Source organism: Oculina patagonica, chromosome 10 (genome assembly GCF_052425735.1).
Source record: "Oculina patagonica isolate OP01 chromosome 10, crgOcupat, whole genome shotgun sequence".
NCBI classification, from domain to species: domain Eukaryota; kingdom Metazoa; phylum Cnidaria; class Anthozoa; order Scleractinia; family Oculinidae; genus Oculina; species Oculina patagonica.
This window is the reverse complement of record NC_135767.1, coordinates 12,308,644-12,540,227: the sequence shown is the minus strand read 5'-3', so window position 1 is coordinate 12,540,227 and position 231,584 is coordinate 12,308,644. Positions and strand designations below refer to the sequence as shown.

Here is a 231,584-nt window from a genome sequence, read left to right as displayed (position 1 = left end):
TCGATAAGTGCAACAGATAAGTTTATACGGAGTTTTAAGTTTTGACAGTTTTGGGGGAGCGAGTAAATTTTTCGTACCAACTATCCATGCATAGATACTTGAAAAATTGAACGTTCGGGGGACAGTTTGTCGCAATGCAATCGCTAGTAATTTTTCTTACATTACAAAATTACGAAAGCTTTTTCTATCACAGGGAACACTATTAACACGAGCTGGCATTTCGCAGGATTGAATGTATATATAAACAATGATCGGACCACGTTTGCGTGAGCTAACCATGATTAGAAATTAAGTAATTTAGATCGCCATGGTAGATTGTATTTTATGAGTTAAAATGATTAAAGAAAAACTAATCGCCTCATGCGAACACGCAAGTTCACGTGAGCTAACCAAAAGTTTTTTTTATTATTTTTTTTTATTAGAAACAATTTTAAAAATGGACCTGTAACCAGGTGGTTGATTCATTAAGAAATAAAAACGTTACTCTGGTTAAAAATTTTGTAGTAAAATGTTCGTAAAATATCTACAATGTCCCAACGTTTCGGCTTAAACTAAAGCCTTCATCAGGGGAAAGTGATAAGTGAATACAAAAAGCACGTTCTTATATAATATGCAAATCGAGAGCTAATGTTTGTCCCTAAAGGCTAAATTTAGAAATTCGTGCGGTAAATGCATGCCGTCATCGCGGTTTAGCGGATTATTGCAAGTGTTAATTTCCCAAGCCTCCAGAATACGTCTTTTGCGCCAATTTGTGCTTGTACGTAAGATCTTTGACGATTCCCACGAGATGGTGTGGCCAGAATGAAAACAATGTTCCGCTAAAGCTGACTTGTGTGAGTGTTTGTTTTCAACTGCTTTTTGATGCTCTTTGAGCCGGGTGGAAAATTTTCGTTTCGTTTCTCCGATGTAGCTTTTGTCACAAACTTGGCAGGGAATTGAATAAATTGCGCCACGAGTCTGATCTTTTGGCAATGGATCTTTCGGTTTTGGAAACAAATTGCCGATGGTTTGGTGTGGTTTTAAAGCGACTTTGATATTATAATTGCTTAAAATTCGCTTGATTGGTTCCGTAGTACCCTTGATGTACGGCAGAATGCAGAAACCTTTTTTGTCATCCGGTGCAGTTGCAGGCGTTTGTTGAGAAGGTCGTTTCGGTTTGCTTACATCAATCACAAAGCGCTTAGGGTAGCCATTCGCCCTGAGTGCCGCGGTCACATGTTGCATTTCCTTTGACTGTTGATCAACAGAAGATGGAATAGTTTTTGCACGATCAGTCAAAGACTTGACCACAGCCCTTTTGTGAGCAGCCGGATGGTGGGAGTCAAACGAGAGATATCTTTCTGTGTGTGTCGGTTTGCGATAGACTTTAGTGGAGAGTTGGCCATCGTCTTGTCGACAGACAGTGACGTCAAGAAAGGATATTTTCCGTTCTGTTTCTCTTTCAACCGTAAATTGGATAGATGGCTCGATACTGTTCAAATGATTCTGTAAGGTTAGCACCAGGTTGGATTTAACAGCGGCACATACATCATCTACATATCGTTTCCAAAAACACGGCTGGGAAAGGGAGGTGGATAGTGCTCGTTTTTCAAGGTCCTCCATGACCAGATTTGCCATAACAGCTGACACTGGAGAGCCCATGGCGGTTCCGAAGATCTGTTGGTAGTGATTGTTGTTGTACTTGAAGTTTGTTGTCGACAAACAAAAATCCAACAGATCGACAATGTCATTAACAGGTATGGTGGATCTATCCTGCAAGGTGACATCATTGGAAAGCAAATCTTTAGCAACTTGAATGGCGAGTTCCACCGGAATGGATGTAAATAAAGAAACAACGTCAAACGACACCAGCTCTTCATCTTCTTTGAGTGAGACATTTTTCATCTGTTCACATCTGGTGTCGTTTGACGTTGTTTCTTTATTTACATCCATTCCGGTGGAACTCGCCATTCAAGTTGCTAAAGATTTGCTTTCCAATGATGTCACCTTGCAGGATAGATCCACCATACCTGTTAATGACATTGTCGATCTGTTGGATTTTTGTTTGTCGACAACAAACTTCAAGTACAGCAACAATCACTACCAACAGATCTTCGGAACCGCCATGGGCTCTCCAGTGTCAGCTGTTATGGCAAATCTGGTCATGGAGGACCTTGAAAAACGAGCACTATCCACCTCCCTTTCCCAGCCGTGTTTTTGGAAACGATATGTAGATGATGTATGTGCCGCTGTTAAATCCAACCTGGTGCTAACCTTACAGAATCATTTGAACAGTATCGAGCCATCTATCCAATTTACGGTTGAAAGAGAAACAGAACGGAAAATATCCTTTCTTGACGTCACTGTCTGTCGACAAGACGATGGCCAACTCTCCACTAAAGTCTATCGCAAACCGACACACACAGAAAGATATCTCTCGTTTGACTCCCACCATCCGGCTGCTCACAAAAGGGCTGTGGTCAAGTCTTTGACTGATCGTGCAAAAACTATTCCGTCTTCTGTTGATCAACAGTCAAAAGAAATGCAACATGTGACCGCGGCACTCAGGGCGAATGGCTACCCTAAGCGCTTTGTGATTGATGTAAGCAAACCGAAACGACCTTCTCAACAAACGCCGGCAACTGCACCGGATGACAAAAAAGGTTTCTGCATTCTGCCGTACATCAAGGGTACTACGGAACCAATCAAGCGAATTTTAAGCAATTATAATATCAAAGTCGCTTTAAAACCACACCAAACCATCGGCAATTTGTTTCCAAAACCGAAAGATCCATTGCCAAAAGATCAGACTCGTGGCGCAATTTATTCAATTCCCTGCCAAGTTTGTGACAAAAGCTACATCGGAGAAACGAAACGAAAATTTTCCACCCGGCTCAAAGAGCATCAAAAAGCAGTTGAAAACAAACACTCACACAAGTCAGCTTTAGCGGAACATTGTTTTCATTCTGGCCACACCATCTCGTGGGAATCGTCAAAGATCTTACGTACAAGCACAAATTGGCGCAAAAGACGTATTCTGGAGGCTTGGGAAATTAACACTTGCAATAATCCGCTAAACCGCGATGACGGCATGCATTTACCGCACGAATTTCTAAATTTAGCCTTTAGGGACAAACATTAGCTCTCGATTTGCATATTATATAAGAACGTGCTTTTTGTATTCACTTATCACTTTCCCCTGATGAAGGCTTTAGTTTAAGCCGAAACGTTGGGACATTGTAGATATTTTACGAACATTTTACTACAAAATTTTTAACCAGAGTAACGTTTTTATTTCTTAATGTATTAGAAACAAGTCATTTAGATCAGTACGATAAATGTTACTGCATGGCCGTAAAAGGTATTGTACACGTAGTGAAATACTCTCCTGAAGTTTTGACAGGAAGGAGCGAAACCCCCGTTACCGAAGCAAATAAATTTACTACTGTATGCTTGTTCACTTGGGAGCAAAGATAGCATTGTCGAGCAAAATAATTCCTCGCAGATGGTACCTCGTATTATCAAATAAAAAATGTCAGAATTCGAGGAGCGGTTTAGCAAAGGCCACGGAAAACGTGCAAGAAACTTATGCAGTAGTGAGCGTGAGTTTACCAGAAAGGCTATATTCTCTGATAAGAATCAAACAGTAGTTTCGATCAGAAAGATAAAGGATTAATTGGATAAAAGGTACTCGCAAACAAGTAACAACCCAATATACGATGTATCCATGTAACAATTCTATTGTAAAGGAATTTCCTTTAGCAGTTTGTTTCCAATTATGCGAATAGTTCTCAAAACCCGCAGGAAATTTCTCATATATCGGCTAAAGTGAGCTTGCTTTTACAAAGATAATACGATAACGGTATGCAAGCGAGCCTGGAACCGAAGGCTACGGGCTTCTTCTGTGGAGCACGCCAACTTTGCGTGAGCTTATTCAAAAAGCTGTAATTAGTAAGAATCAATTCCTTCGATAAGTGCAACAGACATGTTTTTGGGGGAGCGAGTAAATTTTTCATACCAACTATCCATGCATAGATACTTGAAAAATTGAACGTTCGGGGGACAGTTTCTCGCAATGCAATCGCTAGGAATTTGTCTTACATTGCAAAGTGACGAAAGCTTTTTCTATCACAGGGAACACTATTAAGACGAGCTGGCATTTCGCAGCATTGAATGTATATATAAACAATGATCGAACCACGTTTGCGTGGGCTAACCATGATTAGAAATCAAGTAATTCAGAACGCCATGCAGATTGTATTTTATGAGTTAAAAGGTTTAAAGAAAAACTAATCGCCTCATGCGAACACACAAGTTCACGTGAGCTAACCAAAAGTTTTTTTTATTATTTTTTTTTTTATTAGAAACAAGCCATTTAGATCAGTACGATAAATGTTACTGCATTGCCGTAAAAGGTATTGTACACGTAGTGAAATCCTCTCTTGAAGTTTTGACAGGAAGGAGCGAAACCCCCGTCACCCAAGCAAACAAATTTACTATTGTATGCTTGTTCAGTTGGGAGCAACTTATTTAAAACGGAGAATGGATGTTCAAAACTTGTAGGGATGGGATTGAAACAAATTACACTGGGGTATGTCGGTCTCAGCGAAAAATGAAGCCTAGGCAGATTAAAATATACATGTTCTAGCTGGGATTGCTGTAATAGCTGCGTTGGTCAGTAAATAAGTGATATTATCCTATGATCCGTATGGATCCGGCGCAATTTCCTTGGGAAATCATAATGAAAAATTCCAGTATGAGGGCCGTACGCCTCGCTCTAGCAGGGCCGGAAAATGCCGTACGGCCCTGCTACTGGCGCGGGATGACAGAATTTGAACCAGTTGATTCCACAGCTTTGAATTCAGATGAGCGATAGTTCAGATATTTCTTAATAGCAAAGAATGTCCAACATGTTTATCAAAACTTTACTATCTAGAAAGCGATGTAGTTTGCAAGCTCGAAAATTTAAACAAAACGTGTTCAAACTCGGCAAATTACGAAGAAATACTCCTGACAACCACAATTAAAATCGAAATAAAAGCCGTCAAAAAACAACATAATAAGGCAAAGACGTATCCTGGTTTGTAGTGATGATAAACATTGAAGAAAAATGCAAATGCGAAGTACAATCAAATTTACTTTTCTGCTGCGTAATTTTTAAAGCACTGCAAACAAAATGCGAGTACATATTTACAACTAACGTGATCAATGACACAGTTTCCCGCTTGTTTTCATGAAGCATTGTAAGCACAATTTGGACATCGACTGTAATGCAGAGCTCCGCCATCGTCGAGGAACTAGGCAGCAACAGCAGACATTTATTAATCCTACGATCCGTGGTAAAAAAACAACTCGAAGCGGAAGGGAAAAGAAGCGAAGCAAAATCCTGAACTGCCAGTACAATCCCTTTCGAAAACTTCATGTAGTTTCATAGATTAAGATCTAATGTCAATGTTTTTAATATCCAAAACCCTTCTTGGGGGGGGTTTTAATATCCAAAACCCTTCTTGGGGGGAAATAAATTAATCCTCTCGTTCAAACCAATTGTGAATTTCGGCTCGGAAGAAACGTCGCTAAAGTGTTCAATCAGGTTAAATTTATTCTTCGCTGAGACGAGCACGAGTAGCCGAAACGTCGTGCAAATTCTTTGTTGTAGTCCTTCATACACGTTTCCATTGAAATTTCTACTAACTGCAATCATGTACGAGGGATTAAGTCGGATTTAACTATTCTTGGAATAGGGCTAAACTCGAAGATTTGGTTGACAATTTTAACAGAAGTTAAAAAAAACTTTGTACGTACATCACAGTTCAAAAGCACTTTTTGATACTGGCTTCCCAAACAAATAACGAGCTACCAATGGCTTTTCAAAATGCGCGTGAAACGGGCCGCCGCGTCTGCATTCACGAAAGGAAAACACTCGATTGGAAACTTTTCTGTTATTGATATTGATATTCTGATGTCCGGTCTCATCCCATAAAAGTCCAATTGTGAAGCGCATTAAGCTTTGTAAATGCTCTATACAAGCACCTTTTGCAAGAAATACTGAAGTTAATTATTAAAACAAAGTTTTGAGCCAAATTTAAAAAGTCTCGACTGATTGGGCGCTCCGCACATCAAAAGGGATACTGTTCTTTAGTGCTACCCCCACGCAAGATGGAAACCCCCGTAATTATATTAGTCCTTGTACACTGGTCAGCGCAGACGCAGGTAGTCATTAGCGTTAGAACGAAGACGCCTTAATGGTTAACGAACATTGACTGTGTGCTAAACCCTTTAAAATTTCTTAAGTACAAGTTATGTAATGTTAAAAATGGAACGCTTGGGTACGTGTGGTGAAGCTTAAGGAGGATTGGCGTTAAACCATTTTATATTTCCCACTTGCCTCAAATCTTAGCTGTTTTTGAGCTGCTGTTTCATGCATGAATAAGAGTGCGCATTAGCACAAATCCAATTTGCCTTTTTTTGCCAACCTACCATATACCTGCAATAAACCATATTTTTTTTTAAACAAAATCGTTTCTTTTAGTTATTGTCTGTCTAAGAAGAGGTTGTTCTCTGGAGAACACTCATTTGTTTGTTCAGAAAATGCATCCATCGCCACGTATTTTTCATAAAAATGAAAGAAAAGTAATTTCCCTGAGTATTATAAAATGTTATGAAATGGAAAGAAGCTTAAGTGATATCTTGCGAAGGAGAAGAAGAGCTGGTAAAGTTAATTCTGGGATGGAGGAGAACGTTTTACTGTCGATGCCAACGCATTCGGCGGCATGGTATTGAAGAGTAAATGGGGACGGATAAGAGACAGGCTAGGATAAGAGCCAAGGAAATACCATAGCGTGGCTTCCCGTGCATTTTAAACTTTCAAAAGATCCAAAATGTCATTATTTTGATGATGTTTATTTTCCTGCTTCAGTGTTACATACATTTACACCTGGATCGTATCTATCAATACAAATCTTATAAAGCAGGCGGCTCGAAGGATAAATATGATTATGTAATGATAAATACGGTCAAATTTTCGTGGATAAATCGTCTGATTATAATTATTATTATTGTTGCCTTTCACCGAACTTTAAAGCCGACAAAACGTGCAGCAACTTTGGTTTATAGCGCGTACAAGTGCTAAAGTGTTTTTGACATGATTAACAACATTAAGATGGATGCAACCGGTTATAATTAAGATCCTGGTACATATATATTTTTTGCGAAACATTTGTGCTAAACTTATCAATGTATGGATCGCTTTCCCCAAAATTTCAAAATGATTTTTCGTTTAAAAACATGAAAAACTCAGAGATTGTAGAGTAGATAGATGGAAACTATGAAACTGCCCAAATTAAACTCAGCAGGTTCATTGCAACCAAGTTATGGTAAAAACAATATTCGGAAAATTACAGAACTTAGCATACGTCCGCTATACATTGGTGTACCGATGCTGTGTCCCAAAAAGGCGGCCAGAACGGTCAGCAAGAAGAAAAACCAGATCTCGCTACCAATGAAACGAGTTTAATTCGGAATGCTGAATAGTATATCTGAACGTATTTTAAATGGCAAAATATTGGTTTCTGTAACACTTGTCAAATTTCAAAACGCTTTATCACCAAAACGAAACATTTTACTGAGACAATTAAAGTTCTCAGTAAATAGTAGAACTGATGTCAGCATCTAAAAGAATAGACTGGCAAGATCAGTTGTTTAAAATTTAGAATCTTTATGACGTCATGTGAAAACGATCTTTATATATGTTTTTAATTATATATCAAGTACAAGAGGTAAATACGTTTTCGTTATGATAATGATTATAATTATGTGTCTAATGACAGCCTATAAGGTACTTGATCAATTTGTATCAAGCTTTTTTTCCTGTCTCCTTCCTTCTTCTTTTTTTCTGATACAACGGATTACATCTGGTGTCCACGACTTGGATCTGTTACAAAGGCAACAAAAAGAACCCTGTTGAAATTTTTTTTTGTATTTGGAAACTAATTATTTTACACCTTGAACCTTGATTGATTGAGAATTCCGGACGTCGCAAAATATTAAATGTTCTTTAAATTCATTATACAAATTGTTTAATTTTACCCACTTAAAAGTTCATACCAGTCAGAGAACAGTTTGACAATTTTGTTCTTCACCGAGACAGTAAAATTTCTTTAATTTCGTAGATCGTACTTCATATATCGATACATGGAGTTTAAGAAGTACTAGTGATGAATAAATTAAGTATTGACCATTTCATGGTGCCTTCGAGCATACGTTATTTGCACGATTGATGGAAAATTTTACATTGCAAAACCATTTCTTGCAGCTTCTATTCAAAATGTGTGAAACATTTGTTGAACTGCGAAGTCTATTTTTGGAGAACGCCCTGAAATGTACTAAAGGATTTCTTAAATCATACAATGAATGACAGACTCTCTTGCCTTTCCATTTGTTTGTTTAATCGCTACAAGTATGAAAATAGAAACCCTTCAAATCTTGAAAAAGGGGTAGGAAAAAGATTGACTTCCTGTTGTACTTATAGGTTATCTAATTATAACTCTTAAAGAGATTATTGCAATTTCATGTTTATCGTTATTGTTTAATTCCATGCTTGAAGGCTCGGAAATTTTAATAACATGACCAAAACGCGCGTGAAAATTGTTTGATGGTCTCATGTATGGTACACAAGAGTTATATGCTTGAAGTACTTGTGAATTAGTTATACTTACATGATTTTAAAATCAGCTCTCGTCTTAAAATTAAGGAATACTTCGACAACTTTGTCTGTGTCCCTTGATTGCACTTCTTGTTGAACACCGTGTCTTGAAATTTGCATTCTTGTATCGCCATTGCGTCATAATTACTTTGTTTTACATTTTCCTCTTGTTCTTTTCTACTTTCCTCAACAACACGACTGTCCTCCATGGCAATTAATATGGTGGACATTCCCATTTCTCCGCTTTTAATTTGGCTTTCAAGGACGTCCGTCTCAGCAAAACCACTCATTTCGCCTTGTAAGTCGTTGAGAGGGAGAAGCAAAGCAAGGCAGCAGGAAAAGGACCAATGTGGAGTTTTGCGCCATTCTTTGAAATAACGATAAACACTCACAAGGTACTGAACTAAAAGCAAAAATAAATAGCCAGGTTAACAGGACTTTTATAAACTTTACAACTGCACAAGCTGCCAGTCCTCTATTCTCTGATAAGAGATAACTTGAGTTTATTTAGCACACCTCAATCTTATTGTCAGAGAAAGAGACCAAGATATTTTTTTTATAACATGAAAATGATGTATAACAGATATTTGCGGATATATTTTCGTATTGATAATTTCGATTCACGAGGACGCAACACCCCTTGGAGACTGAAATTTTGGACCGGTCACGCAAGCCGCAGAAGAAGATGCATTTACTTTTTATTCGGAGAGAATAAAAAAAATCATAGCAATTTATAGAATCAAAGTAATTCACTTGGATCTAGCCCATATTTCGTAAGTGTCCGTTACATGTTACAATCGTCTGTGTGAGAAATAAAAAATATATATAAATATATATAAAAATCCTAAAACAAAGAAATAATTATGACGTAACAGTTGAGTCAAATAACATTCGTATGTAAACATTTTTTAGTAATCTCGCTGATGAAAGTACCTACTATCGCAATAGTTTCAAGAGTGACTTACAAGCAAGAAGGCCAATCACCAACGTATTTGCTCCAAGCACCAGCATGTTGAATAAGAATGTTTCCATGTTCGGTTCACTCGAGGATGATATGTTCTCTGCGGGAATTCTACTCACTGCTCCAATAGCCAGGTTAAAAACAGTAACAGCAAGGGATGTCGACATCATTACGTTCTCGAACCCGTCCTGTATGGGTTTCATCCAGGAGAATACCATTCCATACATGCCTCCGATGACCAATGTTAAACCCGTGTACGACCTGCTTTCCTCTCCTATAAGGATCAGGCCAGATGTAAGGATTACTTTACGGGACATCTCCACCAACTCCCAATACCACGAACGAGGTTTATAGTTCTCAAAGAGAAAGCGCAAGCCTGTGATTATTTCCATGCTAGAACCTGGATTTTGTGAAGACTCCGCATTTGCTTTGGCCAATATCATTCTTCGATGTCTCCAAAGGGCGATGAATGAGGCAACAGGGATGGCAATGACATAGGCTGTTGAAATGTATGCCACAATTACTGAATGGTTATACGCTGAGCTTTGGCACTGAATGCTGTAATCTGCTTTCAGGTATTTTCTGCATGACTCTTCTTTATCATCTTGGCAAAGCTTTCGGCAACTGAGTGGCAAGACATTGGCTGTCATGGAACACGTTCCCAGGTAAGTCGTGTACAGAAAGAAAAATACATACCTGTACACCAGCACTTTTGTTTGTGAGAGTTTTGCTGACTTTTCCCCGTCGTCCAAGCTTTGATTTTGTACGATGACCATCTTACTTATTCCATACACTACACCGGAAATGCCAATGACCGCAGCATTCATTGCCAACATGACAAATAGGTTTCCAAAGGCATCTACTTGAACTCCATCATAAAGGCAGTGAATGGGTGCGATCTGAAGAACATTCATTTGAAGGACTTCTGAATACTTGCCAATAACTTCCAGTGAGCCAGGCCATTTTATGTATGAGAACGTTTCCAACAAACCATATGTGACTTGATAAAAGCCAATCACAATCTTAACTTTGGATAAAAGCATGTCAATTACTGAGCGATTATCGTCTTTTTTGGTATTTCGTTTGCTTGTCCACGCCAAGACTGCAATAATGATTAAGAGTGATGCTGCAACGATGGACAACTGTCCCACAATCCATTTCTTTGAAGGACACAGTTTGCACGTTTTCAATTGTTTGTAGTATCCAGAACTGCATACTGCACAGAGTGGACCTTCGTACCCAACTTCACACGGGGAATCTAATCCGCCTAGGCAAGACTCTTCTCTTGGACACCGGTAAGAAGTCGGTATTGAGTAAGGGTATTGCACATCATCAGCACCTAATGCTGGTAAAGATGCGTTGAGATTATTTATAAAAACTGTGTAGCGACGTCTATGAGTCTTACTCCTCCATTTCCACCAATAACCGGGTTTCAAAGAAGCATAGTCTGCCGTGCATTGCAATCCACCAATGCATTTGTAACATTGTCCGAACATATGTGTTCGATAAAATCCTTCTAAACATTGACAAGCGCGGTATCCGGCAAAGAAATCAGTCTCTGTTCCTATTGAAGATCAAAAATATCAAAAGAGTTATTTAACAAAAAAAACAGAAACAAAAACAAAACAAAAAACGAAAAAAAAATGTGTTTTGTATCTTTTGTTAGGTTTTCTACCCTTGTATTAAAATACATTATTTTTTCCAAGAGGGCATGGTAACGAATTCTGCAATCTGATTGGTTCTTAGCGAGGGCAAGATTGTCCTATCTCTGCCCACGGGCCACGGTAACGCTTTCGTGATTTTTTTTCGCGGTTAGACGAACTAGTCCACGACAGTTTTGCTCTTCAAAATCGATGTAGTTGCTCACCAACCGTTGTAAAGTTTGTAAAGGAAAATAAGAAGTGAAATTAAAGGCCTCCAAGCTCTCCAAAAGGCGAGTATTCATTCTCTTTATTGGCAAAATGAAGTTATAGTTTTATGGCCGTGGTTTGTCGATCGTTGTTTGTGCATTGGCACTGATTTTCACGCCATTGCGGTTAACTGCAAGTCGCCGGTTTACAGACTCGATTGATCCTTTCAAACACCTTGCTTCTCTGCTACTTTTCTCCAAAACCGAATACTGCTTATCGCCATTCAAGAAAATGAGATCTTTATTAAAAAACAGTCAAATTAATTCCCGCAATATTGCACCGTGTGCAGGCGACCAAATTACATATTTCAAGCTTCATTCAGTTTCACTTTCGCAAACTTTTTATCAAAATTAACAGAATACTGTGGGAATAAACACAGAAGTTTTTTACTCGTTAAATACAAATGTAAAGAGCTAAAAAATATGTGTTGTAAGTGCTTTCCAGTCCGAAAAGTAAGTTTAATTAACTAAAAGAATTCACACGCCGAAATTAAATGGAGTTCAAAGTGTTTCGCGGCTCGCTGATTTTTTAATGCTATGTTTTGATTCTACATTGTGCTTTTTTATTTTTATTTCAGATGCTTTTCGCTTTTTTCTTTTATGATAAACTTTTCCTTGAGTACTCTTCATTTTAGCGAATTTATTTTGTTTGGCGGTAAGCTTTGAATATAGCAAAATTAAACAGATCATTCTTTACTCTTGCCGTAGCTTATAGCGATCGACTCAACATTGGATGCAAGCGTATAATACAATTACACTTTGCAAGAAAATCTTTGTAAGTTTTTTTTTTTTTTATCAAACACATTAAAGTAGGAAGAAATAAATAAGTTATTTACAGGCTTAGGGTCGGTCCGTATAGTGAAAAACTGTGACCGAGATCATTCTTAAGTATTTATTCCTTTTCTCAAGTATTAATTCCTTTTCTCAATTTTTAAATGGGAGGAAGGTGGCTTTACATATTTAGATTGAGCATGATAAAAAGAAAAAGAGATTCATAACCTCTAATCGCCTCGATTAGCAGCTGTTGTTCGAGAAAATAAGGAAAATGCAGGTCCGAATTATATAAATTCGGTCTTACTTGCTACTACATTACAGCATAGTGGCAATCCGGCATTTTTACAACTGTGGCTCTTTGATTTTCTTTGTCTCGAATGTGCTTATTGTTGGTACATTGACGTAAAATACTGTTCCATAACTAAGTATAAAATCTTACCTCGTGGACAGGCCTTGCAATCTTGACTTTGCGTTCCTGGTGCTTTCTCGAAATGAACAAAGGAACCGTTTGGGCATTTTTTGCAGCTTGGACCTACGTAACCGACTTCGTCTGAGAAGAAACCTCCTGAAAAGGAAATCGTTAAGGTGCAAATTAAGGTGCGACGGATTGCAATTAGCTTAAAGGACTATTGTTGTGTAATTCAAGAAAATCCAAGATTAGCACTTAGCGATGGGTCACTTTTTATTTCTTTCTTTATTTTTATTTTTACAAACCAATGCTAATCCTCTGTTAGTGACATTGGTTCTTTTGGCGTTTCAAATATCTTCCTTATACCATCTATGTAATTTACAGTCAGGGATTATAGATCGACGCTATAAGAGCGGTTAGACCTAGTCGTTAAAAGAGTGATACAGAAGCAGGGAAAGCTGTACATGCTCAGCAAAAAAATTAAACGTGTAAGTTGCCTCGTTCGATGAAGATCGGAAACAATAGCCATCTGCAGCAATTTGAACTGCAAAAGCCCAGCTAATCCGGCTAAAATAGCGATGCATGCTGTTGCAACTCGTCTCCTCATATCTGTTATCTGCTTTTTTTGTTTTCGTCTTTTGTCTTAAATTTAACAAAATGTAGCAAAACTGGGGCAGAATGAAACAAATTAATCCATTTTTGATAAGCAACCAGGCAAAACATAACTGGATTTCAGTCCTAAACCATGCTATCTGAGCAAAAAGTTGCACGGTTCGGGTGTTTACACAAGTACTTACAAAACCGTGCTGGTCAAAAAGTGGACCTGCTTTTCTCAGGTCCTAAACTTGCACACTAAGCCGTTCAAAAATTCGTCTAGTTCCAACGGCCCCGTGTAAACGCAAGGTGGAACCGTACAAGATTTGGTCCGTGCAAAAACGTGTAAATGTATATACCTGGAGGGCATGCCGTACAGACTTGTTTTCCATTGGAGGTAGAGTTGGTAAATGTTCCAAGAGGACACGGTAGAAAGAAAGACATCGATGCATTAGCAGCTGTTTTTCTGAAACCAGAGGCCAAGAGAACTGGAACTAAAACTTTGCCCCAAATACCGTCTTCATCATCGACTGTGACAGCTTCCTCTTTAGAATTTTGAGGATTCCTAAAACACAGCAATTAATGTCTGTATATATAAACTTGCATTTTGTAATGAAACTGATTTAAAATAACTTGTATTCCATTTAAAATTTATCTATTTGTCACCATTTAATAACTTGCAAGAAAATTCGCATGAAAAGGGATGTCAATGTAACTTAAGGGCATAGCATCCGACCGCTGCGCGGAATTTCTAATGGCGGTTCGAGTCCTTTTGAAAGAACTCGAGAACTTTTATTGTTGTTTATGTTATTGAGTAACTGCGGGCTGGAGGTTGTTGTTGCTGTTGATGGTTTTGTTGTCGTGTTTGATGTTGACGCACAAGCTTGGCCTATAGGTGTGTCTTATATATATATACATTTAAACAAGCCTAAATGCTAGGGCACCAAAAGATTATTTTCTACTGGAGTTTATATATGTTTTTATTCTGTGAAAAGGGGCCAAACTATTCAAATTACGGTCACCCATAAATGCAAGATAAATTTAATTCACTGAAGGTTTAACTGATTATCTGTTATATATTTCGGCACAGCAATTCATGGCCACGGTACAGCAAATTAGATTGACCGCTATAAACGTTCTTACAGATAGACTGTGCATCGTGCTTGGCCCCTATAAGAATATTTCAGAGTTGTTATCGTTCTATCTGTTATCAACCTGAAAAAAAGACCAGAAAAACAAAAGACAAAAATGACAAAAGATAGAAAATGATTAATATTAAGAATCGAAAATACAAATAACTCAGGTAAATAAATTTTCCAAATTTAATTAGATGAGACACCAGATTATGCCAGTAGAATGCATAACGCTACTGCCGATAAAGTAGAAGGAAATACGTCACATTCTAGAATCCAGACCACCGAGGCCACTGAAGAACTCTAAGCTCAGCAACTTAAGTTTCGTCCGTATTAAATATCTGGAAGAGAGAATTAACAAAAGAAGATTATAAAAACAAACGCTTTGGTTATAAAAAGTAACTTCAACAGGAAACGTGCACAAACGTATCTGCTTCGAACACAATGTAGTATTGTGACACTTAAAATACCGTGTAAAATCGTAGCGATGGAAATGCATATGTTCCTTTATAACTTACATTCTTGTAAAAACTGTATCCACTTTAAATGCCTCTGGCTCTATTGTCTTTATTGGATTATCCGACAACATTCTAAAAATATAGGTAGATACATTTTATTTATTTACCCAATAAGAGTGGTAACAGAGTGGTTCAAGAGCTTGACCAGTGGCATTGCGTTAGACTCTTTCAGTTCGACCAATTGTTTTTTTGCTTGAGTTTAACTGGTCATCTACTTTTGTAAAATATAAACTGTTCCCTTCTATTTTTATTCGAATGTATTAAGCATAATAATTATATAAAACTATTCTAATTTTATTCTAAGCTCGATACTCACATTGTCGTGTCACAAGTTGTGCATTGCACATTGTCACCTTGATGATCATAAATGTTATAAAAGGCTCGCCGCGGGATAGTCTCCAATTGGTTTGAGCTTAGAAATCTAAAAAGTAAAAGGGAAATTTCAACATGAAGTTTGGAACTCAAACAACACGCACATTAGAATGAAACTTAATTATTATTCAAAACTCAACTCTTAACAACTTGAACACTTACAAACTTTTTAATCTTAAAAATGATGTTCATACATCGAAACGTCGATAAACGTTATTACTATTTTTTCTTGTTAAGTGCTTTAACAAGCAACTTATCATTCAATCCATCATTACCTGTTCTAACAGTGAATTAAAACCCAATTTTTGCCACGGTCAAGTTGCTTTACTTGCTTAAGATGTCACCACGCCGTGTTTGCAAAATTACATATTTTGAAGCAATTTTAGTTCCATGAGGTGTACTGTCACCAAAGTTATTTGACCTTTGGACTACTTTTTCTAATGAAAAATGTGCTAGGAATGATATTATTATAATCACAGGCAGCCCAAGCTAACGAGAGCAACAGTATTCCAAGACTCATTTTATTAGGATTTGTATGGAAATGAAACAATTTTTTTTAGTTATAAAGATGTACAAATTCGAACGTTTTATGAATAAAATTGACTCACACTGTGGCTATGTCGCGATCTTTCTTGTTTGTGAGCTCTTCGAGCCAATTGGAAGTGATTTGGATGAGTTATTGCTTTGCGAAATTTTGAACACGTGTACTTTATTAGCGCTCTCCAGACCGGGGATCTCACTCGAAGCAAAATATCATCCATGAAATTGGTAAAATTGCTATAGAATTTCCACCACCGTAATCTCCGGTAATTTCTCTTTCCTATCGTTGTTCCTTTGGTTCCGAGTGCTCTAGTGAAGCGTAGAAAATTCTTCCAAAGTGCGATTTTTTGCTTTTCTTGTTATGCGCGGCCATCAAACCACACACAAAATGGCGTCAGGTCGATAAAATCGACCCCAGCGCTGGAGGGGCAGGAAGTTATTGTTACTTACTCCAAATACGCTGTGAGACCCGGAGAGGTCGATTTTCTACCGGAAATAAAAATCGACGTTTAAGAAACCGCGTGCCGGTGATATTCTGTGATTATAATGGTATTATTAACCATGCAGCTATTTCAATCAACCTTGTCCGACCAAATCTCGAATACAAGAGCGAGCAGCTGCACGTGCCGAATACTTATTTTCAGGTTTTCTTTCTCTGCAGACATGCGGAAACAAGGAACTTTTAGCCACACTAAATTTAGCAAAGCTACTCGACCGTGAAAGAAAGCTACAGAAAAGGCCCCCTGAGAATTCTTCTCGTGCAAAAACACAAAATTGTACATTTCCTGTAGGCCAACTTACAAAGTTCCAGTGAAAACCGAGACGACCATTCGGTCTGGGCTTTAAGCTTTGATTTGACAACGTTAATGAAAATAGCTGTATATCATTAATAAATGCCACCTAGCTTAGCGTAATAAAGGAAATGATGATACAACATATGTCCTGCTATTTACCCTAATGTACCAACATATTTTGCTTTTATATACAGCTGTACGTACAGTTTTCTAAGGTTGGTGTTTTTGGCAAATACATCGCTTGAAAAAGATGATATCATGTTGTTTTGCAAATATCTGAAAAGTAGGCAATTAATTAAATTCGACATAGGAATGCCAATCACCTTGTCAGCTTGATGGTGTCTACATAAAGGTAGGTAGATAAATTGGGAAGAAAAAGAAAAGAAAAGAAGGAAAATCATCAATGGGTTGAATGAAAACGAACTTTATTTTAAGATTTACATGTGCAGACATGATGAGTATTGTGTCTATATATTGCTTAGAAATAAAAAGCCTATCTACAACTTTTTTTAGACAAACTGGAAAATTTTCCTGCTCTAACACAATTCCGTTTACAATCGGTAAACGTCTTTTTTCTCTCTGTTATATGTTGCTTATAGGTAAGTTGAACATCGATTTCATGCGGTTTAACAGGTCTCAATATTCGACGGTTCATGTTTCTTTCATGTTTCAGCAATAACTATTTTAAAAGTCCCTCCTTTTAATTTAATGTCATTTTCGTAATTATAAAGATAATTTACTCTATGATGCTAAAACGTTCAACAGTTGTTCATTCATCACTGGTGAAAAAACTTCTTATGGCAACTATACGTTCGAGATTTTTTTCTGTCGAGTAACTTCCCGAAACCTTATAGAACTGCACTGTTTTCCATGATTTTCATAATTGATGTCAAGAGCATGTGAATGACAAAAACAAATCATGTTTTCACAAATTTAAATGGTCCGATTGGTTATATGGATTACCTTCCTATATGCTTCTTAAACGGCATTCCTTTGTATACTTACAGAGCAACTGTCCAATTTGCGCCCCAAAAAACAGTCCTCGGTAGATACTTTATTTTGTTGTGAGATAAGTCCCTGTAGATAACACATGTGGATTTTAAGTAAGTAGCGTAAAAACCAGTCGTATAATTAAAGGTTGTAGGGGTAAAATTTGATCGGAAAAATGTGTCGTAGGTTATCATTCATCGCTAACAATTATGAGGTTTTAAGTATTTCCATGCCTTGGTTGGTAAGGGAGACTATTTAAACACAAGAAAATAAGAGAGCATCAGAGAACACTGTTTCTAGAACAAAGAACAATTACACCTTGACGTGTAGAGAGGTATCGTTCTGGCCATAACATAATGGACAATATTTTGTCCACTGCTATCAACCCTTTCACTCCTAAACGCGCATTTTTAGGCGCTATATATTTGGTGGCGTGCTCATTGAACCACTTGTGACGTCAAGATCCGTTTTGGGTGCAAACTTGGTCCTTAAACAGGCCAATACACCTGTAATTGATCAAGGTCCCTTTTTGTCAGGTTTTCAAATTATTACGGTCAGAAGAAAGGATATAAAGACAAGAAAGTAACGAGAATAAGAAACCCGAAGAATAGGAACGAAAATAGTCAAGAAAAAAAAAAAAACACGGAACAGTTCAGCCAGAAAAAAAAATGCTTTCTGCGCGTTCACGAGAGTAAAATATTGTACAAATTAACATGGAAACTTTATCAAAATATCGCTAAATTGTGAAAAGATAAGAAAAATTCAGGACCATAGCACCAAGCAATCTGTTTAACGGTTAAAAAAACGCGTTTTGGGGGAAAATTCGGAAGTAAAAGGGTAAAAGAGGTAAGTAGCTCGACGTTAATTTAAAATAATGTTTATTTGATGAAAAAAATTGTTGTTGTGTTTCCTTTTTTTCATTTTATTAAGGGAAAAATATAGAAGAACGGTTTGGTTGAATTATGCACGGAAATAAATGTTTTTTTGAATCCATTCAATTGTAAAAAATTTAATAAATTTTACAGCTACAAAATTAAGTATATATTTTTTTTTATTTCCATCAAAATTAACGCTATCTCATTATGTCAATACTTGTTGAAACGAGTCTGAATTGAAATACGGATGTGGTTGGCGTGATAAAAAGATAAGGCGTGTTAAAACTAGATAAGAACAAAAAAACCTTTTCTATTCACTTTCATTAGAAAAAAAAAACATAAGTAAATATTCTGGAAGATAATCTAACTTACAAGAAAAATAAACCAATGCCATTGGAAAATAGACCAACAGGAAGGTGTTCTATGTTATTTGAACTCAAATACCTGCAAAATGAATTAAAGGAGACATCGCTTTTACTTCACATAGCCATCCGTAACAAAAAAAAAAAAAAAAAGTCAGTTGCGATTATACTCGGATTTAATAAAAATGAACCTCACTGAACGAGACATAAGAATTCTTCCGCCATTATTATCAACCGACTGACCAATCAACCAACCATTTAATAAACTAACCATCCGACTGACAGACAGACCGATCGATGGATCACTCTGGGTCAATCGGCCAATCGATCGAATTCAAGTGTTTGTTATTAAGTAATTTGTTAGCATAGTTGCTAGACCAATACCTCCCTTTGGAGTGTAAGGCACAATAAAGATTTACTCTTACTGTTACTGTTGATCGATCAGTTGTCAGTCAGTCAGTCAGTCAGTCAGTCAGGCAGTCAGTCGGTCAGTCAGTCAGTCAATCAATGAAACAAATAATAGATCCATCGATCGAGCGATCGATCGATCGATGTATCTATCAATCAATCAATCATTCAATCAATCAACTAATCAATTAATCAATCAATCAAGCAATGAAGCAATCAATGAGAATTAACGAAAGAAAAAAAAATATGACCTAGAGGTTTTTACGATGGAAACGCCGACGAAGCAGAGCGGGGAACGGATTATTACATGTTTATTTCTTGAGAAAGAGTCTGTTCAATAGTTCAATTGCTCCCCCCCCCCCCCCCGGTCTGATAAGATCCAAAAAGCACGGTCTGATTAGGGTTAAACACACAATATGTTAGACCTTATATCACATTTAATATTTGCAAGATTTGTATTTATACAGCCATTGCAGTTGCACCAAACATACAGATAGACTACGAGAAAAGTGGAAAATACATCTTCGTCAATATCCGTAATGTTGTTTGATTCCAGGTGCCTGCGAAAAAAAGAGAGGCAATTGATGAACAAATGCAAACGGCAAAGAAAGTACAAATTTACATTGGATTGTAACTTAAAATTACTGCACCTCGAGAAATTAGTATCACAGCTATAAACAAAGAGAACATTGAGATACTCTAAATGCTGCCCATGCTCGTCAATCAATTACGTACCTACATATAGTTAAAGTAAACATGTTAGGTGAAAACGGACGGAAGGGTATGTTCGCAGGTTCATGTCGCGGAAACATGTCGCAGGGACAACATCATAACGTGAGTAAATACAAGACAATTAAGCGGGGCATGCTACAGCGACACGTCCCCTCGTTTGTACCGCTACAGTAAAACCCGCTAGTCAGAACCTAACATTAAAACCTGTTATACCCCATCAAATTATACCCCATTTTTATAAGAACTTATTAAGCCTAAAATTTGAAAACAGGTTCTTCTTTTCTAAAATGGATTAAAAATGTTTACTTTTGGGAAAAAAAAAAGTTTTGGTCAAGGCCTTACTGTACATGTATACATTGTCATGTCCTGAATGATAAGTGCTTCGTTTTTTACATAAACACTTGTGTGGTATGCAAATCGTATGCAAATAATAGGCCCAATATTACTAAAAATTTTATTAGCAACAACGTATTTTTTACTTAGAAAATTAGAGCCAAAATAATCTAAATTTATGTTAACTACCGTTTATGTAAGAATCTGTTTGGCTTACGTAGAAAAGCTAGGTTCTTACTCGCGGGTTTTTACTGTATATATTTTACTTGTTCGTGTACATATTATGATTTTTTTACTGCTACATGTCTGTTCGGGAGTCATCACCTCAACGTCATCAATTATATCAACGTCGTTTTTTGTTCCTGCTAGTACTACAGAAATATCCACTGAAAATTTTGCACATAAAGGAACATATTGATTGGTGAAGATGTCAAAACTTTACGAGTTTTATTAGCACGTTGTATAAAACTTGCTCTTAAAGAAATTTTGTCTTTGTAGAACTTAGGCACGTACTTGTTACAAGCAAATTATGCTGTCTCTCTGTTTATCCTCAGGCGCACTATTGAATGTAACATTTCAATACAAAAATGAGAACGTTTTGTTGTTTTTAAAACCATATGAAACTTACAGTGTGTGTAAATTCGTCAGGTTAAAGAAATCATCTGCACCAAGGGTTTGGATATTGTTTGAATCCAGATACCTGTAACACATAGAAAATGGAATAAAAATAGTAAGCCTTAATATCCCATTTTAATAGCGTAAGAAAAAAATGTTTAAAAAATACATTTGCCGAAACAGACGATTTGTGCTTAACGTGTTATCACTGTAACGTTTTGCGGTTGTGTGCGAGTCTGAAATTCCATTGGTGCAACTATCGCGTCGAATAGTCCATTTTACAGTTGGCTGCCAAGTGGCCTGGCCTTTGAATGGTAGTGAGGCTGGAGGTGACCTTGCATTGATACAAACCTGTCTGCTTTATCATGTAAATGCAAACTAGTTAGCATCAGAACAACACGATTAACACAACAAAGGCAGTAAGGTCTGTATCAAAACAAGGTCACCTTCAGCCTCACTTACATTCAAAGGCCAGGTCACTGAGCAGACAACTGTAAAATGGCCTATTGTTTCCAAGCTAAACAACGTGTGGTCTAACATTATAAACATTGTCCCTCTTATTACAGCCCCCACTTATCTGATGGTCTGGATCCGCTACTTTCTTCATTAGACAATCGTATAGTTTTTGTAACTTTCGATGAAAACTACTAGCTAGGACGGATATTACTGTCAGTGGCAGAATACGATGTCTTCATGTAAACTCACGATGACTGACAAGATAATTTTTTTATTGTTATATAAAAAAAAGAAAAATCAAATCGCTGGGAACTTACAATTCCTCTAAATTAGTAAGATTTAAGAAGATGCCTTTTGGGAGGATTTTTATCCTGTTTGAACTCAGATACCTACAGAAAAGAAAGAAAATTGCTTAATTCTTTTTCATAACTGGGGTGTTAAATCTTTCAACCCCAATTTGAATATGCGAATTCATATATTAACTTCTATATCTTCATCTTCTTCGGGTATATTAATTACGAACTTTCAAATTGTCTACTTTCCAGTTTGTTCATGTTCTTTTTTTAAATTTCCATCTAAATCTTTGACAAGTAATGCAGCTTAACCTTATTATTTAACTAAAATGTTGATTATTCAGGCGTATCCCTAGAAACAACAACAACAACAAAACAAAATAGTGTCAGCGATTTTCTCAACAAGGCCCTTTACAAGTTTATAGACCCTTTGCATAAATGGCGTCTTCATTTGAATAACAAAACATATACATCCGAAGCCTCACATTCACGTAAAAAATCCTTTGTCCAAAAACATCCACATGAGGCTAAGGATGTAGTAAGTATTTTTATGCAAATTTGGGCCCCATTTATGCAAAGGGTCTATTAACTATATCGCAATTACTTAATTACTAACTACATGTTTGTTTCTTTTTTTTTTTTCTTTTCCTTGTATATATTTAGATGTTCAACCTAGTCATAGTATTTAGCAGGTTTTTGTTGTTGTTGTTGTTGTTGTTGTGTTGTGAATTTGGCAACTCCCTATTGGACACATACGATGGTATGTACTTTTACATCAAGATCACTTATACGTTGTTAACTCAAATGTTCACGCGCGCTTTAAGGACACACTAGGCGACAAGTCGCAGCGACAGGCATTCTCGACCCCAGAGCACTTCTCTTTTGCGCATGACTGACGGCGAGAAGTGATCTGGGCATTCCTGGAACAGAACCTATTCTCATTTGAAGTTCATTGAAACAATGAAAACACCTCTGATTGGTCAATCTGTAACCCGCCAAAATTTAAACGTGCGTCGGAATGGTTGTCCTGGCCCCTGGGGAATTGAAAGTTTGTGCTTTATGCAAATCAAAGATTGTGCACGCAATCGTAATATGTGTTGTTTTCGGATGTATTTCTGTTTGGAGACGATATCAACAGTCTTGGAGCAATTCCTCCTTACTCAAATAAGCATGTTTAATGTATAACGATGTTTAACAACAGATAGTCGTCCATAAACAGCACTGATTACAATATAACGTGACACGATCTAAATTTGCATAAAACGCAGAGTCTAGTCTCTGGTGAATAAATGTGGAGCGTGCGCAACAGAGTCATCGTAGACAGATTTTTGCTACGCTTGCGTGGAGTTACCCAGAGCTTTTCTCGCCGTCAGTCATGCGCAAAAGAGAAGTGCTCTGGGGTCGAGAATGAGCGACAGGTCTCTGCGACAAGTCGCTCTGTGCGTACTACTTCAAAACAAGTCGCTGCGACAAAGCGCTTGTTCGTTGCGCACACAGCGAATTTTGAGAGTGTGAATGTGACTGCTTTTCCAATTCAATATAGCAAAAATACCTGACGCTCTCTCATTGGTTAATTTATATTTTGTCGTAGCGTCTTGTCGCTGACGTGTACACACGCTGCGACAACGCTGCATTGCTAATTTTGTCGCTGCGATGTGTCGCACGAATTCAAACTGGTTTGAATTCGTGCGACACATCGCAGCGACAAAATTCTGTCGCAGCAACATAGATTGACGCATGAATGCACCATGTCACACGAGGCGACATGTTGCAGCAACTTGTCGCCGCGACGTGTTGCAGCCCCTTGTCGCCTAGTGTGTCCCGACCTTTACTCTAGCCCGATGAGTTTGTTTTGTCGACCGTATTAGCCAGACGCAAGGCAGAATATGCAACTCAGATCATACTTACAATGTTTTCAAACGTTTTAGAGAGGAAAATAAATCAGCGGGAACGTCTTGAATATTGTTTGAATCCAAATCCCTGCTCAAAGGACAACATTTTAAAATTCGAATGAGAACTATAACAAAATAATAACGTATTAAATACTGCATGGCATTCGAATAGCACCCGGTCTGAACATATACATTACGATAAAAATCGTTAATCGATCTTTCTTTTGCAAAGTCAAACGTTTGGTCAGCTTATACCATCTTACTGACCGTAAATAATGACCGTGTGATTATTCGAGCGGCCATGCCAATCTGCCTAACACCGTACCATGTTGTTCTAATATTTGAGTAGAAAACTCAAGTGTGTGTTTATAAAAATGAAAGCTATGATCAGTGCATGCGGTGCGGTGTGTGTGTTCTCCAGGTTGTTTCAAACATTAATTGTGGCCGTCTGTTTTTTGTTTGTTTTTTCAACAAAGCTGTTTTAGACCCAAAAAAAATTACAACTCCGCAAACTTTCACAGAATATAGGTCCTGATAAGTGATTCACGTAAATATATGTTTGATCTCGATCCGATTTACATTTTAGGTGTAGTGGAAGCATTTCTGTTTGGGGCTCTCGTAAGGTTTAACGGGCTATTCTACAACACTTTTTTAACAATTCGTCGCAAACAAAACCAAACAAAACCACATACTAAGTAATTCTACAGAACAAGTATTTCTTTGTTGGTAAATGTGGAGGTGGTTTTGGGATTTTGAAAAAAAAAAAACGTTTTTTTTTACACAATTTTTATTTCTCCCCTAAGTGAAAATGAGATGATGTAGCAATGACAATGTTATAATTACAGACACCTGAGGCAAAATAATCCTCATTTTGATATATCTTAACTTTTTCTAGTTGTTTTTGGACTAAAATAGTACGATTCGAATAATTTTTCATTTCATTGGCTTTTTATATCAATTTCCGCTATTTTATGACTTTCTTGGCGGATCCAAGATGACGGGTGTAATGACGTCAAATAAATGTCATCTTGTACAGTGAGCTAAGGGCGTTATACCCGATGCAAAATAATTTCGCTGTGCATTATAAGATAGAACAGAAAGCTTAGAGCGTTCCGTCAACACAAGTTCTTGTACCAAGGAGGAGATATGAATTTTCTTGTACGTCCGATTGTTAAATGTGTGTTTTTTTAATCGTGTAATATAAACGTGTTTTAACTTCCAAATTAAAGTTTTCGGGATCACACCATAGTCGTGAAACTCATTTTAATAAATAGAAGATATATTACCTATCGATAGACAATGTTCGAAGTTCTCTTAACACTTTCGTGCTTAAAAAAAACAGGTTGTACAGTTTCAAGCGTGTAGATGGATTTTTATTTTGCCTTTGTTAGGAAGTGAGGGGAGGGGGGGGGGTGGGGGGGGGGGGGTGATGGCAAAGATAAACCACAACACATTTGTTTGTGTCTCAAATCGCGTAGGTATAGCAGTACAACTTACAGGCGTTTTAAACTTGTATTCAGGGGGGAAAACACATCAGCAGTAGGGTTTTGTAAATTGTTTGAAGTCAAAATCCTGCAACAAGTAAGATACTGTGTTTCGTAAAATGATGTTGTGCTAAAAATTGAAAAAAAAGTGAGAAACTTACATGTTACTTATAGCGGAGCTCCGGCACGCGAAAGGCGCCACCAGAGCACCATATGTAAGAAATTAGGGTAACCTATCGATGCGTTGGACAACTGGTCAGTTTGAATAATAAGAAACGTACAGAGCAGTTAAAGTTTTAAGACGGACAAATACATCTGCTGTGAAGTTTTGGATATTGTTTGAACTCAAATCCCTGCAAAGAATAAAGAAAACAAGCAGGGAATAGAAATTAATGTTATGCATAGCGACTGGTGTTAAAATAACCTGTTTTTGTATTCTCAGCACGTGAGCTGGCGAGATGAACGAAATCCTACAATCTCATTTGTTCCGGGATCAGACAGAAATTTCTGATCTTGCTCGCGGTCAACGGAATAAGTCGGATGAAGTTTCGCGCGAAATCAGTTGGTAGCAAGACGAACGAACACTTAAAAGTTTTGCTCTCCAAAATCGAAATAGCTGCTCACCAACGGAAGTACATGTGAAAGGACAAAATGATAGTCGAATTAATGGACTCAAAGGTATTTAAAAGGTGAGTATTCATTTATTACTTTATCGACAAATTCAAGTTGCAGTTTATCGTCTGTAGTTTGTCGTTGTTGGTGCATTTCGCAGTAAGCTTAATTTTCACGTCTTTACGGTAAACTGAACCGGTTTTAAGACTCCATCTACGAGTTTAATTGCCTAGTTATTCTGTCAAATTTTGCAAAACAGAAAGCTTTTCAGACATTTTTTTCGTGATTTCGTAACCAAACAAGTTAAAGTAGGAAAAAAATATAAACCACCAAATATATATAAACCTTATTTGCCGGCCTAGGTAGGTCCGTAAAGGGAACAATTGTGCCTTCAGTCTCGTTCTCGTACTTCTGTCTTCGTACTCAAAACCTCTGGCACAGATTTTTCCTATACGGACCTCCTGACCCGCAAATAACATATATAATCTTGAAATTGATTTATTGGTAATGCAATTATGTAGATGGTATATTTCTTGTTGCGTTGCTATCTTACAAAATATGAAATATTTATTTGCGATTGAGTCAACCATTGAAATTTATACTATCGCCATTAGTACTTAAGAACACTTATCGGCATAATAATTACATTATTAATGATGATAATAACAATGTGGACTTGCACTAAGTCGCCATCTATTGTCGAGCCAAGGGAGCCAAGCGTTGCAAAGCGACGCGCAGCGAGACGCGAAGCGACGTCCGCGAGTGACGAAGTCTTAAACTGCGCGTCGAAGGACTTTGAGAAAGTCTAACAACGATGGTGATGATGATAATGATGATAAGTCGTTGAACTTTTTGTTTGACTTATTGCCCAATTAAAGCAGTCCGGCCTTTGCTGTCAATATGCTGGCAAATATAAACATATGACATAAATCTGTATTTGATCTTAAATGTCTGCAAAGGAAAAGGGACCAACCGAATAGCATTTTAAAAAGGTATATTCTGACTGATCGGCAGTGTAATTCTCTGGAAGTTTTATTTCTTCGTGTATTGGGATTTGATGAACGATTCACTTGGATTGAGTTAACAGTTATAATAATTTATTCTAGTAAGGTCACATATATTCTGAAGATTGCTAATAGATTGTTAAAATAATAGCAAGAGACGTACAGAGTACTTAAACTCTTAAGATGGGTAAATACATCTCCTGTAAAGTTTTGAATGTTGTTTGTACTTAGATCCCTGCAAAGAAAAAAAGAAAGCAAGTAAGAGTACTTTATGCTTTACGCGACAACCTAGTCTTATAAGTATCGGTCGTGTCATTCTCTGGAAGGCACATTGGTTGCTGCCTTCATTACGTGAAATATTTTCTTGCGATCGAGTAAACAATACTAATATATTTAAGCAAGGTTCTTTCAAAAATTTTGTTAACTGGTACGCTAAAATGCCTTGCAATTAATTCAATCCACGTTATCTAAATATCAAATTAGGTGAGTATCGTGTCCCCCTTTTTTAATAAGAATATCTTCATCACCAATCGGCTTTTACAGTGTGACTGTTAGATAAGTTCACAAAATTTAACACGACATCGAAATTGAACACATAAACCAGGGAAAGTCTGGTCTTTGTATTACCTATGACTATATCTTTGTGTACAACATTTGAATGGAGGGGCGGGGGAAAGATTTAAAAAAAATCCAAACGTACAAGTAGATCAAGCTAGAGAGGTTGAGAAATACGTCCTTATGAACGCTTTGGATATTGTTTGATCCCAGATACCTGAATAGAGAAAGAGTTATAACAAATCATCTTAGTTAAATTTTCACAGAAGATTGTTACTGGATTACGTATTATAGCACAACTAAGGTAAAGCGCGCGCTCTGATTGGTATAGGTAATCACATGATTTCGAGTGCAATTTGGGATAAATCAGCACGAGTAAATTTTTCAAAGGCTAACCAAATTGCACAAGCCCGTAGGGCGAGTGCAATTTGCAGTCTTTGAAAAATTTATGAGTGCTGATTTATCCCAAATTGTACGAGAAAAATCATGTGATTACTTGTTAATAATACGCATACAAAAATTTCACTTGAAGTGGATGACAAACAAAAAGTGTTCAGTGGCTTACCTTTCCGATTCGTTCTTGAACATTACGGAGTTGCCGGGCTTTGTAAAATCCAGATACCACTGGGTAATTTTAAATCTCTCTACCATTCATTATCAGGCTAGGTGCTTTTATCCTTATCCAGTTGTATTGGTTTGGACTGAAATGTCCAACTTCAATTCACGCTTGTAATTTTTTTTCTTATTACGAGCCGTCGTGTAAGAAAATCCACGATTGGTAGCTTTCAGTAGTTTCGTAAAGCCTCTCTTGTGCTATACAAACGTCCAATTCCTAGTACTTTGGTTTATATACTTATAACTTTCGTTAAATCGGTCAAACTTTTCATGAATCGTTATGTTTTTGCTCGATTTTTGCTCTCTCAAACACTCCGACATCGGCCGCCATTTTGCGCGCTTTCCGACTTTCCTGTCAATCAATTTAATTTTAACTTTCTGCACTCAATTTCAACTTTTTGCACTCAATTTCAACTTTCTGCACTGTTTGGAATTAATTGATGTGCTCTCAGGCAATGAGCTTGCAGAATTGTTTGTATGTATATTATTAGTTAATTTACCGTCTACTCTTTCATCTTGGGTGTACGCTGACGTGTGTCTTCAACCTGAGTGCGCGCGCTGATCTGATGCGACATGGCACAAGAAAATGCTGCTATTTCAAGAGTTTATACATATTTTCTCGATTTCCCTGTGAATTTGAAAAGCTAAACTAAGAACATCCATCTTTCCATAATGCTGAAAGACCTTTAGGCATAAGGCACGCCCAATATCATGAATTCAAAAAGTTTGTTTGTTTTTTTTTTCTTTTAGGTTTTCGTCAGCGTTTACACGAGCACCACACGCATTTGTTTAAATAAGCGCGCGCACTTTTACCTCAAAAACTGTAATAAATCGCCTTAAAGTTGTGCTATAAAACAAATGGTAAGCGCCATAGCATACACTATTGAGTTATGAATGTACTTGGGAGGCTTGCTAAGCACTCAAGAAGCTACAGTCGCACTCGGCTATCGCCTCGTGCGACTCTTACGCTTCTCCCGTGCTTAGCAACCTCCCGCGTACATCCATAACTCAATAATGTACGCTATGGCGTTTACCATTTGTTAACGTACGTACATAGGCACAAATTAGGCCTGGGGACGAGGTTGCCCGCCCGTGGCTAAAGAAAAGTAAGGAAATTACAAACAGCAAATAAAGCTCGCAGGGGAATACAAAATACAGACAATTTGCATTTCACCAAGGTGAAAGGTATAATTTCTTCGCCACCTCGATATCATTTTACAACTTCTGCCATACGGTGTCACGATTTTTTGAAACCTCAATCTCCCGAACCTCCCGTTAAATCAAACCAAAATTGCTTCCTTTGGAATTGCTTCACTAAGTCGAGCACCGCAATTGTATTCTCGTTTTCTCAAACCAGTTTCCGTTTCGCTTGGTGGTTTGCATCCACTATATATATGTTGTTACGCTCAAAGAATGATTATTATGTAAAAACATGTGATAAGTTATTTTATTGTTATTTTTTATTGATCGAAAAGTTGTATAAACTTACAGGTGTGTTAGACTTGTAAGAGTGGAAAACACGCCTTCAGAAAGGTTTCGAATATTGTTTGAATACAAATAGCTGCGAAAAAATAAGAAAAAAAAAAACGAAAGAGCTGCTTTGAGAAAAATAAGTAGCAGGTGGGAATTGCAAAAGTAAAAAGTTCACACACAAAGCTATGTTACAAAGCTTTGGAAAGAACTGTAATGGTCAGAAAAAAAATCGTTGCTCTATAAGAAAACCAAACTTACATAACTTTCAAATTTTTAAGAGGGAAGAATAATTCTGCAGTTATGTTTTGAATATTGTTTAAACTCAAATCTCTGTAAAGAAGAGAGAAAGAATGGTAAGAACGTTAATAAACATTATATCTACGTTCGAGCAAAAAAAAAGTGGCCAATGCAGTCTGGTTCTAGTTAAGGGGTTTCCGAGTGGGGACTAAAGCCCTTTGTCTCCCCTATAATACAACACAATGACCCCAGCTAAGCTCGATCGCGGACCACAACATCCGGCCTCCAGGCCATCGCGTCTCCGCCTCCGACAGCCGACATTTAAATAACATTGTATTGCTCTCCTGTTTGTGGGGAATCTTGCTTTACAAATTTCGGCGAAAATTAACAAACAACGAAAAGTGCTTGATATTACAAACAATCTAAGACGTCCGCTAAGCTATCTTCCCCTCCATTCACCCAGTTACTCACTAACTTTGTGAACCCCCTACGGGTCAAGCTGAAAAAAGCGTAAAACGTACAGATGGGTTAAATTTGTGAGATTGTCAAATACATCATCGGGAAGATGTTGGATATCATTTGATGACAGCTCCCTAAAACAGGAAGTCAAAATGAAAATGTTAAATGCTAATAAAAAGTTTTTTTTTTTTGCTTACCTTGTCTTCTGCCCCCAATGCCCAATGTCACAGGGTCGGTGAGGGAGAGGGGGCATAGCGGCGCCGTGCAGCTGAGTCTGCGTAGTAGCAATCGAATGATTGCAAACAGCATGGCCAATAGAGTAGAATGGTTTTGAAGCTTGACAATTTTGTTTCTTATTGGCCTTGACCGTGCACAAAACACAACAATTGTTTACTTTTGTCTGATTAAGTAACGAATAGAAACGTCATTGTTGCGTAATTTATACATGGTGTTTAAGCAAAAAAAAAAAAAAAAAAAACAAAGATTGGGCACAAAAGTAGATATTTCAACATGAATCGTTGCTCCTTGTTTACTCCCTTGAAGATTGTCGGGCTTCATAACCATTTTCTCTATTAACCATGCTGAAGGTAAAGGGAAAAAGGCGCGATGACGGCTGCCGGTCTAGGAAGAGTGATACTTTGCGAATTACCGTAGAATTCCGGTTATAAGCCCTGGGCTTATACAACTTCGTAAGGGTTTTTGGGTGGGCCTATAATCGGAGGGGCTTATATTCGGGAGGGCTTATAAGCGGAAGGAAAAAAACGTTTCGAAACGAGCCTCGGGAGTGTTGATCGAAATACGTTTTTAAGTTAAAAACGCACAAAAAAGCAACATTTAGCCCTGTTCAGTACTGTCATCCGGTAGAGGGGGGCTTATATCCGGGGGGGGGGGCTTATAACCGGATGTATTTTTTTGTTTCCAGGTTGATGGGCCTATAACCGGGGGGGCTTATAAGCGGGGGGCTTATAACCGGAATTTTACGGTATACTAAATAAAAGAATCACTATGAATTTTAGATGATGAACCATATTTTTCGGTTGCTAAATTTAAAGTCTGACTGAAAATGGCGAGATTATTAAGAACACATATTTCTTTATTTTGTTTTCCGTACGGTAGGATTGCTTCTCCAAATGTTTTTTTCTTGTTTAGAAAGTCTAAACTGTGCTATACTTACAATCTTCGCAATGCTGTAAGGTTTGAAAACACCCCAACTGCTAAAGTCGATAAGTTACTTGAAATGATTAACCTGGAACCAAATGAACGTTTTAAAATTAACAATAGTTTAGATTTGTTCGATTGGTAAAGACAATTGCACAAATCATAAAGATTGGACTTCTATACTTGTATCGCTTGTTCTCTTTTTTTTTTCGCGAACAAAAGCGAGTTATTTCGATTGTTTCACTTACAATCTCCGTAGATCTGCAAGATTTGAAAACACTCCCGCTTGTAAAATTGGCAATTTGCTTGAAGACAGTTCTCTGAAAACAAACACAACGACGTAACTTCTTAATCACAAAATATGACAAATCATTTATCATTGAAAAAATAATGTCATGTACGTATAAAAGTGCTTTAGCTTATTTCGTATCTCTCTATCTCTCTCTCTCTCTTTTTAACAACTATTCACTTCAGTGTCGGAGGTCAGTAGTGAGTATTTACCTATTTGCGAAATACTAAAATAGTAAATGAAAATAACCCCAAAATAACGAGTTTTAATTCATTTTTTTTACTCTGTCAATGACTACAAGTTTCGCACGCGAATTGCTAGGAAGTAAAGAACAAAGAATATCACGAGTTTGAGTAGCCAATCAGAGGGAGCCAAAAACGCTACTCTGGTTTAGTATATGCTACAACTAGATATTTGGGGCTGAAATCGAACTCACGAATTTAAATAAATTCCCTTGTCGAACCGTTGTTCTGGTTTCTTTACTAAACAAAGGAACAAAGAAAACGAACCTAAAAAAAGTGCTACATTTGAATTGAAACAAACATGTGGTTAACTAAGACCCCATTGGAAACCGCTGATTCGTCTTTATGGGGCTATAACTGGTTTGTAACTTTTGGGCTCCATGAAATACGCTTACAAGGTTGTTGCAATCCTTGGAAGGCATTTAACAACGTCCGAGATCGAGCTTGTGGTTACATTCCAGCAGGTCAGTTTGTATATATCTAACCAATCCCGTTCAAAAGAACATCGACGTCCACAATCTAAAACAAACAAACAAACAACAAAACAATAAAAATATTAATGTATAAAAAAGCTAGACCAATTATTGTTGTGTTCTCAGTAAGAAACGCATTTGAAACCTTTAAAAGCAGTCTATCATTCTGCTTGTCTCCCTGTCTGCCCTGTCTGCCCGTCTGCCCGTCTGCCTGTCTGCCTGTCTGCCTGACTGACTGCCTGACTGTCTGACTGTCTGTCTGCCTGTTGTCTGTTTGTATGCCCGTCCGCCTGCTGTTTGCCTATCTGCCGGTCTGCCTGCCTGTCTGCCTTGCTACCTTGCTGCCTGCCTGCATGGCTGCCTCCTGCCTACCTGCGCCCGCCTGCTTGTCGTAGTTTCCTCGGTTAGATTCTGATCTTCCCGCATTGCCTGAAGAACTTGATGCCTAATTTTGTTATCACTTACCAACAAAGGTGAAAGATATCTTGAATCCTCGTTTTTGAACATTGAAGTCCGAGTGAAATGTTAGCTGAGCGTAGGATCCAGTCACAAAAACGTCTGTCCCAGATTTTGCACCACAGTACTCGCCAAATTCTTGTTCTTCATCATTGCTAATTACCAAATAGTCGTATCTGTAAAAAAAAAATATATATACAAAAATTATACATACACACTTACGTGAAGTTTGCAGTTCCCAGAAATCACTGTTTCCCAAAACTAGTGTTACAATTCCTAAGCACATGGATTTTTTTTACAGAATGATTAAGGTGCTAGGAGAAGCAGGAGGTGAATATTCTAGCTGAATATTAAAACCAAATAATTAACAACTATTATCGAAGTGGAGGTGGCTAGTGGTGGATATTTACCGAACCGCGAAGCGGCGAGGTGAATACCCGCCACTAGCCGCCGACACTGAGGTGAATAGTTGTTTTAGTATATACTCAAACAGTGAGATAACATAGCCCGAATGGATGACTTTTGACTAGTTTATTACGTTAACAAGTAGAGTCTCCGCGCGTGAGTTGCTCGGAGGTGAATAGTTAACAATTATCCTGCGAAATCGCGCGGGATATCGCCTGATAATTAGCCGACGAGGCCGTAGGCCGAGTTGGCTAAAATCAGACGATATTCCGCAAGATTGAGCAGGATAATTGTTTTATTATTCAACAAAATGTCAACGAAACACATTTTGCAGATAGAAAAACTGTAATTATTCAGCACTTTACAAGATTTCGGACGAATCTTCGCAACCTACGTATATCGTAGGATATCTGTTATGTACGGATGACAGATAACATTAACTTTTTGACCATAATTATATGGGCAGCGCGCGCATGTGTTGAATAATAATTAACAATTATCCTGCGAAATCGCGCGGAATATCGACTGATACTTAGCCGACGAGGCCGTAGGCCGAGTTGGCTAAAATCAGACGATATTCCGCAAGATTGAGCAGGATAATTGTTTTATTATTCAACAAATTGTCAACAAAACACATTTTGCAGAAAGAAAAACTGTAATTATGGACCGCTTTACAAGATTTCGGACGAATCTTCGCAACCTACGTATATCGCAGGATATCTGTTATGTACGGATGACAGATATCGTTAACATTTTTACCATATTTGGGCAGCGCGCGCATGTGTTGAATAATAACAAAGGATATTCGGATATTCGGGGTTTGAGAAGCCAATCAGTGCGCGCCAAAAACGCTATCTACCGTTGGAGTATATACTAATTATTGCTATTGCTTGTATGGAATACTTTGATTGGTTAAAGGCAAGCTACAATGGCAAAACAAGCCAGCTATATATATATCAAAATTGTGGAAATCGAAGTTACTGCATAGGAGAAGTTATTTTAGTGACAGTTATGGCTTGACTTACCGACAATATCTTGGTTCTGACGGATCAAAGTCTACCTCAAAGTCATGAAACTTGATATTTACTGCCATGCCGGGACGAATAGGCACATAGTATTTACAGTCCAAATTGTGTGGGTAGTTGTTCGGATAGTTAGGACTTGTCAGCGTATTGTTTATCACAGAACCACATCCTATTACACAAAAAGGAATGATTAAATTATGTAGAACATCAATGAAACAAATATCATGATTTATTGATAAAGTTTTCGAATCACACGTTGGCAGGGATAAGGGGCATGCGGTACAGTTTGAACTGATGGCAACAGCGTTGTTTTATTTACTGACGTTTACTAACCGTACAGTCTGCACTGCTAGATGTTATTGACTACAGACGAGAAGGATGGCATGCATTTTTTTTCCTTTTTTGAGAGAATTTGTCCTTAGACCTGATTACAAAACAAAAGGCCCCATCATCTGAAGACGCCAGCAACTTGAAGTATCGATTGAAGTAGTTTTAAGAGAGCTCACTGAACGAGACAGACAAAAACATGAGTGATATATATAGCCCGATTCAAATTCGTCTAAATAACTTAAACAAAAAATTCGGACGGCCAAACGCGGACATCGCGAGCTTGAAATTACTGAAGCCACTAACCTTTATTGTACGGCACGCCAAAATGAAATGGATAGTTTTTTGATTTTTTTGTACTCACTAGGCAGTGGAAAAGTACTAAAATGTATCAAGAATCCTCGTTTCTGTACACTGGCGTCCGAGTGGAAGTGAAGCCTTGCGTAGTTTCCAATTACACCCCCAGTGGCGCCCTTCTTATAGGGTCCACCACAGTATATACCATAAGGCTTGCCCTTCTCATTAGTAATGTTCAAGTAGTCATACCTTGAAAGAACAATTAAAGTGTTAAAATTGAATGAAAGACAGAAAGTCGGAAACTATTTAAAATTATCAGTCCGCCTTTAACCCTTTTCCTGAAACAACGAAGAACGGTATATGATTAATAGTTTTATTTTTCTAACAAACATTTCCATAATTATTTTTTTAAAGCAATACACAAAGCTTGTAAATTTCTCGTGTGCATTTACAAACTTTTTTTCCATAAGAAGTATTCTCAGACATTCAAAGTGGCTTTATTGTGCCAGTAAATCCATTAGAAATGAGGTGTATTGCAATAATAAGATAGTTATAGTCATATTTACTTTACTTACTTGCATGAACCGTCATATTCCATGTGGAATTCATGAAAGGTAATTTTCAACGCCATGTCGTGTGGAATGGGAATTGAATAAGTACAATTCATATTGCTTGGGTAGTTGTTTGGATATCCTGGACTTCTCAGTGTATTGTTTACAACTGAACCACATTCTTTTATGTCTGCAAGAGTAAATCTTGATGTAAACTTCAACAACAACAACAACAACAACAACAACAACAACAACAGCAACTCAATTTTTTTATTGGCCCGATTCATAAAATTATTAAAAGGTGTCCGATTCATAAGTTTGCTATTTCCTTTTTTCGTTTTTGCTTTGGTAATCCTGAAGAGCGAACAGACAGTTGCACCGCCTTTGCAATAGACCATATTCGTATTCTCGTTATTGGACTGGGACTAATACGAATATGGTCTATTATCTTTTTTTGCAAGAATTGATTCCTCTTGATAAACCAGTTTTGCTTGAGATTTATTTTTACATTCTTTGCAGATGGACGAAAAAGGGCGTCCAAGATGTCAAATTTAATATTTAACAGTAGCTGTTTACATCGTCATGGATACAATCCAAAACAAATGTTACGCCGAGGGGTTGATTCCTTCGGCCATGCTACAATACCTTTGAATGGAAACCAGAGGGCTTAGTAATTGCAAATTGATAAATTTTCTCTGTGCGTTAACGCGAAATGCTACAGATTATAAAAAGCCAGGACTCGGTTTCAGATATCTTGATCCGAAGGATAACAATAACCATTCAACTGCGGATGTCTTTAACCAGATAGTGTTTTTATTATTATTATTCTACTTACCAGGCAATGGGAGAGCAGTGAAGAACAATATGAATCCTTCCCACTGTACCTCAGCATCTGAGTGGAATGTAAGCAGTACGTAATGTCCAGTTGCATTGACTACTAGCCCATGCCGTTGACCACAGATCATGCCAAATAGCTTGCTGTCCTCATTAGTAATATTCAGGTAGTCATACCTTCAAAAAACAACACGAAATAAAATAGTAGGTGTCTTCCTCTTCCGTATGCTAAAGCGTACAGGCTATCAATTTTTCATATCGACAGGTTTGCAAGGTGTTTACTTGGTGTCGTTTCCAAATGTATTAGGTACAACAATGGGATAAATTTTGTTCTTTGCTTACACGGGAGCTGCTAACCAATCTTATCTTATACGAGTCTTGGACCAGTTTAAGGAACGGTTCTGACTGAACAAACCTGGTGTCTTTCATTTTCAGCATTGGTGCATTTAAGGCCTGTTCCGGTGAAACCAGCAGCTATGCAAACGAAGATTATACTAAAATGGGGATTAAACAACGTCGCCGGAGAGACGAATTAAAAGAAAAATCGCGTATGTCCTAACTCACCTGCATTGTGAATCATATTGCACGTCAAATTCATGAAAGGTGATTTTTATGGCCATACCGTGAGGAATGGGAACTGAATAATTACAATCCATATTGCTTGGGTAGTTGTCTGGATATCCAGGACTTGTCAGTGTATTGTTTACAACGGAACCACATTCTATTATCTCTGCAACAATAAATTAAATGTGAAACTCGGTTACAACAATAACTCATATAACCTATTCCTCCTTGGGAAATTCCTTTGCTAATAGAAGGTCCCTGAAAACGTGTAACGACAATTCTTTGAATTGTATGTCAAAATTATGACAATATAAAGACACATGCCAAGATTTTGTTCGAGAATATTTTCTTTGTTTCGGTCTTTTAGTAACTAAGTGCCCTTCAGCATTAGGTTCTAGTTATCAATTAGGGCGAGTTGTCTTAAAAAAATACTTTAATCAAACATTCCGTAGATGGTCATAAAAGCATGCTTCTATCTTGAAGCAGGTTAGTGGTATGTCTATCAGCGAAAACCTTTCGATGCTACTCTTATGCCACGTCTGTACTCTTATTGACAATACAAATAATCCAATCAGCGCGAGACTTCGCTATTTAGCTGCATGTAAGATGTACCTCGTGAGCACGGGCAATATTTACTAATACTCACCAGGATTTGGGACAACAGTAAATGATATAAAAAATCCTCTCAACTGAAATGAGGAGTCTGAATGGAATGTAAGCAGTGCGTAGTTGCCAGTAACAATAAAGAACGTATTACGTCGCAAACCACACAGCACACCATATGTTTTGTTTTTGTCATTAGTAATCTTCAAGTAGTCATATCTTAAAGAAAAGAAAAGCAAATTACAGTGGAACCCCGATATAACGATCTTCGATATAACGATATTCCCGATATAACGATGAATATGTTATGTCCCGGCAAAAGTAAAATGTATGGGACGGAACCCCGATATAACGATTCCTCGATATAACGATATAATTTTACTGCCCCCTTGGCATATCGTTATATCGGGGTTCCACTGTATAACAGAACGAAACTGAAAATCGTACAGGTTGTCAAATTAAAGCGTTGTGTCGTTGAAGTCTTCTTTCTCATCTTAGTATGAGGGACTGTGCAGTCATTGGCAGGGTGGGTTGATTTTGGATTAGATAGTGCACTTTTTATAATATTAAGGTAAAGCTTGTGTGTTTGTTTGTTTGTTGTTCTGTTGGCTCCTGTGTAGTCCAACCCCTGAACTCTCACTTCCAAGCGCCTGTAATAGGCGTTGAACCAAGGCAAGCTCAACTGGCCAGTACTTAAGCAGAAACACCGGAAAACTTAAATAAACACTTTGCTTGCCAGCATCTGCTAAAACCTAACTACAGTGGAACCCCGATATAACGATATGCCAAGGGAGCAGTAAAATAATATCGTTATATCGAAGAATCGTTGTATCGAAACTCCTGATATAACGATATGGCCGTAAAATAACCGAAAATATCGTTATATCGGGGTAAACCTAACAAGTACTTTTTACTGCATATAAGAAAAGGATAAAGAGAATAAATTTGAAAAGAGGGCTTACAACACAGTATCATTTTCGTATATGATCGTACAAAGCTGTTTTTTAGAACGTTAGAGATGACTCGATTACCGTACTGTTATTGCATTGAATTCGATGTTTTGCAAATAACATGTGACTGTGTACCGATAATATCATTATATCGGGAGGATTTTACGTTCGGTCGGCTAAATTCTCATCGTTATATCGGGAATATCGTTTTATCGAAGATCGTTATATCGGGGTTCCGTCCCAAACATTTTATTTTATTAAATTTGTAACCACGGATATTGCATTTCTAGCATTCTGATTGGTTCACTCAATCCCAATTATCAGCTCGTGTACCTTAGTTTGACCTTTTTTGGAAAACGATTGCGCTTGGTGTTGCCAAGCTAAAATTTTTAATTTCGCTTGGAAGCGAAATTTCCTTCGGAAGAAATGGAGGAAAAAGTAGATTTTGCGAGCTTTCTACAGACGAAATACAAGAAATGCTAGAAAATGCCATACCGACATCGACAAAGAAAGCTACAAACTTCGGTTTGAGGTTATTTAATGGTTCGTGTCTCTCAAATTTCCTTACAAATTTTAAACAATTTTACCTCTCCCGTACGTTGAAAATGTTTACGTAACAACAACAACAAAATCTACCTTTAAATTTTTCAGGGCGGCTTGTAAGTCCTTGTGGGAGTAAGTTTTCAAAGCCATTAGAGGAAATGTGTAAAGAAGAGCTAAATGCGTGTCTGAAGAGCTTTTACACGTCGGTCAGAAAGAAGGACGGCATTTTTTACAAAAGTTCCTCCATTAAAGCTATGAGAGGCGCCATTGACCGCTTTCTCCGCTCACCACAACACAACAAGCCTTTCTCCATAATTGCTGACCCCGCTTTTAACGAAGCAAATAAAGTGTTAGACGCGTTCGTGAAAGACCTGAGGAAAACGGGAAAGATTGCCGGCGTTGTTCGCAAAAATCCAGTTTCCAAAGATCAGATGAAGAAACTCTTCGACAGCGGCGAACTTGGGCCGGCCGACAGCCTGAATCCCGCACAACTACAGAGGAAGGCTTGGTTGTACCTCGGCCTCTTGTTCGGACGAAGGGGACGTGTAAACCAACGAGAGCTAAAGCCGACAATGCTTTCTCTACGAAAAAACCCTCAAGGAGTTGAGTATTATGAACTGAACCGAAGTCAGCCTGGTTCTTTGCCAGCAACAAAAAAATCATCAGGGCGGCCTCGCCGATGCTGAAAACGAATCTGACGCGAAGATATTTCCCGTCCCTGGCTCTGAAAGGTGTCCAGTAAAAACATTGAAAAATTACTTAAGCCATCTCAATCCAGCTTCAAATGCTCTCTTTCAAAGACCCAGAGATAGCGAAAGCGCAAAGTTCAATCCAGCTGAGGAGAAAATATGGGACTTCAACGCACCACTTGGGTCAACTACGCTCGACGACATGATGACGTGAAATCGACGAGCATTCAGATCTACGTATCCAGCGTCAAATGCCTCAGCAGTCACATCAAGGGAACGCGAAAACAGTTCTTGTTGAGAATAACTTTAGCACAGCGCGTGTGTCACATGGCGATCAAAGCTTTCCGCAGTATTTTTACGACTGCAATGTACAGGTGCACAATTATTCCGCTTCTCGGTGACTCTCACTTTGAACAATTAAATTATTGAGAAAGGTTTTAACTGGAACATTTGATCGACGTTTCTCGTCGTATTTTTTAATACTGTATTTTTTTTCCATCGGCTTCGGTTATGCTTTCAGATTTTTCATTCAACAAAGTTCGCAAACAGCGTACATTTCATGTGATTTTCCTTTGTTTGTCTGAAGTTACACCAACATCCAGTCGTTTTGTAACATTTAAAATGAAATTTAATAAAATTCAGCTACGATATTCAAACGTTTGGAATTCACAAAAAAAATAATAAAACAGTTATTCCATTCGCCCTTGTTGGATACGAGTGGTTATAGCCAGCTTAGCTCTTCGCGCCTCGTTGGCTATTTACCACTTCGTATCCAACGCGGGCTCGTGGAATAATTTTTAAGTGACGTTTGCTAGGACATTCATCGTTATATCGGGGTTTCACTGTACCAGAAACACTTATCGCCATCCGTCAACTATTTTGTTACTGCTCATTAAATTGACTTTAGATGCATTTAAACTTGAATGTTGGTTTCCTTGCATAAAAGGAGCGCTCTTGGTCGCATAGTTGAATTCGTCATTTGAGAAAGCAAGCAAGCGCGTCCCAAGCAGTAACGCCACATTCCTTTGTCGTTTTTGATTGGTTCGCTTTGGGCATACACATGCAATCTGTCATGGAACTCTTCCTTCTTGCACCAGGGTTCACTACCTATAAAGGGCGCACGGAAAACAGAGTTCACGGACTGGAATAGCTCACGTGATTCTTGTCAAAACAGAAAGGTGGACCACGGGTGTTGAGTGGTCTCTAGTGGAACTTCTAAGCAAATAATTATTCATCTTAAAATTGTTAAGTATAAAAACAAAAGAGAGATTGATAGGTTTCCCTCAGGTGTTCAGGATGAAGATTTGTGTGTGTGTGTGTGTGTGTGTGTAAGCGTTCACCACTGCACTCTTAAGGGGACACAAATGCGGAACTACAGCAGCACTATGGGGTCTATTAGTTTACATTCCTTTACAGCATAGTTGTAGGCATTTATTTACTTACTTGCATGGTGACTCATACTCCACCAACAATTCATGAAAGGTGATTTTTATCGCCATGTTGTGTGGAATTGGAACTGAATAATTACAGTCCATATCGCTTGGGTAATTTGCTGGATATCCAGGGCTTTCCAGTGTATTGTTTACCACGGAACCACATTTTCGTATCTCTGCAGAGTATTAATGGAAAGCTCAATTACATTTGCAAGAATACAAAATGCGATGCTGAGACGTTGATGCTTTTTTTCGTCTTTTGACTTTACCTTTGTCTTAGACTTGCCGGTTATGACACTTAAAATAATTAACATAGTGCTAAACAAACTGTAGCTGGGCAAATCAACCAGATTCTCTTGTATTTTGAACATATTATCCGTAAGATTTTGCTTAATTTTAAAATCTGCATCTCCCATGACCACTTTGTACATTTCATTTCAATTCGGAATGATTTCCTTCCTTTTTTTGTTTTCGACAAACATGTACCAACACTGCTTTAAACGTGTGTGCACAGAAGGTGTCACTCTTATTGTCTACTCACCTGACTTTGCAACAGCAGTGAAAGATATCAAGTATCCTTTTTTCTGCACTTCAGAGTCTGAATGGAATATCAGTTGTACGTAGTTGCCAATAACCATAACGTTCGCACCACGATGCTCACCACAGATCACACCGAATTCCTCATCGTTCTCGTCAGTAATCTTCAAGAAGTCATACCTGAAAATGGAAGAATAGAGGAAGCCTTAGACAGAAAGTCGTTAATTAAACGAAAGTACCATCGGAGACCGGTCCCTTGTGAAAAGTTTAAGAAGTGGGCTTTTCATTCAACTGAAATTAAGAGTTCTTATTGATAAGAATACAATGTTCAGAATTGGCATAGTAATGTATTTACTTACTTGCATTGTAGATCATACTCCACGTCAAATTCATGAAAGTTGATTTTTATCGCCATGTCGTTTGGAATAGGAACTGAATAATTACAATCCATCTCACGTGGGTAGTTGTCTGGATATCCAGGACTTGTCAAGGTATTGTTTGTAACTGAGCCACAGCTAATTATTTCTGCAACAGCGAATTTGAGATTTTAACTCTATTACAACGCTCAATTACAATCCTGCAGTATTGCAGTGGTGGTCAAAAACAACGCTAACTCGTACAGATCCACTCCCTTGAAAACAACTCTTTTTATCGCTACTTGGAGATCACTTAAAATACATTTCCTTTGTTTTGATCTTGAAATGCGTCAGTGGACTTGCCTTTGCATCTGCGCCTCCTGCTGTGGACATATGTCACCTTTCCTGTGTCTTCATGAGCCGGTGAGTTATTATGGCTGAGGTTTGAGTCAATGAGTAGTGATTTGATAATTTTAGGATAACCTTCGCCATTCAAAGTTAGGGGCCAGTTGGAATACGTTGGACGTGTTTTCATTCACTCCACCGCGTGAACATTTAATTGATTACATTTACCCTACGGGGTTTTATTCACAACGTCGACCAAAGATGACTTTAGTACAAGTTTCAATACTCGCTACATGGATGGATGATGGTTGTGATTCCTTTGTTCAATCTTCTTATTTTGTAGCCTCCCAGGCAGTCGTTTTTCAGTGTGGTGCTCGTGTTTCAATCCTCGATCCCCACAAACATGATCATACCTAATAAAACGACCGTGTGGGGAGCTTCCTATTTGGGGAACATTTTGCAATTTTTTAACGATTTGCAATAATGAAGGGGGATTTCACTGCTGCTATTCTAATTGAAAAATGAGGCAATTTCTACGTCTGTGCCGTTTTATTTTTCGACAAATATACACCTATTCGTTCGACCATGAGTGTACGATAAAATAATATTCCAATTGTACTCACCAGGTTTTAGAACTGCAGTGAAAGTTATATTGAATCCTTCGTCCTGTTCCTCAGAGTCTGAATGGAATATTAGCAGTGCGTAGCCACCAGTTACAATGATATCCGTATCATACCGATAACCACAGATTACTCCAAATGTCTCGCTGTTCTCATTGGTAATCTTTAAATAGTCGTAGCTGAAAAAAAAAAATCAAATTGGCGTGTATACATACGCAGTAAAATAATCTAAAAAAAGTGACATAAAGCGGTATAGAGCGGTTTTCACTTGAATGTCGAAAGTAAATTGCTTTTGCTTTGGTTTTGCATTACAACGCTTAGTGATTGGCTTAAAAATCTCGCGCCGATTTCTCAGCCAATCAGAACTAAAACCAAAACCAATCGTGACTCGCTCGCGCACGTTTTCCCGCGCTTCGTGCCAGCTACATGTATTTTCTTCGAGTTTTGATTGCTTCACTGGATTCAATTTGTCTGTGCCCTTTGTGATTGGCCAAAGTAATTACTTTGGTTTTGGTTTTACGACAGTGAATTGAAAACTGCTTTATACCTAAGACCACGTAACAGAATCATTGCAAATATCATGGTATTTTGCGCATTTTGTTTCATTGTATCTGGCAGAACTGAACAAAACATAATTTGGTATATTTCGTAAAAAACGAATGAAAAAAGTTGACACTGGCTAAAAATATTGTTTTTGGACGTTTCGGCCACTACTGTCTCCTTCCTTAGCAAGATAAAAATACAAATGTTCAACGGCGTCCTGTTAAAATATGTAACGAATATGTGAAAAACTAAATGAACTTTCAGAGTGCAACAAAAGTATCTAGAGCATTCTTAATGAGTCTATAAATTTGGTAGCGCTATGTGTTCGTTTATAGCGTTCCTATCACACACAGAATGCCAAGCTTCAACACTCAGTCTTTGTTTCCACACCGTTGACCTTTTAAAAAATTTCGACGCTATTCAAATCTATTTGATGGTCGTTAAGCATATGGTGTTTTGCTAACAAAGAGTTTTTATCCAATGTTGCGATTGCCTTTGCGTGTTCTTTCGTACGTGTTTTAAGCGCGCGTGATGTCTGACCAACATAAACACAGTCGCAATCGTTACACTTGATCTTATATGCAATTCGTCTGGTATCCTCTTTCTCGATCCTGTCTTGGTTTTTGTTTCGTTTCCTCAGAAACGATACGGTATTATTTTGGCTTCGATGTGAACTATTTACACAGTGGGGGCTACTATCCAATCAGAAGAACGGTCGTAACCACAAAGTAAATACGTTGACCGAAGGCAATTAATTTCGTAAAAACATGTTCTTCAAATATCGGAAAGATATTCCTCAGCACGATCAAAAAATATTGAGATTCGTTGCAAACAGAAATATTTGACGAATGCAATGGTTTTAGTCAGGCTGCTATCGTCCAAAAAATAGCCCAATTGTTCACTTTTGTGATAAAAGCGTGAAACTTTGCATGATTACTACTAACCATATAACAAACAAATTCCGATATGGATCCAAGATTAGTTAAGCCCTGGACTCGAGATGTGCGCATGCCCTAAAACGCTCAGCATGGGAACGAGGCTGCAAATGAAATGGCTTCAAAATGGGTCTCAAATAAAAAAAAATACATTTAAAACTGATATATTGATCACATTTGTTGTTTTCTTCGCTATTTTTATAGCAGAAATTAGAATTAGTGTGATCACTTAACTTTTCTTTACACTTTACAAATTTGGTTTGGGGTTCCTGTGATGGAATGGTAAAAATAATGCATGCGCTACTATGATTATCTTTGATAATAGATAAGGTGGTTATTTGGGTGGTAATCAATCCGATTGAATAAAATTTGGGCTAGACCAATCAAGAACTCCATATGGGTCACATGACGAACAATTTAACTGACTGAATGTGATTGGGATTCCTGTGGTGGAATGGTAAAAATAGAGGCCTGTGTAGCTATATTTATCAATAATTTTCAAAGCCCAGTTGTCATCTTTTTATTTTAAAGATAGCAAAAACCTTTTCACAATTTGGGCTAGACCAATCAGAAACCCCATATGGGTCACGTGACCAAAACAGCCGCTTTGATTGCATAGTGGCTAAGTAAAGATAACTAAATAGCGGAATGAACCGATATTTTTTTTAAAAAAAAATAGGAATGAAAGAAAAATGTAAAACACTTTTCTCTACCTGCCGACCACAAACTCACGGCTGTATGCAAAATAGGTACAAAGAATTAATGAGGTCATGTCACGCAATACATGTCACACAACAACAGTTTTAGTTTACAAGAATGATTTTTAATGCCAAAAATCCTAAATGTACACTGTAAGACGTCGGCATGACCTGTTCGTCTTGGGGCCGACTTACCAAAATATTTACAACCGAGTGTGTGCCTAGAGGGCGATCACGAGGGAGCAAAGTATGCTTTGGATACAGCTCGTACGCATTGACGTATGTTTTGTAGGGCAACATTTTACAAACTGAGTAGTAGATTAGATCTGCCATCTCCTCTTCATGAGGGTTGTCTTGTGTGTTCCTGTATGGTAATTCCGTATGGTTATGAATAATTAAAAAGCCAGATATAATCATGTCATTTCAATGATAGAAAATACCTTTTTTACTTAAACAAACCCTGAAATAACCTAAAACATGCATGAATTATTCACAAAGCGGGTATGACGTAACAGTTTCATCAGGTACTTCAGGTGGCAGTAAATAGTGATTACTTCTGTGTGATTGTTAGTTGTAGTTGCTTCCACAGTTGCACGACCCAGTGCAGGTGAGATTGGCTTTTCGGCATTTGCAGCGTCCCCGACAACCAACTGTGCAACCACAGCGAATCAGCTCATAACACGAGTCATTGGCTTGCGAGAGTGTCGTCCAATAAGGCACCCAGTGACTGTTTTCAAGCTGCCATCCCCATCTAGCGGGACTTGGTAATGTAGGCTGCTTTAACAGGGTCTGACTCCATACATAACCACCTTGGAATACAGTTTTCTTGATATATTGCGATAAGGATGCTTGGGTGGGGGGGATGTTTTCAAGGGATCTCACCTTTCTTGAAAAAAGCTCTTGCATGATGACTTCGTTGACTTTTCTTAAGCTGCTGGTGCGATCGTATAGGGGTACCACAAATCGCTCAATTACACCCATGCATGCTTCATCGATATCCTCTGGCAACATCATCAATGCTTTAAGAGTGTGAGTGAGCTCTGGGAACACTTTCCATACATCCCACGCCGATTTTTTTCCTCTGCCACCAAAAAATGAAACAGTATCACACCCTGTCAATGCGTGAAACATCGGCAACACACAGGGATTCTCTCGACCCAGGGATGTAGCTATGGCATGTGCTGGGAGGTTACGGACATGCTTGGAAGAACCATATGAGATCCACAGCTCATCTAATGGGAGAAGTGGGGCAATGGAAACGGCCAACACAACAACATCGGTATCATTGCTTTGAATCATTATTCGTCGAAAGCCATTCAAGCTAGCGTGGGGCTAGCGTCAAATGCGTGTATCATCATCCACGAATCAGCCTCCTCGTGACTGCAGGGCGCAAGAGCACTCACATCTGCTCTGTCTTCAGAACACAAAATGCTCTCTCTGTGCGTTGCGAAGACTTTTTTCCCCTCTGGAAGCTGTAGCGAACCACCTAGGAAGTGAAAATAAAACTTAGCTTTTGCACAACAAAGTGAATGGTATAGTTTACTCTCTAGTTCGATATTCACGTACCTTAGTTGATAGTAGTTTGAAGAGCTCATCCTTGTTGTCATCAACTCTTAGGAATCCCTTCCAGTCAGACGGAATTCGGGTGGTCAGCAGCACTTTTCTCCTCTGACCTGATCCTCGCTTCTCCCTTGTCGCTTTCTTTAGTGAGTCATCTTTGTAGACATCCCACACAATATCAAGCCTCTTCACATCGTTTAGCTTCCTCAGGATGTAAGGTGCAAATACAGAGTCAAAGTACTCTTCAAAGGTGCTTACTGCTTTGGGTTGGAGCATCTGGACTACAACGGCTCCATCCAGAATGATTGCACCCACACTCGGCTGCTCCATTACCTGACTTGAGACATCTTCTTTCTTAAATTTACTCACTCTTCTCCATTTTCCTTGAATGGATTGCCGAGCTCTTCAAACGAGGACACCAAGTTGAGTATGTCTTTTGCAAAGGCACTTTGGGTTGCCGAATTTTGTTCATGGTGTTTTTGGCTTTTTTTAGCAGAGATGGTTTCCTCGAATTTGTCAACCATTCTTGACAGTTCTAGTCCAGCAACCATCCATCGTCTCAGCGCAGCAGGGTTTTCGGTCAACCCGACAGCACCCCCTTCACCTTTTACGATGGCATTCACTTGTTCATGGGCGTGGTCTAGTGCGATTGAGGAGAACAATCCCTGTGTCTTGTGCACCACAAAAGCGCCATTACGGATCTCTGCACAAACGTCTGGATGCTTAACAGGAAGCTCGCACATGTCCTGGTAATGCACTGAAAGCCACCTTTTTGGCTGTCGAGAGCAAACTTCCACGGAAGTAACTCTTGAATAGCTTTAAGATACAAAGTAAAGTCAGCCTCGCGGAATGCTCTTACAAGTTGGAGACAAAGGAGTTCAAAATCTAGCACTGTGGTCCAGTAGAGAAACTGCGGACACTTCTTCACCTATTAGTCTTTCCATTCATCAAATGGTCGAGCTGGTAGCCCATCAATCGCCTCGGATTTACTGTATTCTTCATATGCGTTATTCATCAAAATATGGAGACTGGCTGCCGTTACTTGATGAGCCCGTCTTGTTCGTGTGATGTGGCTTGCTGATAGGAATGAATCTGCTACACCCAATGATACAACTGATGCATTTGTCAAGGCTTCTGTCCACCCACTTCCATGGACCCACTTACCAAGAGCTTTAAAAGCAGCCATCTCAATGTGTAGTCCCCCCAGCATGACAACTATGTGGCTCTCATCAAAATCATGCATCGTCCATTGAATTTCCTTCGCGAAAGTAAACAATGGCTGATCAACAGTAACAACAGGGATTTGCGAGGGATTCAAATGTTTTACAGCTGCACTGATGACGTTAATACCATGTGCAATCATGGCAAGCGAGTGGGCATTCTCGGTGAACATTGGCAACAACGATATGAGAGCTGGCTGGTGAGATGATAGTGATGACTTTGAAGCCCGATAAGCTGCCCACGACACGGTGTCTTCTTTGCTTAGCTCCTTCTTAGTAACAACTTCCAGGGTGTTTTTCAACCAGTCTTCTTCTCGCTCACTTTCCTTAGAGGGCCCATCGCAATCAGGTACAGATACCAACCGAGCACAAGTGTTGGGAACAACAATGTTCTTAGAGGGAAGAGTTAATGGTGGTACGTCAGTGTAGTAGGATGGCAGTGCGGCAAATTTCTTCGACTTTGAGCTTTTTTCAGGATCAAAGACATTGGTAGATCTGTCTGTTCCTGGTTTTTCTGTGGTGGGATGCTGAGCCAAGGAGATAGCTGTACCATAAAAGGAATCGCGGGAGCTAGCAGAACTTGGGTTTTGATCTATATTGTCTGGCGCTGCAGTTGTAAATATACCATTACGTAGCTTGGAAGGGCATACCACCCCGTCCCTGTCATACCTATCAATAACGCTGTTGGTTATGTCGCTAGAGATGGATAGGAGGCGGTCATAGGATATGCACATTCCAAGCTTGTAGAAGACATCGACGAGTGATTTTTCTCTTGTAGCTCCATGGATCTTCAAAGCTGCATAGATTGGAAGAGGGCACTCTCTGCATCTTATATGGTGGGTACTGTGAGTGGTACCAGAAGCATTGTCGGATTTGTCTCGAAATCGAGATATGCTGTTAAAAACCAACAATTGAGCAACAGTAAGGCACGCCTGGCTCTCTGCTGAATCATTTTTCATCGCAGGGCCTCTCATTATCATATTTAGCAATGTTGTAAGTGAGGCTGGAACTGAATCTGGCTGGCAGTTGGGCGCATTAAAAGAGTTTTTCACCTGCAGTATTTCTATCCTTACAATCATCGCTGCCTTTGCCAGGCAAGATGCCTCTGAGTCCCTATTCTTAACCTCGAGTAAAACACCTCCGATTTCATGGCTGAGGACGAAGAGAACCTCTCGTCCTTGAGTGTGTGCTGTAAGGTCTGGAAAGGCTGCAAAATGTGCTCCAAGACGAACAGGTCATGCCGACGTCTTATAGTGTACATTTAGGATTTTTGGCATTAAAAATCATTCTTGTAAACTAAAACTGTTGTTGTGTGACATGTATTGCGTGACCATGACCTCATTAATTCTTTGTACCTATTTTGCATACAACCGTGAGTTCGTGGTCGGCAGGTAGAGAAAAGTGTTTTTCTTACATTTTTCTTTCTTTCCTATTTTTTTTAAAAAAAAGATCGGTTCATTCCGCTATTTAGTTATCTTTACGGAGCCACTATGCAATCAAAGCGGCTGTTTTGGTCACGTGACCCATATGGGGTTTCTGATTGGTCTAGCCCAAATTGTGAAAAGGTTTTTGCTATCTTTAAAATAAAAAGATGACAACTGGGCTTTGAAAATTATTGATAAATATAGCTACACAGGCCTCTATTTTTACCATTCCACCACAGGAATCCCAATCACATTCAGTCAGGCAAATTGTTCGTCACGTGACCCATATGGAGTTCTTGATTGGTCTAGCCCAAATTTTATTCAATCGGATTGATTACCACCCAAATAACCACCTTATCTATTATCAAAAATAATCATAGTAGCGCATGCATTATTTTTACCATTCCATCACAGGAACCCCAAACCAAATTTGTAAAGTGTAAAGAAAGGTCACGTGATCACACTAATTCTAATTTCTGCTATAAAAATAGCGAAGAAAACAACAAATGTGATCAATATATCAGTTTTAAATGTATTTTTTTTTATTTGAGACCCATTTTGAAGCCATTTCATTTGCAGCCTCGTTCCCATGCTGAGCGTTTTTAGGGCATGCGCACATCTCGAGTCCAGGGCTTAACTAATCTTGGATCCATATCGGAATTTGTTTGTTATATGGTTAGTAGTAATCATGCAAAGTTTCACGCTTTTATCACAAAAGTGAACAATTTGGGACGATAGCAGCCTGACTATTTTAAGTTTGTTTAAAGCGATGTATTGTAATAAAACTAGAGAAAGCTCTCGTAGCGTTTAATTGTTAAGTAAACATTCTAGCGATTTTCTGAAACGGAAGTAAATTTCCACCAATCAGTGTTTGCAAACGCAAACAAAAACGGGATGACTTGTCGTGTTTGCTCGCACGGGGGGCTGCTATCCAATCACAAGAACCATCGTAACCACAAAGTAAATACGTATGACCGATGGCAATTAAGAGCGAATTTTTTTGTAGACCGCGTGAAAACAAAAATATGCGGTACAAACTTCCAAAGTCATCTACCTTCATTTTTGGCTCAGAGATACCTTATGGTAAGTCGATAAACGTGGTGTATTTTTTTCGTTTAAATCTATTTTAATTTTCGAGAAAATATTCAGACACTGTAACGAGTGCCCGGCGACATAAAATGGCCGAAACAAGAGCGACGAACATGGTCACAAGAACTTAGCTCATCAAAAGCGTAAATTGAAGATGACCTTTCTCAAGTTTGTATATTTGTACAGGAGGCATTGACGAATGTTATGAGTCTAAAATAAGGATAATCAACTGAACTATGAAATCCAGGCAGGCGTTTAAAAATCGCCATTTTCTCATTGTTTACAGATTTCATTTTGGAGACGTTTTTCACGAAGTACTTTTGCTATGCGGTATAACTCGGATTCGCCTGAAGCTTTGGCTTAGATAAGTAGAAATGATGTACTTTTTAATTATATAAAAATTTGCTCTGGGCTTTTGATTTTATCCAAGAAATAGACCGTCCTACTTAGAAGAAATCGCTCGACAGTGACTTATGTAAACAAAGCAAATAATCGAATTACGCAGTACACTTTCTCTTAATATAGCCAAAATTCGAACACAATCTTATCATTTAGCTACACACGAGTTTATTTATTAATATTTTACTCTTACCTTGCAAAAGCAGTGGTAAAACATTGTTTTTCCCCATTCCTGACATTCTTTTGTCGGCAAATTGCACGGGCAAGCGGCTATGTTGCTTATGATACAATCAGTCGATATTAGCAAAGGCCCTCGTAAACATGGTATTTCTTGACAATTTTAACCACATTTCAGGTTCCATACAGCCATTCGTGCAAGGGACTTGATAACACGATGAACAGATTCACTTAACGACGTTTTAAGCCTCAAATGAGATGTTGTGAAATTCAAAGAACGGTTGCATGTCATTGCTCGTGAACCCTCGTATTTGTCACGCAATGAGTCACGAACTCCCGGGGGGTGGTTGGTACTTTACAGGGGGATCCCTTCAAAGTCTGCATTTTTCAACTGCCATTTAGATACAGTCGACTCCCGATAACTCGAATTCACGTTTTAAAAGTTTTCTCATGCTCTCTTGTTCGTCCACATGTGCAACCTCTCACTCGGTCATAAAAAAGCCGCTTTTTGAACTCCATTTTCCCTTTTATTTATTCAATACAAAATAATCAAGATGTACAGACTTGAAAAAGCACTGCATCTAGCACCAACGGTACGGTAATTTGTACAGGCTTTTTATTCCTGTTAAAATTATAATACTATTATACGGAACCCCATCTGGGCGTGGTAAAAGATTTTTAATTTGACCCCGGAGCCGGATACCATTTCTATGTCTTATCAATGATCTGAAGACTGTCAACAAATCACGAGAGTATGTTTTACTTTGAGTGCAGCTCAAAACGGAACCTTTTTGATTAAACTGACAGGCATCCTGCCACGTCCTGAACACCCTATATGTGTGACAAAAATCCGTAACTTAACCATAATATGGGAGTTCACCCTTCCCGCTTCCAATACACAGAGGAGTCTGTCATAAACGTTTTTACTTTTATTCATTTTACTTTGGGGGGGGGGGGGGTGATCAACTTATCAGTACGAGATAACTAGGAACATCCCGCACACTTTTAACGGGATCGCGATAATGTTCGACTGCATTCTCATAGGCCTGCATAGCAGGCGTCGGAAAAGGGGGGGGGGGGTGGTGGGGAGGGGGAGCTGGGAAGAGGGAGAGAAAGAGGGAAAAAAACGTAGGGGGTTCTTAAGGCAGGCGTTCCCTCTTCCCCGTCTTTTTCCCTCCCTTTTTTACGCCTGCCGCGCAGGCTAGCATTCATTCGAATGCGGTGCTGTTTCAGCATATTATTACGTCAAGAAAACGTTACATAATCGACATTTGTTATCAGACGGCGCTTAGCTCGATTTTATATATATCCGTCACCACCGTTGCCAGAATTTATCAGACTAAAACAGAGAAAAAGAACAAATCACACTGTGTTAGGTTTCTCCTTTTTAAACTTAATAATATCGCATTTTATATAACCACAATATTAAACGGACTGAGAACTGACTTACAATAAACCCCTTCTAGCTCGAATTCGATGACGATAACGCTCATTCATGAACATAGCGCACTCGAGGCGTCACAGTTTCTATCCTTCGAAGCTTCACTTATTGGGTAATTTACGATTCCGATTATAATTACATAGTTTCTGGAGGAAGAAAGTGGCATTTAAATTTTGAAAGAGTTTGGTCTTAAATATAATATTTATGAAAAATTGGAATTCCGGACAATCGGAAATCTGGATAATCGAGGTTCGACTGTACTTTCTATAGAAAATTAACAAAAATCGCAGACTTACCAGACCCAGCAGGGACAAATATGCCCGTACGTCGAAAGATCGTTCTCAAAAGCGCTTTGTTGATTTCCGGGGGGGACTCGCCTATGAAAGTGACGGGGGTATAAATTTTTGATATTTGGTCTCACTTAGGGTCTTCCGCAAAAAATAGCAATATTTTCAGCCAAAATGGTCTCGTTCAGGGTTATACACGCAGAAATATACAAATAGCAATTCTATTTTTAGTTTTTTGGAGGCGTCTAGGGGTCAAGAAAAGCTAGAGCCACACCCAGATTGTTCTCTTTTAGGGGTTCTTTTCAAAATTTCTGACGAGCATCCCCGTCCGTTTCATACAGTCCCCCCGGGTGTTGATTCCGCGGTCAGACTTGCGTGATTTCCCTTTTTTGGCATGCCTCAATAATTCTGCGGGAACGCGGCACCGTTGCGAACCTCTTCTCCATCCATTGCCCAGAGAAAACCGATGAGCTGGGCAGATAGTAATGTCCGAAATATTCAAAGGTACATTGAAGATTGATGCCGCGCTAAAATGATATGGACGCAGAGGGAGTATAACAGAACTTCTTTCCGCAGCTCGACTTCGCATATCTTGGAGGCAGTATCCCCCAACTAATCTTTGAAAAGAGTAATTGATTTCCATTCTATACTCTGTAAAATTCTCTACTTATTAAAAGCACGAATCAACAAAATAAATTATCAGTTCTTGTTTGCTTTGGAAACTATGGCGCGACGCTCATTATATTGTTAGAGCTGCACCTAATCTAGTTTATTTTTCCTTTCTGATTTTTAAATAGAATCTCTGATATTTAAAAATGCTATATCCACTTTGTTAAAACAAAAAATATGTGACCCCTTTCTTTAATCCGTGCCAGACCTTGACGTTAAAACCCCTCCCCAAAATAAAACCAAAAAATTAAAAAATAAAAGCTACTTCGAAAAAACAAAACAACCAAAAATACAGCTGCAGTACTCCGTTAAAAATGCAACAACAACGGCAACAGTTACTCAGTGACCTTCCCCGTTTCAGGTTTAATAATTTTTTTTCTATAGTATCTTTATGTGTGTTTTTTTTTTTTAACGTGAAAACGTACTTTCATCTACATATGCCGTGACTTTTTTGAAAGGGTTTTTAGACTTTTTATTACCCCGTTTATGTGCCATTACGTTTATATTAAGCCCCACCAAAACTACGTACGAAGTTGTATAAATCCAAGGATTATAACCGAAAGTTTACGGTATTTCTCAAAGTACATAGCCCACCAAATTTAATTCAATGGGTAACCTCCCCTCAAGTGACATATCATTGCGTGACAGATGTCAAGCCGCCATTTTCGCTCTAGTTGATCTTCTGCAAAAACAACGGCCAAAACGCGGTTTTTAAACTGTGAAGCAAGTTTCTTCTATGAATTGGCCGTTTTCACTAAATGTGGTTGGAACTGTGAAGACCGGAATGCGGTGGTTTTTTTCAAGGACGTTCTGACAAAGTTATTGCTGATTTGAAATTCTCGGGAATTCTGAATACTGTGATTTGGTAAACACCGTTCGAGTGCTGGTAACGTATTTGAAACAAAAGTAGGATACAAAGCAATCTTCAACGAATTGTTACGCCAGGTAAGCTAAATATTGAGTTTTGTATCAAATAGGGTGTTTACTAATAAGATTTTGTCGGAATTTTGGCTTTGAGAAGGGAAAGCGTAATTCGAGCCTTATTCGATTATTTGCGGTTGTTGACAAGTCGGTGTTGTGATTTCGTCCAAATTAAAAGGGGAAGTTCTTCGTAGCAATTAAAAGCCCAAGGCTGATTTTTATACCATTAAAAAGAACATCATTTCCGCTTATTAAAACCCAAGTCTTAAGTGATTCTGAGTTATACCGCATAGGAAAAGAGTTCTTTGAAAAAATGCTCCAAAATGAGATTTTTAAGCAATCAAATTTTTGTAATTTTTAAACAGGCTCTAAATATTCAAATCGATCTTTGCAATACTGTTCTTAGACTCAAATCATTTGTAAATGCCTCCTTAACAAATACACAAAATCGAGAGAAGTCTGCTTTATTTTGCGCTTGTGAGCAGCATCATTCTTATGCTCTTAATCGTGGTATGAAATTCGACCATTTCATGGCAGTCGGCAGGCGTGACAGTTTTTATTTTTTTTCTGCCAAACAAAGATAGCTCTTAAAGAAAAAATCATAGCACGTTGATCGACTCACCATAAGGTATCTCTGAAAAAAAATTGAGGGTAGGCTTGTTTAAAATTTTGTACCACCTCTCACTCGGTCACGGGAAAAATTCGCTCTTAATTTCATAGAAACATGTTCTTCAAATATCGGAAATATATTACTCAGCTTGACCAAAAACATTCGTAAGATTCGTTGCAAACAGAAATATCTAACGACTGCAAGGTTTTAAGTTTGATTAAAGCGATGTATTGTAAGAAAACTAGAGAAAGCTCTCTTAGCGTTTAATATTATTCTGAAACGGAAGTAAATTTCCACCAAGCAGTGTTTGCAAGCGCAAAGAAAAACGGGATGACTTGGCGTATCTCTTATTTGCTCGCACGGTAGAGCTTAAGTGCGCTACAAAGAGAAGTGCATATTTGCAGGTGAGTTACAAAGTTTATTTCAATTCATGTAACAGAGGAATGTATAAATGTGGGAGATTGCCCTATTCTATTTGTACATGAAAATTCACAGCATTTTCAACGTCACAAACAGCGCGAATACACGCAAAATTGCGTAGGTTCTCGCGTGGATGTACCCGGAATTGCGTGATCAGTGTCACGTGCGTCGCAAAAACATTCGAGTCTGCACGGAAAGTTGAGAACGAAAAAGAAGACAGTCAAGTTCTGTTCAAAGTTTAAATTTTGTATGGACAGTATCGTATAGCAAGGTGTTCAACTGCCGTGTTGAACTAAATTCGTCTCCTTAGTTGATGTAACGCTCAACATTAACTACCGTTGCAACTGCTGGAGCAGATTTCTGCAATTAAATTAATGATATAAACATTATTTGGATTATTCAAAGCCATCGCGGTCTGATCGAAACTCCACAGTATCGCCAAAATTGCAAATCGTTCTTATCAGTGTTACCAATGTAAGGCTGTTACACTGACAACAGAAGCAACTTGGTTATTCTGTGGAGATAATTTTATGTTTTCCGGAAGAGCGTGCAGCGCGGATCGAGCAAAATACAATCATGGTATGACTGTAAATACTTCTGGATGTATTTCAGCTTAATTGTAAATCCCGGTATACACTCTGTGTATGGTAACTTTTTACATTAATTTGTTTACGTGTCGAAGTTAAGTGACCACAGGCATTTGATTTGGAAGAAATGGCTTTGAAACAGTGTATTTGTGCTTATCTCTGTTCTTGTCGACCAGGGTTTTGGTTTGTCTAGAATTTTGCATTTATTTGATTTGAAAGTGTGATCAATTTAGAGATTTATATACCTCACGATTTTTGTCAAAAGATAATAATTTCATAATAATTTCTGTAGTTATTTTTTCATTGATGGAACATTCAAAGTTATGCTATAAAGTGCCATTTTTAATTTTCATTGGATGAGTAAAAAAGGTGAAGGCAAACTCCCTTTATTTAACTTAATTTGGAGAGTAAAACACATGCTATTGCTATAAGGAGAAATGTTATGTGTTACTTGAACTCTGCCAAACTGCAGGAGGACTGAGTTTGTCTCCTTTACATAAAATGGACAGTAGGTGTTAAATGGGAAGTTACTACTGAATATGAAGTTCTTTTCATTTTCACTCGCGCAAAAATTCCATACGCCAGGACCTCCAAATTAAAATAAACCCCAAACCCACCTCTCCTTTAAAGTTAAGCTATTCTCACCCTTCCGCAATCTGGAAACGAAACACTATTTCTTTTTGAAATAGCTGCTTGTTGAGTCTAATGCTTGCGTGCGCTTTGTGCATGCGCATTAGACTCTTTGTTATATGAAAAAAGCTGTTAGCAATCCCAAGGGAATGGTTCGGGATCGATAATCGTTCGCTGTAATGTAGAAAACAATGATCAGCTGCAAGAACGGACTCCGTACGGACACGCACGATTAGTTTTAATTAAAAACAGCCAATCAGCGACACGTGTTCCCACGCATAATTAAAAGTTCTTTCTCAAGTCACGATTATTCAACACTTGAACAGGACGAAATAATTTTCCAGTTAAGACATTTGGAAGCTTTTTGTGAAAATAAATCTTCGTTTTCAGTTCAGTTAAGCACTTGTGTTTTCGTCTTGCTTAAAAAGCAAGACGTCTTTGAGAAAAAAATATTTCGACGGCGACTCGCGTTTATTTACACAATGCGACCAAATATTTATTTTGTTTTAAAAAATAGAAAACTTTACCTCGTATTTTGTATTTAAGTCATTCGAATTTTGACCAATTTTTTCTTTACAGTGCAAACAAAAACCTTCAAAAATAAAAGATTTACATGGATAAATGTAAATCAAGTTACGCGACTAAATCAAAATGCGTTTGTTTGGCCGCTTTGCAGTATTACACTGTCCCGGCCTTTGCCATACACTGAAATCGAATTTCATGCTTTTACGACTCTCAGAGATCTTAAGTTCTTCTTACAGCTAGAAAAATCATAAAATGGTTACATTGATATGGAAGTGATGATTCGCGAAATTTGTACATCATGATAAACAGTCTTCGCTCCTGTGTATGGTAGCTCGATAATAATTGCCTAGTTTCCAGCGTTCAAAAGGTCATCATTATATTGACGTGAGCATTTACACCCGTTTTTAGGAAAATCTGTGACTAAGTGCTTACAGTACAATGGAGTAACAGTCACTATTTCAAGTGCTTTTATTGCAAAATCTGTTTCAAGAGTCATCATCAAAATGGTGAAAAATCTGAAAGAAAACGATGTGAAGTTCTTCAACCCTTGTTGTAATGAACATGCTTTTTGTAAATCGTCACGCAATCTTGTCCAAATGTTTAATCGTTTCTGCTTTTACGGACAATACGGAAGAAGTAACATCAACTCCTGTTCATACTTTAGATTTTGTGAAGCATATAACATTTGTGACTGTTTCGTTTTCATCCACAATCATCCACGATGCCCCTAGCTTGCTATAAGCATTTTAAATTAAACTCCCGAACACAAACCTCTAACCAATTTTAACCGGCTTACGAAAACCGCGCAATCTGTATCACTATGCCATACGGCATTAGACTCATGTCACCCTTGGTGACCTATTTTTTAAGTATGTTCGAGATGGTACGTATAGGTTTATGGGCGACCTTGATGTTGAAGCCACGAAGAACGTTTGCAATTCTTTCGGAAAAACCTTTGGCGTAAGGGAGGATAACAAAACCACGATGGTCGATATCATTTGTTTTTTGTTGTCTACTCGGTTGGCGCAGATTGTGAATAAAATTTGCAGGGTAGTTTTTAGTGGCGAGGGCTTCCGCTACTCGCTTAGTTTCCCATGATACTTCCTCCTGGGTGGAAGGAATGTTCCTCGCGCGATCCATGAGAGTGCGAGCGACCGAGTGTTTATGCTGGGGATGGTGGTGTGATTTGAAATCCAGGTAACGATCGGGAAAGAGGATACCAGAGGAATTGTATATTAGATCAAGTGTAACGATTGCGACTGTGTTTATGTTGGTCAGACGTCACGCGCGCTTAAAACACGTATGAAAGAACACGCAAAGGCCATCGCAACATTGGAGAAAAACTCTTTGTTAGCAAAACACCATATGCTTAACGCCATCAAATAGATTTGGATAGCGTCGAAATTGTTGACAGGTCAACGGTGTGGAAACAACGACTAATTCTTGAAGCTTGGCATTCTGTGTGTGATAGGAACGCTATAAACGAACACATAGCGCTACCAATCGTTTAAAATAGCATTAAGAATTTATAGACTCGTTAAGAATGCTCTAGAGACTTTTGTTGCACTCGGAAAGTTCATTTAGTTTTTTACACATTCGTTACATATTTTAACAGGACGTCGTTGAACATATGCATTTTTATCTTGCTGAGGAAGGAGACAGTAGTGGCCGAAACGTCCAAAAAAAAATATTTTTAGCCAGTGTCAACTTTTTTCATTCGTTTTTTACGAAATTTTTAACATGCCTGGCTTCAACCCAAACATTTTTAATTTGGTATATCATACGTTTCTTCAATACTTACTTGCACGTTGGATGATACTCCACGTTAAGTTCATGAAAGTAAATCTTCATCGCCATGCCGTGTGGAATAGGAACTGAGTAATTACAATCCAAATTGTTTGGGTAGGCAATTGGGTATCCAGGACTTATCAGCGTGTTGTTCACAACTGAACCACATTCTATTAAACCAAAAAAAATGAAAAAAAGATAATAATCAAAAGTTATACAATAAAAACTTACCAAAGGCACTAAATGAATATTTGTTTTTTTCAAACTTAACTCAGCAACAACAACAACAACAAACTTTATTTTACCCAAAATATTTACAAAAGGAAAAACATATATAGTATAAAAAATAATTAAGGGTCTGGCTGCCTGAAATAACTAAAGAGTTAAAAAGGGCAGGCAGCCAGTGTTACAATTATGAAAATACAAATTAAGGTCGGTAAAAACACACAAAAAACACAGAACATTACAGTGAGCAAAATGAAAAAAAAGAAAATAATATATTAGAATATTGAAGATAAATATAAAATAGGAGAAATATGAATAAAAGGAGAAAACAATTGGAATTGAAGGGAAAATCAGAGCAAAACAGCCTTATAGTTGGACAATACAGGTTTACCACCCTTACATAAAATGTTCTTTTTTTGAATGAGGCGGGCAGAGAAAGTATGTTTACACGTGCTGGAGTTATGTTAACTTCTAGTCCATTTTTTTCATAGTGCGTTTGTTGCGGTCATTGTCACGTGATAAATTGATATCGAAGACCTCTACATATCCGCTCACCTTGCATTGCGAGTGCGCTGTTACTTTTATTGCACATAAGCAGGACTAGCAGGAAAGACACTGTCATAATTCTGAAGTAGTTGAGCAGACCAATAAATGATATATGCGGCCTTTGTTTTTGAGCCTTCACTCCTGTAAAAGTAGAGAATTGTATACACAAAACGATAGTATGCTTAACAATTCACGAAGGGCACAATTGCAAAGAACCCAAAATGCGAAAACGTTATTTTATATGGAGGACACTTGTTACATTATTGTACTGATACTCTCCATATAATGACCGTTATAGTTCTCTTACCTTCGAGATCTACAAAAAAGATAGAGACAAACAAACAAATCAGGAAATAACCATTTCCAGTGACGTTGCAGCTCACAGCGAGCGCGGTGAGAGGAAATTCTTGGCTTGCAAATCGAAATACAAGTAAACCAAAGCCTTAAAACAGTTAAAACCTTGTTTCAAACAAAAGGACTTGTTTATGTTGTGTTAGACTAAACAATTGGGCATTCGTAGATACTCAATTTTCTAATGCTTAGTTATTTCAAGGTACTTACCACATCGCGCGACGTCCTTTGCGAAGCTTTTCTTCTGGTTCATTTCTAAGAGCCGTTTCCCAAAAATAAAAAAATCTTGGCACGGAAGCCACAAAAAATCAGGAAACCTCTGTATAGAAATGATAACACAAGGACAATAAGAAAATTCACAGTTTCCAACCGCTGCTATTATTCACTATTGGGTTTTCACAAAGCCAGAAGGAAAGGAGCTCCATCTTCGTTTTATGAGGCGATATAGCACGCAAAAAAAGTTATTTGCCTTACTTGGAATTACCCAAGTTAAATTTATATTTAACAAAACTGCACCCATCTTTACACGACTCGTTCGATATCGGTTTTACGTGTTAAATTTAGCTTGGAACTGACTCATAAGTCAGGTCATCAGATCATTATTACAATTTCGTATCTTATTTAGTGAACTTGAACTTACAATTTGTATGACCGAAAAATTAGCCTGCCATCAATATATCACTTTCACGGAATCTGTTACTTAAAGAAGGCGGCCTCAACGTACATTTACCTTCGATTTAAAAAAAGGTGTGTGAATTGAACACCTTGTGGTTGTCATGATCAGTTTGACTTTTGAATAGAATTAAAAGAAACACACGCTGATTGTTTAGCTGTTGCTAATTTTATTTTGTAATTTTACATGCGAAATTTGAAAAAAAAAAAACAATTTACACTCAAATACTTCTTTCAGTGAAATAAAGTTTGACGAGAAGTGCTCTTTTAGAGACGGGATCGGAAAACAATATTCAGGGAAAATGAAACAAACATTTTTATTTAATTAAAAATATAAAATTAAAAAAATAACTTTAATATTGTTTTGAACTTTGCTCGTAATTACTTCTTACAGAAAGAAAGTAAACTAAGGGCGGCTTCTAAAATATTGATTATCGTTGCAAAGATTACCATCATTGCACACAATAATAGCGCCTGTCAGCAAAATCGTTTATTTTTTGGAGAGAGATATGACGTTTCACGAGAAGAAAAAAAAAGTCAGCACACGTTTTACACACACACACAAAAAAAACTATCAAATCACGACCCACGAACATATCATTTACCACCCACTTTTTTGCTCACTTAATTTCGCCTATGTTGTTCAATAATTGAATGGAAAGGGAAAAACTAGTCAAACCACCAGCAGCAGGTGTTAAACAACAATGTGGACAGGGTTCTGTGTTTTGATTGGGTTAGGTTTTTTCCCCCTAAATTATTTTACGATTTTGCCCCGAAAAATAAATTGACACTATAAAGCCTTATATTTAAAAATGCTGGGGAAAAGTATTAAAGTCATTTGCTTCGTTTCTTTTTGTTCTGTTTTAAATTGCCGCTGCCCTGCCTAATTAAAATGGTTGATTACTACAAGAAAATCACGATATTTCTAAGTTTATGAAACGCTTTTAGTACATCGATCATAAAGATACCATGAAACGGAAGGCATTTTAATGCATATAAAAGAGTTGTTCTTAAACACTCTTCAGTAAAGCGAAATACAGTGAAACGTTGAACATGATCTAGAAAGTTCTGTTCGTAATTTTGAACATAATCTAAGTACAAATGATAAACATGTTTTTCAAAATTTTAACATTCAAAGTTCAAATTTGATGAAAACCACAGCCAATCAACAAACAGCTGTCGTGGGACTTCATTTGGGGAAATAATTTGAACGCTGATTACAATTTTATATTTCCATTTGAAAGGTAATCCAACTTTTGTAGGCCATGTACTGCCGAGTTAATAGTTATTTTTTCCTTTCGCTCACCCTTTTCATTTTCGGCCTACCAATTAACGCGAAATTGTGGACATATTTTATACCAAAGCTGGCGTCACTTAAAAGCAATTTGGAGGAAAGTGGCCAAATTTTGTCACCATCAAATTAAATCTCAGAGGAATCGTTCCCGGTTGCTTAAAAGAAAAGAAAATGAAAATTATCCTACAGTTACACAAAAAAAAAACGTCAATATTATTTTTCTTAAACTCTACATTGAAGAAGAAGAATCAATGTTTAATGAAATTTCAAAATTTAAATTAAATGAAGCATTTCGTTTTTAGTCTCAACTCAGAAAAGCACTTGTCAGAATTATAAATAGTCAACGCAAACTTGCGTAAAACGTGAAGCTTTTGTAGTTTGAGACCGCCTGTAGATCATTTGTACTATAATTATGTTAAACAGAACTTTCAAGAAAGTGTTGAACGTTTCACTGTATTTTGGTAAACTTAGAGAGTGAATAAAAAACGCTCTTAGGCATTAAAATGCATTCGTTTTCATGGTGTTCTAATGATCGAGGTGTCGTGATTTTATTGAAGGAATCAACATTTGAGTATTCAGCGCAGCCGCTAATGAGAAAAAAAAAATAAAACAGATGGCTTCAATACTTTCCCTCGACATTTTAAGTCTTTATTTTCCGCGGCAAATTCGTAAAATGACTGATTTGGAATAAAAAAAAATGATAATGCAATCAAAACACTAACCATTGTCCAAACAGTTCTTCAACATCTGTTTAAAGATTGTCGTAATTTATCCCTTTTAATTTGTTTATGAAACACTATAGGTTGTTTTATAAAGCAAGAAAGCAAGTGTTTAATGAGTTTTTCGCGAAACGATTTTTGGCTCGAAACGTGAGCTGACTGCTTTATCGGCTCGTTAAAAGTCATCTTAAGCGCTATTATTTTGTCCCATGTGCAACGAAAATCAACATTTTACTTCCCGCTAACTTTCATTCCCTACTGCTAAGGGTAATAACGAACAAAATTCAGAAACTAGGCTGAAGTTAAACCTTTATGAAGATAAAAATTTTAAAATTCAAAAAATGCAAGTTTTGGAATCCGTGAAACGTGATTTTCCTCTTAGAAAAAACACCTTGTTTACTTGTACTGTTAAAAACACTGATACCAATTATATCTTCCAAGTTTAACTTGTCTTCAAACTTGAAATTTTGCATGTAATTTTTGTTAAACGATTTTCGGAAGTATTTAACTATCAGCGTGTTTCCTTAATTTAAAGTCGAACTGATCATGATAACCACAAGATGTTTTTTCACAACTTGCTTTTGTCTCTTCAATTCCTAAGAAAATATGCGTTAAAGCTGCCTTCCATGTGACAGATTCTGGAAAAAGTGTTTTATTGATGATAAGCTAATTTGTCGTTTTTGTATATTGTAAGTTCTGATTCAGCCAAATAATATAAAAAGTAATCATAAGCTTACTTGTGAGTCAGCTACAAGTTACATTTAATACTTAAAACCGATATCGAACGAGTCGTGAAACAATGGGTTCAGTTTTCCTTTGAAATTTTAAGTTAGTGACTTCAGGCCAGGCAAATATTTCTAGCTTTGTGTAAACCCAATAGAAAATAATCCATGCGTCAATTGTCACATTTTTTTAACCTTGCCGTTGTGAGAAACCGTGTTTTAAAATTGTCGTCTTGCTTGTATTTTTAGTATACATGATTGAACCAGAATAAAAGCTTATGTTTGCAAAGGTCATAGATCATATGGCGAGTACCTAATGAAATAACTAAGAGTTAGAAATGTCCAATAGTTTAGTTTAACACAAAGTAAACAAATCCAGGTGCTTTAAAGAAAGGATTTAAGGCCTTGTTTACTTGTACTTCGTTTCGCGAGCCAATATTTGTTTACGCGTCATGCTTGCTGGGGGGTGAGGATCTACTGCAAGCGGGTTATTGTTTGATTGTTTGTTTGTTTGTCTTTTTTGTAGATTTTAGGACAATAGAACTATAACGGTCAGAATATTGACAGCATTAGTTAAAAAATGTAAACCATTACTTATTTATCTAAAACGTTGGAGATATGCGCTTCAAATAAATTTTAACAGAAAGCCTTGGTGATTTGACCGACTGTCAACTGAAAATAAGCACGCGGTAATTAACTTTGCTGCAGTCGGCATTTTTTTTTCAACAAATATCATGCAAAGTAAAACAATGTTGTTTTACCTACAAAAAAAATATATTTCTTGTAAAACTTTTAGTATGTTCTCTTAAACGTGTGCTCTTCTTGTACTTCTTGCAGTAGTTAACTTGAATCCTTTTAGAGAGTAAATTTAATTTAATAATAAAAAAGACGAACCGAGGTGAAAAGGTTCTTCTTCGCTTCAAGTATAATAACAATGACCCTGGCCATGTTCTATATATGTTTATATAATAACCTGAATTCTACGCGCATTTTGATTGGTTCTTACTTATGATCTATCAGAGTACAGACGCATGGATGACGTCACGCGGTGGTGTGACTCGCGCGCGTGATCAGATTTCATAGTCCAAATCAAAGTTGTCGGCAAAGTTTTTCAAACTTGCGGGGCCACAACAAAGCAAAAAAGTTCAGCTTAACTACAAATCTTTAGTGAGAAACAATACGCCAAGCATCGTTCACCTTTCGAAGCATTTAACTGGGCGAAACAAGCTTGAAGAAGACAGTGAATTATTCGAGAAATTATCCGAAATCTGTATGAAAGTTTGACCGATGTTGTACAGTTGGACGACGCCACGGAAAACAAACGAAATGCGGTTGAACGCTTCGGTTAATGCTTACAGATTTGAACAACTTTCCAAATCGGAATAAAGGTTAGTTTTTTCATTGACTTTCAATTGACCATTTTTCTGTTTATTCAATCGGATTAACAATGCTTCATGTTAACGAAAACTTAATAGTGAAATCAAAACAACTTAGCTCATCGGTACGGCAGCATTGCTCACACAGAAGTGTGCTGAAGTCTTGTGTTATTATATAAAACAAATAGATTTCATTTTGCCGTGCGTCTGTTCAGTAATAGATCACAGAAGACGTCAAAATGTGGTATGAACATCAGTGACCCACTCGGCTAGCGCCTCGTGGGCCACTTCTCTGTTCATACCACATTTTGACGTCATCTGTGATCTATTACTGAACAGACGCACGGCAAAATGAAATCTATTTGTTAAATATAAAAAATAACGCTTGCTCAAAATCCATCGCACGTATACAACGGCTTTAATCCAAAGCATAAGATCGTTTTGTATTTCTAATTATCTCCATTTGCAGAGGTGAGGGCTCCAAACCACACGTCATCCCAATCATCTACCAGTCTAGTTATAGAGAAAAACTCCTTCAGAAACATGGCAGCGGTTTTCCTGCTTGTCATGTTTATGTGCAGTGGAAAGGACGGCGCACTCGCGATACAAGGTGAGTGGAGACGTAGAGCTCATCTTTAACAGTTCATCAGGTGACAGTGACAGCAACACGCGCGCCATGAAATAAACATGACCTCGGTACCTGTAAACAGACCTTGTTTTCTCGTCCTAATTAAAATGGAAATTTCGGTAAGATGGTCTAACGAAGTTATACTTTTAAAAGCTTATTAAGTTTCTTCTTTTCATTTATTTTTATTTCTTATTAATTAATTATTTAATTAATTAATTAATTTATTTATTTTTGGTTAAATAGAATGTGGTTCAATTGTAAACAACACGCTGTTAAGTCCCGGATATCCAAATAACTACCCAAACAATTTAGATTGTAACTACTCGATTTCGATTCCACACGGCATGGCGATGAGGATTTACTTTCATAAACTTAACGTGGAGTATCATCCAACATGCGAGTGAGTATTAAAGGAACTAAGGAGCTCCTGCCCTATCTATTTTAGCACAGTACGAAATTAAGATGTAAATTTAGTTTTAACATATATACACAACAAAAGAAAAATGTTAAAAAAATATTTATACGCTAAACATATTTATGTATATGCGAAGTGGTGGATAGCTGGGTCTCCAGAAATCGCTAACTAGGGCCCTACAAGAGTTTGGTATTGCACTAAAGGTGGGTGCCGCAGAAGTGCAAAGTTTAATTACTTTGAATATGAAAGGAAACCTCGAAATAACAAGGATGGCCACTGAGGGGGATAACGACAATTTTTTTTTGGGAGGGGGGAGGGAGGTGGGCGCTCGTCAATATGGCATGTTATTTAGTTTTGTCATTCAGAAGAGACTTCTCAGCGGCCTTCCACAACTTGGATACTACTGTCTAAGTTAAAGGACTGACCATTACTTGTTTGAAACAACTATCTAACAGTAGTTGGAAATTGGCCCTGAGCCCCAATATTCATTGTACCATTATTTTATGACAGGAAGACTTTAACTCTTATATGATAAACAATAGAAATAATTGCTTGGTCAAAATTGTTATCACTTATGTATCTGGTCTTTTATGTAATCGAATGTAACTTTGAATTTATATGTTTAGTAATAGTGAGTATTTAGTCGATGCTTGCTTCTTCATTAACATATAAATACTTTGTTATGATGTGCAGCACTACCTTCAAATATAAGAAATCAAGAAATTGTAATTTACTTACCTAGAAAAACAACTAAACGATATCAAATACACATGTAACGACACGTTAAAATCGTAAAAATGGATATAACTAAGTGGCCGATTTGGGCTCAATTTTTATAGATACACCATAATTTTTATACCATGTCATTTGCGACGATTATGTTACATATTATTATTTTACTGCATACACCCTAATCAATTTTTTTTTTTTTTTTTTTTGGTTTTCATAAAGCTATGACTATTTGAAGATTACTAATGAGAAGAGCGACACGTTTGGAGTAATCTGTGGCTATCGGTATGAGACCGATATCATTGTAACTGGCAGCTACGCATGGTTAACATTCCATTCAGACTCTGAGGTACCGCAGAAAGGATTCAATATATCTTTCACTGCAGTTCCAAAGCCAAGTTAGTACATATTTTACGGTACACATATGCTCCAGTTAGTGTAGAGTTGTCGCAAAATAAAAACACTGCAAAACATCGAAATTGTTGAATTTTTTATTGGGAAGAACAACATTAAAATGCTTTCGTCTATACCCAAATAATTTAAAGATTGCAAGACATACCAAACAAAGGACTCAATACCCACAACACTAAAGAACCCTGTTGATTGTCAAACTACTGTGATCTGTGGCTCGCGGTATGAGACGGAAATAATTGTAACTGGCGGATTCGCACGGCTAACATCCCATTCATACTCTGAGTACACGAAAAAGGATTCAATATATCTTTAACTGCGGTTCTGAAGACTGGTGAGTACAATCAGAATAATATTTAACGGTGAAAAACACATGGTCGACTTACTATATATTTCTTGCAAAATGAATGACGAAAAAAAAAAAAAAACCGAACATCGAAAGTGACGAATTTTGTATTGAAAAGAGCTTTCGTTTATTCCAATCGTTGAGAGATTAGAAATAAAAACAAAAAATAAATGACTCAAAATACTCTCAATTAAAAAACCTATTGATTGTCAAACTACAGTTCATGAAGTTATCCTTATTTTGTTTATCGATTGACGTTACAAAAAGTCATTAAGATGTTTCTATTCTGTTATACACATGATCTGACGAGTTTTATTATTTGCTCTATTTTGCTCTATAGCGTTGGCAGCTGCCGCGCAATCAAATTCGGTAAACGTAAGCTGCACCAGAATCCAAAAGAGCACGCTGATAGCGTGAGCACGGCACTTAAGAATTTTTTTTCTCGCGCGCGAGAATTTTTTTCTCTGCAATGTTGTAAAGCAATAGCTGTGCACTATCGAGTTATGGTGCATTTAAGAAGTTTGGAAAGCACTCAAGTAACTAGAGTTGCTCTTGGCAATCGCCTCGAGCAACTGTTACGAGTCTTTCGAGCCCTCCAAACTTCCTGCGTGCACCATAACTTGAAAGTGCACGCTTAACCCTCGGACGTACAAGCAAACTCATACCCCCATCATCGTACAAGGGGGGGGGGGGGGGGGGTGGATGGAACCCCTCCCCGGAGTTTTCGTTATATTAAGGCGTAGCGAAATTATTTTGCTCTGAGAAGAAAGCCCTTAGCTTACTCTACAAGATGACATAATTTTAATTGGCTGTGACGTCATATGGCGTCACGTGACGTCATCTTGGATCCGCCATCTTGGATTTCAACATTTTCTTAAAATGTCACAAAATAGCGGAAATTGATGCAAAATCAAGCTAGAATGCTTATGGAATGTAAAAAAAAACAAATCTTGCACTTCTGATATAAAAAAACTGGAAAAAATCAAGAAAAATGTTAAAAATGACAATTTTTGGCAAGACCTGCTTGTATTTATGACGTTGCCATGGCAACGTCACATACCATGGACATATGGTTGACATATCAAAATTTCCGCAAAGGATGAATGAACAGCTACCGAAAGTTTCAGCATTGTAGGGTAAATGCTTTTTTTCACAATTTGGGAAAAAACCTACGGGGGGGGGGTGGCATCCACCACCCCCCCCCCTTGTACGTCCGAGGGTTAAGCATGCGCCAATTGTTAATTTAAATTTTATTCGAGTGTATATTAAGCACACATCTCTCGTTGAAGATAATAGAAAGTAAAAATTTGGAGAGATATGATTAAAGCTCGGCCGGTGTGGTGTATAGGAACAATTAAAGTTAATTTATTCAAATGATTGTTCACAAAGTGGGATGAATAAATACATGCCCATTATACCCCTGTCTTTGATGGACGAGGACTGTACGGAATTTTCGAACCACTTCGTATTAACTTGTGCGACATGGATAAATTAACCAGGAGTTGAGGCCCCATTCAATATTACTCTTTGGTTCATCAGGACACACAAGCTTCATCACAACCAGTTGATAAGCAATTACAAATGCAGGCACAGTTTCTTACGCAAACAAATGAGGTTGTAAAGGTGGATGTATTACAAGATCAAAGTAGGAATAAAGCTTAATTAAGTTCCATCGGGCCCATAGTAACACTAGGAAGAGAACGTTTTTCGAAGGGAGGTAGAACTGTATGACATCGCATTGTAATAGAACTTCACATTTGAATCCCCTGTTACAGAGATAATTGAATGTGGTTCCGTGGTAAACAATACACTGACAAGTCCTGGATATCCAGACAACTATCCACCCAATATGGATTGTAACTATTCGGTTCCTATTCCAAACAACATGGCGATAAAAATCATCTTTCATCAGTTTGACGTGGAGTATCATCTAGAATGCAAGTAAGTAAATACATTATTATGTCATTTCTGAAAATTATGTGCTAATCAATAAAAAAAATCGTAATTTCAGTTGAATGAAAAACCCTATTCCTTTGTCTTATCACAAAGGAACGGTCCTAATTCATATAATAGGGACTTTAAGATACCTGGACGGCTGACCACGAGGACGGCTGACCGGAAGTAATTTTTCGCGTGTAGGCTATATTGCACATGCCCGCTCCACGCACATTGCCGTCCAGCTCCGTCCAGCTGTTGTCGAGGACGTGAGATGTAGAGTTTTGCCGTCCACCAGTGAACGGGAGTGCTTTTTGTATGATTTCGTTTAAAAATCCCATTTTTTGTAATTCTGTTACTTTGTTAGGTGGTCCTTTACGGTATTTTTGGTTTGGTACTGATAAAAAGTTAAGAAGTCAAGTTTTATTTGCGGTTGCGAATATATTTGCTGTGCTTTGCATAAACGCTGACGGCGAAGCCACTTGCGTGAAATTATGAACTTTCTTGCTTGTGTTTCTACAAAAATTTCACTTAGAATTTGTACCCTGTGAATGAAAATAGTGTTTTCTGGTCCCACACTTTGGGCTAGAAGCGCCAAATGTTTTTCTTCGCATGTTTGGAATTATTGATCCACTAACGATTACGAAGCCGTCCTCCGTTCACACACGCCGGCTCTTAAAGTTGAAAGTTCCCGCCAAGAACGTCGACATCGGCCCAGTCCTCCTCGCGAAATTCTACCGTCCTCGCACCGTCCTCGAGGTCAGCCGTCCAGGTATCTTAAAGTCCCTAATTAAAGACTTTCCGTCCTTCTCTGTTTTTATTTTTTTTTATTTATTTTTTTTTAAGGTATGACTACTTGAAGATCAGTAACAAGAACGACGAGGAATTTGGTGTTATCTGTGGTAAGCATCATGGGGCGGACGTTATGGTTATTGGCAACTACGTACAGCTGACATTCCATTCAGACTCTGAAGTACAGAAAAAAGGATACTTGATATCTTTCACTGCTGTTCCAAAGTCTGGTGAGTATAACAAGACTAGTACTGACACTTCACTGTGGGCATGCGTCCAATACAGAAATACATATTCGTCGCAAAATAACAAAGGAAGGGAAATGATTCTGCGTTGCAATAAATTGCAAACCATGTCTAGAAAAATCACATGATAAATTTAGGTTGAGGGAGAGAACCTTACCTCCTTGCGTTTCATAAATAAAGGCCTAATTTTATGGAGAGAGAATGGGTGGCACCGGGCACATCGTTTCGGTACAATTAATAGATAAAGGCAAGACAAAGACAAAGTCAAGGACAGAAAAAAGAACATCGATGTCCCAAGCATTTTGTATTATTATAATTGAGCTTTCCTTTAATCACTCTTCAGAGATACGAAAATGTGGTTCCGTATTAAACAATACACTGAAAAGCCCTGGGTATCCAGGCAACTACCCAAGCAATATGGACTGTAACTATTCAGTTCCAATTCCACACGGCATGGCGATAAAAATCACCTTTCACGATTTATTTGTGGAGTCACCATGCAAGTAAGTAAATACAAGTAAGTAAATAATGTGAGCTAGCAGACTCTCACAGTGCTGGTGGGTTTCCATATCCGTATCCTACACTCAAAAAGTTTTTCACCATAACACTTGAAAGAAACTGTTCAATCCCCCATGTGTTTTATACCTTATAACATAGAGGGCAAAATTACTGAATGCTGATTGGCTGAGACAGAGGGCATTTTTCCTTAATTTTGGTAATTGCCCCGAGCAAAATTACTAGATCGTGATTGGACAAACAGGAAAATTGCTCGTTTCTGATTAATTGGCTGAGCGCGCTGCACTTCGTTGGCTTCAAGACGCCGGGATTTTGAGCAGAATTTTCAAACACAGCGCTCGCTTGGACATCGATCTTTTCCAAACTTGACTTCAGTTTCCGCAGATATGTGATGAAAATGGAATGGAAACGGGCTGATAGCTTGAAACGAAGATCCGAAAGCTGAAACAGAAGATTATTACAGTTGAAAACGGTACAAAAATTGGATCAGACACTTGCGAGTGTGCGACGATTAAAACTTATTCATAGCGGCCGGCAACTGAAATCTCGGTTTCACTTCTGTCATCTCTAAGACTCATCACCAGCAACCTGGGATTTAAATGAGGACATACATAGTTTTTTCTGTGAAAGAAGGTCACATCTACCGGACAAATTACTTCTACAAGTTTGTTTGGGGTCGTCGTTTGCTGTTATCTATGTCGAGGACTGACATGTGAAGCCGCTCGTAGACGGAAAGCTTCATACATTTCATTGCATACAACTGTCAGCGTTATTCTCTTCGAACACCAAGATTTGCTCGATTATGAGGAACGTTTTCGTTTTGCAAGCCAAATTATTAAGCTTCGCGCTGTACCGATAAGTTATTATAAGCATCGACAATTTTCAGAAAATTTTGCCCTCTATGTCATAAACAAGTAATCACATGTGTCCTCGTAAAAGTAAGGATTAATATCACTATACCTGTGTTTTCAGAAGTTGTACAACTTCTGAAACACGCGTGATATTAATCCTTAATTTTACTCGGCCCCATGCGATTACCTATACAAATACTTACCCGTTGCAGACTCACTAAGTGGTGGCACAAGAGACCACTCAGCGGGAACACCCACGATCCGCCTTTCTGTCTGAAAAGCATCACAAGAGTCCGAAGACCGAAAAAAAGAATTCCTTTTTCCAGTTATTATCATTATTATTACAGAAAGTTCAAGTTGTGATTTTCTAAGCGCATTAATAAAGGGGCAGTATAACCAAGATTTGGTGCAATTTGAAAATCACATGAAGGTGTTGGTATGACTTGTAGTTTTGGTACAGACTGGTAGAAATGAGTAAGGTTGTTGCTCCAACTGCTTCAAGGTATACCATTTTTATTATAAATGTGCAATATCTGACCTCCCCTCATCCTGATAATGGCTTGACAGTCCCTCATACTAAGGTGAGAAAGAAGACTGAAATGATACCATGCTTCAATTTGACAATTTGCGCGATTTTCGGTGCCGTTTTTTAAAGTATGTATTTTTCTTTTAAGATATGACTACCTGATGATCGCCAATGACAACAATAAAACATTTGCTGTTCTCTGTGGTTTGCGGCGTAACACGTTCATTATTGTGACTGACAACTACGCACGGCTTACATTCCATTCAGACTCCTCATTTCAGTTAAGAGGATTTTTTATATCTTGTACTGTTGTCCCAAATCCTGGTGAGTATTATAAAAAAGAAATTTTACATTTTTTACAAGTTACATGTAATTTGTCGCTAAAAAGCAATAATTGAAAATGGTTAACCTTCGTGACATGCAAGTGGCGTCGAAAGGTTTTCGCTGATACACATATTATCAACATGCTTTAAGGTAGGAGTGTACCCTGATGACCTCTACGTGCTGTTGCAGTTTTACGGACGGACGTCTGTCATCTATTGATTGTTTGATTATCTCTTTTTAGTACAACTAGCCCTAATTGATAACAAGGGCTTTTGATAAAGGCAATAGCTGTTATTGGAGTTCTCAGCGGTTTGACATACAAACGAGGCTAAAGGGTCATTCTGCATTGTGTTCACTGATGTGTTGACCCTTTCACCTCGTTCGCATACATTTTTAACAAAAGAATATATTATCGGTGGCTCAACTGCAATAACAGCTATTGAAGCCCTCTTATTTACTACTTGACAAAAACAAAGACAATACTCTTAAACAAAATCTAAGCATTCGTCTTAAAACTTTCACATGTTAAAATAATTTATGTACGGCATTATCCTTTTACCTTTTCAGAAACCCCCTTTAAAAAAACTATTTACCAAGAGGGTGTGAAATACACGAGTTATTATTACAACTGAGCTTCCCATTTACATTAACCGTTGCAGAGATAATTGAATGTGGTTCCGTGGTAAACAATACACTGACAAGTCCTGGATATCCAGACAACTACCCACGCACCCAATATGGATTGTAATTATTCCGTTCCCATTCCACACGGTATGGCCATTAAAATCACCTTTCATGCATTTGACGTGCAGTATGATTCACCATGCAGGTAAGCTAATTAAGACATTGGGTGATAATATGTGTTTTTGATGACGTTGTTAAATATCCTCCTTTCAATAAGTTTATTGGAATTACACTTTTGTTAGTTTCACAAGGGACAGGTCGCAAAGGGATTCAGTGCTGGAAACTACACTACACCGGATTTGTTTAGTTGTAACCATTCCTGGTCTAAGACTTAGGTGGGATTAGATCGGATAGCAGGTTTTTTGCAAACAAAGAGCCAATTATTACCAGTTACCGGTTTTCTTACTATCTATTTGGAACCAGGTCAAGTGAATATAGTGTCTATCTTGAAACTATGAAAGAAACAGGTTATATAACAAAATGAGTTTTAAAGTTCTGTAAATATTCTAAGACGCCTTGGTCTTTTAAGGTATGACTACATGAATATTACTAATGACCACAACAAGCTATTTGGGGTAATCTGTGGTAAGCAGTCTGGGCTGGTAGTCAATGTAACTGGGAGCTACGTAGTGCTTACATTCCACTCAGATGCTGAGGTGCAGAAGGGAGGATTCCTTCTACTTTTTACTGTCCTCCCACTATCAGGTAAGTGAAAAATATCTTACACCATCTATCTTGCAACATAGGCAAAGAATAAAACCCTGATCGATTTATCCTTTCTCAAAAGCCCTGCGGTCAGAAAAGTGTTAAGACGGAATCCACTAGGAAGTCGAGTAATATTTATTAGAAAATAGCACAAAGTAAATACGTGCGCTGATTGGTTAAAAATTGTGTTTCTATAACTCGATGGAGACACAGACAGTTGTCGTAGACACGGCAATCAATATTCACGGCGCTGAAACAAGCAATGCAAAAATAACAACTAAGAATTGTGCCAAATTTTAATGTCACAGCTGACAAAAACCAGGTTAAGACTAAACAAATATTTGCACACTTGAAAACAAGCGAGTATAAAGATGTTTACAGAGCCCGCTACACATTCAAAAATAGTCTGTGAAAGAAATTATCGAAGCGGCTGACCTTTCAAAGAAGTATATGAATTGGCGCCACTTCACTCCATTCTAGGCTTTGCAGCACTTCAGAACTATTCACAGCTCCTCAACAGGACAAGGTATTCGTTCAGAATGCCGAGTCAAACTTCTTTTAATAGGAAAATAATGCACTTTCACCTCCAAGGTTCGAGTCGCTCGAACGACAGCATCGGTCGTCAAACCATTCGGTTAGTTCGATGAAGCGAAATAAAACCACAATTCTTGACTCCTTCCAGTGCTCGACTTCAGTTAAACCATCGGCTTAGTTATTTCTTATAATTACGTTAACTTTGGGGCCTGTTTCTTTGTTTGTTTGGCCAAAAAACGGTGAATTTTAGCCTTGAATCAAATGTTGAACAGTTGATTTATTTCTGTTCATCGACTCCCTTACTATGATTGGCTGATTATGTTCATGACGTAAAACCGCGAGGTGAAGAGAATCTACGTTTTGATGTTAAATAAAGCGCTAAATATTACTTTCATGTGCGTTATTTACTTTGTGCTGTTTTCTAGAAGAAATAGAAAACATGTTTCCCGTGTTTCTATCGAGTTATAGAAACACTCGTGAAAGTTTGGGAGAACTCGAAAAAGCTGTGGAAACACTCGTCTATCGACTCGTGTTCCCACAGCATTTCTCGTTCTCCCAAACTTCCACTCGTGTTTCTATAACTCGATAGAAACACGGAACATGTTTTCTATTTCTTAATTAAAGTTGGACAAAAATCAATTTCCAGAATAACTTAAATCCTATTGCGTTATTTCCTACCCTTAATAAAAGGTAAAGATGTAAGTAATTATCCGTGATAACACCAACAACAATTTCTTATCAGAGTCTGAGAAAATGAATTTCAAAGTTCACAAGGTATGGGCAAAATCTCACGTGTAGCCATTTTGTAAATTCGTCTTAAGCGATTCAGTGGAATTCAGCGGAACTTCAAAATGTGTTTTCGATGTGTGGTGTTGTTAGAAAAGATTTCTTTTGATAAGATATTTGAAGCAGTAACAAAAAAGTTTGCAATAAGGTGAAAATAATTCTGGTACAACAATTTCTTATCAGAGTCTGAGAAAATGCTATTTAAAGTTCACAAGCTATGGGCAAAAGCTTACATCTTTTAAGCGATTCAGTGGAATTCAGCGGAACTTCAAAATGTGTTTTCGATGTGTGGTGTTGTTAGAAAAGATTTCTTTTAATAAGATATTTGAAGCAGTAACAAAAACGTTTGCAATAAGCAGAAGATAATTCTGATACAACAATTTCTTATCAGAGTCTGAGAAAATGATATTTAAAGTTCACAAGCTATGGGCAAAAGCTTGCATCTTTTAAGCGATTCAGTGGAATTCAGCGGAACTTCAAAATGTGTTTTCGATGTGTGGTGTTGTTAGAAAAGATTTCTTTCGATAAGATATTTGAAGCAGTAACACAAAAACTTGCAATCAGGTGTAAATAGTTTTGGTACATAATTTTGTCCAGTAACTACTCGAAGTCCTGGCGGATTTCCTCTTAAATACTAGTCTTTTTGTTAAGTACAACCAATTCGAAAGCAGCATAAAATAAACACCGCCTTACCCCAACCGAAGACAAGACAATATGTGTGGTATCAAGACCATGACATTCACATTAAGTCGAAGGCCTCCACATGTGAGTCGTTGGTAGCATGTCTTGGATTGGATTTTAAGTGCAAAAAGAAACCGCACCACAGTCTAAAAAATAATAAATCACTTGTCAGTTTCATTGTATTGAGCACGGCTGTGCTTATTGTGGCACTGATCACAATAGTGTCAACTGTCCTTCTCAGTTGGTAGAGCACCGGAGTATCGTGCGGGAGGTCTCGGTTTCAATTCCCTGACTGGACCAATAATCAGGGTCTTCACATAACTGCGGAGAATATATGCTGCCTTTGCAATGACGTCAGCAAATTGTTCGATATTCTAGTCTTCTCGAATAAGGACGATAAGCTGTAGGCCCCGTCTCCTGCAACTTCAGTGTTATGGTCAGCAGGGAATTTTAAAGAATCCACTCACTTATCGTAAAGAGTTTGGCAAAAAGTTTCCGGTGTTGTGGTCTGGTCTTTTCGTATTGTCCTGTATACTTTGAAATGCTCGGTTTCATAAAGACCTTACACGCTTCATAATACCGAGGGTAAAGAAAGTTTCAGTTTCAGTTTTGGGGAAGTGGCCTTTATTATTTTTTTTTTCAGGACACTTCTTTCAAGAGACGTATTACCTAGGACTCCATGACTTGTTGTTTGCATTGAGCTCTAAATCTAGTTTTGTCATTGCAGATATAAAAGAATGTGGTTCCGTTGTAAATAATACCTTGACAAGTCCAGGATATCCAAACAACTACCCGGGCAATATGGATTGTGAATATTTAATTCCCATTCCACACGGCATGGCATTAAAAATCACCTTTGGTGAATTTCACATGGAGTATGATTCATCATGCAAGTATGTAAAAATAAAATATAAAGCCATAACTATATATTATAGATACTGTGTACTGTGTGCATTGGTTGATGTCGCTAGAGATCGAATAGCTTAAGCTTTGATACTAAACAGTACAAGTCTCACCTTATTCATTTGAATATGTTAAACTACCCCGTCTTCACTCTCTCATCATCCTTTACTCGTCCTAAGCTATGCACCGATACTGTTGGCCCTTTAAAGCCTGAGACATACAGCAGTATAATCGCTCTTCGTTGTTGCGTATATAGTAAGGTTAGAAAGAGGATTGAAATGTGATCCCAACTTTAAGGGGTTATCTTGTTCACGATTTTCTGTTATTGTTCTTCTCAGGTTTGACTACTTGAAGATTACTAACGAGAGGAGGAAGTCATTTGGTATATACTGTGGTGGGCCGTACAGGAAGAACGCCACAGCAGATGCAAATGGAAACTATGCAAAGCTAAAATTCCACTCAGACTCTGATCTACAAAAAAGAGGATTTTTGTTATATTTTAGTACTTTCCCATTGCCTGGTAAGTACAAAACATTAAAACTGGCTCCCTAATAGGCAATGCTGAAATAGCTTCTCGATCTCCCGTATGAACTCTTAGCTATAGAGAGTAGATCGGTTCCAACTTATCTACGATTGATCATATCACCAACCATACCGTTCCGCATTTTATTACTTGTATAATATAAGAATCAGGAAGTATGTGGGAACTGTACAGAGAAACATATCCATGTATCTCCAGTCGTGTTGATTACTGTAATAGCTTCCTCTTAGGTTGACCAACATATTACAGCAAGGCGCCCAAAAGCCGTGGATAGCTTGCAGTTGACTTCTGATTGGATTAAATCTGCACGAAAGAATGTGAATAAATTAAAAGTGGTCACACTTTTGGGCGCCTTGCTGTAATTACAAAGACCGCAAAAAGTACAGAATGCAGCAGCACGGTTAGTGTTACCGGGGGGTAATTTTTGTCATATTGCCCGTCTGCTTCAATCGCTGTAAAACACCTCCATGACTTTGTGATTTCACTTATAACTTTTAACCCCATTTATGGACTTTTTCCACCTTACAAAATAGTCTTAATACATCATCTGTTGCCTTTTTTTATAAAAGCGTTAAAAGCTCATTGTTTAAGAAGGCGTTTTAAAGGGGGGATATTGTTTATTCAGTCTTTTTTTTTATTTATTTTGTAATCTCTGTAGAATAATGGTTGCATTAGGTGAGCTCAGGTATCTGCGGATCGAGGGTCATATTTCACCGTCCGGGCTGCCGGACGGTATTATTTGTTATTCAGACGAATTGGAGATGGATTGTAGGATGTGAATCAAGTGTATGTTTTTGTTTTGCTATAGTTGAGCTCTCTTAACATTACTTCAAGTCGGTTACGTCTTTAAACGAGGCAGCTTTTTGTCATTGTTTTGTCATTAATACTGTAAATCTATTGACAAAATTAACCAAGAATAAAAAATGTCGTCTCTTTCGACTGCAGTCAACAATATCTAGAAGTGTAGTCTTTGTTAGTTACTTCCAGTACCTGAAACGACACTGTTCCCATTAAGCTCGACTGTATGCCTTTACCCACTGCTGTGTATGATTTGATAAGTTACTTTATATTTTAATTTCGTTTCATTGTTACCATACATAATTCAATATAAACGTTCTGTCCATAGGATGTGGTTCAGTAATAAACAATACATTGACAAGTCCTAACTATCCAAACAACTACCCAAACAATATGGATTGTAAATACTCTTTGCATCTTCGTCCCGGCATGGCAGTATATATGAACTTTCATGATTTTGAAGTCGACTATGATTCATCAGAACAAAGATATTGCGTGTAAGTCAGGACATAATTGCCACTAAATCTAGCCTTATTTTACATCGTAATATGTTTTGTCATTACAGCTTGCCTTAACCGATACAATCAATACAATCTTTATTTAACGTGGTCAGCAACACTTAGCTAAAAAGCTAGTTTTCACGTGCGCCACGAAATAAGAATACAAAATAGAAAAATAAAAAAATTCTAGGAAGTGTATAAAAATGAATTAAGCTATAATTAGGAATAACAACGTATGGTGGGTGATTACCGTCATAATTAAACTTTGGATTATGTTACTTGTTATTGCATTTTGTTTTACAATAAGTTGCTTGTGTGTTTGAATTTTATGTTGGTTGTATCAATTTTCTGTCAGAATTCAGAAATTTTCGCCTAATCAAATTTTCGGTAACTCTAAACTTTCTAGTCATTTGAATTTTTCAGGTTGTGCCAGTTTTCGGGAACTATTCCAATTTCAGACTGTTTTCCAATGCTTTGCATCTCCGATTCGTTTTTCGTTTCTGGTGTATTTTTTGCCAGTAGTTCGAATTTTCGGACACATTCAATTTTCTGCTAGTAGTTCGAATTTTCGGACACATTCAATTTTCTGCTAGTTCCCGGCGCCATATTGGAATAGTAACCGCGCAGACATGATAGCGAGGCTACCGGTGACCCGTGGCTGAGCGTGAAGAGAGATTACAGTGAGGATTCGGCAATTAGCCCGTGTTTTTTCGCGTTTTTCGGAACATAAGCGAAAGTTTTGATTCTAATAATACTCCTTCGTCATCTTCTAAGATGAATGGAAAATATTGGGCCGCTTTTGGCTGTAAAAAAGGCGAGTAAACTTCTCAGGGGCTATCAGTAGTTTGCGTAACAAAACACAAGGAGATCCAGTGAAGAAATCGCATCCATGGTGTAATCTGATAAGACGCCAGCATGAGCATGGTGAGGACAATTTTCTTCGTCTTTAAAGCAATTTTTCTTTGTACTAATCATTACAAAAAAGGAAATATACACAGCTCTCCTGAGCAAGTCGTTGGGATCAGAAAGAAAGGTTTTTAACATTTACAGAACTTTTGTTTTATACTTGCTTCTAATCACTGAAGTTGATGTTTAATAATACTTTACATTACACAATGCCCAATTCTTGAAAGTTTTCAGTAAAATAGTTATCCCAAATCAGGAATTATTCTCAATTTTGCAGACTTCTTTTTTATTTTATTTCTGAGTGTGGCAGTTTATTTTATATTGGTTAGAGCTGCTTTTAGGTGAAGTTATAAGCTTGGTTTAAATAAAGTTTTAATATTATCTCATAGGTAAAGAGAAATCCCAGCAACATAGATTGTGAAACATTCTAAAAGGAGTCTGCCAGTTGAAAGAAGCTCAGAAAATCATCTATTCAAGTCAAGAAATGGAAAATAACACAAGCAGAGGGCAATTTTTTAAGAATAAAAAATGTTTTCAGTTGAAATGACTGCATCAGCTACTAAGTTTTGAAATAAATCATTTGCAGTGTTGAATCAAGGTGTTTCAAAAAGCCATTTAACAGTTCCTGTTACTATAAAAAAGTATTACCAACCCAAACAGTATGGTAAGGATTATTATTATGAGATGCACAAAATGTGGACCATGTATAACTGACAATAATGCTTGCAAGTCTAAAGTTATATTTACAAAAATTGCCTGAGGGAATGATAAAATCATTGCTATACTTTACATGTCCAGGGACAACTGTATTTGTTCTTTGTCCTTGCCTTATTCTGGCCTTAAAGGAATTTTATTGACTATTTTGGAGAGAAAAGGCTTGCTTTTTCAATTTTTTTTTAACACCACATTCTCAGACAAAACAAATTCCACCCCTACACATTGACCTGGTGTGGGAGACGCGGTGGCCAATGGTTAGCGCACTCAACTCCCAGTCGAACGGCCCGGGTTCGAGTCCTGGTGGGGGAGCTGCGTTGTGTTCTTGGCCAAGACACTTTACTCTCAGTGCCTCTCTCCACCCAGGTGTATAAATGGGTAACAGCGAATTTACTGCTGGCATTCCATCCAGGGGGGAGTAGACCTAGTCGCTTAATGCTACGGAAACCGGGATAAGCTCCAGCTGTATGAGCCACTTGGCTCGGACACAGACTTTACCTTACCTTTTACAGATTGACCTGGAGGTTACAACAAGAGAAATTCCTCTTCCCCATTGATGGTAGAGTTTCATATGGACACCGAACTACAGCTAATCTAGCAGAGTTCCATCCAGCTTCATGATGAAGATTTTATTTATTTTTATTTTCTTTACTGTCTTATTTAAACAACACATTCATCTTAAACATTACATAAATATTTTCAATACTACATGCAGGACCTTAAATTTTATAGCTCCCCATTTGAGATAATAAACATTCAGAAAGTGTTTGAAGTATTGACATACTTTCTGGTTTCAGTGTAAAAGATTTATGGGTGGTTAACCCTTTACTGTCAAAGAATGAACAGCCCCAAAACTTTACCAGGTCAATACATACACATGTACACAAAAGGAGATGTAACAGTAATTAAAATTTTTCCCTGAATTTGACCAAATTCTCTCATCTAGAGCTGATAGAAAAGTTGATTTTTAACCTCTTCTGGAGAAATAATACCAAAATGATGGGTTATCACTGATGGACGATTAAACTACCCTGACTGTAATGTGGTTGAGACCAAACTTTGCCTGAAATTCAACCAGTTTAAATTCAATGATGCATTATTCTCTTTGCAGATCAATCAGACTTTTCATCAGGTGATTTAATAGGGTGCAATAATACTCCTGGTTAATGAGAAAAAAGTTTTCCCTTTTCTTTTGCATTTTTATTTCTTGAGTAGATGTTTCTCTGTGCCTTCTTTTAAATAGTGACTTCCTTGTGTGATAATTTCACAATCCATGTTTACTGGGATAGTTTTCACCTATGAGACAATATTGAAAACGGATTTAAACTAAGCTTACAACTTTACCTAAAAGCAACTCTTTGTTATCAATAATCTATTTCTTTTAAATCTTATCAAAATACAATAAGCTTATATCAGACTCAAAATAAATACAGAAATAAAAAAAAACCGTAGGCAAAATTGGGAATAATTTCTGAATTGAGATATATATTTAAATGGAGACTTGTCAACAGAAGGGCTTTCCTAGATATAAAATATTATCAAACAACTTCAGTGATTAGAAGCAAGTATAAAACAAAAGTTCTGTAAATGTTAAAAACCTTTCTTTCTGATCCCAACGACTTGCTCAGGAGAGCTGTGTATATTTCCTTTTTTGTAATGATTAGTACAAAGAAAAATTGCTTTAAAGACGAAGAAAATTGTCCTCACCATGCTCATGCTGGCGTCTTATCAGATTACACCATGGATGCGATTTCTTCACTGGATCTCCTTGTGTTTTGTTACGCAAACTACTGATAGCCCCTGAGAAGTTTACTCGCCTTTTTTACAGCCAAAAGCGGCCCAATATTTTCCATTCATCTTAGAAGATGACGAAGGAGTATTATTAGAATCAAAACTTTCGCTTATGTTCCGAAAAACGCGAAAAAACACGGGCTAATTGCCGAATCCTCACTGTAATCTCTCTTCACGCTCAGCCACGGGTCACCGGTAGCCTCGCTATCATGTCTGCGCGGTTACTATTCCAATATGGCGCCGGGAACTAGCAGAAAATTGAATGTGTCCGAAAATTCGAACTACTAGCAGAAAATTGAATGTGTCCGAAAATTCGAACTACTGGCAAAAAATACACCAGAAACGAAAAACGAATCGGAGATGAAAAGCATTGGAAAACAGTCTGAAATTGGAATAGTTCCCGAAAACTGGCACAACCTGAAAAATTCAAATGACTAGAAAGTTAAGAGTTACCGAAAATTTGATTAGGCGAAAATTTCTGAATTCTGACAGAAAATTGATACAACCAACATAAAATTCAAACACACAAGCAACTTATTTTAAAACAAAATGCAATAACAAGTAACATAATCCAAAGTTTAATTATGACGGTAATCACCCACCATAACCACGAATTACAATATTGTCTAACTAAGGTTAAAAATATAAAAAATTAAAATTAACGAATTAAAAAAAAAATTAACAAATTAAAAAAAATATATATATATTATTAAAAACAGTAAAATAGCACTAATAAAAATTGACAAACTACTCGATCAGAGTCCCGTTAAATTTAATGTTCTTAGGTTCGTTTTAAAAATCGTGTAAGTTTTTTTTTTCCTTGTGTTGTCTGGTATAGAGTTCCACAGTTTCGATGCAGTATATCTCCACGATTTAAGGCCATATTTTGTTGAATTTACTTTCGGAAGGTCCACAATTGTGTTGCCTCTGAGGTTATAAGTGGAGCGTCTTGTTGTTATAAATTCACGCAAGCTTGCAGGACCGGCATCGCTAGCTAATATCTTAAAAACTATGGACAATATTTTCGCTAACCGTTGTTCGCGGAGACTTGGGAGACCAATACGCTTTAATAGTTCCTCATAAGGCGTGGACTTTTCCCTGAAAACAAAACGGAGCGCTCGTTTGTTTACCATTTCAATCAAAGGTCATATCATGACTGCAATATAATTGGATTCCGATTTGTTTTTATATTTTAAGAGTGGTTTGAGGAATTTCCATAAGTATGTACTTTTTATGTTCTTTACAGTTACGACTATTTTATGGTAAGCAATGATAGAGGAAATGAATTTGGCGAGTACTGTGGTTCAAAGTCTGGGACAGAAATTTTCGTTCCTGGAACCTACGATCAGCTAACATTTTATTCGGACTTCACGATTCAAGAGAGGGGATTTAATATATCCTTCACTTTTGTTGGTAAGTAATAAGAAAATGCGGCAATGGTTTGGATAGGAGAACATCATTGCTTCTGGCTGAGAAAACGACCAAAAAGCAGGCAGGCAGGCAGACAAACAAGTAGACAGAATGACAGGCAGACAGACAGACAGACAGACAGACAGACAGACAGACAGACAGACAGACAGAGTGAGTGAGTGAGTGAGTGAGTGAGTGAGTAATAGTAATAGTAATAGTAATAGTATATCTTTATTGCGCCTTACTCTCCAAAGGGAGGTATTGGTCCGTTTACAACAAAGGTTTTAACATTTACTAATACATTTAAGAAATAACAAAAATTAGATTCTTATACAATTCATAATGCCAATGTAAAAATTAATTAAATTATAATGCTCATTGTGCTTGTAAGTTAAGAAGCTCTTTCCTTTTTTGAAACATTGAATGTATATATTTACCTACTATTTTTGATGTATGTTTATTTTCAGCTCTAAGTAGGTACTTAATCCTATCGTTTTCACTTAAATATATGTACCTTACATCAACCTTTGAAATGTGAGAACATAATTCATGTCTTATGGTTGTAAACCCTGGCAACACATCAAAAAATGTAATTTTGTTTACATACCAAATATGTTCTTTACTCTACTGGGATTGATGCTCCATTATTTTCATATTTTCCAGTCTGTATTCGTAATGCATGACATCCTAATCTAAGCTTTGTCGGGCTTATTCTGTGTGCTGGGTTTTTAACTGTTGTTAGGTAATTCTTAAATTCATAGCTCTTTTTAACTTCCTTGTGTGTAAATTTTTCTCTTGAAGTTGACGATGAACTATTCTGGGTGCCCAGCCAGTTTTGTGAATAGTTATTTCTGAGGGTTTTTCTCATAGTTAATCGACCGTTCTTGATGTGTTGCCGGGTTATCGGTTCTGTTTCTTGATGCATATCTTCGTTAGTTGCAACATCGAAAAATGTTGTAGATGTTGTTGCATATTGAAATGCCTCACTTAACAAAACGTTATTACAACAGTACTTCAGTCTTTGCCAGTAGCTGAAGATTGAGGTTTTTATGTCAATGATTAAAGGATAACGCCCAAGTTGTGCCCTGCAAGCAATGTGTTCTGTATACCATGGGACGTTTAATGTTTGCTTACAGAACTTAATGTGGACTTGTTCAATTGTGCTTTTATCGAAGTGTGTTCTATATGACAGTAGTTCTGGTCCCCAAATTTCGCACGCATAAAGTAACACGGGCTTAACAAGGGCATTGAAAAGTTTTTTCTTAATCGCAATAGCTGCTGAATCCGTGTTAGAAAAGGATCGTTTAATTATCGAGAGGACCTTAGTGGCTTTTTTGCTGAGAATGAGTGAGTGAGTGAGTTAGTCACCTTTATTTTAAGTTACAAAATAACGGCTTTACGTGAAATTTTAGGATAAGACAGACATACAAGAGGGTAAATATGCAGGCAGGCAGACAGGCAGAGAGACAGGCAGGAAGACAGGCAGACAGACAGGCAAACAGGCAGATAGACAGGCAGACAGACAGGCGGAGAGACAGGAAAACATGCAGATAGACAGGCAGACAGACAGGCAGAGAGACAGGCAGGCAGGCAGACAAACAGGCAGACAGGCAGACAGGCAGACAGACAGACAGACAAACAGACAGACAGACAGACAGACAGACAGACAGGTAGGCAGGCAGGCAGAGAGACAGGCAGATAGACAGGCAGACAGACAGGCAGAGAGACAGGCAGAGAGGCAGACAGACAGACAGACAGACAGACAGACAGCCAGACAGACAAGAAGTCAATCAGGCAATCAAGAAGGCAGACAGGCAGACAGACAGACCGGCAGACAGGCAGACATGCGCTGATTTGTTAAAGTTTGAATGCGTTGCAAACATAAAACGAATTGAGTTTATTACTTTACAACGGTTACCTGGCTGGCTACTATTAAATATGTTTATATTTAATTGTGTGTTTGCTTGTTTCCTTATTTTGTTTTAGATTGCGGGCCTCGATGTTCTTTTGAATGGGATAGATTTGATGGTCACAAACTTACCTGTTGGAATTTAACCACAATCTCGATCTTGGACGTTGTTAAATGCTTCCCAAGGATTATACCAGCCCTGTACGTGTCTTATATAAGGTCTGTCTGTTGTATGGCAGTGAAAGTCCTCAAAATCGAAAACGTTTTCCATTGGTTTCTTGTTAACCTGATGATCTTATGAATATCGAGGGCAAAGTTAACGTCTTTACTGAATATCTTTAAGCCTGCAAGTAACGTTTGCTTTAATTTGTTTGATAAGTTAAGAAAACAAACAAACGGTTTCAAAACGTTTCCTTTAAATTTCTGGGTTAGATTTCCGCACTTTTCACGGTAGAGACGTACCTTTTTAAATCAAGACCTTTCTCTAAATTATCTCTGTGCTCACTTTGACATGGAGCCCAATTTGTATTATTAAGCTTTACACATATGTTTAATATAATATTAATCTCGTTTCTGTTAAATTAAAATAAGCAAATATATTTTTCCTATATTGTCGTGTACCTTAAAAACACAGAAAAAAACGTTAAGAGCAATTTTTGTACGTATTTTAAACATTAATTTGTGCTACGAAAAAAAAAAACATTCTTTTTTTCTGAGTTAAGAACGTTATATTGACATATTTTCAGAGAAGTGTTTTCAAGCAAGTTAACATTGTTACCGGCTGGTGTTTTTGCAAATCTCACAGCACTACGGGAATTGTAAGTTAAACCAAATTGCGATTTAAGCCGCTCTAGTGCGTCAAAAAAGAAACTAGAAGCAATGTAAGTAAAAATTGCTAGCGCTAGCCATTAATAAAGTCTTCTTCAGTTATTTTTACTAATCGAACAAAGAAGACTATACGTTCGAAATTTTTGAACGTTATGTTTGCTTCCAGGGCACTTTCTTCAAGCAAGTTATCGATTTTACCAGTTGGAGTGTTCTCAAACCTTACAGCCCTAAGGAAGTTGTAAGTATAGAACACGCCGTGATCTTTCTTTCATTTTCGAAGGCATGTCATGTTAAAAAAGGCGAAACAAAACCGATTTAACAGGACATAAGGGGAATTGTCTCGCTATATTTCTTTCTCTGCTCAACAATGTACCTAAAGGCTCGGGATTTTTTTTTTTTTTTTTTCATTTTGAAAAAAAGCAAGTGAAATAGTGTTCTTATTTTACTAGTAAATTATTGATTGCCTTATAATAGCATGAGCGACAAATTACGTATTTTATCAAGAACCCCAAACATTGAAAAGTTTAAAGCATAAATTTTGGCTAATGTTCAGAACTGTCTGACCAAAGCGCTTTACAATTCTTCTTGCTGCTAATTTAATTTTCCAAAGCTGAGTCAACTGTAGAATAAGTCTTACACGATTCTCAATAATTCGTCGCGAGTGAACACGAAACGGCGTCCGTGCATATAAATCTGCTCAAGCACATTTTAAAAGTTTATTTAATGGCCAAAACAAACTGGCCTTGATAGATAAGGCGAATTTTTCATTGTCTAATTTTTATTTTCTTTCCGTTTAAAGGAGAACGGAAGGTTACATGGTATAATGTTTTAAATCAACAGAAATTGTAGGAAGAACTATAATTATGAAGAATCGATCGAAGAAAGCTCCTATTTTAATTTAAATACAATGGAAAAGTAAAAGAATTCGCCAGAATTGAACGTCCGCCATTTTGAACACATTTTCTCCCGGTTACTTCCAAATAAGGATTATTTTTCGCCATGTTTTGACGTTAAAGCGCTCATGCTTGATTAACTTTGTTGCGTGTTTTGCTGGGTCTTGTCGATAAAAAAGAAATACAAAAAAAATATTGGTAGAGTCACGAACGCGAATTCAAATACTGGAATTTTTACCCAAAAACACATCATTCCCCTTATTGAAAACATGCAAAAAAACTACGTTTTTCACCTTCCGTTCTCCTTTTAGTTCCTTCGCTCCTATTATTGTCGGCCATGAAGTGCGTTGTATTTTGCTGTTTTGCATTGCGTTGCGTTTGGTGGCACAGAGTGGCATTGGGTTATGTTATATGTATACGACAAGTTCTAATTGTCTTTATTCGATTTATTATTTTTTTCTTTTTTGCAGAGATCTGAGTTTGAACAACATTCTTAACATAACAACAGATTTATTTTCTCCGCTAAAAAGTTTAGAAAATCTGTAAGTTTAATTTTGTTAAGCTGCAATCTTAACTTATCTGATCATCCCTGCGTTCTGCGACTTGTCTTCCTAATGTTGATAAGTATAACTTAAGGAAGCTAGCATTAGTTTAGTGTTCCTAAAAAGAGGTCATAAAAATTCCAGGGTAACAGTTTTCCACATGGGAAACTATAAGATATATAGTAAAGAAAAAAATCTCGCCATTTTTTGGTGTGTACAGTTCATATCCTTTCTGTTTAAGTTCTTTAGTTCATATTATGATCGCCCATGAAGTATGTTGTATCGTGTTGTTTTGTGTTGCGTTGCGTTTGGTGACACGGGGTACGCTGCGTGGTGTGTTTCATTTCGTTGTTTTGTGCTGTGCTGTCTTTCATTGAGTGGGATTGTGTTGCGTGGGGAAAAGTAGAAATATTCCTACTCGCTTCGAGGTTAAAGCCCGACCCTATTGACCTGTTTGCTTGGAAGCGGAGGTGTTCGTATAATTGGTTGGTAAATTAAAAAAAAAAACTTTTATATAACCGGTGTTATATCGCAAGTTCTATAATTGTTTACGTCTATACCCTCTCTCTCCTCTCTTTTCTTTGCAGAAATTTGAGTTCAAACAATATTCAAAACATTACCGGAGACGTCTTCTCCCCTCTTAAACATTTAAGTGTTCTGTACGTATCTGCTAGTTATCTAACAACCCATTGACAATCTCCCAATCCTCTTTTCAGTTCTTCACGTGCCTTCCTTCCAGTTTGTCTAATCTGCCCTCTCACCCAAGCTCTATAAGTGTTGCCGTTCTTGCATTTTTTTCTCTTCTATGCAGGGATTTGAGCTCAAACAACATTAACAACATAACCGAAGACTTATTCTCTCATCTTAAAAGTTTAAGTTATCTGTAAGTTTAATTTTGTTAAAGAACTTAAATCTATTTTTTTATCAATTCTGTGCTTTGCTTCTTATTAATGTCACCTCCCCACCTACCCCATGCTCAACTGAAAGCTTTTTTTTACATTTTTTATAGGTATTTTGAGTCAAACGATATTCGAAACCCTACTCCAGGCGTATTTTCCGCTCTTTCACATTTAACAGACCTGTACGTTTGATAAGACTTATAAGTGATCGCTTAAAAAATAATAGTTAAGCTTTTTCTCGGTTTTGTAACTAAGAGGCCTTTGTGACAGAAGTTGAAACAAAGAAAGGGTAAATAATAATTAATGATTGTAATGATTGTTTTACAAGCCAATGACATCGAGCTGACTAACATTAAAGGCCTACTTTCAACCGACAAATTCATTATGACAAGTGTAGTAGTCATTTTCGATAGTGGCAAAACTTAAAGCATTTGTAACAACTCTTCATCTTTTCAGGATGCTGAGATCGAACGGTATTCAAAAGCTTCATAAGAAAGTATTTTTCAACCTTACAAGCTTACTCTATCTGTATGTTTTACACGATTTGAAAGGCTGGGATTCAAACTCTTTATATAACTTAGAAATAACTTTAAAATATCTTAGGTTTGTATCTTTTTTTCAGAAAGGATTTGGTGAAAACCCTGAGCGTTTTTCGAAAGTTATCGTTAACCATTTTTGAATACCTTTCTTCCAGTTACTTGAAAAAAAAAATGAGGCAACCGCAAGTCGTAACATCACCGCTTTGCTCAAATGCGATTTTACATGCAATGCTATTAAACTGGCAGGAAATCAATCATTTTTTATTTTCCTTTGGTGACTGTAAAGATCTTGTCAAGTCAACCTGCGTACTGGAAAATGGAATAACTACACAGCGTCGAAATGACGAACATTCAATTTTAACCCTTTCTAGACCGGGGGGAGGGCGAAAAGTGCCCGCGCTGATTTTGAACGATTAAAATTTGTTAAAAATTCAACTGAACGCCGCCAGACTTTGCGAGTTATCTAAAATTTATCTGGAAAGAATTTGGTAGGATGAGTTGCTGTGTCGGCACTTGACGTTATCATGGCAACGGATTTTTGACAGGCCTGTCTTCGCAAATTTGTCATCTTTGTGTTCCTATTAATGAAAATTAACCTTAATGCAATTATTTTCACCTTTTTACGGTTTCTTTGCACTTTTTACTGGATTTTGAGTACTTTTCAGTAATTCTGTGTGGTTTTCTGACGTTTGTGAAACATTTTGAAATCTAAGTAGGCGGATCTAAGATGGCGGCTCTTTTGACATCATGATGTAAGTGTCACATGTATGAGGTCATCATCGCAAGTGACGTGTATCAAAAGTTAAATTTTCGGATATACTATATATCCTCTAAGTTTGATTGTGATTGTTTTAATATTCAGGAAGTTACGAAGGGAGGCAGAATCACCCCCTCCCCCCTCCCCCTCCCCCGATCTGAAAAGATAAAAAAGCCCGGTTTGAATAGGGTTAAAAATGCTTTTTTGCTGCCCTTTTTACCAATTGTGCCAGGAAAACATGCTTTTCGTTGCTGTTTGGCGAAAATCCCTGGTATTTCTAACATTTAAGTCAAATTTTCAGCGTTTTTTGAATATAACTTTCATTCTATCGTTGTCTTTAAATGGTAAGCTTAAAATAATTCTCTTTGACCCCATCTCCCTTTAAATTTTTTGTCCTGGGAGGTTTTTCTTGATGATGCGCAGACCACCAGGATCCGGTTCTCTGTATTGTTCGTAAGCCCTTTCTCAAGTTAAAAGTGTCCATGCGCATAACACCACATATTGAAGTAAAAAGCTTCATAATTTTCTAGTTACAGCAAACGACTTTTTTTAAGCAAGTTGGGTGAAATTGAAGACTTTTTGTCCTAACAATCGCTTACTTTCTTGAAAGAAGTGAAGAGTTATTTATCAATGGAGATTTAAGTCATTACGGCAAAAAAAGAACACTATTCTGTTCATTAGCTCATTGACTTTACGTTGCACATATTTACCTTGGTATTGTAAGAAAGAAATATTATTCTTTGCGTGTTTTGGTTCTCACTTTTTTTTATCTTCTTTTTTGCAGAGATTTAAGTTTAAACAATATTCAAAACTTCACAGGAGATGTATTCTCTCCTCTTAAACGTTTATATAAACTGTAAGGTTTTGCTATTTATGTAAAGACTAATTAGCAACCTTCCAGTTCCCTAACTAGTCCTCTAAGCATCTTCCTTCCCTATATATTCTTGTTACCACGTTTTACGCGTTTTTTTTCTCATTGAGATACATGTAAATTAAATTCCTTTACGTTTTTTCTGGCTGGAATTTGAGCTCCAATAATTTTAAAAGTCCATCAGTTAATATGTTGTTTCATATCAAAATAGAATAATTGAGCACCTGTGAGAAATAAGTTATCGAGGATAAAAATGGTTGGCCAATCGACGCAGGATACTGTTTCTATGTGAATTTGTAGATCTCTGTGGTTTGATGTTGCATCATTTTGTACACTGATTTTAGAAGCAAGTAATTCATGTTCCTCTATCTATTTTGTTTGTTTTCGATTTGTTTCGATTTTATTCGATGCGATCTGTAACAAGCAGCAGTCTGGCAAATTAATAACACTACGTTTGAACACAAAGACATAGAGAACAATGGCCAAAAATGATTCAACCATATCATCCATTACCTAAAATGTTATAATTTTGGTTGAAGTTCTCATTTTGGTATAAATTACCTTCCAATGTAAAGGTATTTGACTTCAAACAATATTCAAGACCTTTCAGCGGATATGTTTTCCTCTCTAAAGAGTTTAGAGACGCTGTAAGTTTGACGTGAATAATTCATTTGATGATTCAAATGTTTAAACCTCATATTCTGCCTTGTCTCGGACTAGTATAAACAGCTGGTTTTAAAATACCAGCTAAAACAATGCTGAAAAGTCTAAAAAGATCGGAAACTCCTAGCAAAAAGAAACAAGTTGATCAAACAGAAGATGTTTACGGTGCGTGATGTGTAAAATTATTTTTTTTTTTTCGAACTACAAAAAAACTACCCATTTTTTTCTTTTGTTTTCAAGTATGAGAAAATCCAGCATGTACACAAACGGCTTATTAATCGGGCGGGGCCTGGGCCCGATTCATAATCTGTGTCAGATTTTTTTGTTTTGTCGGTAAATCGATCCAGACCCACGCGGCCCAGCCGGCTCTTCTGTAACAGTCACGCAAGATTTAATATTTAATAGCAATCAGCCGATCACTCGCGTTTAACATGAACACTCTGCTCTCTGAAATGTATAATTTTGTTCCATTCCATATTTTACAAGAAGAGAGGGTTGAATATAATCACATAGCGAAAACAAAGACCGCTTGGACATGTCCAAGCTATTTAAAACTACCACTACGTCAGACCCATGTCACGCGATCTCTCGCTTGTAGCTATAAATAATCATTCACCTATTTTCTGTTTGAATACTCTGCGCTCTGTTTGTGTGAAATATTTATTGTTGTGTTACTCAAGCGTTTGGCTCGGAGCGAGTACAAGTCGTACAATTTACCCGGAACGTGTTAAATATTGCAAAACGACGACTTATTTTCTAGATATCCCAATTTTTGTTTTGAGTTTACGGTATTTTGAGAATCGAAACGTAAGTTGCAAGCTCAGCAAGAATGTGTCAAAGCACGGGATACACGTCATCGCGCCAGGGGAATTACCAAAAGCTTGTCGAAAGACGCTCAACGGAGAAACACAATGGGATAGCAGGAGGGCATTTTGCGGGCGCATGCGTGCAACCGCTGTACAAAGACCGCGTGATCTTGGGAATAAAAATGGCGCGGAAGATTCAAACTTTGTTTTTTGTACTGGTTATCGTCACATAATTTAATATAGACGTAAATTTCGCTAAGAAAAAGTGTTTTGTGTGTGGCAAGGCTCTTATAAAGCAGATTTTCTGGCCTGCTTTGGGATCATTGTTGCAAATAATGGGAAAATATGTGGGACAGGTAGGAAAGCCTTCACCGACAAAAATCAAACAGGCCGTAAAAAGAGGAAAACATTTATCCGTGTGCTGGAGTGTGATATATTAGGATCAAAACTTCACATCAAATCAATTGCTGTAATACAGGCAGCGTACGAGCAATATTATAGCTTGTCGGGAGATTTTTTGCCCAAAGGGACGGCCACCAAAGAAAAGGGTTTTCCCTGAGGGGAAAGACATGTTTGGGTGTTCTGCACATAATAATGCAGTTCACTGATGACTCTAAAGCAAAGTCAACTTGCCCTCGACTGGCAAACAGGGTTTCCTGGAACAAGAACTGCAGTTCTTTAAAACACATTTAGGCGACACAGAAGTAAAACAGCCGTTATAACAGAATGAACATCAAACTTAAAATTGAAAATAACATTGTTTATAGTTAAAAATTATTTCTTAAGACATTTTATACAGCAGTTATTAGAACGTTTCTGAAAAATATATATATCGCTTGTTCGTTTCATGCTATTTTTTGACTGGTGATCAAGGCTAGATTTTGATAAAGGAGCCAAAAATGTACTAATTAACATAGTAAAATGTAAACAAATAGTCTACCAGCAAAGAATTACCATAACACTTTAAAATTAAGACCGATCGCAGTTATTCTTTTCTTGTTCAACAGAATAATTGTGGTATCATCGAAATGTGAAGTTATTTTGACCAATGCTCACGTTTAAGGAAATAATCACAAACGATAGTTTCTCTGTTAGGATAAACCAGCGAGAACGTACGTTAAAGAAAGCTAAAAATTTCCACAATTGACCATTTTTTAACGCTACCTTTGCAGCATTAGACGATAATTTAAGTACTTCAGGCTCCATATATCATCGGTAGACGCTGGAGATCAAGGCTAGATTTTGAGATTTTTGCATTGTGAGAACGACTAAATTGTAGTTTTATGACAAATCTGAACAAAATCATGACCACTCGCTCAAACCCGGGATACTTGATTATAACATCGTATAGTTAAAACTTCTGTTTTATACTTTAGTACTAAGTAGCCGTAGCGCTTTGTCCGTTTAGATCTTCCCGGCTATTAAAAACATGGGCAAGGTATTTAGGTTCTCGACATTCGGTCGCCATTTTGTCCACGTGCAATGTTTAATACACATAGCCAAAGTCGATCAGATAAACAGCACGCCGACACCAAACTTTGCTTGTTGTTGTCAGAAGATAAAGCAAGGACTCTTAGTATTGTATACAGCAAGTAAAACTTAAAACACGTTTCATTTTGAGCTAGAAATTAGGCCATAAATTGTGGAAAATATGTAAACAATCAATAGCAGAACTTCTCTGTCGTGCGCACTAGTCCATATCGACGCATGCGCACGCAAAATGCCCTCCTGCTCAATGGGATGGCCTTAGTCTACTCTTTATTTTGACGTGATTTGGCTTTCTTTTAAATGAACTGGTTTGGGTTTATTTTATTGAACATTCGGAACAAAATAAATATTTGCATGCGTAAGCAGGCATTTTTCCGGCTAGGCATGTGGTTTTAAAAAGCAAAAGATGATGTGGTAAAGGAAATTCATGTCACGTTCACTCCGTGACTAACGCAAACACGACTTTTGTGTTTCTCAAGTGACTGCTTTTCTTAAGATTTTACTGTGCGGCGCCGTGTCTTTAAGCCAAAGCACTGAAAGAGGTCAGGTGGTCGAACATTACCCGCACGATTATAAACTGCTTGCAGTTCTTGTTAAGTTTCGTGTGTGTAGTCTCGATGCAACTGGCCGAATTTGGCTCGTGAAGATAGCTGCCTATCGTCCTCCATTTTGAAGCGCTTTGGAAATCCTCGTTTTCTAGTAAATTATTCAAACTTGTCAAACCTACCAAACATTGATAGATCAACCAATCAAATAGCCTGCGAACGCAGACGCATTTCCGGCTGTCGTCTCACTCCCCCAAAAAGTAACGTCTGCGTATACGTATTTGAGCCAAGAAAGAGTTAGGCTCAGAAAAGACCAGAACCACCAGGCGTGAAGGCGCAGTACAAGTTACGTAGGGAAAACAGCGACGGATAATGTGAAAACTTAGTAAGGGAAAGTTTGTAAAGTGTTTGGACTTGAAAAGTCAAGTCAGCATCACATTAAGGCTCGAAAGTACTTATTTCAGAAGCAGACGTCTTCGTGAATCTTGCGATTGGAATATTGTGGCCATCCGACTCCGAATCGTTGCTAATCTAAATGCAATATCGCCGGAATAGTGCTGAATAACGACACACTGCAAGGCGAATAAAGAAACATTAAAAACAACGGCTATTCTGTCATGCACGGATCACCAGAGTTTTAAATAATTTTTGATATTAAAATAGGTAAGATAAGATTTTTCGTTACGAGCATTCGCTGTTGACGAAACACATTACTTGTTTTGTTGTTAAGTTTGTTTTATCGCATACTGCCGCTGGTGTTCGTAGAAAAAGTCGAGAAATCGATCGTGACTTTCAATTATTGGAAAATAAAAATGAAATACATAATAAAAAACCTAGTGCAGTTGTAGTCAGGTCGTTTACAAGAGAGTGGCGGAAATTGAGCCTTGTTCCGAAAGTTCTGGTATTGTAGAATTTAGGAACACCAATATGTTTAGATATTAAAGACAAAGCTCCCCTGTAAAACTAAGGCCATGCTTTATAGAATGGCAATCTTGGTGTAGCGCAGATGGCAGCTGGTCCAGTAAAGGAATGAGTGATTGTCCGTGGTGTAGAGGACGATTTTGATCTTGATGTTCTCTAGAATTACCTATAAGTCAAGAAGGGGATGACGCGTGATAAAACCGTTTGTTCAGATTTAATGTGTGGATCAAAACTATTACATACGGCAAAAAATCGGTAAGGTCTGGTTTGACAAAGAGCTCAGAGGAAATTGATGTATTCGATGTATCTCAGCCACACCAGCGGTTTAAGAATAGTGAGCTCTAGCATTTTCTCTTTAGTCGTCCCGTATAGAGGTGAGTATAAGTAGGCACCCTCTTGGTTTCCATAGCGGTTCCAGTTTGTTGGACAAAATGGTTTCCTTGGAACGAAAGGTTGTTGCATGTGAGCATTTTTTTCATAAACGTAAGAACAGTTTTCATTTCATTCTCGCGTAGTTGTTTATAAGTATGTTGTGAGCCTTTCGTAAAGTAGTTCGCTTCGCGTTTCCTGTGACCTCTCTTTTGAGCTCGACGACTTGTAGGCTAGTCTACTTAATATTCTGCAGTATGCAGGTAACAATATCTCAAGATCTCAGGTGACCAACAAGGTATCCCAGGTAGTGTTTGGTTGGTATTGATTTCATTATATTCCTTCCGACAAGATGGTGGTTTCTGCACGAGATGAGGCTGCAGCTGATCGTCTACCCATCATTACCCAGATATTGGCAATGGCCTAGTTTTGTAGATTAGGTCGCGCAGGTGGTGGGGGCTTTGGTTTACGTATTTTCTGTACCAAATAGATGTTTCTTAGTGTGTGTGTGTGTGTGTGTGTGTGTGTGTTTGTTGTTGTTCTTTTTCATATCACTAGATAGTTTACGGTATCTCAGTTGATCACATTCGTAATCAACGCGTGTTGTACAATCGCCGGTGGGATCGTGGGGAACTCGCCGGCAGAACTCACCGCCATTGTGGTATTTGCCTTTAATCTGGCTTTAGGCCTCTTTAAGGTAGTTCTTTGCGATTTTGCACTGCAACTGCAGTTCCTTTGTCGCCTCGAAAACACGATGCCTGTGTTCCTTTCCTTTGAATTTATATAGAGACAGCTTAGTTTTTTTTTTCGATATTTTTTTTAAGAAGAAAAATAATCATACACTTATCTATCTGACGCTCGATGGCAGGTATCTGGATTCAAACAATATCCATACCCTGGATGCTGATGTATTTGCTTATCTTACGAAAATAGATCAGCTGTAAGTAAATAAGTGGTGTGTTATCACTGATATGCCTACAACATGATTATTCTAGATTTTAAGAAGAACTTTATTAAACAATAAACAACAAAATACCAAGATGCTAGTAATAAGCAATTATTGGATGAGGTTGAGCATGATATCGTGAATTATCAAAACCGAGGTCTGTGTTATCTGCCGAAGCCGAAGACTGAGGCAGATAACGCAGACACGAGGTTTTGATAATTCAAGATATCATGCGAAAACCGAATTCAATAATTGTTTTATTATACGTTTTCAAGCAATTTGCAAACGAAGACTGCCATCACTTTTTCTAGCGCCGGCGTAAAACTTCGTCAGAACATCGGCCAAAGCGGTTTTATATCTTGTGGTTCCTCCAGGTTCTTCTCCCTCAAATAATCATTCAGAAATTTTTACACTTGATTTGTTGTTCTCTTGGTGTTTTTAGAATCTTTGTTCTCGATCAAAAATTTTAGTTCCTCTTCGGCAACGGAGGCGAATCGCTCAGCCATATTTTCAAAAGTTTGACAGCACTACACGGACGAGGGGCTTGGAAACTAGGCGGACTTTGAACTCGACATGATAACCCCATATCTGCTGCAGATATTGGGTTATCATGTCGAGTTCACATGCTACTGTATATTCACTGAATGCTCTCGACCAATCACATGTTTCAAAGTAATTCTAATTTATAATAATTCTTATTATCCTATGGTCTTGCGCCTTTGTTCTTTATTCTTTTCAAGTATAGCTCTTGAGAAATTGGAATCGCTGTTGTTATTACTCATTAATTTTCTCGTCTTTGTTTGCAGGCATCTGGAATCAAACAATATCACCAAGCTTGACAAAAATGCCTTTTCCTCTATCCCCTTATTGCTTTTGTAGGTTTCATGCATTGGCTGTATCTATAAAAAATACTTCTTAGGGTCGCGCAGGACCCTTGCAGTCATTAGTATGTATTTATTTAAAGAGTATGCACGAACTGCCGGACGACTGAAGCCGACAAGAAACGAAATATTCATGAGAATGTTTGTTTTTAAACTCTTTTGTACAAGTAATTACTAGTAATTGTTCTCAGCTTTGTGCCACGTGCGCTGGAACATAGGGAATTATCCTAATTAGATTCACAGCTTTGAATATATCACACGTTGTTGTAAACATTGATTCGGAAGGTCTTCGGAAGCCTCAAAACCTGCAATTTTGTGTCCAAGTTTTCTCCGCCGATATAGAATGTCAAAAGTTGATTCGCGAGGAACATAAACTTGATGTACTCTATTGTGCTATGACTAGAGCGAATTTTTAAATTTCCTTCTCAAAATGAAGATAGCACGTTTCAAAGTTTAGATTTCACATTTTTGCTCTCTTAGAAGCCATTAACTTGTAGCAGTTTTTGAAATCGAAAATTTCGTTCTAGCCATAGCACAAAAGAGGTTATGATTTATCACTGGGATATATAATCATTTAATTCGGTGCGCTGTGCTAGCTGAAAACTTGGACACAAAATCGCATTATCTGCAGTTAAACTTTTAAGGGCTTGTAACATCACAGACAACGATCATCTCTCAGTATAAGGACAATCATGATGTAATTCCATCATCCCCGAATATCCTTGTTAAATTTTAGAGGAATCAGTGTTCAAAATGTAGTGAATTAAAGCTTTACAAGATAGCACTCCAACAAAAAATTTGGCTAACGAATTTATTAATGAGCAAGGGTCCTGCGCGACCTTAAGACACCTTAAGGAGGCTGACAACGGTTCCAAACATTTTTCAGTTCTTATACTTTGATTGGTCAGTACTACAAGTCTTCATTAGTCGCTGCTACAATTAGCCATGTTCAAAACGAGCAGGGGACTGGGTACGAATATTCAATATCGATTGCACTGAAAAACTGGGCCCGTCATCTCAAAGAGCATCCAAAAATTAGTAACTCAACCAAATTTGAGAGTTATTGGTTTAAACGCATAGGTATGGTTTACTTTTAGAAATTGCTAAAATAAGAGAGCTTAGTATGGATTGGAGGGACAGCTGTCCATCCAGCCATACTAAACTCTCTTATTTTAACGATTTTTAAAAGAGTTTCATGCCTTTGCGTTTAAACCAATAACTCTCAAATTTGGTTGAGTTACTAATTTTTGGATGCTCTTTCAGATGACGGCCCGGTTTTTCAGTGCAATCGATATTGAATATTCGTACCCAGTCCCCTGCTCGTTTTGAACATGGCTAATTATGGTATAAAAAAATTCCCAATCATCGCTTAACAGGTTGTGCTTTTTTTTAATTGACAGCAGTGGCATATAAAGAGATTTGTAGTATGACTAAATAACACATGAGAGCTGGAATGTGCTGGATACCATTGTCACTCTCCTCAACAAGTTTATCAGGAAAAAAAAAAATACAAGAGAAAAAAAACAAATTAAACGGTATTTATAAATAACGTTTGGTATACATTTTTGGCGAAAATCGCAGTGCAAACTAATGTGCGTTTATTCTTGTTTTCCGCGGTACAAACTTATGCGTTCTGTTGTTGCAGATGCGGATAAAACATAAAAAAACACAAATAAATAAGACACAAAGAGTAATAAACAGTATAAAGCAGTGGCGGTTCGTGTGCTGGTAACTGACATTAAGAGATGTAGATAAGCTTGAGAGTAATTTATCACACGGAGTTTTACGCGAACCTGAAAAGCTAGTTAATAAAGTAATAGCTTTTTGCTACCAATGTTGACAGCCGGTCGAAGATTTCCTTTATGATACGGTCGATTTATTGCTTTACCATTCAATCGAGCGATGGATAGATAGGATTGACTGATTGACTGACCGTTTGATTGATTGATTGATTGATTGATTGATTGATTGTTTGATTGAATATCTGCTTGATTGACTGATTGATTGATTCATTGATGGATTGATTGACTGATTACAGTAATGTCATGAAAGTTATATTATATCCAGGTATAATCGCACCTTTTCATGTACAATGACCCACGTGAAAATAACAATGTTCTCTCCTTTCTGTCACAGGTGGATTAGTTTTAATAATATCGAAAACCTTCCTTCTGGCCTATTCTCCAATGCTTCTAAGTTGTTTCTCCTGTAAGCTTGTTTATCATTAAAGTTATTTAAAAATCCCTGTGTTGTTCTTTAGTATTAACAGACACGTTTTTTTTTTTTCAATCGGTTCAAACTTTTCTACAACGCATCTTTAATTCGGTTTAGAAAGCATAACGCTTGTTTCACCTTTAATGAGCAAAAACACATATATTATGCCTTGGTGTTGAAAAAAATGTATACTACAGTGAAATTTATTGAATCTAGGTGAAACCCTTCATTCCCATGTTGCCAAAGTGAAAAAGTAATCAAACCATCAAAGTATTTAAAACCTGAAAACTGCTAAAGATAAATGAAAAGCTGCCCCGAGTACATCATCCCGATAACATTTTGGTGTGGCTAATTTAAGGTCTGCTATTTGCAGGGATCTATCGCACAACAAAATAAAATATCTACCCAAGAATGTGTTTTGGGGCTTAAACGCGACTGTTGCTATGTAAGTATGTATTACAATAGTGCCATTTAAGCAGGCCCACAGGAAATGTATTTCTATATCATGCAAATCCGTGCAAAAATACCAAAAATGTTATTTAGGTGAATAGATGATTTTTGTACATTTAAATGTTTTTGGCAACATCTGTTAAAATTATGGAAATGTTAGTATCCCCCCATATATTTGGACAAATTGCTTAACAGGCCTGACTATAACAGAGCAAATTGGAACAGGGAACTTATTTATAAGTGACATCCAATGAAAATAATAAGATATCCGATAACAAAAATATAAATAGGGCACTTTAAATAGCATGTTTTAAATAATGTTGTCACAGTCTGTTAACAGCATTTCAGTGAAACATATGCGTTTATAAATAAAATGAAGATAATTTTGTTAAACTTGTAAAAAAGCATGTTAAAGATTCTGCGGTCAAATAGCCTGCAGATGTTATGTAACTGTAAAGTTGGGACCAGTAAATAAAGGTAATAGGTTTAAACCGTAATTCGTTTAAGCACGTAAATTTTCCACTGTGCATATAGCCATTCTGGTTTAGCACCTCAGCACCTTAGCACCTCGCTACTGGTGATACATTACCTCGGCTCTCCATGAGGCGGACACCTCTCTAAGGCGGACAGTTGTGCCAGTTTCGAATTAAGGTGTAAGTCTTAGCCCCCTTTTTCTTTACTGACGGATTGTCTGAATTAATTATGCCGAGTATTATTAATTGATTACCTTTCAGATATTTGCAAGACAACATGATAACATCTTTCTCAAACGATGCCTTTGCCGACAACCCTTACTTCAGAAAAATGTTCGTATGTTTTAAGAGGGTCTGAATGGGTTTTAATGTTTAGTGTTATTTTCTCATGACTTTATTGTTTGCTGTTAAATTGGCAGTTTTGTTTTTAATGTTTACTGTTTCCGGATAAAATACTGTTAAGTGTTTGGAGTGTTATTCCTGAAACCTCACATTCTTCTCAAATTGTAAATTCTTATCTGCTCTTCGACATCGATGATAAAATCACTCTTGAACTTACAGTGAAACGAACTCAACCGGGGCCACCCAACGTTTTTTAGCCAATCACAAGACAAGTTTTAAACAAAAGAATTGGAGTTCCTTGGTCAGGCAACCAATCACAGTGAAGGGCAATTTTAACTCTTCGCTTGACTGAATACGATGCGAAGGCACGCTAAAGTGTTGTTTTTACGGCAAAAATATAATTTTGTTCATTTCGTTTACGGTTGAGGCGAAAGTCTGCCGGTAATTTAGAACACTGGACGGAATCAACGTAAATAAGTTTACCGAATGACGGCCGGGAATTTTGAAGACTGAACGGACTCAACGAAAATAGCACGGCCTGAAGACAAAACGGACTCGACACAAATTTATTTACCGGCTGAAACTGTGAAGACGAAACGGCTTTTCCTCAAACCAGTATATATATTTGCCGAAGCGAATCAACACCGGTCCACAAAGAGATAAACTCAGTGTATAACATCAGTGATATATATACAGTGATATAGTGATAAAAAGAACATTGTACCTAATGAACAAATTACAACGGCGAACATTTCAAACCATAAATATTCATCGCCGGATAAAACTCAACAAAACGTGCAGAAACGTGACAGGTTCACGCATACTTGTTAGCGGCTGTAATTTGGTTAATTTATTTTTACGTTGAGCCCGTTTCGTGTTCAAAAATGTCGGCCGCAAATTCGAGGAAAACTGACATAAGCTTTCGTCTTCGACATTCCCGGCCGTGTTTTGGAAAATGTGTGTCATATTGTAAGTAATATTGTATGCTTCGGTAAATTTTATATTTACGTTGCGTCCGTTCAGTCTTCAAAACTCCCGGCCGTAATATTCGATAAATTATCCAAGCTTTCGTCTTCGACATGCCAAGCCGTCTTTCGGAAAATATTGAGCTGGCCGTGAATCGGCCGGTAAATTTATTTCGCTACGTTCATCACTTCGTTCAGTCTTTCGAAGTCTTCAAAATTGCTCGCCGTAATTCGGTGATACGCTGAATCCTTTCAGTCTTCAAAAATATTCGCGGCCGTAATTCGGTAAACGTATTTACGTTGATTCCGTCCAGTGTTCCAAATTACTGGCAGACTTTCGCCTTAACCTTAAACGAAATGAACAAAATTATATTTTTGCCGTAAAAACAACACTTTAGCGTGCCTTCGCATCGTATTCAGTCAAGCGAAGAGTTAAAATTGCCCTTCACTGTGATTGGTCCCCTGACCAAGGAACTCCAATTCTTTTGTTTTAAACTCGTCTTGTGATTGGCTAAAAAACGTTGGGTGGCCCCGGTTGAGTTCGTTTCACTGTAAGGCCTGTGCTCAAAGGGGTTTTTGCCTTTTTTTTTCCGACCCATGTGCAACAATATTTTGGGAAACCTTTGGAGTACTGGGACCAATCTCGTAACAATAGCCCGCGATTCTTTGGTCAGGGTCGAGGGCGAAATCGACACATCATGGTGGCATCGAGAGGATCCCCCCGGTGTTGTTAGAGTTCAAGGTCACTTTTGGTCTTACAAAGTTATCAAGCGTGGCGGCAGTCAAGAAATATGTGACGAAATTTCTTGTGCTTAAAATTTTCGGATTTTTCCTCAGAAAACTTCGGTAGTCTTCGGACATCTTCGGTTGTCTCCAGATATCCTCAGTAGTCTTCTGAAACCTTCGAAAACGATCGGAAATAGTCAAAAAATTACCGAAGACTCCTTAGTATACAGAACAAAATAAACAAGAAAAAAGACAATAATGAAAAATAATCAAATAATATTGGTTTTTTTTGTTGCCGGGTTTGTTTTTCTTCTTTCTGTGTAGAATTTACTGTTAAAGTCAATTTTTAACTGTTAGTTTAAAATGCCTAAAATTTAACTGTTTCATTTTACAGGGACAAAAAAAGTAATTAGTGTTATCGAGGTACCCCCATTCAGACCCTCATAAGTCGGAAATTCCTTTTTTACAATAAGTTGTGTAGGACAGACTATAAGTATTGACTTATTAGTGTCGCAATGAGGTTTGCCAATTTTCAGCCTATCTGAACAGGAAACTCAATTATCATACGAGCACTTCCCTATTGCAGACAGTCCAGGAAAATTACCTTACCTTTCTCTATTTCTTCACTTTCGTTAACTTAACCGAGATCCCTGTCGAATTTGTTCTTAACGTTTTAGATTTCTCACCGCAAACAGATTGGAGAATATCCCGCGTGGAGGCTTTTACTTTCGTTACGACGCTGAATTGGTATGCGTTATATCGCCGTGTGACAGGACAATGTAAGTATCGAGCAAAAAACTAAAAATAGTTAGTATTACATTAAGCCAACTTCAATATAAAACAACATACTTAAGACTCTAAGCTGGATAAGACTTACCAGTTGGCTTTTTGACAAGCGCGACGAACAATTGAACTCCAAGCTTACAGAGTCGTTAGTTGTCGGAGAGGGCGAGTCGAAAGCAAGACAAAGGGTCAAACCCTCAAATTTCTCTCCGAACCTTGCTACGAAAATAACCCTCTTGAAACCCTGGAGATACGTGGTTGAATGTGAGCTGATTGGGTAGATAAGTGAGAAATGTCTACCGTATATCAGCATTGCTTAATTTCTGCTTCATACCTTCCTGTTTCTAAAAGTTGTAGAATAAATGAGAAAGAAATTGAGTCTTTCAAATTCAATAGGCACACTACTTTGATCATCATTTAATTTTTTTTATTGATGGAAAGATTATGTGACGAGCGCAAAAAAGTATGCAAAATGGCGTGTTTAGAGTTAATCTATGCCTGAAGTTATGACATTTTTCGCTATCTTTTCAGAATGTTGTCTGATAATCCTATAAAGACAATAGAACCAGAGGCGTTTAATGTTGATATTTTATTAACAAGAATGTAAGTTATTGAGGGGAATGTGTTTCAATTTCTGGTGTACTAACAAAGTCAAATATTGGTGTTTATCCTTACCTAGCGTATTGACGGAGGTCAATGTTCCCAGCACTTTTTGCAATAGGCATGTTCCTCGCGAATCCTTCCATAACCTTAGCAATAGTGCATGTCAGAGCGATAGGTCTCAAATCGATTTTGATTTCCTGGGGAGGATCGAGATACTTTGGGTAAGTAAGTAAGTAAGTAAGTAAGTAAGTAAGTAAGTAAGTAAGTAAGTAAGTAAGTAAGTAAGTAAGTAAGTAAGTAAGTAAGTAAGTAAGTAAGTAAGTAAGTAAGTAAGTAAGTAAGTAAGTAAGTAAGTAAGTAAGTAAGTAAGTAAGTAAGTAAGTAAGTAAGTAAAGTCTTTATTTAACGAGGGTAGCACTAAAATAGCATAAAAACACTAACAAACCAGTGGCCCTCAATAATTATTTACAATAAAATATAAAAATACACAGAACAATACGAATATTAAAACTATGGATAAACTATGAAATATTACGAATAAAAATACAAGAAATACGAGATAAAATATTAAAAAGGTAAAAAGAGTAAAAGTGTAACTAAATTACAGAATAAAATGATTTAAAAACTGCTGTTTTGTGTGTGAAGCGTAGAGCCGACTTGGAGAATACTGACTTAGAGATCATTGGGCTAGAGGTCTTTCCTTTCAAGTCAAAAAGATCGCTGTTTATTTCGGGAATTTATCGTCCGCCTTCGTACTCTTCTACTGACGACATTCGCCTAGAGGCAAACATTGAGCAAGCTTATCTCCTGAACAAAGAAACTATTTTACTGGGGGATTTCAACATCGACGCTCTCAATCGGTCAAAATTTGATAAACATCGTCTTAGCAAAGGTTTGAAGACAATGAATTGTAATCAGCTCGTAAATGTTACAACACGACCAATTAGCGGAACCTGTCTGGATCACATTCTTTCCAATCAGCCTCAAAGGATACAAATTATTATCTGTCCTGACATTGGTCTTGCTGATCATTTGCCTTTGTTTGCGGTGAGAAGATACAACAATTCAAATGAGCGTTGTATTCGTAACTCGTCAAAGGGCAGCACCTATATTCGATATCGTAACATGAAAAGATTTAACGAGGAACAGTTCAAGTTAACTCTTGAGCAGACCCCCTGGGATATTGTCTTTGTTTTTGACGAAAGAGGATTAATGATGTTACTTTTAAGCAGCCAAGGCACAAATCCTTCAACTAGTGATTGGGTGTAAATATCCACGATAACTGGAGCCAGTTCAGAGGCAAATTCCTTGAGGGCCCTATTTGGAATCATGTCAGGTCCAATAGCTTGACCAGTCTTCGGGAAAGACACGGATGCCTGAACTTCCCTCAGTGTTTATAAGAGGTCAGGGTGGACGGTTTAGGTGGTGGCTCGGAGTACTGGACGGCCTGAATGTCGTCAGTCAGACTAACAAAGTAGTAATTCACCTTGTTGGCTTATGACTTTGAATCCGGACAGCTTTCATCAAAAAACTAGTGAAACCATTCGTTTGGATATCTTGACCGGTCAGGGATTTTATTTGCTTCCACCATTTTTTACACGTTTTGTTCAAGGTGTGCGACTTTGTGTTTGTAGCAATGATACTTGGTCAACTTGATCTCACGCTGAACCATGTTCCACAAAAATTTGTAAGTGACGGAATCCTTTCCGTCACAAACAAAGGATGTTTGGCGTTGCTTTACGAGCATTTTATTTTTTTTAGTAGTCTAGGGACTATCGGTTGGTTGTACTTAACGTGATGTAAATGGCAGATTGGTGTTTTTGTTAATTATATCCTTTCTTCCAGATACTTACTACGTACGAAGCTGAAAGTGCTGAGTCTTGAATTCTTCAGTGGATTCGGTGGTGGTGTTCTAGATTCTCGAATGTGACGTATTCACTTTTTCTTAATGTACTGTGCATGTAGAGTCTACTAGAGCAGAACTTTGAAAAAAATGTGTGCTCGACTTTTTATATCAATTCCAGGTCAAAACTGATCTGAAATGATTCAGTGCACTGTTTTTTTTTTACAATCGTACACAACTATTTTCCTTTTCTTCCTTTATTCCTACCTGCCTTCCTTTATTCTGCTCGTTCTTTTTTTCAGTTTTTTTTTTTAAATATTTTTTGTTCTTGACTAACTACTTGTTTTCTTCATTCATTTTTTTTGTTATTATTTCTTTTTTGTTCTATTTTCCCCCTTTTTGCTTCTCGGTTTTTTTTAGGTTGATAACGAATAGAACGATTACAACACTGAGGTATTTTTATAATGGCCAAGAACGATGTACAGTTTATTTGTAAGTGTATAAAACTGGCCTAGCCTGTATAATAACAATAACAAACGACAACAACAACAGCAATAAGCGAGTCAATGACTTTATTTGTTAGGGTAAAAATGCCTGTGTTTTTCGAACAGGACTCGATCTTTTGAAATTCCGCACCCCGATCGAATGCTATGCCACCGAGCTTTAATTGAATCATCGTTTCATGGGCATTTTCTTGTTACAAGGGGGGGGGGGGGGGTGGATGCCACCCCCCCCCCCCCCCCCGTAAGGTTTTTTCCAAATTTTGAAAAAAGCATTTACCCTACAATGCTGAAACTTTCGGTAGCTGTTCATTCATCCTTTGCGAAAATTTTGATATGTCAACCATGTGTCCATGGTATATGACGTTGCCATGGCAACGTCATAAATACAAGCAAGTCTTGCCAAAAATCGTCATTTTTAACATTTTTCTTGATTTTTTCCACTTTTTTTAAAACAGAAAAGCAAGATTTGTTTATTTTTACATTCCATAAGCATTCTAGCTTGATTTTGCATCAATTTCCGTTATTTTGTGAATTTCTAAGAAAATGTTGAAATCCAAGATGGCGGATCCAAGATGGCGGTTTTATGACGTCACGTGACGTCATATGACGTCACAGCTAATTAAAGTTATGTCATCTTGTAGAGTATTCTAAGGGCTTTCTTCTCAGAGCAAAATAAGTTCGCTACGCCGTAATATAACGAAAACTCCGGGGAGGGGTTCCATCCACCCCCCCCCCCCCCTTGTACGATGATGGGGGTATGAGTTTGCTTGTACGTCCGAGGGTTAATATTGAGTTGAAAAGAATATATAAAATTCAAGTAAGTTAAATCTTAGTTTCCATCAATATCATATAGAAACGTTTTCTGCATATATACAAACGTTTACAGATCGAACAACGCAGAACATAGGGAAAATAAATTAAGTTATATTTCCCCTTGTATATAATCAAACTTATATAACTGTTTAATTATGCTTTAAGGAACCCTCAGAATTCTGAAGAGGAAGCTATTGCGGTCGAGAGCGGTCTTTGGGGAACAGGTTTAATCTCCGCTCTCTTGACCTCCGGATTCAGGGAAATAGCTGGTAATATCTCAATATCTTACTTTCTACCGTGTCCTCTTGGAACTTTTACCAACTCTTCCTCTAATGGAAAACAAGTCTGCAGTCCATGCCCTCCAGGTATGTACATGTGTACACCTAATTGAAGAAACGTTGACTTTGTGAAAAGCTTAAACCGTGAACGATGAGACCGAATGCCTTTCTGGTTAGACGGCCTTGGTAAGCTTAGTAATATTCCATTTATTGATAATCAAGATATTTTCTTCTTTTGGGGCCTTACAAGCATAATTTATGCAACCTGCCATATCATAATGTTTATTCTGTCACAAAGAGGGATTATTTTTTCTACTTCACAGTAAACATTTGGGTCGCATCGTTCATGGTTTACGCTTTTCACGGGTCAACGTTTCTTCAATCAGGTATATATGTCCCACAGACGTGCAGATACGTGATATCGGCCGTTTGCGCTATTTTATTATTATTAATAGTCAAATCATTGTAATTCTCTTAGAAATTGGTTAATAAAGTTTTTTATCTAAATAAAAAAAAAAATATTATTATTATTATTATTATTATTATTATTATTATTATTTTTTTTTTTTTTTTTTTTTTTTTTTTTTTTTTATTTCTTTACTTTTTTTAGCCAGGGTATGTTTCCAATACATGTTTATATGTTATGTCCTGGCTGCGCATTAATTTTCCCTCATACGTCTAACGACTCTTTTCAACGTCGATTGATAATCTCTAATTGTAAATTAATGTAAAATTAAACGCGAAACCACCTGTTGATCTTAACATCAAGTCAGTTGGACAGTGAGTGAAAAAACGCCACCAACCGAGGAGTAACGTTAGCCTATCACTTGGCTTTGTAAAAAAGGTAATCTGCCTCGGTTCAAATTAAAAGTGGCCCATGTCAGTGGAGGTTGCTACTAATTATAAAGCATTACGACTCCAAAGTCTTACTAAACCTCCTGGAAGTTTCTATCAAGTTGCACCTTTATCTATACTAACATTAATTTGTTTTAAAATGCATCGCATTTCCATAACGCTTTCCATTTTCAGGTGGTTACTACTCAGACGTTGTCGGTCATGTGGCCACAAGCTGTAAAAAATGTCCGAACGGTTCCTTCGTCCATTTCGATAAAGCACCTGGTACTCAAAGTCAAGACTGCAAGTCCTGTCCTAGAGGTAACGTCATCAATTTCAAAAAAGATTCTACTTTAGGAAAGCGTATTTTATATCAATTTTTTTTAAAAAATAGACTATACCAATTAGAAGCGCGTTTAAAACAAAACAAACCCCGAACAGCAAAAGTGTAAAAATAATGTCGCTATTTTACGATAGAGTTGTAAGTCTGACTGGTTGTATAAAGGTAGTGATTGGACTTTCCTTATGAGGGGTCAGGGGAAGGCTTGTTTGTGTCTCTCTTGTTTCTCCAGTGAGTCTTGCGGGCTTATTTTCCCGAGTCTCAACGGCTGGTATCCAAGAATATAAGGGAATTTGTAAAATTACTTAATAATTTGCTGTTGCGTATTTTTTTGATCATGTCAAACATATATCATGTACAAATACTTTAGTCAAATGGGCCACCTTTCCCCCCCTCAAACATTAACAACTTGAGTATATACCAGAGATAAACCGACACTCACCTTCAATTTTTCTCGTGAGGGATATAGTACTTTTCAATTCAGGTATAGGACGACAAAGAAAAGCTACATTTCTAAAGTCGGCTCTCGTAAAAAAATAAATAAATAAATATAATAAAAACAATGAATATTTTAAATCTTAAATAGGAACAGAGACTGATTTCTTTGCTGGATACCGCGCTTGTAAATGTTTGGAAGGATTTTTTCGAACGCATATGTTCGAGCAGTGTTACAAATGTGTTGGTGGACTGCAATGCACAGAAGACTATGCATCTTTGAAGCCCGGGTATTGGTGGAAATGGAGGAGTAAGACTCATAGACGTCGCTACACAGTTTTTATAAATAATCTCGATGCATCTTTACCAGCGTTAGGTGCTGATGATGTGCGATACCCTTATCCGATACCAACTCCTCACCGGTGTCCAAGAGAAGAGTCGTGCACAGGCGGTCTAGATTCCCCATGTGAAATTGGGTACGAAGGTCCACTCTGTGGAGTATGTGGTTCGGGATACTATAAGCAATTGCAAACTTGCAAACAGTGTCCATCAAAGAAATGGATTGTGGGACAATTGTCGATCGCTGCAGCCATACTGTTGATAATCATCGCAGTTTTAGTGTGGACAAGCAAACGAAATACCAAAAAAGACGATGATCGCTCAGTAATCGACATGCTTTTGTCCAAAGTTAAAATTGTTATTGGCTTTTACCAAGTCACTTATGGTTTGCTGGAAACGTTCTCATACATAAAATGGCCTGGCTCGCTGGAAGCTATTGGCAAGTATTCAGAAGTACTTCAGATGAATGTTCTTCAGATTGCACCAATCCACTGCCTTTATCAAAGAGTTCAGGTTGATGCATTTGGAAACTTGTTTGTCATGATGGCGATGAATGCTTCTGTCATAGGTATCTCTGGTGTAGCGTATGGAATTATTAAGGTTGCTATCTTAAGAAATGTAAGCTTGAACTACGGGGAAAAGTCGACAAAACTCTCACAAATAAAAGAGTCTGTGTACCGGAATGTATTTTTCATTCTGTACACGACTTACCTGAGCACGTGTTCCATGACAGCAAACGTCCTTCCACTTACTTGCCGAGAGCTGTGCCAAGATGATAAAGAAGAGCTGTGCAAAAATTACCTGAGAGCAGATTAAAGCATTCAATGTCATAGCTCAGAGTATAACCATTCGCTCATTGTCGCATATATTTCAGCAGGCTATGTTGTTGCCATCCCCCTCGCTTCGTTCATCGCGCTTTGGAGACAACGGAGAGTGGTCTTATCCCCAGAAGACGTGGGGACATCACCGGATGCAGGTTCTAGCATGGAAATGATCACAGGATTGCGTTTTCTCTTTGAAAACTATAAACCAAGTTCGTGGTATTGGGAACTGGTTGAGATGTCTCGTAAAGTAATCCTTACATCTGGTCTGGTCCTTGTGGGAGAAGAAAGCAGGTCCTACATTGGTTTTACATTGGTCATTGCAGGAATGTATGGAATGCTGTTCTCCTGGATGAAGCCCATAAAAGACGGTTTCGAGAACAAAATGATGTCAGTATCCCTTGCTGTTACTGTTTTCAACTTGGCTATTGGAGCAGTGAGTAAAATTCCCGCAGAGAACATATCATCCTCGAGTGAACCGAACATGGAAACATTCTTTTTTAACATGCTGGTGCTTGGAGCAAACACTTTGGTGATTGGCCTACTTGCTGGTAAGTCACTTTTAGGATTTTATTTTTTTATATATATTTTTTTATATTTACTCCTCCACGTTTTGACTATAGTCAACCTCCCACCTGCTGGGATTTTTTTAACAAGTTTCTTCTTGAAAATATATGAAGAAGCGTTCTCAAGTCGAATACTCGGAAAAAAGATTTCCGAGTTCCCCCAACGGGAGTCGAACCCATGACCTTCCAGAATACCGGTTGGACGCTCTTACCACTGAGCTATGAGAGACTCGTGGTGAGCGAGGTCATATACTAGGTTCTTATGTGTGGTTCTCAATATGTCGAAATGATAAATGTGAATAAATGTTAAGTGGAATGGTGGCTTGGACAAAGTGAACACATATGAAGAAGCGTTCTCAAGTCGAATACTCGGAAAAAAGATTTCCGAGAACGCTTCTTCATATATTTTCACTTTGTCCAAGTCACCTTTCCACTTAAAGTTTATTCTTATTAACAACATTCGCTTATTTATTTATCGTCCTCGATTGGTACCTCAGTGCTAAATACCTTAACACTCAAATGAAGTGGAATATTTAATTTTTATACCAGGAAGCTTACACATTTACATATGAATGTTCTCTGTGTCTCATCTGTTACGTCATAACTATTTGCTAGCTCTCAATTCCCGTATTTATATATTTTTTAAAATGTTATCACCTGTAACAACAATCAGTAAATATAGCATGGCTCCATCTGTATCACTTAGATTCGTTTAACTATAAAGAAATTTGTTTTTGATTCCGTATAAGCAAGCGCAATGTAATTTTCTTTGCACTTGCGTGGCCGGTCCGGAATCGTTTAATAGAGTGCATTGATCTCAAGAATCAAAACGATCAACATGGATCAAGTATATCTGCAAATTTCTGTAATGTGGTCATTATCGAAATTGAATTTGGGTCTCTTTCCGGGAGAAAAATGTATGGCGTACCAAGTCTGCTCAAGCTATCTATTATCAGAAAAGTTTAATGACGAAAAAAACCTCCGCTGTTCTGAAGTTTATGAAATTCTCGTTAACATGTTTATGTCATTTTGCTCAAGAAAATGTACACATACTAACCGGTGTTTTTTCTTTCGTTTGCTTTCAGTTCAGTACCTTGTGAGCGTATACCGTTACTTGAAAGAATGGCGCAAAAGTCCGCAGTGGTCCTTTGCTTGCTGTCTGGCTCTGCTTCTCCCTCTCAACAATTTGCAAGGTGAAATAAGTGGTTTGGGTGAAACTGACGCCCTTGAGAGGCAGCTTAAAAGCGGAGACATAGAAATGCCCACCATACCAGTTGCCACAGAGGACAGTGGTGCTGTTGATGTTCATCTTGAAGGAAACGAAAGTGAAGAAAAACATGGTGAACAGGGTAAACAAAGTAACGGTGACACAAAGGAGAGACGAAAATGCATATCGCAAGGCAATGAGTTGAAAAAGAAGTTCGATCAAGAGACACAAACACAGTTATTGACACTTTCCTCCTTGTAAATCAACTAAGGAAAACTGATCATGAGCATTTGTGAGTATACCGTGGATGATCCAAAACTGTTTCGAGCACTCCAACGCTGTCACGAGCAATTGAAACTACCAAATAGTTTCACGTGCATTTAAGTCATGTCTTGTGCGTACAATTTCGTGAGCTTTCAACTCTTGGGGATACAGGAATGAGGATTGAATTAACTCTCGCTATCAATAAAGCTTTTAAATAGGTCTTGATCATGGGCAATGTAAAGTGATCAAATTTAAATCCTCATGAAATATCGACAGCTTTTGGTTTGATATCACGCACGGATTGCAAAATTTAAGAACAAGGTTTTGCCTGGATAAAAAATTGAAGACTTTGACAAAGTGTCAGAGGAATCTTACTTTAAGTTTGGCATCAAAAAGGCAATAAGTAAGCATATTTAATGAAATTCAATGGTATGTTAATTTTGCAATGTGCCGGGATTGTCGACTAGTTTATGCAGTATATCGTCTTTATGCTAACTTTTAAAATGGAACTTTTCCAGACATGACGACATTGGTCTTTTTTACTAAATAGTCATTTTTCTGCACTTAAAACAGATCCCAGTCGTCAAATGAATTCCGTCACAGTGGAAAAAGGAAGATGCAGTTTGAAAGTGGATTAAAAGTGCCAAATATTTCATTAGCTGGCATTGTATTAACTGTTTTGAAAACGTATTTACCTATTGTTTATGCTGTAAAATTAAAAAAATTGTACACATTGTGTACATGAACGCAACTGTTTTATTTTAAAGCATCCAAAAAAAACATTATAAGTATACTACTGCCATAAACAGATAATTCCGTGTAAATGTTATCAATCATATCAAAAACTATTTATTACTTAGCACACTAAAAATACGTAGTCAGTATTGTAGATGTTAGCGTTTGCTAAAAACCATCAACAGGAAAACAATCAACTGAGTTGCCCATTCCAATTCATATTTAGCATCCCTTAAACGTATTTATCACTTGTTCTTGCTTTAAACTAATTGAGCAATAAGACGTTTTGTCAGTTTGTTAAAACGTTTAGCAGGAATAATAAACATTTTCAAATTATGAAACGTTTTTGAACTGTTGCTAATGATAATAACTGTTGATAATTTTTCTCCAGTGCTGAACACGAAGCAACATGTCACAGAGACAGGTCCCATCAAGCTTTGATCAAAAAAGGCCATCAAAACTCAATGCCTTTTTATTAGCAGACCTCCCCAGCGGCGCCCCATTAACCATTATGCAGACATAGAAATAGGAGAAATATTTATTTATTTTTTCATGGTCACCATGGCTATCGGCATGGTTTGCCACCATACGTCGCGCAACATGGCGGCCATACTCCAGACATAGGTGAACGTTAGGTTAACGTAAGCTTACAACACTGATACTGGGCTGTCATGTTATGGTCAATCGACAACTGACCAATAACGAATGACCGTATAAAATTATTGCTGACCAAATCCTGGGTTTTCCATTGGATCGCTGGCTCAAGTCCTAGTTATTTTTTTCTCAAACGTTAGTACATTCGGAGTTAAAAAAAGGGTAAAATAAATAACCGTGAAGCTCCGCTTTTAGGCTTGCTTCAATTTATTTAACATGCACTTGTTAGATTTGATTTGTCGATAACCTGTCTCTCTGGCGGTAATTCAGAACGCACTGAAGTTTTTTTTCTCCGGGGAAAACTCGGAGTTGTAGCTTACATTAACAGTAACATTTATCCTTTAATAGTCTACAGGCAAGACATGTTCTCTCAGGCGAGCGCAAAGTATATGACAAGCCCTTTAACACAACTCGAGCAGAGTAAACGCATCCTCTACACAAAATCAGTTTTTGGCTTCATAGTGTGTGTCATTTTCAACAATTTTAATTTACTGGCGTCCACTGATTAATGAGTACTTACTTTTTTTCAGCCTTTTTCATAAACATTTTCAGCTAAATCATGAATCGTGGCCCTCTAAGTAAGCAGATGACGTGTCACAGTAGACCAGAAATTCACGAGTCAAAGCCAAATGCATATGTGAGCAGCTTTAACGTGTCAAACACCAATTTTATCGGAAGACACACATCACGCACGGCCCCTTCACCATCATGTTTACAGAAGACGATTTGTTTATCCCTGGCCGCAAACGTTGGACAATTAAAGTGAATTATTATTCAACAGATGCGCGCGCTGTCCATATATGGTCAAAATGTTAACGTTATCTGTCATCCGTACATAACAGATATCCAGCGATATACGTAGGTTGCGAAGATTCGTCCGAAATCTTGTGAAGCGCTGCATAATTACAGTTTTTTTATCTACAAAATGTGTTTCGTTGACAATTTGTCGAATAATAAAACAATTATCCTGCTCAATCTTGCGGAATATCGTGTGATTTTAGCCAACTCGGCCTACGGCCTCGTCGGCTAAGTATCAGGCGATATTCCGCGCGATTTCGCAGGATAATTGTTAATTAGTCGAGCTTTAACCCTTGTGACGTCCTTTCTGCGGCTTTGTTGAGTTCTCACGACGTCAAGCAATATCGCGCTAAACTAGTTTCGAAATATGATAAGGGAAAAGTAATTAATCTACGCGGAACAGTGTGGTATTTACAACCCGGAGGACTCCCATATTGAAAGGAAAGGGGATACTCTTCGTCTCTCTTAGGTATGTTTATTATCGTTTTTGGCGTCACTTAGTGTGTTCTAGACAGAATGCCAATATTTTAGGCTTAAACGTCTAGAACAGCGCTGCACGAAAAAAACAGTAATAAAGATAGAAATATATCAGTCTTACAGTGTTAGTGGAATAATTCTGACCAGGCCCGAAAAGTGTATCTTTTACGGGCCAAAAAGCTTGTGCCTCCCCCAAACCCCAAATTGGTCTACTTTATTCACAGTTCCCGACGAGCATCCCCGCCCCTTACATATGGGATCCCCCCCCACCCTCCCACCCGCCGGGATTTATATTTTGGTATCCAGGAAAGATCGCTTCGTGTAGCTCGATTTGCTTCCTCTGGCAGTAGTCATCGTTGTGTTTCTCTGCTGAATATATTCACTGCGTTGGTATCGAATCATCTTGGTGAAGGCTGCATTCATCTTGCCGTTCAGAGCGATATACAGCCACGGATTTATGGCACTGTTAGCTTGACTGAACCAGTAGCAGAAGTAAATGAGCGGAGGCGGCCAAGTAACTGCCATGCGTACAGCCCATTCCATTTGAAACACGTGGACGGGCAGCCAGCATACTGCAAACACCACCACAACAATGACTAGCATTCGGACGATTTTCTTCTTGGGGATCTCCTGTTCTCGCTGGTTTCGCTGACTTCCTTCATGATCAAAAGGGACTTGGTGGAGCCATAGTTTTCCAGCAACTATGCTGTAAAGGACAGCGATGATTGCCAGGGGCAGGAGGTAGTTGATGAGAAGTATGTAAGTCCAAAAGGGTAAAGGCGAGATGACAAAAAAGCATTTGCCCTTGATCACTTTGTAGGCAAACGGTACAACTGACATCAAAACCATGGACAAGATCCAAACGACTGGCGTAATAATTTTTGGGTTTCTGAACCAAATGCTTTGCCGAAAAGGATACACGACAGCAAAATATCGATCAAATGCCATCACAGCAAGACAGATGATGGAGGCGGTCGATGATACGAACCCAGCGTAGTAGATAAACTCACAGGTGAACTTGCCACTTGTCATGTCATTGACATAAAAGTGAGCCATGCTAACAGGCATCACAAAGGTCGTGCTCAGCAAATCGGCCACTGCCATGTTGACAAATAGAAAACTTGTCACACTTCTTGTTAAGGGTTTTTTCCACACGATGTAGATCAACAGCGTGTTCCCAACCAAAGCTGCGAGCATTGTCATGGCATAAACTACTGTGAAGCACAGTGTGGCGATGTCTACCATCTTCTGTGAATAAAAAAGAACAACTCGATAAGTTTAAGGTTATGCAAAACACGTTCCATAAGTTAAGAGGAATATTGTACAATTGAAAAACCGGCCGACAAAGCACAATTTTTGCAAGTTGGAGCTGGAGTTTTGTTTATTTTAATTAGTCATTCTATGCTTTCATTCCTTTTTAACCCTGAAAATCGCTGCATTTTTATTTCTAATTAGAAGCGCATTTGCGCTATATCAATGGTTCAATAATAATAAGTTGAAATAATGCTTAGGTCGTATTCAAACGATTCTTCTGATGTGCTGTAAACTTGGAATTTTTTAATCATCTTACGATTAAAATTGTACTTTTAATAATTTCTCATGATGTATACAATAACATTAAAATTTAAGGAAACCTCAAAATAACAGTTTTAAAGGTGTAAAACGCCAAAGTAGCAATACTTTACCGAGGGTAAGCAGAAAATGATAACGATGGAGAAAACCGTCCATGCCAGTGAAGACGCGAAAATTATTTTTTTTTATGTTCAGTATACAGACGATGGGTTATAACAGTCTCGACCCTGCCTGCTGAGTCATTGCGTAATTAATTTGAAAAATAATAATTATACCTTTTCGAATTAAAAGCGCTATTTTTACGTTTTACACGATGTTGATTGTATTCCGGTCATCATTTAAAAAGATCGCTTTATTTATTATCACTTTTATTTTCTTATTAATATTGGACAGAACAATCCATCAAACTCTATCTAAGAACGATGAAATTTGTCAGACCTTATGGACAAATTCTACAACCTGGATCAATAAAGAAAGACGCATGGAAGAAAGCTCATTTTTTAATAAAAAGCTCGTCTAAATCGACTTTCAAAGCCAAGATGAGCGCCAACGCCAAAATATCCCTGACATATTTAACTCATGTAAACTCGTTTAGACGGTAGCATTCTTAATAAGAGGAAATCCATTTTTTTTCCCGAAACAATTAGGGATTAATTGCACAGATCGGAACAGATCGGACTTTTTCTAATTTTCACTCGTGGCGGCACCAGTAGTGAAAATTGCTAAAAGCCCTTTCTGTTTAATCAAACAAATAATCCTTAATTGTTTCTTGAACAGACCGTTTTCCTTTCATTCGTCTAATGGAAGTCATAGCAAATAACATGTTTGTCAATATATTGACAAACTTGCAATAAGTAATAATATATTTCTTAATTTTAAGACCATGCACTTCCAATTTGTCACGCTTCCTTTTTATTTTACTGTAACGATCGCGGGACTTTTTGTAAAAGATTTTTGAGAGACGCAAATCATATATGCTATATCAGTTAACTTCTTTGTGAGAAATGCCAATGGCCAAAAGATAGCATTTTCAAATAAAAAAATATTGTAATGGAATAATAATAATAACTTGAAGTTATGTATAAGGCGATATCCAAATGATTCTTCTTCAAATGGTTGAACTTTCACCAAATGTACATAACACAAGTAATTCATCTTATAGCTGCTAGTTGTGATTTTGAATAAACAATTTATCCCTCATTTCACATCTCGTCAAGTGATGCTTCTAATCTGTTGTAAGCTTGGAAAATGTTAATCTTTCTTCGATTCAAGAGTTACCTTAAGCCATTTTTTATGATGTACACAATTATATTTAAATGAAGGAACCTCAAAGCTGCAAAATACCAAAGTAGTAATACTTTATCGAAAATACGCAAACTATTGTTACGATGGAGAAACATATTAAGACAAATTACGAGCATACTTGAAATTGGCCTATATTTTCCAGATACGCCGCCCGTATCACCTGTAGATTCTTCAAACATCAACACAATATAGTAGTTTAAGATGCTGTTAAAAGCCAACATACCTTCAACGACACGAAAACGCAATGTTTTTGGTATTCAGTTAAGAGAAGAGGCGTTATAACAAACCGTTTCGTTTGCGTAACTGCGTTTTATTTTAATGTATAGATCAAAACTATCTAAGGCGTCCAATAGCAATTAGCTGTTTAACAACCAGGTGTCCAATACCAAAATCCGTGTGTCGTGCGAACTCTTTATTGGCCTTCCTCTTTAGACGATAATTAATATTTATTTTCCACCCGGCCCTTCCATTCCTTTTTTAACTGTTAGAGGGCTTCGGTCCATTTACTTTATTTACCAAGGATCAATTATTTTAGTTTACAGAGCTGAGTGCCGTCAATATGTGATGAAACACTAACAGAAAGCGTACGTACTTAAGAACGCCTTCGCGTTAATATCAACTATACTTGGAAATAGGCCAAAATGAAATTCCTTCAAACTCGGCCTGAATAAAGCCCTAGGGGCACTAGTTACAAAAATATCAGTTTAAGATCAATCGGTTAATTTTTGATTTTTTAACAATTTTTTTCTTCCCAAAGCCCGAAACCGGACAAAATCGAACACAAAAGTAGGGTCAATTCGGAGGCTTCTCCAATCGAAAATAAAATTTTTCATTGAAAACGAATTTCATATCGTATTTGTACCTCCATTCTACTATCTTTAGAAATAATTAGATCGCAATTTGATAAGAAGGCAAATATTTTACAAAATTTTGAAAGTCGCTACCTCAAGACAGCTAAAAATAGGCCAAAATTTACCATATTTTCAACTGCTTTAAAAGCCTCCTGGTACATCGTTTTGCCCAAAACGGCTTAATCAGCCTGAAAGAGCATGTTTTTAACTACAAATCTGTGAAATAACATTTTTGGGTAATTAAAATCGCGAGCGCTGAGGCGGCGAAGTAAATGCAGCTATCTTCCTAAAAACCCGACCTTTGACCTTGCCGCAACGAAACCGCTAATAACGAGTTGTGACAATCTTTTCCTTATTTTGCGTAGGTTTCTTGTTTTATCGGTTGAAAACATGTATTACGTGATGAATGCAATCTTACTTGATGCATGAAACGCCCAAAAGTCACATATAGACTTCTGTTTGGACAAAATAAAACACTTCGTTTATAAATACGCATGCCGAAATTTAAACTTGAACGAATTCAATATTGAATTTGGTTTATGCGTTAAACTAGTTAAATCACGGCAATACCCACCTGAATATTCATATTCACAGCGGTGCCATAGACCGAATGCATAAATGGCTGCCAATTTAAAATTCTTTTGTATGCATTTAAATTAGCCTGACTAACCTCGCTCTAGAGCAAAAATTCTTTCGAATTATCAACTCAAAAACGAGGTTAGTCAGGCTAATTTAAATGCATACAAAAGAATTTTAAATTGGCAGCCATTTATGCATTCGGTCTATATCCCTGGAATAACGTTGAAAGGGAGCTCAATCAAAACTTTGCAATGTTTGCGACTGATACTAATCGAATTAATGTTAAAATTGTCACGCGCTGATTGTTCATCAGAGGAAAACGAATGTATTGTTTCCACGGGCAACCCCAAAATAGTCACTTCCGTTACATGAGCGATAAAGTTTTTTTTTCATTATAGGCTGTCTTAAGGATAAACAATATAAAACCTCACTTACAAATTATTTTCTTATTAAGGGACCGTTTTTTTTATCTAAAGTAAATTAATTTGAAATTGGTTTACGCTGGAATTTACACAGAATTATTGACAGGTGTCACCAGTTTTCCGATAAATGTTCATTTCAGTATCGAAACTTGCGAGAAAAAGAAATCTTCTTTTAGTTTTCTTATTGAACTGTGATTGCATTTGTTGATATAAGAGAAAAAAAGGAGAAAAGTTTAAAGTAAGTAAGTAAGTACGTTTACTCGAAAAAATTATTGTGTGCGCTCGTTGGCTTGCTGTGGATACGCAAAACATGTTGGCGGTGATTGTGGTTCGAGTACAGAACGACAAGCGAACGATCATGATGAGTGTGTACGACTAGCTGAATGCTGTAAAGATATCAAAGGCCACCTAAAATTCTAATTTACAATTCTAACCATTTCTCACGTTTCATACAGTGTAAAATTACACTCCATCCACCTCGCCCCGCCCCACCCACATCGGAGAACCTTTTCAAGCATTTAAAAACAAAACGCTTTCCTTTAATGGTACACAGAGGAGAGTAGCGAAAGTGTGTGTGTGTATATGTGGGTTTATGTTATTTGGGAAGCTTAACCCGGGGAGGGGGGGGGGGGGGGGCATGACAACACACTATTGGGAAAATACTACATCAAAACAATAAATAAAATGGGGGACGTGACATTTTTCTCACCAATCAAAGGGATTGGTAGGTGGGTGTTATTTGTAAGGTACTATGAGTAATTTTTCAGATTGGCTTCAAAGCACTAATTAATGAAAGCCCCTTCGTTGAATCCTTAAGTTCGTCACGCAATCTTTTCTCCCCAATGTGGGAAGGAAGGCGTGACGAGACCAAAGGATATTTGCGTTCAATCAAACAACTAGCCTGTTCCAGGCGTTCGGTTAGTTGGGAAGCGCGAAAAACGGCGAGCGAAAAAAAAAATAAGGGGAGGGGGGCGGGGAGGAGAGCGAGCGCCCCCTCGCCTTAGATCCCTCCCCATTTTTTCGCTTGCCGTTTCCCAACTAACCGAACGCCTGGAACAGGCTATCAAACAACGGGTGAGGGTAAAGTGAAGGTCGAAACATTTCTCACAAGAAGTTTTAAAAACTTACTTGAACCAACAGGGATTATGTTTGTGCTGACTTTGTAAAGGCGACGGGACTGCCCAAGTGTTATCCCTCGCTCCCCCTTTACATTAGGTTTTCTATGCGCTGCCCATGAAGTCGGAATTGAGCAGGTTTTTCTGTTTTTTCGCCACCTTAGCCCAAATGCGTCGCGGTGTCTTGGGCAAATTGTTAGATTTAAATTCGACTCGTCTTCATCAAATATACCTTTAACAGGGAAAGATGAAAACAAAATGTCCAGAGACAAAATAAAATAAAATTGATTATGTAAACAATGCAAAAACTGCATTAACTTGAGTTTCACTTACCCGCCCTAGCCAGCAAAAGTGTTGCCTCTGAATTTAATGACGAATCAGAAACACAGCAAGTTTTTAGGTGGCCTTTGATATCTTTACAGCATTCAGCTAGTCGTACACACTCATCATGATCGTTCGCTTGTCGTTCTGTACTCGAACCACAATCACCGCCAACATGTTTTGCGTATCCACAGCAAGCCAACGAGCGCACACAATAATTTTTTCGAGTAAACGTACTTACTTACTTACTTTAAACTTTTCGCCTTTTTTTTCTCTTATGTCAACAAATGCAATCACAGTTCAATAAGAAAACTAAAAGAAGATTTCTTTTTCTCGCAAGTTTCGATACTGAAATGAACATTTATCGGAAAGCTGGTGACACCTGTCAATAATTCTGTGCAAATTCCAGCGTAAACCAATTTCAAATTAATTTACTTTAGATAAAAAAAAACGGTCCCTTAATAAGAAAATAATTTGTAAGTGAGGTTTTATATTGTTTATCCTTAAGACAGCCTATAATGAAAAAAAAAACTTTATCGCTCATGTAACGGAAGTGACTATTTTGGGGTTGCCCGTGGAAACAATACATTCGTTTTCCTCTGATGAACAATCAGCGCGTGACAATTTTAACATTAATTCGATTAGTATCAGTCGCAAAAATTGCAAAGTTTTGATTGAGCTCCCTTTCAACGTTATTCCAGGGATATGGCACCGCTGTGAATATGAATATTCAGGTGGGTATTGCCGTGATTTAACTAGTTTAACGCATAAACCAAATTCAATATTGAATTCGTTCAAGTTTAAATTTCGGCACGCGTATTTATAAACGAAGTGCTTTATTTTGTCCAAACAGAAGTCTATATGTGACTTTTGGGCGTTTCATGCATCAAGTAAGATTGCATTCATCACGTAATACATGTTTTCAACCGATAAAACAAGAAACCTACGCAAAATAAGGAAAAGATTGTCACAACTCGTTATTAGCGGTTTCGTTGCGGCAAGGTCAAAGGTCGGGTTTTTAGGAAGATAGCTGCATTTACTTCGCCGCCTCAGCGCTCGCGATTTTAATTACCCAAAAATGTTATTTCACAGATTTGTAGTTAAAAACATGCTCTTTCAGGCTGATTAAGCCGTTTTGGGCAAAACGATGTACCAGGAGGCTTTTAAAGCAGTTGAAAATATGGTAAATTTTGGCCTATTTTTAGCTGTCTTGAGGTAGCGACTTTCAAAATTTTGTAAAATATTTGCCTTCTTATCAAATTGCGATCTAATTATTTCTAAAGATAGTAGAATGGAGGTACAAATACGATATGAAATTCGTTTTCAATGAAAAATTTTATTTTCGATTGGAGAAGCCTCCGAATTGACCCTACTTTTGTGTTCGATTTTGTCCGGTTTCGGGCTTTGGGAAGAAAAAAATTGTTAAAAAATCAAAAATTAACCGATTGATCTTAAACTGATATTTTTGTAACTAGTGCCCCTAGGGCTTTATTCAGGCCGAGTTTGAAGGAATTTCATTTTGGCCTATTTCCAAGTATAGTTGATATTAACGCGAAGGCGTTCTTAATTCTCATTAGCTAAAAAGGGGTGCAGCTTTCATGTAACACGATCCTCGCCGAAATGCAATCAACATCGTGCGAAACTTTAATTTCGAAAATTCGTCATCATTAATTACTTTTTTTTCATTAAAAGTCGATCTCATTTTGCGATAGGTCACCGTCATCATGAAACCACCAAAACAAAATCATCAAAACAGAGGAGACCACAGAAACAGCAGAAACGAGCAACACGGGAAAATAAAGAAAAGAAAAGATGACCAAAACAACAAAAATCCAAAAAGCTAACTGTAAAACAGGCTAACCGAAGTATTGTTCAGGCTAGCCGGAGTGAAAGCAAACTGCAGACCTACAAACTTGTACTCCGGTAGCATGAATAGCACTACGGCTAGTTTAAAAAACACCCGGGTTAGCCTGTTCATGGATAGCTCCCAATAATTGCTTGTTTCGGCAATTTTGTTTTGTTGCGCTCGTCTCAGTCGTTTCGGTGGTTTCGTTTCACTGTTTCGGGTTTTAGTACATGCCCTCTCTGCAAACCAATTCGTGTTTAACACTGATGATAACTGCAGTTTAGTTGTTGTTATAAATTTCTAGAGACCAAAAAAAGGTTATATAGTGTACCAGTTTGTTTTCTCTGAAAGTAATGTGAATGGCAATTTGGAGCCTTCGCAAACGACAAACTTGTAACAACAGCTTAAAACTTTGTCTGAAGCACATGATAATAAGTTGAAGTAATGTCTACGGCGATATTCAAATAATCTATCCAGTTTTTGCTACAAACTTGAACATTTACAATCTATGATAAAACACTTAAAGTTAGTACTAACCCCTATAATAAAGGCATACATACCTCGATTATTCGAAAATGCGTTTTAAGTGTTTAGTACAGAGGCAAAGGGAACCGTCTTCTGCCTGCGAGTATAATTGCGCTTTATTTCAAAGAATTAAAATCATAACGAATTATGGTGTCTGATAGCAACAGGATGTCCATTATTAATAACAACCGAGCGTTTACCATAAAATCGCTAATCACTAAAAAGCGATTATTTAAATCTTCACCAAAATGCAATTGGCATCATGTGTAACCGTTGGCACCAACAATTTGAAATTTTGTTATTATATTTTTAATTAAAAATCTCATTGTACGATAGTGGAACATCATCTTGATGGTCATTATTTAACAATTATTCACCGAATGAATTAGTTGGTGAATAACCAACAATACGAAAATATTCACTAATGTGAAATTCGCCCTGAGGGGATCGGATTGTTTTGTTATAATCTGCTTCCGTGGTGAATTTAAGAACCAAACAAGCGGAAACGAGCTAAAATATGGAAACAACACACTAATAAGTGCTCGCTATTACTTTACGTTTGACCTATTTTACCAGACAAAGCAATAAATTGATAAAAAAAAGATAAATAAATTGACAACGGAGTGGGAGGAAAGGAAAGCTAAAAACCGCATTTGGCTTATAATATTTGACTTTTGATATTAGACTTTGTTTTGGAAAGAAAGGCATTCTACAGACAGCTAGAAATATTAAGAATTTATTGTAAGGCATTGGCAGGCCAATACATGTACATTGTATACACCAAATTGAAACATGAGACCAAAAAGAAAGAAAAAAATGAGAGATAAAGAAATTTATATCATAGTGGGTGGCAAGAAAACCTAGAACTGCATGGGGCTTTTGATATTTGACTTCTGATATAAAACTTTGTTTTGGAAACTATGGCTACCCTCAGACAGCTAGAAATATCTAGAATTTCATGTAAGGCAATAACGCGTGAGGAGCCCAAAGAACGTCTACGTAAGAGGCTTGGCCAAAATATGTACAATTTATACATCAGTTGAAGAAACGTTACGTTGACCATGTGAAAGCATAAACCATGAAAATATGACCCAGTGGTATTCTGGGTAGACAGCCTTGGTAAGCTAAATAAATTCCTTTTATCCATAATATTAAAATATATTTTCTTTCTTTGAGAGCCTTAAGAGCATGAATTATGCAACCACTTTTATACTCATATCCGTCTTGACTTTTTTTTAATTTCCCAGTAAGCGTTTGGGTCGCATCTTTCTTTAACTTAATGCTTTTGATGGGTCAATCATTTTTTAATCAGATGTACATATGTACACTGTAGCTTCATTCATCAGTTGCTTATACCAAGGGGGCCTCCCATTTGAAAGGGCTTGTGCATGTGAGGTTCATGCAACACGAAACAGCGAAACAGTTTTACTTCTAAGTAACGACAGAAAAATCAAACGGCTGAAATCCAAATCAGAATGGTGTGAAGCTTAGAATGAGAGTGCAGACTTACAAAGGCGTACATCTTTTTGCCCGTGTGTGAGTAGCGATCGCCGTTTATTTCGCTCCAGTAGAGATCAACAAAAATTATTTGTTGGCCCTACATCAATGTTCACAGGGAGCCTCTCCTTGACAAACGAGGGGCAATGAAAACGAGGGGCATTACCAACTTGATTGATTGTCTGAAAACAAACCGTTAACAACAACGTGCATTGAAACATTTTTGTGTCTAATTAAACTTCGTTTGTCATTAGGAACAGCAATGACGCCTTTAATATTGAAAGAGCTGCAGTGTTAGAGTCACCATTAAATAAATAAAAAAGTCAATTTTCTTTTGATTAGTGTTAAATAAATGAGCAGCATTCTTTTAGACTTTATAAAACTACGAATTAATTGAGCGGCTTCACAATCGTCTGCTGTAGATCAACTCATTCTTGTACTAATACTTAGATTTGGGGTTATTTTGCCCTACAAAATCGGACGTAAAGGTTGGTCATGTCTTTATCATTTATAAAGATACTCATAAAATAGTGATTCTATTTCTGAATTTTTGATGAATTTTTGAACAGTTTTTAATAGTATATAAAGTTCACGTTCACAAACGTTACTATAATGACAAGCATAACTTGTAAGTAACACGTGTACGCATTGCGGACCAATTTAAACATGCATTTTCTGTAATTTGGACGTGCAAAAGCAAGTACGCAGACTAATCTTTAATACGGTCGGCGGCCCATGCTTAAACAGGACGACAAAGCAAACTCCAAACCGATATGATTGGAACGTTCACTCATGGAAATGTACGCGAAAGATCAAGATCTGCAGTTCAGTGTTAAGACGTGAAACTGAGGAATTTACTCCAAAACATTGATAGATAGAAAACTGTAATTCAGCTGCTCCACCTGCTAAAGTTTCAAAGGATCTTGGTGTTTATTTAATATAATATGTACAGTACCGCCCGAAAGCTTCACCTATTTGTTTAATTAGTGGAATCAGCTTTACGGGTGAAAATTAACTGGATGATCGCCTCATCCCGTGGGCATTGCTAATCTCTATATTCTTTCGTCATGAAAGAAAAACAAGTTCATAACATACACAGCAGTCAAAATTTTTAAGTAAAAGAGTAAATTCTATATTGAAGTATGAAAGCGAATTTTCAATTTATTAATTAAATGGCGAGACGTCACATGCAACATCGACAAAACCAACAACCGTCTCAGACGCAGTAATTAATGGCTAAAGGTTGTTTTTAACGCTGAGAAATTTAATACTGCTTCTATGAAACAGGATTCTGTCGCAAAATGTAACTCAGTCTATGATTCAATATCAACGAATAAACGATCTAACCAACGAAAATATTTAAATTGCTATTGCTATTTAAATTGCTCGATTTTTCTAGTTGTAAGAATAATTTCAAAGTCTTCTTTGAGAGGTTTGTAAAATATTAGACATATCATTCAACTTTATTGCCCCAAATTCAGAGGCAAATTTAGTTGAAGTGACACATCGACTCATACATGCGAAGGCGGTTAGTAACTTAAGTAGTGGGAAAGAATTATTCAACACTTGGAAGGCAAAATAATTTAAAAATCGTATTCCGAAAAAGAGAGAAATAATTGTTCATATCAGCACGTCCAGCAGTACTCTGCCCGTACTTCCTAACCTATGGCTAATTCTAGTTATAAACGGGTGTAGTGATTTTCTGGTACAAACTCGGCGAAAATTTCCTTTTTTCTATACTATAATATTACCTGTTACCGAATTAAGAAAGACACTTACCTTCCAAAATTTACAAGAAACGCCAGAGAAACCAGTGTTCTGAATACAGCCCTTTGGAAGAAGCTAGACTAAGTTTAAGTACGGTGTTTGAGGTGCGAAATTTCTTACCAAAATGGAGTGCTATACCATAGCATGGTTTTTAAAACAAGCCTTACGGAAAAAAACATGAAGGCATTATGACTGATTAAAGTTTACACTTCACATGTGACATTTCGTATTGAGGAAATTTAAGACAAACAAATATTGCTTGTAAAATAAATAAACTGACAGATACTATATGTTTAATGCAGCTCACGTCTTGTTCAAAGTTGACTATATAATGGAAAGAATATCAGTCATTTTAATTTCATCTTCGCATACATTAACCTTCTTCTTTTCCCTCTTTGTTGCAACATTTTTGGTTTTGATGTGAATGTTAAGCTTCTTGGAGTCACAAAACAATGTCTGAACTTACTTGGTGTAAGCAAATAAAACCCACGTTTTCATGAAAAACGTTTCCAAAGCTCAGCTTTATAAATATATTTGAATTTATGTTGAAAGCAAATTCAGTACACGTCTGAAATGTGGCAAAGAGAGAGATAACGAACTTTAATACATGTCGTACATTTGCTTCAATTAGTCAAGAAGTTATGCCAAACAAAAAAAAAAACATTTTTATCATTTTCAAAAATCATTAGTTTTCTGTGTGGGCTTATCGTACAGTTTATTGCGTCTCTAATTCTCGCGTGGTATGGAATAAAATTATCTTACCATTAAGAAAACCAGATTTTTACCGAGAAGAGATTTGAAAAGACAACGCGCAGCCAAAAAAAAATGGAAACAATTTGAAACACTCTTCGAGTGTCTGATATATATCTCCACAAGTGAAAATGAAACTCAGCGAAAACGAACAAATAAATATTTTAGTCTGGGAGGAAACTGAATGATTCATGCACGCTTTCTTATTACAAATATTTTGTATTACAAGCGTTATTAATCTGGCTGCAAGTTGAACATAAAATAAATTGTTTTTATCGATGTTTAAAGAGCCTGATATGTAAATTAAATCGACTCAAATGCTTATCTCTTGTCTTTCCCTCACAGTGTTTTTCTTTTTTAATAAATAGTAACCATTTCCTCTGTTTTTTTTTTTCTATCGAATTATAAAGACACGAGTGAATTGCGCAGAAAGAAAAATGCTGTGGGAATACCAGCCGCGAATTTTCTTCAATTCTGAGTTTTTATAACAGCGCTTTTAATGTATAAATTAAGCATATACATTTCAGGTATCTTCTATATACCCCCTACCTTCGTAAGTAAGTCCATTTGTTGTTAGTTTAATCAGTTGATATATGGCAAAAAGTACGTGTACACCGAGCAGCACATGACAATTAAAACATCAGTTTCAATTACAAAACAAATATTTTTAAACGTTGAGCTAAGACGTCGAAATTAATTTACAAATGGTCGTTATATACGTTAGTCTGCCTGATGTAGACTTGGGAGTGACTTATTTATCGCGGATAGAATCAAAAAACAAGATGTTCAAGTTAATTTAGTCTTGAGTGCGACTTATTTAGAAGGGAAAGGAAGTAATAAAATTGATATCAAATACGAAGTTTCTCGTACTATGATTCCCGTGTTTATCGCGGTATAACTTTTCACTAACTTATCGGGGATAGAATCGAAAACAGGATGTTATAAACTTGGTTGTTCTGACAGGAAAACCTTTATAATAACAAGATAAGATGACTAAACGATATGATTTTCGACATCAACAATTAGAAAATAAGCAATTCCTATTTCAATTAAAAATCGCACTGACGTGAACTACCTTCGATGTGATGCTGTTAATTTTGCAGGATGCCTGGCCCTCTCAGTAATGACCGCCCTAGCTGTGAATCATAAGGGTCGCGTTATTTTTTCTCTTTCTTGCATTTTAAATTCTCAACCTATTTATGATGCTGTTTTCAGTTTTGTTGTTATTGTTATTCTCACTCGCGCCTTGTACACAATAAAAAAATAGTCTGTTATGGAGCCCGTGTGCAATATATAAAGTGCCAAAAAGTGAGAAAAAGGTTTATAGACATATTAAATTTAAAGTTGTTTTATCGACTCAGGGAACCACTGGAAATTATTTTCAAAACATCCAATAAAATGCTGTTAAATTTTCTGATGCAAATGTGAACACCTACATGAATGTTGACAATGCTAAAAAAAACATATCACATGATCATGAATGTAAAAAATGTAAACAGCATATTGTTCTTAATTTAAAAAGAAACATAATAAATTCTAAAAACTTTAAAACCAAAAGGAGCAAAACGCAGAAAATGTTATCATTTTAATTAAGCTTTAGTCTGAAAACAATGCTTAGTTAGCCCTGGAAGTAAAATTACGCTCACCGACAATAAACAGAAAAAGTGGAAAGAAAATTATATAACTTCAGTAAGTTAAACTGTCAGCTGGTCATATTACTTTGAAAAGACCGACTTTTCTACTGGCAAGTACTTTTTTGTTTGCAGTTTTAAGGAATGTTTCGTTGGCAACATGGGACTACTCAGTCAAATGGGCCCTAGTGACGGGCTAAAACTTTAAAGCTTGCACTTAAAAAAGCAGTCTCCAGCTGTTGGTAGTTCTTCCATTCCCAGTCGTAATTCATGCAGCTTTTACAATATAGCCTGAGTGTACGATACTAAAGTGCTACTTAATTCAACCGACTTCGATCGGTATTTTAATATTACTTCGTAGTGGCTAATTAAAGCAAAATGGTATTTTTATGATTTTTAGTGCGAAGGCAATTCATTTTGAAATCTTTAGAACGTCCGCAAAAGCACTATAGGTTTAAGACGTACGAGTTTGTGGTTTAAAATAATAATAATAATAAAAAGACACTCACTTTACCTGATTTTTGATCACGGCTCAGTCGTGAATGAACTGAAAACTCTGACAGGAAGCACAACGAACTAACAAAAAAATAGCATTTAGCTAACATTTTAATTTGAACATCTGACATATTGAAGGCTTTTTGTCAGGATCTGTTAGACTATTGGCTCTTGAAAAGAGGTTGGCCACCTGCTTTATAACTCAAAAAGAGAAGTGACGGAAAAAACTTTAATTTTGAGATATATTTTTCTCTGTTGTCGGCTTCTTTTCTTCGGCTTAATATTTATTATCATTCGTTGCAATTTTTTCTTCCTTTTCATTGGCCGAGAGCCCACCACGTGATCTGCAAATAACTGCCTACAAATAATGGTCTGCTCGTGCGCATTAGCGTCTGACAGTGATTTTGCTACAAATAATATTCAGCTCATGCGTAGTTGCGTCCACTTTTGAACCTGTATGTGAGGTTCATGCAACACGAAACAGCGAAACAGTCTTACTACTAAGTAACGATAGAAAAATCAAACGGCTGGAATCCAACTCAGAATGGTGTGAAACTTAGGATGAAAGTGCAGACTTACAAAGGCGTACATTTTTTTGCCCGTGTGTGAGTAGCGATTACCGTTTATTTCGCTCCAGTAGAGATCATCAAAAATTATTTGTTGGCCCTACACAAATGGTCAGGGGCAGTCTCTCCTTGAAGACAAGAGAGGAAAAGGAAAGAGAGACTGAAAACGAGGTTGTTTTTGCCTAAAATAGCATTTAATCAACTTTTCCATCACGATTGATTGTCTAAACACAAACCCTTAACCCTCGGACGTACAAGCTAATTCATCCCCAACCATCGTACAAGGGGAGGGGGGATGGAACCCCTCCCCGGAGTTTTCTTTGTATTAAGGCGCAGCGAAATTATTTTGCACTGAGAAGAAAGACCGTAGCTTACTCTGCAAGATGACATAATTTTAATTGGACGTCACGTGACGTCATTAGAGCCACCATCTTGGATCCGCCATCTTGAATTTCAAGACTTTTTTAGAAAGTCACAAAATAACGGAAATTAAAACAAAATCAAGCCAGAATGTTTTTGAAACGTAAAAATAAACAAATAGTGCTTTTCTGTTTCAAAAAAAACTGGAAAAATAACGAAAAAAGTTAAAAATTACGATATTTAGCAAGGCCTGCTTGTAGTGATGACGTTGCTATGGCAACGTCAAATAACATGGACACATGGTTGCCATATCAAAATATCTGCAAGGGATGGATGAACAGCTATTGAAAGTTTAAGCTTGTAGAGTAAATCTTTTGGGTTTTTTTTTCAAAAACTCGAAAAAAACCTTAGGGGGGTGGCATCCACCCCCCTCCCCCTTCCCCCTTGTACGACCGAGGGTTAACTTAACAAGAACGTGCATGGTAACATTCTTGTGTCTGATTAAACTTCTTTTGTCATTAGGAACAGCAATTACGTCTTCAACATTGAAATAGGTGCAATCTTGGATTCACCATTAAATAAATAATGAAGTCAATTTTATTTTAAGTAACGTTAAATAAATGAGCATCATTGTTTTAGACTTGATAGAACTACGAATTTATTGAACGGCTTCAACATTTTCTGCTGTAGATCAACTCATTCCTGTACTTATATTTAGACCTGGGGATATTTTGGCCTACTAAACTGGGCGTAAAGTACAGCGGTGTCTTTATCAGATATTAAGGTACTCATTTAACATTGATTTCTTTTGCATTTATTTTTATTGATTGTTAATGAGTTTTTGAACAGTTTTTATTCTTATAAAAAGAAAGTCTTTTCAAGTTCACAAACCTATTTACTATAATGACAAGAATAACTTGTACATCACACATGTACCCATTGCGGACCAATTTTAATATGCATTTTATGTATGTGCAAAAGCGAGCACGCAGACTAATCTTAAATGCGGTCAGCGGCGCATGCTTAAACAGGACAACAAAGCAAACTTCCAACTGAAATGATCGGCTAGTTGACTGATGGAAATGTACTCGAAAGATCAAGATCTGCAGTTCAGTGTTAAGACGAGAAACTGAGGAATTTACTCCAGAAAATCGATAAATAGGAAACTTAAATTCTGCTCCAGCTACTAAAGTTTCAAAGGATCTTGGTGTTTATTTAATATAATATTTACAATTCCGCCCGAAAGCTTTATTGACATGTTTGTAGAAGTAATAAGTGATATCAGCTTTGCAGATGAAAATTGACTTAGTAGTCTCGTCACCCGGTGGGTATCGATAATCTCTCGTCTTTCGTCATTAAGAGGCAATTTCTGAATTTATCATAATATGTACAATTCTGCTGGTTTCGACAGCGGCTGGACACCAAAATGGCGTTTTTCGAACTTTTTTTTAGACTCATACATGCAAAGGCAGCTAGCAACGTGAGTAGTGAAAAAGAATTATTCAACACTCGGAAGGCAAAATAATTTACAATTCGTATTCAAGAAAGAAGAAATATCTGAACATTACAACAAGTCAAGTAGTAGTCTGCCCGCACTTCCTAAACTATAAATGGCTACTGCAAGTTATAAACGGGCGATGTGATTTACTGATACAAACTCGGCGGAAAGTTACTTTACACAACAATATCACTTGCTACCGAATTAAGAAAGGAAACGTACCTTTCAAGATTCACGAGAAATGCCAGAGATGCCAGTGTTCAAAATACTGCCTTTTAGAAAGGCTAAGGTTAAGTACAATGTTTGAGGTGCGAAATTTCTTACCAAAATAGAGTGTTGTACCATAGAATGGTTTTTAGGACAAACAGTGTGGAAAAACATAGTGGCATTATAAATGATTAAAGTTTACACTTCACAGGCGACATTTCGTATTGAGGAAATTTAAGACAAACAAATATTGCTTGTAAAATAAATAAACTGACAGATACTATATGTTTAATGCAGCTCACGTCTTGTTCAAAGTTGACTATATAATGGAAAGAATATCAGTCATTTTAATTTCATCTTCGCATACATTAACCTTCCTCTTTTACCTCTTTGTTGCAACATTTTTGGTTATGATGTGAATGTTAAGCTTCTTGGAGTCACAAAGCAATGTCTGAACTTACTTTGCAAGCAAATAAACCCATGTTTTCATGAATAACGTTTCCAAAGCTCAGGTTTATAAATATATTTGATTTTATGTTGAAAGCAAATTCAGTACACGTCAATGAAATGTGGCAAAGAGAGAGATAACAAACTTAAATACATGTCGTACATTTGCTTCAATTAGTCAAGAAGTTATGCCAAACAAAAAAAAACATATTTTAATCATTTTCAAAAATCATTAGTTTTCTGTGTGGGCTTATCGTACAGTTTATTGCGTCTCTAATTCTCGCGTGGTATGGAATAAAATTATCTTACCATTAAGAAAACCAGATTTTTAATGAGAAGAGATTTGAAAAGACAACGCGCAGCCAAAAAAAATAACCGGCACGCATACATGCATGCACAGGCGATGACGCTTTACAATGATCCCAGAAATTGCATTTTTCTTATTCATTTTAATTTTTATTTGCCTTGACTACAAAACGAACCTCCAATACATTACAAACTTACAGTATGATACGATAAATAAATTAAAGCATTATGAACTTCGTCATTTAGCAACAGAAAGGCCCAGGATTGATTTCCACACCTAGTCGATACTGAAGATTGTGTGACACTACCATATTGAAATGGTCTGAAATGTAATGAAGTCAACACCGCTTACTAGAAATAGGGTAGAAGTTCTTTCTTAATTTCTTAATTCTTAATTCTGGCTTCTCGTACAAATAGGAATACGGATACCGTCACTGTGTGGTTTTTAATGGCTTGAGATAAATACCCGAATAAATATTATCAAAAGCAGTAAAATGAAGATGGCGAGTCGCGAAGGGAAAAGAAAAGAAAATTAACTTAAACTTAAATATTATCGACAACAATGCACGTCAAAGCAAACAAAGATTTCAGATAGCTCACCTTTGCAATCTAATCAAGATACTGCTGCCATCGGTCTCCCTTTTGGAAAGGTTTCAAAAGTTATGACACTAACCGGCCTTCACTCGTCAAATTCAACATCAGTCAAGTTTAATAGTCTGCCATCACGTATGCCGACTTCGAATACACGTATAACGGTAGAAAAGTTCTTTAAGCGAGCTCACAGTTATCCAGTACATCGATCATTCTCCCTTGAACCCAAAACTCTGTTTAACTGTACGTTAGAAATCAAACGCGTTTTGCCGATGGATGCTCTTAAAGTTGATTCAGTACTCATGACAATCAAAGATGGCGTACCAAAACTGAGTAAACAACAAAGTGCCTAGTTCCCAGTGCTACTCGGTTGGAGTAATCGTAACATTGCCCGTCCACGGGCCACAGCATATAGGCGTTGCGTCACCGCCTAAAAAATGGAAACAATTTGAAACACTCTTCGAGTGTCTGATATATATCTCCACAAGGGAAAATGAAACTAAGCGAAACTAAGCGAAAACGAACAAATAAAATATTTTAGTCTTGGATGGAACTGAATGATTCATGCACGCTTTCTTATTACAAATATTTTGTTTTGACAAGCGTTATTAATCTGGCTGCAAGTTGAACATAAAATAAATTTTTTTTATCGATGTTTAAGTGCACATCTTACTTACGGTCAAACATATTCCGGTAAGAGTCCTTAAATGGATTTCGCTCATTCTCTTACCATGGGTAGGCCTTAATATGAAATAAATCACAGTTTACTTTGTTTGGCTAAATATCGATTTGTTTTCGAGAAAATCGATAATTCTAAAATCCAGCAAAATTGACGCTTTCGGAGCTCAAAATTTATGCCGAGTTTGTTAGCTTCGCGTCGAAAAATAAAGCACTCCGGGAGAAAAATACCTATTAAATATCGAAGAATAACATCAAATTAGTACGTCGAAAGCAATTTCTGCCCTTGAAGTCCTTTTATTTACAAAATATAATTAAATTTATTCGACACACTTTTGATTTAATTCAAAATAGGTCAAACTTATCGCTTTATTTAAGTATGAGCGAAGCGAAATAAATGGCCGAAATTTTGGTATTAGACAGATAAATGATTGTTCTTTTCGATACTAAAAGGATTTCCTTGGGAAATGATTTAGTGCGATGCTTTTAGATCTCAAAGTTGCTTAAAATTCGTTAATTTAACCGACCGTGACATTGTTGATCTTATCAACTTTATGTAAACATTCCACGCAAAGGTTAATTTTCCCCATTTGAACTTCAACTGAGTAAAATAAAAACATAGACTTGCTTACCTTGGTGTTCGCTGATACATTGTAAATCCTGTTTTCCTCATTTAAGACGAAACCCAAGCCCTCGGCGAAGCTGATTATCCAATTTTCTTGACGCGCCATTTGTAACTGATTTCCACGTCTTGAAGTGACAGTTTTTTTCCATGCATTCTTGAAAACAGTCCAGTCTTAACTGATCAGTGTAAACAGGAATACGAAGTACTTTGCTTTCAATCAACTTAAAGCTTAGCAGCAGTGGTAGATTAATGGATACGGCAGGCGAATCTTCGTTTCGAAAACCGCCATTTGAGATTTGTCGGCCTTTTGTCCTGCGGTATGCAGATAATTAATTCACACTTGAGTAACTTCCGGCACATGAAATCGACAACCACCCATCCTCGTACCCAGGGTCTTCGTTACGAGAATGACAACCACCGTGACCAGATAGCACCCTGCTTTTGGTATATTGGTTGAGGCACTATTTTTAATATTTTAATATAAGCTCTGAATGAAAAACTTGAAGTTTCGCTTTGTAAGCCACCGTTAGAGAGAGTTGTTAAATGGTTGCACGAAAGCGCTTTTTACTTCCGGGTCGAAAGTTCTTCTGTTGCGTTGTTTCGCTTTGTTTCATATTTTTTTATCCAGTTCTTACCCTTGTTCAAATTCTTGATTAGGCTTAGGCAAAACAGTTGTAGAGTCAACTCTCTCTTATTGAACACCTCTATAAGACGGACACCTGGTGTTGGTCCTGTCCTTGCCGTTTTTTTCAGTCATTTTTATACTGTAACTAATTCACCGGCTTTGAGACGGTAACATAGAAATATCTAACAGAAATCTCGTGCGACTGTGTAGCGTATATAACTAGTGTATGTAAACGATAATTTAAGATGTAAATGTAAAATGGGCCAGATGATAGATAACTGTTTCCATACGTTTCGGGGTTACTGCCCCTTCTTCAGTGGAAAATTTGAAACGACGATGATGCCATTTTTTGTATTTATTTCTGCAAAATACAACAAGGCATTTATACCAAAGTAGTATTATTTAAAAAAAAATGAGCATAATTACAGTTAAACATTATTTCGGACAAAAACAAGCATTGCTAGAAGCATAAAATTCCCTTTTTACCAGCATTATTGGAAGGGCCTCTGGTATTCAGTTAGAAAGAACTTGCATTTAAAAGATACCGCGTTCTAGAAACAAGTCACCCCGTTTTGGCTGCTGATATTTTGAAACTTTTGTGTGTTCAAAATACCATACCTCGTTCTAGATATCGTCTATTATTAAAAATCCCGTTCTAGATCGGGAACCCAAAATTACGACCCATTGGACGGCGTTTTTGGGGAATACCCCAGCTTCCACAACTCCCTCCTAATGAAGTTCGCCTAGGGAATTGAGAATTAAGGTGATTATTAAGTTATTACTTTATATCACTTGTTGTTTGGAAAATTGAGTCGTATTATAATTACAACCGTCGTATTTGCGAAGGAACAGACTGCGGATCGGGTTTTTTCTCCCCCTAATAGCTTCCAAATCAACTCAAAAACACACCCGAAAACAGGTTTAAAAACATAATATTTATATAATGACTATGATATTTTTAATACATTTGGGTCCCCTGACGGCGAGGCGTTCGTCCCTCCCCGCAAGCTCTGGCGGGGGGCACCTTCCCTTGTTTACGTCGGACCCCAACAGAATATATATGGTCATATATATATTTTTAACATTCACGGAAGACGGATCCAACGATAACATCTTAAGGCGCGTTTACACGGTAGAGAAATTTGGGTACGGACCCGTCACAAAAATGGTCCGGACCTAACCACTTTTGTTGAGAAACAGTCAAATCAAAACGGGGCCATAGGCGCCTATGGCCCCGTTTTGATTTGACTGTTTCTCTACAAAAGTGGTGAGGTCCGGACCAATTTTTGACGGGTCCGTACCCAAATTTTTCTGTCGTGTAAACGCGCCTTTAGTAACTAATTAAAGGCGCGTTTACACGACTGGCCCCGTTTTGATTTGACTGTTTCTCTACAAAAGTGGTTAAGTCCGGACCAATTTTTTGACGGGTCCGTACCCAATCTTCTCGCTCGTGTAAACGCGCCTTTAGATTTTGTTTTCACCTGTTTTGTCTTGACCTAAGTCGCGTTTACACGACAGAAAAATTTAGGTACGGACTCGTCAGAAAATTGGTCCGTACCCGTCAAAATTTGGTCCGGACCTTATCACTTTTGTAGGGAAACAGTCAAATCAAAACGGAGCCATAAGGCGCGTTTACACGATAGAGAAAATTGAGTACGGACCCGTCAAAAAATAAGTCCGGACCTGACCACTTTTGTAGAGAAACAGTCAAATCAAAACGGGGCCATAGGCGCCTATGGCCCCGTTTTGATTTGACTGTTTCTCTACAAAAGTGGTTAGGTCCGGACTAATTTTTTGATGGGTCCGTACTCAATTTTCTCTATCGTGTAAACGCGCCTTATGGCTCCGTTTTGATTTGACTGTTTCCCTACAAAAGTGATAAGGTCCGGACCAAATTTTGACGGGAACGGACCAACTTTTTGACGAGTCCGTACCTAAGTTTTTGTGTCGTGAACTTGGGCAAAGGTAAGAACAAAAAAATATAAAATAAAGCGAAGCAACGCAACAGAAGTACTTTAGACCCGGGAGTTAAAAGCGCTGTCATGCAACCATTTAGCAACGATTTTCGGACCGGCTAGGCCTTCTGTTTACACGGGACCGTTCTGGAACCGGTCCGGAACGGATCCAAAAAGGGACCTGCTATTATGCAGGTCCAGTTATGGATCCGTTCCAGACCGGTTTCAGAACGGTCCCGTACGCGCGTGTAAATACCTGCATCGGTTCCAAACGGTTCCATGTAAACAGGTCCGGTTCGGTTCGGAACGGTTCCGGACCGGTCCCGTGTAAACGTAGCCTTAATTACATGTTCAGCCCAAAAGTTTTTCATTTAGAGCTTATATTAATATAGCAATAATATGGTGCCTCAACCAATACTCTACCAAAACGCAGGGTGCTATCTGGTCACGACGGTTGTCGATTTCATGTGCCGAAAGTTACGCAAGTGTGAAATACATTGTCTGCATACCGCAGGACAAAGGGCCGACAAATCTCAAATAGCGGTTTTCGAAAAGAAGATTCGCCGGCCGAATCGATTTATCTACCACTGCTGCTGTCCGGAACGGATCCGGTCCGATTTTCGGACCGGATTGGCCTTCAGTATAGCCGGGACCGTTCTGGAACCGGTCCGGGACGGATCCAAAACTGGACCTACTATTTTGCAGGTCCAGTTATGGAACCGTTCCGGGCCGGTTCCAGAACGGTCCCGTGTAAACACATGGATCGGTTCCAAACGGTTCCGTGTAAACAGAGGCCGATCTGGTCCGGTCCGGTCCCGTGTAAACGTAGCCTAGCTGGTTACAGTATAAAAATGACTGAAAAAACGGCAAGAAAAGGACCAACACCAGGTGTCCGTCTTATAGAGGTGTTCAATAAGAGAGAGTTGACTCTACAACTGTTTTGCCTTAGCCTAATCAAGAATCTGAACAAGGGTAAGAACTGGATAAAAAATATGAAACAAAGCGAAACAACACAACAGAAGAACTTTCGACCCGGAAGTTAAAAGCGCTTTCATGCAACCATTTAACAACTCTCTCGAACGTGGCTAACTGAAGTGAAACTTAATTACAAGTTCAGCCCAAAAGTTTTTCATTCAGAGCTTATATTAAAATAATAAAAATAGTGCCTCAACCAATATACCAAAAGCAGGGTGCTTTTTGGTCACGGTGGTTGTCGATTTCATGTGCCGGAAGTTACTCAAGTGTGAATTAATTATCTGCATACCGCAGGACAAAAGGCCGACAAATCTCAAATGGCGGTTTTGGAAACGAAAATTCGCCGGCCGTATCGATTTATCTACCACTGCTGCTAAGCTTTAAGTTGATTTAAAGCAAAGTACGTCGTATTTCTGTTTACACTGATCAGTTAAGACTGGACTATTTTCAAGAATGCATGGAAAAGAACTGTCACTTCAAGACGTGGAAATCAGTTACATTAGATAACCAGCTTCGCCGAGGGCTTAGGTTTTGTCGTAAATGAGGAAAACAGGATTTACAATGTATCAGCGAACACCAAGGTAAGCAAGTCTATGTTTTTATTTTACTCAGTTGAAGTTCAAATGGGGAAAATTAACCTTTGCGTGGAATGTTTACATAAAGTTGATAAGATCAACAATGTCACGGTCGGTTAAATTAACGAATTTTAAGCAACTTTGAGATCTAAAAGCATCGCACTAAATCATTTCCCAAGGAAATCCTTTTAGTATCAAAAAGAACAATCATTTATCTGTCTAATACCAAAATTTCGACCATTTATTTCGCTTCGCTCATACTTAAATAAAGCGATAAGTTTGACCTATTTTGAATTAAATCATAAGTGTGTCGAATAAATTTAATTATATTTTGTAAATAAAAGGACTTCAAGGGCAGAAATTGCTTTCGACGTACTAATTTGATGTTATTCTTCGATATTTAATAAGTATTTTTCTCCCGGAGTGCTTTATTTTTCGACGCGAAGCTAACAAACTCGGCATAAATTTTGAGCTCCGAAAGCGTCAATTTTGCTGGATTTTAGAATTATCGATTTTCTCGAAAACAAATCGATATTTAGCCAAACAAAGTATACTGTAATTTATTTCATATTAAGGCCTACCCATGGTAAGATAATGAGCGAAATCCATTTAAAGGACTCTTGCCAAGAATTTTCATTTTTGCGTGAAATTTGTGCACATGTCCTCTTATTAAAGAGCCTGATATGTAAATTAAATCGACTAAAATGCTTATCTCTTGTCTTTCCCTCACAGTGTGTGTTTTTTTTTTTAATAAATAGTAACCATTTCCTCTGTTTTTCTATCGAATTACAAAGACACGAGTGAATTGCGGAGAAAGAAAAATGCTGTGGGAATACCAGCCGCGAATTTTCTTCAATTCTGAGTTTTTATGACACCGCTTTTAATGTAGAAATTAAGCAGATACTTTGAGGTATCTTCTATATACCCCCTACCTTCGTAAGTAAGTTCATTTGTTGATAGTTTAATAAGTTGATTTATGGCAAAAAATACGTGTACACCGAGCACCACATGACAATTAAAACATCGGTTTCAATTACAAAACGAATATTTTTAAACGTAGAGCTAATACGTCGAAATTAATTTACAAATGGTCGTTAGTCTGCCTGATGTAGACTGGGGAGTGACTTATTTATCGCGGAAAGAATAAAAAAAACAGGATGTTCAAGTTAATTCAAAAATGGTCATTAGTCTAATGTAGTCTTGAGTGCGACTTATTTAGAAGGGAAAGGAAGTAATAACATTGATATCAAATACGAAGTTTCTCGCACTTTGATTTCCGTTTTTATCGCGGTATAACTTTTCACTAACTTATCGGGGATAGAATCGAAAAACAGGATGTTATAAACTTGGTTGTTCTGACAGGAAGATCTTTATTATAACAAGATAAGATGGCAAAACGATAGTATTTTCTACATCAACAATTAGAAATTAAGTAATTTCTGTTTTAATTAAAAATCGTACTGACGTGAGTTCCCTTCGATGTGATGCTGTTATTTTTGCAACCTGCCTCTCTCTCTCTCAATGATGACCGCCCTAGCTGTGAATGGAAAGGGTTGCGTTATTTTTTTTTCTCTTTTTTGCACTTAAAATTCCCAACCTATTCATGGTGCCGCTTTCAGTTTTGTTGTTGTTGTTATTCTCGCTTGTGCCTCGTGCAGAATAAAAATAATCTGTTATGGAGCCTGTCTGTAATATATTAAATGCCAAAAAGTGAGAAAATGGTTGATAGACATAATTTTGAGTTGTTTTATCAACTCAGTGAAGCACTGGAAATTATGTTCATAACATCCAATAATATGTTGTTAAATTTTCTGATGCAAATGCGAACACTTTGAGTTCATGAATGTTGACAATCTCAAAAAAAAAACATCTCACATGATCAGGAATGTACAAAAAAAATCTAAACAGCATATTTTTTTTTTCTTAATTTAGAAAGAAACATAACAAATTCTAAAAACTTTAAAACGCAGAAAATGTTACCATTTTAATTAAGCTTTAGTCTGAAGACAATGCTTAGTTAGCCATGGAAGTAAAGATAAACTCGTCGACAATAAACAGAAAATGTGGAAAGGAAATTATATAACTTTAGTACGTTTTTTTCTGGTCATATTACTTTGAAAAGACCGTCTTGTTTATTGGCAAGTGTTTCTGTTTGCAGTTTGTTTAGCTCCATGGGACTACTCAGTCAAATGGGCCCTAGTGGTCATGACGGGTAAAACTTAAAAGCTTGCACTTTTTATAGATCTTCCATTCCCAGTCGTAAATTCATGCAGCTTTTACAATATAGCCTGAGTGTACAATACTAAAGCGATACTTAATTCACCCGACTTGCACAGATATTGGTTACTTACTTAGGGCCTCTTTACATGAGAGTTTTCGTTGCGGGATGACTTTCGTCCCGGGATGAATTCACCTCGGTGTCTGGTCATTTTTTTGTTGCTGTTTACATGATGATACACGATTTCGTCCCGGGATGAGTTCATCCTGGGACGATTTCATCCCGGGATGAAACACCGGGATGAAATGTCATCCCGGGATGAAACGTGACGGAAAACCCCATGTAAACAGTCCTTCCCGGGATGAAATGTAATGTTATGTAAGCATGGGCGAGATGAATTCAACTCGGGCGGGACGACTTATCCCGGGATGAACACGCTCATGTAAAATGATTTTTTTTTCATCCCGGGACGAAACTCATCTCGGCTCTCATGTAAGAGAGGCCCTTACTTATTCCTCTTCGTCCTTGGTGGGACATAAGGCGGCAACGATTTGCTTCCAGCGGGACCGATCTTTTGCTACAAGTTGTGCCTCGGCCCAAGTCAAGCCCATCTCGTTATATTAGCCATTTGGCTAATAACAGCAAAATAGTATTTTTATGGTTTTTAGTGTGAAGACATTTGATTTTGAAAATCTGAAGACCGTCTGCAAAAGCGCTGTACATGTAGGTTTAAGACGGACGAGTTGTAGTTTTGTAGTTTTTCCCGCGAATGGCAAAAATTCAACTTCTGCCATCTGCCGTTTGGCGTTCGTACGCGGAAATGAGTAGCTTTTTGTTTGTTCTGAATGTGGAATTTTTTCCCCATTTTTATGACGGATTACTTTTAGAATTCAATAAAAAAAAAAGGTAGCAAAATGAAAGGCAAGCTCGCGTTTGCCGTATAACGTCAAGCTAAATCTCTTTAATATAAAAAAAGCACTCACCTCACCTGATTTTTGATCACGGCTCAGTCGTGAACGAACTGAAAACTCTGACAGGAAGCACAAAAATAAGCATTTAGCTGACATTTTAATTTGAACATCTGACATATTGAAGGCTCTTTGTCAGGATCTGTTCGACTATTGGGCTCTTTGAAAAGAGGTTGGCCGCCTGCTTTGTAACTCGGAAGTGACGAAGTGAACTTTAATTTTGCGATCTATTTTTCTCTGTTGTTGGCTTCTTTGCTTCGGCTTAATAATTATTATTGTCGCTTTGTAGCGCCGGTGATACAGATGATGCACTAAAGCGTGTCACGGTCTTACTTGTCTTATCCTGAGTTATTATCTACGGTCATCAAACTAAGCCAACATTTAATAGGAGCTTCCAGTGGAAATGTACTTAACTAATGGTTCAAATGGATCTCGGCAAACATTACAATTTTCACAGTTCCTGTTTCTATAGATTCCTTCCTCTCGGCCAAATGGCCTATCAATATTTTATAAAAAAAAGTCTTTATGCGTTTTCATATTAGGAAATTTAGAAGACTTAACAATAAATCAAATTACAAGTATTGAATAATATAAATGTTTTATGTCGTTTCTGCCTCAAGTGATGTAGGTAAAAAAATTATCCATTTCCTTTTCATGATAGTTGCTTGCCAAAAGTGTATAGGTTTAGCAGCATACACCTAATTGCAATAAGGTTGTCATAGAAAAAAGGAAAACAAAAAAAAAGGAAAAACGTCAAATAGGAATTTATTCAGCACATATATGAAATTTATTCGTACAAACAGCCTCAATAACGGTGCCTCCTATTGTTACTGCGTACAAGAGGGTCTCAATGGGGTAGGGGCTTTTACGGTTAACGGTTAAAATTTTGGCCTTTTTACGGCTAACGGTTAATTTATTTTCATTACGGTTAACAGAAGTTAAAGGTTATTTATCATTGTTTTTAATGGTTAATAATCAATTTCCATTATTGAAAAACGTATTTTAGGTTTTTGGACCATTTTTGGGACGATAAAGTGAACTAGTTTGGGTTATTTATAATCACTGACCGATTTTTACGGTTAACACATTTTTCGGCTAACGGTTAAAAATTTTCCATTTTTTACGCCTAACGGCTAAATTTTTGGCCGTTTTACGGCTAACGGTTAACCCCATTGAGACCCGCGTACAATGCATCGATCGAGTGGACGCGCGCGCTTTTGATTAATTTGCTCGCTTAAAATGACGAATTCAGTCCACTACGCGACCAAGCGTGCGACTAAAAAGCAAGAAGAATTTCTGCTGCATTTCTTGCATAGTCATCGGGCAGGGAACAATACCTTGTTATTTGTAGGCACCGCCCTTAAAATGCCTCAAAATTAGAATGAATCAATAAGCTTGTTAGATAAAAACTTGGGAGTTTTCTGCAAATGCCATCGCTGATCCATGCCTTATCCTCATCTAGCTGTTTATCTTATTACCTGACTTTTAAGGACCACTGTCTATGGATTAACTGTGCCTATCTATGTCACCTTTTGTACTGGCGTTTTATTGTCTATGAAAGAAATTTGGTAATTCGAACTCCATTTCCCTATAAAAGCAATTTGCCCACCAAGGATCATCATGGAGACCATGAAGAATACTCAATAGATTAGCGAGGTTTTGCGAATTTTAGTTATCCTTAAGTGTAATACTCCATAATTTTCGAGCTTTTTTTAAAGTTCGCGGACACCGTACCTCACCGATTTCGCTGAAATTTGGCATGCAGTCTTGTTTTAGGGTCCTAACTACCAAATGGATATTAAAAAGTTTCAATTCTTTTTATTTTGGAAAATATCGAGAAGGCCGATTTGAAGCGTCCGTGACGGCCCGCCAACATGGCGGATCGAAGGTGTTCTTGTTAGTTCGACACTGAACCTGCCGTCACAGTTTCTCGATCATACTTGGCATAGTTATAAAGAACTATCTTTCTTCTTTCTATATATCAAAATAGATTTGGCAAATGTTGAGTTTGGATGATCAACGGCCAAGAAGTTCGAAGGTATGTTAACGATGTTTTGAACAGTCTCAAATTTACTACAAAATGAAAGGCTTATAACTCCACTGTTATCTCGATTTAGAACAAGCCATTTACCATGAACAAAGCTTGTTCATTGGTGAATTGATTCCATTAATAAAAAAATTGGGGAAATGTAACCGTTAAGAATAAAAAATTATGGAACCTCTAGTAAATTGGCCATTTCAGCGCCAATTCAGCGGATCAGCTCATTTAACAGCAAATAATCGGGAGAAACATGAAAGGGTTACAGTCGTTTATAATAAGCAGTTTCCATGTATTCTTTGCTTATCTGAAACAAATACATGATCTTTGCCAAAGATATGGCGATTTTTGAGCGTACGATCGTTTCTCCAAATTTTTATGTCGGCAACTTTATTTTATTTGTTGTCGAGATTATACGCTGTTGTTATTCAATATTCGTTTCACAAGAACTTCTGTTGCTCGCATTTCCCAAATCACTGTTTAAGAAATTGCCCATTCCGTAACAGGGTCATTCTTACTTTTTTTTAAAAAATTACTAGGAAAGCAACAATGTCATAGAACGGTTTTGTACTAGTAAAAATACCTGTCACACAAAAATTCAACTGTTTGTGTTATCTGGATGTTTTCACAAATATGCAAATTTAGGAATTCTTAAAGTGCCTATCTTTAACTATTTCACGCTTAAAGATTCCTCTAAATCTTTTCGCCTACCTTTAGGACAAACGAAGTTTTGTGTCTCCAAGCAGAATGCTCGTTATCAGCAATGAAAGTCGAAGAGATACAGAAGCTCGAGTAAAATTCTAACTGCTGTGAAATGAACATCGTTTGAGCTTGACGTGTATTTATAGATTGCTCATTTAACAGCAAATAATCGGGAGAAACATGAAAGGGTTACAGTCGTTTATAATAAGCAGTTTTCAGGTATTATTTGCTTATCTTAAACAAATACATGATCTTTGCCAAAGATATGGCGATTTTTGAGCGTACGATCGTTTCTCCAAATTTTTATGTCGGCAACTTTATTTTATTTGTTGCGAGATTATACGCTGTTGTTATTCAATATTCGTTTCACAAGAACTTCTGTTGCTCGCATTTCCCAAATCACTGTTTAAGAAATTGCCCATTCCGTAACAGGGTCATTCTTACTTTTTCTTTAAAAATTACTAGGAAAGCAAGAATGTCATAGAACGGTTTTATACTAGTAAAAATACCTGTCACACAAAAATTCAACTGTTTGTGTTATCTGGATGTTTTCACAAATATGCAAATTTAGGAATTCTTAAAGTGCCTATCTTTAACTATTTCACGCTTAAAGATTCCTCTAAATCTTTTCGCCTACCTTTTGGCCAAACGAAGTTTTGTGTCTCCAGGCAGAATGCTCGTTATCAGCAATGAAAGTCGAAGAGATACAGAAGCTCGAGTAAAATTCTAACTGCTGTGAAATGAACATCGTTTGAGCTTGACGTGTATTTATAGATTGCGCTCGAGCTCCGTTAATTAAGTTTATTCATTTGGCGATCAGATAAAAATCAATGAATGATCAGAGTTATTAAAGTCCATTTCTAAGCACGAGAGACACGGAAGTTTGTTTCAGAAGCATTTATGCATAGAAATACCGGTTTATTTTTGAGCGGGAAATCTGCATTTATAATAGCTGGGAGTTTGGGGTGTTTTTTGGTGTAGTTTTTTTTGGAGGGGGCTCGGGGGGGGGGGGGGGGAGGGAGTGTGGAAGTGGTGCCTTCCTATCCTCTTTTGTTCTTTTACACAGTGGCCTGAATTTGGAACAGTTCAGGGAATTGATTATCAATTACTCTTCGTTATGCCATGTCACCCCTTAATGTGGGAGCGCCGTGCCTCAATTTACGATAAAAAAATTTATGGCCGCCCGGTCCATTTATGTAGTTCTCCGCCAGGTCTCTCAATAGGCAGGTTACGAGCCTAGTGGCCCATCCGGCCGGAGCTCATACCGGTTTCCGCAACGTGAAGCGACAACGAGTATTTTTTACTCCACCCGGATGGGATGCTATTCCATCGCAGGGTTACCTCCCTTCCCGAAAAGCTAAAGATTGACTGGTAATCATTTTTTAACCTGGGTAAGGAAAGGGACTCTGGGAGTTGAGAGGCTTTCCAAAGAACTTAACGCATTGTCCCCCAAAAGCTCTATCCAGGACTGTTTGGTCCAGAGTCCAGCGCAGTGACCATTGTTAGGCCATCACGCTCCCCAACCGTGTAAGAAAGTGCAAAAATCTGCTTGTATAAGCCCTGGGGTTGTACAGTTTGGTACGAAATGTGGGCTTTTAAATGTGGTAGGTCTTATATCCGTGGTTGGGGTGCGGTGGCTTAAAGCGAAATTAAAAAAACTTCTTGTTTTCTGAAAAACGTTTTTATAAACTGATTTGAATTACATTAATGAATTAAAGGGACAGTGTCACCAAGATTTAATAAAATTTAAAACTCTCAAGACGGTAACCTGGTAGGAAAAAAGTGGCCTTAAACTTTGACAGTTGACTTGGAAGAAATATATGGGCCTTGAATTGGGAGGGCTTATGAGAGAAAAGGATAAAAAGGGGAATTTCACAGAATCTGCTCAACAGCGTACTCTCGAACAGCTTTCATTTATCTGCCCACTGTCTTTTCTCTCTCCAGGTTTTAGTAAGGCCAGACCGCTATGAGTGGATTTACAATTCATATTAACACTTTTTTGAGATTTTTAAATCCCGGTTCGAGCTTTGGGGGGATATTGCGTTGAGTTCTTCGGAAAGCCTCTGTACTATCATACCGTATCTACTCGAATAAGCGCTGCCCCCGAATAAGCGCCGTCCTCGAATAAGCGCCGCCCCCGGCGCCGCAGTCCCGATGCGGCGCTTATTCAAGGAAATCTGTTTAACTAGAAACAGAATTCTTTTCCATTTCTTTCCATCAAAAGCGACGTTCTGCAGTTCAAAGTGCTTGTTTTACCGCTCAGTTTTTCTATTGAACATTCTTCAGTACAATCTTCAGCAAGAGACGACTTTTGGCAATCAGGGGACCCTATTTTAATAAATGTAAAGGATTAGATTCTTTGTGGCGTCAAACTTTTTAATAAGCGCCGCCCTCGAATAAGCGCCGCACTGGAGGCGTAAAAAATTTAATAAGCGCCGCGGCGCTTACTCGAGTAATTACGGTAGTCCCTTTCTTCACCTAGCTAGGTCGGCGATAAGGACATACGTGATGTAAGTCATGACGCATCACGAGAGGTGTCCTTATGGAGCTCGAGAGGTTCGACTTTAATAAAAAAAAAGTCCGAGATAACAAAAACAGCCAAGTTCTCACCTGCTTTTTTTGTAAAAATCTGGACGAAAAACATTTGTATCTTTTAACTTGCCCTAAAAAGAATTGATTCGAAATTCATTTCAAATCAATGAGGAAAATGTGTTAGCTTCACTGTTATGTTGTTCTTGCCGCGAGTAAGCCACGCCTTCTTCGAACACGATAATTACTGATGACACAAACGTAAAGTCATGTTCATTTCAAAATCAGCTCGCATTATGCTTATTAACAGATGAGCTCTTTTGTTCAACATTCAGACCACTGTGTCAGAGATCTAAAGAGGATTCGGAGGCACCACTTCCACCCCCTCCCCCCGCCTTCCTACAACAACACCAAAAAAAACCCCAAACTCCCAGCTATTATAAATGCAGATTTACCGCTAGAAGCCGAGTATTTTTTAACCGCGTCAGTCAATAATAAACCGGTATTTCTATGCATAAATGCTTCTGAAACAAACTTCCGTGTCTCTCGTGCTTAGAAATGGACTTTAATAACTCTGATCATTCATTGATTTTTATCTGATCGCCAAATGAATAAACTTAATTAACACATTTAAAAGCCCACATTTCGTACCAAACTGTACAACCCCAGGGCTTATACAAGCAGATTTTTGCACTTTCTTTCACGGTTGGGGAGCGTGATGGCCTAATAATTGTCACTGCGCTGGACTCTGGACCAAACAGTCCTGGATAGAGCTTTTGGGGGACAATGCGTTAAGTTCTTTGGAAAGCCTCTCAACTCCCAGAGTCCCTTTCCTTACCCAGGTGTAAAAATGATTACCAGTCAATCTTTAGCTTTTCGGGAAGGGAGGTAACCCTGCGATGGAATAGCATCCCATCCGGGTGGAGTAAAAAATACTCGTTGTCGCTTCACGTTGCGGAAACCGGTATGAGCTCCGGCCGGATGGGCCACTAGGCTCGTAACCTGCCTATTGAGAGACCTGGCGGAGAACTACATAAATGGACCGGGCGGCCATAAATTTTTTATCGTGAATTGAGGCGCGGCGCTCCCACATTAAGGGGTGACATGGCATAACGAAGAGTAATTGATAATCCATTCCCCGAACGGTTCCAAATTCAGGCCACTGTGTAAAAGAACAAAAGAGGATACGAAGGCACCACTGATCATTCATTGATTTTTATCTGATCGCCAAATGAATAAACTTAATTAACGGATCTCGAGCGCAATCTATAAATACACGTCAAGCTCAAACGATGTTCATTTCACAGCAGTTAGAATTTTACTCGAGCTTCTGTATCTCTTCGACTTTCATTGCTGATAACGAGCATTCTGCCCGGAGACACAAAACTTCGTTTGGCCAAAAGGTAGGCGAAAAGATTTAGAGGAATCTTTAAGCGTGAAATAGTTAAAGATAGGCACTTTAAGAATTCCTAAATTTGCATATTTGTGAAAACAGCCAGATAACACAAACAGTTGAAGTTATGTCTGACAGGTATTTTCACTAGTATAAAACCGTTCTATGGCATTCTTGCTTTCCTAGTAATTTTTAAAGAAAAAGTAAGAATGACCCTGTTACGGAATGGGCAATTTCTTAAACAGTGATTTGGGAAATGCGAGCAACAGAAGTTCTTGTGAAACGAATACTTGAATAACAACAGCGTATAATCTCGACAACAAATAAAATAAAGTTGCCGACATAAAAATTTGGAGAAACGATCGTACGCTCAAAAATCGCCATATCTTTGGCAAAGATCATGTGTTTGTTTAAGATAAGCAAATAATACCTGAAAACTGCTTATTATAAACGACTGTAACCCTTTCATGTTTCTCCCGATTATTTGCTGTTAAATGAGCAATCTATAAATACACGTCAAGCTCAAACGATGTTCATTTCACAGCAGTTAGAATTTTACTCGAGCTTCTGTATCTCTTCGACTTTCATTGCTGATAACGAGCATTCTGCTTGGAGACACAAAACTTCGTTTGTCCTAAAGGTAGGCGAAAAGATTTAGAGGAATCTTTAAGCGTGAAATAGTTAAAGATAGGCACTTTAAGAATTCCTAAATTTGCATATTTGTGAAAACAGCCAGATAACACAAACAGTTGAATTTTTGTCTGACAGGTATTTTTACTAGTATAAAACCGTTCTATGACATTCTTGCTTTCCTAGTAATTTTTAAAGAAAAAGTAAGAATGACCCTGTTACGGAATGGGCAATTTCTTAAACAGTGATTTGGGAAATGCGAGCAACAGAAGTTCTTGTGAAACGAATATTGAATAACAACAGCGTATAATCTCGACAACAAATAAAATAAAGTTGCCGACATAAAAATTTGGAGAAACGATCGTACGCTCAAAAATCGCCATATCTTTGGCAAAGATCATGTATTTGTTTCAGATAAGCAAAGAATACATGGAAACTGCTTATTATAAACGACTGTAACCCTTTCATGTTTCTCCCGATTATTTGCTGTTAAATGAGCTGATCCGCTGAAATGGCGCTGAAATGGCCAATTTACTAGAGGTTCCATAATTTTTTATTCTTAACGGTTACATTTCCCCAATTTTTTTATTAATGGAATCAATTCACCAATGAACAAGCTTTGTTCATGGTAAATGGCTACTTCTAAATCGAGATAACAGTGGAGTTATTAGCCTTTCATTTTGTAGTAAATTTGAGACTGTTCAAAACATCGTTAACATACCTTCGAACTTCTTGGCCGTTGATCATCCAAACTCAACATTTGCCAAATCTATTTTGATATATAGAAAGAAGAAAGATAGTTCTTTATAACTATGCCAAGTATAATCGAGAAACTGTGACGGCAGGTTCAGTGTCGAACTAACAAGAACACCTTCGATCCGCCATGTTGGCGAGCCGTCACGGACGCTTCAAATCGGCCTTCTCGATATTTTCCAAAATAAAAAGAATTGAAACTTTTTAATATCCATTTGGTAGTTAGGACCCTAAAACAAGACTGCATGCCAAATTTCAGCGAAATCGGTGAGGTACGGTGTCCGACCAAAGTTCGAATCTTATAGACTATGACAATTAAACGCGGCCTTACATTTTCGTATGGTATAGCTTTGCCAAATACTCAAATAACTAGCACTAGCTACTTAATGAGAGGAAAATCAACAATCACGATCAAAGTGGCGTATATGACAAAATTTTCAAACCTCAGAATGCTCGGTTCGGTCCAGATGCTTGTCTGCTTGATCCGTATGCGTCTAGCTTGCTTTTACAGGAAGAGTGTTACAAAAAAATAAGGGTTCAAGGCCACATTATCTGCCTTGACTGCTATAACTATATGGAAAATGAAAACAAAGAAGACAACATTATTAATTCAGACAATTCAATGGTCAAGAAACTTAAGCTTGGTTAAGGATGATGATTCGATTACAGTTCCCTAGTCAATGTCGATCGAGAGCTCTTCAGTTTAATATTGCATTCTAGATATGAACAGTTCAAAGTTCAAACCGAAGTTTGATTTAATTATAATGTTTATTGGATTTGCGTCTGGCTCTAGCAAAAAGCTCGAGATAATGTGAAAGTGTCCTTAGTTTGTTAACACACATCCCGTGACGTTTCACGTGACATGTTTACAAGATCAATTAGTCGCTCGAGCGTTACGCACCTTTGACAGCAATCTTGTAAAACGACACGGCTATCTTCTTCGATTACCTTTGTCCATAAAGATGCTCTCGTCAACGATTTGCCTGATCTCTTGTCTTCTTCTCTTGCCTGACCTGGTTAGCTCTCTTGATTGCTCCAGCAACTTGCAGGATCCAGATTACGAACCGTTCCCGCAGAATGTTACACCGCCCGAATTTCACACCCGCATGGAAATCAGCCTGAGCCACAGAAATGCCACATATTTTGTAGACGAGCGATTCGATGCTTCAAAGGAGAGAGGAGCCTTCACCCTGATTGCTGACGAATACGACTTTGAAACATACTACGACAAATCGAAGAATGAAATTGACAATTTACATTTAGATGACTGCACAAGCTTCACCTGGTGTGTTTAATTTTTAATCCTTTTAATTTACAAGGTCAATTAATGTAGTTCTAATGTTTAATAATGTTTATGGATGAAGCGCTATTGAGTGACTATTCAAATGAAAGCTATTGAGCAGTGCTTTCATGTGGCACTGGTTATTATTTCATACAAGGTGTCTTTTATCGAAGTCTGTTGATGAAACCTTAGATTTTGTATTTCAGAAGGGTTTCAAGTATCCAAAACTATTTTAACAATAAAAGCTATTGTGTTATCAAGAGGTCAGAAGGTCCCAACGTTTGTTGTCATTGTTTATTGGTAGATAAAACTGTGGGATTATCCGTAACAGAGGGACACAAAAAATAGAATACGACTTTATTTAAGCTCGAATTTCAGAGTAGCTTTGACAAGCATTTTTTTACGAGAACAAAGTATTTGATAACGAAAAATTAAAATAGAAATTGCTATTTACATATTTACAATTCACTTATATTAACTAATTTTTAAAATTGCCATTTACACGTTTCATGAATTGACTTTCCTGATGTGCTTTTTGAAGTCTGAGAATTAAAAAGTTACATAATCTTATAAAATTGGTTAGAGAATTCCATAAGCCCCCGTCTCTATTAATCCGCCCTCCAACACCTTCCCCGGGAGTTAATGAAGCGCTTACGGTTTCTGTATTTCGTAGGATTGAATAAATATTCCAGATTTATTTTAACAGAACAATGTTGATTTTCTTTTTTGGCCGTATCAAGAAATGCGTTTCAACTTTGATAACAATAGGCTTTGTTTTACAGGCAAAAAATGACATTATATGGCCATTTTGAACAATGGCGCAACAGCTTCAGAACACACGAGGGATTTGACGAAGTTTCCGATTAGCATACGAGCGGGAAATTCAAACGCTCGGAAAGATCGAAGAAAACACAAATTCTCCCCGGGAGGGTGATACATTCCGAGTTGCTGAAACTTCCAGTTAAATTTAGTTTAGAGTTCAAATTGTTAAAAAAATGTACTCTTATCGCATGAGCTTGATTCTTAAATCCGCAGGACGCAAGCAAGATATGATCGATACAGATGTCGCTTTCCTCCGAGCGAGAGCTCCTTGAAGCTGATCGGTGATGCTTGCAGTGCGACTGTTGTATTGGAACTTGTGTACCAAAACAAAACACAGAATGCCAGATATCTTGGAAGAAAAACGGTGCGTAACATTCCAGTGCAAGGATGGAGAATATGTAAAAACGAAACCGCCATGGACTATTGGTAAGTTTGGCCTTCACCAGAAACGTTTAGACACTGCCATCCAATGGGGGGGGGGGGGGGGGGGGAACTCCCCTACAAAAAAGACAGGGGAGCTCGTCGAAAAAATTTTAAACACCCCTCAAAGATACTAGAATCTCGTTTGCTAAAACGAGATTTTACCTTGCCCCTTTGAATAGTTTAAATTTGACAGCATCATGCCAAGTTTGTAGTCCTTTTAAGGTCAGTTTGTATGTAACATTACCGCCTAAAATAGCGTGACCTAGCCACTTTAAGAACAGTTTGTATGTAAAAGCATCGCGTGAAATAATTAACAATTATCTTGTGAGTTCGCTTGGAATATGGCCTCGTCGGCTAAGTATGAAAATCATTTTACAGCTAGAAAAACTGTGGTTGTGCAGCGTTTTGAAGACTTGGCAACCTACGAAGATTGCAGGATATCTCTTAAGTAGAGATGACGGATAACAATGAATTTCTGACCATATATGGGCATCGTGATAATTTGTTGAGTAATAACGAAAAATAGTAACTTAAACACCAGACCCCTGTTGTTCAAAGGATGGATAACGCTGATCCACCGGATTGATCACTATTCAGTGAATAGCGTGGTTTGTTTGTCAAAATTTATTCACTGAATAGTACAATAAAATGACTTTTTGAGGGAATATTGTTTATTTGCGCCCGCGTAGTGTCATTTGTGGCCCAAGCGCCAAGCGCAAGGGCCACAAATGAACGATGTTTCGTTTCTCGCAGGACAACAAATAGTTGCTCTCTTTGTCTCTTCGCCTTGTGCATTTGCTTCTAAATCCAATTTTATGACTGCATTTTGTCCCATTTATAGTAAATAGTCTTTGATTTTTCTTTCCGAACACAGTTCGCCCAGTGAAACTATTCGAGACTGCGTTAACCTTAATTAAAGCTTACTGCACGCCAAGTTGTACACGTATGCACCTGAATGGCTTTCCCGCGTCAGCAACGCTGATTGGATAAAATTAATTGGATGATGAACCGAGAACCAATCAGGTGCAGGGCCGTTAATGCATTAACGGCCCGCTAGGAGTGATTTGCGGCCCGCAAAGCGCGTGTTTTCAAGAGGGCGGTTTTCAATTTGGCCGCGTGTATTGATAATAATATCGATTTATAGTCCCGGGTACAGTGGATAGCTCTGTACACCCTTTGCACAACTGTGCTCAGGATTTTCCCAAAAGGCGTGACCTGTCTCTCAACTCACCCCAGGTTCTCAGTAAATGGCTGGTGGCACACGTCAGGAAACACCTCCGTCCCAGTTGTCATTGAAGCCCGGCCTCAAAGCGCCGCAAATCTAACAGGAGGAATAATACATTCGTACAGTTTCCTGGACTTTTATTTTCACGATCCGGATTTTAAAGTACCCAGGGAAATCTGGTGCCAAGGGGCTGTTAACCCTCCTCCTCTGCCAAAACTCCCTCGAAGGTTTGACGTCAATCTGGAACACGTGAACTCGGATTCAACTCGCATTTGGGGGACTCGGGTAAGTAGGGTAAACTATAACGAGGTCCATTCTAATTCAAGGTATTGGAGAAACGGGGGGAGGGGGAGGCATTTTGGAAAACTGATTCAGTTATATATAATGAACAGGGAAACATTGATTGGAAAACGATACGAGTTATTTTCGACAAAAACAAGAGTTTTTCTGTTCAGTTAAATCATTTTTCTAGCTACGTCGGGTGAACAAGTTTGGTACAGAAAGTTTCAGAAAAAATACATGGATGTTCGGTGCACGTTTGTCATACCGGTATATGCTTGCCACATATTATCGGCGCATTTTAGTTATTGTTGAGATGTCATTTGGTATTTTTAAATGTTTTGTGCCGACTTGTACTTTTTAAGAATTCTACCTCTACAATGAAACTCTGCGTTACTTTGTTGACTCAACAGGAATATTATGATCTCGACAAACATCTCTACAGGATAGATTCTAATGGCCGCCCGAATCGAACTGGACCGGGAGTTAATATCCGGGATATGACAACTAAGAAGAGTACCTTCTACGACAGAAAGACAGGTGAGAAGATTTGGATGAAATATTTTCTAAAATTGGAAGCACAGCACGGGAAAAAATTAAATGTAAAAGTTGATCAAAGACAAAATAGCTTATTGTCGCTACGTTTAGCTTGATGTGTGCAGCTTCTCCTCTCAGCCATAGTGCCGTTTTCACCCTTGCGCGTTCAAGGGCGAAACTTAAAGGGTTACACTTACTTTTATTGAGCAACGTGTATATCCTTCCTTATTTTTAACAATTTTTCTGTTGGCTGTTTACACGTAATCTTCAATAGATAAAGGAGGAGTTAAACTAAAACATAAACAAGAAAGAAAATAATCCCATCGACTTCGTTTTTAGTCAATGTTATATATTGCAAAACTATGAAACAAATCGTAGAGAATTGTGTACTGATTGTTGCGTATATACAGTGTCACGCCAGCTTTCGTAAGTTATCGTGTCATAAAGATTAGTCTATTATAATTAGCAACCTTTCACTGTAAAGATCATGGTTTAGATGATATGAACACATATACTAATCGACGACAATCACTTAAAGGTTACGTTACCGAATAAACACTGGGAAGTTTTATTTAAAACTCGACCTTTTGGACTCGTGGTTAATCAAGATGTTTATTGGGGCTTAGAGTTTAATGGTGAAACTATGTTACGGCTTTTGTTCAGCTCTTGCCATTACCTGGTCGTAATTCTTTTCTGTATTTTTTAGGAAAGTGTCAAGAACGCGTCCTTACTAGTGTACAGCCGACAATGATTGCCGGAAGGTACCACTACAGAATCAATACGCCGTTTGGTAAAATGGCTTTATTTGAAGATCAAACAGCTAAACCAGTTTACCAGGGAAAGAGCACAGCGCGAGGCATCAAATGTGATGTGTGGAGACAGACACGAGTGAACTGGCCAGCAGGAGATGTCACGGCGAAAACAATATGGAGGTGGTACTTTACTCAAAAAACTTTGTTGGAAAACGAAGAACCACAACCGGTAAGTTATAAGTTTCAAAAGGTCGTTATCATCAGTTGGTGTCGCTAATTGTGGTTGATTTAGTTAAAGTTACCCAATATAGAACACCGACCGTTTCAACCGTTATCGCTCAAAACGGTTGATCTGTGATCAACATTGCTTACAACCAATTCTGGCAAAAATGGATTCTCCCAATAAACACGAAGAAAAAAAAATGAATAAATGAAATAAATAAAAACTTAATTAATTATTCAATCCAACCAACGGAAAACGATTGATCTGCATAGAGCGAGGCCGAAAGGTTTGAATCGAAAATGTTGGAACAGTGGTCTGATTTTGGGACACAAACTCTGAGGACTTAAACTAATAGAACTTGAGCTTATAGTAATCAATTATTCGCAGCTCATTAGTACTGAGCGTCGCGCAGGAATTATAGTTGACAATAAAAAAGCTGTTTGCTAAGTTGCTTATGTTTTCTTCTTAGGTTCCCGTTAGACTGGAAATAAAAGGCAACATAACAATAAACGCCACCGTGGACGTTGAATTAGAGTTCAACCTCAACTTCTACTCATTCGAGAGTCGTTACCCTACTAAGAACGCATTCAGTACATCGTCTCTGTGCCCCAAAGAGCCGACAACACAAAAGCAAAGCGGTTTATCCTCAGGAGCAGTGGCGGGGATATCGACTGCTTGTATTGTGTTGGGTTTGCTAGTAGGCGCTTTGGTGGTTTATGTTGTCTACAAGAGGGGAACGCTAGCTAGAATGGGACCTCCGCCCATGAAATTTCCGTAGGACTGTATTTGTTGTTGCCGTTGTTAGAAAAAAATGTTTCAATAAGCTTTAGCAAAAAGACAAAAAAAAACTGCAACGATGATTAACTTTGATAAGATTAAGATAGACTGCACTGAAACGGCGAACCTAAAAATATTGCTCTGTTTTAAGTTTGTTTTATTTTGTATTTTATTTTATTCTACTTTTTTCGTCCGTTAAAGACATTTTCTGCGGGTATCTGCTATCAGAAAATAATGGATTCGAACTAGATGTGAACGTAATAAATCGTTTTTTTTATTACATAGTTTATTGCTCTCCTTAAAAAGCTGCTTCTTACCTTTTTGTCGATTTCCCCTGGACATAAAATTATTGGAATTTCCTTTTTCAGTTATTCAGTCAGTCGAAAACGTCATAACTATATATCTAGAAATAAACTCCTCATATTAGTCGGCTTCGCTAATAAAAACACTTTGTAATGGTTTAACAATTATTCTATGAGCGCGCGTTGGATGTCAGATTGCCAACGAAGCGCGTAGCTTATTTCGGCCAAGCGCGAGTGGAATATTTGCTTTATTAAAAGCACACAAAGAATTGCAACATTTGAGCTCCCCGGTTATTCTTTCTGACGTGTACACCTACCATATTTGTGTCCCTTGTTATACGTGTTCATATGCCATGGCCTGCAAACTAATTAAAACTCATGAACTGCGTTGATATACCATGGACCTAGCTTTTTTTTTTTTTCTTTCTCAGCGCGCGAGCATTTTTTCCTCCCCCCACCTTAGCTTCCCCCTTTTACTTCTGCCAAGCAGGCTGAACCGATAAATTTCGTCGCTTTACATGAAGGGCCAGAAACACTACGCTAAAACAAAAAACATTCCCAGGTATACTTTGAAACAATTTTACATGTATTTTATACCAAATAAATTTACAGCGAAAAGGCGACAAGTCATGGACTGGAGAATTCGGCGCGGTAATTAATTTTGCGGTCAATTTCAGACCATTTTACCCTTACATACGTGAATGTAGCCTTCGAATACAGCCGCCTCTCCGCGCTCCGGCGGTCGTAGCGCGGAGAGGCGGCTGTTTTCGCAGGCTAACGTGAATGCGTAAGTAATATTTCTAGCGCTTTACAAATATAAGAAAAAAAACCATTCAACAGGAAGACAATATTAATTAAAACAGTCTTTTCTGTTTAAGTTTCTTGTATAAATAAATAATTCAGTCAGTTTTCTTAACAGTTTATATCAACGAGATACTATTCCAAAGCTATTTACACTTATATTTAACATCGACACACACACACAAAAAAAATAAATTTAAAGGTACTTGAAGGTAAATATAAATGCGTACTGTAATCGAAACTGGAAAAATCGTGGTTTCTTTGAGTTGAAATAAGTTTTATCTTTAATAATATTGCGGTCAGACACGAAAAAATAGCATGAGACAATAACAATACTTATTATGCTCTCTATATAGCTGCTTTCTTTAAAATGTTGAAAGAAGCGAGCATTAACCATAGCATTACAGTTCTTAAAGTAGACGCGCTTTTCTGTCCAAATCAGTAAAATACAAATCGATCTTCAGTTTGGCTTTGATTTACCTCCATCTTCATCCTGGGAAGGCTGGGCGTCCACATTTAATTTAACTCTTGCTTGCGGCCGTCCGTCCTCTTGTCCGTGGCCTGGTCGCCAGTAAACCCAAAATGTCTCGTTCTCTTCTTCGAATCCGACCGAACGAGCGCGTCTCCTTTGTAAGGGAGGAATGATATGTAGTCTTGATAACATAAGCCGTGCTTGCTGTTCGTATTTCTCTCTCGAAAACAGGTTATCACAGCTTAGACCAGGGGTCGGTTGAGGAAGGGTTCGACTTGGAGCACTGCCCATAAGCTTTTTTTTTTTTTTTTTTTTTTTTTTCGTATAATGCTTCTGAAACAAGGAGATCGCTTCAACTGTGGAAGATAATAATTACGCTCATTTAAAGACTTGAAGTACATGGGAACACAGTTTGTTTTGGTGACGCGCCCTCTCTGTTGTCAAAACAAAACCCCTCCCTGCTCACCTTTGTGAGGTTTCGTGTTCAACTGGCAGTGACCATTCGTATATTTTACACGACGCGCTGTCTCTGGAAACAAACCTACTCCCAGACTAAAAGGGGGTGGGTCATCAGTTTTTGAGCCCTCAAAAAGGGGTGGGTTATGTAATTTTGATCTACAGGTAGGGGTGGGTCATCTTATTTATTCACTGACTTTGAACTACTATAGTTCCAAGAAAAGTTGTATTCATCAGTATATAAAATTGTAAATTTCTCCATGTGAGCAGTTTTAAATGAATTTCTAGCGATTTCAGAAGGCCCAAATATAACAATTTCCCGGGGGAGCATGCCCTCTGACCCCCCTAGATGGCTTGTGATCATAACATCAGTTTTACCTGTCTCTCTTCAACATGCATAGATTCACGCTGTGCTTAAGGCCTTTTAATACCAGTAAACTCTTTAGTCAAACACTTTGCAAATATGAATGATGGACAATGGTTGTAGTTTCTGTTATTAATTTATGTATAAAAATATGAACTCTTCAATAATTGATTATGAATTAATATTACATACTGATTCAGTTTTTTGCATATGTTTGTGTCCAAATTTCCTCATGGACATTACACAGTGAAAATATGTGAAAAAACTTATAAAAGGCTAGTATAAGAAGTGATAAATTTAACCTTCTTTGGTGTGTTAAGAAATGAAAAAAGATGTACATGGAACAGCAGTGTCCATCAGGGAAAATGTCTATGTAGGGAATTCCACTTTAAAAGCTGAAGTTTAATCAAAAACCTCTTAACCCTATCAGATGATAAAGAAATAATGATTGGTCCCTTGAATTTTTTAAGCAAAGGGGGTGGGTCGTGTAATTTTCAACCCCCTATCAGGGGTGGGTCAGTCAGTTTTGAGCCAGAAGGAAGGGGTGGGTCACAATTTTTTGAGCCACCACTTTTCCAATTGCTCCGGCCCACCCGCCCCCCCCCCCCCCCCCCTTCCAGGCTACAATAAAGCGTATTTCCGACATGATTTGTTTTTCAAGACAAAGCCACCCCCTTCTTCGGAGAGGCTTCGTGTTTTGGAGATGGTAGCGACTGTTCGATAATTCCTGTCACGACGCGATTTACAAAGAGCTATCTGTTTGACACTCGCTCTGTTTTCTTTTCTTTCTTTAATCCTTTTCTATGTTTATACATGACATACCGAAAGGATAAAAAAATCGGCCCAGGTAGAAATATTTAAAAGATGAAACAACTTATTTCAAATGCTAATTGTCCACCGACAGCTTGTTGGCAGAAAATGTTCCTAAACGTGAGGCGGGGGTGACCCCCAGGTAGGGTGAATGTAGAGCGACCTGGGGGCGAGCCACATTTTCTACCATGTAAGCACTTTGGCTCTATTGACCAATCCCCTTCCCATACTCTGCGCTCCCCTTGACCACCGTTAGGGAAACTCAACGGCTCAACCAAAACCGGAACCAGGAAATCTTGGTTCCGGTTTGATTGTGTGCGTGCGCCGGAGATTGTGGTTAAACGAACAAGTTTTCAACAGCCAATAATCAGATCAGACCGTCTTTTTTGGCGGGCTTTCAAATTAGCCCAGAGGTCCCGATCCAAAAATTTCGCGGCCTTTGGGGACGAGATTTTCTATTGACCCGCTTACCAGGGACACGTCTGGACATACAGAGCATGCGTGAAACCAATAGGCAAATTCTTGGCTTATTTCTTGGCTCGGTTGGCAGACACTCTCATGTAAACGTTCGGTGAAAGATGGATCAGGGAAGAAGGTAATTTTCTACCAGAGACAACTTTTCACCATACAAACATGCCCTTTCAAGCAAGCAATTTTCATTACCTCTTTTATTATTACTTTTTGTGCAAAAATATTATTTACTGCATACCTGATAATTATAGTTCTAATACCCCCCCCCCCCCCCCCCACTCGTATCTCCCTCCACCATCCAAATAATTTATCTTTGTATTGAAATGAATAAAGTAACTGTCAACGACGCATTTGAACTATATGCACATAGTCGGTCCGCTGGTTAAATATATTATTGATGTCGCTTAGATGGTCCAAAACTAGTACTACCCAAGCGAGATTACAATATGTGCACCCCTTGACACAACGGGGCACGTTCCAACGGGATAGCTGCAGAGCAACTGGCAACGTGCGTTTCTGTTATTTATAAAAGCGCTATGCGAAGTCATTTAGAATTCAGTTTTTGTTGGAGGTAGCGTAGGTTGATTGTCAACAAAGACGTGTGTCAACAAAATCAACCCACATACATGTATGACGCCGGGTACGGGAATTCAACCAGGACGACACAGGCGAGCACTCTTACCACTGTGCCACCCTTGCTCCCCTTTTTCAAGACTCGTTCACTTTAATTTAATTTACTGTATGTCAAAAGCGACAGCGTGAAGGAAAAGCAATTAGCAAACAGCGAACGGGTGGTTGAATGGACTTTTCCGTTAACATGAATTATCAGGTATGGTGACAAGGAATCCAGGGCTGTAATTGGTTGTCTATTGTGTATTTCTCGTGGATGTTCCATCATATTCCAACTGCTGCTTCCACCTCTTCCCAGTAACGGACATCCATTGGTAAAGGACTGTTCACATCACTACAAAACATGGCACACTGGAAAAAGAAAAACATCAATGTTATAAACCAAAACAAAAGAAAACAAATCAATAACTGTCAGATTTAATCCAGATTTAAATCCGTCGAACGATGGAATTCACCTGCAAACTAACAGAATAATGAACTTCCGACAAACCGCGAACGAACGAACGAACGTACGTATAATCGAAAGAAAGAACGAAAACGAACAAGCGAACGGAATTTTTAACTGTAAAAAGTAAATCAAAAAAAAAAAAAAAAAAAAAAAAAAAAAACGAAAGGGGTACCAAGTTCTATTAACAAGATAAGGGAAGCTAATATTACTGTGCAATAAATATAAGCGTACTAGTAGAGAAATCTTACATACCCCAATGCTATCATTATGTCTTCCCGGCGAGCGAGTGTAGGAGGCTGTTCTTGTTCCCTTTGGACCGAATCTCTTGGACTCTACATTCACATGGCTTTTTCTAAACTGAGTATCCAGTCTAAAGATATGTCCCTCAGTGCTGAATATATAATTCGAAGCATCCTGATTGACATGATTCTTTTCATCAAATAACTGTAAAAGGAAAAAAAAATATTTTCAGTACCCTGTTGACTTGTAATTCGAATCCATTTACCTGTCAGTTAAATTTACACGGTTAATAACCAAGCCTCCTTTATTTGTTTATGGGAGACGCGGTGGCCTGATGGTTAGCGCGCCGGACTCCGGAGCGAGCGTTCCGGGTTCGAGCCCTGGCCGGGGTCACTGTGTTGTGTTCTTGGGCAAGACACTTTACTCTCATAGTGCCTCTCTCCACCCAGGTGTATAAATGGGTACCGGCGAAATAATGCTGGGGGGTTCCCTGCGATGGACTAGCATCCCATCCAGGGGGGAGTAGAAATACTCCTAGCTGCTTAATGCTAAGGAAACCGGGATAAGCTCCGGCAGTATGCGCCACTTTGGCTCGAAGCTGACCTTTATTTGTTTAACCATCCAGCGTAGCGTGTGCACAAATTCTTCAAAGACAGTATATGTCAGAAATAAGCAATATATGAATAAAATGACAGACGGATGGACGGACAGACATATCTGTTAAACGAATGGATGACTGACTGACTGCCTGACTACCTGACTGACCGACCCACCGACCCACCGACCGACTGCCTGAATGACTGACCGACTGACTGACCGACCGACTGACCAACTGACCGACGGACCGACCGACCGACCGACTGACTGACTGACTGAATGACAGTTAACTCGATTGACTGACATTGAATTCTAGGTTAAGTTAATCTACCTGTAATACTTACAAGGTACAAATACTTGCACGTTTCACTCAAGAAGAAGCTTTCCATTCGATCCTCTTGGGTTTTATCCTTGACATTATGTAAGGTAGCATAACCACACCTAAAAAAGAAACAAATAAACAAAACAAAACAAAAACAAAAATATGAAATATAATATAACAATAGAGTGTACTATATCATTATTACTAGTAGTAATCAGAGATTAGGGGAGTGCGTTCGACCTACAGGTTAAAAAAGACCCAAAGTAAGCAGGCAGTGGCAAGAAACCGACATGGTCGGCATACTAGTGGTATGCCTTATCTCAAAGTTAGTTACTATGTTATACCTCACTAAACGCGAGGAGGATAAGTGTGAGAAAGATTGTGTGACGAGCCAAAAGAACATAGAATTAATGAATATTGTGTACACAAAAATAATTATTTATTTCACTTGACTTGTTATCGTTCGGCACTAAACGAGATTTAAACTTCCACAAACTTCCGGAAATAGTTTTACTTCGATTTAAAATTCTACAGACATAATTCACACAGTAATCCACTACACGCATATTTCATTCATTATACAACGATTTCCTCGTCAAAACCTCTAGTGTTTCTAGGAATGACGATATATCACAAATTCAAAGAAGTGATAAAACAATTTTGATCCGTATTATACCCACTCTTGATGCATTTAATACTAACAACTTGTAGTTTTGTACAAAATATAAATACAGGAGATACGCTGGTTTACCTACGAACGAACTCCGTACGAAACTACGCATCGACTTACTCAATTTCCACTCTTTTTTTGACGTTCGGTGGCTGAAGACGACTCTGCTACCTCGGATGATAACCTTCTTATGTTCTCCATGACATTTTCGACAAAATTACAAATCTGGCCACACGTTTTTAACCCTTTTTTCCAAGCAAAAAAATGTTTTAAGCTCCGTCTGGGACGCCATCTTGTTTTGCATGAAATCGAGGCAATCTGTGGCTACCAGTTTCCCAGCCGAGATTTGCCCCTGCAAAAATCAATCAAGGCGGCCAATCTGGTGTCCATACATCTGCGCGCGCACTACAGCTCGATTCAGTCGGCATAACAGCACACAGGCATACCAATTCAAAAGACACAGGACACGAAAACAAAATAAGGCTGGATATCCCCAAAATGGATTCATGAGGTTTTCAGGCATGTGTCAATAGTTTCCAGTGGCACTTTAAGCGCTAAAACTCTCTATACGCACCCAGCTTATTTTCAAAGTATTTTAAACATTGGGTCCGTTCTAAAGTTCGCGCACCAGGTTGTTTTACGGTGTATCTTGCCTTGGCACTAATCCCTGCACGTAGTAGGTGGAACAGCCATTAAATAATGGCAATAAAATACGAGAGACTGAAACACCCACCTGGCTTTAGAGTGTTTTTCTATGTCCCTCATGATTTCTCGACCAACGTGTAGGTAGAACGGATGATGGGTGGCCTGTGAAAGGATAAAAAAAAAATGGTTCTTTAATAGTCCGTAACACCACAGGTTTACCAACCAACTGTTTAGAAGACGGCACAATATATCCAGTCATTTTTAGGCGCTGTGAGGATATGTGATTTATTCACCACGGGCTGCGCCCTCGGTGAATTTTAAAATCACAAATCCCCTCGTTACCTAAAAATCATAACCATTACTTTTCGTCAAGTTCGTGTTGGCATTTACCAAAGCTCGCCAATTAATGGTAGCTTAAACGCTCTATACAAGGATAAACTAATTGATTTAAGGTATTATTTAATCAAGATTTTTTGAAAAAAAAAAAAAAGTTAAAAAAGGAACACTTTGGACTTGGACACGACAAAGCATTATTGGTCTTTTGGATTGTGGTGCCATATAAATGCTTAACGTTATATATTATTTATTATTTAACATAAAGTTTACAGTAATTCCCGTGTATCTAACCTGATGTAAAAGGTATGTTGATTCTACCAATTCAGGTCTCAGTGGAGAGAAATGCACATCAGACTGCTTTGTATGCCAGTTAAATCTCTCTGGCATTGCTTCGTACTTTTTCCAGATAGCATAGTACAGAGCATGGGTGCAGATAGCTTCCTTGATATCACCCTTTAGTACCTAAAAAAATCCAGCATCTTAGTATTTTACACACTTAAATAATAGAAATAACATTTAGCACTTATGTATGTACCTACAGAAAACAAAATTCTGCATTGGTTCAAAGTTGCATTCTTTGAACTGGACGTGTTTAAGTTAATTTATATGGTTTTGAGTGTGATTTGTCAGCATATACATGTATGAGCAATTTTGCCTCCTTTTCGATCCACAAATTTCACTTAGATGTCCCAAACAAACGTTGACCCAATGAACAATGAAAATTGAAGGTTGAGTTGTAGAAATATGAAAAAAAAAATTTACAAGTGAAAGAAGTTTACAAAACCATTTGTGGGAATGACTGCTGATGGTGCATTAGCAGGACTCGTAAAAACTTGAATTCCAGCTTGCCCTTCGAACAAGCAGCTTTAAAGTTTTGCTTGCTCTGGGTAGATGCAGTATTTTAAGATTTAATTGGCAGATGACTTGCCTGGACCCTTGTCCATCAGGTAGGTTGAAATGGAAAGTTTACTTGCCCGGCAGGAAAATCGACTTGTCCCGGACGACCGGACGGCAGGCTGTGGGGTTGCGAAAAACGGACCTTCCAGTTTGTGACTCTATTTTTTGCTCGTTGCCCACAATGCGCAATCCTGCAACAGGCCATGATTCCGATTGTATACTGACTAACATTACTGGTAAGCGTCTGTCTTCATTTCATATCAATCGTAATTGAAAGTCAGACGTTAAATGTACCGTGCTACGTCATTTTTAGTGTAAAACAACCAATATTTGACTCATTACCTGGACTCCAGCAAATGAAGCTGACAGTGCATCCACCCATGTGTTAACTGTTTCACCAGTGTTCATTTGCACATTAACATACAACGGTGTCGTACCATTACCTTCGTTGCATTTAAGACGACTGATAAAAAATCAAATGAAATGATGTTAATACGCGAAAAGACACCTTGTCAACAAATTTCTTTGCAGTTGATCAAAATAATGCACTGGTAAGACAAACATCGTCGTTAACCCCTTTTTTGGCGACCTTCAGTTCGGAGTACGAGTACGAATTTTCAAACCTTGTCCTTCGATTGTAGCAATGGCTAATAGAGATACTGTGTTAAAATAAAGTTATCATATCATATATATCACATCGGTAATCACATTTTACACCAATCTCGAGCAGATAATATGGAGGGGAACAGGGGGGAGCTCGGGAGAAAAGGGAGCGGGACATGGGAGAAGAGAGAACCAGGCACGGGATTCCCAAGGTGGCGGGATCTTGGAGACACTAAAAACATTTAGCTTCAGGTTTTTGGCTATAAACGTCAAACCGCAAACGTCTAGGAATCACGTGCTGAGGCCCCGAGGTCACGTTTGGGGTTTTCAACGCACGTTTTCGACGGCAAGAGATAGCTTTTCACGTTGGTGATTTCCCTCAAGGTTTTTTCTCTTTAATTTTTAGTTATCTCACGTATTGACGATATATAGATATCTGAAGTAGTTATTTGCCTAGACACAGAAAAAAAAAATCCAGGTTGAAAGAGTGCAGATTGAGCATTTTGTCTTTTTTAAAAAAAAAAAACAAGTGCTCACTTGTACATGTTCATAAGCACGAGCATTCGCAAAGTTCCTGTACAGTCAACTCTATCTTAGCGTGCACACCCATAGAACGGAAACTTCTATGAGACGGACATCTGGTGTTGATCCCGTCCCTGCCGTTTTTCAGTCATTTTACTGTAACTAATCTGCATATAAGAAAGTATAAGACGGACACCTCTCTACGACGGACAGTTGGAGCCGGTCCCGACGGTGTCCGTTTTAGAGAGAGTTGACTATACACTGCATAATTATTTAACGACAAGCATCTACTGAGATCTTCATTCCTATTTTTCTTCTTACCCTTTTCGTAGATATTTGTTTATCGCTCTATAAATATCATTAAATCTTTTCAAATCTTCAGTTTCACCAAACATGATGTATCCCTGTAACCGAACAAAACACACGTTAAGGTACAGCACCAAAGGATTACAAGTACAAGACACGATTTGTATCTATACAGTAGAATCCGCTACTATACCCTACAACTGTTACTGTTATTAGCGCCAAGAGTGACACGAAGACAATTTCTCCTCGCAATATAAAGACAAAGTCGAACAGCTAGGTTACTTGAATTGATGAACTGATTTCTAACAGAGGGTAAAAGTCACTTAACTACATGTAAATATAAGCAGGTTGGCAACATTCGTCTGAGGTCTTATAAAGCGCTGCACAACCACAGTGTTTCTAGCTGATTTCAGCCAACTCGGCTCAGATCAAGCGATATTCCGCGCGATCTCGTGGGTTAATTGTTGCGCCTTTCAACATTTCAGTCTGTCACTAGTTATCTTAGCGGACGTCTAAGGAAACGGAGAGATTTATTTCAACGGTTTCAAAAGAACGCGTCCTTAGGTTGTGATTGTTGGTTGTCAATCAACTTTGTTTGCTGCATTTTTCCAGGGTCCCTAGTTCATGTTGGCTTCGTAATATTGTAATTGATGGCCACGCAAAACTTACATGCATTACTGATCTCGTTAGTTAGGTTTTGACTTTTGGTGTTCGCATGCTAGTGAAAGGATCAGTTATAACAAGTTGACACAAACAAAGATGCTTGACTAAGTTCTTACATGTAGACGTACCTTAAGAAGATACTCGTAAAACGAGTCTAAACCAGCTCCCAGTCCACTCATCTTCCCGGTCCAGTCTCCAGTCTCCACATTTATTACATTACCTACAGCAACGAAATATGACTAACTATAAAATGCCTATAATGGATTTTTTTTTTTTTGCAACACGCTGAACAATCACGGGGGGGGGGGGGGGGGGGTACTCCCCTGCCATGAAGGGGACTGCCTTATGAAAGGTATGGTCGCTTAGGGGTGTAAATTAAGGATTATTATCTCACTTAGAGTGTTCATGGTCTTGGTTACGTTTGCAGCTGAATACTTAATAATGGAAAAAATTAATGCAGATGAAGAAATAACAATGATGGTCTGGTCCAATCAGGCATGACAAAATGGTATCTGTTAGGTGAAAAAAAAGGTTAAGCCACCCCCGATTGGTCTCTTTCAGGGGTTTAATTCATTTTTTTTTCTTCTGACAAGCAACCCTGTCCCTGTCATGAGAGTGCCCCCCCCCCCCCCCTGGGATAATTGATACCTTTCCCATCACCAACATTAAAAACAATAGTAACTACGGTAAATGATCGATTTAGTGCCACTACTCACATTAGCGCCACTCTCAAATAACCACCACACCTTTACCGAAATAGTTTAATAAGCGCCGCTTTCAAACGAGCGTCACAGTGCTAATTTGGGTATTTACAAAGAGACTGTGAAATTGTGTTTATGCCTAGTATGTGCCTCATTTATTTCCCTCAGTATTGCTGGTTTTACACTTTCACATAAACACCACTTATTTTATCTGAAATGTTCAATCTGCACAGAACGGAAAGGAAAGGCCTTTTTTCAAACAAAACAGCTTTGTCACGGCACTCAGCTTGATGTCACATACGAGGGAGAACTCAAATATTCAAAATGCTCTGTTTTAAAAACGAATGACACTATCGATCTGGAAATTTGCAAAAAGATATATTTTTAGTTTATCTTTCGCCTAATGACAACGAAAATTTAGCAGGCCCAGTGAATTTTGATTTCAGAATTTTATGACGTAACATGAAAACCAAGAATTTTACCGGTAGTTGAAATAAGCACCACTCTCAAATAAGTGAAAAATTAAATAAATAAATAAGTGCTGCGGCGCTTAATTAATCATTATGCTTCTTCTTGACTCACCAAGTAACCCAGTTTCAACTGATCTGTGCTTCCAAAGAGCTGCCACAGCTTTCCGTGCTAAATTTTCAAATACTGGGTCTCCCAATAGCCTGCTTAGGATCCCAAACTCTAACAACATAGTCCCAGCTCCTGCTGTACAAGTGTCTTTATAAAAAGTGGATGGCTGTCCATACAATAAATTTATCTGTAAAGAGAAATAAAAGGGTATAACACCTGTGTACCGTAAATGATCTTATAAATGCCCACTCTCAAATAAATGCCTCGTATCTAATAAATAATATATGAAAAATAATGGTACCTTTTCTCTCTCTCAAAAAAAATAGTATTTGAAAGGGTGAGGGTTTAGACCTCAGGGTGGAGCCTCCCTGTATCAAAAATAACTTGAGTATAACCCCCCACCCCCCCCCCCACCCCTCCCCCAGACAAACCTTGATGAAACTATCTCTCTTTAGACATCTCACTTCCTTCTCCATATAAAAGTGAGACATCTTTCATTGACAGTTCGTGCCATCTTGAGTTGTTTGGCACACCTTCTCAGAGTCTCTACTTCTTTGGCAAGGCTATAAAGGAATTTTTGTCTTGCAGAAAAGGTATTAGCTAGTCTCATTATCTCATTAAGTGTTGAATTGGCCATTTGTCATTCCTTATAGATCTATAAGGAATGACAAATGGCCAATTCAACACTTAATGAGATGTATATGTACATACATCTCATAGTCTGATATTGTTATCTTCCTCTTCATCGGGGTCAATCATGTTAGCATCATTGGCTCTATGGAGCATCTCCTTGGTTTTTGAGGGGATTTTTTTTTTAGGAGGGGGGGGGTTGTTTATTAGAAACGGGACATTTGTTAAAGGGGAGCGTCTTATACAAGCTTTACACCTCAGGGACTGACCTTTAATAAAAAAATGGTAACCCTTTCACTAACCTACAAGAGGGTTACTATTAATATCTTTTCTTAATTTTTCACTTGAATAACTCCTTAAAATATTCACATAAATCGACTGTTTGGTGGATCTGTTTGGGATATTTTAAAAGGTCATTTTAAATACCTAAATGACAGTTTTTCCCCTCCTTTTTGCATGCTCCAACTCTTCTGTACCTACAGCCTTAGCCTGCCAACAGGCTTCCAAATGGGGTTTCCCCGAGCGAAGCGAGTGGGGTTACGCGTATGCGAGCGAAGCGAGCGGAAGAGCGGAAACCCCACTCAGGGCCTGTTCGCAGGCTACTACAGCCTGAAATAGGTACCTCTCCACATAGTCCACTAAAGGGACTTCCCCCTCTCCCCCAAGGGGATTTCTATTACCCACCCTTCTTAGAAGTACTCACCCTGGGGTAAGGTATTTGTGTAGCTGAATCTTCAAAAGCTGCCAGCAGCCTATTTGCAACATCATGAGCAAGAACTAATAATTCATTATCATAGTCTGATGGCACCATGTCACCAAAAGGTTGAAGAGGATCTTTTATGATCAGGTGTGCAGAGAGTAAGGATCCTAGGACTCTAAATTAAACAAAAAAAAATGAGCTCTAGGTATAAATTGGACCTTAAGGGTGTCATTATTTCAATAATGTGTATAATTTATGCTTTGATGTACAAAAGATCATCTCAGTCCTTTCTTATGGCTAAGTATAGTACATTACATCTAAGTTCACATACAACAAGGATTTAATAATTAAAAGTATTTTTCGTTTGTCTCACAACGTAGTCACGTGTGATGGAGATCTTGACGTTTCGACTGCACACTGCTAGTCTTCATCAGGCGATAAGGTTGACTGGTTGTAATTTAAGCTCGCTGTTTCCTGAGGAGCTGGCCAGTCAAAACAATATAATCATGTGCGGGTTTATCGTCTGATGAAGACTAGCAGTGTGCAGTCGAAACGTCGCGATCTCCATCACACGTGTCTACGTCGTGAGACAAACGAAAAATACTTTATTATTGTACTCTATCACGATGAATAACCACAACATTTTTTACGATATTAACAAGGATTAATATATTGACTGGCCCAAAGGGAAACAACTAACAGGCTTAGTTTTCCTGACAGATATGCACAGTGTTCCCTAACGCAGAACCAACAGACTTATGATTTTCTAGGTTCAAGGGGAAACAAATAATTAAAGCTCGCTGTTTCCTGACGAGCTGACCAGTCAAAACAATATAATCATGTACGGGTTTACACTGTATACTATTGTGTTTTGTTATACCCTGCAACTTGAAAAAGAAGTCCTGTGGATGAAGCTGTTGTTTTCCTATAGGGAGTTTTACAGTTTTGTTGCCCTTTGGAGTCAGACTGAGTTTCATTGGTGTATCATGTGCATGTTCTAAATGTATGCAGTTAATTGGTATGAAAATGTACAAAATGTACATGTAGAACTTATGTGTGTAACACAGCAAAACAGTAGTTATTTAATTCTTGTACTGTTTTGTATCTTATCAACCATGAAGTGTTTCAAGTATCTCATCAACCTTGAAGTGTTTAGTTGGAAAAAGAATTCCCTAACGTGGCTTTGCAAACCAATTTAAAAACTACCTATGAGAGGGTTTTTTTCCATGCAAGTCAAGTTTACTTTTTCACATAAAATGGACCGGCACAAAACCCGTGTAAAATTATTCAGGACACTATATATAGCTACCTAGGCCAATACTTGAAAATTTGGACCGGCATGATGGAGCAATCTGATTGGTTGATTTTAGCCATTGGCCCCCTGACTACCTTAAGCCTACCGCACACTAGAGCATCTAGCTGAGCTAACCGCCTCGCGTGCCGTTTGCTCAGCAGATTTCTCTCGTGTGCGGACCGTTTTTCGTGAGAATTTTGCCTCACGAGGCCTTCACGAAAATATCTATGGTGTTTGATATTTTTTGCCTCGCGAGGCAAGATCCTCGATGTGTGTGGGCGACATAATCTGGCTGAGCAAGTTTCTTATAAGAAACTTGCTCAGCCAGATATATATCAACTGACCAATAAACACACGCAAAATGCTCACGTGCTTCAACATGGCGGCTTCCGAATCAAACTTGCTAAGCACTTTCCTCCCAGTCTGTGACAAAATATGCAGTGAATAAATGGCTGAGCAAACAGACACGTGAGGTGAATAGCTCAGCTAGTTGCTCTAGTGTGCAGCTGGCTTTAGTCGCATAGTAAAGTATGCAGCCATTAGCGTTACATTAAAATCAAATCCAGCACAGGTCAGCAGATAGCCTTTGCTAGAACAAATCTATCACTCTGGTGCAAAAGAGTTGAATTAAAAAAAATTAAATTTAGCTTGAATGGACAAGCAGCTCTCAAATTTTATGATTTACTTGGCAGATGACTCGGCTTGGCTTTTGCCCATCCCACAGGTGGGCATGAAAAGTTATTTGCCTTGCAGGGAAAATCTACTTGTCTCAGACGACCAGAGAGAACCTTTCTTGAGCCCTGGTTGTTCAATACCTGGTGCCTGATTGGCAACCTTTGACTCTGAAAATTGTCATGCCAAGCTTCTCAAGAATTTGAATAGGTCTGGCAGAATACTGAGAATAGATATTTTGTTGGGAATTATTTATTATTAAATAATACTGTCGTACATACGAATGAGTCATTTGATAGATCTGTAAAACATTTCAAGACGTGCGTGCCGCCAACGATTCAGACAAATGTTAAGCGCTCGGAGCGAGCGCCACCGATCGATCGATCGGCGAAGTGAAACTATCATGGCTTGCTTGATTCAGTTTCGCTTGGAAAACGTTTTTGGTTGCACCCAGTCAAGATGTTTTGCTGTAATTACATGTATAGATCATTTAGGGTAAAGAAAAATACTTTCTGGTTAAGTACACGACGAAGTTATAGCCATGAAGAAGTAAAAACTCTAAACATGTAAAGACAAACGTGCCGCCACCGATTCACGTGCGAAATTTTATCCTGCTTTATCCACACAAAAAGGGAATGTCGGTGAAGTCTCACTTGACAGTTAAACAAATGCAACAGAAGGCGAAACTTTGGTACTTGCAGTGCAATCGCGAGAAACGAGACTCGTCTCGCGAGACGCGTCTCGTTTCTCTCGAGACGAGTCTCGTTTCTCGCGAGACGATGGTAACTTACATTTGAGCGGTACTGTAGCCTGGAAATATTTGATTTATTCCCCAGGCATCCTGAAGGTAAATGAATTATTAACTTCTTACCTAATTGTGGCTTCAAATACTTGAACTGTATTGTTCTTTTCAAATGTTACAGAGTCTATAACAAGCTGTACAGCTCGTTTGAATTCACTGCTATTTCCCATAATCTGAAAAAAAAAAAATTATAATAGTTGAATTTAATTATTAATGTAGAGTACAGACAAAATTGGTCTGCTTTACATATGGAATCGTATGAAAGATACCACAAGCATGAGATGTAGGAATTTTCACTTGAAAAAAAAAAATGTACACTTACTGCTAATGTATCAAGAGACTCTAAAAGTCCCAATGAAAAATCTCCTAGAACATCATTGATATTAATATTTCCCCTGAAGGAAGGAAAAAAAACATACTAACCAAATTTTATCCAACAAACATTAAGTTTTTAATGTCAAGAATAATTCTTGTAAAATTTTTATAATTAAATGTTTTACCTACCTGTAAGAAATAAATCTGATAAATATAATGTAAATTAGGGTTGACCCACACACATTTGACCCACACTAGGAAATGGAAGGTTAAAAATTATAGTGCAATAAGCAAGAGAAGGAAACATCATCTTTTATATTTTCATGCAGTTCCATATTTTTAGTTTGTATCTTGACATACATGTGTATTAGTAGCTGTTGCCTTTTCTAATTTGTTGTTTTAACCTGTAATGCTAACTGACCGGATGGCCTGCTTCAGAGGCAGGTAGATGAATCTTTGAAGTTTTTTCAATGCAAAAAGATCACGAGGGGTATCAAATGGTAAATGCGAGACTTTGTGAGACGGTCAGAGACTGATAATTCTCTTTTCTGCGAGACTAAGACCTTATTACCCTTGCAAAAGAAATTGTGACTTCAAGAGGGCGTCATAGAAAATTCAAAACGATGAGACCCCTGAAATTTGAGTAAAATCTTTGCGAGACACCCATTTTTTGAAAGACCATCCACCACCCCTGCAATGAATGTTGTGTTATAGAATATCACATTCAAGTTGTGACTTGTTCACCACCTTGACAAACACACACTAAGGGCAGCATACAAACCCTCATTTAGTGGGCACAATCGGGAGCATAAGCACAAGCATACAGCTGTAAGCATTCATGTAAAATATATGTGTGTGAACCAGCACAAAGTGAACAAGCACAAGGAAAATTCACTTTCGTGTAACTGGGGTAAGATAAGCACAAGCAGGATGTTGACGTGGCTCACATGATGCAGAGTTCATAAAAATTTCTAAAGCACTGCACTTGTGTATGTCATCTTGTGCTTGTGCTTATTTTAAGGTTGTTCATCTTTGTGGTTATGCATTTGTGCTTGAGCTTATGTCACAAGTATGAACCAGGCTTAAAAAGATCAATGAAATCAAAAGAAAACAATTGAAATGAATTTCTTAAACTACTATTTACAGGAAAATGGCAATCTTATTGTACTCATATTAAGAAAAATATGTGCAGCTGCATAAACATCTGTGAAGCTATTTAAAAATTGTTTTTATTATATTTTATTACAACACGGCAAGTAACCAAATTATTTCTCAGTAAAAACTTTCCCTGATACCATCATAAAAATATATCTAAACTTCTTTATAGACAGAAGTAAATTGCACCTTTGATGCAATTTCGAAGAAGTTAACTGATCAGATTCGACAACATTGCATGCGATCACGACCGGCCGATGCACAAATGATGACCTTCATCATATTTGAACAAATAAATTTAAAACAAATACCACTGGTAAGTAATTCAGTACTAAGAAATCTACTTACGGATTATCATAGTCTGGTCCTCTTCCCGTACAATGAATTGGATCTAGTTCGTCCTTTGGAAAAGCAAAATTCATATAATTGTCATACCCAAAGTAGAACATCTGTTTAGCTTTTTCCCGTAGTTTAACTCGTTCATTCTCGCTGAAATATCGATATTTGCCACTAGAAACTCTGGTACATCCATCCTGGTTCTGTATGCTAACTTGAACTTCTGTACAAAAGACTGTGAAAGCTAAAAAACTCGCTAAAACTTGATACATTCTTCACCATGTCGCTACGGGAAAATGAACGTTCCACGGGAAGATGAATGTTTACGAGCTGGTTCATTGTCTCTTAACCAATAGGAACACAGTACGCCAGACGAAGTGATTGGTTAACTCCTTCGCGCGGAAATGTGAACTGTTCACGACTGACACTCGTCAATTTCGTTCCCAGGTCTACTCCGCTTCCAAGAGCACACTCGTCACACAACATGTCAACATTGCGTGACAAGCCAAAAGTCGTTTTAGAAGTTGGTAAAGGTTTTCCCCGTAAATTTTGAGATGGCTATTTTTTTCTTTTTATTTTACGTTATGTGATTGTGATTTCCGTGGTATTTTTTATTCTTTTTTTCAAGGAGATTTGCAAAATGACTGGGTTTTTTTCGACCTTGTACAATGTGGCTTTAAACCGTGATCGCGATTCCTCCTTCCTTCCTTCCAAAAAAAAAAATATATCCAGTATCTGTTTGAAAACAAGACTACTTGGAGTAAATTGCGTGACCAGGGCATGACCTTAACTGACCGAGTTTAACGCCTCAGAAAGACTGCGCGTCTGCTTTCAGTCTAGTAATTCAGCTGTTTACCACTGCTCTTTTTATAACGTTTTCTTACAAAAGTCTTGCACAGTTTCCCTTCAAACTCTTACAAAGTCCAAGGCGCAAACAACTGAAAGTGGTGTAATTAAAAGTTTCGCGTTTGACCGCTTTGAGAGAAAACTGGGCACTAAAGCATAGGTAGTAAATGTAAGACATTGCGTTTCTGGGAAGCCTGGGACTAGTTGCTATGCACATGCTCAATTTCTTAACTTGCAACAGATCATTTCATTTTCGACTCCAAAGCTCTATTACGCCAGTCACCTTCGCGCTTGGGAAGAAAGATGCGTCGTCATGATGACGTCAGAAGCCTAAGCACTGGGGTTGAGAATGTTCACCGTCTACGGTAAGTAATTGGTTAGTTTTTAATGCGGATCGTATTTTCCGTTCTAACATTTTTATTTTTCATACATGCAGTATTCTGCTAAATTTTGCTCATTGTTTTGCAGTCTCCAGATTGTCACAATAAGCGCTCGACCTAGCAAGCATTTCCACCACACAAGTACCCATCCAACCGTTGCCGCTGAACGGTAATGTTTCGTTTTAAACTCCAAGTGTGAGGGATGTAGCAAAATTGTAAGACCCCCCCCCCCCCCACAAACACACACACACAAACAAACACACCTTCACCTCCACGACACCCCCCCCCCCCAAAAAAAAAAAACAACAACAACAACAAAGTCCTAGACCTGTAAACTGAACTGAACCACCTTGAACTGAATACTTTGTTTACCCAAGGATAATTAGAGTAGCTTAATTAGGTAATGTCTCTGAGCATTCTCACCCCAACCTAGACAGTACATCAGATAAAGACCAGACCACAACACTGAGAACTTCGTGCCCTACTCTTTACGATAAGTTAAGTGTGTGGGTTCTTTAACGTCCCTACTGACCATAACACTCCAAGATACAGGAGATGGCGCCTACGGTTTATCGTCCTCATCCGAGAAGACTAGAACATTTAACCATATGCACATGTCATCGTAAAGGCAGCACGTTCTACTCGATTATTATAAGACGCTGAGTATTGGTCCGGTACTCTGGGAGTCGAAACCGAAACCTCCCGCACAGCTGTCCGGTGTTCTACCAACTGAGCTAACCGGTCTATCTTGACCCTATAATAGACTGATAGACCATCGGCCCAGAACGTAACATTAAAGTAGCATTTCTTTTCTCTGGGTAAGAATAAAACAAACAAGACATCAAAAAAGCTTTTGCATCCGACTTTCTTTATTCATCATGCAACTGTCACTAACTTTAGGTAGACTGCAGTCATTCTTTGAAAGTGGGGTGCAGTTCATTTTTGCTCAGGGAAACAACAAACAGAACTCTTAACTTAAAAAGACAGTGTCCCGACTAATTATCGAAAATCGTCTTTCTTTATTTCCATTATTTTTTATTTGCCAAATGCCACCAAATGTATAAATAAATTCCATTACAAAAATTCTGCAAAGAAAAATGAAAAAAAGATTTTGTGGATAAAGGACAGAATTACAAGGATGAAGTTGATTACGTACAGTTTATCAAATTTGATTTTGTGGCTGGACGTCAACAAATGAAAAGTCCATTCCAGTGAAATTTTGAATCCTTAGTCATATATTTTTCTTTGTAGTTGATATTTCTTTGCTTTAACCGACTTTAGTGTTTCTTTTCTTTCAATTTTAAGATGACAAAGCAAGTTTACCTACAGCCAGCTTTCAGCCATACTAATTAAAACACAATAAAACAGCCGGGACACCGTCTCTTTGATCACACAGCTTTACATAGCATATATATCACATACATTCTTTTTTTATTTTACGAAATAAGCGAGTACACCCGCTTTCAGTGTTACGTGCATAGCGGCTTTCTGTCGACATCCATCTTTCGACGTGCTAAACATCACTAACCAGATTGTCACGATAAGCGCTCGACCACCACACAAGTACCCATCCAACCGTTGCCACTGAACGGTAATGTTTCGTCTTAAACTGCAAGTGTGAGGGATGTAGCAAAATTGTTAGACCCCCCCCCCCCCCCACAAACACACACACGAACACACCTTCACCTCCACGCCACCCTCCCCCCCCAAAAAAAAACAACAACAACAACAACAAAGTCCTAGACCTCTGAACTGAACTGAACCGCCTTGAACTAAATACTTTGTTTACCCAAGGATAATTAGGGTAGCTTAATTAGGTAATGTCTCTGAGCATTCTCACCCCAACCTAGACAGTACATCAGATATATACCAGACCACAACACTGAGAACTTCGTGCCCTACTCTTTACGATAAGCTAAGTATGTGGGTTCTTTAACGTCCCTGTTGACCATAACACTCAAGATACAGGAGTCGGCGCCTATGGTTATCGTCCTCATCCGAGAAGACTAGAACATTTCTAACCATATGCACCTGTCATCACAAAGGCAGCACTTTCTACTCGGTTGTTATAAGACTCTGAGTATTGGTCCGGTACTCTGGGAGTCGAACCCGAAACCTCCCGCACAGCAGTCCGGTGCTCTACCAACTAAGCTAACCGGTCTATCTTGACCCTATAATAGACTGATAGACCATCGGCCCAGAACGTAACATTAAAGTAGCATTTCTTTTCTCTGGGTAAGAATAAAACAAACAAGACATCAAAAAAGCTTTTGCATCCGACTCTCTTTATTCATCATGCAACTGTCACTAACTTTAGGTAGACTGCAGTCATTCTTTGAAAGTGGGGTGCAGTTCATTTTTGTTCAGGGAAACAACAAACAGAACTCTTAACTTAAAAAGACAGTGTCCCGACTAATTATCGAAAATCGTCTTTCTTTATTTCCATTATTTTTATTTGCCAAATGCCACCAAATGTATAAATAAATTCGATAAAAAAAATTCTGCAAAGCAAAATGAAAAAAAAAGGATTTTGTGGATAAAGGACAGAATTACAAGGATGAAGTTGATTACGTACAGTTTATCAAATTTGATTTTGTGGCTAGACGTCAACAAATGAAAAGTCCATTCCAGTAAAATTTTGAATCCTTAGTCAAACATTTTTTCTTTGTAGTTGATATTTCTTTGCTTTAATCGACTTTAGTGTTTCTTTTCTTTCAATTTTAAGATGACAAAGCAAGTTTACCTACAGCCAGCTTTAAGCCATACTAATTAAGACACAATAAAACTGCCGGGACACCGTCTCTTTGATCACACAGCTTTACATAGCATATATATCACATACATTCCTTTTTTTATTTTACGAAATAAGCGATTACACCCGCTTTCAGTGTTACGTGCATAGCGGCTTTCTGTCGACATCCATCTTTCGACGTGCTAAACAAACAACACGGATCGAAATCCGCCAATCACAGCCCACTAGCATGACCTTCTGACCACCTTCTGACCTTTTCGCACATTTGCATGAAGCCAACAACGGTATGTATCGGTTTTGATTGGCTCATTTCAAACAGCACGTCGAAAGACGATGTCGAAAGATGGATGTAGAAAGATAGCTATGCACGTAACACTGAAAGCGGGTGTAAAATAGCCTTTAACTACAAAGAGGAACACTGGGCGATCTGAAATTATATTATATTGACCTAGTGCTTTTAGCCTAGCCTTTAAAACAACAATAAACAAACAAAACCAAACGGATAGCGTTTAAATAGTTATTGGCTTATTACAATTGTCGACAGCTATCTAGTTCACGTATCTGTGGAGGCCCTATTTTAGGAAGTGTATCTATTTTGCATATCTCTGTCATGCGATTCTCTGCTTAGGCCATCCCCTTTATTTTCGTTTATCGTCGTATGTGTTTTCTGATTTTGGGTCGGGCGGTCGGAATTAAAAAAAATAACAAAACAAAACAAAAAAAGTGGATAAGGAGTCTGGAACTAGGAGGCCCGGTACCTCAGCATAATATCCGTGGAGCCTGGAAACAAGAAGACATGGTTACAAAGTCACAAACAAAGTCAACATGTCGGCAATGGAGGAAGGAAAAATCGACGTCGTGGTTAAACTCAAACTCAAACGGCATAAAAAGAATGAACCTTTATTTAAAATAATGTGTCATTGCCTTCATTACCTTCAATATCACATTTTTTTTTTGAAAACGCGAAAATCTGGGTCTGTCGGACGACGCTAAACAGAGAAAAAAAAAAGGATGGCCTTAGTGCGAAATTGTGTAATACATATATTAGCATCGCACGGGCAATGAATGGTTTTATTCACAGGGAAAATTAAATGCTTTCAGCTACTCAGCAACGCTTTGGTATCTGATGTAAAAGACAAAAGAATGTAGATGGGTTAACACCCTTTTAACCTGCACGTGACTCTATCAGCAATTCAGAAACCTTTTCTTGAGTTTATTACTCCTACCTCTTTGATATACCATAATTTGAAGCAGATCTACAAAATGGCAATGAAGACAAATATTTTTATAGTGAGCACAAGTGGGAAATACGTTTCAAAAATGATCAATACAAATCGAGATTGAAAAGTCTGTTGATTGTGTACTTGCATGTCTACACGTAACTTCAAAACGTACCAAACATGAATATAATAGAGTGCGTTGCTGCAAATACATTATATAGCGGCCACTACTGATAACCAGTTTTTGTTATTTTTGATAATTAAAATTATTGTTGCTAATAAACGACCATTTGTGCTACATAATATATGTAAAGTGTCAATTTCAGATCATGCGATGTTATCCAAGGAATTGTTCCTTTGTCTATTATTCAAATTGCTCATTTTCTTTCCACGTGTATTTGTTTAAGTTTGAAAGAAATAATTAGCATCGCGAGGTCTGAAATGGGACAACAAATAAAGGAAGCTAAAAGGGTGTTTTTTTTATTTTTATGGCTGGTATAAGAAAAACCATGTAAGCAAGGACAGATTATGAAATACGTGTAACTGACTGGTTTACTACATTTTTCCCTCAGAATACAGCGGCTTACACCTGATTTCGACGACTGCGACCTGTCATATAAAGTGGGAAAAAGTAGGTCATTAGCTAAAAAAACCTCACCTAAAATAGAAAACTTTTCATTCTTGTTAAAACGCTGTCAGTTAGTTGTTGATTTTCTTTTTCATAGTTGTCAGTGGCCGACAACAATAAAAATGTAATAACAAATGAGGACTTGATTGTTCTTAAAAGGTTAGGAAATCTTTCATATTTGCAAAATGAATAACTTGTAGGAAATATCATCCTAAGTTTGTTATTTTGGCGAAAAATAAAATTTCCCCCAATGTCGTTTCGTTTATTCAAATTATGTCTATCAACATCAAAATGGTGTTATTAAAACATTGCCTGCCGATGTATGAAAAGATAATCTATATTTCAACACAGTTAAACCATCAGCTAAATTATTAGGGGGTGTAAGAGTAAGAGTAATAGAGAGTAAGAAAACTTTATTTATCCACGGGATCACATTCATCAGTTAATGATCTTCCAGAGATCCGTGCTCTAATATAATTACAAAATGGAATTGAAAATAAATAATGAGTTCAAATATGTGTAGATATATATATTATTTAACGATTCTTTTAAAACTATTTAGGTCTTTTGATTCTTTGATTTCCACAGGAAGTGCATTCCATGCTACTACTCCGTTATAGGCGAGGCTCCTTTTAAGGAACTCAGTGTTGGGTTTTGGAACACATAGGTTTATATGGCAGCCTCTAGTTTCATAGTGATGAGTGTCTCTAACTGGAGTAAAATTTCGTGTTAACGAATGTGGTGCCAGATTATTGGCAATTTTGTACATAGTTGTTACTTTTTGTTGGTACCAGCGATCTTCTAGTGGCTGCCATCCTAGGTCCTTTCTTAGATCAGCAGATCTGACTTCATAGCCAGACCTAGTGATAATTCTGGCTGCACGATTTTGTAGTCTTTGTAGTTTTGTCCGTAACCCTTTATCACATGTGTGCCAAACAGGCGAGCAGTAATCAAAGTGAGGTTGTATAATTGATTTATAGATTTGATTTAAAGAATCATTAGGGAGTATTTCACGGGTTCGCCTTAGGACACCTAAGCCCTTGCTAACTTTTTTACTAATATTAGAAACATGTTCCTTCCTAGTAAGGTTTTCATCTAAGGTGACACCCAGCGACACTGTTTTTTCAACTCGTTTTAGATTGGTATCTCCAATCTTTAGATTGGAGATTTATACTATACTAATCTTTATACTCCCTATAATGGCCAATACGGGGAGGCTCCGCCCGAAAGGGGTACCTTTTTCTTGCTTCAGGTATATTAAAGGCAAGGGATTTCACAAGTTCAAGTATATGAACGGGTAGAGTTGTCGGAAAGTTGCGTATTTATAAGGGCCTTCCGATTACCTTATGGCTGACGCACCTTATGCTGTATCATTTAAGTTTATTAAACGCGCATCAAGCTAGACTTCCTGTTTTGGGCATATGTCACGTCTTTTCCTTATATATACGAGGCACCTATTTTTGGTAAAAGGTTTACGAAAGGCATGCATTATCTGTTAAAATGGTACATAAAAGGGTATGGGGTTGGACATCGGGGCGGAGCCTCGCCGAACAATTTTTTTTTAAGTACCCACCCCCCTCCCCCCCCTCAGGGGCCTACAATAGCTTGAAATTACCTTGTACATTGTCTTTCACTGTACTGCTGTGATATAAAATAAGGGAATTTCATAATGAACGATCTTTTATTATTGCAATCGAAGCTGGCGATGGCTGCAGGGCATCCAAAACGTATTTCAAGGTTTTAAAAACCATGTGCTTCTATCTTTTAGAATAGAAGGCTAAAAAGTTTTTTTTTTTAATACTCACAGAGATTCATGTTCAATTCTCTTTATTTTGTTCATGTTCTACAGCTTCAGTGATAAGGCAAAGCGTCAAAAACTCTGTCTGTGTTCCTTGATTACACTTCGTGTTGAATTTCATGTATTGCAAATGGTATCCATGGGTCACCGTTGTATCACCACCACGTACATCTCCACTTTCATCAAGATGGTCAGCATCACCGCTGTCCTCTTTAGCAATCATTATAGTGGGCATTTCCATGTCTCCGCTTTTAAGCTGGCTTGTAAGGACGTCCGTTTCAGCTAAGCCACTCATTTCACCTTGCAAATCGATGAGAGGGAGAAGCAAAGCCAGACAGCACGAAAAGGACCAATGTGGGCTTTTGCGCCATTCTTTGAAGTAACTGTATACGCCTACAAGGTACTGACCTGAAAGTAAAAGGAGAAGCAATCTAGGTTTCTTTATTGCACGGCGTCGCCACATTATCAAAGATTCTCGGTGTATTTTCTCTTTGGAAAAAAATATATAGCTAAGTTAATGAAGTCTCCATTAACTTCACTTTTGCGCGAGTTTTTCATTCTGTTAGGTCGTGTTTCTTGGGACCAGCCGTTTCAACCGCAATCTTTTATAGTTGATTTGGTTGAAGTGTCCCAGTAGAAAGTTCCTTTCAGAAATACTCTCACCCAGACAATCACACTATACGTACTATGGATTGTATTTTGTTTGTAGCAGAGTAAAATTGAGCTTGTTAGCTTAATAGGAGAGAATAGTTTTTGGGGATAACGACACATATATACTTAATGTACAAGTTTTTAATAATCCTTATATCAGTTGCTGCTGTTACGAACAACAACATACTTACCAACAAGTAGGACAACAACCAAAGAATTTGCTCCAAGCACCAGCATGTTGAATAATAATGTTTCCATGTTCGGTTCACTCGAGGATGATATGTTCTCTGCGGGAATTCTACTCACAGCTCCAATAGCCAAGTTAAAAACAGTAACAGCAAGGGATGTCGACATCATTTTGTTCTCGAACCCGTCTTGTATGGGTTTCATCCAGGAGAACACCATTCCATACATGCCTGCGATGACCAATGTTAAACCAATGTAGGACCTGCTTTCTTCTCCCACAAGGATCAGACCAGATGTAAGGATTACTTTACGAGACATCTCAACCAGTTCCCAATACCACGAATGAGGTTTATAGTTTTCATAGAGAAAACGCAATCCTGTGATGATTTCCATGCTACCTGGATTCTGTGATGTCTCCGCATCATCTCTGGCTAATAGGACCCTTCGTTGTCTCCAAAGTGCGATGAATGAGGCGACAGGGACGGCAATGACATAGGCTGTAGATATGTATGCCACAATTAGCACATGGTTGTACTTTGGGCCTTGGCATTGAATGGTGTAATCTGCTTTCAGATATTTGTTGCATAGCTCTTCGTCTTCATCTTGGCAAAGTTTCCGGCAGGTCAGTGGCAAAACATTGGCTGTCATGGAACACGTGCTCAGGTAAGTCGTGTATAGGAAGAAAAATATGTTCCGGTACAGAAGCTCTTTTCTCTTCGAGAGTTTCCTTGACTTTTCTCTGTCCTCCAAGCTCCCATTTCTTAAGATGGTCACCTTACTTATTCCATACGCCAAACCCGAAATGACAATGACAGCAGTATTCACTAACAGCATGACAAGCAAGTTTCCAAATGCATCTATTTGAGCTCCATGGAAAAGGCAGTGAACGGGTGCAATCTGAAGAACATTCATCTGAAGTACTTCTGAATACTTGCCAATGACTTCTAGGGAGCCTGGCCATTTTATGTATGAGAACGTTTCCAGCAAACCATAAGTGACTTGATAAAAGCCGATGACAATCTTAACTTTGGATAAAAGCATGTCAATTACTGAACGATCATCGTCTTTTTTGGCATTTCGTTTGCTTGTCCACACTAAAGCTGCGATGATTATTAATAGTATGGCTACAACGATCGACAAATGTCCTACAATCCATTTCTTTGAGGGACACTGTTCGCAAGTTTGCAATTGCTTATAGTATCCTAAACTGCATACTGCACAGAGTGGACCTTCGTACCCTATGTCACACGGGGAATCTAAACCGCCTATGCACGACTCCTCTCTTGGACACTGGTAAGGTGTTGGAATCGGATAAGGGTATCGCACATCGTCAGCCCCTAATGCTGGGTGAGAGGCTTGGAGATTTTTTATAAAAACTATGTAGTGATCTTTGTGAGTCTCACTCCTCCATTTCCACCAATAACCAGATTTCAGAGAAGCAGAATCATTTCTGCATTGCAGTCCATTGCCACATTTGTAGCATTCCTCGAACATATGCGTTCGGTGAAATCCTTCTAAACATTTACAAGCGCGGTACCCAGCAAAGAAATCAGTCTCTGTTCCTATTGAAGATTTGGAAACGTTATAGTTATGTTATTAGAAAAAAATGACGACATATGTAGGTATTGTAAGGCTCCCTACCCAGATAGTTATATTATATTACACTCTGGCCCTCCTGACTTAAGTAAGATAAGGTAAAGTCTTTATCGAGCCCAGTGGCGCATTTTGCCGGCGCTTTATCCCGGTAACTGTAGCAGAAATTCTACTCCCCCTGGATGGCATGCTTATCCATCGCAGGGTTTCTCCCCGAAATTAGTTCGCCGGTACCCACTTAAACACCCGGGTAAAGAGAGTCTCTGTGAGAGTAAAGTGTCTTGCCCAAAAAACAAAACACTATAATCCTGGCCAGGGCTCGAACTTGGACCGCTTGGTCCGAAGTCCAGCGCGCTAAGCATTCGGCCACCGCACATTCCTTAAAGACCTTAAATCTTAGTAATATATGTTTTGTATTTTTTTTTTTTTTTTTTTGCTGTTTTAGGTTTTGATGTATTTTTTCCCATTAAAAAGGCGGTATCACAAAGTAATATCAACTGTAACTTACCTTCAGGGCATGATTTGCAATCTTGAGATTGCGTTCCTGGCGCTTTATCAAAGTGAACAAAAGAACCGTTTGGACATTTCTTACAGCTTGATGCCACGTAAGCAGGATCATCTGAGTAGAAACCTCCTGCAAAGAAATTACGTCACAGATCGAAAAAAGTAGGTTGTGACAAACTAGCAGTAAAGCTCATAGTCGCCTCGTGTTATTACAAAAACTCTGGTGCTTTGGGCCGCTTTAACGCGAACAAATTGTAAATTGTTTTACGCACGAAAAGGTGACAGGCCAACGTGATTCCTTCGGTTGGTAACATTTGTCCAATCAAGCTTTTTGAAGTACCGACTTATTTTGGTTTTAATGTGTTTCTTATAAGAGGTATATACTGTACTATTAGGCAATTATTGGATGAGGCTAAGTATGATATGAAGAATTATGCAGATCGAGGAGGGTGTTATCCGCCGAAGCCGAAGGCTGAGGCGGATAACACCCTCTGAGATCTGCATAATTCTTCATATCACACGAAAGCCGAATTCAATAATTGTTTTATTATTCATTCAAATTATTACCAAGAGCTCTAAAAACACAAAATGAATTAAAATGGCTAACAGTGGCCAATTCCACCGGTTTCGCCGGTTTTTTGATGTTTCTCTCCTGAAGATAAGCTTTAAAAATCAAGTGACTTCACTTCGAAGCTTTTTTCAAGTTTTTGCTATCTTTATCATCTAATATTTTGGCCATTTTTTTTGTCGCAATGTTGAAATTTAGCGACCATTTTCGCCTTCGGCTGAGCTCTGTGCAAAGCCGTTATTGCGTGACATCAATCGTCCAATAATTTTTCTATTGTTGGACGATTGACGTCAATCGTCCAATAATTATTACGTCATTCGTCCAATAATATAAGCGTCTTCCAAATTTGGTCGGTGGTAGCCGGTTAGTTGGAATTAGCCGGGAATTGAAAGCCAATCAGAAACGAAGAAATATTTTGAATGAATAATAATAGAAATAATCGGATGTAGCGGTGAGCCTTTATTGGCCAAACGGGTATTAAGATACAGTGTCTATAGCATGTATACATACCTGGAGGGCATGCCGTGCACCCGTGTTTTTCATCAGAGGAAGAGTTAGTAAAGGTTCCCACAGGACAAGGTAGAAAGTAAGCCATCGTGGCATTACCAGCTATTTGTCTGAATCCTGATGCCAACAGAACGGATACAAATGGTTTTTGCAGAAGAGCATTAGAGTCTTCGACTTCGATAGCTTCCTCTGAAGAATTTTGAGGATTCCTTAAATGCAGCAATAAACTATGTTTCTTTTTTGATAAAGTTTCGAAACTTCTATCTAAAAAATTAATGTGAGTTATGTCGAGGATTGAAAACATCTTGGTGAGGTGAACGCAAAAAAACTGAGAAAAAATTGCGAAATACGCATAATTTCTACATAAATCGACGGAGAGCTGTAAGAGTCAAGAACAGCCCTCGTCGAAACTTCGACATTTGCGGAAATCGAAATTTCGAAAACTCGGCAAAAAATACGGGAAGAAATGTAGATGAGGTTCAAGGAGAGCCCTCAACAAAACTGCTTAGTTTACGATAATTGAAAAAAAAATTCGATCAAAATTGATGGATGAATGTGAATGAGATTCAAGAAGGGCCCTCGGGACTGCGAAGTTTGCGAAATTATCAATATCGCGAGAGCCAAATCAAAATTTATTACAAGAAACAGCGTGTCGGAAGGGGGAAGGAACTGCCTTTGAAGTGGGGTATAGCGGTGCCCGGCAAGAAAAAGGGCGCTGTAGTAATCGAATGGTTGCCAAGGGCATAGTAATAGAATCATTGTAAAGCAAGACAAATTTCTTTGTGAATTTTTCAGTTTTTCCTTAGTCCATGTACAAAACACAATAGTTCTTCACTTTTGTTTGAGCAACTTACCAATATAAACTTTTCCGTAACGTAACTTTTGCATAGTGTTTAAGCCGAAAACAAAAGATTGTACGCGGTCGTAAACATTCCAACGTACATTTTTGAATCCTGTTTGCTCCTTTGAAGTTTGCCGGGCGTTTTGAATGTTTTATTCTTTAAACTACCGGTCTGAAAAAGTGAGGTTTTGGCGCATTTTACTAATTAAAAGAATCCCAATGATGACCAGATCGACAGATGTTTTGGCGGATTTTTTGCTTCATATACCACGCCGACGAGATAATTCTCAGTGACGTGAAACATCAGGGGAGAATCAGGCTAAAAATACAAAATATCTCCACGGCGCGAGATATCAGGCTAAAATCGCTTCTGTTCCTATGTGTGCACGCGTGCACACATTACTATTTGCATACATTAATATCTCCCCCCGACCCCAATGGAATAAATTAAAGATAAAACGACATAGTTAAGTCAATTACCGTTTACTCCAAAAGTTACGTTTATATAGGTGATAAAACAGAGTGGAGAAAGAGGCATCCAAAACGATCCCGATCGATGCACCATGCTAGGGATGCACCCAAAAATCTTATAGTACACCAGTTACAACCCAGCTAAACACCAGTTACGCAAGACGATTGCGACCATACACAGAGCACTTTGAAATTAACATCGAATATCTCCTTCCAATTCTTCAGGAACGTTAAGGAGGTTATTGTCCAAATATAAAAGAATGTCATAAATTGCATAGCATAGAGCAGCACTTACTGAAGTAACATTGCCTATTCTCACTGCATATATAATAAGCGTAACTCGTTAACGCGTTACATTCCACTAATCCTAAGGGTCTGGGTTTGTGGCGTCTAGTATGATTCTAATTCTTTGCGGCCTTTCCAACATAAAAACTGGCTGCGCAGTGCGAAATCTCGCAGCTTGACGAAATTGCCGCGGGAAGACGCTTTGCGCCCCTCCCTCCTCCACTGGTGGCGGTGACCACCTCTCACCCGGCCTTGCTGCATATCTTTTGCTCAGGCGGTTGCGTATTCCTCCTATAACCTAATCTAACGTGATCGCAACAATAGATATGCTGTGAGGATAAATTACTTTAACGATTTTCGAGAAGCTTGGCAAACGTACGATGTTGTCGGCTAAATAATGTCTGGATCACTGAAAAGTTCCGGCAAAGCACAATTCCAAAATGCGATTTTTTAACTTCATAGTTTAGCCCTAGAAACTTAAACAGAGAATCCGCTGCTTCATTCTCAAGTAAATGATAGCTTGACAGCTTGTTATCCTAGGTCATATATCCTTGCACACGTAAAGACCTCACTAAAGAACGATAAATAATACGTAAGTTACGATTTAAGCGGCACACCGTGAACTATACCACGAATTGACTTGTTTTTTTTTTTTTAGTATACATACGAGACTTTAGGAGATTTTAATGTTAGTAAATAATACATAACAACAGTTAATAATACAGTAAAAAGCTGCGTGTTTCTCCTTCATAGAAATTAACAATCTAATTAAGAACCTACGTACCCTAAATTGCCAATACTTTTCCAAAATACAATAACCTATTTTGCCAGACTTAAAAAAATGAAGGTTCTTATACGCGTTTTTTTTTTTTTCTGTACTCGATCTTTTCTTCCTTGCGTTAAACTGTTTAATTTATTCATAGATGAAGCATCTTATGTGACAGTGTATTTCAGTGCATATAAACACTACGAAACACACATTAAAAGACAAACACCGCACTCTACGTTGCCGTAAATTTCATTCGACACTGTCGAGGTTCGATTTCCTTTTTTTTTTCTTTTTGGAACCTGTTCGCCAAAAACTGTAAAATTTTAAATTAGGTTGCTGTGTTAAATTCTGGACTTCGCGTACACCCTGGCTCTTTTTTTGTTTTTTGTTTTTGTTTTTTTTAGTTCTCGTAAATTCCGCCGTGTTCGTTATATTCGTCGATTTCGACGGGGCCTTCCTTGGACCTCGCAGTTTGCTATTTCCATTATTCTGGTACACACTTTGCAAAAACTCGTAAAAAATGTAAATTCCGTAACTGCGTTTAATCCTGGTCATAAGTGGGAATTGTAAATGACTACAAAAGAAATCCATTTATATTAAGTACAACAAAGTGTCGCAATACAAAAGCAGGTGCTATTGATGGAAACAGCTCGGAATTGAAGGCGGCAGTAGGGGTTGGGGGGGGGGGGAGGGGTAGTTGTCTACAATTACACATTACCTAGCTGTGTAGCAAAATGAGAATATATGAAATGATATATATTTAATATCTGTCAACGTGCACACAAATGGTGTTTGTTATTTTTAATGGTTCTTGGTGTTTGTTGTTGTGGAATGGGCTAGAGCAGTTGTGTGTTATTGCATATACTGACAGAAAAATTGTGCAGCGTTTTCGTCCCTTAGAAGTAAACTTCAGTGTTGTTATTGTTCTATTCGTTATTAATCTGAAAAAAGTACAATAAATAAAGAAGTAATAGACAAATAAAAAAATTAAAAATAAACAAACAAACAAAAAAACAAACAAATAAATAAATATATTAATAATTAACCACTCCCCCAATGGACATTTTCAAGGCCAATGTAAACAAATACTGAAACGAAATAAACATAACATGGTTAAAAGCCCCAACTGGGAGGAGACAAACGTAGCCGAGAAGTTGAACTCGGGACTACCGAGAACAGATCCGGCTAGTAGTCAGAGCGGGACTTGAACCCGCGGCCTCCGGATCTCAAGTCCAGCGTTCTAACCACTTGGCTACGCTGCCTCACATAATTAATAAACAAATATAAAATATAGACAAAAAATATTGACAGGTAGATAGACAGAGCTTCCTCCAAATAGTAATTATATTCAGGTTACAGCAATTAAAAATCATATGTTTGATTTCTGTTAGAAGATGGTGGCTGTAGACCACCAAAATTGAGAATGGACAAATACAAATGCTTGTTGAACAATAACGGCAACAGAGTGTCTGTCTCAAGCCTATGGCTTAACACTAAGCCTTGAAAATATATACTGCGCGCGCGAAACTAGCGAATAACTGTCAGCCTATAGGCAAAAACACTGCACTAACATAACAGTAATAATAGTAATCAATGCATGCTACCGCAAACGACCACCTAAAATGTCAAGTTGTGTGTTTGATTCTAGTAGTTGTAGAGATAAGTAAGTAAGTAAAAACGTTATTACCCTGTATATGTATTTAGCCCTTGTGGATTAATTGGGGTCACCAATTAAAAATACTACTTAACAAACATAATTACTAAAAATACTTAGCAGCCTAAAATCGTTTAAAATACTTAACCTAATAACTAATATTTACAATATAATATAATAGCTGATATTTACAATATATCCTATGCACTACTGAGCTTACAGCAGTTGCTGTTATTTTCTACATAGTCTGATAGATTAAGTTTTCTGATTTTTGTTCTAAAAGTAGCTACTGGTGGCGAATTGTTCAGGTGTTTGTTTAGTTTTGACAATAAGAATGGTCCAAGATATCTGATAGAATGTTTGCCGTAGCGTTTAGTATCAAAACGTGGTAAGACAAAATCACTGTTTCTAAGTGTGTAGGGTCTTTGTGGACGAAAAGGGCAGAGACGTTCACTGGTGCAAGTCCGTTCTTGACCTTATACATGAGCGTTACTGTGTCTCGTGAACGCCTATTATACAGCGTAGACATATTTACACGTCCTAATAGTTCTTCATATGTTTCAGAGTGGGATTTGTATATTGTTCTTAGTGCTCGTTCCTGAATTCGCTCAAGCTTCCTTTTTTTCCGAAGACTTACAAAAGTGCCATATTAAGTGGCAGTATGTCAGGAAAGGCAAAATAAACGTCTTATACAGTAATACCTTCCAAGGTAAGACCATAGGGGTATTAATGAATATCGGATATGAGATTAAACAATTTATTATAAACGTACTGAGATGTACTCGCTGAAAAGCCGCTAAGTATTTTTTTTAGTTCGCAAACCGATGTAGACCAATCAAATGGCGCGTATCGCATTTTTCACGTGTGAGGAAAATGGATGGATGGTCGCTTGCCAATAGCTTTGAGTGCTCGCGGTCGCCTACAAGATGTGTTCGCTTACAAGAAGTTCCGACCATAGTGATTTAACTTTGGAAATTCTCTTACTGTATAGATGTAGAAAAGTGGTTGCTTATTGGAGCATGAAGTGTAGGATACGTGGATTTCGACTAAATAAAAGCAACTTAAGTTTTCCTTTTACTTTCTGCGTTCAAAGTCTCCACAAAACACATGGGTAAACAAGCTTTTGCCGAACCGAGAAGCCTTGGGTACTACTTATTGACTACTTATTGACTACGAATTTACCGCACCGAATATGATGGCGAATAGTACACTTACCTAAATTCCTAGCCCTCCTTAAAACAAAACCGTTTTCAATGGGGGAGGGGGGTAGTTTTGGCTACATGTGGACTTTTAGCTTAACCTACTTGCATCCGGTGTTATGTGCTATAATCAACTTGGTAGGAAAATAACCCCTTTTATCTGACGTCTTAAGATCCAAAGGTGGCCATCTCCGTATATAGCAAGTAAAGGTGGCCAACATGAGCTTTTCCAAAGGAAACCAGTCAAAAAGGGAGCTTAAGCAACCACTACGTCGTTCAGTTTGTCAAATGTGGCGATTTTTTTCTCGAGTTGAATTCCTAAAAATCTTATCCAGTTACAGCAAAGAAATGTACTAAAATGTGTGATGCAAGAGCAGAGCTTTTGTTTTCCTTATTAATTCTATTACTTTTTTATGTTCTCGATGCCGTCGCCGTCGGGGTTGCTTAAGCTCCCTAAACTCACGAAAGAATTGTAATTTAGCAAACATGTGTCTACCCTGGTTCTCCGCAGTCTTACTTAATTAAATCATCGAATTCTGCGAGAGTGAATTCCTGTTGCCATTTTTGCATAACCATTTTAGTGCTGAGAGGCTCAAGTTTTTCGCCTTTTTCTTACTTAACAGGGGATGGAGAGTGCTTATTAATCTTACAAGCTCAAGCTAATTTTAAGAGAAATAGACGCACATGGAGGTTTGATAGAAGATAATAATATGGGTTGCTGATATGCATATTTACAGCACAATCCCGGTAACTAATGTAATAAAAAACGGTCAATAGAAAGAGAATTGATCGACAGAATTTACGGATCTTCATTAAACCATTGGTCAATATAGTAAATATATATACGTCACATTTGAGAATCTAGACCACCAAGACCACTGATGAACTCAAGGCTCAACACTTTCAGCTTCGTCCGCAATAAATAACTGAAAGAGACAAACAAACAAAAGTAGCAAAAAAAGTATTACTTAAAACCTTAACTTGGGGTGAATAATTAGATAAATAAATAAAATATAAATAAATAAATAAATAAATAAATAAATAAATAAATAAATAATAAAAAAACAAGTAAGTAAATAAATAAATAAATAAATAGGTATACCAACAAACACACTAACGGACAGACAGATCAATCCATCAATTGATCAATCAATAAATATGGCTTTCTATTCTCCTTTCCTACTCTAACCAGGTTTGATTATTTCTTAATATCGCTTTTGATACCTCTCCTTAATACTGACTGGAAGGTCTCGCCAGTGCAAATATCTAAGTCGTATCAGTTCTTCCGTTATCATAATGAGTGCACACATCTACACGCTGCGACTTGTCAGTTCGGGTTTCTTTGCCGTGTTTGAATTGCGATTATGAAAATCGGCCCGATTTCTTAAGTCTGTTGCACTGCAACAGTTTTGTTTTTTAAACCGAGAAGATTTTTCGATAAAATCCTGGCCAAACCGGGCTGACAAATCGTACCATGTAGACCGGCCTTAAAGAATGCTAGAGTGACCTCAGCATATAAAACTCCTGACAGGAGGATAATGATGATGATGATAATGATGATGATGATGATGATGATGATGATGATGATTATTATTATTATCATTATCATATTATCATTAGTTACTTCTAGACAATTCCTTTGTCTAGCAGAATAGAAGTAAGGTGATTTTAAATTGGTAACTTATTAAGGCACCTCTCTCATGGCTTGGTTGGCGAGTTTTGTAGCAGATGACTACGACCACGTTACACGTAATAGCATATATAGTCACACCTTTTAGCTTTAGAGTGGATACGCAATAAAGCCACAGATCAGAAGCGAAAATATTTGTTTTTCCTGTGATAACTTACATTCTTGTAATTCTTGTAGATGTCAAATCCAGTCTGAATGCCTCTGGTTCGATTGTCTTTATGGGATTATCGTTTAACATTCTACAAATATGAATAACAAAAAATCGTAATAACTGCGAAAAAAGAAAACAAACAAACAAAAAACAAGTAAGAAAATGAATTTGCTTAACTGTGCGTCTAAAGTTCATTTTATTATAGCGAGTTTACTTTTCGATACTTACATTGTTAAGTCACATCTAGTACAATCCAAGTCCACGGTCTGGCGAAAATATGAAAAAGCTCGTCGCGAAATATTCTCCAATTGGTTTGCATTTAGAAATCTAAAATAAAAAGAAGTATACTGACATAAAAACTCGTGATATACACATCATTGGCAAGATAACAGTGATACCTGGAATATGCGCAAGTGGAGAAGGGAGGTGACCCTATTATAAAAAAAAAAAATTGCACGGAAAGATATGCTCAACAGGATGCCATTTTTGTAACAAAGTCAGTTACTTTCAATTGAAAAGCAATCGGCAAGCCCTTATTGACAATGGAAGTTGAACAGCGGCTAATCTCCTGTCTCATCGCTGTCTTTTGGCCAGCTTGCTGTATTTGCTAAGCGGCTCATTAATCTAGTACTCGCAATTTTTTTTATTAATTTATTTATTTAAAATAACTTTGTAGTAAAATATAATATTTGAAATATTGTAGTATTTGAAAAATTCTGGTAAACTTGAAAGCGTCGTTACCATGTGGTGCGAAAAGAAGTGAGAAGTTTATTCGCGAAGGCTGAAATTTGCTGGAAGCAAACAGTTAATATAGATACACACCAGAAACCACTAAAGCAGCTTACGAAGAACATTCTCTTTGAATGCAAATCAATATCACTTTATTTTTGATTTGCCAAGTTTAACTTGTGCCACCTTTGTTCAGTGCAATTTACCTGAATGTAAGATAGTCTTGAATTGCCGTTGATAAAATAGGAAATACCGACGTAAGAATAGGTACATTTACGTACACATTTTCAACGTTAAAGTTCCTGGGAAAGGCCTGGCTTGAAAGATATGTTATCTGGTTGTTGCTCAAATACCTTTTTGGAAGTAATCAATTATGAATTATAATTAGGCATTTGTTAGAAGGTAGTTCATTTGTAGGTTAGTCAATAACGGTAGGTAGGTAGATAGGTAGGTAGGTAGGTAGGTAGGTAGGTAGGTAGGTAGGTAGGTAGGTATGTATGTAGGTAGGTAGGTAGGTAGGTAGGTAGGTAGGTAGGTAGGTAGGTAGGTAGGTAGGTAGGTAGGTATGTATGTATGTATGTATGTATGTATGTATGTATGTATGTATGTAGGTAGGTAGGTAGGTAGGTAGGTAGGTAGGGAGGTAGGTAGGTAGGCAGGTAGGTAGGTAGGTAGGTAGATTGGTAGGTATGTATGTATGTATCTAGGTAGGTAGGTAGGTAGGTAGGTAGGTAGGTAGGTAGGTAGGTAGGTAGGTAGGTAGGTAGGTAGGTAGGTAGGCAGGCAGTAGGCAGTCAGCCACGCAGGCAGGTAGTAAGAAGGCGAGAAAGTCGAGGAACGAGAGAAGGAAAAAAAGGGAATTGATAACTTTAATAATAGGTAGTAACTCACCAAGTTATGAAAAGCACATTTTAATTTTGGTGATCTGTACATACTAGTTATGCAACGCTTTCGAGTGGTATACTATGGAATATCCCACGAGTCACTTGTATTTTCTCGGTATACACACGAGCCTTTAGGCGAGTGTGTATACCAAGAAAATACAAGTGACAAGTGGGATATTCCATAGTATACCACGAGAAAGTGTTGTGTAACTATTTTATACCATGCCATAGAAAATACGCCTTCTAAATTTCGTCGAGAATACAATCGCAGCGCACGATGGGAAGGTTGGGTTGAATACCGTCGAATATGCAACGGCTTTCCTGTATTCTGATTGGCTGTATTTTCTATGGCATGGTATAAAACCTGTTACAGGTATTCGTCTCTTATTGTTTTTAGATGAATGCTCGGAATAGCATTGTACCATTATGCTCTTTCGCACCATAACCATGGTGAAATTCGCGGCTGTTCCATTGGGAAATAAGATGGTACACAGTCGTACCTTAAAAGTTTAAAAATACATATGGAAAGCGCTTATGAAATTCCAGCCCACTTTATTTATTACCAGCGATGAAACCACCATTCTTTCCTCGCTGTTATACTCTCTTAAAAAATTTATATTTATGTTACAGCGACAAGTCCCATTGCACCACAATGAAACGTGTCACTACAGCATTTGCCATTTTTTTGTGTATGTGCACGTTGTGATTCTGTGCATACTACATGTCGATGCGACACAGCTCCAGTTGCCACTGACTGATTTGTTAACAAGAAGCTTGAGAAGCTTAAAATCGGGCGCTTAATAATTAGCTATCTGTTTTGACTTGAAAGGCAGGGTACAGTACAGTAAAAATCACTGGAAAAACAGTCACTTAAACCTATTCAGGCCGGGGGGAGGGAGCCTTTGAGGCCCGCGCTGACTATGGACGCTTATAACTTTTTCAAGATTCAGCCAAACGCTGCCAAACTTTGCGCGTTTATCTAAAATTTATCTCGCAATAATTTGGTAGGATTAGTTATTGTGCCAGTAACTTGAAATCACCATGGCAACGTCATTTTGACAGGCTTGTTTTCCCAAATTTGAATTTTTCGTGTTTCTATTTAATAATGAAAATCTGGAATGTTTTCAAAATTGCATTATTACTTAATGACATAATGGTCTCAATTTATAAAAATATCTTTCGCACAATACAAATAAACGATTGAACTAGACGTCTAGAAAATATAAATTTGTAACACTTAGCAAAGTGCAGCCTTTTCGCATTACTTAATAAAGGCGGAGTTTTTACCTGAAGACCAATTTTTCCAACGCTTTAGGTGGCTGACGCATTTCAGTATTTTCCAGCCCTTACACTTTAATGGAACAGTATACAACTCCTAATCAGGTAACTACTATTGTCAAGAAAATGATCACAACTTATTGACCAATGATTAGGTATTTGTTTCATACCATTACTGTAATAGCAACTGGTGAAGAATAGTAGTACTGACCCAAAGTATAAGGGCTGGAAAACACTGAAAACCATTTCAGCCGCGTTTCAAGGAATCCAAAAAAGCTTTATCCCATATATATTTGCTTTGCAGTATTTTGTTAATTTTTGGACGATTTTGGGGGATGTCTGGGAGGCCATAGTTTTTCTCAAAGGATTAGTAAAATTTAGACAAATAAGAAATATTGGAGATTTAATGTGATTTTAAAATTTGAATTTGAAATTAAAAATTGGTGGACGGACACCAAACAGTCTCCTGACAACCCGGAGTGCTCTTGCGAGGGGTCAACTGTTTGGAGGTGCTTCCATTCCTTTCTTCAATCCCTTCTTTAAATCTCTTAAAGTTCCATTCAAATTCAGGTAGAACCCCACCTTAAGTTTTGTCCTTGTGAGAAAACAACAGAAGTCAGAGGTTGCGTGATATAACCAAGCATGGATTTTAGTTCTCCCTCCCTTTCCATCTCCTTAGCATTTCACCCCCACTTGTCCCTCCCTTTCTACTCTCATTCAATTTAATGTTTGTTTACATTTCCTAACCAATTCAGTATCGTACTAATCTGTACCAAGCAATCAGATAATAACAGAAATTTGCCTTAATTTTGATCTCCCATACCAAGACCTTAGAGTATAAACCGCTAATAAAACAAAACACACTTGATAATAATTCTCTGAGGTTAAACACCTTGCAGTATTAACGTACTAACGAACTTGATAACAAACCCCATGTCGTACTAAGGATTTTACTGATCAACATAGAAAATAAGTTCACAATGGTTTGTTCCCAAAACGTTTTTTACTGTACAGAGGGTCTGTATATTGACCTGTAACTTGTATACCGTATTGAAAAATTCAGAACGAACCGACTTCTGCCCGCTACCATGATATCATGTTGAAAAATTAGCTCGTTCGAAACAGCCGTTTACTGGCAGTCTTTGAAAATCCTGAATTTCGTCAAAATGAGCCAAAATAAAGTTTTAAAATTTCCTTTATCAATATGGTTCTTATCTTTTTATTCAATTCTATGAACTGCTTTTATGCAGTACTGCAGTCCACAAAGATTTCAATTTCCTCAAAGTTTCGGGACAAATGGATACAAAATATTTCGTGCAGAATGTAATTTGATTAAGCGAATGTTTTCACGTCTATAAATACTTTAAGCAGTGAACGAAAAACCGTTTTGTTTTCATCGATGAGTACAACTCTAAATAGTTAATGCATAAAAAATAACAATCAGATCAGAATACAATAATTATTCATGTAAGGTCTCGCTATTATGTCTCGGCAGAGATACTTCTTTTTTGCAAGTTCAAATGTATGCAAATTTCGTGTGAAATGTAATTCGATTCCATTGTCTTGTTTACAAATTCTTTCTTAAGAAAGTTGTATTTTCGTGAATAAAACCCATTGGCCTGTTTTGTTTTCCTGATCATGTTTGTCTGTGATTTTTACAAAACATGTGGTCTTTTTTTTCGGAACTTTAAGTTGTACAAAAATTCCTATTTTGAACACAGATGTCACTTCCGGAATTTCTCATCTAAAATTCAATTGGTATTTAATTATAATTTTCATTCGATAGCTTTACTGATCTCGTAAAAAATTCCATTTAAGTTCACACCAATACTGTACATTGCCAATGTTTTGCTGTCGTCTTGAGAAGTGTCTTACTAACGTCACTAGTCAAATCTAAAATATATCCAAACCATCTTGTGCAAACATTCTACTCTTTGTGACAGGCGACTTTGACGCCCAACTGTGCGGAAATGAAAATCGACATACCCTTCTTGCTAAATATATAAAAAATAGTTTTAAAGTGGAGTCCGCCTCAAAAAAATGTACCGCCAGATCACACTGCTATATGTAGAAACCAGCAAAGCGTCTAGTTTCAAAGTTTCCCACAAAAACATTGCGTGACATGAATGACGTTACCCCTTTTATTTACAAAAATAGCTTCAACTTGTCAAAGCAACTACAGTTTCACAATGGTGATTATTAGTACTTTACCCCTTAAGCTTTTTTCTCTGTCCTCCCGCCGAAGCAAAGAAGAGAAACAGATTGCAGATTAGCCTAAAAGTCGACCCAGTGTTCCTACAACGATTTACTGTCAAAACTGAAATGAAACCGATTGGCCCAGGCTATCCCCGTCATTTTTAGCCGACAGGAGACTATCGTCTAGGACGACCAAAGGGTAAACTATAAATTGGCCACGCCCGATTAATAAGTCCTTGACGGTTCTTGTCGTTTTTCGGTGCCTATTCATCTTCGGCATCTTTCTCATCCACCTCTCGTTCTGTCCTGTGTCTGTCATCACACGAAAGAAAAGCTGATTCTCAAAAAATCTGCCACAAAAGGAAATTGACAAAAACAATATGAAAACCATATATCGAAAGTTTCTTATTCTAAAATTTTATCATACGTCTTAATTCAGAGCTACAAAGAAGTTCCTCCTTTTGAGTTATTGATACTGTTCTTACAGTACCTCTTTCCACTAGCGAAATTTTACAAAATTCCTTCGCGGCGAAAAGGTAGCGCGAATCCAGAACAGACTCCAATCGAAAGTGGGTTAATTCTAGATTACTATTAATTAACTATTACAACATTCATTTTTAAAATAGTTTCCCAAGCCGACTAAGCTAACTAAACGTCGAGTGTATCTTTCAGTAAACAAAACATGCCGTTATGACGCCGGAAATCCAGCTCACGCATACTATACCCCGTGACTCACGCAAACCTCCGACTTACGTGCTACTACAGTCATTCCTTTCTAAACATTTTTTTTTTGACCACCACCGTACCTTTCTACCCAAAAAAACTCATGAAACCGCCCGGTTTTAACCTGTTTTAACCTTTCAAAAATTAGAGCGTTCGAAACTAAATAAGATCCGTAATCACAAACAACATACAGGCGTTAACCAGCACTCTTTAAAACTCCTGAAACCCTTCAAAATCAGGCAAAATAAATCTTTGAAATAACCTTTATCAATGTTTCTTATTTTTTATTCAGTTCTATAAAATGCCTTTCATACACTACTGTCAAACAAAAATTTCAATTTCCTCAAAGTTTCAAGACAAAAGAATAACAAATATTTCGTGCACAATGTAATTTGATTAAGCCAATATTATCACGTCTAAAAATACTTCAAGCAATTCAGTGAAAACCCGTTTTTTTTTCGTATCAACGAAAACCACTTTCGAATAATCAATACATGAAAATAACAATAAGATCAAAAGGAAGAAAGGAACCTTTCTAATTATTTGAAGACTTTCAAAGCCGTGATATTATGTATCCAATCCGTGATAAAATTTAATTACAACAAAATCCAAGTTCTCATTTTGAAGTCCATTTTTTTCAGTTGATACCTATATCCAACTTGTGAAAAATTCCATTCAAGTTCCTATTAATACTGTACATTCCCAATGTTTTGCTCAGGTCTTCAGAAGCGTCTTACTAACCAAATCTAAAATAATTCCAAAACATGCTGTACAAACATTCTACTCTTTGTGACAAACGACTTGACGACCAATTGTTCAGAAATGAAAATCGACACAGTTCTTGCTAAATAAAAAAAACGTTTTACGGCGGAGTCAGGCTCAAAAAATATACCGCAAGATCACACCCCCATTCATAGTCAGAAACCAGCAAACCATCTAGTTTGCTAAAAAAAACACTGCGTGACATCAATGACGTTACCTTTTTCATTTACAAAAATAACTTTAACTTGTCAAAGTAAGTGCAATTTCACAATGGTGAATATCAGTACAGTATGGGGCCCAGTTCTCGGCCGGGTCCAGTTCTCGGCCACTTTGTGTTTAACGCGTTTTTTCACACTCCAGTTGAATTAAAAGAAAAAGGTTTTTCCTTCAAACGATAGACTGATTCATGTGCTTTAAGTATCTTGAGTTTGATCGTTCAATTCGATATAGAAAGCTCACACGTCGAGTTTACGCGGAGATAGGTGAATTTGCATTCCCGAAAAATTTGTTTGTTTACGGCTCCTTAAAATTCATGGATGTAGTTAAATTCGTATTTTATCCAAAAGCCCCCACCATACGAGCTAATTTTTGGCATGTGAAACGTAGAATAATTCAGCTTTCTGCTTTAGTTAACTTTTCGTTGAACCGTTGTATTTTTTGGTCTTAATTTACTTCGAAATTTTTTCTTGCGACGTTTGCGTATTTGCCAGTTCTCGGCCACCCTGCTCGCTATCACAGCTTAGCGCTTGGTTTTTAATATAATTTCATCTGCTGCTGCCAGAATAAAAGAAATAAATGTTTTAAAAATAAAGTTCAATCTTATCTCTAAGTTTTGAGCTGACTCTTGTCTTGTCTATTATTTCTACAACACCTAAATCTTTCAAGACCTTTTCACTGCAAAATAAACCATCTAAATGCACGGGTCACACAATGCGGTTTTTCCAAAACCTGCACATAGGCAACTAGGCGCGTTAAAATCCTTCTTTTCTAAAGTAAAACAAAGCTTCCTAAAAATAATTTGGGATCGATATAACATAAATAGGTTTACAGAGTGATTTTATGACTGTGAAAATTAATTGAGCATTTTTTTTTACAGATAATTACGCACAAGCTTTTTAGTGGCCGAGAACTGGGCCAAGGTGGCCGAGAACTGGGCCCACAAATGGAGCTTTTATTTTTATTATTGCTCGGGCAAATTAATTTTTGACCGGTCGATAGCTTTACACCAAAAAGTTGAATAATGTAGCTAGCTCTGGGAGAAATTTCAACTTCCTGCGGTTCTTCTGAGGTAAGAAATACAAGTTTACGTCAAAAGTGGCCGAGAACTGGGCCCCATACTGTACTTTGCCCCGTAAGCTTTTTTCTCTGTCCTTCCGTCGAAGCAAAAAAACACAACCTGATTACACATTAACCCAAAAGTCGACCAAGTGTGCCTGCAACGATTTCCTGTCAAAACTAAAATGAAAACCATTGCGGTATGCGGTCACCCGTAGCGGTTTTGTAGCAACCCCAAGCTATCCCCGTCTTTTTGGCCGACAGGAGACTATGCTCTAGGACGACCAAAGGGTAAACTATAAATCGGCCACGCCCGATTAATAAGATCGGTCTGTGGTTGATAAACATCAGTTAGTGGCGTTCTCAATGAAGAAATTAACGATCCACTTACACACTATTCAGCCGATGTAACGTTCCATTAGTTTTATTGTCTTTTTTTGAAAATATTCGTGTATTTTTAATTGTTTAAACCTCAAATGATCACATTTTTAAACAATTGTATTTGCAAGTTCTACTATAAATGTGTTCGCGCTTTTTGTAGTCATCTCAAGAACACGTCGATGTACAAAAATCATGTACTCAGTATCCTTCACGGATGTGCATGTTATTTAGATGTTATTTGTATGCATTTGCATTTTCAACGTTGAACTGTGTGCCTTCATTATGCTGCATTTCCACTGACGCATTATTTTTTACGTGCGTTTGCGCGCGTGAAAAAAATTAGAGACAACGTATGAACGACTTGCGTAAACGTGAACGCAAGTCGTTCATGCATTGTTTAGTAGCGGGGGCACGCAATTTTGTAACAATATTTTAATAACAAAATAAAGCTCAGTTCACTTCATTTCAGTTCAGTTTAGTCTCTAAATTTTTTCACGCACGTAAACGCACGTTAAAAATTACGCATCAATGGAAATTCACGTTTAAACAGTGTCCAATTACACACTTACAAAGCTGCTGCCTTATCCAGGCCCAAGAAAACATCCTTCGCTAGATATTTAATTTTGTTGTAAGAAAGTTCTCTGCAGATGGTAAATATCAATTAAGTAAAGCAAAAATGTGTATGAGATGGGTTAACTGGGCAGGGTTTTCTCATTCCTCATGCTTATTTTCTAGTTACTAGTTATAAAACGTCTCTAGCAGTACCTTCATATGTATTTCTGATATATATTTGTAGTACATGCAAATTTATACCCCACCCTGGTAAAAGAGAGTGGATGGACCACCCTAATGTTTTCGTTCTAGTGATGCACAGCAAATTTATTTTGCACTACGTAGAAAGCCCTAAGCTACCTCTACAAGATGGCACAATTTTTGTTGGCTGTGATGTCATATGATGTCATTACAGCCGCCTGCTTAAATCGATGCCATCATCTTGGATTTTATTATTTTCTTAGAAATTAAGAAAATAACGGGAATTGTTATAAAATCGAGCCAGAATGCATAGATTAATATATGCAATTTTTTCTTTTTTTTTTCTTCAGGAAAAGAAACAATAAGTTAATTTGAAAACCATTTCAAACATACAGCAAATATAACTTTGAAGCATTGGCAAAAAGACCCACAGGAAGGATTCTAATGTTGTTAGAAGTCAGAACCCTACAAAATGAATAGCAAACCGTAATCATACATAGAAAGTTGCATTTTTGTGTGATGAACGCGCTCAATGTTATTTTCCGCGCTTTTATTTATCCACTAATCCAACCCTCTGTCTGTTCTTCTATTTGTTCGTTCGTTCTTTCCTTCGTGCGTTCGTTCGTTCGTTTGTTTGTTTGTTTGTTTATCTTGTTTGTGTAATTATATGTTTATTTATTTATTTATTCATTTGTCTACAAGGGTCATGTGCCTGTCACTCAGTCTACCCAGAAGGCCCCGGCAAGATGACTGGGCTCCAGTAAGTGGTCCAGTAAAGTCGGGCTTTTTCGTTTTGCTTGTGGTGAAGGGAGTTTGATTTCTTTTGATTACCTTGCTCTTAGTTTCCACATGATTTTGCATGTGTCAAAAAGGTGGCTTCATAAACCCATACAAAAAACGAAACCTGTTTCTTTTTTTCTTTTCAGGTGTTCAATTTAAAAAAATAGGAGTTATTTTCTACACACAGGCCAGCACACAAAATTGGAATGTGTTCAATGCGGGTTGCATCGGAACTATGATACCTTTAAAAGCCAATAGTCGTCATCGCTTACAGGAAGGAAAGCCCGTTTTGGCATATCTCACGGGAATCATCACACTGGATTTTTAAAACGTTATCCCCCAGAAAATTGCACAATTTTCACCTTTTTGCGCTTTTTCCCCTCCAAACCCTCCAAAGTAGACAATATAATAACATAAAAGGACGGAAGTTCTTTTTCTCTTTATCCTTCCTCGCTTCTCGTTTTGGCTCCTCTGTGGTGTTGTTTTCTAAAACTTGTCTTTGGCGTAAATTGCTCCCAAAATGATAAAAGTTTCCGGAGTTACGTTTTGGCAGATACATTAATTAAGTTAAAAATATGTTGTTGTTTTTTTTCTTTCACATTTGACGATGATGCAATGATGACAGTACATGATGTAGTCAAAATGCCACGTAACGGTGGTACCGTTACTTTTCCTTCAAAAATGAACATGTGTATTTTAAAAAGGAACAACAACAAAAAAAAAAAAAAAACAAGGAAGTCGCTGTATGTGGTGTGTTCTATTTAGTCCAATCAACCTGTTATATCAATATCTGCCTGCCATGGTCATCAGCATGCCGAAAGCCGACGCCGCTTAAGCGCAACATAATTTCCTTTAAATAATAAAGATGGTAAATTCTAAGCTCGGTAATAAATAATGAAGATGAAGTTTTCAACATGACACGAGCATGGGACGAAGAAAAATTCTGAGTCCCCGACGGGAATCGAACCCATGGCCTCCCAGATACCGGTTGGGCGCTCTAACCAGCTGAGCTGGTTAGAGCGTTATCTAGCATAGCTGCAAAGACCTAACCAACTCAGTTGGTTAGAGCGCCTAACCGGTATCTGGGAGGCCATGGGCTCGATTCCCGTCGGGGACTCAGAATTTTTTTTTTGTCTCATGCTCGTGTCATGTTGATAACTTCATCTTCATTCTTCATAATTTCCTTTCTTTCTCGCAATGAATGCCAAGGTCAAGTTTTGCCTATTGAAATCTTTGCTGGGATACAGGACTATCACTTGCCTCTCTTCTCTTTAGACAAAAATGTGTTATAGCATAGGCATTTTTTATTTTTAGACTAGACGCATTGACGTATAAATTGGTAGTCTCAATACGTCTTTGACGTGTTAGACCTCTTAAAATGCCACTTGTATATATACTGGCATACTGACAAGACGTTAAACCTACAGAAAGGCTAAGGAGAATTGAGTGGAAAATACATTAACGTCGAGTTTAGTAATATTGTTTGATTCCAGACGCCTGCAAAAAGAAGATAAAAAAAATCAACAAGGTATCCCTTTTTTCAACCAGCCAAATTGGAACAACCGTGGCCTACAAAATAAGTGAGAGGGGAATTTCTCTTTTTCCGCCAGGAAAATATGAACAAAGGTGATCTAGAGGAATATCCCTCTTTTCCTGCTAGGAGAATAGAAACAACCGTGATCTATATAAATAATGGCAGAGGATAGTGACGAAATGTTAAGTACAATCAAATATGTTCATTCTTTCTATAAGTCGGGCGCCGGTCATTAAGAGCCAACGCAAACGTCCCGCAGTGTTAAAATCTTAGGGTTTTTTGAAAAATAAACACATTTGCACACTTTCTCCGGATTCCGTTTTTCACTTTTGCTTATGCAAACTAAGTCACGCGGACCGTTGCTATTGCAGTGTCATCTGCAAACTCGGTTGCTATGGCAATCTGTCGTAAGATGGAAGCGACGTACACCTTTGACTTCGTCCTAACATGAAAGCGCGGTTTTAGGATCTAGGCGACTGCACGTGAGTACTTTTGTCGAACATCCCCATTTTCCGAGCTCCCGCAGTCTCGATCCGATTTTCGTCTGCCTTTTTTTTTCTAGCTTTGTTTTGTTTTGTTTTCTCCAGAATTCGGAATTCTACTGTCTATAAGAAATAATTTACGTTGTTTCATAATGCTTTTCATAAAAACTGTTTTTTAAGGATCACAAAAACTTACAGATCTTCTAAGGTTGTTAGATTGAAAAACACATCCGCAGGAAGGTTGTGAATATTGTTTGAATCCAGATATCTGCCACCAAGGGTAAATTGAAAGTACGTAAGGCCACTTTTCACTAACGTCGGACTCGGAGTCAGAGTCGTAACAATGCTTACGACCCTGTGAACAGTTACTTATATGTGGTCTTCGTATTGCATGGAATATTACAGAGACTTCCTCTTAAACATTGAGTTGACAAGTTTTAAAATTTGCAAGGGATGAAAATGCAAAATAACTTACCGAAGTTGAAACAGCATGTTTTATTCTTGAGCGTATGCGCAAATAAAACACGGAAATTTAACAGCTGATGCGTAACCTTAATTTTTTGTCTATTATTTACACCCCTACAGGGAACAGTTCTTTTCCATGAGATTAAAAAGCGCGAAAATTCAATTTAGTTAAAAGGAACAAAACCCCATTGTTGTCCTGTAATTTTGTTAGTTGGTAAAGGTAAATATAAATCGTCGACCTTAAAACTGATTATGGACATATACATTCTACTCAATCATAAAAATATACTTTGACCGTAACTTACAATGTATTTAAATGAGCAAGATTTCTAAATACACCAGCTGGAAGAGTTTGAATCATATTTGAGCTCAAATTCCTGCAAAAGGGAAGAAAAGAAATAAATGTTCGCACTGACCAGACTAAAAGTACAAAAAAAATTCAACTAGTGAGTTTTATTTTCTCCTCTCTATTGGTGTTAACTTATGGTAGCATCTTAAAGTTTTGACCAAATCCTTAAAATCCTTTAAATATCTACAATTAACAACAATTTTCTATCAAGGAACAGTTTTTTTTTCATGAGATTAAAAAGCGCGAAAATTCAATTTATTTAAAAGGAACAAAACCCCATTGTTGTCCTCTAATTTTGTTAGTCGGTAAAGGTAAATATAAATCGTCGACCTTAAAACTGATTATGGACATATACATTCTACTCAATTATAAAAATATACTGTGACTGTAACTTACAGTATATTTAAATGAGCAAGATTTCCAAATACACCAGCTGGAAGAGTTTGAATCATATTTGAACTCAAATGCCTGCAAAGGGGAAGAAAATAAATAAATTTCCGCATCAGTGGACTCAAAAAGGATAATACAGACCTCCTCTTCACAAAAGATCTGGATACGACAGACGCTATATTTCTAGTCACAAAATAGAACGAAGCAAAACTAGAAGTGATCCTAATGGTGATCACAATGGAGGCAGCGTGGCCGAGTGGTTAGAGCGCCGAACTTGAAATCGGGTGGTCGCGGGTTCAAGCCCCGTTCTGACCACTAGCTGGTGTTGTTTTCGGTAGCCCCGAATTCAACTCCTCGGCTACGCTTGTAAATAGCCAACTGGTCTGCCTCCTGCCAGTTGGGATTCTTAATCATGTTTCGTTCATTTACAATATTTGTTTTAGAGTTAGTTTACATTGGCCCTGAAAAGCCCCATTCGGGAAGTGGTCAATTACATGCATATATGCATATATACATATATATATCCTTGATCAGAAGCTCCTGGCCAAGGCGACAGCTACAAAAACGCACCCAAACTGCACTGTTAGATTCAGAACCAGTCACCAGTAAACGGCGGTGGACTGGATGAATATTTAAAAAGATCGAAGGGATGGCCTTATAGACGACGCTTTTGACGAGGCCTAGTCAACGACCCGCAAGTCTCCCTTGAAGCTTAAGCCTCGGACGTAAAAGTAAAATCATACTCCCACGGTGGTACAAGGGTGTGTGTGTGTGTGTGTGTGTGTGTGTATGTGTGTGTGTGTGTGGGGGGGGGGGGGGTGGAAGGAAACCTCTCCCCAGGACTTTCGTTTTATTAAGGCGCAGATAAATTATCCTCAACTGAGTATAAAATGCTTAGCTTACTCTACAAGACGACATAATATTTGTTTGCTGTGACGTTATATGACGTCGCATGACGTCATTACAGCCGAAATCTTAGATCCGTCATCTTGAATTTTTCCATTTATTTAGAAAGTCCAAAAATAACGAAAAATTGGTGTAAAATCAAGCCAGAATGCTTATGGAATGTAAAATTAAACAAATCGTACATTTTTTTACAAAGAACGTTAAAGTCGCGTCCATTCCCCTTTCCTTTGTACGTCCGACGGTTAAAAAGAAGAATGATAGACGAAAACATTACGCAAAATTGACTGACTGTGGGAGTGCCCGACAGTTTTCCTGTGGTCAACACCTCGTGTATTACTCGCGGGTTTGCGGCTTTCCTTAGAGACAAAGTAATGTCTAATGTATTTTTTGCGGAGAAGCCGTGTTCATTTTAAGTATTTCAAGTATTTTTGTTGGCCGTAAGCAGTAGGGACTTTAAGATACCTGGACGGCTGACCTCGAGGACGGCTGACCGGAAGTAATTTTTTGCGTGTAGCCTATATTGCGCATGCTCGCTCCACGCACATTGCCGTCCAGCTCCGTCCAGCTGTTGTCGAGGACGTGAGAAGTAGAGTTTTGCCGTCCACCAGTGAACGGGAGTACTTTTTGTATGATTTCGTTTAAAAATCTTATTATTTTTTAATTCTGTTACTGTGTTAGGTGGTCCTTTATGGTATTCTTGGTTTGGTACTGATAAAAAGTTAAGAAGTCAAGTTTCATTTGCGATTGCGAATATATTTGCTGTGCTTTGCATAAACGCTGATGGCGAAGCCACGTGCGTGAAATTATGAACTTTCTTGCCTGCGTTTCTACAAAAATTTCACTTGAAATTTGCACCCTGTGAATGAAGATAGTGCTTTCTGGTCCCCGACTTTGGGCTAGAAGCGCCAAATGTTTTTCTTGGCATGTTTTGGGTTAAGGAATTATTGATCCACTAACGAAGCCGTCCTCCGTTCACACACGCCGGCTCTTAACGTTGGAAGTTCCCGCCAAGAACGTCGACATCGGCCCAGTCCTCCTCGCAAAATTCTACCCTCCTCGCACCGTCCTCGACGTCAGCCGTCCAGGTATCTTAAAGTCCCTAGTGCTTCGAGTCTACGACAAGGATCCTGTAACCTGTTTATTCTACTTTCCACTCAGATTAAATATATTTGTTGCCTGTTTACTCTGAAGACAACCGCTTCACTTACAATCAAGTAGCTTGTAACAGTTTCGTCACAGCATTTTACAAATTTTAGCCAACCTCGCCTTCAGCACAAACATCCTAATTCGCAAACCGGCAAATTACTTCCTCACACTTTGCACGATTCTCCGCTAAACTTCGAGGTCTGGCGAGCTAACTTACGAGACGACAGCGATATGGATTTCTTTCCTGATGATACCACAAACGACTTCAATTTTATCTCCCCTGACTCAACTTTAAGAAAATACTGTTATTGTTTTATTCGTTCATTCATTTACTCTTTTCACAAAATTATATGATATATTACGGCAGTTCCTTTTATGGCACGAGTATGATTATAATTTAATGCGTACCAACCTCACCATTCTTCGCTCTACTTCCGCTAACACTACCTCGTGCAGTTAAGAATTAAAAGAAAATATATACTAGTTATGCAACGCTTTCGAGTGGTATACTATGGAATATCCCGCGAGTCACTTGTATTTTCTCGGTATACACGCGAGCCTTTAGGCGAGTGTGTATGCCAAGAAAATACAAGTGACAAGTGGGATATTCCATAGTATACCACGAGAAAGTGTTGTGTAACTATTTTATACCATGCCATAGAAAATACGCTTACTAAATTTCGTCGAGAATACAGTCGCAGCGCACTATGGGAAGGTTGGGCTGAATACCGTCGAATATACAACGGCTTTCCTGTATTCTGATTGGTTGTATTTTCTATGGCATGGTATAAAAAAAGATACACACCTTGTAGTCGAAGGGGAGGGGGGGGGGGGGCAGACAGGAGAACAAGTGTAAAGGGAGAAGTTTCTAAGAATTTATAAGATAAGATCCGTTTTAGATGACTCGTACAAACGTACAGAGCTTTTAAATTTGCGAGCGAAGAGAATACACTGGGATTTAGGTTCTGAATATTGTTCGAATCCAAAAACCTACAAAAATAAGAAATAAAAGAAAGAATTAAGAAACATAAACTCAACGGCGAATTTTCATAGCTCGTAATAAATAACTTATTGGTTTTAATTGACTCTCATTGGCTTTTTCCAGAATTTGCTAGGACCGCACAAAACAATAAATTGCAAGACAGCAACAGCAGTAATACTCTAATAGACATACACTTCGGGAAGAACTGCGACAAACGTACAGAGTCACCAAACTTGTAAGATTCAAAAATACATCTGCATGAAGGTCTTTAATATTATTTGAACCCAGAGACCTAAAAAAAAGGTTACGAGAAAATACATGATGAGCACTTCTGTAGTGAGCGGCAAGTACATAAGTGTTTATCTATTCTCAAAGTCATTTATAATTCGTGAAGTTAAAAAAATGGTTGCTGTTACAGTGATTTAGACATCCCATCTTAATTAATAAGCATGATTGTTTTGCAATTTTACTTCTCCATTTGCTTCCGTTTTAGATGTCGTAGAGTTATCAAACTCTGTGTTTTATCACATTCCCAAATACCTCCAAGTTCAGTTGTTTGATATATCGCATGATGATTACTTTTGACAACTGGAAATGTTAAAAACTATTCATTGTTTTACGAAGGTAAGAGGATTTTGTTTTTCCTTGTTGTGCAACAAATGTAACAATCATAAAAATTAATAATAACAATACTAATAATAATATTGATAATAATAAAATACTAATAATGCATTTTTATAGCACGTTTTTATTGAGATGAAAAGCGCTATCACTATCACTTTCATTATCATTATTATTATTGATTATTATTATTATTATTATTATTATTATTATTATTATTATTATTATTACCATCATCGTCATCATCATCATCGTCATTATTTTTTTACACTTAAAAAAGATAACACCCTTTGGTCAAAGTGGGGGAGCATGCAGAAAGCAGTGCAAGTGTAAATGTAAATGGGAGACGTTTCTTAGGAGTTATCAGTAAAGATCACTTAGACAACTCGTGCACACGTACAGGTATATTAAACTTGTGAGTGCGGAGAATACACCGGCATTTAGCTTTTGAATATTATTCGATTCCAGAGACCTGCAAACAGTAAGAAATAGGAGAAGATTTCTCTTTGTAATAGAAAAATTAAACAAGGTGGGCAATTTGCATAGACCGAATCACATCGCCCAATGGTCTTATCCTCCACTCATTTCGTGAGGTATGCCAAAAACTTAATTCCCGAGAAAATGGTCAAATGCTTAAGACTGTATAAGTTTGTACGATCGCGTTTTGTCGCGAAACCTCTAAAGACTATGTAGTTGCAGCTGGTCAATCTGATCAATTTGGACTGTATCCAATCTTCGTTTCCAAGTTTAATTTACAGTTATCACTGCGAACAGTTTACCATTAACAATCTATTCAAGGTCCTAAACGATTTGAAGATCTGACAATTCAGCATATCTACAGCTTTGAAATTTATTGGACAATTCTTAGATTTCATTATACAGTAAAAAACACATACACGCGAAGGTACTGAATATTGTTTTCAACTTTTCTTACAAACACGTGGGGAAATTTCAATTAATACACATGCAGTGAAGGTTACAGCCATCTGTAAACATTTAAGATCACGAAAGACTTTCTTGTAGCTCGTGGTCTAAACTGCGGAATTAAATTGTTTGAATTACTCTTAAATTTCTGAAAGATTTATCTTTTTTTTTTAATATTAAACACAACAATTAACTTACACGTAAAATTCTTACAGATCTGTGACAAACGTACAGTAAAGTCAAACTGGTAAGATTAACAAATACTTCCACATGAAGGTCTTGAATACTGTTTGAACTCAGGAACCTGGAAAGAAAAAAAAATTAATACAAAATACTTTTCGAGCAGTTCTGTAATAGAAGGCTAGTACATAAGTGTTCGTCTATTAAGGTCATTAACAATTCATGCATTTTAAGATGGGAAATAATAACTGTGCCAGTGATTTAGATATGTGGCAGTAATAGCCATATACTTTTTACGACTTTTAGGTCGTAAAAAAAAATAATTCTCCTTTTACTCCTTAGTTTTAGGCTCGATTGCGTAGTATATCAAACACTCCAGAGAGTGTTTTATCGCATTTCCAAAAAATGCTTCTGTGCGCGTTGTATTTTTATCTTTCTTCTTAGTGTTTGGAGACTCAATGAAACACTCCTTCGAATTTAAAAATATGTACTTATTGACTGAGTGGGAGGGCCGGACGGTAAATTATTTGGCTCGAGGTCAGGACGTACGGAACAAACTCGTAATTTGTTTGGGAAGCCAGTAAAGTGCATTTGAACTGCGATATGCGTACTAAGTTTTTGAACTTCTGTTCTCAAACTCATTAATAATTCATGAATTGACAAGCCAATCATGATACGCCAATTTGGTCAGGTGCGTGTGGTTTGAAACCCGATGAAGCACTGGACAGAGGCCTTTCCGCGATAGTTTGATGAAATATCAAACTCTAGAGTTTGATAAAACGTCAAACCCTTGTGATGCGGGGTTATCCTAACTTAAATATTAATGACACAAACACCGACTGAATAGACATGTACAAGCTTTTGTTTCACGGGTTAAGTAGAATCACTCTAAAATTTACGTTTACAGTGCTAGTGCAATATATCGTAGCGATTGACCACCGTTCTTATTCCCAACCGAGTTTTTGGTGAACGAATTTTGTGAGCCGATATTTTAAAGACAGACCATCCAGGTCCTCCAACTTCTCTTCAAGACTTTGCACGCGGTGAACATCATAATTATTGAACACATTTCCCAGGTCAAGTAAACAAGCTTAAGGTCGCGGGGGACACCTTAGGCTCATCATTATGCATTTATTTAAAGCGTATGCACGAAGTGCAACGACTGACATCGACAACTTTACGAGATATTTATGACTGGACAAAAATATGGGCGCGTGCGCGTGATTTGTAAAAAATCCCTGTTTCTTTGATATTTTAGCCAATTTAAAACAACACTTAGCGATATACGTTCATATAGATTGTAGGAAGTCTTTGAGCTTATTTTCATTTCAATTTGAATATTTCTGCAACTCAGAGTAATCACAAAAATATTCGGCATAAACAATCGTGTCCTTTTTAAAAACGCATTGTTCTCACCATAAAAGCGTGGAATATAATTACCATAATTACATCTTTCCTTGGCAAAACGATCGTAGTTAGGTCGGGACACCTTCGGAAATCTCAAAGTTTGGACTTTTCCGACAATTTTGTGGCAGAGAATACAACACGGATACAGAACTTCATGACTTGCCACTGCAGATAGGTAAACTATGAATACTGTAGTGTGTCATAACAGAAGCGGAATTTTAAAAGAGCGCTTTTAGAAAGAGGTAGAAGACATTAAATTCAGATTTGCGCACTTAAACCGCCATAACTTGCCGGCAAACTTTGAATTCAAACTTCCGCTTCTGTTATGACACTCTAGAGGTATTGAGTGATTAGTTTTTGTCGAGATCACAGTGTGCTGTCTCCTACTCGTTCCGCAAACTCTGCCACAAAATCATGTTTTTCTCAATTTGGCACTAACGAGGCTATAACATCGCCGTTAAATGCAATCTACCAAATAAAAGAAGACATTCACACTCTTTCATCATTTCTATATGTCTCTGTAAAATTTGAGCTTAATCGCACCCATAACAGCCTAGAAATAAGCGTTTTAAAAGATGCAGGTCAAGCAAAATTTCCCTTCATGAATTTATTCATGCTATAGGTATCCCCCGCGACCTTAAAGGGATTTTTGCTAGCGCGCTGTTTGGCAAGTTCGATTCTCAAAACCTCAACGGCTCACTTGTCCACTATGCTTTGACTGTGCAAGCAAGGAATTTTCTTGCACATTTTTGGGCGGCTGAAACCGGCGATATTCATCCTCAGCTAACCCGTCCACGTTTCAAAACTAGCAGGACGCCACTGCATGCAAATTGTGGCGGCTTGAGGTAAACAAGCTTAGGGCCTGTTTATATGGAGGAGAGTTGTCCCTGGTAGGAGGGTTACCCTCCATACCGAGCCACCCCTGGCGAGAGAGCTTTTCATACGTTTCTTTATAAATAGCTGCGAGCTGCTTATATGAGAAATTGCAAAGTTGGCTCGGGGGGCAGGGTGATCCTGGGTGGAGGGTCACTCGCTTTGAAGGTAGGGTGACCCTGGGGAGCGAGCCAACTTTTTTCCATATAAACAGTTTGGTTATTTTCACCTCGCCTACCAGGGACAAGTTGACACATACAGAGCATGCGCAAACGCTGCAGTCGATCAAAACAAAATTGCAGATACATTGAAATCGAAGTCGGCGGTAAATTTGTCCAAAAAATGGTCGTGGTCGATGTTTCAGCGTTCCTTATTTAAAAAAGGCAGACATAATAGATGTTTCAAAACAACTCTTGCCAGTCTTTTGAACCGAGAGGGCCAAGTTTTGGCTCGGTCAACAGGGACAACTTTTTCATATAAACGCTCGGCAAAAGATAGCTCGGGGGAGAGGGTAGCCTTCCTACCAGGGACAACTCTCCTCCATATAAACAGGCCCTTAGTTTTGAAAAACACAGATCTTACATAATCATCACAAACTATGCGCTAATTAAACAAAAGATAGCAACAATTCAATGTTTTGGTGAATAATATCCTTTGTTTGCAAGAAAGCCCCGATTGCAAACTGTACGCTAATTAAACAAACGAATTAAAAAATTAAGTGTTCGTGAATAACATATTTTGTTTGCAATTAGGTGCCGATTGAGAAGCTATTTCAAAAACTCGTGCTTCGTTTTTCATCGGGGTTTCCAAACACTCGAAAACAATAAAAGCACTCGGCCTAGGGCCTCGTGCTTTCATCAGTTTTCTCGTGTTTGTAAACCCCGATGAAACACTCGCACTCGTATTTGAAATATTACTTAAAGTGCTACTATGATCAAATTTTTGATCTTCATATTTTTACATTGTCGTGAACAATTAGACTTTCTTACTCACCTTGCCAATTTTCAATCCATTACGAACATCAGAAGTCGTTGTATTATAACATTTATTCCAGAGAATTTACGGCCGCCATTAATCAACCTTGTTCCAAGGCTTGGTTGCGAATAGGGAGAAAATGACGTCAAAGGCTAAAATACCTCACGGGTTGAAATTATAATAACAATCAGCATAGAAAATTGCACGAAAAACAAGCCCAAAGTTTTTGTTGCTTTTCGCGTGATTTTCAATACATATTGTTATTATAATTTCAACCTGTGAGGTATTTTAGCCTTTGACGTCATTTTCTCCCTATTCGCAACCAAGCCTTGGAACAAGGTTGTTTAATGGCGGCCATAAAATATCGGAAATAAACGTTAAAACAAAACGACTTCTGATGATCGTAATGGATTGAAAATCTGCAAGGTGAGTAAGAAAATCTTATTGTACACGAAAATGTAAAAATATGGAAATCGAAAATTTGATCGTAGTAGCACTTTAAAATTGTCAACCAAATCTCCGAGTCTTAGCTCCATTCCAAGAAGATTTAAATCCGACTAAATTCCTCGTACATGATCGAAGTTAGTAGAAATTTCAAAGAATATGCACGACGTTTCGGCTAGTCGTGCTCGTCTTTCAGCGAAGACTGAATTTATCCTGATTAAACAACTTAGCGACGTTTCTTCTGAGCCGAAATTCACAACTGGTTTGAACGAGAGGATGAATTAATTTTCCACCAAGAATTGAAGGATTTTAGATGTTAAAAACAACATTAGATTTAAATCTATGAAATGACATATAGTAACGGATTGATGTGTGGAGAGAAAGAACTCTGAGTTCTGAGTTCACAGATGGGACTCGAAGCCACGACCTTCCGTACACCAGTCGGACGCTCTAACCGCGGAGCTACTAAGAACTCTAGTGGAAAGGGGTTGTACAGGCTTGGAACTAGGGCTTTCCACAAGTTGCTCGGCAACTTTTTGGCAACTTTTCATATTTCGAGCAACTTTTTCTCCTTTGAGCAACTTTTTTCCTCTCGAGCAACTTCAATAGGCGTCAAAAGTCCTTGAGACAGTTGGATGAAATTGATACTAATTTAAAATTCCCGTTTTTTTCACCTTTAATCTGCTGCCGCTTCTGAACCACTCCCCCTCCCCCCTTTTCAATGTTGTACTCAAACGAGGCAAGTCTTGCAGATAACAAATACAACATTGTTTCGGGGGGAGGGGGTTATATTGAAGGGGTGAGGGGTAAAATTTGTCCAAGGTACTCAAAAAGTGCCGACTGTCTCAACACTTTTGGCGCTCATTGTCTGAAGGTGAATTTTCGGTATATCTTGAAAATAAGAAACTACATAACATGGACACAAACATATATTATTCTTTAGAATCAGGTGATCACATTGGTACTGCGCTGCATTACGAAAGATTAATTAGCGCGTAAATATCGTGATTATTGTAATTTGGCGATGACGTCACAAATCGGCTAGACCTGCGCATAAACAAGGCCAAATCGTTTTTAAGGCTAGAATTTGTGTTGAAACACGTGCGTATGTCTGCTTTGCAAAGAAATTTATAGGATTAGGTGCCAAATAAATTATGCAACAACCTTAAATATCTCGGGGTTTTTGTATCGCATTTTAAAGCTGCTTAGAGCAAAGGAAAAAATCGAGCGTGCGTGACGAGGAAAGCTATCGGACGCCACCAAAAACTGTGTTCCCGGGAAAAGCGGTCCAGTCTTAGAAAAATCCTAAGGTTAAGGAATGGGATGGGTCGATTTACTGTCTAGAAACTAATGCGGTAAGCAGGCGCCAGCGCAAGACACGTTTCTTTCAGAACAGGACAATGTTTTGGCGTAGCAAATGGTATAAGTTCCTTGAAGCACGGCAAAAGGGACTATTTACAGACGGAATGTGAAAAAGATTCTACAAATTGCACGAAAGATTAAACTTGAATGCGATGACAGCTTGTGGACAGGACGCATTGCGTATCTCTTAGCTAACGAAGAAGAATTTATAACATGGTAAATCTAATTACATGACGATGCACTAAAGAAGAACATACAACTTTCATAACCTTTGGTCTGTTTTAAGGACGCATCTCCGATACCGTGAAGTCTCTAGATAAAGGCGTAATTTCCAGAATAATTGCAAGTATGAACAAGACAATGGATTAAATAATTGTAAATAATGGACAGGGTACAAATATCGAATATATATTACTTTCCACCTATTATTTTCGCGCATTTTAGAACCATGATCGCCTTGTGTGACGGTGTCACGCAACTGGTACGTAAAACGTCACATGCCCGTGACTCTGACGGCTTTTCACGTTATTATTGACGATATTATTCATTTAATCACGTAAAAATGCATGCAATTGAATGGAATCGCAACTAGCCGTGATTGTTCAACAAACAGCTTGTCAATAACATGTGAAAAACGGCCTCTTTTCTCGAAATGAACGGGTAACCACGATTAACCACGGGTAACCAAAATAGTTGAGAAACAAGATACTCTTATTCCTTTTAATTTGTTTGGTTACCCGTGGTTACCCGTGGTAACCCGTTATGTTATATATCAGAAAAATGCGTCTTAGTCCACGAAACATTGTATTTCCATGGATTCTTAGTTTGCACTTATAATTATTGCAAAAAGCTAGATTTCCCTTTCAGACAATGGGCGTCAAAAGTCCTTGAGACAGTTGGATGAAATTGATACTAATTTAAAATTCCCGTTTTTTCACCTTTAATCTGCTACCGCTTCTGAACCACTCCCCCTCCCCCCTTTTCAATGTTGTACTCAAACGAGGCAAGTCTTGCAGATAACAAATACAACATTGTTTCGGGGGGAGGGGGTTATATTGAAGGGGTGAGGGGTAAAATTTGTCCAAGGTACTCAAAAAGTGCCGACTGTCTCAACACTTTTGGCGCTCATTGTTGTTGCATTGTGAACAATTTCTAGACCGAAATTCTCCGAAGATCATTCGAGTATTGTTTAGAGCCCATACGAACGTTTCCGAAGATTTACGAAGTTTGCCAAAGATTTTCGAGAAACATCTGAAGACGTTTCAACTTTCGGCTTTACAAAAACCCCTCTACAGACATGACATCATGGATATCTTCACGATTTTTTTCAGTTTAATTAAGAAATCCTTGTTATTTAACAAATTTTCTCCTTATTATGTTACTCCTTTTACTGTAAAATTGCATAAAACTGCTTAGAAATCTTACCCTCAAAGGGAAATTAGCATATATTTGGAGAAATTATCTTGATTAAAAGCAGCGTTTTGGATTTTTTGGAGCAACTTTCGAGCAACTTTTTGAGAAATTACGAGCAACTTTTTGGGAAATCTCGAGCAACTTGTGGAAAGCCCTACTTGGAACTTGGAAAGGGGTTGTACAGGCAGTTCAGAATTTTGCTTACTGCCCCTGGGTCTCCGAGGATGCTACCAATCAGGATACGTCTTTGTCCGATTATGTTGTTTGTTGACGGCTTTTATTTCGAATTTATTGTTATTATCAGGAGTATTTCTTCATCATTTGCCAAGTTTAAACACGTTTTGTTAGTAGTATAGGAGTTGGGGGTACGAGATCATAAAAATTTTTATAATCTCTTACATCCCCAACTCCTATACTACTGCACAGCACTGGAATCAAAAATGAAATCAAAAATAGAATCAAAAATGAAACCAAACCTCAAAGCCAAACTGAAAACCAAAATTGAATCAAGTTTGAAAACCAAAATGAAAAAACCAAGCCTTAAAAACCAACCCTTGCTAAACCCTTTAATCAAAATAAAAAAATCTCTTATACTCTTTTTAAAATTTTGAAATCAAGGTGCGTTTAAAAATCTCTTATACTAGAAATCATAATGAAAATTATTGCTTTATATTATAATGCCCGTAAGCATAGCTTGTTAAGCCATCATCAAGTATATACCGTTTATCATCGAAACAGCTTAGTGATATTTTATTAATCTCATAGCTTCCAAGTTGATGGCCTTGACTTCTGATGGTTTTCATAGTATGATGCATCTGTGTTTTATTGAATAAAGTCTCTTTGTAGTTTTCATGTGTGATATCTTTTTTGATGACGGATTTCTTGATTCCTTTGGCAGTCTTTCCTACTTGTAAATTGTCTTTAATATAAGAATACATTTTTGATCGCAGACCAATGAATTCTAAAATAGGAATAAAAGAAGCTTCATCTTTGAATTTACCAATGACTTTCTTGTTTGTTTTATCAAAGAATGGTGATTTTTCAGGGTAGTCACTGTTATCGAATTTCTCTTTATCATTAAAAAAGTCTTTATATACATCTTCAGCTCCAATTTCATAGCATAAAGAGTCGGTATCAGTAAATAGTAGTTTAGCTTTGCTACCATATTTCTTTTTAATATAATTATAATGGAAATCATACATCAGCGTCTTGCTTAAATCCAAGATGGCCATACCCACATATGCCGGCCTGTTTAAAGTGAGCGTTTCTTTGATTTTATGCACAGCTACGAGGTTTTCGTTGAATATTTTACTGCTTACATAAGTTGGTTTAGAAGCCATATTCAATAGTTTCTTCTCATCTGTAATGAGTCTTACATCAACTCTTTTTCGATGGTTTTCCATCGTTTTACCATATACAGAATTGTTCATTAGTTTAAAAAAGTCCTTCTCAAAAGCATTTTTAGCATTCTTGCGTTTTTCAGTGTTGAAGTCAATGTATTGCTTAAGCCATGGGGATTGATTATACTCAAGGACTCGATAGACTTTCTTTAGTTTCAAACCAAGATCAAGATACAACTGTAGATTTCTATAGTGTAGAACATATTTTTCTTTATCATTCAAGGTAGGTATCAGTTTGTGTACTAGCCCCGTGGAAATATTGTATTTAGTAGCGATGGTTTTACAATAATCTGATAGCATATCATTAGTTACTTGAACTTTTTCCGGTGCTAGTGGATAGTCATTGTGACTGTTATGCAGTGATTCAGAATACTCAAGGTCGACTTCAAGTAGCATTCCTTTTCGGCTATCTTCTTTATACTTAGCTAAGTCTAACTCATCGATCTGTTTTTGTGTCAACCATCTAAATCCACCTGTCGGAAGGTACTGACTCATAGCAAAACCGTATAGATTATTAGCGTCAAGATACATGATATATTTTGAGGACGCCTTCTTATCATATTTTTTCATATATTTGTTGTTTGCTTTACCATAGCGGTTGGCAATATAAGAAACTCCTCCACGCATACCCTTTTCAATGAATTGAAACATATCAATGTCTGTCATCAGCTCTAGTTTAATATCAGTCATTTTTAGCATAGCATCCCATGATAAGCCTGGAGACGTAAAATAATGACACGGATCTAATTTGTAATACTGAAGACAGGTTTTTCTGAAGTTTTCGAACACGTCGGCAAGCAAAAGCACATCAGATTGAAGATATAAATCATGGTATTCACCCATATTTTTGAGGTTGAATGTATCCCAAATGTTTTGAGCATGTTTATAGTCTTTGTCTGATATATGCTCATTATTTAATATGCTGTAAAAGTCTTCCTTAGTTGGTAACCCCTTATTAAATTTATCAAAGCTGTCCATATAGTCATACGGATATATTCCTTTTCTTGACATCATATCAAGCTTCTTACCCTTGAAAATGGTTGAGGTATATTTTAACGATTCTTTAGGAAGATTATTTACTAATTTTTCAAGACTTGAGTTCATGAATTGGAAGCTATCCAGAAAAACTAAATGATTCCCAAGCATGAAAGCCATATATTTTTCCATATTATTAGGAATGGCATTGATATTCATTTGTTTAGTCTCTCCCTTTTTATTTTTGTATGTATGGTTCTTAACAATAGCTCCAATCTTTTGCATAATAAAATGGCTGTCATAACACCGAAGATTGTGAAAGATGACTAGTATCTTTATCTTATCAGGCTCTATTCTCAGTTTAAGATTGCATTCTTGGTGCGCTGAGCCTCTGTATTTACCAGTTATATGGCAATGGTCTCTCACTCGGATATCATCATTAGTATATAATTTATTACAGATATGACATGCTTTTGCTTGTTGAAATACATCTTCATCGTTTTGAGTCATTTTTAATGGTTTGTTAAAATGTTTTCTCGTCACTTTCTTGCAATAATCGACTTCATCTAGCATCTTTTCCATGAATTTGTAAACAGCTCTCTCGCCTCTGTATATCTGCACTTGCTTGGTGTATTTATCATCATAGCAACAGACAACTTTAAAAGCATATGAACAGTCAGTATGCTTTTGATATGTCTCCGTATAGGATTTATTATTATTGGGCATACAACTTGAGACCTTTTCGGTTATAGCTTCGAAATCAGCATATATAACGAATGGAACTTTTTGCTGTTTATGGTAGTTGTTGAATTTTAATATATTATTGTCTTTTGTTGGCATTTTAATAGCTTGAGTTCCGTTTACTTGTATGCAGTTTTCCTTATGATCGTTTAATACTCTTTCAGAACTAAAGCACTGTAGGCAATACATACAAAAGTGCTTCCTTTCCTTATGTTTGGTTTGGTTGTACATGAATTTGTTAAAATTCTTTATAAGAATATAATGCTTGTTTTCATTTTCAGTTATCAATAATAGATTCATGTGATTGCTGTACTTTTCTTTTGATATATAGATGGGATATGGTTGCTTGTCTTCATAACCAAATACGTTAATATTAATCTCATTCTGTTTCTCAATTTTGTTGTACTGCTTGATAGATACGGGAAAATTAATTCCATCATAATTTAACTTTTCAACATATGCTTTATCCGATTTTTTAATCCTCTGAGGATATTTTTCCTGATGATTCAAATGTCTGATATGACACCATCTGAAGCATTCATTATCCTCATTTTTCATATTAATCAATCCTTTTGCACTGTTTCTAAGTTCTTGGGGTAGCTGAATGTATGAGGAGCCTCTCATTGGTTTATATTTCACTACATTAAGATAATGGTTATCAACAGATTTGATAGTCCATCCTGATCCTTCACTGATCCACTGAGTTACAAAATTTAATATCTGTTGTTTAGATGATTGTAGTGATTCTGCAATCTCAAGATTATTGATGATTGTCTGAGGTTTGCTATTAAAGTATGCTGTTTTATATATAGTAATATCATTAGTCATCTTTGAAAATGTGATTCTGATGGTTTCAACAAATTTGAGTCCTTTCATGGCTGATAGTTCTTTTATGATATGATATTCAACAGCTTTCCTTGTGTTTTGTAGTTGTAATAACGGGTGTTTTATACCAATTTCGAAAGACTTTGTGTAACCTTTCAGAGCTTTATCAACTTGCTCTATCTTAGTCCTTGGTAATGGTAGTGGGGCTGTTTTTATAGTCCTTGGCATGGGTATAGGCTTGTAATCATCCCTAAATTCAGGAGGTGGTTGAATGATATTTTCCTCATAATCTTGCACCCTCTGTTTTACACTCTTACGAGGAGTCGGGATTGGTGGCCTAGGTTTGTAAACTCTTGGTTGGTTTGCTTTTAGTGATAATACTAGTTTTATGAGTTCAGTTTTAGATAATTTTTCTAGATCTAATTCATTCATATTAATATATGAGATATTTTTTTCCATTTTTGTGTACTATATAGAATTACCATTTCTTTAAGTCCTTTATAGTAAAAATTATTTTTTAGATTTTTTTGGTGCGTTTAAAAGATAACCAGAAATAAATATATTTTTGGTCACCTAAGGCAACAGATAACAGCAATTCATATATACTGTGCTATACAATATATAATTATATAATATTGCTTTCTATGTTTTCAGCTGGTATTATGTTGTATTGGTCTTCATTAGCCTTGATAACAGTATTTTTAATATGCTTCTTGGTCCTCATGTGAGAGTGCTTTCCAGCGAGCGTGTAGTCATGTTGACATGCATCACATATCCATGATTTGTTTAGCATATATCTGGTCTTGCTTTCCTTAATAGCGTTTTGTCTGTCTTCTTCATTATCGTATTTTTTATTTCGTCCCATTATATATACTATATATTATTTCCTTAAGTGTTTTTTATAGTGCGTTTAAAACTGGAAATATCAAAATTAACGTACTATAAAAAGTGACTTAAAGAATTGTTATATAGTATAATTATATAGATGAACAAACAACTGGTTGAAATGGAAACAATCGAGATGCTGGATGATATATGGTTTATCCATAGCTTATATCCAAGTTGGGGTGCTAATGAGTCTGGTGATATTCTTTATATTGCCAAGAGGAAAATTTTGAAACCAAAAATGACTGATTCAGGAATGGTATTTAACGTTAGCAATGGGCATGGTTTTAGGCTATATCAAGTCGATAAATTCGTTTTTGAGGTTTTTAATGATATTGAATCAGTTGATGGTGATATCATTCATATAGACGGTGATATAACCAATAACAGCTTTCTTAATTTGAAGCTTGTATAATATTAATAATTTGGTTTGCTTACACAGCTTTTATGGTATATAAATATATTCTTTATATTTATGTATGGTGCGTTTAAGTGATAGATATAAACAGATAATTATTTTCTTTATTAATATATATAGAATGTGTCATATAACATTAAATATCAAACACCTACTAGAAGCTGATAAAAGCTCGAATGATATAGCCTTCATTAATAAAATGTATTGTATTCAGAGCATTCTTGACGCTAATATTAGTATTATTAAAATGCTATCTTCAGACCTTAACAGCAGATCTGAAATATCAAATGAAGACAAAAATCATGTACGTTTAGAGTGTATACCTAAAAACCAGAAACGACGACGGGGGAGACCTCGTAAGGATCAACATTAAAATACATATTTATTCAGTTTACGGTTTTAGCCATAAGTTATAAATGATTAATGACTAAAAAGATGGTTTCACAATGTTTACATTTGAAGGCATTCTCGGAAATTATTAGGGGGTTTTTCGATGGCGTGATTTTTCGACTTACGCGTCAGCAGGTTTTTTTGATCAATGGCGTGATTTTTCGGCTGACGCGTCAGCAGGTTTTTTGGTCAATGGCGTGATTTTTCGGCTTACGCGTCAGCAGGTATTTTAATCTGGTGTGATTTCTATTGACCAATCATATTTCAACAAGTAAAAAGTTTTTTATATATAAACTTTTTGAGTAAAATTTACTCAAAAAGTTTACTCAAAAAGTTTACTCAAAAAGTTTACTCAAAAAGTTTATTCTAAAATTTACTGCCAAAAACAGCTCTGCCGTGAAGTTATGTGTGTTATATATATAATGGTTTGTAATTCTGAAATCCACGATGAATTAAAAATTTTAAAAGAACCTTGCCCTTTATGCGATCAACTATTGATAGAAGGTAACAAGGATGCTGAGCTATGCTGTAGTAAGCAGGATATGTCAAATCAAAATGGTATAAATGTTTGTATTAATTGCGGTTTGGTTCATGGTTCTATTTATTACAATGAGTTCATTGATTTTTATGCAAATATGTATAAAATACGCCGAAAATCGGTATATCAACGGAAGTATCATATTAAAAATATGCTAAATAGTATATGCTATGGAAATAGGGTACAATTGACTAGTGATCAAAGGAATCGGATTTATAAAGTGTTTAATATTATCGAATCCGCTATTCCTATTGTAAACAAAGGTAGAAAAAGACTCATATCAACCAAATTCATAATTAAACAGCTTTTTTTGATGATGAATCTACCTTGTGAATTTATCAAAATTAGCACAAACAAGAAAGCGTTAGCCTTTTATCAATTGTATTGGAATGAGATTTTAGAATTAAAATTTGGCGAAATAAATCGGATCATCCAATAAATTTCTTATCATATTTTCGTAGGTACTTGTCGATTATCGGACCGGTATCCGTCACATAATCGTCAATGTTCTTCATTGAAATTATGACGCTAGACGGATTGTAATCACCGCATCTCATCGTGTTTTTAATTGAGTTGAGTAAATGCTGGTAGCTCTGATATGCATATGTACTATTTTGAATTTTTAAATCGAGATTTTGATGATGCATCCAGCCTTGTATTAAAAGCGCTATTGTACTAATTGCAACCAAACTAACACCTCCTGTAGCAATACTTGATGCAAGGGAGCCGGATGCAAAGAGAATAGACAATGAATTCCCTAATAATTTCCATTTTTTGAAACGTTTAACAGCCTGCTTATAAGCCCAACATTTTCGATGATATGTTTGATAATAAGCTTTCAATTCTATAATTTGTTCTTCAGTCAGTTCGCTTGATATATGGTTCCATGTAAATATGCATTTTCGATGTTTAGTCATATATATTAGTTATATATGATTTTTTTGTTTTATCATTTTGTCATTTTAGCATTGCGCTTGTTCTTTATTGTGTAATACAGCTTCCTTATGTTTTGAATTAATCTCTCAATAGAATCAATAATATTGCTAACCAATTTCACTGTTTTCATATAATTTAGTTAGATAATTTATTCGAAGAAAACATTTTTTGTCTTATCTAAAAATTGGATTTTATGATACTCTTTACCATTTATCGGGTATGTATTTTTACTAAAACCGATTCTTTGTATATAGTAACCTGAAGAAATTTGGAGGCTAGATGCGTTCAGCGTATACCCCGAGAAAATTTTATCGAGACTAATACCATTGTTACAAATACCGATCCGAAATTGACTACCTATTTTAGTATACCAGAGATTCAAATATTTACCTATATAAGCAGATCTAATTTCCTCATAAGATACATCTAAATCATAATCGATTGATAACTGATTAGACTCTATTTTGAACCATGGGTAATGAAAACTACTCCCATTATTGAAGTTTATTTTAATTCTTTTATTATCACCGGTCTTATAGTCATATTTTAATGCCATATATATAGTCCAGTCATCGGATCCAGTTATATTTTCATTTAAATTAATTTCGAAACCACTCATAAAGCCCTTTTTTGGATCAAAATCTGCTAACAATTTTGTGGGATTAAAGACAAGATTACCATTTAATCCAGACACTACAGCACCGTTGCTATTTGACATGATGAAATTTGATGGATCTAATAAATCAAAAAAGTATTCAAACACTTCATTATAATAACTTTTGGGTTGGAGTGATAATATTTTTGTTTCAAGATAGGCCTTAAGATTATCATTGAAGCTATTCAGTTGTTTATAATTGACGGCTTGGCTATCACTATTTCCCTCTTCAATACCATAAATAGCTTTATTATCCATATTGATCGCTGTGTTGAAATTAATTTGGTCATTAGCTATATAATATATTTGATCATAAATACTTGGTTCGACATTGGATTGATGACCAGATATTCCATAAACAGTGAAATATGTCTGTAGTTTAGGGGCATAAGAGCTTCCTGTTTTATTTTTCATGACTAAATCGAGATACAAGTAATTGTTTCCGATGCTTTGACTTTTTGTGAATTGGCATATCAATCTGACATATTTTTGTGTTTTGAACGTTTTTCTGCTAACGTTATGAATAGTTTCTATGGATGATGTGCCATATATTTCCAAACTGTCAGGGTCAATATCATCACTAACCCACATAATCTCAAGAACAGCAGTATATTGATCATTGGTCAATAAATACAGATTTAGTCCAATTCTTGAACTGTAATAGCCTTTAGAACTGTCAAGCAATAATTTCATGTCAACAACCTTTTTATTTACCTTATGTGGTGAATTTTGAAAGGTTACAACATTACCCAATTCGACATCATCTTCTTCACTCACTTGTGCATTGGGATCATCCATTATATATTTGAATTTATTTTCACCATTAGCTGATTGAACATGACTTTCACCAACATAATCAAGCATGTATTTTTTGTTTACAGCGTCTGTATCATTGGTTGGGTTTTTTAGATGGGTTATATTATACCCACCCATATCGAGATTTGCCTCCATCATGTTACTACCGTGAATATTGAGCCTATTTTGTATGCTCTGAGCTAAGCCATTACCAACAGCCTTCGTTAAAAAAGTACTGTCGGCATATATTTTGGAAACCTTGCTCTGAAGGGTATTAGCCAAAATAGCACCTGTTTTCTTCGTTAGAAAAGTATTGTCGGCATATGTTTTATCAGCTTTAAGCGCGTCTCTGGAGTCAATATATTCTTTATTCATCACATTTGACATATTACTATATCCTGAATCGAATTTCGGGACGTTTATTATGCTGTTAAACGTTTGTTCATCGTGGGTATCTAGATCAGCTTTATTTTGTATTTTACTATCTATTTTTTGTTCAAGATCAGTGTCCATTAGATCTACATACTGTTTTGATACTAAGCTCGTTTTTTTATACATTCCAGGATAGTATGGCTCAGTATTATGAATATTATTTTGATTTGCATCAAAATTGTTCCCTTCAGCATCTTTTGTCAAACAATTCAATTTTAGATAATCTTTGTTAACAGCTGAAGACAAATCAAGAGCATACGAATCGTAATCAGCATCTACTGCAACGTCATTGGGCGTCTTCAATTTGAATATTTTTTTATTCTCCATATCATAATTGCCATCGTCCGTCAGTTTAAAACCAACCCCAGCTGGTCCTTCTTTTACAACACTAACAGTTATTGCATTCGCAGTATGATTGCCGTCAAAAAATCCCATATGTAATTATGTTATATATTTTCAAAATAGTTCTTGATGAATTTTTCATTGTGATTGGTGTTTGTCATTGATAATGGTTTCAAGATGTCAAAATATCCTTTTTTGAATACAAGTGCTTGGTGTAAAAAATAAAGACAATAATAACCACATAAAACAGACTTGAGGTCTTGATATTGAGAATTATTAAAAAGAATATTGGTGATACCATCTCTCTTTGCTCTCATTTCAAATTCTTGGGGGTAATGCATTCCGAAACTGTCGAAATACCATAATGTTTTGTCATTTTTACCTTTTACACAACAAGTCCAATGAGTTCCAGCATTATTCAAATCATCTAAATTGATAACACATGGACTATGTTTTTTAGGCATATGTTGGTTTCTGCTATATATGCCGGTAATATCAATTTTTAAATAATCACACCAATTAATCAAATCTCTATCGCTCAAAGCTTTATTAATGAATTTTGGTTTATTTACAATCTCAATCCAATTATTGGAATGGTTGTTTGGGTTACTTTTTTCTTCATGGTTCTTTTTTTTATTCCTGAACCTTTCTGATCCCCAGACCAAGTACCAATGAAAGGGGGGCTTTTGTACTGGGCATAATCGTGGATATTAAATGGTCTGTTACGCAATCCTTGTCCTTGGCTTTTTATTGAAGGTGGATACGGTCTATTTTGAAGACCCATACCCGATTGTATCATTGGTTTAATATGAGAAATTTGTGTTTTTGAAATTTTTATATCAACACCTTTATTGAGGGTTTTCGATTTTTTGATCTTATTGATCTGTGTTTTTGTTAGAAACATTTTGTCGCTTCCAGACAACTCATTAGACGACAATCTCAGTGTTATTGGAGATTTGTTCATGATGGCTTTTGTGAGCTTCAATTTCTGGTTTCTGCTGAGTGATACAGTGTATGGTTTGTATTCAGTCATATATATTAACGTTACATAAAATACATGTGATTAACGAATCAAGCTTTGAGGAGAACTTTACCATTGACGATATCAACACCAAGCTCTTCTTCATGGAGAATGAGAGCATAAAGACTGTAATTTGCATTTGGAATCCCAGATAGTTTATAACTGAACTGGATTTTGGTCGATCCACTTTTGATTTCTTCTTCCTGGTTTCTCAGATCAAAATAGATGAGCCCATATAACTCTTGAAATGATTTCAGTGTTATTGTTGGAGAACTGTAATAAGCATTAAAATCTTTTTGATATTCCATCAATGTCCTGTATGCTTGTACGATCTCTGTATCTGGTTTCAGTTCTTCGTTTGGATAAAAAATACCGTTGCTTAGTTCAAGCCTTGCATTTGAAAATGTTCGGTTATTCGCGATGTTATATGTATTAAATAGAAACGGATTCTGTGTTTGATCATTCATTTTTGCATCATTAAGAGCCCATATAAAAACATGCCTCGGTTTTCGAATTGAAGAAGTAATCCTAAATGTACCTTGACGTTGTCTTGTTGACGAAGAAGTCTCTATCCTTTCTTTGAGATATGACCATGTATGGGGCTTTAGATATGTTTGAAGAAAAATCTGCTCACCCTCAGCATTAAATATCATTTTCGGAACCCATAAAACAAGCCTAGTGACAATAAACCTGCCAGGATCACCTCCAGCACGAAATATCACATTGTTATCAGTTTCAAGATTGACATCAATGGTTACTTTACCATTGGGTGCTATTTCTGTCTCAAAAGAGTTGAAAAAACCATATCTGTTCAATGGTAGTATGATGTTATTTTCAACAGCTTGCGTGAGTAATGCTTTTCTTTTTGCGAAACCCTCATTGTAGTTTACATTATCTCCATCAACGAAATTTCTTACTTCATAAGCATTACCAGCGTTGTTTGCACCGTGTTGTACTGCTCTCATTGTATATTTTTGAATCACAGCTCCGACGGCTGTATCAGGGTAATTAAACATGCTTGGTCCGACTGTTTCAGTGTAACTTGATGATAATTCAGTCAGATTTTTCACATTGATAGCATGATTAACCCCTGGTGCATCGAGAGCATTAACTTCGCTTAATTCAACCTTCAACTGATTGATAAGTGAATAACCGGAATTGACGGTTGCAACCCGATCAGCTACAGCATAACCAGTGTTATCCATCTTTGTGATTTTAAAATCGACAGAAAGGTATGAATTATACAAGTCAAAAGGATGAGTTTCACTGCTACTGTCAATGACGAAACGGTATCCACTCTTCTTTTGAGATTGATTGTTTGCAGGTAATGTTATTGGATTTTGTAATTCAAATGAGACATATTCATATCGTTTGCAATATTTCGAACTTCTGAAAGACATTATATAATAATGGTTTACATTATTTTACATGTTGGTTAATTTGTCGAATTCCAGACTGAGAATATCATTCCTCAATTGTTCTTCCGTCTTTTTCGTTCTTTCTGGTTGGAATTTTTTGTTTTCAGGATGTGATTGTAATAAGCTGACGATCATATCTCCCTTATTTTCTGATTCACTGTATTTTTTCAGTTTTTCTGTTTCTTTCTTGGTTGCTTTATTCAGTCTATTTTTGATGATGTTGCCAGTTTTATGTGCAACATGTTGTACTCCTTTTTTACCGGCTTTTTTTGCCAAATCTTTGGTGGTTTTACTTGTCAATGATTTTTTTGCAGTGGAAATCAAACTGTTCATAATACCACCTCCTTTTTGGTGATCATCAACTGGGTCACCGGTTTCAATGTCGATGTAGTATGACATACCGGTATTCATATCTCTCACTTTTCTGATTCTGCTCATATACGAATACGATATATAATATCACACTTCTTTCAACAGCAAAGTCAAGTTAATTGGTATATTATTGAGATGGATAGGGTTGTTCAATCCATCAGTGATATATATCCTCAATTCTTTGATGATGTTGGTATTGATTTTGTTGAAAAGGGGTCGAGGTATTGTTTCTTTTATTTCAAATGGATAAGATATCTGCAAATTGGCAACACTGAAACGATAAAGTACATCACCTTGCATCCCTGAAACAAGCGAGTCACTCAGAAGATTACAATGAATGAAAATGTTATCTACATTTCTCGTTATGTTAGGAGCATTGTGTCCATATTTTGATGATGTGATGATTTCTTTATTGAAACCAATCAGTTTTGAGAAATCACCTTCTCTGAGATCTAATCTATATCCATCTTCCAATTCGATATACACTTTCAATAATGATGATGAAAATTTCAGTGAAATACCTCTTCCCTTATCGTTTAAATCACCATTCACTTCGAGTATTTGTGAAATATAAGCATTAATGTCTGTATAACTATAATTTCCATCATGGAAAACGATTTCAACCCAATTTGCTCCAGAATCTTTGCTGTATTTTATTTTATTGTTTCCATAATTTGAAGAAATATTGAACCAAGAGTAAGTCATTTCAGCATTGTAAAGAGCCAAATAATATGTTTTATTCCTGTCTAGGACTATTTCAGGCACATGATTGATGGTGAAATCATGAGACATTGAATCTCTTATTCTATCATTGCTATCCAAAAACATCGGGATTTCCATTATATCATTAGATTACATTAATTGAGTCCTGACAAATTTATCGTATTGTGTTTTAGCTATCACACCTTGTTTGAGTAAATAATCAATGATCTGCCACATTTCATTTCTGAGAGCAATACTTGTATTACCAGCCCTTTTGCTTCCAGTCAACAAAGTCAATCTTTTCATCAAATCGTTTGGGTTTGAGTATATGATTGCACCTCCAATCAGTTTTGATTTCCCTGATGATCTGTGTTTTGGGATGTTTGATAACATATTGAGATTATTGAATATTTTGATTGCTTTTGATGAATACTTTTTCTTCGGATTAAACCTCTTTGTGATGAGATCAACGAGTGATTTGTCAGCAATGTCTTCATAAACCATTTTGCCATCTTTCACGGCTTCGATGACCATTTCATTGATTAATCTTGGCATATTTATGAGTAAACCACCATACTGTCCATTGTTTATCTTGTAAGCATTCCGCTTCGGCTGTTTGTAAGACCTGATACCTTCACCTGTTTTTTCCCTCAAATTGATTCCTTTTATAATAGTGCGATATTTACTCAATATCTCTTGATCTTTCCTTGCGTTATTTTTAATAATCAGATTTGAAGATCGTCTTTTTCCAGTAAGATGAGATATTGCTGATCTAACTTCTTTTTCATCTGGAATATCATTCAAATCAGGATCAAATCCATATTTTCTTATGATGTTTTTTTCACCTTGGTTGAAGATATGTTCTTCAACGACTTCTTTTTTTGGGACTTCTTCATCTTCATCCTCTTCTTCATTTTCTTCAGGTACTATGTCTAAAGGATCAAATTTTGATGGTAAATCACTTAACCAACTTTGAACCCCACTTTGTGAACCAGATGATGACATTGTTTCATTCAACATATCAACAGCTGAAATTAATTTTTCTTGTTTTTCATTCAAGTTTTCAATTAATTTATCTTGTTTTTTATCGATGGTTTCTTTCACCTCTTTCTGAGATGTTATAACGGGTTTGAATAATTCCTTGCTTTCAAATTGTCTTGATTGTTTTTCATCCAGTGTGTCTTTTATTTGTTTTCTGATTTGTCTTTTCAAAAGATTATTCTCATAATGCTTCTTCTGATTTTCTCTGAATTTTTCGATATCCATATATAATAGTTTAGATAAATGACAAAATTAATATATCAATTGACATAAATGCTGGAAGACAGATATTTTAATGTACACAATATATATATTGATGAAGATTCCAAACTATGACAACATCAAAAAAGAAGCCCAAAAACGAAGCTTAAATAACTTCTTGAATGAAGAATTCAGAATGCTCATTTGCGGTCAAAGCAATTGTGGTAAAACAAACCTTCTGATGCACATATTGAGAAAACCGCTCGTGTTTTATGACAAGATAATATTTTATACTCCGAATAGACATCAAGACAAAATAAAAGATCTCGAATCATTGATGGATGACATATCAAAAAAGGTTGGTTATGATGTGTTAGAGATTAAGACTGCTGATGAAATAATGGATACTGAAGAATATCCCAACAATAACAGAAAAATAGTGGTCTTCGATGATTTGATAAATTGTTGTGACAAAATTCAATCCAAAATAGCGAATCATTTCACTGACGGAAGACATCATAATATAACTCCCATTTATTTGAGTCAAAGTTACTATGATGTGCCTCAGAAAATAAGACTGAACAGTTCACATATGTTATTATATCCACCAGCCACAAAAAA

At 37.4% G+C, this 231,584-nt stretch overlaps 11 protein-coding genes, 2 long non-coding RNA genes and 1 pseudogene across 15 annotated transcripts; 8 read left to right on the top strand and 6 right to left on the bottom strand.

Moving 5' to 3' along the window:
• The first annotated feature begins 1,813 nt into the window (after nt 1-1,813).
• LOC144667254 (uncharacterized) lies at nt 1,814-3,304 on the top strand. Its single transcript, XM_078528653.1, has 2 exons — nt 1,814-2,581; nt 3,290-3,304. Exons 1-2 carry the CDS (start codon nt 1,814-1,816, stop codon nt 3,302-3,304), a joined length of 783 nt encoding a protein of 260 aa, XP_078384779.1.
• Nucleotides 3,305-6,895: 3,591 nt separating this feature from the next.
• On the bottom strand, nt 6,896-23,732 carry LOC144628994 (cysteine repeat modular protein A-like). Its single transcript, XM_078487134.1, has 16 exons — nt 23,657-23,732; nt 21,773-21,844; nt 21,013-21,084; nt 19,811-19,879; nt 18,922-18,993; nt 17,690-17,761; nt 16,889-16,960; nt 15,295-15,399; nt 14,979-15,050; nt 14,727-14,801; nt 14,471-14,542; nt 13,687-13,892; nt 12,764-12,889; nt 9,646-11,205; nt 8,694-9,083; nt 6,896-7,909 (listed from the first exon to the last, which is right to left on the bottom strand). The coding sequence occupies exons 7-16, from the start codon at nt 16,942-16,944 to the stop codon at nt 7,884-7,886; spliced, it is 2,688 nt and encodes an 895-aa protein (XP_078343260.1). The 5' UTR covers nt 16,945-16,960; nt 17,690-17,761; nt 18,922-18,993; nt 19,811-19,879; nt 21,013-21,084; nt 21,773-21,844; nt 23,657-23,732; the 3' UTR covers nt 6,896-7,883.
• Nucleotides 23,733-26,833: 3,101 nt separating this feature from the next.
• Nucleotides 26,834-60,519, bottom strand: LOC144667253 (cubilin-like). The gene is made up of 23 exons (XM_078528652.1): nt 60,462-60,519; nt 60,032-60,140; nt 59,480-59,611; nt 58,713-58,869; nt 42,780-42,955; nt 41,815-41,980; nt 41,460-41,635; nt 40,929-41,094; nt 37,347-37,522; nt 36,701-36,866; nt 36,138-36,313; nt 35,327-35,492; nt 34,819-35,000; nt 34,128-34,296; nt 32,707-32,873; nt 32,164-32,287; nt 31,486-31,557; nt 31,254-31,325; nt 30,142-30,213; nt 29,642-29,713; nt 29,400-29,471; nt 27,441-27,512; nt 26,834-26,975 (listed from the first exon to the last, which is right to left on the bottom strand). The coding sequence occupies exons 2-23, from the start codon at nt 60,072-60,074 to the stop codon at nt 26,834-26,836; spliced, it is 2,916 nt and encodes a 971-aa protein (XP_078384778.1). The 5' UTR covers nt 60,075-60,140; nt 60,462-60,519.
• Nucleotides 38,322-39,699, top strand: LOC144628694 (uncharacterized protein KIAA1958-like; annotated as a pseudogene).
• A 4,628-nt stretch (nt 60,520-65,147) lies between the features above and the next one.
• LOC144667252 (CUB domain-containing protein 2-like) lies at nt 65,148-70,612 on the top strand. The gene is made up of 7 exons (XM_078528651.1): nt 65,148-65,214; nt 65,476-65,632; nt 66,599-66,725; nt 68,673-68,778; nt 68,909-69,074; nt 69,915-70,090; nt 70,449-70,612. Exons 1-7 carry the CDS (start codon nt 65,148-65,150, stop codon nt 70,610-70,612), a joined length of 963 nt encoding a protein of 320 aa, XP_078384777.1.
• A 2,442-nt stretch (nt 70,613-73,054) lies between these two features.
• LOC144628480 (tolloid-like protein 2) lies at nt 73,055-105,831 on the top strand. The gene is made up of 18 exons (XM_078486586.1): nt 73,055-73,151; nt 73,536-73,711; nt 76,440-76,605; nt 76,954-77,135; nt 78,283-78,451; nt 83,112-83,278; nt 85,262-85,385; nt 86,179-86,250; nt 90,427-90,498; nt 91,089-91,160; nt 96,174-96,245; nt 97,058-97,126; nt 99,269-99,340; nt 99,720-99,791; nt 100,531-100,602; nt 102,980-103,081; nt 103,617-103,688; nt 105,534-105,831. Exons 1-18 carry the CDS (start codon nt 73,060-73,062, stop codon nt 105,616-105,618), a joined length of 1,908 nt encoding a protein of 635 aa, XP_078342712.1. The 5' UTR covers nt 73,055-73,059; the 3' UTR covers nt 105,619-105,831.
• LOC144667371 (uncharacterized) lies at nt 78,697-79,953 on the top strand. Its single transcript, XR_013573304.1, has 2 exons — nt 78,697-79,378; nt 79,750-79,953. It is a non-coding gene; the product is annotated as an uncharacterized LOC144667371 (long non-coding RNA).
• LOC144667372 (uncharacterized) lies at nt 80,689-82,374 on the bottom strand. The gene is made up of 2 exons (XR_013573305.1): nt 81,782-82,374; nt 80,689-81,370 (listed from the first exon to the last, which is right to left on the bottom strand). It is a non-coding gene; the product is annotated as an uncharacterized LOC144667372 (long non-coding RNA).
• Nucleotides 105,832-105,908: 77 nt separating the features above from the next.
• LOC144628528 (uncharacterized) lies at nt 105,909-110,040 on the top strand. Its single transcript, XM_078486645.1, has 4 exons — nt 105,909-106,023; nt 107,013-107,212; nt 108,155-108,280; nt 108,886-110,040. The coding sequence occupies exon 4, from the start codon at nt 108,954-108,956 to the stop codon at nt 109,887-109,889; it is 936 nt and encodes a 311-aa protein (XP_078342771.1). The 5' UTR covers nt 105,909-106,023; nt 107,013-107,212; nt 108,155-108,280; nt 108,886-108,953; the 3' UTR covers nt 109,890-110,040.
• LOC144628535 (uncharacterized) lies at nt 109,913-112,836 on the top strand. The gene is made up of 3 exons (XM_078486651.1): nt 109,913-110,445; nt 111,546-111,959; nt 112,505-112,836. The coding sequence occupies exons 1-2, from the start codon at nt 110,058-110,060 to the stop codon at nt 111,926-111,928; spliced, it is 771 nt and encodes a 256-aa protein (XP_078342777.1). The 5' UTR covers nt 109,913-110,057; the 3' UTR covers nt 111,929-111,959; nt 112,505-112,836.
• A 2,045-nt stretch (nt 112,837-114,881) lies between these two features.
• LOC144628525 (QRFP-like peptide receptor) lies at nt 114,882-150,456 on the bottom strand. 2 transcript variants are annotated; one of them, XM_078486641.1, is made up of 2 exons: nt 150,354-150,456; nt 114,882-115,843 (listed from the first exon to the last, which is right to left on the bottom strand). In XM_078486641.1, the coding sequence occupies exon 2, from the start codon at nt 115,838-115,840 to the stop codon at nt 114,884-114,886; it is 957 nt and encodes a 318-aa protein (XP_078342767.1). In that variant the 5' UTR covers nt 115,841-115,843; nt 150,354-150,456; the 3' UTR covers nt 114,882-114,883. The 2 variants fall into 2 exon arrangements, with proteins under 2 accessions (XP_078342767.1, XP_078342768.1); XM_078486642.1 differs by lacking the exon at nt 150,354-150,456 and adding an exon at nt 123,167-123,242.
• Nucleotides 150,457-150,732: 276 nt separating this feature from the next.
• Nucleotides 150,733-157,179, top strand: LOC144628503 (uncharacterized). The gene is made up of 6 exons (XM_078486612.1): nt 150,733-151,195; nt 152,228-152,440; nt 153,674-153,947; nt 154,355-154,481; nt 155,185-155,459; nt 155,923-157,179. Exons 1-6 carry the CDS (start codon nt 150,873-150,875, stop codon nt 156,229-156,231), a joined length of 1,521 nt encoding a protein of 506 aa, XP_078342738.1. The 5' UTR covers nt 150,733-150,872; the 3' UTR covers nt 156,232-157,179.
• A 3,006-nt stretch (nt 157,180-160,185) lies between these two features.
• On the bottom strand, nt 160,186-174,296 carry LOC144628493 (ER degradation-enhancing alpha-mannosidase-like protein 1). Of its 2 annotated transcripts, XM_078486601.1 has the most exons (13): nt 173,982-174,296; nt 172,486-172,558; nt 172,233-172,336; nt 169,399-169,570; nt 168,069-168,252; nt 166,914-167,005; nt 166,138-166,220; nt 165,034-165,154; nt 164,086-164,256; nt 163,547-163,620; nt 162,166-162,262; nt 161,237-161,428; nt 160,186-160,887 (listed from the first exon to the last, which is right to left on the bottom strand). In XM_078486601.1, the coding sequence occupies exons 1-13, from the start codon at nt 174,239-174,241 to the stop codon at nt 160,801-160,803; spliced, it is 1,710 nt and encodes a 569-aa protein (XP_078342727.1). In that variant the 5' UTR covers nt 174,242-174,296; the 3' UTR covers nt 160,186-160,800. The 2 variants fall into 2 exon arrangements, with proteins under 2 accessions (XP_078342727.1, XP_078342728.1); XM_078486602.1 differs by lacking the exon at nt 172,486-172,558 and having other exon boundaries at nt 173,982-174,120.
• Nucleotides 174,297-179,596: 5,300 nt separating this feature from the next.
• Nucleotides 179,597-201,525, bottom strand: LOC144628475 (uncharacterized). The gene is made up of 11 exons (XM_078486579.1): nt 201,460-201,525; nt 193,673-193,744; nt 192,891-192,989; nt 192,670-192,750; nt 191,673-191,747; nt 188,838-188,909; nt 185,606-185,811; nt 184,532-184,657; nt 182,436-183,992; nt 181,601-182,001; nt 179,597-179,776 (listed from the first exon to the last, which is right to left on the bottom strand). The coding sequence occupies exons 4-10, from the start codon at nt 192,747-192,749 to the stop codon at nt 181,613-181,615; spliced, it is 2,505 nt and encodes an 834-aa protein (XP_078342705.1). The 5' UTR covers nt 192,750; nt 192,891-192,989; nt 193,673-193,744; nt 201,460-201,525; the 3' UTR covers nt 179,597-179,776; nt 181,601-181,612.
• Between the last annotated feature and the right edge of the window lie 30,059 nt (nt 201,526-231,584).

Bases quoted from the DNA above. Each gene is read 5' to 3' on its own strand.
- LOC144667254 (XM_078528653.1), top strand. From the start codon at position 1,814: ATGGATGTAAATAAAGAAACAACGTCAAACGACACCAGCTCTTCATCT.
- LOC144628994 (XM_078487134.1), bottom strand. From the start codon at position 16,944: ATGATATCATCTTTTTCAAGCGATGTATTTGCCAAAAACACCAACCTT. The intron at 12,890-13,686 runs GTATATACATTT...TTTCCTTTTCAG, and splicing joins CTGTACGGCATGCCCTCCAG to GAGGTTTCTTCTCAGACGAA. The intron at 11,206-12,763 runs GTAAGATTTTAT...GATCTTCAATAG, and splicing joins TTGCAAGGCCTGTCCACGAG to GAACAGAGACTGATTTCTTT.
- LOC144667253 (XM_078528652.1), bottom strand. From the start codon at position 60,074: ATGAACCAGAAGAAAAGCTTCGCAAAGGACGTCGCGCGATGTG. The intron at 41,636-41,814 runs GTAAGTAAATAC...TTCCATTTTCAG, and splicing joins GAGTATGATCTACAATGCAA to GTATGACTTCTTGAAGATTA. The intron at 32,288-32,706 runs GTAAGTGATAAC...TGTTTGTTTTAG, and splicing joins GATATCTTTCACCTTTGTTG to ATTGTGGACGTCGATGTTCT.
- LOC144667252 (XM_078528651.1), top strand. From the start codon at position 65,148: ATGGCAGCGGTTTTCCTGCTTGTCATGTTTATGTGCAGTGGAAAGGAC. The intron at 68,779-68,908 runs GTAGGAATAAAG...CCCCTGTTACAG, and splicing joins GGATGTATTACAAGATCAAA to AGATAATTGAATGTGGTTCC. The intron at 69,075-69,914 runs GTAAGTAAATAC...TTTTTTTTTAAG, and splicing joins GAGTATCATCTAGAATGCAA to GTATGACTACTTGAAGATCA.
- LOC144628480 (XM_078486586.1), top strand. From the start codon at position 73,060: ATGGATTGTAATTATTCCGTTCCCATTCCACACGGTATGGCCATTAAA. The intron at 99,341-99,719 runs GTAAGCTTGTTT...TGCTATTTGCAG, and splicing joins GCTTCTAAGTTGTTTCTCCT to GGATCTATCGCACAACAAAA. The intron at 103,082-103,616 runs GTAAGTATCGAG...CTATCTTTTCAG, and splicing joins TCGCCGTGTGACAGGACAAT to AATGTTGTCTGATAATCCTA.
- LOC144628528 (XM_078486645.1), top strand. From the start codon at position 108,954: ATGTTCGAGCAGTGTTACAAATGTGTTGGTGGACTGCAATGCACAGAA.
- LOC144628535 (XM_078486651.1), top strand. From the start codon at position 110,058: ATGGAAATGATCACAGGATTGCGTTTTCTCTTTGAAAACTATAAACCA. The intron at 110,446-111,545 runs GTAAGTCACTTT...GTTTGCTTTCAG, and splicing joins GGTGATTGGCCTACTTGCTG to TTCAGTACCTTGTGAGCGTA.
- LOC144628525 (XM_078486641.1), bottom strand. From the start codon at position 115,840: ATGGTAGACATCGCCACACTGTGCTTCACAGTAGTTTATGCCATGACA.
- LOC144628503 (XM_078486612.1), top strand. From the start codon at position 150,873: ATGCTCTCGTCAACGATTTGCCTGATCTCTTGTCTTCTTCTCTTGCCT. The intron at 151,196-152,227 runs GTGTGTTTAATT...TTAAATCCGCAG, and splicing joins GACTGCACAAGCTTCACCTG to GACGCAAGCAAGATATGATC. The intron at 154,482-155,184 runs GTGAGAAGATTT...TGTATTTTTTAG, and splicing joins CTTCTACGACAGAAAGACAG to GAAAGTGTCAAGAACGCGTC.
- LOC144628493 (XM_078486601.1), bottom strand. From the start codon at position 174,241: ATGTATCAAGTTTTAGCGAGTTTTTTAGCTTTCACAGTCTTTTGTACA. The intron at 172,337-172,485 runs GTAAGTGTACAT...TTTTTTTTTCAG, and splicing joins AGTCTCTTGATACATTAGCA to ATTATGGGAAATAGCAGTGA. The intron at 166,221-166,913 runs GTACGTCTACAT...GTTCGGTTACAG, and splicing joins TTTACGAGTATCTTCTTAAG to GGATACATCATGTTTGGTGA.
- LOC144628475 (XM_078486579.1), bottom strand. From the start codon at position 192,749: ATGTTAAACGATAATCCCATAAAGACAATCGAACCAGAGGCATTCAGA. The intron at 188,910-191,672 runs GTGACGTATATA...TACTTTTTTCAG, and splicing joins GGTGGTCTAGATTCTCAAAT to ATTAATAACGAATAGAACAA. The intron at 182,002-182,435 runs GTAAGTATGTTG...TTTTACTTTCAG, and splicing joins GGTTGTTGTCCTACTTGTTG to GTCAGTACCTTGTAGGCGTA.